Source organism: Synchiropus splendidus, chromosome 1 (genome assembly GCF_027744825.2).
Source record: "Synchiropus splendidus isolate RoL2022-P1 chromosome 1, RoL_Sspl_1.0, whole genome shotgun sequence".
Taxonomy (NCBI): Eukaryota; Metazoa; Chordata; class Actinopteri; order Syngnathiformes; family Callionymidae; genus Synchiropus; species Synchiropus splendidus.
In genome coordinates, this window is record NC_071334.1 from 52,604,624 (window position 1) to 52,836,835 (window position 232,212).

Sequence of the window (232,212 nt, forward strand, 5' to 3'; positions counted from 1 at the left end):
TTTTGGAAGTCGATAAAACTCCAAATGTTTTTCACGATCGTAACGATTCGTACAGGCCAAAACACGACAGTAAGTCACAATTTTTCCAGGAAATGCTGCAGAATCGCCTTCAGTACCATCCTGTGTTGAGCAGTGAGTATCTTCAACATGGCGGCTTCCGGGTTTGATGACGCGCAGTGAAAACCCTCTATACTCCTCCGATTAAAAACCTCTGAGTTAGTTTTGTAAACGATTGTTTAAATGTTGGAACTTATCAGTGGTTTCCTCCTGTCACCAGCATCAGACATCCCACCAATCACAACACTTTCATGCCACGAGTGTGAGACGACTCGCCAGTTGTGGATAACTACGAGATTAAACAAACAAATATGGCGGCCAAGCTACGGCGGCAAAAGGGTTTTGAATTTGCAAATTTTGGTAATATCTGGTGAAGTTACCGAACGGAAACACAGTTGTCATGGAAACCATTGTGATGACACTCCAAATCCTGCTGTGGATACAGGAGGGTGTCCATTTTTTAATGTTTTGCAGCTGAGGGTGACCCCCAGGTCAAAATAATGTGACCTGTTATTGAAACTGTTGTGTTTCTCTGACTCTTTATGAACGTGGAAAAATACCTGGTATCTCTTCTGAATTTGCCAGACCTCTTTTATGGAGGAGGTGTAACTAGAGTCTTCATCATTTTTACTGCTGGTGAGGATGGGATGAGTACTGAACTTGCATGCACTTCAGAAAGTGCCAAGTCAGTGAGAGTGATCGCTTCTACTCTGAATAAAATACCCACACTGTTGAATGTAAATGATAAATTGGCAGCGGAGTTCAGTTGTCACAAGTGGCCCATTGATCATTGACTTGTCCCTTCTTATTGGCTTCCTCTGCATCAAACTGCTCCACACTGGCAGACTGGAACCTGGACGGAGAAGAAGGGAGAAGTTCATCATCCCATTATTCGCAGCTGCCTGTCAAAAACTCAACACAACAACAACAAAACACAACACAACACAACAACAGATTTATTTAATTTATTACAGTTTGTGATTCATAAACTGATTCAGTGTTCAGCAAATTCTCTTCTATCTTCACGCCTTACAAGTAGAGACTGTAAACACAAGAAAACCAGAATCAAAGTGTGCACACGATGGTTGGAAGAAAACCGAGCTTTTCGTACACATTTCAGAAATGTCACACTGATCCATGACATGGTGAACTCTTTTGTGACTTCAGCGTTCGCAAAATGAAGCATAATTTAATACCATTTAAAAATTGTAATTCAGCGTTGTTTTGTTTTTCAAATGATTCATGGTAAGAAAGAAAAAAAAAAGAACAAACTCCCTCATCACCCAACTGGTCTGAGCTTTACTTCCTAACAGATCATCTCCCCGGCTTCCTTGCTATCACACTGTCCTTCGTCGCTTCTTCCTTATACCATCTGTCTGGTCCGGGCACGACCATTAACTCATGAATCCAATACAGACCACCTCAACACTATCTGTCTTCTGCCGATGGAGAGCAGGATGAACGTCAGGGGGAAGAGAGGAGGATCGATGGCTCTCCTGGCTGTCAGTCTGATCACTTGTTTTCACATCCATCTCGCCATCCCCTCTTTCCTCTACTCCTTGCTGTTTTTTTTTCTCCTTCGGGGACAAACCAAATGCTGATGCATTTTCTCACACTCACTATAATATTTTAATGGGCTCTTTAACGTCACCAAAAGAAAGTCTGTCTACACTGTTAAAAAAAGAAAGAAAAGCAAACCAAAAAAAAAACAAAAAAAAAAAAAACGACTGGTAGCTGGGCGTCCGTTGAGCATCAATCAAATGCCTGTAATTCATTGAACACACAACAGAAATAAAAGTCATCCTTCCCCGTCATAACATTCCTCTCCTCACTACTTTAAATGAAACTTCACTTGGTATATGAAGCACCTTATAACATACCTCCAGGAAGTTGTGATATTGTGATTTCACCTATTCACTGCAAGTCATCCAGGCCAGCGACCAATCACTCGAGGGGTGGGTGAATATATATATATATATATATATATACTTTTTTTTTTTTAATTCAGAGTCCTCTGCATCCGAAACGTGACCCCAGACAGCAATATTGGTGTAGTTCCATGTACTCATAAGTACTGCATATATATATATTCCAGTACACCCTGGACAGGTCGCCAGGCCGTTGCAGGGCACACACACCAAAAGCATGAGCGCAAATATATATATATATATGCCATACTTCAGGACACATGGAGGAAGCCATAGGAGGCTTTGTGTAAGGAGGAACTCACTCAAAGAGGAACTCACCTTCTCTGTCCTCTGCTGTAAAAGGAAAAGGAACTGGTATATTTTTGGTAGTCTATGGTTTAGTTTTTCTATCTGTCTCTTTTTGTTTGGTTGCTTTTTGTGAACAACTTGCGTTTTGACTATGGTAACAGTCCTTCTTTTCCATTATTATTGCTGTTGTTGTTTTCAGCTTGTGTGTTTTTGTATATTGTTCTAATATTATTATATGTTGAAGAAAATCTAATTTAAAAAAATTGTGGGAAAATTAAATAATAACTACTAACTGCATGCTACTGACTGACAAGACGTCTGCACGTTGCTGCATTTCAATAAGTGAGTGCATCCTGGCTGCAGGGTGACAAACACATTTAATCCACTGTGTGTTTCATAGCGGGGTCTTAAGGACATGCCAACACATGTGGCCCTCCATCGCTGCCCAGCACACTCCACCTCATCTCTCAGGAAAATATATACACCTACAATGAAGAAGTCCCTGAAGTCTGTGGGCGCAGTGATGAAGCCATTTATTGAAACCATGAGCAGCAATACACACACACGAACACACACTTCCACCGATGTCATATCCAACACAGGGCAACAGGACCACACTTGGGCATTTGTTGTCTCAATCTGTCAATCAAACACACACATACACACACCCAGACGCAAACGCAGGTCATGCCCTTCTCGTGTTTCCTTGACACACAGTAATAGATTCCGCTATAGCTCCACACTGCGACTAAGTGGCCTCACCTTTCACTGAAAACAGATAACTCCCTACCTCATTCATCGTCATTCACACACGCGTGAACACACACACCTACACACACACACACACAAAGAATAGAAAAAAAAGACACACAATCATTTTCAACCACTCTTTGGATACACACATTAACTTCTCTAAAATATTCATTTCTGACCTTCCTCCTTTCCCTGCTACATTCCTGCTCCCCTGGGAGATCTTCCTTTCCTCTCAGTCACGCAGACCTTTTATCCTTTTCCTTCGCTCACTTCATGCATGTTTTGTTGCCACCTCATTGTCAGAATCAGAATCAGCTTTATTGCCAATGTCAATGAGGATCCCACCAACGAGGAAAGTGCTTTGGTACATCGTGAAATAAAATAAAATAAAATAAAATAAAATAAACAATTATAATAGATGTAACTAATAAATAAACCACAAACAACAAGGGCGAGGGGAAAAACTGTTCCTGTGACGGGAGGTTCTCCTGCCAAAAGGGAGAGGAACAAACAGTCCATGACCTGGGTGAGAAAGGTCGAAGGCTCTGATCCCACCTGCACGTCTCTTTACCACTGGGGCTCGACTGAACTGCTCCAACGCTGATCATGGACACCGTGATCCAGTGTATTCTGTGTAGGGCAGATCGAAAATATGTCATGAATTCTTGTCAACATATGCAAAAACTAATACTTATAATATTTGCTTTTTCTCCCTTTTTTCACAGAGATAAGGGGTAACAGCGTTGTCTGCAGAAGACAAACCACAAGCTCTTGGCGACAGTCAGCGGAACCAACCAGATAAGTGAAAGATTGGATGACAAATTTAAGCCACAAAACCTCCTTAAACAAACATCCTTCGTCCAGAAACATATGCAGGAATATGATAAAACTTCAGCAAAAAAATAAGGTTGAAGTTGAAAAACAAACAAAAAATATATATATGAATAAATATTGTGACAATTACTATTTCTTGTGCATTAAATTTTTTTTTCAAGCACTCATAAATGTGACATGTACACTAAGTAGTGAAGGTGTAATGAAAGTGTTGCAAGGTTGATGAAACAGTGTTCTAATTTTCATAGACCATTAGATGGCACTCGGATGTGAGGCTTCGTTGAATCCAAACATTTTATAGCAGACAGCACCATCTGGTGGCCTCTGAAAATCAGGACACGCTGAAACCTCATCTACCCTTCAATACTGTCATGAAACAGCATGTACCCATCACAACTGAATGTGATTTGCAGAACCAAGATAATTTAATTTAGTTTAATTTAATAGTTTGCTCTCCTGACAACAGGGAACCGTTGTAAGTGCAGGAGTTCCTGGTCCACTGATCACACTGATGCACAAGACACGTGGCAGCTAGGATGATAACAACAACAACAAACATGGAGGAATCCCTGAACAAAAGCAAACAAAAGCTTCTGTTTGCTTTTGTTCAGGGATGTTTTTCACTACACAATGGCCAGGGTTTCCACTACTCTGAATGTATTTGAAATTCTTATGAAAATGAAATTCTTCTACAAATATTTTCAAGACATTAAAAGAGCTTTAGTTTAAATAAGGTGATATAAAAACTTGAATATAGCCACCATCGTGATTTATTGTGCTATTGTCAAACTGATGCAAAATAAACAATATTTTGTTGTTTAAATGTATGTATGGGTCCAACATAATCTGTCATGGACACACGCACAATCTGAGGCCGAAAAGGTGTCACACAGCTCCATTCCATTCTAATCCAGTCATCAGCCATCGGCCTATTTGCTAGCTCAGTCGTCCCAGTGACGTTTATAAATAGCATGGCGACACCTGCTGCCCGGCTTGTGCTATGACGGTTTGTGTGACCAGAATGCGTTTCTTGGATGAAATAATAATAATAATGATCATCATAGTAATCTTAACAATGCGGGTCTGGACTCCCAATTATCAATTATTGCAAGGTTTATGTGAAGCGAGCATTAATACCGAGTTAAAGGCCATAGAAAAACCTCAGAATTCATGAAATGATCGAGAACGTGCCCAGTCCAATATGTTCCCCTTTGACAACTAGTTCATTGTATGGATGTTGATTTCAATCCTCTATATTAATATTCAATCCTCTACGTCAATCAACATAGGTGAATATATTAATATCGAAATTTAATAAGTAGAAATAATGTATTTTTTGTGTAAAAGCAATTGACAACATCAGATAAAAAGGGGAGGCACTGACTTTTCAGTGTTTTCATTCGAGCGGCTGATATAGAAACATATTAAACAGCAGAATCAAAACATTGACATCATTTGCCCCACAGAACTAGTGATGGGGGAAAATGAACCGTTTTAGTTCATGTGCAGATCTTCATTGTCCACCACATGATGGCGACAGATTACATTTCGAGGGAAGTCTTATTTGCAGCCGGATATAAACAAACGCCAATGTGAATGACTCTAAGGACGTGTTAATAGATTTGTCATATACAGCATGTTATTGAATCAACACTCAGTTGCAATTTTTCTGGACTAGATATTACAATGTGTTATTCATTGCCAGAATAAAGAAGTAAAATGCAGAGACATAAAGTTCTGCTGCCTTAATGTTTGTTGTTATCCAATTGTTAGTTATTATATATATATATATATATATATATATATATATATATATATATATATATATATATATATATATATATATATATATATATATATATATATGGAAGACTCTCATGACAAAAACAGCTTTCATTTCTTCCTCGCAACTCCGGAAGAAACCATCTGCGTAAATCACTCCCTGAGATGCCTCGTTGATCCAAGTTCATTTTAAAGAGTAGTTCAAATAAAGTAATGACTCTTTGAGCTACACATCACTGCGCAGAATTGAAGTGCGGAGGAACACCTCCCAAAGTACTATAAGAACAATGTTACTACAATAGAAAAGTGGCTCTTGGAATAACACATGAAGTAGATTGCAGAGCACATAGCGATGGGCGGATGAGGCTTCATGAAACAGTGTCCTAATTTTTAGAGGCCGCTAGATGGCGCTCTTGGTTTAGAAATAATTTGAGGTTTGATTGAGTACAAATATTTCAAAGTAGACAGCGCCATCTGGTGGCCTGTAAGAATCAGGACATGTTTCATGAAGCCTCATCTACCCTTCATTGTGTTATAAAGCTTGTCTACCCACCACTGGCTGCAACTTAACCTTGTCTTGTGAGGAAAGACGTTTTTGCAAAGAGTAATGACCTTGTTTGTGGACAATTATTGTTCTTAACAACGCTGTTATCAATAAGTGGTACATAATGATGGAGACATTACTGTACCCTGGATTTGTTTTTGAAATTTGAACATACCATACTTTCTGGACTATAAGCGGCTTTTTTCTCGCAGTCTGAACGGAATACATTGGCAGGCTAATATATGGATTTTTACAGGATGAAATCAGATGAACTCGGAGGTTGTTTTTGCTTCACCCGCAGAGCCGATCCCCTGGAGGGACGAAGACGAGAAGCATCAGCTGAGACCGACTGTGGTGTCTGAACTTGGGACAGGGCCCAGTTTGTTTCGTGAGTCAGTCTCCATGCTGGAGCCCGTTTTCAAAAGTAGTTTAGAAGTGACCCTCCTGCATTTTCTACAGCGCAGACAGCACCACTGCACCCTCGGCTTATAGACCACTGTGGCTTATGGATGAACAAGATCTGTTTTCTTTCCAAAAATTTAGTGGGTGGGGCTAATATTTCCGTGCGCTCTATAGTCCAGGAATTACGGTAATTTATCTATGCACAAGCCTTGCATCTTCTTTTCTCGCTGAAGTGGCTGAGAAGCTAGAATGGACTCGTAAAATGATCCGTAACTACAACACGTGAAAAAATGACGGGAAAACGCTGCTGCATTAGAGAACTGAATATCCACTTGCTTGCGACACTCACTCCCAGCACAAACCTAGACAGAGAACCAGACAGAGAGAGCGAGGGAGAGAGACAGCGACTGACAGCTTCAGTGCCCTGCACTTTGAGAGCGCGAAGAAATAGCTGAATGTTAACAAGCTCAATTTTCCTCGCCAAGCAACTGAGACGCACTATATTGTATTTCAGTATTTTCCTAGCAGCTTGCCCTCTACAGTCTATGATTGTTTGTTCCTTTTCTTTTTTGTTGTAACTTTGAAATTGCAGTGGGTGTGTGTGCGCAGCCAGCGTGTCTCCAGGCAGTCGTACGTCAGAGGCCCCCGAACAAATATATTTAGAAGCACCCTATCACTACGTACACAGCCCAGGCCACACACATAAAATTCAAGACTCAAGTGACACAACATTCATAAAAATGATTGCTTTGACTCAAAACAAACAACGAGCACCACAAGCTTCACAAATGTGACCAGAAGGAGGACGAGGCGGAGCCACTGGTTGACGCCAATCCGTCCGCCAACAATGCGCGTCAGGACGGAGGCTTATAAAGAGTGAGGAAGGCTGTTCGTCGCTGGCCTGACAAGCCCTCGTCCAGAGGCGCATCCATGGATCATGAGCTGGAGTGAACTGGAGGGATAGTTTAACCTTCACTCCTATTTACTCAACGAATACCAGCATCTGGTATCAAAGAAGACGAGAGTTTTGAACACTGACCAAAGCGACTTGGTCTTAAAAGACTCTATGAGGAGAGGAATTGACTTAGACTTGCTGTTGTGTAAACAGAAAGACTTTGCAGGGGACATGAGGTTCCTCAGAGGGATGTTCCTGATAAAGGTGGTCATCACGATGATGACCCTGACACCCAGAGCCCAAGGAGCAACTGCAGACAGAGGTAAGAATACTTCATTATATTTTATGTCCAAAGGGTGAATGGATGTGTGAACAACTATTGAAACAGATGTGAGCAGTGTGTCGCAGCTGAAGATCAAGATCAATTGTCAGAACCACAACATAAGCAGGTGTGTGTCACTCCACACAACAACAGTGACAGATGAGTACCAAAAAAAAAAAAACAAAAATGAAAAATCAGATCCAATTTCGTGGGTTTTACTATGACGTGTGACATGTAAGACATAACAGAAAGCTACATTATATACAGTGGACATAATGTAGATACACTATGTTTTGTTTTCAGTTTGGAGTTACATTCCAAAAGTTCACCCAAGCCGTAACTGACAGTGCACTCACTGTTCATTTGGGACAAAAGACTGGGTCTAGACTTGAGTCCTTGAGAGATTGACTTGAGAGAAAATATGTGTCAGCAGGTCGTTGGGAGTGAGCAGGGCACTAGTAATGGTCGTGGCCTACAGAGTGCCCCCTGCTGCTCAGGCCACTGACTCACCACTCCAAGGGTTTATACCTTACAAGCATCCGGTGTGGCGACTTCCATTTCTGAACTAGGAATCACGTTCTTCTCATGATGCGTTGAGCAGTAGTGCAGACACCGATGAATGAATGGAAGCAGCTGAATGAAAGGCTGCCTGCGGCATAGGACACAAAAGAGCCCTTTCCACGTCAATATATTACACGAAGGTAGTGAGGATGAGCTGGTATGGAAGTCAGTGTGACAAGTGAGCACAGATGGAGGCAAGTAAAAGTCTTCTGAATGGGACAGTGGGCACAGTAGATGAAGTTTCATGACACAGTGTCCTGATTTTCAGAGGCCACCAGATGGCACTGTCTGGTGGAAAATGTTTGCATCATTTCTGAAACACATACTGAGGTACTAGCGGAGCATGTCCACTTGCCTTACTCCACCAGCAGCAGGCTCATGTAGCAGCCCCATTAATGCAGTAGAGGACGATGGTCTGCTTGAAAAAAGTCTAAATGAAGCCAATCCATTGATCCTGTGTGTGTTAGTTTAATAACGAATAATTTTGTGTTGAATTTAACTTTATATGCCACGTTCGAATTGGAACGGAACAGCCTTTGTCGTCATTGCACCATAAGACCAACATTGTATACTCCTGTCTGAGAGACAAAGACAACACGGGAGGACAGGAGCAGCAATCGTCGATTGAGGGCGAAAAAAAAAAAAACCCTACCAAACTAAGCTCCTGTGGTGATACACTGTTAAGTGAAAACAGTTCATATAAGAAAGATGAACATTCTGAGTGCGTTCTGCATCGCTCCAGTCTCATCGTGCTGGTCTGCAGGGTATGTGAGTCATGGTGGCTCAGGGGACCAGACCCAAGTGGTAGATTCGTAGAAGACTCAGACCAACAAGAGTAAGAAGTACAATACTTTAATATATCACAAACACAAAACATGAACAAAAATCATGGAAACAACGGACGTCACTACCAAATCGTGGAGCGGGAGTACAAACACGCAGGGACGGGGGAAACACCTGAAAACAGAATATAGGTGAAGCAAAGTCAAGCCTGAGAACAGGAAGAACAAAAACACACTCAGGTAAACTCACAAGGCCCAAAGACCAGAAAGCGCTTGTGGTGGAAATACACACACACACACAAGGGAGAAAAACCGGAGAGCGCAAAATGTGAGTAAACAAACACTCACCCGAGGGACACAGCAAAACACCAAAGGAAAAACTCCAAGCGAAGAATAAACTAAATAAATATAATACAACTAACACGCATGCACAATCCAACAATATCGACAAATACGAGATCGACACCAGAGGAGGAATTTTACGGGAAGAAGCGAAGCAACGATCTGGCACAGTAGACTGGAACCATAGAGTAGAAGAAGGGAAGGTTGATTTGGGGAATTGGTCCCAGCTGTGTGTCTGAAACACTGAGGGAGGGGTGACAAACACAAGACAGGAAACAGAAAAACAACAAGCAGGGAATAACAAAATAAAAGCACTGACACGGAGCATGTGTTGTGTACAACCACATACTTTTACAAGTTTTTGAGCATTATTCTAAAGAATGATGTTACCTGTTATGTCGTGTTCTAATAAACAAATGGCCACTCTAGTGCTAATAAAATCTCTATATTTCTTTATGTAATGAGTGACAGCTAGATCTCTCAAATCCCACAATCTTGTTTCAGCTCAACCTGGAAAATCCTCAAGCCATCCCCAGAAGCAGTGGAACTTAGAGACTACACCAGCTGACCGAACGAGTAAAATCGGGTTTCCAAGGATCCATGGAAAACCGAACAAGGATCAGAGGGCCCAGATGCTGAAAATGGTCACCGTCTTAGGGGAGATGCAGAGGATGTTCAACAGCACAATAAGTTCACAAATGCCCATCTTGCCAAAAGGTATGTTGGCCTTTTGGCTTAAGGAGCTGTTCACACTCGGGTGGCCTGAGTCTGCTGTGCAGCCTCGCACCTCAGGCCATGTTCTTTTTTTTCACCCCAGCAGGGGGCGCTCTGAGCAAAACAGCCAGTTTGTGACCCACGGCGAAGCAGGTCTCAAGGAAGTAGTCATCAGCCGGGGCGACACTCGGGTCGCGACCCCTGACCTATTCACCAGCATCGGCTTGACCTCCTTATTTCTCTGTCGCTTCTTAACACTACAAGTCGGCGTCACCTCAGATATGAACTGATGATGGAGCTCCACCACTGCTGGAACGGAGCATCTTGATTGGTCCGCGCTGCTCTTACAACACCTTGAACAAAGTCAGAGAGATTACCGACGGTCAAGAAGATTTTGATCAGTGAAGTCCAGATCCAGACGTCAGAAATGACCAATGAATAGTCTGGTGATTAACTTGAGAGAAACCAGTGTTCTCCTCATGCAGACACTGAATCTGTCTGTCAATAAAATCACATATTTATCAGCCTCACCCCGCCACAGAGAGCTTCCCGGACCCAGGTCCAGCTCCCCAGTGGGGATCAGGTCCACAGCCAAATCCGGACTCGCATGTGTTCACATGTGGGACTTTTGAGCTGAACCTACTTTGTCTCCAGACACAGTCTGCAGTGTGAAAAGCCCCTAAGTCGGCCTCAGGACTGAACAGTTTAGTATCAGTGTACGACTTATTTTATTTTTCTGTCCTGCAGGTGGTAGAAATTTGGGACGCAGGAGTAAACTGGTAAGCCATCTTTCTGTGTATTGATGGAATCACCAATTGTTCTGAAAGTACAATTACTATCGGAAATACATTAAATAAACATTCAGCTTGTTGTCGCCTGTTTGATGCAGTTGAATTTATTATAATTATTGTATTTATAATCTAAAATGTTTCAGCATTCTCTCCTTGATATTGGACCCCCACTGACCACTGCATCTTCTGTAAAAGTGAACAGCGCTGTGTCTAGACCAAATGTGGATGTCGGTCCGAGTATTACCGTCCAAAACTCACGAGCCAAGTCCCAAGCCAAGAGGCACAATAAGAGAGGTGAGACACGTCATGACTCATTTCAAATGTGCAATAATTGAGATACATGAAATGTCATTTATTTCCTTTCTTCTTCGCAGTGTGTTTTTGGAAGTACTGCTCCCAGAATTGAACTCTACCTTTTTTTTTTTTTTTTAAGACACAAGCTGGTCAATATCTTTTTCAGTATTCTGAAGGAATCAGCTTAAGACTTAAGTAAGATTGAATTAACAAAAAGTGACAGGACACTTTGATGTCTATTAAGTCAGAACAGCACTTGGCTTGTGTACCTCCACCAGCGGCCCCCGTAACATCTACGATAAATACCGAATTTCAAAAGTGGCATGACATATTTGACTGAAACATCTATTTCTGTTGGTTTTACCAAACATTTCAACAACACCAGTAATTGTTTTTAATCGCATTTTAATTATTTATTTTTACTTTTTTTTTTCCCGGGGGAACAACGCATTGATGGTATTTTTCCAGACTGGACGCTTCATTTAACACAACTAATGCTGGCTGTGAACAATGACAGCCAGCCTCATCTCACATGCACTTTGTTTTGAATCTGCATTAGTCATACTTGTTCTCAGTCATGATAGAGGAGACAATAAAGACTCATGTTTCATTTGTCTACAGTTAGTTTCTGGCCTTCATTGTGACACCAACGCCACGTGACATTTCAACCTGGGAGAGGTTTCTTTTCACTGATGTGACCCCTGTCTCTGTGTGAAGCTTGTTTTAAAGATTTCTCACGAATTGAACAAGAACCATAATTTAACTGTTTGACCAACTCTGTGTTGTTAGCAAATTCTTGCGCCGTTTCTATGGGAATTCAAATGTGTTTGTACTCTGGATGTGTAAACTTTAGGTCCAATCAGAGAGTTTCTACCAAGGTCAACTTTCACTGTTGCCATGGCGAGTGGTGCATGCGTCTGCCAATGCTATGTGTAAATGGACAATGGGTTTTACGTTTGGATATTTTTATAATAAACCCACACTCACTCTGGGAGTGTGCATGGGTACTCCGCTTTCCTCCCACAGTCCAAAGACATGCTCACTAGGTGAATCGGACACTCTAAAATGGCCCCAAGGTGTGTGTGAATGGTGTGTGTGCCCTGCTATGGACAGGCGACCTTTCCAGGGGGTGTTCCCGCATCTCGCCCAGTGACCACTGGGATAGACTCTAGCACTGCCCGCAACCCTGACCAGGACTAAGCACTGGTCCACTGACGATGGATGGATGTAAGGCTTGACATGTTTCACTCACTACTGTAAGTTTACATAAATAAATGGGCATCACTTCCCAGTAAATATTGAAATTTTGATGTGTCTATTGACAGTTGTCAAATGGACTGTCTGACATGGATTTTTGAACTAGGCACAACTTGGTTTCATTTTAGCCGCCTCAGATCTGTTCCACTTAGTCCAGTCAGCTCAAGATCAGGGGAGTTTCAGGCCCGGTCCACACGGAGATCATATCAGTCATATCCACACAAGTTCTGTGTCAGCTAGGACTTTTTCAAACTGGATCCCACACAGATACAGAAACTCTTCTCCGTGTGGACACTGGGTCCAGATACTTTTGAAAACCGACGTCTCCCTGAAAGTCGCCTGATCACACCCATGCCACCAAACAATAGAGTGGTATATGCTCAGCAACAACTGTTCAGGTTATTGTTGATATCAACACGAAATCTTCAACGGCTCTGTTATTGTACTGAGCAGCAGACGATCATTATGATGCAGATGTGCCGCCGACAACACGAGTGGAATATTGGAATATATGGAAGCAGGTGAGCACAAAGTAGCTAAAAACATCCGCAGCCGCTCTCTGGCGACATCTTCTGGTTTATATTATTCATCACTAGAAATAGGCGCACAAGCTTTATTTGCACGAGATGTACAATGCAATATTTACGCCATCGTTTTAGATAATTTCAGACAATCCGAGAATACGACAGATTTCCTTCTTACGGAGCACTTTTCAAAATCTTCAAAAGCACTTCAAAATCAGCATTGAAAGTGTTTGGATAGGAAAATATGCAGGTTATCGGCCAATATCGGTGCGACTGTTACATGCTTATCTGCTTGGCTGAAGTGAACATCATCAATCCCAATGCTCTAGGCTTCGTCACGGCCAATCCACCCGATGCTACTGGAATTGGATGTTTTCATGCTCCCAGCATTCTTCAGTCATGTTCCTTTGGGTTACATTCATCCCAGGTCAGAAGGTTTACCCAGGAGCTTAACATAAGCTGAATTCTTCTGAACTTTAAAGGAGGTTCCCCCTTCTCTACCAGCAGGGCAGCTACTGGAGAGGTTTGAAAAGCTCTACTGGATTTTCTCTGGGCTTCAGCTTGATCTCCACCCAGTTTTGGTAGATGGGCTTCTGCTGCAGACAAACATGCCACACATCCATGATCGGTTGTTAAAAAAAACCCAAAACAGGTTCTTTTACTGTGGATGAGTGGAGTCAAAAACAGGGCAAAGTTACCAGTTAAAGAGCTTGTTGAAAGAACTGGAGACATCAAAATACCAGGTTGATCTTCCAACACCATATCAGGAGGCCTTGGTTGCTCAGGTACATGGTCTTATGTTTGTAACTACCTTGGGGTGAAGAAGATCACATGATGAGTCAAACAGCACTTTTCCTACTGAGTCATTAGCATGTTCAGCATCTGTTGGTATGCATTCAGAGGAAAATCATTTCAGCGAATGACGTATGATTGACAAACAAAGTCCACGTGTCCAAGGCTCCTCAAGTGTCCACATCAAAGAGTATATACATATTAGTGTTAAACTCATCGACACAACTGAAGGCTTCAGAGAGGAAGTGGGATAGTGCTGAGGATTATACTATAACCACCGTGGTCCACAGCCTGGAGGAAGAAAGAGTGCGAAGGATGAGAGCAGATCCATGTCACTTCAGACTATTATCTCTTGCTGCTCATCCATACAGTGTTGTATGGAATGTGACGCTGAGCAGAGACACTTCTGGGAATGTGCATACGCAGCGTTGTTGAAGCACAGCTGCTGGGTAGTGATGGGTTCATGAGGTTTCATGACACAGTGTTCTGATTTCCATAGTTCACCAGGTGGTGCTGTATACTGTAAAATGTTTGGACTCGAACAACAAATTCAATGAAACTTCACATATTTTCTGAACTAGAAGCGCCATCTAGTGATGCCACTTTCACCCATCCCTTTTCCCCATCACAGTGTGTGTTGCTTCACTTGGATGTGACACATAGCCATGTCAATGGGGAGGACGCACATGTGGCTCTTGAATCAGAGCTCATAGTCTTTAATGCTGATGTGTCTCTGATCACACTCATTTCATTCTTCTTTGATCAGAGAATCTTCCTCTGATCGTCTCAACCTCTCACCAAGTTCTATGTTCATACGTGTTTCGCCCTCTAATGGAATTTGCTATTGGTTAACCACTGCAAGACACTGCCTCACACCTGAGAATTGAGTCAATTGGCACTCCGCCCAGGTAGGCTCCACCCTTCCTACAACTCCCCTCTCCTCGGCAGCACGTCTTCTCTTTTCAATTGAGCAAGCACACTACGTGCTTCATGTAAGTGGGCTGGTCGTTCTTTGTAGTTTTTAAATCGAGCCGATCAGATCAGATCAGCCACACGAGGGAGGCCCAGCAGAGAATGTTCTTCTTGAGGCAGCTACGAAAACTACGACTGCCAACGAAGTTGCTGGTGGAGTTCTACACGGCCATAATCCAGTCCATCCTCACCTCCTCTATCACCGTCTGGTACAATAGCGCCACCTCCAGGGACAAGAGCAGACTGCAGCGCATCGTGCGTTCTGCTGAGAAAGTGATGGGTTGCAGCCTGCCACCTCTTCAGGACCTGTATGTCTCCAGGACCCAGAGACGTGCAGGTCGGATCAGAGCCGACCCTTCTCACCCTGGTCATGGACTGTTTGTTCCTCTTCCCTCTGGCAGGAGGCTACGGTCCATCCACACCAGAAGCTCCCGTCACAGGAACAGCTTCTTCCCCTCGGCCGTCAGACTGTTGAATTTGTGATCAGCCTTTGATGTTTATTTTATTTTATTTATTTTATGTCAACACTTTATTCCAAAATACTTTCCTTGTTGGTGAGATCCCCACTGACCATGGCAATAAATTTGATTCTGATTCTGATTCTGATTCTAATAGTTGGGATGATGACTGCGGTGAATTGGTTGGATAATGGATATTGGACAGACATCCAATCCAGAACTACTGCCACCAGCCGCCGTTGCCTCACCGAGTAGTGCTTTTTGATCGCAGACTGAATGTCTCACAAGTAGCGCTAACAATAGAATAGAATAGAATAGAATAGCCTTTATTGTCCTTGTACAGTGTACAACGAAATTTGAGCGCTACTCCCTTGGTGCAAACAATGTACAAAAGAATATATAAAAAAACAATCAAGCATGCAGAGAACAACCAGTAGGTACTAAAAAAAAAAAAAAAAGTATATACACAAGTAGCAGCAGTAAAAGAGCGTAATGACAGAAAGTGGCACTTATCCGGATGTAAACTTCAGTGATTTGTTATTGCACATAGTTATTTCTTTATTGCACTGTGAACGATGTGGTCAGTAATAATGAATTTTGTAGACTGTTTTATCTGGTTTTCTTGTTTTTGTTCAATACTGAGATAGCTTTCGGGAAGAAACTACCTCTGAGTCTATTTGTCCTGGTTTTGTGTGACCTGTACCGTCTGCCTGTTTTCAGAAATAAACAACTCAGAACTAGCATTAACATTTTGAAATTTGTGCAGAGTTAGTGAACTAACAATACGATTCCTGCCGCTGGCAGATCTTTTTTTTCTCTGTAATTCATCTTTAAAACGGCCCAATTTAACCATTGAAGAGTGTTAAATGAATATTCTGAGTGATCCTGAAGTTGTAGTGGGTGATCAATAGATGGCGTTGTTTCACCGCACTGGAATGACGCGGCACCTTACCCAGAGCTGGACCTTCAAACTTATATTATTCCAGGATTCGACCACCACATAATAAGAAATGAAACCAGTAATGCAGATTTTGTCCATTTTTCACACACACAAAAAAAACAACGACATTATTTTGGGGTTCATACACGTATATTGAGGAATGGCTACTGCAGTAGTAACGTTTCTGGAAGAATGAAGGTTGCTAAGGTCATTCCCCCGCACAAAGAAGGTGACGAGCAAAACTTGAGTGATTAGAGACGAGTATCACTGTCACCTCAATTCTCCAAAATAATAGAAAAACTGTTTGTGCAAAGACTAGATGCGTTCTTGAAAAAATACCCGGGCTGCAGTCTGGAGAACGGACGTTGAGCTCCAGCGTTCTGCCCCCTACTGACCGGCATGAAACATCAGGAGGGGGAAGACGACACAAGACAAAAAAAAGTCTTCACTCATCGCCACTAATTGTATATTCGAGGAGAGCCATTTTCATCTGTAAAATGATTATTAAAATGATTATTTAAAAAATGCAACCAACGTAGTAACGTAACATAGACTGTCTTTATGGCACCATACTGTGGTAACTTTTTATAACTGCACGTTATTGTATCAACATATATATATATATATATATATATATATATATATATATATATATATATATATATATATATATATATATATATATATATATATATATATATATATATATATATTCACTGTGTTTGCTCAAATCATTATTACTTTTGCACAGTTAATGTTTCAGTCTGATGGAATTATGATATTGCTAAGTTAAATAATATGGTTAAAAAATGCTGTGAATGTCATATGGTCATATGTAATGACTTCATCTGTTATATAAGTAATATGGAGGAAGAATAGTTTTCATCAAACATTCCTTATTTATGGAAACATCATGGATCACGTCTGTCCTCATTTGACAAGAACACTTCATTGGTCTGATCAATAACCATTTTCCTGTTTTTCTTCCAGAGTTGTTTGCTAAAGAGAAGCTCCACCAACACATTGAAGAGAAGAGAGCGAAAGAGAATTCAAGAAAATTTGCATCATTTTTCATCACTGCATCATCTTTCATGGCATGTCTGCTCTTCAAAGACTCAAGGACTGAAAGAGACCTTTGATGCTGAGAGTTATCTCAAGATGTTTTTTTGTCTCAAGATACAATCGTAAATGTCAACGCATGCGTAACTGCCTCTCTGGCATTTTGCATACATCCTCCTGTAACCACTATGTCTCCTATGGCTTCGTAACAGTTCGCCAGTGTTGTCAGTCACTGTCTGCAAGTCAGTGCACTTTTAACACTCTGATCAAATGCCTTCTACTCAAAATAATACCATATGTGGCTAAGCCATATGTATTACACATCCCTGAACATGGCATGCATGACTTTATTTTTTTTATCCCAAGATAAAAGTTATCTCCAGATACAAATTATCACGATATGACAGTTATCTCAAGATAACGGTTATATTGTGATTAAAAAAAAAAAAAAAGTCATGCATCTCACATCCAAAAAAATGAATACATGCATGTCACTTCCAGGGCCCAGTATATAGAGGAATCTCCATGGAGGACTATTTATGTTGGCCGATTATGTACTGACTTCTGAGGATAAAGATGAAGTAGAGGAGAGGAATGATGTCAAATCATTGCGGGGGAAACAGGCAGACCAGTGACGTTGCAGGGAAATCAAGAATAAGACATCAGTCATCCATGGTAAAGGACAGAGGAGAAGGGAGGTGAAGACGAGCAAGCAGGTACGTATGCTGGAGGTGGATGCACCAGTAGAAAAGAAGAGGAGGACCATCAATGAGGTCCATAGATGTGATAAATGAAGGCATGGAGAAGATTGGTGTGACTGGGGAGAATGATCAAGACAGATGAAGTTGGGGTGATATGTTCTCTGACAGTTTGTCAGCAAGTAGTTTCAGTACATGGGTTATGTGTTGACCTTCAAACTTTCATACCAATGACACATACTTAGTTTTATCATGGGCCAAAATATTTCTCTCAGTCGTCAATTTAAATATTTATCACTCTGTTACTGCAGGTCACACTCAAGAGCAATGAAACAGAAATCAGAATATAACAGTGTTGCTTTAATAGACATACACCCTACAACAGTGTTCCGTGTGCTCAGGTGAGGCTTAAAACTGTATCTTCTACAATGGCAGTACCGAGTGTAATAGTCTGCCTGGGATTCAAGACTTGCTAGTTTACAAGTGGGTTTAATGCCAATGAAACATCGTGCAAATTATCTTCACAGGCTGAAAAAACGGATTTTGTTTCAATCCATTCATGCCATATTCGTCCACCTCAAATCACAGCGCAGACCTCTTACTTGTGTCTCCAGTATCTACAAGTATTTACAGTACAGGCTCTTTTTTTTGGTCATCGTGTATATGCAACAGAAGAACAGGCACATAGAGACAACAATATAAATACACTTGCCACAAACGGCGACAAACACAACATTCAGTACCACCTTGCTCAGAGGAACACATACATTAAGTGCAAGGAAATATAAAATCTCACACGACATTGCTTAAATATATGATAAACATTTAACGTCAATTCTCTTCACATACATTTGACACAGCATTGCTAAGCGTGAACCAAGCTACATAGGACATCAGGAAGGGTATTCTTTTAGGGGGCTGGTTACAGTGAACGACGTCCCTTTGCTGAGCAGTTTAAATAGTAGCATATTTACAGATCACGTGACTGTGACATCACTCCAGTTGATGCCTTAAAATAAACAGGCGGTGAGCTTCAGCAACAACCTATTATTAGATTAAAACATTAACCTTTCTTATCTTTCTTTGTACAACCAGCTGCCAAATCCTGTTGGGAGCCTTAACAATATTTATAGAATCATTTTCTTCACTGGATCCAGATGGCATTGTTGCGATCAGGCCGTCTGGGGTCGGCTGCGGTGCCTGTCGCCGTAAGGTCACTGAACGTGGAGAAGAACTGTTCCATCTCTTTCTGCAGCATCTGGTTGCGGCGCTCTGCGTCGTCTTTGGCTCTTTCAGCGTTGCGTAGTTTGATCTCTGCCATGGTGTACTTCTTCCTCTCCTGGTCCAGCTCCTCGTGGAGACTCACCATCTCCGACTCCAGATCCAGGTTGCGCTGCTCCAAGCTGCAAGGGTGACATTGAGTTCATTAGAATCTAAGACAGTAAAACTTACAGGAGACTTAAAACTGTATTCACAAAAAACAGCTTAAACAAATTTAAAACTCTACCTTTTGATCCTGGACTCGTACTCTGACTTCTGTTTGTGCATCTCCTGCTTTAGACTGGCCACCAGACTGTGCAGGGCGCTGTGGCTGCTGGAGCCGTTCACAGCACTGAACCCGGTGTGGTTGTCGCTGCTGCTGGTGTCGTCCCGACTACTCCTCCCTGCTGCGTCTCCACCTGTGTCCCTGCTGCCGCTCCCTACTTCACGCTCTACTGCCCCAGTCTGAACAGACTCATGATCTGGAGTTTGATCGTCCAAGTCATCATAGTGACCCGCGTAAAAGTCCTGCTCTGGGCAGGTGGTCGTGGAGGAACGACAGGAAGTGGAGTTGTCGGGAAGGGAGATCTCACAGGAGGAAGTGGACCACGTGGCGCTGTCCACGCTCTGCTTGTCTTCACAGCTGTTGTTCAGACATGTGCTGCTGATGTGGTTGTGGTTGTGCAGGTTCTGGTGGTTCAGGTGGACATTGTCGTAGGTGGACAGACGATTCTGATTCAAGGGTTGATCCGCGTTAGAACAGGCACGGGCTTTATTGTTCTCCCGTAATGTGACAGGTCCGTTGGGTACCCAAAGGCTGTTGCGTCCGTTCAGACTCCCAGTGACTGCATCAGTGCCTGAAATTCCCATTCGCACACCCCCGTTCCCTAAAGTGCTGCTTCCCCCCGTCACGCCACTCGTACCCATTTTTGTCCCGGTGCCTTTGAGTGCCCCGCTTCGACGCACTGGTAGGCTGCCACCTCCAGTCAGAGTTTGCATTTTGTCTTGGTTGGTGTCCGAGCAAGGAGACGAGGAGCTAAAGGAGCCATTGGTGACAATCCCACTTCCTTTAGTGAACGCAGGGTTCTTCTTGACAGTCAGCGGCGGACTCCGCGTCATGTCGAAGCGACCGATCACGCTATTCCGAGGGCTGGCTGATCGTGGCGAGCCACTGTTGTCGTCTTTTTGCCGGTGTGATGGAGAATCAGGGGTTTCCCACACACACTGCCGCACCATGTGAGTGTTGTTGTTCTCCACATTCTGTGATGCAGTGGTGACGGCTGAGGTAGTCGTCGTGGCCTGTCGCCGCGGTGACTCGATGTTATTGTTTACGAGCTCCAGGGCCGTACAGTTCACCTCATCTCGAGGGAAGAGGACATCATGTTGACCGATCAACACAGCCATGAGCTGCTGCACCAGAACAGTACCTGGAACCGCGAGAACACCATGCGTTGAGCACACAAACCAACCACGAAGCAGGATATTGTGTTTTTCTCACATGAAATACACAGGAATAAATCTCACAACTGATGTAACAAACCTTCCATGATCGCAACCGGATCCTCAATCTTTGACCTCAGGATGTTTGGCCCAAACACTGTGGCCAAGTTCTGGACGCTCATTTTGTTCACTCCTGAATACGACTGCACTTCATCAAGAAATCTGTGAACACGGAAATGTTACCTAAGACTAGCTCCCATTACGAAGTGTGAATTGACCATTACCTGCATATGTACTTGAGAAGGTTGTAGTTAACTGGAGGTAGACTCGCAACCAGCATCTTCAGCTCCTTTATGCCCTGGACAGATACGACCATGAAGTCATGATAAACTCCACTTAGACAGGACCTTGATCTAAACCAGTCATAGCTGTGCAAAACTGTTTTCGTACCGCTTCATCGTCCTTTCCCAGCAGTTTGGTGCAGGCCAGGAACTCCTCATACTTATGGAAGGGGATGACCGGCTCAGGCAGCTCTCTGAGGTACAGCTTCAACAGTGACGCCACCGTGTGGACATCTGTGTTACTACAATGAAGCACAAGAATCCAGGTTAATGAATCCAACAATGGATGATGGGAAATGCTGAAAGACAGAAGCAACTTTGCTTTTCTATCCAGTTTGTGAAATTCAGTTGTCTGCAGTGTTAGCAAGAACGAACAAACCACATTGTAGCTTTTATAAAATAACAACGAATGGAATATTTAATTTCTGCTGCACATTACAATGTGTGGGCACCAAATAGTTCCCTCACCAGTCAAAAGAGGGCTTTTCCCCACAATCAAAGGCATCCTGGAGCTCTTTGACCAGGTTGGCCTGACCCGGCAGCCGGAAGAGACCCTCCTCTCGGAGGCCCCACTGACGGATGAAGTCCACACACTGCTCCACCAGCATTGGTGCAAGCTTGTTCCCGAACCGCCTCTCATACCGCACCGTCTCCTCCAGCTTCTGGCCAAAGATCCCTGAAAAGAAAAAAAAAACAAGAGCTCCATCACATGGTGCACTTAGATGCTCATGCGAGCTGATGACCAAACGTCCTAGGACGCCCTGCTGAGCTATGTGATCATATGATATGAGTACAAAAGCTGAGTCACACTATCATGAAAACAGCATCAGCAACAAGGGATCAGCTGTGTGTCTGTTCATTCCAAAGGAACAAATAGATACAACCACTGTCATTAGAAGTCCAACCTTCCACCTTTGAGGTTGTTAACCAAATGTGTATTTTTATAGTTGACTATTTATAGTTATACACAACCTTGATGAATATTTAATCACATGCAGTAGTGTGAGCTGTGGTTTCTGAGGAATAAATCAATTTTCATGAAAATCTACTCTGATCCCTGGTTCTGTGAAAAGCTGCGTTGCTCCCACCAGAACATGACAATGACAAATTTGATACAAAAATGTATCATCACCCTAGTTTTTTCAACGTATCATCTAAGGTATAATATATCTTTTATACTTCTATGCATTTTCTAAACCTATTTTTTTCCACTTGATCAAATGATAAACCAATAATGAAAATAATTGTTGATTATGATCAAAATGACCAGATCTTAATATATTTATTACGATCTATTTTTTTCACTAGCTAGTATTAAAATGCTGACTGCGGATCAGACCACTCACCTCTTTTGAGAGAGACACAATCAGTGAGTTTCCTCAACAACCGTCGGTAAATTAACTTATGATAGTTTAGAACACTCGAAGTGCTAACTTTCAGGCGCCTGTGTCCAAACATATTCCGATATTAGGAGGGTTGGAAAAAAAAAAAATCCCAGCATGAATTGGAGATGCTTTGATAGCTGTAGCCTCAGTGTTGCTCCTTCCCATCAATGATCCAGCTGAGTCAGCTGTCCTCGGAAAACGAGCTGTAGAGCTGTTAAGAGCAAAGTTGTTGTTTATCTGCCTCTTCTGTTGCTCCTGCCTTCAGGGGGCTTCAACTTTACAGACATGTGAACTGCGCAACTCCTCCAGGAATATCCAAAACATCATGCCCGTATTTCAATGTTTACACAGACCTGTGTGGAACATTTAAGTCCAGCAGCGAAGAGGAGCATAAAAACGTCTGAAAAAGCAAAAAGGAGGTCACCTACCAGACGTCGTAGTCATGAGGAATGTTTTCCCAGGTCACATGCGTGTGTGAGAGTGTGTGAACCAGCTTATGAAGTGTGCAGCCACGTGCTCACATGTACTCCCTCAAAATTGGGTCGTACCACAAAGTCTTCGGCACATGACGCTGAAACACCATGTTTGGTCTTTGTATTTTTATGTGTGCAATGCCTGGCACATTTGAGAGGACAGAGTTGAACCCTTTGGTGTTTTCTGATGTTTACACTGTGCACATCACCAGTACAGCTTATAGTACTATACAATCTAGACACTTGAACGACAACTGTCAACTCTAGGAGCATCAGTGCATATGACTCGCAAGAGCTTTAATACGTAACAGAATTCAAAATAAAATGGGAAAGCGGGTGTATGTTTGTCCTTGTTTGTCCTTTTTTTATGAGGTGCAGTCAGCGGTGAACCACGGAAATGCTCTCTGCTAGATTTAGCTTCCAATCATTAAAAGGGAGACTGATATTGAAACATCTGAGACCATTTCCTGTTAAAGGAGAGCCGGTTAGAGACGAATCAATAAATATATATTTTCTTTGAACCATGATTTGGACCTGTGTTTAACAATTTTGACCCCTCGTGTGACTGAGTTTGATACCTCTGAGACAGACAACTACACCGAATTTCAATGTTAAAAAAGACCTTTAAAACTAACTGGAATCAACCACAGGTTTCATTGTAGATCATTAGTGTGCAATTTTTGTTTGGATTTAAAACTAACATTTTGGAATATGTAGTTTCAAAGGCTGTTAAACTTAGTATAAAATTTTGTAATTACCATGAAATAGATCTCCAAAGATCCAGAGCGTGAGGCCACAGCAGCACATTTGTTGAGGATCTCAGACTGTCCTTTCCTTCATACTGACCAACGCTGACAGCTCCACTCCTCAGTAGGTCAACTATTACAGTGTGGGGGCTTCTGGGTCAACTGTTGTCTTTGCCACTTCAAACTCACCAAAAGTTGAGGAATGGGGCTTTAACTGTGAGCCTCTGTGAGCATGTGTGTGTGTTGGCAAGCCGGGGGGACAGACAAAGCCCGGCTCCGCTCCAACGTGGAGCCGGCGTTCTTATGGCATCTTTGACAAATGGCTCGTCCTTTTGAAGAGCAGTCAACTGCAATTGATGTCAAACTCGCTGCCACTGAAAACACAGGGTCCAGTGGAGCCGGGTGTATTCACTGCAGTGTCACTGAGAGCCGCCTCGACTGTCCATCTGGTTGCAATCCACAATGTAGGCTGCCAGTGTTCAATAGCAAGCCAGAGACGCTGGGATCAGCATACGGACACACCAAAGTCAACAGCAGCTCCACAACCACAATAATACAAATGTTTACTACTATATATATGCGCAGCTCAGAAGCTCTTTCTCAATGCTGTTGATATTTTGTATGGTGAGTATATATATATATATATATATATATATATATATATATATATATATATGTATCTTTTGTGTTTAAGATCAAAAGCATAACATTGATTTTGGCTCCATGTTTACGATCATAGCATCACAAAAATGGTACATTTTTCAATCTCTCTTTTCTTTGGGGGTAAGGCGGAGGATAAACACTTTCAGCAGCCATCTCCCAACATCCGAAGACAATGCTCTTGGACAGTGAGGCAAAGTAAAGCGCATTTGTAACTATTCCTATATACCTTCCTGCGGCCAATTTCTGAAGAAACGGTGACAAGCTTATTCACTAAGGTGGTCAAGGCTAAACACACTCTCTATTTCAGCTTCCAAACACAATTGAAACTCATTTCAACTCCTGACTAACAATACGTCCACTGTTGTGGCGCGTTATGGGCCGTATTGTCTGAGCAGGGGAAGCATTTTATACGAGTGAAATTATGTCTCCACTGTGTACATTATGTACATTGTGACTCTATTTGCATGCAGTCTCATCTCCCATAGACATACTCAAAGCTTTTGTCAGCAGCGGTTCATCATCGCACATGATATTGTTATTGAGTTTACAGTGTGATAAATGCTCTTATTCATCCATTTTCCTTCTGGCTACATCTGCAGCAACACGTAAACAAGACGTCTCTCCAAGGACAGTAAGTGCTTTTGCATGACTGACCTCCACCGAAAGGGGCCCATATAACCCTGCGGATGGTCTTCACCCAATCCTCCATGTCATTCTGGGTGCTGGCCATAAGAAGGTAAGTCTCATGGTTGGTTGTCATCCGCTCTCTGTCGCCCCCTAGACAGGCAAGCAAAAATACCAATGGTTAGATGAACTGCTGAGAAAAACATTCACATTTGTCGATTGAAATTAATGAAAATGAATGAAAGAATGTTGGGATTGAGGTAAAATAAACAGAGGAAGGGGTACAAGTGAGGTTCGGATGTAGTAAGGGAGGTTGTGAAGAGGACCGGTGTGTCTAGGCAGTGTGATTGTGACAGGTTTAGGTGAAGGAGGATGTTGTCTGTGGTGACCTCAGAAGGGAAATGAAGTAGTCAGGACTTGTGTGGCAGCTCATTTCTTATATCCGATAAATGGACCAGTTATGTTAAAACACTGTTTACAATGGGAGCACATTTGTATGCATGACGCTCTCTGGATTGAAGAAGTGAAGGCCACTTGAGACATCCTGGAACACACCGCTATGATATCCTTTTACCAGCTTGAAGAAAACCAACCATCATGAGAGATGAGCTATGAAAGGAAATGCAGTCCGGCCCACGGCTGATCAATTATTTACCAATCTATCTCCACCAAAGGACTCGTCATCGATCACCTCCCAGGATGAGATCGACTTGTTGCATATTAAACCTATCTGTAAAGACAGCACGACAGCCTGGCCAGCAGATCGAACTTACCAGCAAGAAATATGCCAAATTCACTCTGTTTTTGTCTTCAAGAAGATGCAGGGATGATTGAACAGATTTATACAACACATGACTTAACACTTGTAAGGCGTGTTGAGAGCTGCATTCTGTCAACAGTGAGAGTGAGGAAGACAGGAAGCTGAGGATGATAAATGTTTCCTCAATCTATACCAGTGTTTATATTCTATTCCAGTTAAGTCCAGTTAACTGTTATGACCAAATAAATGGAAGACATTTATTTTATCCTGTATTGCTGCTGTTACATTACATTTATTACAAGCATCATGTCATATTTTAGTGAGATTGAAAAGTCAAGAGTAGCTCTTAATATAATTTCTGCCCCTATTTTCTGCATTTTCTAAACAGCTGTTATTTGTTGCTATGTGCAATATACTGCTACATAGATGAGTTGGTGTTTCCACTTGTGTTTGTGTCATCTCCAATACGTTATGTTGTATGTTGCTGCTTTGAAGTCTATTCTCTACTGTAGCCATTCAGATTCATCTTGCTGAACACCCTCATGTTGTTGGTGAGGCAAGGAAGAACACAAGAGGAGACTCATGTGAAAATGTGACGATGAGCAAGCAGCTCACTCTCTTTTAGGGCTGTCAATAGAGAAACAAACTCAATTCATCGCAATAACACTGAGTTAACCTGAGTTAATGGCTAATGTATCACACATCTTGTATCCGTTCTCTATGTAACTTAACCATCAACATGAGATTAGACTTTCGTCATACAAACAGTTACTACAACAACCCAACACAACAGCTACTGTCGAGAACAAACTCTAGACCAGGCCTGGCCAACACGCGGCTCCTGAGCCGCATGCAGCTCTTTCACCAGTTTCATGCTGCTCTTCACCAAATGAGCTGCAGAATTGGCTGTGGTTTGGGTCAAGTTGCTGTTGAGATGATGGTTCAGACAGGAAATAAGACAAAAAAGTAAGAGCTATTCCTGCGAAATGTCAAAATATTGTTCAAAGACTTGTGTTTAACTTTGAAATGTAAACAATAAACCTCGCCGCACATTCAGTGCCGATGTGAGTGGAGGACCTCAGACTTGTGTGACATCAGACCCACGATCAACATGACTGACATGACTTAGTTCCACGTTTGACTTTGTCCTTCCCTAAAGGTCTGGCATGTGTTTCACCTGTGATTCATTGTTGATGGTGGTAAAGTCCATTGAATTGAGTGGAGTGAAGATGAGACGCTCCAGTCAGTAGCGTTGCTCACACACACACAGACCGGGGCCATGTTATTGGTGGCATGAGCCATGTCCAAAAATAGAGAAGTCAAATCAATGGCACCCACATTTCTATCTACGCCGCTTGATATTTCCAGGAGGATCATGGTAAAATGGATGAATTTTAAAAATACATGCTCAAGAGACATACGCCAGGCATGAACCAGCCACCTTGTGACACACAGGGATGTGCTTTAACCGCTATACTGCCGCTAAGTCACATGACCAGCTGCTCAGGTGAAGCCTTACAGCCCGACATGTTTGTAGCATGTGGCTCTTTTCACCTACACAGTAAACAAAGTGGCTCTTAGCCTCTGACTGGTTGGCCACCCCTGCTCTAGACTAACCTCAAAGGCACTGAAAAGACTCAAAACATGCCAAGGACATAACATTGTAAACGTTATTGGGCACTTCCCTTAAGCTTCCAGCATTCAGATAGATAGATAGATGTTTATTTTTTATGTATTGACAGCCCTAGTCTTGTTAGGATTAGGTTCCTGAACTCAAAGAGTCAACCAGAAGTTTGGTGCAGTTCAACCTGAATTCGGCCCCTGGAGTTTTATCTCAAAATCCGGAATGTGAAGGCGCAAAGTTAAAGCTGAGAAGTAAAAGCCAGGACACGCTGATCAGAATAACAATGTTTGCCACATGGGGCTGACACTTTTCTCAGTCAGTCTCAGTCAGTCAGTGCGGCTGAGAACTCGAGGAAAAGCAGTGGCAGCTAAATTTAGAGTCAAAGTTTGACAGAGATTGATGGTTTCTGTCAGGACAGACGGCGACTTATTAGCAGTCAGCAGATGTCAGTGTTAGACCATCAACTAGCCTCACCAAAACCACTACCGACACGGCCCTTTGAGAGCCAAGGGATTTGTTTCACAATGCGACGTGCGCTGGAGTTCACGCGTCAAGTTGCAAGTCCAATACAAAATCTCTCTCTTTCTTTATGTTGCGACCCACGTGTCCCGTCCGACGTGTTTCCCGCCCCGGGCAGGATCTCAGGTATCAGCGGGTTGAAATGCTCGGTGTTTTCGTGTGTCTCAACACTGCACATGAGGATGAACAATCGCGGGGGGTTTATTTCTCTTCTAGGTGCCTTAAGGTTGTCTTGTCTGAGATGAAATGTGGATTAAGCAGCAAACATTGTGAGAGAGAAAATCTATACGTTAAATCACACAATGGATTCCTTGGAAGATACACAAGCAAGAGCCGCCCTTATTTGACTTAAAGAAGAAAATGTGTTATATCTAATAATCAAGCGCCTTAGTTTTGTTTTTGTCAAAAAAAAAAAAATACTCGCTCCTACTTAATAATAAAACATAACTAGTAGTGATACAAAGGTGACACAAAGCCAAAACCCATTACTTGAACCTAACTAAATATATAAAATGGTGATCAAAAAATGAAATACAAACGACGGAAACGTATATAAAAAGAATGTGACACGCTATTGAATCAAATGTAGATTGGTAGTTAAATGGCACAGCACATTAAATATCGTCGTTGAGTGAGTCACTGACACGCTACAGTTCTTAAATGTGGTCCCTGACTTGTTGATACACGGAACACAACAACTTGACTCGCTCCGTGGTGCGTTCACGATCACTGTCAACAAAGACGCGTGTCGCCGACAGCCGAGTCCAGAGCGCGTGTTCGCAACGCGAGTCACTAAAAAGACACGGGAACTCACCAGTAAATGTTCAGCGGTTTGATTCTAACGCATGCTGTCGAGTCAGCGGCCAGTCAACACTTTCCCCAACAGAACCTTTACAGAGCATAGAGCCAGTCGGAGGAATGGACTCCACGCAGCGGCTGGATTCGCTGATGCAGCCGAAGAGAGGAGGAGAGTATCGACCGGTCTGGTTAGAGCCAAGCAGAAACCTGCAGAATGAGGTTTAACCGCTTGAGGTCAGCGTACAGCAAAGGGCTAAGATATATCAACTCAGTTCTGAGGAGTAATCCGTTCACATTACATTAAAAAAATATACATTTAACCATGTTTCAAGTGAACTTCCCTGTGTTTGTAACTGCTAGCTACACTAAGCTAAAACGGTATGCTAACAAGAAAAGGAAATCTTATATGTCTTGATGTAGCTTTTGCACAGTTTACCTTGCTGTTTCTCATCCTAACTATCAAGCAAACGCAAGACTAATTGTAGTTTATTCACATGGTGTATGGTGTGTGGAGTTTTTCAGTGTAACACCACACAACAAACAACACCATCAGCTCAGTGCATGTCAGCTGTGTCAAACTTAAAGCTCGGGGGCCAAATCTGGCACGCCTTCTCTTTTTATGTAGTCTTTTACAGGTGTGCTCTTATTGGCAATAAACTGGCTATTTATTCATTTAACATTCCCGCTGCAGGGGAACCGTCCAAGCCATGCTGCCCCATGAGGACACAAGACTGCAAACTTTTTTAGTGAACACATTTTTGTTTCTCTTTTCAAAATACTTGTTTTACACCTCAAGATGGTCAATAACACACACTTTCCATTTTGATGTCAGTCAAGAGGAACCCTGGCCTACTCGTTTTAAAGGGTCAGAAACTCTGCCTGAGGCGACAAAGTTCTTCTACTGTGTGGTCTTGGTTACGGAAAAATGTGCATTTCTTCTCTTCATATTAAATTTGTTCTGTCCGCTTCTGATTTTATGATTTGTCCACCATCCTTAGATCTGCACCAGATGCAGACCCATTACCGGATCTCCACTACAGTCCCCAGGATCATCGTCTGGTTTGAGCGAGAGATCGGAAGTATGTATTCAATTGTCTCATGAAATGGCTCTTATCCTCTTTAAGTGTTTTCATTCACATCAGATTCTTAATTGTCTTGGAAAAACAAATTCCTGTCACTAGTGGACAACAAACATTGACTTACCCACCATCTCCTCCCCCTTGCCCCCTACCATATACCTGACAGAGTAATTAACCTTGTTTGATCCATGGATTTAAGAAGGAACACTCTTCCGTATGTAAATCCTCAAAGTGTGATGGCATGGGTGAATCAGTACCTACACACACCTACTGGTCTGTCAGGCCATTGCATGACTGTGAGGCACTTAACAGTACAGTACAGTACAGTACTCATATATGCCCTTTTACTTCTGCCCAACATCCACAATTGACAATGTAGTTAAACGTAGAATGAATGGAGCACCATCCCATACCCTAAACACAGGCTCTGCCATTGCATCAACATGCAACACGGGAGGCTGCCTTTTTTGTCAGTATAGCATACAAAAGGCAACTTTACCAATGTCAATATATGACGCCTTTTGAGTGAGGACGTGTTGAGAGATAAAGATGCTGGTGTGGAATGATGATGAGGTTGAGCTGTTGAGTCACTCTGAATTACAATTCAGATTACATTACATTGAGTAGTAGTCGCACTGCTGGTAAGCATTGAAACAGGATGGCGTAACACTTCTCTCTTTGCCTTTTTGTGGTGTCTCTGAGGCAGATAATAAACATCACAAAACTTTAGCTGTTCCTCTTGAACAGCAAAAAGATGAATGAATTATTATTTCAATCCCACAAAACATGCACAAAATGGCATCATTGTCCATTTAATGCATCTGAATGGTTACGATCCGCAATCCAGGACTGAACATACCCACATCCAAAATGCAGACGTGAACTCTGGAACCACAGACATTTCCGGCTCCTCTGGCTGTTTTGTCTGCCCTTAAATCAATTGTGTTTCAGTTGCTGGTTTGAAAACAATGCTGTTTCCTCTTTGGACGTGGCCGTCGGGATGCTGTTAAACAAATGCGCAACAGGATTAAACAGCATACCACGGCTATTACGGCGCACTCCAGTTGTTTCCTCTGACACACTGGCTGCAATGAACAGACATTTTGTTAGCCTCTGACAAACTTCCCTATGAAATACACAAACATCAGCAACAGACTTACTTGCCAGTGTCATATTAACACCATGTTAACAAAAAGTGGGCAACACATTTTGATAAGCTTTGAAGGAGTCTCCTTCGGGTGGAAAAAAACAGTAACACAAGTTCACCTAGTTCAGAATAATTCCACACAATTCCAAACTTTAGCATTTTTTTAGCGTCTGACACAGCTCGCCTCCCCAAAAAATACCTATTTTACATGAGACCAACCCCAGCAGGAGCTCTCTGCCTGACACAATTGAGCAGCTCCACTTCTATCACAAGTGTACCTGACGCGACAACCATGGCAGCCGTCACAATCCCCCCTGATTCACCATGCCTCAGCTCACCGGCCCAAACTTTTATTAAGTCAGCAGCAAGGAACTGTCAGGTGTGGAGACACGCAGCCCTGTTCCTTGGAGGGAGCCACACTTGCACGCTATAGATTTCTTATTTAGACACAGGCTAAATAGGGAAAAGAAACAGAATCCTGGACAGTATCATTTAGGTGGAAATGTTTCATTCAATCTGATCACACATTTGCCTTGGTGCTGCTCTGTTAACATTGTTTCCAGCTCATGTTTGAGCTAAATCGCCTGAGTCCATGTGCAAACACAAGCAGTGTGTTAGAAACAACCTCGATGGTTGTCATTGTGAGAGCCACATTTTACTTGGTGAAGAGAAGATAAACTTTCAACTCTTTTCTAAGTGCATAATAATAGTAATAATAATATACTACTACTACTACTACAACTACTACTACTACTACTACTAATAATAATAATAATAATAATAATATGATGAATAATAATGATAATAATGATAATAATAATAATAATGGCCTTGACGGCTTCTACTTCCTTGTGTTTTGCAGTGACAGTACTGAATATGCCCCTCCAGGAAAGTTAGTAGAATTCATGAAGACAGAATTCATGTTTTCCATTTTGTTTGCTGTGTTTGTGCGAGCCCAAGAGTGATGCTATTTAGAAGTCAGTGAAGAGTTCAACAGAGAGCAGGGCAAAGAGTCAAAGTAGCTTCAGTGATTAAGGTCAATTACATGACACAGCTAATGAGAGACAATGCTTGAATCAGATAGTTCAAAGAGCAGCTAATGATCGGGTGCATCTCATCACAGGACACTCAGGGGATGAAGATTTGGGCAGTGCTAAGTAAGACATGACCTCATGATGACTCAGAAACAGACGTGATAAAACTCTGTATAAAACCTCCAAAGTCTCAACTGTGGTGTCTCTTGTTAAAACAGGTTTTACAGCAATGAATGACTGAATTCCCCAAGAAACATCACAAGCTAGTTTGCAAAGTTTAATTTATTCTGAACAAAATTACACTGTAGTTTTAGTTAAGCAGTAATGCTTTCCCAACGTTCCCTTTAATTTTAGATGGGAAACAAAAATGCATTGACTCTGATACTACGAGGACAAATAGAAATGTCGGTTCCAATGTCACAACGCTCTCACGGACATCAGAAGAAACACAAAGCCAACAGGAACCTACTGGTATTAGGTGGAACTGAATTAGTGCGAAAGAGAGACCAATGACAGTCAGGTTACTGGGTCACTCCGGATGATCAAGTCAAGACACAGCAGATTAAGGAACGAGACACAGAGGAGATAACCACAGACAATCTCAGAGTGGGAAATCAATACATTAAACAAGGACAAGGCTGGAGCCCAGCACACAGTGAGTTATCATCCCAGTATGAAAGGATAAGGAGGACGCGTCTGAGTGTCATAATTACGGGTGTAGAGTGGTCTGAGAGCGAACAGCTGCTCATTCCAGTTGTGAGTTCTGCTCTTAATAAATGGCTGTAGGATGGTGTTTACCTAATGGTGCGAGACAGGTGGCTCACAACAAAAGATTCCACTGTTCTGCAATTGCACCTGAACCCATTAACTATGGTCAGGTCTTAGTCTTTTGTAGCTCCGGGGAAGCTCTGCTTCATATTTAAATTTTAAATAGATCCCCTCTGTCTCCGTATATATATATATATATATATATATATATATATATATATATATATATATATATATATATATATATGCAAACAGATGCTTTTGCTTGCCTTTGTTCAGGGATGATTCCTCCATGTTTTTGGATGTTTTTCAACACACAATTGCCAGGATTTCCACTACTCTGAATGTATTTGAAATTCTTATAAAATTGAAATTCTTATACAAATATATTCAAGACATTAAAAGAGCTTTAGTTTAAATAAGGTGATATAAAAACTTGAATATAGCCACCATCGTGATTTATTGTGCTATTGTCAAACTGATGCAAAATAAACAATATTTTGTTGTTTAAATGTATGTATGAGTCCATCATTAGTTTCAGTAATATACCAAATTCATTAAAATAGAAAAATGTGGCTTCTTGTGGCAAATATTTTTATACGATTAAACTGCGATTAATTGAGATTAATTCATCACAAATTATCTCATTAATGAGATTATTTTTTAATCTAATCCCACCTCTAATATATATTTATATATGTATACAATGTTACTGACAGATGTGAATGGCAACTAATTTGCTACTTAACTTGAATGTTTTGAAAACTTTTCTCTCAGTTTCCAGATGTGCGCTCTGTTTCTGCCAAGTGGAGGAAACAGCTGCAGATAGGAAGCGATATGGGCATTGTAACTACATTTCACAGGCTGACATGTGTGTCGCTGTTCCGTCTACTAGTGTCTCTTGTCTGCAAGATGTTCTCTCGCTTGAGTGCAAGCAGGGACAAGTCCAGATTGAATATTGTATCTAATGACAGTTCTCTCAGAATTCCTCACATCATAAATACTTCCAACCCAACAGGAAGTCACTCAACGAGCAACAACAGTGCGACAAAATGTGTGTTCATTCATGCAGAAAGTGTGCGATTTTAGTGTTTGAACTGAAGTCAAAAGGTATATTGTTGAACACAAATCCAATAGACCGAAGATAGACAGGCTTTACCTGAGTGTGATGTTGCACTTGATAATCCAAACTGAGGTAGACTATGAATTCCCTGATGGACCACCTCCATGGCCCTTCTACTCCCCAACGTCCAGAAGAGCAGCTTCCTGACTGGACTGCAAGGTCCTGAGTGCCTGGGTTAACTGACCGTTGATGACGAGAGTGAGGAGCTACTCTGCTGGTTTTTGGCCTGACTCAGAATGAGTGAGTGAGCACAGCTGAGAGGGTGTGAAAGAGAAAGGGGAAGGAGGGGAAGTTTGAAGAGGGGGTTGGGGCAGCACACACACACACACATTCTACGTCTCCCAAGCACTGTAATGGGAACAATGGGCAGATCTCTCCGAAGGCTGGGCTTAAAAAGGGCCTCTGATTTGGCACAGGGCATGACCCCATAAGCAAACACAATGTTTCTTTCACACCACAATGCTTTGTTGACACTCACACACTCATTGGTCCTAATGATCTCATAATATTAACCTCTTTTTACCAGTTGAATTAAATAGGGTTTTAAGTCACATCTAAATATACATAGAGATATATTAGATAAACATAGTAACACTGATTCAATATTTATCTTAATGTTCAGCAGGAAGTTTTGGTTTCTGTAAAATATGTAGAGCAAAGCAAAGTCCTCAAAATTACTGGTATTGACAAATCCTAAAAACTAAACAAAATTGAAATGTAAAAAACAATAACTACAGATTGAAGAAGGTTTAGAAATGTAGAATTACAGCACAATGTACAAATTTCATGTGCGAGCGGAAGTTCTTTCAACTGTAGATGTGCCATCCACTCAGCTAGCAAGTTAGCGGATTCCTGGTTAAGCTGATATTAGAACTTCACGAGCTTCATCTTTGAAGCTAAGGCCCAGCGTGGACGGATTTGAAAGCACCTTGAAAACGTCTTTGTCCCTATGAACAAACTGCAACAGTGATGTCATTGCCCCGCCTCTCAAACGCCGTCTTTCACCCTGAAAGTTGTCTCTTCTGGCATTTGTTGGAAATATAAGCACAAAATCTTCTGAATCTCTGAATGTAATGTTCCTTTTGCTTGCCATGTTTGTGTTGTTCTTTTGTGGTTTTGTACCACCTGCACTTCTGTGCATGTGCCACACCCTCCCCACTTAACTTTATAATACCTCATACTGGCCTGGCATGTGTAGTACACGGTTTTCTGTTATTTTGTGAGGACACAAATCTTGACCTGTGTTTGTGGAGCACTTTCTTGAAAGCGATAAGGAGAAACAATACAACAAGGCAACTGTTCCTAGATCCTTCTCTTTATTTCCCTGTTTTCTATCTTATTCCAACAACCTTCTCCCATACCACCGCAACCCCTCCAAAGTAGTGTCTTCACTCACGGACAATGTATTTTAAGTAGTGTCAGTATTGAACGATGCTTCCTCACAGTTAAGATGATATATAAATATATTGCTGTGGTGTCTGTTGACTCTCGCTGCAGGATTATCTTCACAAACATCTCTGGTTCTCCTGTTTCACCTGACCCCCAGTATTGATGACAATTTTTCCTCCCGGTGTCATGGTGGTCTTCTTCTATCAATAGACATAATCTGAAGGCAGACAGCATTAGCCCCCACCTGGGTCCCCAAAGACATTGTCTCGCAGAGAACACAGACTCCTCTGAGTTACTATGGCTATCCATTACCATCTGAAGCTGAATGAGTAACATAGTAAACAGGGAGGTCAAACAGGACAAGGCGCCTTTGCTGTGCAACAGTAGAGAAAATGGTTGGCCATTTCCCTAATAGCTCTAAATTGTTGATATTGACTCACTGCAAAACAAGATATCCAAACAATGCAAGATCTACTGATACCTCTTCTGCTGTAGTTCCCAAGAATCCTGTTTCCCACTTTAAATGGAATTGAAGGCAAAGGTTGATGGGTTTGAGTGAGCTTTTGAAAGTTGTCATGAGGACAGAGAGGTAAGCAGTGGGTCATCCTGTCCAGGGAGGCCACGTGGTTGTCAAAAAGCCAAGTGTCTCTGCTCTAACATGCTGCCAGCCAAATGAAGAGAGATGTCCGTGCGCAATGCCAGCCCTGCTGTAAATATAGTATTATGCAAGTGGAATCGATTTCAACTACGGGAAAATAAAGCCCTGAGTCGAGGTGCTGGACTCGTTTTACAAGTTCAATCTCTTGTACAAAGTGTGTGCCGTTCTCAACAATGTCATTCTCAAAAAGGATTTAGGAGAGACACTGAGAAAAGGACGTTATGCATCATTTTGGCATATGATGCAATAGTAGCTAAGCATGGCCACCCTACATTTTTCATGTGCGTTTCTTTCATTTCAGGGTTTTTATACGCTGTTTATTGGATTTTGCTTTTTATGCACACTTCCACTAGTTTTTCCAGCATGAGGTTTCTCAGGCTCTGTCCCTCAAAATGAATAATGTCCTGCTGCTACAAAATATACAACTAAAACGAAAAATCTATAACCAACACGAGGTAGAATATTTTCATGTGAATTGACCCGGCAAGGCCCCGAAATCAATGCTTTTCCCAACAAATGATGTGGGCACAGACAACATGATCCCTCATTTTGACTTCAAGAGTTTGCTTTCAACTCCTGACTAAAGCCCAACATCTTCAAACGATGTCTGACAGCTCTTTGTGGTTTGTTAAAATTCCTAAAGTCTTATGAGGGAAGTGACTACTGAGTGGGGTTTTAACATCCCATTAAATTGGAAGCAGCGCTGAGTTTTGGTGAGTGCTGGCAGCTGTTGTCACTTGAACGCTGGCACGCAATGCCAGGAAGCCTTGACATGACATCTGTACTGACAGATTTTGAGAAGGAGCGGTGAGCGAGCTAGAAAGAGGTGACCCGCTATATCAAGAGGTCACCTCGCATCATTGCTGCCGTGGTCGGTCATTCTGGGAAGAAGTGCGACTGCGACTACGTAAATATGAAGACAACCCAGGGTTATTATGAACGTCCACATACTGTGACACCCACTCATATAGTTTCTCTGAAAGGTTTCATCTGGACACAGTTTTCAGTCCAAGTGAAGTGTAATTGATATACAGATATGTTTTTTTTTCTGAAAATTCTGTGTAAAAAAAAGTTTCAAAGTTAAACATTTAGCCATTCCATGACTGCTGATAAAGATGTCAATATTGGTGCTTGTAAAAGTCTACAAAAGTCGACTTTTCGTGATGATACAAGCTTTTTCACATGTAAATAAATAATGGAGCCTAAAGCAGTAACGTCTGGCCTGTCAGACAAGCAAGGGAACCTCCCTTTATCCACACCATAGGATGTAGCCAGGAGCGGGCCTGACAAAGTACCTCTTGCTCTGCTCACTAATACCCTCTAATATCAGCTTTCAGCAACCATGAGGGCTCCGGGGCAGATGCACACCTGCACTCCCCTCAGCTGAAATGACTACTTTCGGATGATCCTGAGCTTCTCAAAGCCCTTTTGAACCTGCCAGACAGGGTCATTGAAGCCCGGCCAAAGGTTTATTGTGACTAATTGATGCACAGCAATGTGGTCTTTCTCTTGGTGAGAACCAGCGGAGGATTGTGATCCATCACGCTGACGTTCTCAGTGAAATCCGCTAATGTGTCATAAATCAACGTTTTCATTTGTGAAATTGCCGCAGGGGGGCAGCGGAGGGTCTGTCAGAGGGAGACATTATTGTGATAGAAGGAGAGATAAATCTGATGACCATTAATCATCCCCCTTTTCAAGCCACCCACACCACTTCATTTCCCTCCTCAGTGAGGGATGAGAGTAGGCTGCGCAAAAGAGGATGTTTTGGTGCCAAACCGAGAATCTGCTTGCTCATTAAATTCAATTTAAAAAGTATGTTTTTCTTGACTTATACCTCCCCTTTGACTCCGTACGATCCGTGTAGCCACAGCTTTTGTCATTAAAAAAAAAAGAAAAGACAATATAATAGCAAAGACAAAGGTCAGGGGGGGTCAGAGTTAAAGACAGGTGGAGAAGTTGAGATTGGAGTTGTACTAACATGAAGATAAGAGTTGTGCCTCAAGGCTGTGTTGAGGATTGCTCTTACACAATTAAAAGAGCTTCCTCCTACCTAAGAGGGTAAACTAATAATCTATACATGAATGTCATGTCATGGCGTCAAACATAAGCAAAAGAGCAGCATGTGGCTCAGGTGCTGCTGGTTGCCTACTATAGGACAGAGGTGGGTAAACAACAATAATACTGTGACTGTTGTGAGAGGACATGATGCCAAAAGACAAGAAGCAGAGGACTACAAAACATGACGGGGGGGAAATAAATCCTAAATATATACTTCAGTAACAAGGACAAAATGGACCTGAAAATATGAAATGTATGATATTAAATATGATATAAAAAGTATATGATATTAAAAAGTGTAAATATGACATGGAAGCTGCAAAATATATCATTTTATGTGCATTTTTATATTTAAATAAATCTAAATAAAAACTATGGACCATAGGTTTAAGCATGACAAAAAGACAATTTATTTCTAAATATATTTTCAATTTTCTTTCAATGTATTTTGAGGTACTAGTACACACAATAATGGCAAATGAATAAAAAAAAGCGATAACTAAAAAATAACACATGGAAAGTCAGAAGAAGTCAGATAAAGTTACGACTTAGCAGTTGTTTAGTTTTAGTCTAACCTCATGAGGGCCACGAAAATACCAGCAACGGGCTTCACTTTGCCCAAGTCTGCTATAGTTGTAGGAAGTTTTTGTCATTTTACTCTGTTTTACATTTTAGTCCGTGAAACAACTAATTCAAACTTCACTTTCTTCCAAATATGAACATGATATTTAATATCCCCTCATCACCAACACAGTGAAGTGCTGTGAAATTACTTTAAGATGCGATCTGAGCCAGTAGGAAAACGCTTAATATTACAATTATCACCAAGTAAATATAGCTCCGATAATTATTTCCAGAGAATCCAAGTCCACATCCGGCAATGGAAGCTCCAGGAATGCCTACTTGACTTCCACTTGTGTTGGTCGACTGGACAGCTGCTATTTGCGGACAGATGAGTGCACAAATGTGTCCACTCCATTCTGTGAATATTGACTCAGCAAAGGCAGGCGGCTGCTGTTTATACATTCCTTTTGTCACTATAACAGATTTTCTGTTGGTTTCAGATCCTCAATAACCATACATCCTTCGGGCCACTAAAGGTATTCAAAGTTCAAGTCAAAATATATAGTGGACAGTATATGGGACATGATTTCTTTCACAATTTGAATGGGAATCAAATATAAATATAAAAACAAAACATCCAGATACCTGGTCGCTGTTGTCCCGATGGCTCACCGGTTCACTAAATGGGGAGCAATATGCACATAAATTCACATCTATTGACCACCACTTGCGAGACCCATCAAATGAATGTCTAATACAAGTGGAATAGTAGAAAAAAAGACTTTTTATTTTTCTTATTACTTTCTTAAAGAATATTTTCTGAAGGTAATAAATATTTTAAGAATAAATATTTAAGAAGAAAGCCAATCTAGATGATGCATCTTCTACATAAGGCATAGCATGTATCAGTCACAAGGACTAAGCTCACCAACTATTACAGAGGGACACAGTAAAAACCATGTGGTCAACAAGGTTTGAGTTTCTCTTTTCCCGATCTTAAGTTTATGCTGTTGAGGAACTAAAATTACAGACCGGAACTGCGTGTTCCGGAGGATAGGAAAATGTGTGTAACTTCCATATATCATTTCAGTTTGTGGTGTGATGGTATACACAGAAAGAAAAAAAAAAAACTAACACAGTGAGCTTGTTCGTACATTTGTCACAGCAAGTACTAACAATCAATGAAGGGACTAACAACCGTGTCTGGGAATGGACTCTTGCTACATGACTCATCAGTTGCTGCCTCGATCATGATTTATTTCATTGGGTCACAGACAGCGATGCTTGTAAAGGTTTCCAGTTGAGCATTTCATTGAGCAAAATTTAATGCGGAAATCCTTCCAAAATACGTTTTGATATCTATGATTCTGTCGCCTCAAATCTGTCTTCCAAACTGGAAGATCACAGGAGTCCGAACGTACATGACCTCTGGGTTGTGTGTCAAATTCATCATAAGCAGGAATCTCTGTAAGCACCAAAATGATAAACATTACTGTTTTTGCATTCTACTTTGGGAACAATCTGTTCTGTATAAACAGTGATAGCAGGATGGCAGCAGTGACATGAGGAATGCACGCGTCGTAAACTGCTCATCTAAAATCACAGCACCAATAAATACAGAGAGATGTAAGGCATCATTCTCCAGATGCGAGAAATGGAAGTCAGCTCAGGATGAATAAACACACAAACACATCAGGGAGACATCAGCTACATAAATCCCTGAAAATGGCTTTAAGGGACCTGACTTTTCACTGCTACCATAAAGAGCAACAACCTCAGCACTTTGGGGACTTGTTAACATGCATGTTTCCAACGTGACCAACCTGGGTTTGAGTTAAGATCCATGGGGTGAAGCGGTGACCCCTTCTCTGCTGAAGTTTGCAGGGGCAAAAGCCACGCTGTTGTTGCTGACCTCCGGCCCACCGATGCCAGTTCTTCATCAGTCCGTGTTCAAAGCCGCAGATAGATTTATCTCCAACTCTTAAAGGCCCAACCGCAGCTCTTTCCGTCACACTTCCTTCTCTCCCCCTCCTTCTCTTGCTACTAAATTTCCTCAAACTCATAACATTCTTTAGCTGAAAAATGACTCATCTCCAAAACCTGTTCTTTCAAATCAAAGTGACTCACCAAGCGGTGGCACGGAGACAAGGATACACTAAGGCTGACTTCTAGACAGTGTTTCATTAACTAAGCAGAGAGCTGGAAGAGCAAAGCTGGGACGCATTGAAAGTGCAAGGCATCTAAAAGCCAAGACAAGAGCAAGATGGTGTGTTGCACGTCTCTGAAGGAAGTTGGAGGGGTGGGGTACAAACCGGTGGAAGGAGGGAGGTGTATCGTAAATCAAGCAGCCCTCCCCTTAGTGGGGACCTGCAAATCTGGTGAACGGAGAGTGGGCGCTTGGCCAAATGACTCATCCACCGTGCTCTATAAATACAGCCGTGCAGGGTCGGCAAGACTGCTACTGGTGTCCAAGAAGCCTTGAGAAATGGTGGCCTACACAATCACGGAGGAAGGCCTTTAATAACCGCTTTATCGTTTTTCAATCTCCCCCTGACTTTACGGGCAAACCACACATCGCTGGCTCATATTAATCGCTGCCCCTTAAACCTGTCCTCCGGGGCGATTCAATTTATGGATTACCTGTCGGGTGAAAAGTAACAAAAGCCTGGCGATGGGACGTGGAAATATTTATCTAGTGATAATCTGTTTGCATACCATCAGTCTGAACTTTCAAGTGTGCCTGTTAGACAAAGACAGAACTCCAGCAGAGCAAGAATATGTGGCCTGACTGAGACCCAGTCAACCTGATACTTGTGGGGGCAGGGTTTTTGGATGAGGGTTACAGTTAAGGGCTGATAGAGAAGACTGGTATGTGACATGTCAAATACCGATCCACTCAATAAGGTTGTTATGTAAGCATGTGAGCTTCCTGTGTTGTTCCACTTGGGCTTGAGACTTTGGCTGTTTGGTGTGTGCACTTCTTCCGGATGATGCAGCATCTGAGTGCACACCATTAATGTGATGTCCTAACTGAGAAAGGAAGGAGGTCTGGAGTATTGACCACTACAAAGACGGCTGTTTATATCACACAGAAATGATTTTGTTTCTGCAGCATGTGCTCTAGAGCAAGCAGTTTCTTGTCAAATATTGAATTATTTGGTGCCCTGTGTTTCGTTCAATCCCACAACCCCAAATGACGGATTACCTTTTCCGTGGATTCCCTAGACTCCCATGCATCAATCCCACACAAATAATGTTTTAGACTGATAGCAAAAACATATCAATATATTTCGTTTTTACCTTCCTGCCACTGCTTAACATTCAGATCAACATCTTGTTCCTTTCCACTGGCTGTAAATCGATTAAACACAGTGAACAAAAACAGAGAAACATCTCAACAACGTAGTCAAACTGAATGCCTGGCCAAAAACCAATCTCAAATACGTGTGTGACCGCACATCAATAAAAAACAAATTCCAAAAGAGAACACATTTTTGTTTATGCATCCCAAAACATGTGCCCTTTTTCACACTGCACTTGCATCCATCAGTGCAAAGAATAAACATGACACTGTTTTAAGTCTCTTTCATTTTATCTTTCTGTGTTCTGTGTTGTCTTATGGCGATGCAACACGCACCATTTCCACCAACTGTGTCTATGAGGCGTCTATTTCTGCCACAGTTTGAGCATAACAATGCATAAATTCAGCTCAGCACCAGCAGAGTAGGGTAGAGTCACTAAGTTGCAAAATGAAAGCATGAAAACTTTCAAAATGAAATGCAAATCTCTAGAACAAAAGCAGGTCACTCCATCAACTCTTCGTGGAGTTGTTGCCAACTTATATATTTGAGACAAGTTTGGCTGTGCAACACAAACACATGGCTGTAAACTTGGGTTGAAATCAACAAGTCCATGAACTCCACTCTTTTTTATTATGTCACTGCTTGTTTTACTTACTTTCCTTACGGTATTTCTCTGACTTATATAAAAAATATTGTGAGGCACATTTTTGTGTTCTTCGCTCCATTTCATTTTGCCGAGTATATGTTGCGTACTATTGAATACAATAAACAATGTGTCAGAGGAGAGACCATAGTTTCTAAATGGGAATCAAGTATATGGTGATAGAACAGTGCTCTTGTTGCATTGGTAGATCTCTGGAATCACTTGAGCAAGTTCTTATTCATTCATAATGCAACCTCCAAGAAAGTCCTGTCTTCAGTGGTGGAGGTTTTTCCTAAACGCTCGGTGTCTGAGGTTTTCTTTAGCAGACTGAAAATGGTCATCAGCGAGACCTTTTCTACAAGCCATCCCTTCTGTTTGAAAAGTGAACACTGTCCAGACCTGCGCTCTGAAAGTCTCACACAGAGAGAGGAGGAGTTTTCTGTCTCTGAGTTGATCTTCCTTTGAGAAACACCTCAGGGACAACAGTCAGCATTTTTTTTTACTAATCTACAAAGCCACAAGATCAATGATCAGGGTGAAATATAACGATTCTTCTGCACTTCTTATACTGACATCAATTTCACAGTCACCTTCCACCACCTACCAATGATGAACAAAGCCATGTGTCCTTTGCCCTCATATGAATCACTTCTGTGGTGTCTGTTTTCTCTAAAGATCCTCACCTTTCCTCACTCAATCATTGTCCACCGGCCTCCAGAGCTTTTCTCTTTTATATGTAAATCCACATTGTGTTTAAATCTTCACTTTAAGCCAAGACCAAGACACTCAGTCATAAAGTGAAGTCAAAGACTATTAATCCCTTCTTCTCCATTTCCTGCTACACATTTGCAGTTGCAGACAAACTGTGAGGTTATAGAATTCATTTTTTCTTATCTTTACGTCGGCTAATATTGTAGAATGAATAATGGATGTGTGGCTTCACCTGCAATTTCCTGAACTTGACCTCTGCATGCAAATCCAACAATAAACTTTTTCCATTCTACTGTAGCCCAGCGAAGGACCCATGTCCCCACAAAACCATGACCAGATGTTTGTGAGGCCTCAAGGGTTGTTGGGTCATCTCAGTAAAGTGCACTTGATAATCCAGGCGACCAAAAGTCCAGACTTTTGAGAAAACTTATCTTTACTGCTTCAGCCAGATCAATAGTATGGTAGTTCAGTCATGTGCTAGTTGAGAGGAGCTGTGGAGCCCAATGAGATAAAGGAAATTAAAAAAAAGCAATAAAGGCTACAGGGTAAACGTTGCGAGCAAAGAAACTATGTCATGAAATTTGATCGGTAGCTTAAAAACAAACACAGCATTTCCTCCTGAGAGGAAATAAACCAGCTAGAAATGTCCGGAAAGCACATTTGCCCAATAATGATTACAGTTGAATTTAAAAACCATTTATTGTCAATTACAATAAAGCTTGCTCCGTGAAACTGTTTTCTTCTCCGCTGTAATTTTAAACAGACACTCAGATGCTCTCTGTGGTATTTTAGAGCCCAGCCACGGTGGCGATATTCTTGACTGTCTGAGTTGCCCCCCCCCACTCCTCCCAATGAGCACTCTGGGTCATAAATTCACATACCGAGACACGGGCAGGGCAGCATGTGAATCTTTGATGCTCAATATGTGATGTGTAAACAGCAGGAGATAATCTGCTCCCCACAAACTTCTGTGTCACACACAGCGGGTTGTTGACTTGAGGCAAGCAAAATTTGAAGCGCCGAGGAGGGCAGAGCAGAGTCCACATGCTGACCTTTCTGAAAAGGTCATCTCAAAGCAAATTCTTGAGCGAAAACGAATACTGACAAGCCACAGACGCAAACAAATGAAGATGGATGAGACAATAAACACGAATCGTCTTTGGCGATTTGGTCACATTCTATGATTCCATCTCACTTGACTCATTATTCAAGAGTGTTTATGCACCTCTGAATGTTTAAGCACTCGTTCGATCGTTGAAATACAATGTGCTTGTGTGGTGATTGAATCAACATGTGTATTGATTGAAAGGCTCTTAGTGAGGTGTGAGTGCTGGTCACAAGTATCACCACATCTTCCACTAGCCGTAATGATGTGTTGAGTATTCGTACTAGCAAAATGTGGACTGAAGAATCCATGCACTTCACTGTTGCTTGCTCCTCAGACGAGATTATCCTCCGAGAATCAGTACGAGATAATAGAATGAGTGGCAACCGTTTCTGCCTTCACTGTAAAATGTTTCTTGCAGCTTTATATGGCAGAATATTGGTGATTTTTTTTTGGACAAAATATTGTTATAAATAGGGGTGGGATTCGATTTAAAAAATAATTTGTGAATTTGTGGTTAATCTCAATTAATCAATAGTATAAGAATATTTGCTACAAAAAGCCACATTTTTCGATTTCAATGAATTTGGTATATTACTGAATACATTTAAACCACAAAATATTGTTTATTTTGTGGTTCAAGTTTTTTATCACCTTATTTAAACTAAAGCTCTTTTAATGTCTTAAAAATATTTGCATAAGAATTTCAAGTACATTCAGGGTAGTGGAAACTCTGGCATTGTGCAGTGAAAAACAAAAGCAAACAGATGCTTTTGTTTGCTTTTGTTCAGGGATTCCTCCATGTTGGTTGTTGTTGTTATCATCCCAGCTGCCACGTGTCTTGTGCATCAGTGTGATCAGTGGACCAGGAACTCCTGCACTTACAAAGGTTCCCTGTTGCCTGGAGAGCAAACTGTTTATTTATTTAAAAAATACATCTTTTTTTAAGGAGTTAACATAGCATGAACATGACATGCTATGTTAACCCTTTTAAATGTTCTTGTTGACATGAACGGTTAATGGTGTGTTCATGTATGGTGTTTAAAATCTGGCGTTCTTCAGTCAAAGTTCTATCAGCGCTGGAGGTCTTCGTGACAAATGTAAGTGGCGAGGTCACTTTCAAACCGCCTCCATCATCATGACTGAAATGTCAGCAGCCCAGATCCACAGGTTTCTCTATTACTCCACGGGGGACTTCGACACCCTCACACAGTCATGAGAGCAACAATCCGTGACTGAAAAATGATGACGGAGAAGGAACCTAAGCGTTGACGATAATGAAGACGAGCCCAGCTGTGTCGGTGGTCGAACCTTCTCCTCATTCCATCATCAACTTTAATTTCATGCTATAGGCCGCCTTAGTGCTGCACGTGCCAGACACTGGAGAGGTGTCTGCTGCAGGAATCACACGTCTGTCATTGCTCTTCAATGAAATCTCAGCTGATAACCAATAATTACACTGTACTCAACAAGATAACAAACATGAAAGCATTCCACCGGGTTCATGTCATATGGAAATTATGTACACTACGTTTACAATTTCTGGAGTGGAGATAAAGCACAGTGCACTCCCCAATTTGCTATTCTTACCATGGAATATGGTCCAAACCTGAACGTATCACTTGCTTGTGAAACATAATGTTTTGAGATTTTGCTTTGGTCCAAGTCAGCGCTGGTACTTCACTTTCAAGTGTCATGACATGTTGTTTTAGTTGTACGAATTTAACCGAATGAAAACTAGATGTTTTTTTTTACCTATTGTTGCTTACTTGGAGATGGGAATTGTGAATTAAACGATGAGGCCAGCAGCATCATAGAGGTGTGTGAGGGTAGTGCAGCGCATGAATGAGGATGGTGAGGCAGTGGTGAGGTGTGCTGTAAGTGCAAACGCACAGTCTCCATGGTTGATGATGTTTGCTGAGGATATTGTGATTTGGAGGTGGAGGAGGGCTGGAGAGAAGATGAATGTAGATCCATAGAAGCAAGGCAGAATATGGAACAGAGATGATGGAACGCATGCAGGCACTGACCAGTTCATATATTACTAAATCAAAGCGTCACAGCTCATGTGACAAAGTTACAAAGAACTAGATGATTCAGTCATGCAAATTGCAAAATGGTAGGGGGGAAAATACTTTGGGAATATATGAGGATGTAAAGCAACTTTCACTTTTTGAATGAAATTAATAAAAGCCTGGCTTATAAATAATCATAACTACAATTTTATTTAATACAGATTTGGTGATTTTTTTTTTAAATAAATATTTATGTCTGAAACAGCCAACGTTACTGATGAAGACAAAACCAGCTACAAATGACTATATATAGTGTATTTTGAGGTTGTAATGACATCGATGGCCACGCGATGGCAGTGCCCGCCTTAATTGAAGCAGACCTGCTCTTTCATCTTGTTTAACCTCTGTTTGTCCAAATTCTTATGCACTGGACTCTCTTGAAAGCAGTCAAACATGAAAATGAAAGTGCAGAAGAAGAGGACTCTGACTTTCCACTGTAAACAAAGCTCCGGCTCGAGGCCAATCCACCTACTCACAGAAAAACAATCCCAAAGACTTTGCGTGAATGAGGAGATGGTTGGCCTCTGGGGATGAGGGTGGAAAAAAATATTCCCATAATTCAGTAGAAGCACTTCTCTGTGGCCAGGGCAGCAGCAGCAGCAGCTTTCACTCAGGAGGGAGACTGTGTCCAAGAACATCAGCATGACATACTGAACTCCCACTGTGGCCTGGGTCAGCTTTATTAGACTGAGAGGATGGAGAGGCACAGGATGGTTTCTCCATCACAGTCACTGCAGGGAAGGCTTCCTGTGTGATTCTAGTTTGATGTGATGGAGCGGTTATTACACTTACACATCAGGTTGTGACATTTGCTTTTGCTGAAAAACTTAAGAAAGCTTACTCTTACTGAACTACTAGATACAATGTCTGGTTTCTATCAACACATTTGAATGAAGTTGACCTTGAGTGTTTGTATGTGATTTCCATACATCAGAATGTGCAGTCAAACACAGCTTTGCATGCTTGAGGTATGGAAGATGACAATGCGAGCCAATGAATTGAGAATATCAGAATTTTTCAGAGCTACATCATCATCATTTCATATGGTCGGCTTCTACCGTGCCTCCAAGTCGCTACAGCAGGCTCTGAACAATGAGCCATTTAATGCAACTTTTATTCAATACAGCTCCATCCTGGTGATTAAAATTTAAATCTGATTGTTAAGATGACTTTTTGATTTGCCATCTACCACTCAGTTATTTGCTTATTTAAAAATCACAGAAGCCAAATTTACCATACTGTTTATTTCCAGCCCATGAACTCTATTCAGGGGCTCAGGTTCTATTACTTGAGAATACTGGACTTACAAACTCATTTCCAGGCCATATTCGTGCACCAGAATCTACTTGTTTTAAGAAAACGTCAAGTAGTGATGAGTAGATGGGGTTTCATGAAACAGTGCCCTAATTTTCAGAGTCCACTAGATGGCACTGTCTGCTGTATAGTATTTGGCTTTGAACAACTATTTCAATGGAAATGCGCATTATTTCTAAATAATAGTGGCATCTAGAAATATGGACATTGTTTCCTCAACCCTGCAATGTACTTTCCTGATGCCTCATCTAAGCGTCTTGACTGTACTGTTGAGTAAGATTTTCAAACTCAAACTATCTAGATACATAGTCACTCACCACAATAAAATGAACATACATGTCAACGCTCGCTCCAAATTTCAATAAGTTATGTTCAAGATGAGATGATGCAGATGCAGTGTAAACAGCCACCCTGTCCAACTCAAAACAATAGTGCATTTGCTGGTGGAATAGATAAGATCAAATTCAATACAATTAAACTTCAGCACTATGAATTGGTGTGATGGCTATGTTTTAAATTTAAAGCCACTGAGAAACACAATATGTGATGTGAATGTGGATAGAAAAAGATGGACTGAGATGGGTCTTTGTGTGGCCTCTCTGCGAGGTGTGTTTTTTTACACTGTGTTATCAGAACAGAATCAGATCTTGCAGAGACTTTATCGCCTGGTGATGGTCCCTGAAGTGGATACTTTAAAAACAATAGCGCCAACATTTCCTGATCAACACATGAAAAACACATTAACCTTGACAATTTATCGGCCTCATAGCTCAGCATTTGAAGTTGTTGTTTAGCAACCAAAATGTCGGCAGCTCCTGGACTTGGCACAGAGACTGTTGTGGCTGCATGAAGTGGAAGCACCAGACCAAAAATAAAAAGTATGAAAAAAACCCTACAGTACATGTCTTCAGTCATGCTTCACAAGCATATGGTATGTAAAGCTGTTATTAACCAGAAACCTAAACTTTCATGCAGCTGGCGGCCAGACTGTGCTCGCACATGCTGCAGCATGTTGACTGAGCGGTTTCAAAGACCAGCGTCTTTGCTTGATAACCTTGAATATCGTGACCGCTGTACCTGTGGAAAGCTTTACATGAGATGGGCAGGGAACTTCAGGTTAAGAGCGTTTTGTTCCACTCCAAGTGTTAATCTGATCCCCCTTCCCACACAGATGTCCCCGGGCTGAAAAACAAGTCCCTGGTGCAGCCACCGGATTCCCAGCTCGTGCTCATACTTCATAACAGCCCCTACGAGACAACAGGCATCTCTGTACAAGTCCTAGCCCCCTAATCCCCCTCCCTCCCTCCCTCCCTCACGCACACACACTCACACATGCTCTCATCCCTCTTTTCTGTTAGCCACAGACTTTCTGCTATGTTCTCAGCCAAACTTAGACCAGTGGAATATATGTGTTGTGTTTTCCCGTCATGAGCCCACTCTGTTCTGAAGGTCCTTTATTTGCCACCAAGTCAGGCTGCCTATTTTCCAGCAGCATGACGACGAGGGAGCCACTTCATCAGAGGAGCACATGAGTATAATACATGAATCACATTTTATACTGTGCTGAGACCTTTGGTGGGGAAAAGAAGGCACTTTGATGCAGGAGGGAAGTTTGTGTCCACTGCTGTACTGTATAGGAATCACAGCGGTCATATTAAAGGAGAATGTGTTTTGGGGGCCTGAACTATAAACGGCTACCTTCTATGGTTGATATATTTGCGAACAACCTGTCCCAGCACTGAAAATGAATCCTAGGAAGAATTTTGTTGAAGAAATATCCAAATATTTTCGATGCCCTGCAATGGTGTGCTGGCCTTTATTTGCAAACAATGCAAAACCAGCTTAGTTATTTTATTGAAAAGATGTTCTGGATCTTATCTGAAGCTCCTAACAATGATACAATGGTGCCTGTTTTGTTTTTGTTTTTTTGTTTTTTTTAGCCCCGAATATGTGCATTTGCTCACAAAAATAGCCTCATATTTTTCTTGCACAGAAGCGATGTGATATTTCGTGAGAAGCAGCTGTGTGGAGTGCCCCACCTGGGAAAAGGGAAGTGAGACTGAAAGTTGCACAAGTCAGTGAGGCATGTGATTAATATTTTAGTAGGGCATTAAGTGTCAGACACATAATACAAATAGGAGTGGCAGAAATGATACTGCAGAGACATTTCTACTGTAATAGTGACATCAAGGGAATTTTTGTCAACTTTGGGGAATTTATTTATTTATTTCCAGTTCCGCCAAGGAGGTTATATTTTCAGTTTCTGCTGAAAGTAATTTGAAAAGTTACAGACATTTTTGGCGGAAATCTGTAGAATGGAAGAAATTCAGATTCAAATTTGGGGATTTTTAACATTGGGATTTTCAGCATTTGTGCCACATTGCCATTTGGATCCAGGATTTGTTTTTGAAGGACGCTTTGTCATCTGGAGATTGTGTTGGGATCAACTGAACATGCTTGGCGGAGGTTTGCGCTCTCTGAGTGCTCTAGTTTTCATGTAATTGTGATTGTGAATTTTCTAGTTAAAGATTGTTGCTGGATGTACAGGTGAGGGCACCTCTGCAAGTCATTTCACGCAGTGGGTAACAATTCTGAGGCACACACTTTGCACCTCATACCAATTTATCTCAGCTGATACTGTAGAATGAACAACAGGTTTTGTCCAAAGTGAATGAAATGCCATCTGGGCACTGGGCCAGAACTGTGTGATGTATATTCCAGCTGTGCTTCTGGTTTGGGTAACATGTTCCTGCTGGTTCTGCTGGACGTTTTTTGTCACCAAACACTCGGAACAACAGACCACGATTAAAAGACACCCTGTTGAGTCAGTTCCCAGGTTTTCACTTTCATGTTCACGGTGGAATTGTTTGACACTGTAATCGTTTTTGTCCTGGCAGTTGCAGTTGTACTGAATTCCCAACTAATCCTGCCACACATGCATTGAGGTTTGGAGTTAAAAAATAATCCTTAAACTTCATTCTTGTCTGTTTTTACAGTACAAACTAGCAGAATCCATTCAATTACCAAATTTCAAAGGCGTGGTGAGCTAGAAAAACACTATATAATTTTGATTCACTGTCAGTTAATCTGTGTGGACGGCAGAATCACCTTCATTCAGGAACCGAGTGGATGCAGCTTAAATGATGCAGTATCACTTCACAGGGCATGAGATTTTGTCACGGAGCAGTGACGCATCTGATTTGGGTGAAACAGAAGCCGTTGTACCTTTTGTTTGCAAAGACTTTACCACTATTCATGCACTCATGGGATATGAGGGCTCTAATAGCGGCTCAAACCACACGGCATCTGTGGTATAAAATGAAATTTGTATAATTAAAATTTCAGTATCAAGATTGCACTTTTGAGCTTCGAGAATTTTGCTCCCTGTTGAAGTTTTAACGGTACAATTTACAAGTTTATGGCGAAGAGAAAAAGCACATTTGCATTTTGCCACTTTCATTATTTAAGATAGAATTGAATGGCATTGCATTGAATCATTTCAGAACCTTATGAATCGAAAACGACACAAGCAAATGAGGGCCCCTTAAAAACTTTCCTGAATCCACATGTTGAATTTCCGCACTGTGGGACTAGTAGCCGATATCTAATGGAACTGCACAACAAATTGCCTTTCAGTTGAAAATCCACTTTTTGAGGTCAAGAAACAAGCAAGCAAAACTGCACCAGTAAAAACATAACCTTCTCTTTAAAGTGAGAGATTAATCATGTGCTCAATAGTCGGACTTACATTGTAAAAAAAAAACATTTCCATGAAGATGAAAGATGACACCTTTATGAAATCACATCGCGAAGGATGGCTCTACTCCAGATCTCAGATGACTGAGCTCCTTGCCCTAATACTGGGGAGACATCCTCCACCCAGCTAATGCATTGTGAGAACCACAACACTCAATGTGGCTTTAGACTGAAAAAATCCAATTCAAAACCTGGCAAGTAGATTTCACACCGTTTTTATTCCAAATGGGTTTCTTGGCATCAGTATATCACCAACACGCACAAAAATGGATTTTTCAAAATGAGTCCTAACATCAACATTAATGGCAAATATGGAACACTCACACTCATTAGGGGCAGAACTACAGCATTTATGGAACTTAATAATGTCTCACTTCTTACCTGGAATGACCTCAAAAAGGTATTTTCCTCCCTCATCGCCGCTGGTCGGATGCTCTGTGACTTTGTTTCCTTGTAATAAGATGGTTCCCTGTAAAGAAGGAACGTAGTTTTTACATTTTACATTTTACATTTTTCATACAGTTTCAGCAAAAACATCTGAGCAGGTGGATCCAGTCTCTTGTTGCAACTGTGTGAAATACCTTTTAAAAAGGACCAACACGCTGTGTTCAGCCTCATGAAAACACACACACACGTCTTAATCAAGTTAGCGTTGCTTAGCAGTTAACTGACCTGTTGTGTAATTAACGTGCAGCTTGATAATTTTCTCTTAGCAACAAATAGTTTTCCCCTCCACAGGGTGGCCGCAAGAAGAATTATGAGCAATTCAAGTCAAACATTAAGCCGGCTGCACGTTGGCTCTACGCAGCGAGACACTGATGTTTCACTTGATTAAAAAGTGGCACTGCAGCGCCGGTGGATACGTGTCGTGGCGCTGACCTCTGCCGGGGTTAATGCTAATGAAGACAAGATGTTCCCTGGTGACCACGTCACCATTAAAGAGCCACACGTGTGAGCAGGATCTGAAGTGAAGTCGGCTTCCGTCCTGCTGCCAGAGTGCGCTGGTTAATGATCCGTAACTGTGACAATCAGGAAGTGGAAACTCTACCTTAGAGGCCCGGGTTTGGTGAGTTACAGGATCTGCTTATAAAAGCAGGCGGAGAGCACAATAGGACAGAGGACAGGTTTTTTGATGTAGTGGCCTGCAGAAGAATCTGCCAAACTTCAATAAGAACTTTTCTTCTGATGATGCAGCGAAAACATGACTTCAATGGAGCCTGTGGTACAAACTTTATGAACGTGGGATTGATTTCACTGGACGTACATTCAGTGATTGAAACCATGACAGTGGATGTTATTTCTCTCGCTTCAGAATCACACTTTCCACCCTGGAAATCCCCACGGCGGCACGTTTTCGGCCAGACAAACCCAACCACAGACATTGTAATGTTTAGCCGAGGAAGCGCGCGATGGCCTGGCCCAGCCCAGTAGACAGAAACACCAAACAGAAGTGGAAAGTTTACGTCCATTTTTATATTGTTGTTAACTGGTGAAGTCATTCCTGGAAACGTTGGAATGACACAGCAAGTCTAATTATCTCCTCAGCAAAACAGCCGGCTGGAGGGTTTTGACAGGGAGGAAAACAACAAAAGATTAGCCTCCTGAAAAGCAAAATTCTAAAAGCATTTTCTCATTCACATTGAGTGGTCTGCTCATCCCTTTCTTGCCTCCCACACCTAGCTGAACGACGACGAGTGCTCGAAAATGTAGGATGCTTGGACCAAGAAGATCAAAACAGTGGATGCCAGAATGCTGGTTGTAAGAAATTTGAAATGTAAATTATATTCAGCCTTCCCTGTGTCCGTCACAGAATAAGCACCTAAGTTAAAAAAAAAAGTTCAATAATGCCAGGAAAGTGGATTTCTCTGTTTGGAGGTGATACGTTCATTGCGGAAAACTATTTTACAGAGAAAACGATCAAATAGTTGGAATCGGATTGGCCTCTTGAAGTCATCAAAAAAGGACGCACCAGCCTGGTTTGCTGTTGGCCCCACAAAAAGCTGAGTAAGCGAAAGAGCGGGCCAACAGATAGTTTTTCCCTGAAGTCAATTCAGCGTGACAGATCGGAGCAACAGGTCAGTCAGTCCAGTGCTCATTAAACAATTGATCCACGAGCCTTTCATAATCGTTGTTTTCAACATCACTGGCCACTAAGACTCGAGCTCAGCAGGAGACCACGAGGTGTTTTTCTCCTCCCCTGTGGACCTTGGCAGCGTGTCTCTCTTCCTGAGCCATTTATCTGTACCTGCTTGCTGAAGAGTCACTAATGGCTGTTCGGCTCGACGTCTTCCATGAATGATCAAATTCTGGTCTTTAGCGTCGACCGAGTGAGTCACAGTCACTGCCACAGTAAAACTCTTCCACAGCTGCGTCTGCATAAAATATTCATGCGGCCGTCAAACACAATGGTGAGGAGAAAGTAGAGGACGCCATTAAATTTTATTGACTCAACAGATTAACTGTGGGCGAAGAAAGCGGGATGTCAGATTTGATAAATGAGGGGATGACGCAGGGAAACGCTGTAGGATAAAATGTTTCTTGCCAAATATTATTTGTAAACGGGCTTCAATTCACAGATTTTATTTTATTCTGATTTCATTTTGCTCACGTCATGTTAAAAACAGGTCCGATTATCTAAGACTGTATAATACGAACATTGATAGCAAAATTAAACGTTTGGAGTCAAAGTTTTTGCGTCTTGCTCACTAACTCTGGTATCTAGTTTCAAAAGACACAAGTGGATATATGTGACACTGTCTACCTATGGACGGGCTGGGACATGACACCACATGCCCCTTGATGCACTGCAAACAGTAGAAGCTCATGGTTGTTCCTCTTGTTTGAAGCATCTCTTGATGCAAGTGAACAATAATTTAACCAGTGACTTGCGTTCCAGGTGAAACCACCTAACCTGAGAACCAGACCCAAACCTGATCAGAAGATTTGGAGCGCCAAGAATCATCTCCGTCCTCTTCAGTTTATGCAGTTTTTGTTTGCCATGTACATCTGGAGTGCATTTATCCCTGTCCTGCACGCAGGACTTTGGACGTCAGACGAGGTTAGCTTTCAGGTCACATGCTTCTAAAACATTTGTGCTCTAATGGAAGATACAATGATATCATGATCATTCAAGGTTTTGTTTATTCATTCATTTTCTATTTTTTTTTTTGTAATGTATTTCATCTTCTACTTTCATTTACATTTATTCGGAAAAAGCTGTCATTTATTTTGCAAGTCACATTCATTTTCAACTATTGCTTGTTGCTGGGTCAGAAAGCAAGTGCTGTTCATGAAATTTTGTAAAACCCAAGTCAATCCCATTACAGTTAGTCATATTAAAGTCATGACCAGCACGGAGGCGAATGCACCACAGTATTTTAAGTTTTTGTTTCCACTGCTTTTACGTACCAGTACCAGTAGACAACTTAAACTTGATCACAGAAACAAGACCAAATACACAGTGCAGATACATTTGTCTATTTGACATCAAGAATCCAAATGACCCTACAGGTCACCACCAAAATTAAATCAGTTCTGTGTTAGCACGCTTTGATAACAGCATCAAAAGAGCCAGAGGCCACTGGCCATCAACCCATGCACCTAATGGACATTGTCAATAGGTTATGCAACAATGTGGTGTCACCTCAAAGTTGAGGCAACTCTATAATCATAGTCATCAAAAGCACCAGACAAAATGGTTACAAAACTGCCAGAGCTCCGAAATGAAACCAAGTATATTGTTAAAAAACAAAGGTCTGTCATAACCGTTTTCAAAAACTGAATTTGGTGACACCGGAGGAAACAAACGGTTGATCAGAGAATGGTGAGTCATTGTAATTGTGCTGAAAAAGCTTGAAAGAACTGTTGCTTCCCTGCCCCACACAGACCTGGAAGTAAGTCCATCGGAAAATAAAGCACCCATTGTAAGCTGGGGGAGTCAGCGATGATGAAATTTATCATGGATGAAGTTTGATGAACGTTTTATTTGATCCCAAATTGAGCACAGGAGGGTGAAAACGAGGATATTGTGTTTGGGTTGAACATGGAGTAACTTAACCACTGAATAATTGGGAGACACTCCAGCTCTTCTTCCCCCTGCGTCTGTTGTAAATAAGTAGTATTGGTACTGGGCATGAAGGGGATACTACTTTCAAAACAAAGGAATTCATTGGTTGCATGGGAATTTCAATTGTGGTGCGAAACCTTTGTCAGTAGCTCTGGTCTTTTTTGATATTTGAAAATGAATTCTTACAATCGACATATCAGGATAGTAATGCTTGTCATTGTCCTGTCCAGTCAAGGACAGTCTCTGTGTAGTTAATAAAACCCTATTTGGGGCGCCTGTATAAAATGCTTTGATGTAACAATATGAACTTAAAAACACCCCTGTGGTTTACTGAGCTTTACGGATTTATTTGATTCGCATGCTGATAAAATGTGGTGACATTGAGGAGGACAAGCCTCTGACTATTCTGTGCCAAGAGCCTTTATTTTTATAATCGCAGTCTATAGATTTGTAGTTTACTTTGCTCTACTTTGTCGTGTTTTGGGTGGGAAAGAGTTAAATGGTATGTTTTTCTGTAGCTGAAGTAAAGAAAATTTTCAGAACCACTGTTGGCTTTGTGCAAGGATAAGCATCACACCTGACTGAGAGCCTGTCTCCTCAAGTTCTGACCTGTCACCCACACAAAATAGCCCCTTCCAGTCAATGAAACCGCAACCTCTTGAGATGCTGGTTTCACATCTGGACAAATAAATCTGTAGGAAACCATTCGCTTCGACATTATGTCTGAGCACAACTGGATATTCTGTTGGTTCTCTAATGTAATGCTCTTCTGTGTCTTGTAAAGAGTGTGCAAGCTTGGACAAATGACTTTTTTGAAAATGGCATGGAAGAATATTGGAAAGAAAATGTGTTTCAATGAGGGCAATGACTTCAGAGTGGATCGACAATATTCGCTCCTAGAAGCCCAGTTAAAGAAGGTCATAGAAAACCAAGGGCTCTACTCTGAGTAGCCAGTGGATTTCTAAGATGTGTGCTACTTTCTTTTGGAACAAGTTGGAACAAAAGGCTAAAATCATCGCCTTTCTTATTGTTTTTTTTGTGGTTAAATGTTCAACATTCTCTAAAGCTTACATGCATCTTAGTCACGTTTTATATGACACGCATTGTACAATTTCCAATTTGAGCAGATTAAATGTAAATTCCCGTTTTGTCTGACCACGTTGACTTCAATAAAATGTCCAACAAAAAAAAAAAGCAGAAGTGCATGTCTTCCAGAATGTCAGGAATAGGAACTGCAATGAACTTATCACCTCCAAAATGAGAAATCCACTTCCAATGTTGTAAGTTTGAGGGTGGAAAAATCACACTATTGAAGGAGGATTTTCAAGGTGAGCCTCACAGGAATGGGTTTTAAAGAAGTTGGCAGAACTTTACTTGTACTTTAACAGAAAGTTGAGAACACTTCATTTGAATCTGTTGCATCAGGTTTCTTATGGGAGTTTTTTTTTTTTTTTTTTTTTTACAGTGCAGGAACTTTGGTAAAGAGATGAGTCGTAAAGTCACTTAATCACGTCGCGCACACACAGCAGTTTGCTGCTATTCCCAGCAGAACGATATTTTCAATTTTGTGCAAGAATAAGAGAATTAATGTGGTCGTTAATTGTTCAGCACGTCCTCTCAGACTGGAGTCACGGTTGAATGGGAACATCTTCACTTTGCAGCTATTCTCTGTTATTGGACTATTTTTCACATGATTAAGAGCTTTAATAAAGTGTTATTTTCCAGGCTGTGTCTGCTGGAATGGAAACTTAATCCAAAGAATCTGAGCAAAGCGCTAAAGAATATCCAATGTCAGTGCCACTGGCCGATTGCTGCGCACGATCCATCTCCTTTGCTAACTTTGAGGAGTTGCTTTGAGAAACGCATTCTAGGCGTTTAAATGGGAACCTTTCATGTTTCAAGATGATCGGTTACAAAGCTCTTCATAATCTTAGGTTTCATGTGAAGCACTGTATTCTGTTCAATAGATAGTGACGCCAGCAGACTTTAGAGACTTAAGAGATTAATGGCTTATATGGACAAAACAAAACAAAACAACATTGATAAATACTATCTATCCCATTGAAACCAGTGACCATCCAGAGAAATGGGAAACTGAATGAATGAAATTTAGGTTTTGACAGCAGAGTTTGTGTTTGAAATATATATTGAGAAGTTTGGTCCCGACTTCAAACATAAAAATAGCAAAATACCCCCCGCTGTGGTGTGACGGTGCTTAAAATCACTGTTTTTTCTTTTTAACTTGGTACAATCTCCCAGCCCTACCTACACTCTCACACCTTCCTTGAAACTTCCTCCGGCAGTTTTCCCCTCTCCAGCAATTCCACGACCTCCAGCATAGAACGCTTGAGGAAGTTTTGAGGGGCGCACTTCTTAAAAGCCTGTGATGTTTGTGAAAAATGTTTCAGCTGTTTCATAATCATGCTGCGCTCCGGCTTTCCCCCCTCAACACCTGCGCATAGCTTACATGCAGTTGGACAAACCTTCCAGTAAAAGGTAGACCACATGAACAGGACGTTGTCTGAGGGTGAATTCCATTCCTGTCTTAACCCCAAATCTCCAGCGAAGAGCAAGTCTCAGGACGTTGAGGGCCAAGTTTGAGAAGTGTACTGTAATACTGAGATTCTCCAACAGCACACTTAGGATCAATAGTTACCCAGAATGCATTGCATATTTTCAGCAAAAGCACAGTATTGTCTTTGTCTCTGGAGATATTTTATGGATTGTTTACCTCATTGTAGCCTCACATTTATTTTTATTTTACGAACCTTTGTCAATAGTAGCGGGTGCGCACAATATATCTTGCTATCATAAGTTAGTTAACGCTACTAAATGATCATTTTCCTCGGTTATAATGTAGTTGTTTCATCAAGATAACAGCATATAAAACATGCTATAGTGACTGGACTAATGTTGTCTCCTGTAGCTGCAGAGTTACCTTTTTATAAGCCATGGTATGCGGTGATGGCTGAATATCTTTGTGGTGGTGTTATTTATACTCACTATTTATTTGACTGAAGGATCAACTGATAGATAGTCCCCAACTTTTTATGAAACATGGAGCTGGTGCACCCCATCATGATAGGTGAGAGATGGAGGAGCCCCATCACAATACACAGTGCACCCGATGTACGTGCCTCCACATCAGCTCAGCCTGAGAAGTCAAAATGGTTTTCCAGCGGCAGGGAGAATCAATGTTTCACAGCAGTTACGTGACACACTCTTCCTGAATGAATAATTAGAGAACGGCAGCAGCGTTTTAGTTACTCTCGCTAAATGTCAAGGTCAAATGGTTTCCAGCTGAGGCAGGGAAAACAAAACCATCTTCAGTGAGTTGTTCTACCTAAAGCCACAGTCTTCAGTTGTTCGCTTCGCAAATAATGTCTTTGTTGAATGAAAATTAATACACAAGAGCTGAAGGATCTTTCAAATCCCCTAAATCTGCATAATGTCTTTTTTGACAAGCGTGCCATTCGCTTCACTGTCTCGCAGACACAAAGCTAAGTAGTTTAAATGACAATAATTCCACTCACTGAATGAGGACTCTCTTTGTTTGTGGCCCGAGGAGATGAAATTTGAGCGTGTGTGTCTTTGGATGCGAGTACATGGATGCTTGTGTCTCCGTGGACAAGTGAGGGCAGGAGGCTGGCATGTTGACGCTCAGCCCACACGTGCCAAACCCTGCGCATGCCTCCCTCTGACCTTTCACCTCTATTTGACTCTCATATTTCAGATTCCGAGCGTTGTTCAGGGAGGCACAACTGTGCGGGAAGACATTGTCCTTCCTGATAACAAAAATGCAATATCTCCGTGAAGAGTGTGAGGCGCTGAAATATAGCAAAAATACATTGTTAGGAAGAAACTAGAACGCAATTGTTTTGTTGTCCCTTTATGTATGTAGAAAAGCAGATGTCAATTTCTAGCGCAAGAGATGTGTCAGAGACCTGGGGTAGAGCGACAACTCAAAACATGTTTGACAGAAAGAGTGTTCTAGCAGTGTTACCCCTTGGACATAGGCTTCTTTGATACCAACAAGTAACATTTTCTTCCGTTTTTTTTCTTCTTCATCACAAATCCAATGGAAAGTAGAGAGATTCTGCAGCCTCTCAGCAAGGGTTTGAATCCAGAATGAGGTTTGAAACCAGCCTTAGGCTACTCTTTGTGGAGTTTGTCAGCATGACTAAACCAACTGTGCATCTGTAAGTGTGAATGAATGCGAACCTGAACATGGATCTCACCTGACATCCCACATAGCATTCTTTATTTCTCCTTCTTACGTGTAACTTGCACAGACAGTAATACAGATTTACAAATATTGTCACTTTTCCTCAAACTGATTGCCCTTTTTCCTGGATTCTTCTCAAATAAAACTGTCTGGAATGTCGATCTGTACTAGAGGATTGGCCCACTTCTGCTAGGTGCTCTGTCTTTTTGGAAGGTCATGGAAATTTTAGAACACACTGAATCTGCCTGTCCTACTTTTCTAGAAACGTCCCTTTCTGTGTAACAAGTCGCACTGTCAGACATTAATGATTTATATTGGCCTTGTCTGAGAAGTGGGACAAGTGATGGTATAGTAGCTGCAAACCCATGTGGAGTTAAAGTTTTCCTCACATAATGAATCACAGTTGGACTCCATCCTCAGTAAACTGGATTATGAATAGTTTCCTGTCATTTTCTGTGAATTCTTACTGGAGTTAAGCATGTTAAAGCGGTTGAAGATACAACGCCGTGTGGGGAGTAGACGTTCTCCAGAAATAGCAGAGGAGAATCCAGAGAGCTACATCTGGGCAGCAGCCCACCTTCAGAGCCTCCTGCTGCTGATGTGGTCTGGGTTTGGCCGAGCACAGCGAGCTGGGAAACTAGCCAGACTGGAAAAGGGTGCACTGCTGAGCTAAATGAAGAGTTCAACTCTATTCATGTTTTGGCGGTGAAAAGAGGTCATTGTTTGGGTCTCAGAGAGGTCATAAGAGTTTCAACACAGAAATGAAAAACCTTAGTAAAAATAACATTGAAAAGGACCAAGACCAATACTTCAATAGTGAGTCACACCTTCAAGTTTTTCCCAACTTGAACCACTTTTTTTTCATTAAACATAGTTGTATGCATGAACTAAAATATGTTAATGAAACTTTCATATTTTATTAAATTTGTTCCAAATTTTTTCCAAATGTATCCGGTGGCCTTTGTTGGGTGCGCACATGCGGCAACACCGTAACTGAAACTGAGATTTGAGGAAAACAATCCCGGAGGAACATAAATCAGGAGCTAAAAACAGGCTTTCAGGCATCACCAGTCCCACCTCTCACACTATAAATCCTGTATAATGCTGAAGCTAATGTGAAAGTTAATGTTCAAAGTTGTGTTAGGCTCCTACAGTGTAGGTGCACAGCAGGTCACAGGGGCTTGCCAGTCGCCAGAATGGACCACTAAACAATGCTCAAAACACGCCTTACAAAAAGCCCTCCTGTCAAGGGACTATGGAAAAATAGCATTTTTAATCCTTGTTGGTGATTTATTCTTTGAAAAATGTCTTAGGTTTGATATCTGAGATTAGAGGGTGAGCCATGAGTCATTGCTTCTCACCAGAGCTTTGGTCTCCTCCTCGTCTTTGTAATACAAGAGCAGGTCCCCGCGCAACACAAACCAGCGGCTGTGCCAGGTCTTGACAAAACCACCTTGCTTTCTGAGCCAGCCACACCTGATGACGTTCTGCCTTCCGGGCCTCTGGACCTCCGAGATGGTCTGACCGCTGCTGCGCTGGGGGGACACGCACTGGTCCTCCATCGCAGCAAACTGATCCTGCAGAGACAGAAACCTGAATTAGAGTCTCAAACGTAAATGCGAAGGTCTTGCAAATCTAAAGACACCAAGAACCCTCATGCCCAATTTTGCATGTGCTTGGACATGGAGAGGTAGCACCCTATTTTTAGGGAGAGCATTTGCCAGAGGAGATGATGCTGCTTGTTCAGTATGGCACCTTATTTGGTAAACACTCTTCTCACAGTCAAAACAAATAGTGTTTCTGTGTAAAAATGGGAAAAGTATGATGTGATTTTTCTCCAAAATCTTGTCACTCGTGTGGACAGACAAGCAAGTTTTGAAGTTACAATACTACAAATTCTACATATTACAAGTTACTTTTTAAGAGTAATTTGCTAATAACCATCTTGCTCTCAAGATTGATTTAGTTTGATACTTTCCATCTTCTGGATCAATGTTTGAGAGAGAACAGACTCTTTCAAGAGTATTGAAATCTCATTCGGCATGAATATGACCACATAAAAACCTCAACATGTGTTGAGCTTTCCACGAGTGATATATATATTTAATCTTTTGCATCACTCTCTAATGCATGCTACTACTTGGTGTTCAATTTTAGCCGCGCCATGCTTCAGTGGCTTGGTGAAGGTCCAAACAAGCCACAGGTCCAGATGAGGACCAGATGCAGCCTGATGCCTCTCCAAGCACTGCACTTGCAGTTTGTTCCTAATAAAACCACCGATTTGGTGCACGTTGTCCGAGAAAGTGCGACTTGTTTGCGAGCGCTTGCACAAACATGCCGCACGCCGTGTTCCCACTCGTTTTTGTTGTCGGCCAACAATACTGATACCAAGTTTTGTTTGCAGAACTATCCCGCAGCCACTGGGAATGTTGCGCCGTGACTTGGTGTGGATTAAACCAACGACTTTTGTTGTCATTCGGGAGAACATTACTCACAAAAACCATTTCTCTCCGGCAGAATCTTGGATTATTTTCACAATTTCATTTTGTCATGAGACACAACCTTCATGTTCAAACAGGAGTTCTGGTTTAAAGTCCTGCATCAACCATGAGTAAATTCCATGATCATTTTCCATGTGAACAACAATCGAGCAAAAACAAACTATAGTGAGGAGACTGCAGTGTGATTTTTGTCCAAAATCTTTTAAAACATGGAGCTTCATTTTTTTCAGGAAAGAGTATAAGAGATGTCTTTTTTTTTTTTTTACCAGACATTTCTATCCAACAAGCTTCACATTCACTGAGCAGTCAGCATCAAACTGACCAGCCAACGGAAGGCTTCCGCCTACAAACCACAGGACCTGATACAACACACACAAGCACACTGACGTTTCAATCACATTCAGCTCTTACCTGCTCCTCCATCTGTGTTCAACCCAACAATGAAAGGAAAAAAAAACATTTGTTCCTATTCATAAATATTTACATTTCTCCACAACATCTTGAGCGTCCTAGAAATGTAGGTGCTGAGGTTGAGTAGAGGGCAGTAGTCATGTACGAGATGAGATGTTTTTGCTTATTTTTTTCAGACAATTTCTGTTCATACCAGGAACAGCGTTACAGTTTCTGCTCTAACCCGTTGAGGCAAGTCAAACTTCTGGTCCATGGGGCTCCTGCTGGGCTGCAGTATGATGATATTTACTGTCAACAGCCTTCCCACTGATTCCTCATTGAAACAAGAAATGAAATTCCTGAAAACTTCCCCATAAACCGGTAGTATGACGTAACATATGACTTGCAATACCTATGTGAGTGAATAATCTTCTTTAAAAAATGTTTAAAATACGTTTATTTTGATCTCATTTTACAGGAAATGTCCAACACCAATTGAGGAGAGAAGGGTTAATGTTACAGTATCAGACCCATTTTTATGTTTCCCCCCCAGATTATAAACTTTACACTGTGGTCACGCACAACAAGATAAAAAAGGAGTGTTGAAATGATCCACACCAAACATAGTACAGGTCTTATTAGGCAATGCATCAATTTACACTTCTGTCATTCTTATAGATCATCTTTATTCCTGAGTTTTTTTGTGGGGGGTTTTTGCAGTCACCATTATGATGAGCTTGTCCCAGCTAGCCTGGTTGACGACCCAATTCCAGCGGATTGGTCAGGACGGATGGTCTTGTCTCTGACCAGCAGATCAATGTGGCTGATATATCACTCCTGAGCTGTTTCAATGTTTCAGTGTATCAGAATAGAGCCAAAGTCACAGTTGGTTCCCCCAAACCTATTTTATTAGAATCAAATAACCTGATACTTGAGATAGAATTGATTCATTTCCTGACATCCTCTGCTGACTCGCAATGAGCGGAGCAAAGATATTGGTTCATCAGTTTTCTACTCTGGTACGAAGTGGGCACGTAACTTGGATTCAGATAAATCCCAGGGTAATATTGTTCAGCGACAGGAGACGTAATGAGAACAATATGAATGAGCACAACTTGAAGTAAAAAGTTTGCGGCTGGTTGGCCCTGCATGATAGATTGTGACCTTTAGAAACCTGTGCACTGGATAAAAAAAAAACAATGTTTGTGCAGCATGTGAAACAAAATAATGTAACGTGATCCAGCTGGGAATTGGAGAAATGCAACTATTGAATATAGTGTTTAATATAAGAGACAGACAAGAGACAAGCTGATAAACATAATTTGACATCACTTCACTATAAAATGAGAGAAAACAAAGCAGATGTTGATTTTTTTTAGAATTGTGGTTGTGGAAGCGGTTGTGTGTTGAGTTTGTCATCTTGTACTTTCATACCTCTGCGCTGGCTTGCACCTGCACGACTGGAACCAAAGTCATAAATCTGAATGGCTCATTATTAGCAAGTGTGACGTTGTCTCTCTGTCTACTGGTATGTAAAAGTAGTGGAAACAAAAACTTTAAATACTGTGGTGCACTCATCTCTGTGCTGGTCATAATTTTAAGATGACTAACTGTTGTGGGATTGACCTCGGTTTTGACTGAATTTCATGAACAGCACTTGCTTTCTGACCCAGCAACAAGCAGTAGTTGAAAATGAATGTGACTTGCAACGTGATGCAAAATAAATTTCTGCTTTTTCAGAATGAATGAACGTGAATGTAGAAGGTGAAATACATTCGAAAAAAATAAAAATGAATGAACAAACAAAACCTTTTCTAAGGAAATAGAAAGCTTTATGAGAAGTTGAAGGCTCTTATCATTGTATCTTCCATTAGAGCACAAATGTTTTAGAAGCATGTGACCTGAAAGCTAACCTCGTCGGAAGCCCAAAGTCCTGCGTGCAGGACAGGGATAAATGCACTCCAGATGTACATGGTGAAGAAACACTCCAAAAACTGAGCGCTCCAATTCTTCTTATGACGAAATATGGTTTACAGTTGTAATCTAGACTTAGACTTAGACTTAGACTTTCTTTATTGTCATTGCACAAAACATATTACTATATGATGGCAACGAAATTTCGGTCTGAGGCCTCCAGTTTCCAAAAACAAACGAAATGTCCAAAAATAAATAGATAGATAAATAATAATAAAATAATAATAGATAAGTGCCAGTCCAGAGGATGTACAATTGAACAAATAAACAGTATTGCCGCTATTGTCCCATGTTCAGCAACCTGACAGCACCAGGAACAAAACTGTTCCTGAATCTGGTGGTTCTGCATCGGATGCTACGGAACCGTCTGCCAGATGGCAGGAGGGAGAACAGTGCATAGTTTGGATGAGTAGAGTCCGCGATGATCCTTTGTGCCCTGGATAAGCAGCGAATATCTGCTATATCCTTGATGGCAGGGAGCGGGGTCCCGGTGATTTTCTCCGCTGTCCTCACCACCCTCTGCAGAGACTTCCAGTCTGATGCACTGCAGCTCCCAGACCAGACGGAGATGCAGCTGGTCAGCAGGCTCTCGATTGTCCTGCTATCTATCAATCCAGATTACGAGAAATCTAAGTGCACATTAAAAATTATTGAAGAAACTGTACTGCTACTAATATGGCAAAAATACAGTGGCAATATGATGTGAAAACAAATGCAGTCTGAGAAAAGCAATGTATTCCAGGAGGCTTTTGAGCGTGTGTCATATTTGGATTAAAAACCCAAATATTTCACAAGCGAATTCAAAGCCTTTGCTGTTAACATTAATAGACATTACTTATTACTTGTTGAGAACAACATAAACAGTGCGAGAAAAAAAACGGATAACTGATCACAATGTCCTGAGAAATACACTCAGTTTAAGGTTCATCAATCACTGTTTTCGGCCTTTTGCTTATTGCAAACCACTGTTTTGAGTTTGTGCTTCAAACCCATCTCGCCATACTTCATGTTATATATTAGTCTCCAATGGGATTCAGAACAAATGCTGACTGTGAAGACAATGTGTGATGCTTGCTACGATAAGGGAAATTTCAAATGCTAAAAAGATTCCTGAACATGTCCATGTTTAGGTTGTTTCGAATTTGACTTTGACAACATCTGGTCAAGGATCAGTATTGCCGGGAGGCTGCACAACGTCATTTTTTTTATATAGACTCTTCAAATAATAAGCAAGAAGACCAAAGTGTCATTTGATAAAAAATACAGTTCCCCCTCCTTGGCAGTCTGGAGCGGTAAAGACATTCAGATCATGTAAATATCCTTTAGAGGACATCACAACGAACTTGTCTGTGGACTCAGCAGTTTCAGCGCAGCTTCCCAAAGCGGCAGACTGTGCCCTTGTAAAACAGTGTTGGCACCTTCTTATCTTAAATGAAGGAAAGGAACTCAACAGAAGAAATATAATTTTAGTTGACTTAGAAATAGTGAGTCAATAACCAATGGCAGCAATTCTGTTACTGTTTTTCCTTATCGAAAGCAGCTGGAAACAGAGACTGGGTGAGATATGAGGGACAGTGCGGAAAGATTGCTCATCCACTTCTTCAAATACTTCATTACAATATAAACACACAAATGTGCTTAACAACATGTTTTCAATAAGAATTCATGACAGCGTTGCCAGTGAATAGCTGCTGACTCCACCACTGCATACTGGGTCGAGAAACTCTGAGGAAGTTTTCCCACAGTGGGGATGAAAATTGACCAAACTCAGAAACCAGCGGGAAGAGACGGCGTGACCTTCAACGTAAACAGCAGCGACTCAATATGCAGAAATACACACACTAAAACTACCACAAATCAGGCCACTGGAGATCGCAGTTCAGAGTATCATATCTTAGTAGGGAGAAAACTCTTGGTTCCACAAAATAGGTTTTAAGTTCAGGAATTGACAGGTTATTCTAAAATATAATAGAATATATATTTTCTACAATGTAAAATGTTTCTATTTTCACTAAACTTGCTCGAAAAAATTCACTAAAAAAGCCATTTTGCTCCACAGAATAGAAAATAAAACGAGAAAATCTATTTGTGTTGTCAAGGACATACTTCAAACAGATGCTACTTCAGCTGTGTAGTCCAGTATGGTTGTCAATGGGGATCCGCTTTCAGTATTTGCCAATAAACTATGGTTTCCTACAGCCCCATGGTAGTCGTTCCTGACTTCCTGCTCATCGTTCTTGCGCTTGTGTGTATCTGAGCGTGTTGATGCATTTGTGTGTTGTTTTGGGGAAATTCTTCTTGGGTTTATATCTGATGCTTGCTTTTATCAAGTCACCACTTTGTAGTTTCTTTGTGTAATTCATACAGAATAAACACGAAGCAAAAGCCAATTGGTAAATGCGAACCTCAGCGAATAGATACTTGAGTGTGAAGTCAAAACATTGTTGGAGATGATAAATAGATAGATAGATAGATAGATAGATAGATAGATAGATAGATGGATAGATAGATAGATAGATAGATAGATAGATAGATAGATAGATAGATAGATAGATAGATAGATAGATAGATAGATAGATAGATACATAGATAGATAGATAGATAGATAGATAGATAGATAGATAGATAGATAGATAGATGGATAGATAGATGGATAGATGACATGAAATCTTGTGATAGAGTTAAGTAATATATTATATATGATACCTAGAGGTCTGACATTAAAAGGGTCTTTGATGAGATTGTAAAGCATCTGAAATAGGATATTGCCTATTCAGAGTCGGTCTCGCCACATCAGGGACTTCTGCTGCTCTCTCAGACTATTTGCTTTCCCATCTGGGTAAGTAGTGAGGCTGACATCAGACAGAAATGCTGGGGAGCTTTCAGACAGCCCTCTTTGAATTGAAGTAAGAAGAGCAGACTTCTACTTGGAGCAAATTACACTCGGGGAGATCCATCTGGTTCCCCTCGGATGAGATGATGTGGATAACTGCCAAAACCTGCCAAAGGTCCTGGTGTTGGTTTGAGACAGCAGCCGAATATTTTCTCTGACCACGGGAAGTGGTTGGTCAAAATAGTGGCAAGGGAATGAGTGAAATTTGGATTTATTGCTCCTTCCTGTCTGTGGTGTTGAACATCACTGAGTGTTTCCCCATTTACACAGACCAACGCCTTCAGCCTATTTCATTGCAACCTAGGAGATTTATGGGCAACATAAATTCAAGTCTATATATATATATATATATATATATATATATATATATATATATATATATATATATATATATATATATATATATATATATACTTTCATAAAGCCTTATACTGTAAATGCATCATGATGTCTTATGAATGTATTAAATAATGCGTCATAGACCAGAACTTATGGAGAACTTATGTGTAACCAATAACGTTCATGCATTTAAGCTTAGGATGCTATATCCAAATGTTTAACATGAACACTGACACAAGTTGTTTTTAACCATGTGAAGGTTTTTGCTGTGTTTCCAAACATTCCACTTCCTCAAAAGAAGCCAGTTTATTTGGCGGCTGATCAACCGTCATTGTAAATCCAAATAAAAAGAACATTTTTCTTGTTCGAGTAAACCTCTCAATTCTCCCTCAGACAGCATCAGCCAGCCAAAACATGGCGAACTGGAAACCAGAACTTTCACATTTCCAGTTTGTGCTGTAAAGCCTTTAAATATCTCTGAGCAACAGTGGGGCCTCAGTTACCCACATGTGTTAAAGACAAATATAACCTCCGTCGCTGAAGCTGCTACCCAACTGTTTCTGTTAGACTTCAAGAGTTGAGCGGAGGGCATGTGTCTGTGATCCGGACAGGAAGTGAAAGAGGAAGAGATTGGGTTAGGTCGCAGATGGAGGAGAGAGGCTTTTGTGAAGACAGATCCTGTGTGCACACAAACACAATTAAGGTGATTAAATGTTGTTACGGTGAGTTTTTCTTTTTTTTTTTTTTTGCAGTGCTACACCGCCCACACTCGACGGTTAGTCACGTGAATGGATGAATCATGGATTAGGGAATCAAACTTGTCATTTTTTTTTGTCTGAAATTATGAGGCCTTCCTGTATGAACCAGCCTGATGAGTCAGAGTTTATTTGGTCTGCGCCTGGATTTGGCACATTGGATGATGCACCCATTAAACCCCTCTTTCTCACTCACGTGTCACATGGTGAGTGTGGTCTGATAAAAGCCAACACGTCTCTGTCCAATCGTCCGTCTGTATACTACATATTTACCGGCACAGAAAGGATCGTATTTGTGGGATTTGTCCATCCCATTTGTGGTTCATATGATAGGGCTGCCAGACTTCCCTAGGATCGAGAGACATTCCCAGTCCAGAATAGTGACATTGTTTTTCATTTGTTCATTGCTCTGCGTGCCAGGTCCACTTCAGAAGAATGGAGATTGGGCATATCCCGGGTGTGCTTATCATCAATGTGTGCCCAACAGTTCGGAGTTGTGATACAGTAGATGACAACTCAACACCATTCACCCCAACATCCACACCAATTGCCTATGAAACCCATTCTTTTCTCACTCCAGAACAAGACCAGCAACATTTTTTTCTACTTGTGGATTGTATTCCATCAGTTTTCTGCAGAGTACCACGCCACTGTACCAGGAATTTTGTATTCTTATCCCAGCTGATTCACCAGATCCAACAAGTGCTGAAGGTCAGACACGGGTCACAGGTAAATCCTCTGGTTCAATGTACACAAACCCTTGACTCTCCAGGAGGAGAACAACTCAGACAACCGATATCTATCTCACATCTTCATGTCAGAAACATTTGGCAATGATGGAGTTTGTAATGCACCATGATTACCTTTAATGTATTGCAAACTGACAGGTTTATATTCCGACATTACCATGAGGATGATGCCACCTTTGTGATGTCATCTTAGAGGTGACCAGGTAATACTCCTCATCACACGTCCAGTGGAAGGGTGGCTCATGAATCTGCTTGAATCTGTTCGAAGTTCATTTTGTTTTCCTCAACTGCTCCTTCATGCATGATTCAACCTGCATTATTTGAAAGTGGCCATCATTTACCTGAAGACCTCAAGACTGCAGAGCCCAAGGCACATTTTATGTGCAGCTGACCGCGACATTTTCCAATAGCTCTTATCCTTATTTCTGCTGAACTGTCAGTCCAGCATGATTCAATCCCCTCATGTTCCATTGGACAGATATCACCGAGTCAAACCTGGGAACAGCCGAGTGCAGCAGCTGACACGGGGAACCTGATCCCTGGGTTTTCCAGCAGCACAGCCTGTGAACTGTACACATTCCCGGCACTCTGGGGTCGTCGTATCTTCTGTTCTTTATCTCAGCTTATGTCGTCTTTGTTGTCATGTCATCTTTACCTTGAACCTATCAGGTGTGGGGAAAAAAGCCAATTGGATATCCAGTTTCCTACTTCCATTTTGGCCTCTATATTTAACTGCTGCTCACAGACTCGGTGTAGTTGCAAGCGCTGACAGACATCTTGCTCATTAATTCAAATATAATTACGTTCCCTTCTCATTTGGGTCTTTGCAAACCAGATGAGGCCCATGTTTTGGACGGCAAATTCAACTGTCTCACCATCTGCAGCAAGCACCCCCACAGCGTTTGCTTTTAGCAACGCCGGTCAAACAAGACCATGAGATGTGCCATTATTCTGGGTGTTTAGTTGGTTCATTTTTTTTTATATTGTCTCAAGTCTAAAGTGTCTCCAATGTGGACTTTCTGTGCTGGGAGAGTTTTGTAAACTTTTTTTTATGTGATTAGTAGATTTGTTTTGTGTTAATGTGTATTGTTATTACTCTGCTGAATTGTTTTTTCTTCTGGTAGCAAAGTAGCCTGTCAGTACAAAATTGTCAGTAAATGCTGATGATGTATCAAGTTTGAAAGTTCCCTCCGGATTAGAGAAGGCTGTGGTGTCTTAACAGAATATAAACAAGTCACTAAATAGATCAATCTCAGGTGAACCTCTCTGCCAAGAGACTTCCTTTTAGAGCCAAGCCAACTTCATTCATGAATCATGGGAGTAGTTGTATTCATTTGACTCCATGTTGTGTCTCATAAAGGTTGTCAGCTCCTTGGCAGAGATGCGCACAGATTTGTCCAGTGGATCTTGTATTATTGACACTCTACCCAGTGTTGAGTACATCATTCTGACACATGCATTACCACACACTGTTGCGATGGCAGATGTGTTATATTGTTGATGTCCTATCATCATAAAAAGCCATTCGATCTATCTGTTATCTACTTTCTACACACGACCAAACTTGATGATGAACACACATCTCAGACTTTCTCTCAACTGTACCAGTCTTTTACCATGCGTGTCTGTTGAGGAAGCAGGCTGTAGTGCCTCTAGTCATGTTTACTTCCATCCACAAACATTAAGAACTCTAGGAATCCGACAAGAAGCTTCTCTCCTCTGGTCTCGCACCCCAGATTGTACCACTGCTGGACCCAGCTGATGCGTTTGGAGACTGCGTTGGATGTCATTGTGCACCAGCTAATACCCAAAGTAGCATTCAAATTCCTTATCGCCAGAAATGCAGCAATATTGGTATTGAATGAGAACTATCAAATAGCCTGTTGTCTTTTGCCTTAGCAGAATTTCCAATTATACATATATCGATATATAATCTCTGGAGTGACTCAAGGACTTTTCAAGATTTAAACCTGAGGTTAGTTGATACAGAAAATGAAAAGGGAGCAGCGATGTTGAGCCGGTGCCTTTGTCTTTATGATGTAATGGAAGCAGCAATAAGATGCTAAAAGTAGCTGCATGAAAACAAGCCTATGCACTGCTGACTGCTGCCTGACTAAGTTCTTGACAGTATGTTAACGCAGCCGTGTTAGTCACTACTGTGTGCTTTCAAGTTGTGAGCCTTGGTTCAACATGGCTGATGATTTACTCCCTCCTTGTGAGTTTACACTGAACATCAACTGTATTCGGTCATTCATTCCCTTGGGATGGAAAAGTCAGAAAGTAGTCATGCACTGGTTAAAACACCACAAAAAAAACCCTTTCATCTCACTGTCAGGTTTCTTGTTGACGTCGCTGGATGCGCTCTGATTGTTGAAATAAGATCGGTGCATATTCTCAGACCATTAAATCATTAGCTCTATAATAAACCCTGGAAATGATCATGAGTTCCTCTGCTAAGCTGCTGAGTAACGCAGATGGCGCACATGCACATGAATACATAAATAGACATTTTCAGCCTTGTAAAAGTAACACTGCGGATGCAAATGTCTGTATATTTGCGTGTGGGGTCGAGAATTCTCAAAAATTCAGACACGTTCATTGGAGCAAAGATGTGAGCTCACCTTCCTTGATAAACTTGAATCCCTTTGCTCAGACTTCTCGCGATGCTCTAATCCAAATCCAGTGACAGGTACTCATCAATTCTTGTCCTGAGCGAGGCTGAAATTGTCGTCCTCTATCCTCTCCTCAGTCCTCAGGCTGGATTGACTGAGCAGATGCTCAAATAAGCAGTGATAAACTTTACCTCCGTCTGGTCCAAGCAGAGCTGAGCAAAGTCTCCGCCGTGGACCGGATGACTGTCACGGTCGGCACCAGTTGCATTAGGCTTTTCTCAGACAAGCACACACACTCTCACTCGCACACTCTTCCAACACTGCAGCCAATGCAATGCTTACAGTCATCCCGGCTGGTGAGACGCTCACACTGAGTCGGAGCACAGTGTTGGTTACAGAGGGAAAGGAAAGAGGGAGGGGGGATGTGTGAGAGAGAGCATGTTTGAGGAAGTCTTCAGATGAGTAATCCTGACTGAGCACAGCAGTGCGTAGCTACCTAAACCCAATATTCACTGTTTTGTATTCTCTGTTAATAGAGTTTTGATTCGTTTTTAAAAATTTGATTCAGCAGCTAAAAACAGAATCTCTTTGGATTGGGGAGGATGACATCACTGACTCCACATACTTCAGCAAACATTTATTCAATGACTCTCTCCTCACTTTGGTGCAACATCAGCTGAATACACACAGGAGGAAAGTGCGTCTTGTTTGCATGTGAGACAACCCACCCCCCAAAATACTGTATTTTCCCTCCAAACTATGTCAGAACAGTCATCCTAACTCAGACACGTCTCCAACCACACATTTCATGTTGATGTGTTTTTGAGGCTGTGAAACATGGTTTGGAAAATCAAGGATATATACAACAGAAACTCCATCATCAGTTCATTATTCATACAGAAATCTAAAAGATAGACAGATTTATATAGTTCAGTAACTATCATTGTCTTGTCCATGATGAAGTGTCGACTTGAGGATTAACTTTGTTGAAGATCTGAGCCTCCAAGCTCTCAAACAAAAGGTGAATCATTATAACCACACACAATTTCCAGAAGCAAATATCAAGTTAAAGGCTTAACATTTGATAGAAATTTTTGTAATTTTGTGGGGTTGACTTGTGAAAGGAAGGTCTTCTGGGCGGTCTTGTGCAATCCAATGTTGAAATCCTGCGGCTCTACATATTTTAAATGAAAGATTTAAACATGCTCCAGAATTGAGTCCATCAAAAACATTACCAACACTTAACTTGACTATTTCCCAAATGTTGAAGTCTGTGAATGACTCTGCCAATGTGATTTCATATTAAGTCCAATAAATGAAGCGTAGCTACGTGGTGCCCGACAATGTTGATGAGAGAATTTTCTGTCACAGCTGCAGGGCTGAAGAAGATTTATTTTGTAATGAGCAGAACTGCAGTCATTATTAAGTCATATTATCACCAACAGACAGATGCAGAGCGCAATATCACTGCATCCCTGGACCCTGTCCTGTCACATTATTCTGCCATCTGGAAAAAAAATAACTCATTTCTGAGCGGAGGAATCAAAAGCAACCAGAGTAATTACATCCATAAAATCAAATCTTAGGGTGAAAATTGGTCTATGTGCCGCCCAGTTAAAAACAAAATTCTGAAATCTGTGTCCATTGGGGATAGAGGACATGATATTGGGAATGAAGAGGTGGACGTCCACTGGTTGGTGCAAGGGTCAAACGCCCCTTAAAATACACCAGAATTGAAAGTGGGTTTTGAAATACATGACACACATTGTCAATCTTTAAAATGAATGTGGTTTAAATTAAATAAAACACAACAGACCAACATTTTCTGTTTATTTTTTAAACCGTAATAATTTTTGTTTCCTATTTTCTCTTACCTTCCATTGTTCGGGTTTGACTCAACGGTCACAGGAGATGTGATTGCCCAGCCCTGAGCTAACCTCACACTTCACACTTCTCCAGCCGACTAAAAAAGGAAGACGCTGGATAAAAGATGCTAGTTCTGTATAGGTTTCTATGATAGATGGTTAAACATCCCAACACTCTTCTAAGGATTCATCATTTAAATGCAGGTCACTTTTGAAAATGCTTCTAAAAAAGTCATTTATTTTAGTTTATGACCTTCAATATAAATTGCACTCCTCTTTTGAAACAGTCAGGGCCACATATGGACATTTATGGCCGGCAATTAACTGTCCTAATCCCATCATGTACTGCAGCAATTTTTGAGGTTAACATAATAAACATAAAACAAAATAAATACTGGCACAGACTGTGGGTAACAGCATGTCGGTGTCAGAAGTGTATCAGCATCAGCTGTCAAGCAAAACCATGGCATTGAGTTTTCGTCGCTATTTCCTTCACTGCTGCTGTAAATATGACTCCACCAACAAACTTGAACTTTTCCTTTTTCGACTGCCTGAGTGAGCAAGTGAGTGAAACCCTCTGAGGACGATTGGAGGCTGCACACCTTATAATGTCTTTCTATCTTGACACACGTTGCGTCAGTAACTTCAGAGGCCTGTCCTGCATTTGCCACTTTTCTGCAGTGTCACAGACCCAATCTTACTTTTAAGTATCAGAGCACTCTACGAAATCAAAGTCTCCTTTAGCTGATCCTGAGAACCGTGCAGTAAACAGGAGTGGCCATCTGTGCTCATCCATCGTTCAGCGTGTTCTGTTATATTAGCGGGCCGAGGAACGCTGAGCATGAAGCGCTGTGACCTTGCTAAATAAGTGGTCCTCTGTAAACAAAGGGGAGTTGCATCTTTACTCCCATGAGACACTCGGGTGGACGTTTGCTGGAGACAAGATAACTCATGAAATCAGAGCGGATGAGCAGACGTCTGGGAATCAGTGTGTTCTCACTGGTCATGCTGTTCTCATGGCCTCGTCGTTCAAAGGACAGTGGGTGACTTCTGCTCAGATCAGGAAAACATCTCACGGAGGAATGTTGCTTTGTCATGTCCTCAGGGTCAGATTTTACAATGGAGGACGGTGGAAAAAAAAAAAGTAACATGAAGCAACTGTCTTTTATTATGTGTTTTGTACACCAGTCAGACCAACTCAATAAAATCTATAAAGCTGTGATCAATTCTATCTGTACCACAGACTTGGCAATGATCAGAGGAAACAAGTCAAAGGAGAAGTCGGTGTACAACAACTTATGTGGCATTATACACCGACCATGCAATTCAGGTAGTGTCCTAGTACTTTGTTAGAACGTTTATTGGGAAATAGGGCTGAAATTGTAGGAACCATTCAGCCACTGGAGTCTCTAACATTATGACTGGGTGGGACAGAATGAATCGGCAGGGATAATAGTCACGGCGCTATTCTTCCCCCTAGTGGTGATTTAGGAAAAGTCACCTACTTAACACCTTCAAACAAACCTTGATTCTGCTGCAACGAAATTTTACTCGTGAAAAAGTAAAATACTGTAGTGTTACTGTGGCACCTGTCTATCTAAATTCTATTATAGATATATTAAAATATACGGAATAGACGACACTAAGCAAACACCTTTTTGTTTATATATATATATATGTATATATATATATATATATATATATATATATATATATATATATATATATATATATATATATATATATATATATATATATATATAATTCAACAAAAACAGTCAGAGTATAATTTTCATAGCCATGATATGATAAAATAATGTTGAACTTCTCAATAGTAATGTGACAGATTTACAGTTGTGCTTGCGATTGAATTAAGGTTATGCTTAGGGTTAGGGTTAATACTATACTACTTTATTGACAAAAAAAATCATGTAACCCTGAAACAGAGTGACAGTAAATATGGCTGAAATATTTTGTTAACTTCTGACTTAAAATGCCCTCCAGGGGTCAGTATGCTGTTTCCAGACTTCTCTACAGAATCTTTACATTCAGGTCTTTGAGGATCAGTGTGAAGAAGAAAAACTGTATAAATAGAAAAGTCTGGGACGTCCCGAATGGGTCGGTTGTCTAAATCTGTTTTTGTGTCTTTTAATTAAAAGTTGAAAAAAATCAAAATATCACCTTGACAGAAGCTCTAAAATATGAAGACCACCTTCAAATATTAATCATACAGTTTTGACCTGTCTGAATGTCAGCAAGTACCTTTGCCACTCATCCGCTTCAATAAACAACCTGTTGATGTCCGGCCAAAGTGTAAACATCTATTTGCAGTAAATCAGTGTTATTTACTACTCTGTTCACGCACCTTTGTTTCTGAGGAGGCGGCAGTGACGTGCTCAGGGAGTCAGATGAAGGGTATTTCTCACCAACTCCTTCCTGTTATTTTCAAGGACCCTTTGTTTGGTTCAGGGCCTTGGCCTGTCAGTTCTCTGGGGAACAAGAGGAACATTTTATGAGGACTCCTTGTACACAGCAGCTCCCATACCTGTTATGCGTGTTTGTCACCTTAAGTCTTGCCATGGTGTGAAGTTCAGGACACTCGTCGATCGATTATAAACAAGTTGCGTTTCAAAAAAGTTGCACACAACTTATGTTATTCATACAAAATCAAATTATATTTGTACATATATATAGTTTTGGTGTGTGATAATTGTAAAGTTTATTTTTTTGGTGGATTAAAACTAAATATGAAAATATAAAATCATCAATCCCACAAGAAAAGTTTTAATTAATTGAATTTAATTACAATTATTTAAGAATAATCACAGTGGTTAATTAAATAGTTATAATTTTGGCATTATTTATGACTACATAAAATATTTTATTGAATAATAAACATGGTATAAGTTAGTATGATCATGGATATATAGAAATATGACTTGAAAAAGTAGTTTATCAGTTGCTATATTTAGATGTTTCAATGCTCATTAAAATAGCACACACAGGAAGCCACCTCTCAGAAGTGGAAGTGGTTCTGTGGAATGGTGTGACACTGAAAAATTCCAAGCTTTTTTAGTGTCACTTGAGAAAAAAAAAAGTCTCTGCTTTAGAATTCCTGCGCTGAGCAGACACAACAACAACAGGAAGAAGGGACATTTTCACAGGTGTCAGGAAGTGCAGGAAATAAACAGGCTAAATACTGCACGAACCACGTTGCAGCCCAAGTCAGAGATGGGGCACATAGCAACACATTTGGTGTGGATTTAGCATAGTATGTGGTTACTGAGCTTGGGCTCTCTTTGTCAAATAAAAGGACAATAATCAATAGCGATTGAAGACTGACGACAGCAGTCTTCAATCGCTATTGATAAAAAGTCTTTATAAAAAAGGTCTATAAAGACTTTTTAACTATAAAAAGTCTAAAAAGACTTTTTATAGTTATCCCTTTAATAGTATTAAATTGTAGTCATAATAACTCACTGCATTCTGATATTTGGAATCTCCTTTTCACATCTGGACTTTTACCACCAAGTCCTGTGCGCGTCGCATGGAGGATTTCTCTGTGTGGAGTTGTTCTCCGTGTATACAGGGAATGGCGCAGAGGGGCTCTGTTTCAGATGGTTTTGCACCATCTTGATATGTTTCTGTCAAAACAAAGGGCCTTATTTTGACATAATCGTGTCAATGAGAAATCAAGCTCATGCCCAGTTCTACCGTTACCTCTATGACCCAACTATGACCCACGTATGACCCAAGTGAGCTTGAGGCACAATCCTATTCCCTACTTGGACATGACATCCCATCTGTTTCCCTAAGAGAACTACAAACTCTCATACGCGGTACACTGAAGTCAGCTGAACAGTCAGCCAGTATCCAATAGATACATACACAGTATGCATACATTAGGTCTGTTTATTTTTGAAATGGAAATCATTAAAGTGAATGGAAATATTGTGCGGAATTGAAACATATTAACCGTTATTATTATTAATATAATTATATGGTATCACAACACTGTAAACGCATGCCTGAAAAGCAGCCTAACAACGATGGAGAATGCACCTGGAACTGATGCTCATGTCTGGATCGATGACGAAGTGAAGCTGCAAGTGATTTTAACTTCCAAATGTGTTGGACTTAACAGCATCAAGGTACCTGGTGCCTGAGTGTCATGCAGGCGTGCTGTGTTGTTCTCTTTTTCAGCGAATGTCCCGGTGTCAAACGTAAACATTTCGTACAAACCTGTGGGTTGAATGAAAAAGTGCCCTTCATAGCTGAGGTGGAGATGGGAAGGACAGACACCTTGTTGCAGTACTTCAGTGTAGGAACATTACATGAATGTAGTTGACAAGAGTGATCTTTGCGGGAACTGGTGGTGTAAGGACCGGCACTATTTCACGAGAGACACAAATGATAGAAGTCACCATAGTTTAAAAATGTCAGCCTTTCATCTTTGCTCAACTTTGCTCATTGCTGCTGTGCTCCCTGGTCTGTTTGCCGCGTACTACAGCAGGGATGGATACACATGGATCCTGTTGGCCATACAAACAAAAAGAGTGACTAAGGTCAACATGTTTCACGTTAATTTTGACGATGTTAATTACTGTTATTATGATTGTTATTATTATGAAAATAGGAATTTTTGTGTAAGCAGCAAATTTTTATTCATTCATCAACTATGGTCTGCTTGTCCAGGCCTCCCAAATTCATTCAGTGAGATGAAATACATGTAAACACCAAGCTCCAATTGTACAGTGACAGTTACACTTTATTTTTTTTTAATTACTCTATTGAAATAAAATTTAATAAAATAAATTTAAATAAAGAGTCTGACAGCAGTAGCAGGTTATGACTTTTTAATTTTGAGAATAATCCTTACAACTTTTCTGATGTTGTCAGATGTCTTGCTCTCGTTTGTTATTCATGAAGGCACAATGAATGAGTGAACACTGGTGAGAATGAAAGCAAACAAAAACAAACAAACAAAAAAATCAAGTGAATAACTGCATGAGTTAAAGAAAAAAAATGTTCACAGTCTATAAAAATCTGCATATCTGAACATAACAAAATAGACATTTTGGTTTGCTTATAAGTTAATGCTACATTTAGAATATTCAGGCTGCGTCTGTGTTTAGTCAGCGAGGGTTCCACTTGGGTGCGGTGGATCTGTCCGGGCGAGGGTCCGTTTCTTGGACTTCTCCTGATCCTCCATCCGCACCTGAGCAAAAGTGGCATTTAGCCAGTTGAAGAAAGCAGACATAAATAATATCATTGAATGGTTGTATTAACTCGGGGTCTTCCTTTGGATCACTTGTATAAATGAATGTGTCCCGAACAATATTTTCTGCTATAAACCAGTCTTTTTGTTTGATTTTTTTATTTTTATTTTTTTATATGGCATTGTTTAATGACAACATTGTCAAACAATTTGAGTGTCTTTTTAATGAATAAATGAATTATTATACTCTCATAATTTAGAAATATTGTGACAATCACATTATTCTTAATTGAATCCTCAGGAATTAAGTCGTGTCCTCCCAGTTTTGTGTTTTCATCTACACACAGGAAGGTGGTTTTATACTTCACACTTGTGTTCTTACCTGCTTGTGGCTCAGTCTTCAGCTTGCCAGCAATTTTGGCAAAGAATTTCAGGGTAAGACAGGCACCTGTCTCCCTGTCACAGATGCCACCTTTGCAGTTGCAGGTCTTGCGACACTCGACCCCCCAAGATCCGTACAAGCACTCTGCCAGAAAAAGAGAGATCTATTATGAAGAAAAGTCTAGCAGAAGTGACAATGGTTCGGGTTGTGCGTCCAGAAAATGAGACAGAATGATGATGAAACAGTCATGATGTACCTTTGCAAATGCCATATTCATCGCCATAATCGTCCTCATCCTTGAACTGGCAGAACAATCCAGGTCCGCACTTCACCCCGTGCATCCCCGACACCGTGCGGTAGCAGTGCTCGCCTCTGCCGGCTGCGCACACCTGACAGCAGCCGCAGTCGTCCACCACCGTCCGCGAGCAGCGCTGCGTTCCGCCGCACAGTTCCATGTTGCACTTGTCCGGACAGTTGACCGCATACTTGACGTTGGCGCCCCACGCTTCCGAGTCCCGCACGATCAGGGAGGACAAGACGGTGACCAGGAGGAGAGACATGTCGGGGGGGATGGAGGCTGCCGCCAGTCGGAGGAGGATGCGAGGCGAGCTGATGGCTTGACTGGAGTGACCTCTGTCTCTTTCGCCTCAGTGGTTATCAGCATCGGACAACTTTGTTTGGCGTTGGTCAATTTCCTCATTCCGGTGTTTTTTTTTTTTCGCCAGCCCCTGTGTCTTTTTTAGAAATCCGGTTTGGAAGTGCGATTAACTGCCATCCAGGAATTGACGTCTCTTTGACCTGATGTCACAAGTCTGTCATTGTTTTGTTTTTTTTTTTGCAGGAGCGTTGTTGACAGGACGCAAGTCTTAACCATGTTAAACGTGGTTCATTCACAACTAGATGAGCACTCAGAGAGGGCTGACCTCCGCCTTACATTTGTTTTATCCATATAATTACATTCATGTTTGAGCATTTGAAACGGAGTTGACATCAGCGATTGTATGAGAAACAGCAGGTGGCAACTTGCTTACCTAGTAAAGGCATCAGATCTACAGTCCACGGGATCCAGATGGTCATGATGTAAACATCATCTGTTCCTCAATTTCATTGATACTTGTTCAGAACTTGCAATGTTGCAGACATGAACAAAACCTCATTGGTGGAGTAAAAAGGCAACTACACACATATGCTTACCGATTAATACCACTACAAAAAGGATCCTGGCCCCGAATACATATTACTCAGGCTAATCTTATATTTATAGAAATATAATATAATATAATATAATATAATATAATATAATATAATATAATATAATATAATATAATATAATATAATATAATATAATATAATATAAAACATTTAGTGCTGTCATTTTAAACCGTTTAATTAATTATTTAAGCCGCATTTTAGCGTTAAAAAATTTTATGCAATTTATTATGAGTGTCAATGGTTCTTCATTTTGCCTCATTTAGAGGCATGTTGTATTTCTATTATTCATTTTTTAATTGCTTTATTGAGTGCCTATTTGAGACAGCCTTATTTTATTTCAGAATTTTATTTATTTAACTGAATCGATGTATTTGTATTACATTTTTGAAAACAGTCTTATTTTATTTATTTGACTGTATGGCTGTTTGTTTTACATTTTATTTATTTAACTGAATCCCTGTATTTGTATTCCATTTTTGAAAACAGTCTTATTTTATTTATTTGACTGTATGGCTGTTTGTTTTACATTTTTGAAGACAGCTTTATTTTATTTATTTAACTGTATTGCTGTATTTGTTTTACAATTTGGATTAAGGCACCTGGCCTAACTGGTTTGCGGATGTGCTTGACCTTTACTTTTGGATTTTATTTATGAAGCACACAGTTCATCAATAAAAAAAAAAAAGGATTTTAAATCTTCTCTTCTTACTGTGTTAAACTGATTAGTCATACACTAAATTTTTTTTTAATATTCTAGAACTCATAACATTACATAAAATGCGATTAATTCGATTAATTAATTACAAAATCGTGTAATTAATTCGATTTTTTTTAATCGACTGACAGCACTAAATATAATATAATATAATATAATACGTTTGGTTTCTAACGCGCAGTTACAATATCCGGAACACCAGATGGCAGCAAAGTAAAATGCAGCGCTATCACTAAATCAGTAGTAGAAGAAGAAAATGGGACGAAGAGAAGGTTGATATATTTGTGTGTGTGTGACACCTCGTTGGGACAGGACAGGTAACGCAAACCAAGGTAACCTGCAAGTCTTCTCTTTAGTGTACGAACTCGCGGTTTTTGCTCGTTTTTCGACGCTGCTGTGACGAGACAGGGGCGTCTGTTCAGTCTGTGGCTGACAGCAGACAGACGGTGGGCTTGGTCTGTTTGACAGCCATATACAGACTAGCAACTGCAGCGTTAGCTCAGCTGTCATTGCAGATGGAGAATAATGTTACCGGTGTTTCAAAACGTCACGAAGGTTCCGACTTTCGAATCTGCAAAGGTCTGTCTTCGCGTCGGTGGTTGTCCACTCAAGTCACAGAAACTAACTGTAGCTGTAAATAAGGATGTAGGGTGGATGCCGACCCCAATAGTGAGTTTAGTTTCTTAATACGATCTGGCACTTCAAATATATGTTGGATCTGTGTTATGTTGGTGTGACCAAACATCCCGAAATATTCCCTCTGTCTAATTTTGGATGACTCAAGACCAATCAGGACATGATGAGGATATGTAATACTGGCCCTCCATGCTCTACATATTAATGATCAGATGTAGCCTCCGTTTCCCTATGGCTCTCTTATGTATATCATATATCTATAAGAATGTTAACGGTCTTTCCTGGTGTGTGACTCATGCCAAGGATTCTGGCCAAGCAGGTTTTACACAGTCTCTCCAGAAGATCGGCTGTCAAAGTTGACAACATTACACAATGAACCACTATGAAAACACCACTTATTTAATCCAGATTTACATTTGAGATCCTGTTGTTTTGAGTTGTGGGTAACTCATGAGCAGGTTGTTATTTCAATGTGAGCTGTTATTTTAGTGCAGAGTGGAAACCATATATCCTGGCTGGTACAAGGTGAGGTGGTCTGTATGTCATAGATGTTGAGTTGTGTGCATGCACTTTAGACGGTATACTGCAGTCAGTAGTCTCAACCAAATAAATTATTTTAGTCATTTTATGTTCAAATGTACTCTCTCTGAGATGCAAGAATTACACCCATATACAGTGGTACCTCGGTTCTCGACCACAATCCGTTCCAGACAGCCGTTCGAGAAGCAAATTGTTCAAAATCTGAATCGATTTTTCCCATTACAATGAATGGAAAAATAAATAACGCGTTCCAAGCCTTAAAATAGTCTTTTGTAGGAGTGAATGTAGAGTGTCTGCTGCAGGTGCACTGTTCCTCTATGTGTGTGGCCGCTGCATGTGGGAGGGGTTGCCGAGTGAGTGACGTCTCTCCAGAAGTGAAGAGGTGCCCGGTGCGTGTCCAGCTCTGAATGTGCGCTTCTGTGCAGTTTGGCTGTGACAAAGTCATAAACCAAGTAACGCTCTGTCCCAGACTCGCCTCATCCCTGTCCCAGCTCCAGCCGACAACATAACATCAAACCCTGGAGTGTGCCCTCCAGCCCCGGAGGTGTGGAGAGCGAGCACCTCCCCTGTGACACTCTACCACGGTCCAGTGAGGAGACAGGAAAGGTTTTACACCTCAATATGAGGAAAAAACAGTCAGTAAATGCGAGACGTTTGAAAACCGAGGCACCGCTGTATCTATCTATCAAGAAGCTAAAGTCATTTACAATGCAGTTACAATACAGTATCAAACCAACTTTCTTCCTGATCACCTTCATGCAAAAGAGTAGACCCAAACTACCAAGCCTAAATCACTCTTACAGATTTAATAATCATTTTATTGTCAGTTAAAGAGTGGGAAGATTGGGGAAGATCAAGAGGCAACTCTTGGAACTACTAAATTAAAGAGAGAGATAATGCTACTGCTGGGTTTGCTTCATGACTGACCAGTGGTAATTATGCGTGCAGTTTGGTTGGGAGTAACACTAAGCAAAATATTAAAATAACAACGTTCCAAAAAAGACTAAACAGTTACAGTAAAACAGCAATTAAGCAAGTGCTCGAGAAGAAAAGGTGAAAAAGTAAAATTTACAAAAATCAGATTATAGTTATTGCCGATAAAAAACAAACATTAAATTGATCCTTTGACTATGATCTTATCGCTGCGTGTTTCTACTGCTGTCCTCAAGAAACCCCTGTCTTCGCAAATATTATTTGTAGATGTCTTTGTTGTCCTGTCTGCAAATTTGACTAGTTTTGTTTCCTCAGTGTAAGAGTCCTCACTAAACAAGTCAGCTTGTTTTCTTGGTATCTTGGTTTTGAGATGTGCAAATTTTTGCCTTAGACTAATCTATACTGGGGACAAAAATGTGATAGACCAGTAGGGAGAACCCCAAGCCACCAGTGGCTCTTTGAATGCATTCCTTTAAGTGTAACAGTTTCACGTCACATTCCAACAAACAACTGAATCCAAAGCCAGGCATTGATGAGTGACACGTTGTTCTCCTCAGAAAATAGAGTGAATGTTTGCCACAAGTTTGAACAAGGAAAGACAACTCTCAGGAATCACAGTACGATCAAGAGGAAGAACCTGCAAAAAAAAACAGCGTTGTTTGGTGGCTAGCTCGCAGCATACACTAAAAATAGATCTCATTCTTCTCTGGGCAAATAGGAGCCAATCTGGGGACTCTTGAAGATTTTTTGGTAGACTTATGCTACCATAGTTGCTTGTGAGTATTCTGTAATCTTAATTTTTTGTTGTGTAACACCTAAAGCAAAATTGGCATCAAGTCATTTCCTTGTGTTATGAGCCAAGATGGTGGACATAGTCCTGCAATGACTGTATGATTGTATTAAACACTCCATGAACCTTTGTCGAGCTGTTATTTTGAAATGTCGAAAGAAAGCGGGACGAAAAATTTGAACAATGTCAACCACTAATTTTCTGTTCTCTCTATCAGGGGGACGCATATGATGCCTAGCCATGATGCCTGCTCAGACCCATGTTTTGCTCAAGTGGCAGGAGCACTTTAATAGTGCCTGGGCAGCGGAGGACAGTATACAGACGGCTACCAGAAATGGAGCGGCTGCACTCTACAACAAGCTCCTCCAGAACAAGGAGGTGGTCACGATGGCCCAGCCTGTCCATGAGCTTGTTGGCCCTCGTCTGCCTGACTTCGAGTGTGAATCCTGTTCTTCAGCAGAGAAGGAGGATTACCTCTCGGCCCTTCTCCGCAGCCAGCGATGGTTGACCCACCGCATGCTGATGCAAACATCTTTCACTTTGGGCCTCCACCAAAGGCTGGTAGTATTCCAAAGGATCTTCTACGCTCTGCATAATAAATACCATGATAAAGTGCAATTACCGTCCCAGTTCATGGATACTGAGACTGACAGTGGGCAACTTGAGCTGGTCTCTGAGCCCTGCCTGCCCGGAGGACTTTCCAAAGTCAAGTCAGGGACTGATGTCCTCATAGAAATGGGTGTACGGACGGGTTTGAGTCTGCTCTTCTCACTACTGCGGCAAAACTGGAGATACGCTGAATCGATGCATCCTGATTCCCTGCTTTGCAATGACGTACTTGCCACTGCGTCATCGGTGCTCGCCTCTCTGCCACCACTTTCCCTGGCCAATGAGAATAAAATCCCATCCGTCGGGCTGGACTGCTTGACTCAAGTGGCAGACTTCTTGAAGAAGACGTCGGTGACCAGTGGGTGCGGCAGTGCCGACTTGGATGGCCGTAGGCTGGCACTTGAGCTGCTGCTTGGCCTGGCCATGCAGAGAGGCTCACTGAAGTTCCTCCTCGAGTGGGTGGAGGTATCGCTGGCTGCATCCATGCCCACCTCAGATCCACCTTCTGCATCTTCAACAGCCTCCCATCAGCTCGCCGGTGTGGGTTTTGATGTCATCCAACAAACACTTTTACAAATGAGGCAATATTCGGTAAGATGACCTTTCAATTATACTGCTTTTTGCAATGTATTGTTTCCTACCTACAACTTTGTATAGTTATTGTGATCATAAACTTTATTGGGAGATGATCTGTTTTATTCATTTTCAAATAGAACTTATCACTGAATCTATTTTGAGGGGGCAATATTTATATTCTTACTTCTACTATTTTTGCTGGGTGACATCCCCTACGGACAAGTGTTTTCTTTTTCGTCTGGAGTTGCATCATAACATTGAAAGCCTAAAAAACATGTTGCGTATTCAGACTCCCCACAGACTCAGACTGCCTACTTTAATTCGATTTGGTTCGATCCACATGGCTCAGTACAATTTGATTCATGATTCTATTCAATTTGGTTTGGAACAGTTTGGTAAATGTATACCACTTTTGGTTGAATATGGAGGAGAGGCTTCAAGAACTAACCCTGTTGTAATCTAACTTGGGGCATGATAAAAAAAAGTTTACACATTCTGTTTTAAAATACAGGCTGTTTGTTTTTAAACCCAGCCCTAGCGACAGAGCCACAGTAGAATATTTGTGTGCTTCAGATGTTCAGATGCTTTTTGTGTTTCCCTCTTTGCTCTCTCTTAACTCAGTTCTTTTCTCTTATTTTTTTTTCTTTTTTCTGCTGCCAAATGATCTTGAACCAACTCACAAAACCATGACTCACTAAAGCAGCCACGGTTTTGCGGTAGCACTGCACTACCTTCTACAAAGAAGCGAGTCGTGAAAAGCAGTTTCTGTGTGGGGAGCAAATTTACGAATCCCAGGGTGGCATCCGGAGTTAATACCTTCTTCACCCTCTGATTGGCTAAAATAGCTCTCCTCTTATTGAGCATTTCATTTGGCCCCGAAAACGTCATCTGACATTCTCAACAGGCAGAACATCTGAGGTGATTAGCTCATCTCAGGAGAGGCAGTCTCGCCAGTCAGACACATGGAAGGCGCTACTTCCCCTACCATCCTGGAATTCCAAATTTGTGTGCTGGTCGTGGCATCAATTCACTGAAACACGCGGAATTTGCAACGCACCATTATTGATGACGCATTTCAACAGACCCAAACAAGTGAGGCGCCACAAAATAGAGTGAATTTGTGTTTAATACCGGTTAAATAAAAGCATAAATCTCTCAGGTATGTGTGTGACGTCAGCAGATTCGTCAGTATAGAGAAAATATTAAATTTACATTGATTTTGATTTACCACTGACCCGCAAAGTGTTTATTTTGTATCCAGTCGTGCCCAGTGGACTTATTCATAGAGAGCGTCTGCCTCATGTTGACACTATGCTCCACTGAATTAAACTGACTTCACGTCTATCACCGATGAATAATACACAAAAAGCATGACACAAGTTTAGTTTAGGTCGTGACAACATCAAATGCTGACCTGACTAACTTTAATCGAATTGATCGTGGATCTTAAGATCAGGGCAGTTTCTAGCTCCCTGGGAACCCTAGGCAAGTTGCTGTTTGGGGACCTCCAGTTTTTTGGGCAGTGATAAAGAGATTCCTATCCCTGTAGACGGTCTATTAAGATGCCACAATCAATTACAATTCATGAGCAAAATTTAAAAAATCAAACATTTAAATTGAGCCAATCCGCCATGTTAAACTGTTTGAATCAGAATCAGAATCAAATTTATTGCCATGGTCAGTGGGGAGCCCACTGACTAGGAAAGTGCCTTGGAATAAAGTGCAACAAAAAACAAATAAAATAAAATAAAATAAATAGAATAACATTACAAGAACATTGTAATACAAGGAAAATAGTAATTTATATGCTGATAAATTGAACAGATTGTGTATTTATGAAACATGTTGATTTTAGTTTAGAAAATCAAACAAACCAACAAGTGCGACGATAAAAACAAACCAACACTTGAATAATCCTATTCCACGTAACAACACCTAATAATAAGACAGACTATCTAGAGTAACAGCCCTGTGTGTCGTCTTCAGAGCATCTGCTTCCTGGCTTTTTTATTTGAAAAGTTACGAATGATGTCCTCACATTGCCAGTCTCATGGTCAATACAGATTACTGCAAGACCAGTGAGGCGATCCTGTCCCCTGAATATGAGCGTCAGCTTTAAGATGCTCCTCTCTGTTGAGGCCACAGTCACAGGCAGAGTGCTTGCAACTCTTAAGGCAATCCACTTTGTTTTTGTGGATCAAAGTGAGGAGCTCAAGAACAGTCATGTCATCAGACGGCAAGTTTTTTTTTTTTAACCCTGCAGCCAATTCCTTTCCATCAATGTTTTACCCAGTTACAGAAGCATCACGTTAAGAATGGTCCACAACATGCCTAATAAAATATTTCCATAAAATATATAATTTAATTATATTATTATTTACATTATTATTAGCAGTAGCACACTTTTAATTAGGGCCCTGTAGATAACGGGCAAACTTAATTATCTTGAATAAGGCTAAAATAATATGAAGTGTCAAGTGCATGAGAGACAACTCCCACTGATCAATGACAGGGCACTGACAACAACAACATGCCCTTCCTCCCTCGCAACTACTTAACTAAGTGTGTGCTCCAACCACCTAATAAAACCAAAAAAGTCAAACCACTTCTGATTTAATGTTTTGATGGATGATCTTGTGTACATTTTTGTGCCATTTTAGGTTTTCCTGTTGGGACAGTGGGATATTTTAAAAGCTTGTAGCTGTTGTAGCACAGCCTGTGCGTGAGTTATAGAGACATGGATTAACACTGAGACTGTCTTCCAGCTCACTCTCAATATGCATATTGACTCATCATTTTCGCGCATAATCAGCTTTGAAATATTTATGAGCAAATGCTACATTATTGCCGCAGATCTTGTGGTAGAAGATATTATGCAACAATATGTGTTTTCACTTCAGGCTCAACTGTCCAGGGCGATGGAGAGTGTGAGAAAGAGGTGAAGAAGCGGGTACAGGCAGGATGTAATAATCGGAGAAAAGTGTCAGGTGTGACGGGTGACAAAAGGGTGGCCAAAGGCCAAAGAGGAGATTGATGGAGGTGGTGAAGGAGGACATGAGGTTTGTAGGTTTGAGAGAAGAGGAAGCAGAGGACAGGGTGAGATGGAGTAAGATGATACGCTGTGGCCACCCCCGAAGGGAGAAGCTGAAACAGAAAGAAGAAGATGTGTTTTCATGATGGTTAAACATTTTGTGCTGTAGCTAGTAAACAACATGACAAAGACTGCAGGCCTGAATGTAGCTACCATTAAAAGATGCAGAATCTGATGGATAAATATGAGCAGAATGGATCAAATCTTTGAGGAGAGCAGTGACATGTGTGATGTCAATGAGGAGCCTGTCGCTACGAAAAGACCCATTCATCTTTTGTGACTACAGATTCTTCCACTCTGGTTGGTGTCTCTGGAAATAGGAACTAGTGAGGAAACCTGCTTCAAGATGAAGCCTTCAGTGACGCAAACTAATGTTACATTTTTGTGTAATTGTTCAGTAGATTTGTTTTCTAACATGAATTTGTGCAAGCCTTCCAAAGTTGTATTAGCGATCACTTAAGAGTTGTGATCTAAAAGCGTCCTCACAAGATTTTATCTTCATTTCCAGGGTATACGTGGAGAGATTGCAAACACTCAGGTGCTGAAAAAGGACACAGATGGGCTTTGTCAACTCTCCAAAGCTGCACTCTGTCTTTTTGAAGAGGTAAGCTTATACTGATGGGGAAAACGATTCTGAACTTTTCGGATCAAATGGTTAAATTAATTCCCACTGTATCATACAGTAAATTAACTATGGTTTTTATTATTTTGCTCATTGTAATGTGATTTCTTGAGCTATCCATGGTGAACTGAACTCTACCTTCACTACTACTATCAAAGTAGAACATTCAGAATTGATTTCATGAATTTCCTCACTATGGGACTAATAAAGGCCATCTAATCTAATATAATCTTTTTTTTTATTGGTCTTCTCCTTGGACAGGTTTGTAATTTGGCCTCCCACTGCCTGTGCTCCTGCAATGCTGACGAAGTTGCCCCTGGCATGGAGAGTGAGATGGTGATGGTTTATGTTTGGGGCAGCAACAGCAGCCATCAGCTGGCAGAGGGAACTCTGGAGAAAATTTTGCTGCCAAAATTGACCCAGGGCTTCAATGATGCCCAAATGGCAAGTAGACACTCCAACTGTGTGCAGCATTTTCTTGGTCATGTGGTGTAGTTTACCAAATGGGCCTCGTCTTGTTTTTCAGATCGAGGCAGGTCAGTACTGCACCTTCTCCGTATCAACAGATGGTTCGGTGAAAGCATGTGGCAAAGGCAGCTATGGTCGCCTTGGTCTTGGGGACTCGAATAACCAGTCAATTCCAAAAAAACTGGTTCTGGAGCCACACAGGAATATGAAGAAAGTCTCTTCATCGAAGGGATCCGATGGTCACACTTTGGCTATAACAACGGAAGGGGAGGTAAGAGAAGTCACTCAGTTTGACTCTCGTAATTTTTCATGTAAAATTACTGTGAACTTACATTTGGGGGTCCTTGTGTTTTCAAGGGGTAATTCAAGATCATTATGTTTGATAGAAATGTATTGTAGTAATCCAAGTCATATTTTTAAATGATCTGTGTTGGTTAATGTAACTTTTCCTAACCCATATAACAATATGGACACACACTTACCAAGCATCACTGAAGAGCGAATAGCTGAATCATTGCAAATCTTTATTTTTTTATAGATTGAATGAAACAATATGCTATTTGATTCAGTGACCCATGATTTCAATTCCAACACCCAATAATGAGAAGAAAAAGAAAAAGCTAGTGAGCTGAATGGTGATGGTTTTCATCTATTGTTGTGTGAAGGAAAATGTTTTGTAGCGAGATTGTTGATGTTGTTTGAATACAGTATTATTGTAGGTCAGGTTTGCTCAGTGTGAAATGCGGAGCTGAAGTTCTAGCTTGACTGAATATTGGATTACATATTAAAAGCAAATGTGACAGTGGTGTGTTGTCAGGTTTAACCTCAGTTAGGTTTGACCTCAGTTTGAGTGCAGTCATAGTTGGATTGCTAATTCTCCTGAAGTCCTTTTGCATGCGTGGCTTCTGATGCCAGCATGGCACACAGCTCAGCTCAGCTTCGATATTTTCATCTTTCAGGTTTTCAGCTGGGGTGACGGAGAATATGGAAAACTGGGCCATGGCAACAGCGCAACACAGAAATACCCTAAAATCATTCAAGGGCCGCTGACAGGGAAGGTAAGGAAGTACATTATCTTGGCTGAGCAAATGTTTGACCTCTGACCCTTTCCTAGGTGGTTGTTTGTGTGTCTGCCGGCTACAGACACAGTGCTGCTGTGACTAATGATGGAGAACTCTACACGTGGGGGGAAGGAGACTTTGGCAGGCTTGGTGCGCGTCTCTTTTTGAAGTTGACAATTTAGATCCTTTCATGGCAATTTTCCAAGAACATTTTCGTCTTCTCCTTGATCAGGGCACAGCGACAGCCAGAGCCGCAACATGCCCACACTGGTTAAGGACATCAGTGGTGTCGGGCAGGTTGCCTGTGGGAGCTCCCACACCATTGCTGTGGCGCAAGACGGACGCACTGTGTGGTCCTTTGGTGGAGGTGATAATGGTAAGCATTAATCAGTGATATTGCAAACTGTCTCTAGTTTCCTCACATGAAATAGGTTTTGTAAATATCTGAAAAGAGTGTATCATATTAATCTGTTAGAACAGTGGCACAACATTCATTTTGGAAAACATATAGAGGCAGGGCATGGCATGGAAAAAGTAGCTGCTATGTGCACCATTAACAGAGCGTACAGAACATTTATTGACTCGCTTGAGGGTATGTAGAATTTTATTTTGTCATAAAATATTTTTAAGGCTTTAAGATTAACTTTTCTGATTTTCGATTTAAATCAACATCTCAATTTTAAGGAATGAGATTTTCAAATTGCAAAGGCTACAATTTGAAAAACTTAAGTGCATCGTAGAACTGAAGCTGGTCACAGTAGCAAACCTAGCCACCTACTCCTCCTCAAATGGGGCAACCCGCTGCACCAGTCACTGAGGCGGCGTGCTGTCACTTCAGTGGTGACGGCAACAGTCAATCAAAGATTATTTGGACTGTCCAACCCATGTCTCATGTTGGTTCTTTATTTGATCACGTTCCTTGTCTGTGGCATCAAGTATGAAGCCAGCCAGCTTCATCGTCGTGGTGACGCTTCAGTGAGATAGAAAGTATGCATACAGGACTGAATTTTACTGCATCCACTTCACTTTCCATTGACTGAAATGATCCATTTTACACTTTATTAAAATAGAACCCAGTCTAGATGCAGAAAACTGTAAAAGCCCCCTGAGTTTTTCGGTGGGGCCGCCCCCTCAACCGTGTTGGGTTTATATTTTTTTTTTTCCATATGCTGTAGTGCTTAGTTCCTTTCTCATATTTTATTTAAGTTAATGATAGTTATACTTCATGTTTACAAGGCTTGAGGCCAATAGTCTATTGTGCTTAAAGGTTTTTCTTCTTACTGTTTAATAGTAAAATGATTTTATTCATTTCAATGTATGCATCAGTTCATGTCATGTCACTATAATATGTAGGCCTGGCTTACAGTTTAGATGTTGATCGTATCAGATTTTGTGTTGGTCAACCTATAGAACGATGTATTGCTTGTGATTAGTAAATAATGCAGACAACAACACCCCCCAGCCCCTGCCCCCACCCCTCCAAAATAAATAAATTAAATAAATAAATTGCATGCTTTATCACGATCACCATATTGTTAAAATAAATCCCTATTCATCTCGCTATTATTTCAGCCCTGGTCTATAGTGGTTACTTGATAAAATATTTGAATGACAATTGCATGCAAATATAAATTGTGATTTTCAGACTATTGTTCACTTTGACTGTTCAGATTCAAAATAATGGTCTTGGAAAGTCAGCTGTCAATTTCCTGCTTGGATGCTTGCCTAAGGGATACAAACAAGCAAAGGACAAGTGTAATCCAGTTTGTTTTCTGAAGCTCACATGATCATCATGTTTGGATTGTGGATGAAAGAGAGCAATGTTGACTGCGATAAAAGAAAATCATTTTGACTGCGCAGTTGTTTTTCCATAAAATATACTACTGTCTCTAATACTCAAAATTGTGGTACAAAATCAAGTCTAAAGGTAAAGGACAGACTCTAAATGTCTCCTAACACTACAGGTAAACTTGGACACGGAGACACCAACCGTGTTTATCGACCCAAAGTCATTGAAGGTCTTTATGGATTCATCATCAGGAAAGTGTGTGCGGGAAGCCAGTCGTCATTGGCGCTTACCTCGGCTGGACAGGTGAGGTGACGCATATTGAATCGGCTTGAGGTTGGACTCGGACTTGTCCATTGAGCTTGTCAGCTTTGTGATCCACTTATTTCTCAAGCTGTGTCCGTGTTATTTGCCATGTTGTGTTTAATTTTCGTGCAAACCTGGTTTTAGCAGACAATATTTCAGGACCTCAATTCTTAAACTCTGCAAGTACAGAAGCTATTCACTTGGGCACCACACCTGCTCTGCAGCTGCCTTTTGATTCTCACTGTTTTAATTTTTAGAAATATAGTTAGAATTTTGCTGTGTCAAAGAGGTTTCCTGAAATAAATCTGAAGCTGCCTATGTAGTTGGAATCTAATGATCATTTTGTCTTCTTTATTCAGGTCTTCGCTTGGGGCTGTGGTTCATGCTTAGGATGTGGGTCTTCCGAGACCACCTCTCTCAGGCCCAGGTTCATAGAGGACTTGAGTATCACCAAGATCATTGATATTTCCTGTGGAGACAGCCATTGTCTGGCGTTGTCACATGGTGAGTCTTTTCAAAACATTGCGACAAGTCCGATGGCTGTTTTTGCATTCTTTTGTTTCTTTGTTTAGAGAATGAAGTGTATGCATGGGGGAACAACACCATGGGTCAGTGTGGTCAAGGCCACACCTCCACACCGATAACCAAACCCAAGAAAGTCCTTGGACTGGAGGGGGTTTCCATCCAGCAGATCACGGCTGGCACATCCCATAGCCTTGCTTGGACAGCAGTTCCAACAGACAGGTAAACCGCGTGTTTATTGATTTGGATTGTGGTGCCGTTTAGTTATTTTGCATTGCTCTTCAGACAATTGGTGGCGTGGCATAGACCCTTCTGTGTCGACCTAGAGGAGAGCACCTTTGCGTATTTGAGAAACTTCCTGGAAGGTTACTGTGATGGCATCGAGAGTGACACTCCTCCTGCCCCATTCTTATCCAAAAGGTATGTGCTTAATGTAGTGTCATTTTGGGAAATAAATAAATAAATAAAAAATATCCCCATGCTGATGTGAACATATGTGGCGTGTCACTTCTCATATTGAGCAATAAAATATATGAAAAGAAAGTTTACACAGTAACCTGTTTGTGCATACTGTATGTACAGAAATGAAAGCCTCATAAGTTTTGCATAAACACACAAAAACAAATGTTCTTTCCTCTTGGAAATCCGGTTGACCTCACCGAGCATTTGCTTTTCACTATATCACATCTGAATCAGAGCCCTTCATTTCTGGCTATATGCAGAGATTGCACATGTAGATTTTTGCCGAGGAAAATCATTTGATCAAGGTATTCAAGCACCAATGCACTGTGACAGTGTCAGCTACTGTTGAGAACTAACAATAGAGGGGAGCGTACACGTCCCTTCTGAACTTCAGGATTGCTGACACATAATACTAATCTAAATATTGAGTGAGGATGGGCAGGGTTTATGTTCTCTTCATCATTTGAATTTGTCTCCAACTAGTAAAACATGATTTTGTGTTTCATACTGGGTCTGGTTCCCAGTATTGCTCTATTCTCGCCCAGGTCCACTTATCCCTTGCGCATCCCCAAATGGGATACACATGTCACACATGGGCTTTCCCAGTTTCAGCTGTGCAGTAATTTGAGTGTTTTGTGAATTAAAAATGCATTTAGAACTATGATCATGAACGTAAGTCCAGATTCCCTCAATATTCCTTTGTTTGGATTGTTTTTGGTGCTTTGACGCTGCCTGTGCTCGCGACTTCCCTTCATTTATTGTACATAAACATAACATGCACAGTGCCAGGTAATGAATCAAATCGGAGGATTTGTTGAATCGAGGTAGAATTGCAGACCATTGCTGATTCGTTTTACCCAACCCTATTTGCTATAGAAATCATCTACTGCTTATCCTGGAAGGCCAGTGCAGAGCCTGAAGCAAATCCCTGCTGTTATCTCAGGAGAGGTCGACAAACACTTTCCGCAAGTCGCCCGTCCTGTGCATAAACAATAGCATTTACACAGCGGTATTGTTCAGACAATAATGCCAATGTGACTGCAATGATACTGATTTCAGATTGTAGTTCACTATCAAGGATAAGCATCACAAATCATTACAGATTAACAGCAAATGTCAGCAGCAAGGGCTGTGAGTAGGTGGTTGCAGTTCATACTGACTATTTCTCTGGAGGCGGTAGAGCAGCAGACAGTGGCAGGAGGAGAGGAACAGCATTGTGGGGGCTGGTGGTAAAAGATTTTTAATAACATGCTCCTCATAGAAAATATTGTGATAAATAAATCCAGTTCTGTGGCACTTGCGTAACCTAGAAAAATGGAGCCTGACGTTTCTAGAAATTATGGGGTAAATTGGTGAAAAGTAAGTTCTCTATGAAAGAGAGAATTGTGTTGCTATTTACTGAGGTTTATTAATATATATTTATGTCCTGCTCTTCATGCCCGAATTTAGGGACCACCACCAGTTTATTCTGCTCTGCATGAAGCTGCTGTCCATCCATTTGTCTCTGGCTCATGCTGGGGGCACCGGTGCCATGGTGCTGGGTGCTCAGGGAAAACCACTGAGAAACCTGTTGTTTCGGCTCATTGACACCAACATGCCTGACACGATACAACAAGTAAGAACTCATCCCTTTGTGATCAGGAATGGTTTATATTAGAGCTGTGGTTGATTCTCCTGTGTAACACTATTGCCTGATCATTTAATAGGCAGTTATGAACACACTATCTATCGGGGCATCTCTGTTGCTGCCTCCTCTGAGGGAAAGGACCGAGCTTCTCCTGTCTCTGCTCCCTCAGGGCCCCCAGAGTTTAAACGTTCTATCCAAAGGACAGGTATGTAAAATCCAATTAAGCAGTCCCCTTTATGAATGTATGTCCAATGATGTGTTTTACTTAAATCTGGAGAAATTTGCCTCATAAAACTCAGCAGTAAAAAAAGCTCCTAGAAAAAATTCACAAGGGTGTCAATTGCATTAGCATGACAGTTAACTGTAGACCTCTTAAATTTTAAATCTACACACACAAGAAATGGTTTAACAAGTATGGCAAACCATCGATTCATCCATCACCTACACAGTCTTTGATTTTTTTCCTCTCAATGTTAAGTAAGAAATTCAATGTTAAGTGTCTGCATTGCGTCTGTCACCATTAGTCACTCAACCTGCCCTTATTTTTCTCTTTCATAGCGTCTGCAGCTGGACATGGTCCTCAACAGCCTTCAGGATCAGAGCCATGTTGCTTCTCTGCTTGGTTACAGCAATTTTGGGGATGTTGGAGTCCTGGGGCCTCCGCTCACACCTGCTTCCACTGTCCGTCCCCCATCCTCTTCCAGTTGCATCGATGACTACGATCCCTTGCACTTTACGGAAGTTCTCCTCAGGACTTTACTGCTTAGCGTTGGTTTTTACACGGTAAGGGAAAAATCCATTTGCTGTAATGTAATGTGACAAGAAAATCTAATACAAATGAGTAGCAAGTAATACATGAATTAAAACATATAATCCAAATATCTTGGTGCACACTATTGTGTAGCAGGTTCTAACTCCTTCCCTTGTCTCTGTCCTCTTCAATATGTGTGGAAACAGGAGCGTGCATTCGGGGAGTTGGAGAAGAACAGCGACAAGCTGCTGACTGGTGATAATCAGAGACAGACTGATGCTCCCTCTCATTTTCACCAGTTACTGTCTGCACTTCATAAGCATCTGCTTGCGCATTGCTACATCCAATACAGCCCGGAGGTTGGTGTGAAAATGTAGTCATATGTACTACCTAATAATTCTGTTCAGTTTGGGAAGGATGATGTGACTCAGAAATGACTAGACAAATGTAATCATTACCTCCACTTCTATGTAGGATGACCGCAGTGTAGCTCTGCTTCGAGAGCATCTTTGCCTGCTGTTTCCCTGTGCTACTGAGACTCTCAGGAGGTCTGCTAAACTCTTGAAGGAGAGTTCAAAGGACAAACAAATAATTAAGAAGCTGCACAGTAAGGGTTTTGTTTTATTTTTTGTCCTCATCCTACTTTTCATTGACCATCCCGTTCTTCTCTGTTCCTCAGTGGTATTGTACAACTCTGTAGCTGGCAGTTTGCTCTGTCAAGTCATATATTCCCTCATGCTGCTGCCCCTTGATGTAGTCCAGCCTGTCCTGAGCCATCTGCGAGCACTGTTGGAGAACCTTAACAGTTTCAACAGGTTGCTACCTGACACAGGCCTGCTGGAGGAACAGGAACTTGCTGTGGATACCCCGAGTTATGGTCAGTCATGCAGCCTTCACTAAAACAGGCTGAATGTTGTGTGGTGTATTTTCATAACTAAAGTGACCAATGTGGCATCTCTGCAGAGAAACGTGAGGAGAACACGAGCGTGAGACAGAAGGAGGAGTGCAAGTGGGTTTGGCTGCTGGACCTGGAGCGTTCTGTCGCTCTGGCAGTGGGTCGCTGCCTCAGTGGAATGCTAGAGGGTTTGCCGCCAACAGCTCAAGAGAGAACGTCCAAATTCTGGCTTTCCAATATCCTCTTTAGGAACGGCATCGAGATGGACTTTGAAGAACTCGGTAGGCTAAAATGTTCCGTTTAGAAAAACCACTATAAAAATGAGAAGCAGCCCTCACTAAATAAGTAAGTTGATAACAACTTATAGAAGGTGGCATTTGTTTTACGTTGATCAAAATAAATTTGAATATTTAAACCTGGTCGTATAATAGAAACGTTTCCATTCAGAAACGCTCCAGTGACCGGGAAGAAAGCCCTATGACTAATAAGATGAAGTGTCCAATGTTGCAGCTTTTATCTCAGATTGTGTGAATATTTAACTCAAATAATCTATTTCTGTGTAGACTCCAGCTTGAGTTGGTTGACCGAAGTGGTGCTGCTGGGTAATTGTGACTCCAGACTGACTGAGCTGAGTGTGAATGAGGAAACCAGAACTTTGCTGGAACTGGCACTGGGGTCGTCAAGAGGAGCTGCAGGTGACCTGTGGCAGAAGATGGAGGAGTATGCGCTCACTAAAGGTTCATGTGTGCTATCAATTATCATGTAGGCTTTGTTTTTAATTACTGGGAAAAGTCCTGGCTGAGCCTTGTTGTTTTTTTCGGTGAGAACAGAGTGGGAGGGTGACGGATCAGCAGGTGATTGTTTGCTTCAGACTGTGTGCCGCTGCAGTCTCGCTGCTCTCCTTAAACACACTGGGCTGAAGGATAAGGCTCTTTGGCAAGACAGGTGATTTATTATTATTATTTTAATGTCATTGTTTGTTTTATATGCTTTCAAATACATCACCGCCACAGTGCTTGGTCATCAGTTTTTTGATTGTGTTGTGTTGCTGTTCACTTTCGGGTGCCTGGTTCTGAAAGATATATACATATATATGCTTCATCCACATCAGATATGAGCCCTGTGACTTGCTGCTGGATGTCTTTGAAACAGTTTACAAAATCAGGATCACGCTGTTGGCCAATAAGAACGCTCCAAGAACATCACAGGTTCAGTCTGCTGCTAAACTGGTATAATGAATTATTGGACCATTAAAAGTGTTTAATTATGGAGCCATTCTTCTTTCATGGATCAGTCTTTCTTTGTGCAGGTCTCTCAGTCCACCCAAAGTCCTGATATGGACCAACAAGAACCTGGCCCCTTAGTAGAAATTGAGCGACACCCAGAAGGTCACTGCAACAGGGAGGTCCAAGCACCTCCAACACCAACAGCGAACCACAACCAAGAGGAGATTTCTGATGAGGATACGTTTGGAAGCAGTCGAATGTACCTCTCTGGTGAGAACATCTTTTTTGTGGCTAAATGGTGCAGGATGAGAAATGGTTGTTTTCTCCCTTCAGAGGTACTGGAGTCATTCATGGCGACACGGGAGGCAATGCAAGTGCAGCAGAACGTGACTGTGTACGAGTCCTTTGGCACCTCCAATCAGCCTGGTAGCGCGGAGAGTCCTCTGAGCCCAGAACAGGAAGAGGATTCCAAGCAGAACTGGGATGAGCAGAGAGAATCTGAAGAAAATGTGTCCTTCCCTGTCGCTTGCCATCTGGTGGTGTCCCGTTGCCTTTTCCTCCTGTTGGGGGTCCGCCCTGCTTGGATGGAAACCAGCGAAGGAGAGAATAACACACTGAATATTGGATTGAGGTGTGAAGTGCCTTCTGAAATTTGATAAAGATTTAGATCGCTGTACGTCATTGAGGGTAATTTTTCATTACAGGAAAACAGCAGAATCCGAAAATCCGAAGGATGATACAAAAAAAAGGGTACTTTTATTTATTCATTGCAAACACTACTCTCATCTATTAAATAAACACAATTACGTCTTTCTGCTTTAGTCTGAGCAGCTGAAAAGTCCTTTGGAGTCTACGAGGAACAAAACAGGTAGGTTGATTTTTGATCCACATTTGGATTGATGGATTGAGTGAAAATATAAAGCGTCTTTGATGTAGGAATGAACTGTTGCCTGGTTGTTTTCTTGTCACATTGTTGTTTTTTGTATTTATGAATTGTATTATATTATCACATTATGATAGCTAGCTCTATAGAAAATCATTTACTAAATCCTGAAGTAAAAAAAAATGCTATTCCTTTTTGTACTTATCAAACCAAGTAAACAACTTTAAGCAAAATAAATCTCTACCATCAAGTACCTATTGTTTGTAAAACCCTTGTTTTGCTTAAGTACTTAGCACTTTGGTCAGTATGGATATAGAAATGAAATGGAACCTAGTGTGCTCATTATTTCAGATGAATGTATTTAATTCCTGATGTACGTTATTTGGTTTTACATTATATTTAATTTTTATTTATTTTTCTATTTTGTTGAGTTATTATTTTGCTTAAACACATTTTGAAAATCCCAATTTAATACTTTACTTTTAATACTATCAAATTACTATTTTTATTTTTTGGTTTGTATTATATTTTTTTAGTTTTTGATCTTTTACTGATGCTATCTTAAAATATTGTATAGGACTAGATAGGATAAATAAGCTGGCTTCTGTAACTCCTATGCAGGTTTACCTCTCTGCTCTCTGGGCATCATGAAAGACGCATGGGATCGCCTCAGACAGTGTATCACCCTTTCACCTCCTCTGTCTCACTCTGGAAACGACACGTTACCAATTCTCAACCAAGTTTTCCAGTTTGTCTGTGGAAGCATGTTCCACCTTTCTGCCTTTGGGGTGATGCACCCTGGCAGTCAAAGTTGCAGCGAGGCCGACCCCAAAGCTATCACTCTCGCTATAATGCAGCAACAAGAAAGAGCTGAGGTAGTCACACATTTCTTTCGTGTTTGTATGACAAGATCTTGAATAAGCTGTGCAATGCAAACCCCATCAATCAAAGAGCATACAGTGTCCTTTTAGAATTTATGTCAGCCCTAAAACTATCTGATTTTTTTGTTGCAAGATGCGATTGGAGGCATTCAGTCAAATGTCATCCTTCCTGTCGAAGATGGAGGAAAAGAGCAGTGGATTCCAAACGTCCAGTCCAGCCTTGTTGCAGTCTGTGCAGCTCCAGTTCCTCTCTGGGTGTTTTGGTTTGGGAACACAAATTGCTGGTTGCTACTCAGGAACTAAATATGAGCTGCAACATTACATGGTTGGTGGAGAGTGTTTCACTTTTGGTGTATGTCATTAATCTGTGCTGATGCTACTGTCTGTTTTCTTAGTCTGGTACACAGTCAGCTTCTTTAGAAAAGCAGAGAGAGCTTCAGCTGGCTGCCCACAGGTTCTACAAGCAGGTCATCTGTGTTCTAAGACAAAAGGTCTTGTTGGAAAAAGAACATCCAGGTATCATTGGTAACCACTTCCCTTTTTGTCTTTGTGTTGCTCTTATTGAAACCTTGCTGGTGCAATTCTTAGGTTCTTGCCAGCATCTTCTACTCGCCACCATGTTCGCACTCAATTTTTGCTATCAGCCTATGGACCTGGTGTTGGTCATTGAATGTGGCATCCTGGATCTCCTTGCTATGCTGACCAACAACAGCTGCACAATGTTTCATCAAAGCTGGTTTTCTGCCTCGACCACCGGGCCGCTGCTGTTGAGTGGGGTGGTCAAACTGGCTTGTGCTCGACTGCTTCAGATATTAGCCGTTGCTGCCAGGTAAGGGTGTTAATAAATATAAGGAGTGATTATTTTAAAGCGAGTGATCATTTTTCAGCTCCTGTGAAGACCTGCTTCCTGTGGATGTTTCCTGCGCTCTCATGGAAGTCATGTGTGAGCAGCTCCAAAGTATCTTGCTCACTTTCCAGCAGCAGCAGTCGACAGAGCAGCTGACCACTGACAGAAAGGATCTGGAGCTTACTGGTGAATGTTGGTCTCCTATGTCTGATTCTGTGTTGATTCGTTTGGATTACTTCAAGATAAATCTTTTTTGGTACAGACAGCCGCAGAGCGATGGAATCCCAGCTTGCAGACTTTTTGGTGTTTTTGAGACGTGTGCTGTCTCTGCGTGTGCTGAAAACACTTTCCACCTTTGTCAAGTGGATCAATCCTCTCATGACCATTATTTCCAGCAAGTGCTCTTCAGGTGTAAAATCCCTTAATATTTATCCAATTACAAAACATTTTTGATATCTAATCCGAGTTTCATCTGCAGGGAGTCCATTCTTCCAAAGCCTGCGCATTAAGATTTTGGCCTTTCATGTGTTGGAAAGATTGCTTCCTGCTTGTTCTGAGCCAGATCAAACAAAAATGGTGAGATAAAATGCTCTATTTTGTGTGATGTTGTGCTGCAAAATTAATTACAGTGCATTTATCTGAGTTAGCATTGTAATATAAATAAATTAAGTTTGTGATACAGATATGATAGATGGTTATGATGACCAGTCTTTTACATTTCATTCATTTGTTTTACATTTGATGTCCTCCTTTAGTGGTCATATCTGTATTGCAGCTATTCTCCTTTTGTTTTTCAGATTGTTAACCATCTATTTGAGCTGTTATCTTCTTATATGTGGGAAGAACCACTGGCTGAGAAGAGTCAAGAAGAAGTGCTTGAAAAGGACAAGAGGGTAAAATAAGAATTGTTCCCAATCTTAAGTGTGACCCCACTTTAGATTGGGAACACACATTACCTCAAATAAACTACCGATTCATGTTGTTTTTTATTAGCAACATGCAGTGCAATGTCCTGATTTGCGTCAGACAAGCCAGACAATATTTTGCCTTAGAATGGTCATCGCAAGTTCACTCTAAACAGCCCCTGTAATTATGGATTAGAAGTAGTAAGTAAGCAAATGTGTTCCCTCGTGTTGGGATAGTGTTGCCAGCCGTTTTGCTTGAATTTTAAGGACTGTGTAGTATTCTTGACCCTATCCTCTGAGGTGCTAAAATTTTCTCTTTTCAATTTATTTTGCAGAACTCTGGCAGCTATGATGAATGTATTCCCATTGGAGATTTCTCTTTCGACCCACATAAATTAATCTGCTGTGCTTTGGAGAGTGGAAATGTACTCTCTCATGGCACTGGAGGGAAAGGATATGGCTTGGCGACTACTGCCATCAGCTCTGGCTGCTTCATATGGAAGGTAGGTGACGACTCTCATGAACAATCTGCCCTCCAAACACTGTGCTGACGCACTTCTTTCGCCCTCCTCAGTTCCATATCACCAAAGAGAACCGAGGTAACGAGGGCACGTGTATCGGCGTGTCACGGTGGCCTGTCAGAGATTACAACCATCACACCACAACGGACATGTGGCTCTATCGAGCCTACAGCGGCAATCTGTATCACGGTGGAGAACTTGTCCGCACCCTTCCTTCTTTCAGTCAAGGGGACACCATTACCTGCATTCTGGACATGGAGGGTCACACAGTATCATTTGCCAAGAATGACAAGGTGAGTTCAACTTTTTTTTTGCTTGTTGTGTGAATTTTCCTTTTTGAATTTGATTTAATTTCTTTTCACTCTAGGAACCGAAGTTGGCTTTTGAAGGTGTGGTTGCCTCAGAACTGTACCCATGTGTGCTGTTCTATAGCAGTAACCCTGGAGAGAAGGTACATTACAGGACTTTTTGCATTGAGGCACTTTTAAAAGATAGTTAAAATAGCTTCACTTTCCACAGCTTAAATGTTACTTAACGCACGTCATTGTGGGATAAGTAAAGGCAGTCTATCTGTCAGCATACTAAAATAGAAACTTCACTGGTGGTGCTTCGTATTCTCCTGCTCTGTGACTTTGTCGCCTACATTTTAAAAATATACTTCCGCTTGAATGTTCAGTTTCACATTACCTTGAAGCATTCTCACATACAGTATACAATCAACATAATAACATGAAGTATTCGGAACATCATGCCTTTTTGTATTTATTTTGTTTGATGGTCTCACGCTCACAGTATCACACCGAATTAATGCCACGATTATATAACACTGAATGTTCTGCTTATTCTTGTGTGCAGGTTACGCTCCATGACCTACAGATGCGAGGCATGCCCAGTAAGCTACTTGCAGGAGAGCCCTTCTGTAGTCCTCAGACCACTGTATTGCTGGAGTCCACGGTGCAGCTTCTCCGCAAGCTTCATCAGTGTGACCAGTGGTCTCCTCATATCAACCAGTACATCCACAGTCACCTGGAGCTCATTGGGCCGCTGCTCAAGGAAGAGAAGTTTGGTAACTTTGTGTCAGGTATGCCCAGCTTTTTTTTTTCTGTAAGTACATTAAGTACTGTAAGATGAGTCTCACTGCTACATTTATAAAAACAGATTAATAGCAAGCTGTAAATAGAAATTGGTACTCAACACTATGTCTAGTGGAAGAAAAAGAATATATATATATATATATATATATATATATATATATATATATATATATATATATATATATATATATATATATATATATATATATATATATATATATATATATATATATATATATATATATTTATTTATTTTTTTTTTTTTTTGTTGAAAATAATAATTGTGAATGGAAAGAAAATTAATTTTATTGATTTCCACCAGGTCACACTCCTACGCAGTTTGAGAAAGTAGACAATGAAGGGGACAGTGACCTGCTGAGTGACAACTCCGCTGATTCACAACGTTGGTTCCTGTCAGAGACAAAGCTGTCCTCACTGTGTACTGAAATCTGGCCAGTGCTGGCCCTCATCGGAGGGGTTGATAGCGGCCTTCGGGCAGGAGGCTTGTGTCTTCACAAGCCCAGTGGTCGCCGGGCCATCCTTCTTGGGGTTCTGAAAGAGGGAAGCTCATTGGCAAAACTCCAGTGGGAAGAAGCAGATCTCTCAGTCAGGTATTACACACACACACACAAAAACACACAAACACATTTGTATTATAACTGGGGTGAAATCATGTGTTTGTATGCACACAGATGACTAATGCAGCCATCAGTGTCTCAAAGGAATAAATACTCATGTCAATTAAATAAATGTAATGATGAGACAGTTGGATAGCAGTCAGTAACTCCTTGCATTTTTATTTGACCAAAAAACCTGTAAACCTATTGTTAAACCTCAACAAACTCTTCCAAGTATATTAGCAGTTGCACAAGCTAATATCAACCTGAAGAAAAATGAAAAACCCAGAATGTGGGTTGCCTACTTTTTAAAGTTTTCTTGTTTCATGTCTGTCTCTTTTAAAAAGGAAGGATATTGAAATATAACTTTTTGTTGGCATCTTGAATCTTATTTTTCATTACATACAAATCATACTGCTTCTTTCTTTTCACCTCCCAGAATAATTTAAGATGTTCAATTGTTTCATATTTTCCTTTGTCGTCATTTAGTCCTCCTGACCTGTCTTTCTTTTGCTTCCTCCTCCTCAAACTTAAATCCATTAACTGCTCTTGAATCCATCCTGCTGTGACTCGTTGCTCTATCTGTGGGTTCTCACCATCATTTCCAATAACTAAGCTCCGTCAATTCTTGGTCACCCAGCGACACGCCGATCGTCTCGCTGGAGCCCTGTGACATGCCTGGCTATGATGTCACCCGTCTGGGAGGTCTGAAACCAACTGTGTTGTTAGATCTCATTTATTTGGTGGGGCTGCTGGAGGAGCACGGATGGAATGGAGCTCAGCAGCTTCTTAAAAGGAAATACTCAGTGGAGAATGACTTACAGAATTGCACAGATGAAGATGTGTCTCATAATCTGGATTGGCTGACTGAAGAGGAGAAGAAAAAGCTTGAGCAGCAGAGGATGGAGACGGAGCCCTTCCCATCGCAAACATCTAAGATTCTGACACAAACACAACAAACATCTCTGCTTGGCAGGATGTTTGCTCAGGAGCTGAGAGCCGTTCGGGTTTCCTACCTTCTCACTGGTGCTTTGAAAACTCTGACTGTGATATTCAGCTGTGAGAAGCTAGCAGATCTGCTACTGGTACCAAACCATGACTCCTCAACAACAACCCCGACAAGCCCAAATTCGGACCAAAGCAAAGCCAACTGCAAGCACTGGGATGAGAGTGCGGAACTGAGGTCTGTGCTGCAGTATGTGGTGCAAAGTATGGTCAAGTGGGCCGTGCGACCTTGTCCCATCAAACAGAGGGTGTCTCTTGCTGACCTGGAAAGAGCTCAGTTCATGATCTACAAGGGGGCGCTCAACCGACTCCAGGACAAAGAACACAAAGGTTTGATGTCAGCTTTTACCTGTGTTATTAACCATTGCTAGGGAATGTGAAGCGTTTTAGTTTCAGTTTAAATATTTGAGATAGAACTGAATGGACTTCTGGGTCTAGAAATAAAATTGTTTAATATAGTTAAGTGTAGTTATAATAGTTTTACAATTTTAAGATTAGACTTTTAGATAAGTGTTAGGTCATGGGAACACAGTGAAATAATTTGTAGTGTGCACACTTGGCACAGTTGTTGGCAACAGAACTAGGTCATCTTATTATTATTTCTACCCTTGCCTAAGAAAAACAGTCATAGAAAGGAAGAAAGTAATGTAAAAATATAGTTGAGAAAATTGTTATTTATGCTCATTCCTGCTGTGCAAACAAAGTTATATCATTCTTGGTAGTCATGTTTGTTAAATCACAGTGATCAGTGTGATCTGACTTTTTTTTTTCTTTGTCTTACTTGTAGAATCAGGTCCCAGCTTCTCCTCTCAGCCCTTATCAAAGTCCTCCAGCTCTGTGTCGTTGTACAGTGCTGGGTCGGAGGGGACAGCCATTTTCGGACAATCCAACAGAGCCTCAGCCTCGTCCTCCAACACAGAACTGGCCTCATCTCTACCAACAAACCTGCAGCAGGACAGTTTGGACAGCTTTGACCCTTTTCTTCCCATCAGCCTTCTCCAGTAAGTTGGAGCGTTTAAATATTCACACTGAATTCAAACTGAATTACTTGACCTTACTGCAACACCCTACTGAAATATAAAAACGTTACTCATTGGAACTTTTGGCAGAAGGAACCTTACTGAAGTCAAGGGGAAGGGTGAGTTAGGATTGGTTAATATAAAACTCAGAGTGATACATCTTGCCTGCGCCATCTGTAACCACGGCTGCAGTACTGTATTTTATTAACCCAGCCACTGCCTCAGTGTCTATAACAGCTATAAAATGATTTATCAAATTCGCTGAGTAGGATCAGTGAATTGCCACTACACTGTGTTCTCGCCCCTTTTTAGGCACATGGTGCTTACTCGGTTTCCCACACTAACCGGCCTGGTCAGCAGCCCCCCTGTTCTGCATCCCTGCTTCAGCCTGGCCACTTCCGCCTCATGTGATGCCTTCACTGAGCAGCAGACTAGCTTCATGGAGCCTGGTCCTTGCATCACTCAGGCCAGAAGCAGTCTGGGTAAGAGCCAGGCACATTTCTTAAAGGATGGCTTTTTGAAACCACTTTATGATGTGACTCAGGAATCTAACTATAATGTACTGATATCCAACATTCAGTCTCAGAGAGAGCAACTGCACTTTGTTTTAACTCTTCAGGTCAGTTTGGTATTTTCTTCAATTGTTATTATTCATTTCTTTCTTTTTTTGCTATACAGGCTTTATAGAAACAGATGCTGTAACACAGAATTATGTTATAGCACTGCATCATCCAATATTGTGATGAAATACATTATGATTCTATCACGTAACAAACCCCATGTATTTTAGAGCTAGAAAAACACTCATAGAGTGCAGACATCCACTGAGCTGCTTAGCTACACCCCTATTTTGATTTAAAAAAAACCAAAACAAAGTTACATTATAAACGCCAAAACGATGCGTTTCCTTTGCTCCTCATGCGGCAGTCTCTTGCATTTAGATATTAACAAAGCAATATTTCATTATGCATGTAAAAGGTGCATATGAATCTGTGACATAACTAATTATTAACCGATACAACCATAATGTATTCATTTGTATTCACTGTTACACAAAACATTTTATATCCATCCGCTTTTCAAAATGAATTAGTTTATGATGACTGTATTTTCAGCTTTGTGCCTCAGGTGATCTGCTGCTTGTTCTGGCATGTGTTGGCTCTGCTATCACTGATGTTATCACATGACTGCATGACAGGTTTTCGAGTTGCATGCTTGAATGGCCTTAGTCTCATTTGGCTTGTAAATACATGTTTTCTTTTACACCTTTCTGTTCAATTGAAGTTAATGTCAGATTAGTAAATTTGCTGGACAGTCAGTGTGTAGAGTTGACTATGATGACCTCTTGGTTTCTTGCTATCAAGTTAATGCAATGAGATTTGTTGAATGTCATAACCAAACATATTTAAACTGGAGGTGTGGGGTTGTTTCTTTCTTGTGCTCTATTTCTTTTCTCCTTGAACTCCAGAACGGACACAAATGTTTGTCACCAGTCGGTTGCTAGAAATGGGATTCACTATGAGACATATCTACTGGGCCATGGAAGCAGCAGGTACTGCTCGGTAGACTTCTGTCAATTTACCTCTGGGACCTCTTAAAGTTTGACTCTCAAGGGGGTGGGAGGGTATAAGTTGAGGTCTATGGCTGAGAGAAAAATTCCGGGGAGAAATTGATGCGTTAACTAGAAAGCATATGTGGAAATGCAGTTGGTGACTAAGGCCAATTTGCAATGGCTCTTCATAACCACATTTGTTGTTTTCAAACAAGAAATTCTGAAGTATTTTGCATTATGTATTATTATATATATTTTAGATTGTTTAAAATCCACTTTTTACAGTTATGATTTACTTTGCAGGCATGGCACTATCACTGACAGTATGTACAAGGAACAGAGGTTTTTGATTGTACACTATACTTGGTGTATGCTCACTGAATCTGAAGCACTTGACACACTGTTAGTCACCGGATCACGCATCCCCAGTGACCTTTGACTGACCACATTTGCATGATCATATGGCGATTATGTTCAACATGAGTTTGCAACACGGTATGATCACAGAGTCACTTCTCATGATCTCTCCCAGATGTTGCAGGTGACTTGGACTCTCGGACGATTGAGGTGTTGGCCAGCTGGATGCTAGAGCACCCGCTGACTGAAGACCAGCATGCAGGAAATTCCCCCAGGGCGGAGGGGGCACCTGACACCCCATCACCAGATGGGCCAGAGACTGTACAGTGCCCTGAGCGCCCCACGAGCCAACCGACTGAAAGGTTAGGGATTTGAACGAAGAAGGAGTTTTTCTTATGAAAAAAAATGCCCAGTTATTCAAGGAACAGTAGGAGACTGAAAATGCTTTAATGCTAGTGATAGCAAGTCTTGATATGAGTCTGCGCAAGTGTGATAAGAATGATAATGTCCTCCCAATCTCTGTTGGTTCTTATCCAGTTGATTCACCAAAGCTGACGGACTCTATATGATGTTGTTATCTCTGAATTTTTTTCTTAAACATTTTATTTAATAAATAAATGTATAAAAATACTATTTGAACTCCACATCTTCTGGCTACTTAATGGCCGCAGCTACCATAATGGCTATAACCTCCACCAGTCGTCGCGACAAAACATAAACAACATAAAACCACTGTTTTATAGCTTGTTGCCGGGACTCGACTGGATTGAGCGGGAAAACTTTTTAGACGTCCACCTGACCAGGAACAGGCCTCCACCAGCACGTCGACGGCGCTCGGGTCCGACCCAGAGGACATCTTTTCGAAGAGCAGGTCATATTATATACAAGACTTCATTAGTTTACTTTATATTACTGGCTTGTTGGTGCTTTGAGTCTACATTATGCATTTTTTAATTTTGCTATCAACTCTCTGGTTTTAGATCTGCCGTCACCCAGCCCTCTACCTCAGCTCTTCCAGCAACACCCTACTGTCAGTGTTTGGCCTGAGCACGTGGAGTTTCATTCCTTCTCAGCAGAGGAAGAGTCAGAGTTCGGCTACATGGACGATCCGTACCATGAGGAAACCTACGAGGACCTTCTCACTCCGTCTTTGTTCAGTTTGGAGAGGGATGCTCTTCAGATCGTAGAGGTGACATTGTGATTCTCTTCTGTGCATATGCGCATCTGAGCGAGTTACGGAGTTAATCTCTGCATGTCCCTGCAGGTCGGAGAGGAGCACAATCAGATGGTGAAATGTGAGCTGTGCAACACGTTCACGCTTCAGTTTAATAATCACATAAAGCACCGTCATCCAGGCTGTGGTCTGAGCGCGGCACGGAAAGGTTACGACAGCACGGGGGCGTACGTTGACGTCTGGTTCAAAGGGGAATGTGGCTCTAACTTCCCCTTCTACCTGCTGTGCACCTCGTGCCGGGAAAAGTATCTAGCTGCAAATCTGGGAGAGTCCAAACATGACAAGTAAGTAGGTCCAATCACGGCATAAATGAATTAGTCATCATATAGGAGACATTTTTAACAAAAAATGGTTCAATGGTTCATTAAGTCAATGGCTAAGATTGTTGCTTTTCATCAGTAGTTTTGATCCCAGTGTACTGCGTTATCAATAGGGAAAGGTCAGATTTAGGTCAGCAGTGCGAAGAAGCTTGACCTACAGTCTGTGCTTTATCCACTTGTATTTTCCATGTTAAATAAACTTTGTTCACGATCAAGTATGGTTAGGGTTTTGTGACTGAAATCTCCTTATTTTTCAGGATTAAAGGGTTGACCTCAGATTTGATTGGCCATTTGGACAGTACTTCTGATGGTATGCAATAAATTGTAGTTCTTGTCTCTCTGTTGTTTTACTGACACGTCAACCATTTTTACAGATGATTGGGAAATGAGCCACGGTGATGAGTGTGACGCCGACAAGCTGACTGGGCTTGAGGACTTCGGACTCCTGCTGAGACCACTGGGCCTCACTGAGAAGAAGCTGGTGCCGGACCCAATAACCTTCACTGAGCCAGATCCGCTGGGGGCTCAAGCTTACAGCACAACTGAGAGTTCAAGAGCTGTTGTACAGAAAGGTAAGCTGTGTTGGCTTCTAAAATAATAAGTGTGATTTTGAAGTCTGCCTTAATGCCTATTGCTCAACATTGTATGTTGGGAATGGTGGACGACAACCATTAAGCTTAATGGAGGCAACAATTGAGGTTATGATGGGACTGATGTGATGTAGATGGAGGAGAGAAACAGGATTTTTTTTAAATCAACAATACCTTTGCAAGGAAACAAACCAAGACTTAAATTATTTAATTCTCTAATAGATGAGGTTTTATCAGAATAAAAGTGGTTTTCAACCCTTTTACCCCCCCTCAGGAAGAAGTAAACGTTTCACGCCCCACGCCCCCCCAACTCTTCAGTGCCTCTGTAAATTGTATCATTCGTCTGTATAATATTACTATTAGTACACCTCGCATAACATTGTATCCTTGTAAACATTAAAGAAAATGAAAAATAAAGTTATATTGATCTGCCTGAAATAAAAAAAAAAAGTGGATATGCAATTACACTTAATTCTAGTACTAGGTCCCTAGGGTCACATGCGCCCCCTGGGGTGCCCGCTCCACTATTTGAGATGGTCTGTCTTTTTTTTTCCAACCACCTATTAATTTATCAGAACACATGGTTGCATGGATAATGCAAAATTAATATCTAATACTGAAATCACAACAGTGGCGTTCTTCATATTTCTGTTATGGAGATGTGTGCTCTTCTTCATCTCATGTTTGGTGATGAAGCAACTATTTTTAATTTTTTATGACGTCTGAGTGAGAGTTTGGCTCAAAATAGAACACTTTGATTTAATATTAAACAATCCACTCCTGGGACCATGTTGAACTCAGTTGCAGCAGTGTAAAATGACTGAATCAATTTTTGTTTGGATCAATCAGTTATTTGAAAAAAAAAGTTATTGCTTGAATGTATGTATAAAATATTCTGTATGCATATAATCGTGTCTTAAGAAAATATGGGTTCCAAAGTGGATCAAAGAAAGATATTTCATATGTCAACTCAGAAGACGTGTAATTTTGCTGTAGGTATAACAATTTAACAATTTCTTCGACATCAGAGTCAGTCTCAAGAATTTTAAATCTGGTTAAAGGTCAAATTGCATTTGTTTAAAGTGAAAACTGAACTTAACTAGGTTTGCTCCTCATCATAGTTTGGCATCTAAAGCAGCACTGTTGTTCATTTATTTGTTTTTCAATTCTGTCACCAGGGAATGCCCTTGTGGAGCAGAAGAGCTCCCTGAGTCTCGGACAGCAAGCGACATCACTGAGAGACTCGCACGACAGACTCAAGGCCCTTAGACGCGTCACTTCTACTGCACAGATTCTTCTAGCATACAACATGGTGATGCGGGCGCTGTCTCAGTCCTCAGCTAGGTAAGTCAGACCTGTGGCGTGGGGGTCTCATGAGGCCTTTTGTCTGTTTATGCAGCCCTGTGGAGTCAGAGTAAAATGGTGATCACTGCAAACATGCTGCTGACTATTTTATTTTATGCATTTGTTTGTTCATTATGATTGCAGTTTTTTGTTCCTTTATATTTGTATTTTTTGTGTTTCCTGTCCCTTTAAAATACATGGGAATGGAAAATGCTTGGTGTATGGATATTTTTTTTAAATGATTGTGTTTTAAATTGAGTAAGACACAAACAGCCAACCATTTTTGTTTATTTTAAAACTAATTTCTTGCAGTAATAACGGTCACAGTATTTAAGATGGCCCCCAAGGAAATTTAATTTCCTTGCTTTAAATCCACGATGGGCTTGTAGGACAAACGTTTTACATACATTTCTTCTTCTCCTCAGTGCGTCAGTGTGCAGTCCCTCCAATGGGCTGGAGTCACTTGGTCTGGCAGACATCCGCATTCTGGTGCGTTTGATGACTCTTGCTGCAGGAGGCCGCGCTCACGCTTGTGTTGGCGGACAGTTGGGCACGAAGGGGCCAGTGTCTGATCACAGCAGCTCCCTTAACTTTCTCACTGCGGCCATCGGGAGCGTAGTTTCACAAAGTCCTACTGCGTATCGACAGCTGGTGGAGATCTGCACTCAGGTCAGTCTGTGTGATTACAATGTTTCGAGACATTTGTGACACCATTGATATGTCAAATAGATCATTTATTTCTTCATTCAGCGTTTATTAAATGCCAAAGTGATGTGATTCTGCAGGAGTTAATGTCTGCAGCAACTGGTGTGAACATTGGAGCCATCAGCGATCCCTCTCAGAGAAGTTGCGTGAGCTCCAGTGTAACCACTGTAACGGCTCTGCAGCACTGCGAGCAAACATCTCCAACATTCCTGGTCACGCAAAGTCTTGTTTCACTGCTGACAGAAAAGGGAGTTCATTTTCACAGCCCTGATAAGTTTGACCACGGGAACCACGGTGAGAGACGCACAATTCCTCAAATGGAATTTTCATTATTTCACTTCACAGACCAGGTGCTTCTTCCTATATCATGACACAGATTCCAGCAGCCAAGCAGCATCGTCATCATCATCGTCGTCCTTGCCTGCATCCCCTTTGACCCACCTGAGTTCCCGGGTCAGTCCTCTGGAGCTGGCGAATGCGTTGGCAGCTTGCGTCCTGTCTGCCAGACTGATGAGCAAACACAGACAGTGGGCAGCTCAACAGCTGGTGCAGGCACTGGCTGTGAGCGGACGGGACAGCCCCAGTCGACCACAGACTTACAGTGACTTAGCTGGAGACCTACGCAAATGCCACCTGAAGAGACTAGAAGGGCATTACAACAAGGTGGAATACCTTCTTTGCTAGTTATGTTTTTGCACTTTTTTTGTTGCCTATTCAAGATAAAAATAAATACATTAAAAAATTTTGCATATACAGGTGGCCAGTTGTTCCTGGAACAGCGAGCAGAATCTGCTGGCTACATGCTCTCAAGACAAAGTGGTGCAACTGTGGACCATCAACCCCATTTCTGCAGACCTTCACACCACATTCTCCTGTGTAACCAGGTACCAGTGTTGTAGAACATTCTCTCCATGCGTGGCAGGCTTTAAGTCATAACTACTTCTCCCCCCCTTGTTTGTTCAGTAAGAGCGATCGATCAAGTTTCGATAGAGCTGGCCGCTGTCACCACATGTCTCCCGTCTACTGGAGTCCTGCAGGAAACTTCCTGGCCGCCCCAGAGAACAAACACATAAACATCATGAATTTTCGGGGTAAATCCACCCAGTAATGACAATTTTATCTGTAGTTTCATGTCTTACAGAGGCTCAGCAGAATTGTTAGCACATCTTCATAATCATGTAATTATTCTTTGACGATTGAGGAACAAATATTTACATTGAGCATTCTTCCTGTTCCCACGCTGATGTCAGCAAAAGCTCTTGTTAGATCTGCCATTGAAAGTTTTGTTTGTGTTTAGGCTCCAACTGTCACATAGAAGCCCAGTTGTCCCGGGTAACTGCGCTTTGTTGGGCTGCTTGTCAAACCAGAGCTGCAGAGAGCTTGTTAGTGGGGCGGCTGGACGGCTCGCTCTGCTGGCTGCAGGTCTCATTACAAGAAGCTGAGCTGCTGGTGCGGAGCACTGAACTCACTTACTGCTGCAGGGACGAAGGTAAGAAGCCCACTAAACATAGAGATGCTTCAGTCTTGTGGGTTTTTTTTTAAACTTGTTGTTGCTTTTCTGGGATCTTCCAGCTCCCCAGTGTGTATCTTGGCACAGCGTGGAGAAGCCCTTCGCAGTGGGCTACCCTAACGGAAATGTGCTGCTGGCTGCAGCTGATACATATGAGAACGAGCAGCCGGCAGTGGTGTCAGTTTTTGAGGTACGTTTTAAAACAATTCCATGAACATTTCTCAATTTTAATTCCACCACCATTTGAACTCTCCGCAGGACTGTGTCAGTTCACTGAAGTGGGATCCTACAGGGCACCTGCTCCTTTGTTTGGGCCGGTCTGAGACGGTGAAGGTGCTGGGATGCTGCAGGGGCACGTGGGTGACCCTCCACTCCCTTATTCACTCCAGCACCGTTAATGTCGCAGAATGGTGCCCGCTGGCCGGGAGAGAACCAGATCCCAGGGTCATGATGGCTGTGTGAGTTGATGCGACTTGCATTTCATTCTACTTTTTGTAATATTGTAGAAGGGACACCCTTTTAGTGGCAACAAAATATAACTAAATATAACCATTGTAACATTTGTTCGCTGACTAACTTGTCTATTAGATTTTTAACTTTTGCAGCAATTCAAGATTGTAATTACACACACACATATTATTGCTCACTTATCCCCAAGACCTGCAAGACATGTCTTCCCCTCTGTGGGATAAATAAAGACTAGTCTAGTTTAGTTAAAGCTTAGGCTGTGTCCCATTTCTCACCCTAACACTCATTTTTGCGCGTTAAGTGTAGTGTGTCCCAATATTCCTAAGACCGAGGGCACTCGCCATTCACCACTTGAAATGGTCCCTTCAAACCGGGGCTGACTTGAAACAAAATGGGAGTATGAAGTGTGGATAGTTTTCCAGGATACCAAAATACTTTATTTAAAAACAATGTTGGATAGGACAACAGGGACATTTTAGCAACAAGGACTACTCTTCCGTTTGTTGACTTCCTCTCGTGTCATACCCAAATTGTCTAAATTGCCGTGTCCGACGTAATGAACAACACAACATGTATGTACAACAGTATGTTTTTATTTCATCTGAACAAACAGGCTAACGTTAACATCCCCATGCCTCTAACAGATCTATCACTGCAACATAGCAGCGAAGCCGGCTTCGGCTCCGCCCATTTCTTCTCCGGTGGTTCACCAAACCAAGTGAGGTTATCAGTGCCCATGCAAGTGGTTGCAAAAACGTTGGAGCTGGCCTTTCTAAAACGTCTCCAACACTCGATATGCAGGAAACAAAACACAGCACGGCAGCCAATAACACGTTGTCTTTGTGCGTGACGTCATGGTGGGACGATCACTCAAAACCAAGTGCTCGTGTTAAGTGATGGTGTTGGGGTGAGAAATGGGACACACCCTTAATCTTCATGTGTTCTTCCAGGGGCTGTCAGAATGGCTCTGTGTATGTATGGACTCTACCACAAGGGAGCGCTGCAGCACCTTTGTCCAACATGTTAAAAAGCTCCTCAAGTGAGGAGGGAAATATCGATGTAAAGGTCAGTTCATTATTATTCTTATTTTTTATTCAACAATGAAGAAACATAGACAGTTGTTCTCTCCGCTTCAGGACAGTGCCAAGTGCGTGTTTCTTCTTCACGGTCACATAACATCCGTGAAGTCGCTTTCATTCTGCTCAAGTGGACTCGCACTGGTTTCCGGCGGCATTGGAGGACTGCTCAATATCTGGTCCTTACAGGTTAGAAAAGAAAAAAAAATCTCTTCCTCACACTGTCTGAATCAGATCTCACTGATGGATCTCTGTGTCCGCAGGATGGTTCTGTCTTGCAGACAATCACAGGGATGGGGTCAGTTGTCAGTACAACCTGGGTACCAAACTTTGGGGTCGCTGCCTGCTTTGGGAGGTCAAAGGTAGCCCATTTTTAAATAAATAAAATGTTTAAGAAATTGATCCAGATGTCTCGACTTCTGCAGTATGAATGAGAGCTGCTTAGCCTTTTGTCTTGCCTCTAATCCAATATAACAAAGGAGCTTAAAATAAACAAGGAACAGTTTTATTTATTTATTTATTTATTTTTCTAGGACGTCCTGTTGATCTGTTGCACACCGGACTGGATCTGCCAAAATCACGTGCTTGCTTCCTGTCGCATGGTGCTCAGAAGCCAAAACATCTTGGGTCTTCACCGAGCACCGTGCTTAGCCGTACTGCTTGAGCGACTGCCCTTAATGTTGCAGGAGCAGTATTCCTGCGAGCAGGTCAGTGCAGACTCTGTTTTGATGCTAGTGATTTAGTAACACGTTGTTTTTTTTTTTTTGCAGACTCACGTGGCTGCTGGCGATCAGCTTGTCCACAGTGCCTTCCTCCAGAGCCTGGCGTCTCTGGCTGTTGGTCTGTCATTAGAGGAGCACCTCTGTCATAACCCCTGCCCTCCGCATCACACCAGCCTCTGCTCCTACTGCTGCCCACCTGAGTGGAGCTGGCTCGCCACTTACGCCACCACTGTCCGTAGCGCGGAGGCGATAGCAAGTGGCATTGTCTTCCCTGAATCCTTCATTGTTTCAGAGTTCGAAGCAGTGGAGGACAGTGAGATCAGTAAAGCGCTGGTAGGTAGCTCCGTTGTTGCACTAGAGAAGAGCAGATTGTTGTTTCAAACCTCAACTGAATATAACCATTTAAATTCCAGGACAATAGTCAGTGGACCTTCAGGATGGACGAACAGCTCATGTCATGGGTTGCAGCAAAACCAGAGGTGCTATAACTTTATTCTGTCTTTGAATCATTTTAGGTGTAATAAGTGTAGTTTATGCTAAGTGAGAGTTATAAACAACTTTTCTGTGGCAGGCGAATTATTATTAATTGAAGCATTTACTTATTTCTGTGTGTTTGTTTGATGATTCTATTGATTTTTAAAACGTATGTTTCTATTTTGGTCTGGCAGGACTGGCAACGTGGTGGGAAGAGTGATGTTTATCTCTGGGGAAATGGACGTTACGGACAGCTGGCTGGAAAAGGAACCAATCCCTCGATGCCCACACTCGCCCCCTCACTTCTCCAAACACAGCAGGTATGAAATGTTGGAGAAGTTATGTTCTGACTTGGTGTCTGAGGATTCAGACGTTTCTGATTGAATCGGCAGTGAAAATGTCAACGACTTAAGGAAAAAAAAATCAAAATAAGACGGAGATTTATTTTGCTGTTGGGAGACTCAATATTCAATTTTAAAATTAGAGCCAAAAATCTTCAATGTCATTTTGTGGACACAAAAAAAAAAAATAATACACAGTTACTAAAATTGTGTTTTTATACTGCAGCATGTTATTTTGCATCCGTGTCCTGTCCTGTCCTGGGCATTGTGCCCATTTCTTGTGGCTCAAATATGATTTTTGCTGGGGTTTTTCACATTATCGGTGCGAGTGGCAGTGCTGGTATTCGTATCGGGACATCTCGAGTTTGTTTGCTTCCTAAATTGTTTTTTGATCAGGTATTCATGAAGCTGACAAAGGATTGTGTCAGTTTAAAGCCTTTTTATTATTTAACTTTGACTCCAGGTGGTCTGCGGTCAGTACTGCACCTTCCTGGTCCAGTCCAATGGGACGGTCCTGGCTGTAGGAGAAGGACAGTACGGTAGACTGGGCCAAGGGAATTCCGATGACCTATTTGTTCCAGCCATCATCTCTGCTTTCCAAGGTGCAAACTTCGTCGTGCAATTTTTTTCAACGACTTCAAGATTCTATTCATCGACTTGAGAATGAGAGTTTTTTTTTAATTTTGTTCAGGCTACATGGTGACCCAGGTAGTGACGTCCTGTGGGTCAGACGGACACTCCATGGCCCTCATGGAGACAGGAGAGGTTTTCAGCTGGGGAGATGGAGATTTCGGTAAACTGGGGCACGGCAACAGTGAACGTCAGAGGAGACCTAAACAAATTGAGGCTTTGCAAGGAGAAGAGGTCGTTCAGGTAAAACAGCCCGTGTGACCGACATAGCAGAACATGGATTTATACTTTGTTTAAAGACATGATCTTAAGTGATGCAACTGTGAAGTCGTATTTTCTGTCTTTTTAGCTGGCTTGTGGTTTCCGGCACTCAGCTGTGGTGACCGCAGATGGGAAACTCTTCACTTTCGGCAGCGGAGAATCTGGTCGCCTGGGTCAAAGATCAACGTCCAACAAAATGCTGCCGGAAAGAGTGGCGGCACTGGAGGGCCACCATGTGGGCCAGGTGAGACCCTCGGCTGTCCACGCCCTGAGTCGCACTGACATCAATGTTTCTCTCCTCCCCAGGTCTCTTGTGGTCTCAACCACACGTTGGTGCTCTCGCAGGACGGCATGACCGTGTGGGCTTTTGGAGATGGAGATTATGGCAAACTGGGAACTGGTTCATCAACTGCTAAATATTACCCTCAGGTTGGATTGAATTACTTGTGGGATAAAACTCCTGAGTTGTTTTGCCGTCCAAGATATTATTTTGTTGTTTACCGTCATGATGGTCCTCGGAGCAATACAAGGTTGCAATGATCGTCTCTTAATTCTAAGCTTATATTGACTGTTGTTTTTTTAGCGTGTGGAGCAGCTTTGCAACAAGCGAATTAAGAAGGTTTGTTGTGGAACTCAGTTCTCGGTGGCTCTGGCCTGGGACGGACACGTTTACACCTTTGGTCAAGGTACGTTACTTTTGAGGATGGAGCCACCTGCACGCTCAAAGATGGCCGCTCACTCGCTCGCAGACATAAATAAATTCATTTTGTTTAGGACTGAGATTTATGTCATGAAAAAGCTCCCATTGTTCATGTGTGTGCCTCTCTGCCTTTCAGTGCTTTGACGCAGTGAGACGTGGATGAGGCAGTCACTTGGCTACAGTAACTGACAGCGATAAAACTAAATGAAATTTGCTCCTCAACGTAGTTAATGTAAAAAAAAAAAAGTACAGTAAATTGATGTGGAACCAATTTTTCGTCTAATGATTACAATATCAGAGGCGGGCTGCCAAAAATTCTGTTAATTTAAATAAAAAAATAAATTAAAAAAATCAGCTTTTTCAATCCATTAAAAAAAATAAAAATCTTTCAGCGTGATTGCCACGTAAATGCAACTAACTCATGATCGCATGTGACTCACTCACATGCTTGTGTTCGTCTTCCAGAGCGGCTGATCGGTCTTCCAGACTCGATGCACAAGAACAAATCCTGTCCTCAGGTGGTGCCGTCTCTGGAGGGCGTGCACATCGAAGACGTCTCTCTGGGCTGTGAGCACGTCCTCGCCTTGTCCTCCACTGGGGACGTCTACGCGTGGGGTTGCAACAGCGAGGGCCAAGTAAAGAAACAGTCGCCCTGTCTGTCTGTGTGCTGTCGAACTTATTACGTCTGTGTTCCAGCTTGGTCTTGGACATTCTAACCCAGTGAAGGAGCCCACACTGGTCACTGCCCTTCAGGGGAAGAAGATCAAGCAGATCTCTGCTGGCCGCTGCCACAGTTCAGCGTGGACCACACCCTCTACCTCCTTACAAAACTCAGGTGCGGGGAATTCCTCTTGTAGGTCAACTGTCCAGAGCCACAGATGGAAGAACGCATTTCTCCTCAGGTGTTGGTGGCTCTGGAAGTCTTCTGATGGGCTGCCCTCAATCCGTCCCTCCCCAGTACAACACTCTGAAAGACCTGAGCCCCAGCCTCCTCAGCACAAGGCTCAGGGTCCTGCACCACTTCTCTGATCTCATGTATAAGTCCTGGAGGCTGCTAAACCTGGATCCCAGCAACATGGTAGTCACCGCTCAGTCCACCCTGCAGGTGTTTCCAGCTAACTCTCTCGCGTTCCACGGCAGGTGTCCACATCACGCTACAGTTCAGGGACATCTGCCATCATCCGGGGCGAGCTGCGAGGCCTTCTGTCGCCCAAGGTCAACACTCTACCTTTAATGCGCTCCATTGGCAGAACTATGACCCAGGGAAAAACATATGGGCCGCAGATCACTGTGAAACGATTATCCACAAGGTAGCAATGACCTTCGGTTTCTACATCCTCTCATTTGAGGAGTCTGGAGATGAATGTATTGAACTCGCCCACAGGGGCCGCTCCAGCAAGCCCATCTTTGTGCAAGTGGCAAAGCAGGTAGTGATGCTGAACCCCTTGGAGCTGCGGCTTCCGTCCCGAGCCTGGAAAGTCAAGCTGGTGGGAGAAGGAGCCGACGATGCTGGAGGGGTGTTCGACGACACCATCACTGAGATGTGCCTGGTGGGTGCTGAGGCTGCAGCCACACTCCTGCAGCTGCGCGCTGTCCGTCACAAACGCTCTGTGTGTTTGCCGTCTTCTCAGGAGTTGCAGTCTGGTGCGGTGGACCTTCTCATTCATACTCCCAACAGCTTTGCCGACGTAGGCAGCAACACAGACCGGTTCGTGTCTTCGTTCGAAGTATGGCGTTCCATTTGTGAAGGTCTAATTTTCAAGAGCTTTTTCTCCCTAGATTCCTCTTGAACCCGGCTGCCCAGTCCAAGGATCACATGGCTCAGTTTCGCTTCCTGGGGATTCTCATGGCGGTCGCTGTCCGCACTAAGAAACCGCTGGACCTGCATCTGGCCCCCTGGGTTTGGAAGCAGCTCTGCGCAATGCCACTTGTCGGGTCCGATCTGGAGGAGGTGGATCTGCTGACTCATCGCACTTTACAGGGAATCCTTCACCTGGAGAACAGCGGCATCACAGAGGACAATTTCCACGTGGTAGGACATCCAAACGTTCAATGTTTTTGATCAAGTGCACGTCATTTTTGCATCCCCTGACTCTGCTTCGCTTCGTAGATGATTCCGCTGGATTCTTTCATGGCGCACAGCGCCGACGGAAGACTGGTTCCTGTGGTTCCTGGTGGTCAAAACATTTCTCTCACTTTTGCCAACCGGACTGAATATGTGGAACGGGCCCTGGAGTACCGGCTTCATGAAATGGACCCGCAGGTTTGATAGTGACGCCTCGAATACCCCTGCATGAAAACTGAAACTGTTCAAACATGGAATCTTACCAGCGAGGAAGTGAGGCTTGAAACTCGTTTAGAATGTTAGTGGATTGCACACTTTCAGGGAGGTAGCAATTTTGTAAACCTTAACCACATTGATCTTTTTTTTTTTTTTTTAAGGAACTAAGAACTAAAGGAAAAATATAGAACACAAGGAGGCGCCCTAACCGTCTTCCTTGCTCGAAGTACATACAATTACTGTAGTTGAATGGAGGCACATCTGTGTTTGAGTCTGGTGTGGACCAAAACAAAACCAGCACGTGATGCAGGTGAAAGCCTTTTGTCGTTGCATCACATTTTTCTGATGGTCGCCTCTCTCTTATAAGTAGCAGCGGGACATTGCTCGGGGCGAAGGTAATGCTGTAGGGTTGAATATTATCTTATCTTCTTACTGGAGAGCGAGTAATTCCCTCCCAAGATGGCGATCAGGTCAATGGTCCCACCCACAAACACGTTCACTTTATTGTTTGTATAAACAAGGAGTAAAACCATTTTCAGGAGATTGTGTGTAGCGAAAATTCTCAATGCTGTCCATTTTTTTAATGAATTTTGTTATATTGACAGTTCAGCAGTTCCCCAAGATTTTTTATCTGAGGCAAGAGAGAGAGACCCCCACACCTAACAAAGACCAGAGTGTCAGTCTGGGTTTAAAGTTCCGGCCCGTGGAGTGACTGAGTTTGGCAACGCTGGTTGAGATGTCCCCCACTGAGACATGACTTGCTGAGTCATGGAGATTTATCAAAGAGTGTATGGTGTTGAAGCCGAGATTGAGAGGAAAACCAGATCAAACAGGACTGAGTCACACGCTGCTCTTCTGCTCACCTGCCTGGATGAAAGCAGAACAGAGGTGTCTGTCTCTGCCGTGCTTGTCTCATCATGTCCTGTGATGTTGTGCTTCCTCCAGGTGGCGGCAGTCAGAGAGGGCATGTCCACCATCATCCCCGTCCCCCTCCTCTCCCTGCTGACCGCGCAGCAGCTGGAGCAGCTGGTCTGCGGCCTGCCCGAGGTCTCGGTCCACATGCTGAAGAAGCTGGTGCGCTACCGTGACATCACCGAGAGCCACCAGCTGATTGGCTGGTTCTGGCAGAGCCTGGAGGAGTTCACCAACGAGGAGCGAGTGCTCTTCCTGCGCTTCGTGTCCGGCAGGTCCAGGCTGCCCTCCAACCCGGCCGATATCTCCCAGAAGTTTCAGATCATCAAAGTGGACAGGGTGAGGCCGCAGATAAGCAGCAAACACACGTCTCGACATCTGCATTCTTGTGTTGAGGAACTTCTATCTAACCCGTAACATTAAAATCGAGATTTCCTCAGGTTCCTGCCTGTTTGTGTGTTTAAAAACGATCCTTTTAATAATGTATGAATATGATGCAGCTGCTGCTCTTCTTGAGCTTAAAAAAAATCATGTGAAAGCTTCAGATCTTGAGCAGAGTTTAGTTGTGAACATGTTTTGAAAAGGACTTCCTGATTCCGCAGCCTGTCAACGGACTCCCGACCGCTCAGACCTGCTTCTTCCTGCTCCGTCTGCCGCCGTACACGAGCCAAGCCGTCCTTGCCGAGCGTCTGCGTTACTCCATCCACAACTGCCCGTCCATCGACATGGACAACTACATGCTGACGCACAACACCGACCCCACGGACAGCTCCGAGGACGACGGCGACGACTGAAAGCAGCTGTGGCTGACGAATGTATTTTATCTGATGCACATTATTTATGCACTAAAACAACACAGATTTTTATTTGCCAAACCCGTACGGTACTGTATACTGTTTCTATGTGGATGGATTGTGTAGTTTTGTTTTTACTGAGGTGTCGTAACTATTGCAGTGCTTTTCTCTGAGTCCACAGGGACGTGGAACCAAGCTCTGAACTATATATAGCCACATGGATGAACTTAATGTGCCTGTTTGTCTGACACTGAATAAGAGCAACCTGTCGGACGCCGACAGTTGTAAAATAAAGAGTGTTTATGTAAACAACAAAGGATGCTGGGCATTTTAGTCGGTCTTGGAAGTAAATATTGACAAGCTTTTTTTATTAGAAACTCACATGAAAGCCATGACATGCAGTCACACACAATAGCTTTGTCACTCGAAACACAATTTCAGTATCATTTTTTAATAAAGCCATCGAATTTTTAATGGAAGGCAAAGGTAACTCTCAGCTGACAACTTGAGGCTTCTTTTTCACTGACTGATAAAAGTCAGAGTCACTTCCAAACCCTTAAAATACTGTATTAATTTTGGTTGGGTTCCTAGTAAAATTTGATTTTTTTTTTTTAAATAAGTGACCCCAAAATCTGATCTTGAAAATTAAGTGAAAGTGTATTACTGTGCAGTTTTTATTCTATTATAGTGAACCTCTTTTTTTCATGTAGCAAGCATCTTTGCTTGTGTTTCACTGTAAATCTGCCTGAGTCAAACTCATACTGACAAAGAAGGAAATTGGAACCAAAATATGCCTTAAATGTTCTTAAGACAGATGCCAAGAGTCATAATTTGCTCTAACAGCCTCTATGGTCCAGATATGGTGAACACTTCAATTTGTGTCAGACAAAATTGAGAGCATTGTCAGAGACTGACAAGAATAGGGTTTCAGTATTAAAGACAGACATTGACAGGTGGTTATTTACTATTTTTCTTCATGCGATCTTTCACAGAAACTCTGGGCCACTTGAAATCTACTCCAGGGCCACAAATAGCCCCGGGCCAGACATTTAAAATGTCTCAAAGTGGTGGGGGTATGAAAAAAAAAACCCACACGACTCTGGAAATGTGGATTCAAGCATCACAAATAAGTCATTTTGCGGCTTTTGTTGTCACGATTACGAACTGGTGGCCTCCGCACATGTGGCGAATTTCTAAGAGCAACAAACTCTGAGGCGAGGTCTTAATGCAATTCTCCAGAGTCTAATGTTGTACTGACTCAGCACAGCTGGCCAGTCTGCCATTTGTCTGTGCCAGTGAGAGGCACGTCTGCGCTGACCTTATTACCCATCTGCTTCCCCGAGTGCCGCCTGGCCAATGAAGGCAGAATTCAACCTGCAGTCAGCAGCACTGCAGCTGAGAGCTGGAGGGTGGAGGAGGCTTGAGCCCGATTTAAATATAACTTCCCATCTATCAAGCTAACTAGTACTCAAGTCTGGGGAAGTGTGACGTCAAGCCTTATTCTTCACCCTCTGTCTCGTATATAGGCTGGTTGTCCAAGGCTGTCGGGGCAGAAATCTGAGTTTGTTCACACCACAAGAGGTGCCCTCAACTCTCAAGTGCTTCTGCAAACCTGTTCACGAGGTCTTCTGCTGAAGGCTGCAGGTAAATGTATCTGCTGAGGTTTCTCATGAGCGACGCAGCTCCAGCATGACAAACACACATGTGCAGCCACGAGTCAAGCCAAATTAAATCCAGCTGGTGAATAATTGATTTAAAATGGTGTCTTCACCCAGGTCTCTGCACATTTACACACAAAAGAGATCAATAATAAACCACTTACTTTACATGGCTGTGTGTGTAGAGCCTCGGGTCCTGCAGACGCGCGAGTGCTTTGTCACACGGTGTTGACTTCAAGACCAGCTTCATACAGTAGATTCATGTTGGAGCAGGCGATGAGTTGGCTTATTCTTCTGATGGCCACAGGGGGGCAGTGTAGCTCAACTCAGCTGCAGCCATTGAAGGCGCTGGAAGTAAGTGAGACAGACATGAATCACCTTTATTGTTCACAGCTTTTTTACTTAAAATGTTGAATGACGCATGAATTAGTTTATAGAACCCACTTATGGGTTCTATAAACTAAATTTATTCGTTTTGAATAAATTTGCAGCTCACTGTGCTACAAGCTAACGTGGCGCTTGATATGCATTTTGAACAAATTTGAAATGCAAAAATGCACGTCGCTCTAAATGGCGAGTGAAGTTGTCACGCTGAACTCCACATTCCACTGTTCATCACATATACAGTGGTGCCTCGGTTTTTGAACGTCTCGGAATTCAAACAAATCGGAATTCAAACAAAAATTTCTAGATTTGGATTTCTTGCTTTGGATTTCGAACAAAAATCCAAAACTCGAACGCCCCCGAAATAAGCTGAAAAAAACATAACGTGCGCGGACCGATCAGCTGACCCACGACGCTCTTTGTTACTGTGTATAACGCAGCCTCTGTATGCAGACGTGTCCCGTTAGCTACATTTACTGACTGTTCTTTCTTCATATTGAGGTGTAAAACATTTCCTGTCTCCACACTGGACCGTGGTAGAGTGTCACAGGGGAGGTGCTCGCTCTCCACACCTCCGAGGCTGGAGCGCTCACTCCAGGGTTTGATGTCCTGTTGTCAGCTAGAGCTGGAGCTGGGACAGGGATGAGGCGAGTCTGGGACAGAGCGTTACTTGGTTTATGACTTTGTCACAGCCAAACTGCACAGAAGCGCACATTCAGAGCTGGACACGCACCGGGCACCTCTTCACTTCTGGAGAGACCTCACTCACTCGGCAACCCCTCCCACATGCAGCGGCCACACACATAGACGAACAGCGCACCTGCAGCAGACACTCTACATTCACTCCTACAAAAGACTATTTTAAGGCTTGGAACGCATTATTTCTTTTTCCATTCATTGTAATGGGAAAAATCAATTCAGATTTAGAACAATTTGCTTCTCGAACGGCCGTCTGGAACGGATTGTGGTCGAGAACCGAGGTACTACTGTACTTACTAGCTACATTTGGCTAAAGGAAGTAGCATAGTAATTTTTGAAAATTCAAATGCTACTAATGCTATGCACAGTACTAATACAACGACCGCCAACAAATGCTTTTACTTCTATATTTTCTTTTGTTTATTTCTATGAATGAATGTTTATTTCAAACTCCTATAATACATTTTAAATGCCTAAGATAACTTACTCTAAATGACGTTTATATGTCTATTATATAACATGCTTTATAATTGATAAAGTGCGTACAGTTCAGTCAATAGTTCTTTTTAAATGATGTAGAGATTGAAAGGGAGCAGAGTGAAGAACAGTTCTGAGAATTTCTTTTCCTCTTTTTCGGAGCAGTGGTTGTGTGTATCTGGTGTGACAGTGTGTAAGCTTCCGTCTGTGTGTTACTCTACTTTTGTGTTATTCACTTTTGTGTTACTGCCAGTATGTGCGTGTTTAATTGTGCAGTAGTTGCCGTATTAACGAAACACAAATAAATAATAATATTTTTCGTCCTTTGGCCGTTACGTGACACTCGACACCCTTTAAAATAACTGTTCTTGTTCACCACGTGAGTCATGCACTTTATGTTTCAGTCATGCAAATTCTTTCTCATTCGCGCAGTGTCCCTGCTGCCCTGTTTGATAAACAGTAGACATTTAAAAGTGTAATTTCCCACTGATTTAAAAACAACTGCAGGTTGAAAAGTAAATAGAGCGCAAGTAAGTGACATGCGCGTTTGAGTTTGAGTTTTGCTGAATAACACTGAACATCAGAGTCAAAACAGTACAGGAATTCATGCTAAAAACATTTTTCTTTAAATGCACAGGGCAGCACAATGTAATGTTTAGTGCTGCAGATACAGAGGAAGAAAGTTGGAGGTTCGATTCCCATTAGAGGCAACTGTTGGAGCATCTTGGATCTCCATGCACAAAGCACTGGTGCTGTGTATTTGGTGCTAAAGACGTTCAATAAGTTCTTTTCATGGGGGGGGGGGGCAGTTAATGAATGAAAATGTGTCATGTTCTAAACACACATATTTGTTCAATAGAATATCTCAAAACACCACCTTTTATCGTTTCTAGATCTTGATGAATGTTTGACTATTTATATTCTCCCGAAGAATGAAGCAGGTCTCTCCATTCTGAATCTTTTATTTGCCAGAGGAGGGTGTGACCTAGATAGTGTCACCACAGCGACGGTCGTGGGACTGGTCACCTGATCCTCTCTCCTCCTCAGCAAAATCAAAGAACCTGATTTCATGGCCTGGTTGAGTGGACATTGCTGTGAGAAGCAGAGCAGCCAGGTGTGGGTCAGCGCTCTGCTGCGGTGACGCCACCGTGTGAGGGCTGTCTCTACGTGCTGCCTGGCACCTTCAGGTCTCTTATTACATGACAGCAGAGTGTGACCCTTGTACTTCGAGACATTTAAGACTCTGGTTCTGTTTCAGACAGTGATGTGATCGGGACACTTGAATGTGTTCTGAATCGTGTCCAGCCTACAGCTCAGTACATCGAGATTTGGTTTAACAAAATGATGAACTGGGCCAAGAGGGTAGACTTGCATATGAGTATGAGTATCCCTCACATGGGTCTAGGAAAGGATTGCTGCAAAATATGCACACATCTAAAAAAAATATATATATATATATATATTTTTTTTTTTTTTTTTTTTTTTTCAATCCACGCTGTTAAAGCAAACGTGCCTGTACAAGACACCAAAGTGTCATTGGTGAAATGAGAGGCCTTCAATTCAAGCTGCTCATCATTGTGTCTATTGAGTTGCTGACGCAAAGGTTGTCCTCCACAGGCTGGTGGAGTAATTCACCTGAGGTGTGTCAGCAGGACTTAGTGGGGATTTAAGTGGCACCAGGCACAGATCTGGTAAGACAGCTCCCATTAATATTACAAGAGCCTCTGACTGAACTGCTCTGGAATGATTTAGAAGAGTAATCCAAAACACTGGCACAAGGGTCTGTGCTTCATTAGACTCTGGTGCTCAGTGGGCGTCTACGTCAAGAAATATTTCTTTAGGACGGGTGCAAATGTTGTAAACAGAGTGCAGAATTAAAGTAGTAAAGTTATTGGGATTTTCCTCGGCCAACATTATTGCCCAGCTGATGAAGTGCCACTATCTTGTTGAGTTTCTAAAACTGAAGATGCTTTTTTTTTGAGTTGCGCATATGAATGTGTGTCCTGCAGCATGTGTACTATGATACTGCTGCAATCGAGAATTTAAAAAAAGGTCATAAGGGACATAACAGCGTTCCCATTTCCTGTGAATGAAGGGGGTGATAGTGAGTTCAGATTTTGACCCTTCTTTCTTTCCCAAATACTTCACTTGCATACGCACAAGTTCAGGCCATATTCCGACGCAGCTCGACGGGCTTTGCTCCGAAACATCGGCGCTTGGTCATCTGGCTCACAGACAGTTCATCGTCAATGGACGGGGATTTACGTTCAGTGGCTGGCAATGGACATCAGCCCAGCTTCATGCAGCCAAAGCTGCTCCCAGAGGTTGAAGCCAATATTAAACAACAAAGCCTCACCGAGCCGTTATGCAACAACATCTGGGCGAGGGACTTTGCGAGACTGGCCCAACTCCTTTTCTAAAGCAGCGGTGATTACATGAACGTCAGCCAGGGCCCTCATGCTTCCCTCCCATGAGGATCAAAACATCAAAGGCTGCTCCTGTAAGTGCACTCAGGGTCCCTGCCCGCTTCTTTGCGTTTTTATTCGCTAATGCCATTGTAATCACGGATGACTTTGTATCTCAGTCATTGTCAACATCAGGGAGTACAACATCTGGCAGTATTGCTTGATCAGGATTTTTTAGACAACAACTCCAGTCCTGACTCGACTGTTTGTGACAGCGCCGCAGAAATATGCTGTATTTAAAAGGCTATGGATTTGTAGCTGCTGTGGGGCGACTCCAACAGCAGAGGATTCGTCTGGGATGCTGGAGCGCTACATACTGCATGATCCAGCCGGATATAAAGCTGCGGAGAGGAAGTGAGCGATGACAGGGTGAAGTGTTACGAGCTGAAAATATCGCAGAATAAACCTGACACATGGAATATTTACATCCCATCCATCTTCGGGAACACATCCAGAGCAGGGTCGTAAGCGGTCTGAGCCATTACCGGATGACATTGAAGTTCACAGAAATGACCCTGGCAGACGCTGACACTGAAGCTGAGTTCTGAAATCTGAATGTAACATAAAGGAAGATTTTATCAACACCAGAGTGGCCAGCAATGATCAGAATGTCAGGCTTTTACCATGTTTTTTTTTAACCTTTTCAGTGCCTCTGAGTTTATTCTAAAGCTTGTCCTTGACTTTATCTGTTATGTTGTATTGTTGTAGTAAAGATATTGTCATCTTTCGTTTCTCTTGTGCTTTTATTTTTTTCTGTGTCGTTTTCTTTTCCTTCTCTCTCTTCAGCTTCACAGCAGCGCAGCTGGATCCATTCCATTGATCGGACTGATTTCTACACTGGGTTCCAGTCTGCGCTACCAGGTGGTTGCTCTGCATCCTCTGATAACGTTCCCCTGGAGATCTAGTTCTTCAGCGCTCTTTGCAAACTTTCGACTGTGCATGCCTTTTCTGCCGCTTCCTCAATTTCCTTTGAGTTTATTTTTGATCTTTTTTATAGAAGCGTTTGTGCTTTGTGTGAGAGTTTTTCATTGGCCATTAATCGTGAGCGAACTCAGCTTTGTTTGGATAAGGGTTGGTGACTGCCATCATTCATGGAGATTTACTGTGATTCGTTTCATTGACTGATCCGGTGGAGGGGAAGATCCAAGACTCAAAATAAGAATCATCATTAATGCAGTGTGCACTCGGCTCCACTTCCTTTGCTCAAACATTTAGGCCGAAAGATTTCCAGGTATTTTTAGAAACATGCAGGGAAACATGAGGAAGCCGCTTTAGTCATCTTCCAGAACAAACAAGTGGCTGCATGTGGGTCACATTAGCTTGAAGAGCGGCAGATGTGACGATCGAGAGTGCTTGAGTGTCCACATGGCTTTATTCTAGAGCTCTGCTGATATAATATCAATTGAAAAGCCTCACTTTTGCTGCAGCGTCTTTATGGTCCCATACCTTTGGAGCTGAAGTGGTGTTGAGGTTCACAGCACTCCAAATTGACTCTGGAATGACTTGTTAGTCAGGGGAATGCTTTGGCTTCCCATGCTTTTCTTGGGCAGCTTGTACAACGAAGAAGCCAGGCTGGCAATGTTGTCTGAAAAATGACTCGTCTCCTCATTTTTCATTGCTCCCACCTTTATTATAGCAAGGCTCTCGCTTAGACTTAGACTTCCTTTACCTGTCATTGCCATAGAAAACACAGCAGCCGGTTCCAATAATAATAACGCTTGCGTAATAATAACTGACAACAATACAATAAATACTAAATAAATACAAATGAGTGCAAAACTAATACTACAAAGTGCAAAGTAAGTGCAAGTAGGTAAAGTGAGTAAAGTAAAGTGAAGTGTGACACAGAGAACAGAAAGACCTGTATGTAAACTGTACAAACAAACAAAAACAGAAACATTGTAGCAGCTGGGGAGGTTATTGCATCCATGACTACATTTCGACTGTCCTTACGCGGGGTGTTTCTGTGCTTGATAGTGGTCACATGAACTTACCAAAAAAATAAAAAGCCCTCAGTTTACAGCCTGAACTGCAGGCAAAAGCCCCAGTAACCAATAGCACTTCAACTACAAACCTCAAGTCACCAAGTAATTCACTATTAGGAGAACAGTGAAGGAATAATGATCGAATAATAAACGTCCTGTTATGTCTTGCAACTTTTCGGCAATTGACCCGTGCACTTCTCATGAGGTGTTTCATAGTAAATGCAGGCGGTTTTGTAATTCAGCACAGCCAGCCGGTATTGGACGATGCCCATTGTGAAGCGTGGAGCGCATGAATGCCTGTACACCTCTCCTCATTTGGCCTCAAACTGTGCGTAACAGCCTTGAAAACACAATTTATTAACCTGACCTACATAAATGTCCTTGTATACAGTTGTGCTGACATCAAAGCTCTGAAGATTATATTTTAAGCTCAGATTGTGATTTATCTTCCTGGTTAACTGCTGAATTAATCATGGCGGAACACTGCCTTCTGCACGATCTGCATCCTGCAACTTTTACCGTCACATTCACGCACCGGCGCTTGGAAATACTGCTATTGTTCAGTTCTAAACACACACAGGCTTTATGACCAGATGCCGTATTTACTAGCTATTTTTACAGCCGGACACTCGAGGACACGGCTTCTACTGTCCTTTCATTGCACTTGAGTAGATCGAATCTTGCCCTGCCTCCACTTTGTGGCCACTGTTCTAGTGTTACAGGCAACGTGTCGGATGCCCCGGGCAAAACTGTAAACACACCCGGACCTTCGAGATAAAGAGAAGCGCCGAGCTTATCTTACAGTACATTAAATGTATGGTGCCCCACTTGATATTGGGGGGGGATTACTGTACTCAAGTTACTTGCTGGTGTTGTAACTTTTCTTTGCGGTTTGTGTTAAACAAATTATTTAACCTAATAGCTGAGCTAAAAAATATATATGTTATATGCTATTACTTAATTTTTTTTAAAAGTTTTATCATGATGACGTACTGTAAATACAACTAGAATGGCACTCAAGCTAACTTGTTCATTTCCACCTGCATTGTAATTTTTTTTTTTAATACTTACTTACTAATACTTGGAATCAAATAGCAGGTGGCAAGAGCATCACCAAATTCCAAAAACACATGCAGGATGCCAGTAACATTGACCGGAACAATGTTCAGCCTTTTGCCAACTCATTTTTGTGTCTTAACTGCCCCGACTGCTTTTTGCTGTAATGGTTAAGATGCCAGTTTGAGTCCCTGTCCAGGAAGTGAAACCACTGCTTTGCTGCTTTGGCTGGTTTTTACATCGTGAACAAGTGTGCAACAGCACAATTGGATTACCTAGAAATCTTTCGGACATTTGTAAGCCACCAACATCAAATCTCTTCGATTCTGGCACATTTCCAAGCAACCTTTACATGCAGTGGCGTACGGTCAGGGCCAGCAAGGCCTTCTCTGTTGGCCTTACATAACCAGAAATCATGAGCATATTTATGACAAAATTTCTCAAAATATGTTATTTATACAACAGTAAATATGCTATTTAGAGTATGTTTATATAATAAACATCCTCATGTCATAGTATATCCCGTGTGTTGTTTGTCAGGTTAGAGTTTTTATCAGAATTCAGCTAGCTTGTGTCGTCGTGTCCAAGGCCTTCAGCAGCAACAGTGCAGGCGCAGGTGCCCTCAGAGTGAACGGACACATGTCGTTAATGGGTAGTTGCGGTACCAATCAGATCACCAGATGGGGACAGCGAGGCCTTCTAGCTTGCCTGACATTGAACATGACTTGTACGCGTCCTGTTATTGGATACTCATAACGTCATTTCTGGATGAACCGCTACTCTTTTCTGGCTCTCTGTGGCTTAAATATGTATGAATTTTCATGGGCAAACTAGCTTCAGAGCAATGAAACCACAGATGTTTGGTGACATTGTAGTGCGTATTGCGCTGTTCTCCGCCCCTCCCTTTCCCGGCCTCTACACCGGTGAGTTAACCAGGCGGAGAAAGTTCGACACTTCCAATCAAGCGGCGACCGCAGGCTTAGCGCTTGGTGAGTGCAAACCGTGAATGTGAATATGTGAATGCAGTAAATTATCTGGATACGTCTCAGAACCCCAGCAAAGATGAAATACAGCAGATATGAGATTTGCTTTTTCTTCACAATTTTTGCTGTTACACTCTTTTGTGATTGTTTAAGCACATTTTTCCTTACTCATAATTTGCTATAGTTCTCTGTTGCTTAAACTAAACCTTGAACTATTTGCATCACAGCACTCATGGTGTGGTGAAGTGAAGTGACAGTACCTTCTTTCTGCTCAGCGATTACTTCTACTTCTGCCTACTTCTTCTGTAGTTTCTTCTTATGTGCAGTCTTGAAACAAAGAAAATGTTATTTATTTATATCAAATATTAATAATAAATACATTTCATCAAATATTAACTTATATACACTATATATATATATTCACTAACTGTTGTGGGGACGTAAGAAATGAATGAGATGAGATAAAATATAGACTGAATAAATGTCAATGACATAAGAAATAAAATGCAAAACAAATGAAAATACAAATGTGATGTCATACTTTCATTCATGTGAATATTATCAGGATCAGAATAAAATGTATTGCCATGCTCAGTGGGGCTTCCACCAACTCAGAAAGTGCTGCGAAATGAAGTGCTGTTAATAAATAAAATAAAATAAAATAAAATAACAAAGGCTGATCACAAATTTAACAGTCTGGTGGCTGAGTCTGTATATCTATCTGTATATGTAGTAAATATCAGTACAAAGGAGGAGACAGCAGGGCAAGTTGTAACAAAATAATGTTTTTTATATTGATTTTGAAGGACAGTAAATTTCCACAAGAATGTTAATAAATAAAACAAAGCCAATATCTATTAAGCTAATGTAAAAGAAAACAGAAACAATATGTCCGAAACAGAGTAATGACTAAATACACTTGGAAATTATTGTTAAAAGCAAAGTTTCACTCTGACTGTGTTTTGCCCCGGGTTGGTGAAGTACAGCAGATCAGCAATGCCAACACTTCTTTAAACAAGAAAATGTTTTTATTTCACATCCCACAGAATTTCAATTTCTTGCTGCAAAAAAACCCCCAAAAACATGAATATTTTTCAATTTATTGAATTAGTCCACTACTAAGAATATTATAACCACAAGCGCTTGTTGGTCAGTTCATCCGGAAGCGTGGGCACATCTCAATCTGTCTTGAAAAATCTGAGAAACTCAATGAAGTCCGTATAAATAATGGGTTGCATAATGAGCTTAAATAACAGGGTTGACCTCTCGGGGGACAGATGCTGGCAGAACACAGCGGAGCTGGAACAGTTGAACTTGTATCATCACCAGCTGTTCACCACGTGTTACACCGGCTACTTTCCTGTTAGCATGAAGGCTGATAACGTGTCCAGACAACCGTTCGCCGCTGCATTATTATGAAATATAAATGTGCGGGAATAGCAGGAACGGAGCGCTAGCGTGGGGAAACGTGCCTGGGCGAGGCCACGTCCGTGCTGTTTAATCATGTGTGAGGCATGTATGTACGTGTGCATGTGGGAGCCGCGCTGATCTGCCTGCACTTTCCTCAATTAAAGCAATGTCCGAGCTTTTCAATCATGATCTAGCTGATTCCTCTCATGCTGGTGGCACGCAGCTCCGAACCCCACGCGCCCGCTTCTGGGCCCTGGCAGACATTAGAACGCTGCCGCAGTGTTTGCCATCGTCTTTTTGCCTTGCAAGCAAAGTCTCCAGATGTTGCATTGTGGGTTAGCCGTAGCACCGCGTGCCTCTTGCCTCGTTCTTCATTACAGAAGCTTGGCCTCGCGCCCCTAAAGGTGAAAGTGGAGCGCAATTCATCAAGTGACTCCAGGCTGTTGCCCGGAAGCCAAATTTACTTCAAAGCTTTCTTGTGGCTAAATCAACCAAATGGATTTGCGCGGCTAACTTCCTGTGAAGGCAAATTGGAATCTGACATGCTGTCGGACCGCTCCGATAGCAGTTGTCGAGGCCCCAACTTCACCGTTCACCTTCTCACGCAGCTTTTGGATGTGACAGTTATCGGAGGATTTAGAGATAGATTAAAACGTAGCTACTGTTGACATAAAAGTCGCACAGTGTTTTTGATCCAAGTAAAAAAAAAAAGCGCGAAATATATATATATATTATAATTCAATTTGTAGACGTGTCAATAGATGAACAAATTAGAGATAGCTCGTGATTAATGGCAAGTTATTCTCTCATTTTACATTTATTATAAATGTAACTTAAAGGTAGATTTTATCAACACGAGTGGCCAATAATGCTTTCCTCATGCAGAGATTACAGTCAAGAACATCCTTTTGAACAACTTCAGAGGCACTGAAATCTCTAAAACATGCGAAAAGCATCACATTGTAAATTCTTGTGTTGATAAAATCTTCCATTAAGTTACATTTATTACAAATACAAAATAGTTTATTCATAACAATTATTATAATATAATATAATATAATATAATATAATATAATATAATATAATATAATATCACTTTATCTCATCTAAACTAACGTAATCTAATCTAATCTGGTCTGATCTAAAAGATCATCCCCTGTGTTGGAAGCATGAAGATGATGAAAAAATACAATAATAAAATGATATATAATTGTACACTATTAACTATTATTAATTATTAATTACTTCTCAGCTACTTCATATGCGACTTCCAACAAAAACAAAGTCTACTCTTTAAAGAGAATCAGTGTCTCTTGAGGTATAAAGTGGAGTCTGGGGTGAAGGAGAACAATAAATATATATATATATTGTGATGCGAACTAAGAGATGCATAGTGATTCGACTTTGTTCAATATTTTGATCCCTTGCATGATTGACACCTGCACTGCTGTATAGAGTAGCACACATTTTGTGTTTCCATGTTTCAATAAAGGGCACACGGTAAACTCAGCATACGCCATGAGGTTGAAAAATAGTTGAGGACACAAAAGGTGATGCCAGGTTTCTCACCTTTCTGTAACAGTATAAGGTAGCTGTCAAAAGAGCAAGTCTTGTTATGATAGAATATTAAACATCGAGTCATTTATTTGTTTCCATCCTACATGATATCTGTCAACGCATGACTCAACGTTGGTCCTCATTATTGGGTTTGGGCCTCCAGTCCCTCCCTGATGCCAGGCAGATTAATTATCATAATTGCAATCGCTTTATACGGCACGGAAAAGATTACAGTAATTTCTATGAACCGCCCAGCGTTGTAAACACAGACAAATTCATATTACACAAATTAAAAACAGAAAAAGACTGGTGTCGGAGGAGCTTAAACCTTCACCACCAGCAGGGCGGCTCACGATTCTGTATTCAGTTGCAAAATCTGACTTTAGTGAGGTTTGAGCAAAAGTTTCATAGATGGATGGATGGATGGATGGATAGCCAGATAGCCAGTTAGATAGATAGATAGATAGATGATACATAGATAGATAGATAGACAGATAGACAGACAGACAGACGGATAGATAGATAGATGGATGGATGGATGGATGGATAGATAGATAGATAGATAGATAGATAGATAGATAGATAGATAGATAGATAGATAGATAGATAGATAGATAGATAGATAGATGATACATAGATAGATAGATAGATAGATAGATAGATAGATAGATAGATAGATAGATAGATAGATAGATAGATAGATAGATAGATAGACAGATAGACAGACAGACAGACGGATAGATAGATAGATGGATGGATAGATAGATAGATAGATAGATAGATAGATAGATAGATAGATAGATAGATAGATAGATGATAGATAGATAGATAGATAGATAGATAGATAGATAGATAGATAGATAGATAGATAGATAGATAGATAGATGATACATAGATAGATAGATAGATAGATAGATAGATAGACAGACAGACAGACAGACAGACAGACAGACAGGTAGATAGATAGATAGATAGATAGATAGATAGATAGATAGATAGATAGATAGATAGATAGATAGATAGATAGATAGATAGATAGATAGATAGATAGATAGGTAGACGGAAAGACAGACAGACAGACAGACAGACAGACAGACAGACAGACAGGCAGACAGACAGACAGATAGACAGACAGACAGATAGACAGACAGACAGACAGCATAAACTTACAGGAGATAATGTGGCTGGCTTCTCTGCTTGTGCCCAATCTCAGAACGGCTCTTGAAATCAGCCACTTTAAAGGTCGGGTCATTAAAATCAAACGGAAGATCTTTCATTACAATGATAAATTGGGCTCAAAGAATAAACAAATCCAACCATTTTCTTGTTTTTTTCCAAACCATTCCCACAGACACAGGATTTCCACAGGAGTGAAAAGTAACTCATGTCAACAGACACTTTATGTGTGTGAGTCACAATGTAGCTGGGATAAAGACCTGAAAGTAAAATGAACATTATCAAGAATTGTCGGGGTTTTAATTCATGAATGTTTACTCATATCAAGCGAATTGTTAGGAAGTGCGTTTATTGACCGTTGTACATTTAAATAATTTAAAACATGACATCAAGTGAAGACTCTTTCAAAGAAAAAATGTTCATGTGAACTCTCACTGGGACAGATTAACAGATTAAAACAGAAATATCAGATTATCCACTTCCAAAACGCCGGAGCGCTTTCCACGATGTGTCTTTCTACACATTTGACTGCTGTGATGGTTTACTTGAAAAACATCACAGCAGCGGGGAGGGAAAATAAATGAGTGAAATGCATTTAAAAAGAGACAAAACACCTGCTGCATAAAGTATCTTGGGGAAGAAGGGAGACAAACCAGAGGCAGGATTCAGCGGCAGCAAATTACTCTCCACAGATAATGAAACACGGAAGTGACAGGCTATTTTCTCCCCAAGAAAGACGCAATGAAAGCGTACTTGAAAGAAGATTAAGGAAGTTAAACCAACATTCAGTGGTGGATCCCTTCTGGTTTGAGGGAACTGAGGGGGATACAACTGGCTTTATCAGAGCAGAGCAAGTGCTCTTTTTGTAGAGTTTTGGAGAGCTGGCGCTGACGCACTGAGGTATCACAGTCATGTTCCAGCGCTGGTTGTTGGGCGATGTGCTAAGTGAGTCATTAGTGATAGATTCATGAGCTGGGGATCGAACTAGGGCACGTCGCCATTGTCAGCACCTGTATTATTCATGAGGAAGAAGTCCAAGGACTTCAACTGTAATCCTGTGCTTTTGTCCAGCTGCTCTTTTGACATCGCCCAGAAATGATACTGAAAAGATTTGGAAGAAAACGTCCATTTGCCCGTTTTATTGTCGACTGCAAGTGACTTAATAAACAAGTCATTCAGACTGAAATAACATGTTTAATCGGTGGTGACTTGCCGAAGCAGACACCACACCCTTTTAAAAACTTGATTCCTTACGGTCCATTAAACATGAAGGGATCGTGTCCGGAGAGCCGTGACCAGAAGGATCCTGTCTCACTTTCTGATTCTGGTAGACAGAGACGGCGATTAATATTGCATCACTTCAGACTGCTTCAGCAATCCAAGCCAGAGCCGTACGTCACCGAAAGATTTGGTATCATTTGAAGCAAAGGGCCAAAAACACAAATAGCAAATAAAACTGAGCGTTGGCGTTTCGAAGTTGACCTTGTGCCCAAGGTCAGTTGGCTCCAGCTTACAAAGTCAATGACTGCTTGCACACTGCAGTCTTTTTACTGAGCATAATGATAACTTTCCCCAAACATTCCCTAGAAGTTGACAAGTCGTCCTGATGGTTCTTAGCCCTGAGAGATGCTACTACGTTGTTGTTTGTGAGAATGAGTCTCAAATGGACTCCTGACACCACATTTGAAATCACAGCTTAGACACCAGCAAATGCCTTGTTGCCCCCACAAAGGCATGAGGGCCTCAGACGTTTTCCTGAAAATTGGGCCTCTTGAGGATAGATATGCTTCGACACTATTTTTGTGGGGACCACTCATTTCCGTAACCCTTTCCCCAGCCTCTCACCCTAAACCTAACCATCAAAACTGATCGCTAACCTTAACCAGGACTCTGAACTAAACCTAAACCTTATTATAGTGACCAAGTTTTCATCCTCAAATCGAGGCTTGGATTTTTGGGCTCCAGCCAAATGGTCCTCACAAGGACAGTGGTTTGTCAATAATTGGTCCCCACGAGTGAGGATCAACCAGTTACCCCTCCCCTCCCCACAGTAGAGCACCCACTTTATAAGCTAATTTTGCTATGCGTTGATGTTCATTCAAGTCCTTGGACACGCTTCATACACATAAGTAAATCTCAGCACACATTAACACACTTAACACTGACATTTATACAAAAGGCTGCCTCTGAATATAAGCGATTAATTTCATTATGAATCTCCGATACATATATTTGACCCCACTACAGGCTTATGAGACCGGAACCGTCCCACATTCCTTTACACGACAGGCTGCACAAACACGTTTTTTATGTGTGTTTTATTTTTGTCACTCATCCATTTTCTCCTGCTTTTTTCCTACTGGGATTCCCATCCCTTGGTGGGGAGCTGGGGCGTGTATCAGCCACTTGAGGCCAGGAGTGGGGGACACTTTGAAGACGTTACGACCATTCACACACGCACTCACAACCTACAGTATGGACCATTTTTTCGGGGAGTGGGAATCCGGAGAAAACCTATGCAAGCACAAGAAGACCATTCAAACTCCACTTTCAGTCCAAGATTTGTTTCAAGACGACAGTCAAACCTCCAAAGACCATCCAGCTCTTCATCGCATAGGTGTTCATTTTTCTATCACAACATAAAAACAGCTGAGATGATCAACAACAGCAGTTGCTGATCAAATCTATGACATTCTCCAAGTCCAATGCTCTCAACACTGGGCTCCGACGGTGGTCAGATTCCATTTTTATTTTATTTTTTAGTCACCTCATTTACTTTTCAGCATTACATCTTCACTCTCAACTATGCTGCTATGATTAACAAAAGTATCATCTGTAAAACTAATAATCTCATGTCATAAAACACTCAGCCTAACCCCTTAGTTAAAAAGTTGAATATTTATTTTTGGTTTAATAATCCATTTAATGTTGTGTTTTAAGTCATCTTCTAGGTAAAGTAAAGTCAGAAATACTTATTCACTGATATTTGTTAAGGTTTAAAATAACTTTATATTCAATATTAATATGTGTTTAATGAAACTACAAAGATTCAATTTTCAAATTTTCCAATCATTTGCCACTGTTTTTAGGAAATTGTTTTCCTCGCTGCTCTGAAAGCTGTGAGGTCACTTGAACTCAAATACAAATCAGAGCTTTCCACTAAACAAAAACACCTGTTTTTTTTTTTTTATTATTACACTTATTAGCTCAAGAGTGCAGAGCAACTGAGATCATTCCAATGCCATTACTTCCATGAACTAGAAACTAATAATTCTACTCATTAATATTAGTCTATTGTTTGTTTGTGGAGTAGACTAAAACAAAAGAGCTGCGTGTTTGCAACGGTAAAGGGAAGATATGTGTCGGGGGTCTTATGAATGAACAACAGGGATGATTGAAAAAAGAGTCTTCAGGATGTCAGGCAGGCTTTAGATGGAGACTATTAAAACACTTTATTCTGTCTATCCCTCCCAATCTGCGTATTAAGAGCTAATCCTCTGAAAGGGTAAAAATCTCCATTATTTCCTTTGTTTCTCCTGAAGCCACAGAGCAGTGGAAGCGCCACATGCGGCTGCGGAGCCTGAGCGTGCAGAGCTCTGACACGCAGCGTACCAGAGGGTGCCGATACTGAGCCAGTAATGAAGTCCATTTTTAAACCAGGGTGAAGGCACATCACCTGGTTCAGTCACACATATATGCTTATCGCTCAGCTTGAGGCACTCACTCCTCTGCGAGTGTTCTGAAAGACGTTACCCATCAAGGGATCAACGGGCGCCAGTAAATCCATTACTAAAAATACTTACCAATCCTTTGGGATTACTATGCTTAGCAAGTGGACACTGTGTATGCCACAAATCTGGAATTAGGCAGTGAAAGGCTGTCAATGGTGCAGCAACACCTGATCCAGCGTCTAGGCGTCTGTTCGTGGAGGCATAGGTGTCTGCCCACTTCAATCGACCTGCAGCGTATGCTGTCCTAAAATGGGCGCACCTCATAGTAAAAGAGCTTAGGTGGCAGATTAAGTATTTAAATGAGGATTTCAAACTGGTTTGGTTTTATTTTTGAGTGAGGTGGCACTCCACAATTCACAGTCAGTTATTAGTTGTTGCTTAACTTTGCATTATCACTGACCTCACTTCCAGGGTGAACGCTGAATAGTTGGAACAACCTTTTTTCCTAAAGTGTTTGCTAATGTCAGAAGTGTATTCTCTTGACTGCACAGACAAAACGGTGGACATGTTGCTCACAAGTATATTGTTCACAGCTCAGATGTTGATAACTGAGCCTCTGGACATGCCCTGTAAGTGTTACAGCAGGACGACTTGAATGTCTTTCTAGAGATGCTGGGCTGCTTCCAGCTTTGACACTAGCCACTCTGCCGGCTACGCTGTTGGGAATTGACCTTTACACAGTCTCAACTCCACGTTACATAACGCTGGTCTCTCATGTTATCCTGATAAACCACGCTGACCAGACTAGAGTGTCTTTGCTGTTTGTAGAAAAGACAACGCTTTTTAATCATTTTTTTTCAATTACTGTACACAAAAATAATCAAAAATGTTAAAAAAAAAAGTAAAACAGCAACAATGAGTAAAGACACTATCAGGAAGAATTATCGGTGTTATATGTAGATTTTATGAACCGGGCCTAGCATCTTCTCAAATAAATCTAAAACATGGCCCAAACTGGTTCTGACAATCCTGTATCAATGGTGTAACAGCACCAGACACCACTGTCAGTCAGCGTGAGAAAGCAATGTGCTCCATGATGCAGGTTTATTTTACGTTTGTCTATTTCCTTGTGTTTGTTATTTTATTTTATTTTATTTTTTCAATGTCATACCAGACTGTTCTTTCAACAAGGCTCAAGTTATTTGTTGTTACTGTTGATGTGAACGTAGGCCGGGTCTCATGTGGGGTAGTGACGAAGCCGCCAAAGGTTCCTGCTCTTTGCAAAGGTTCTATCATTTCTGTCAACATGATGTGCCGGTTCCAGTGCCGGTCCTTGCATCGCCTTCTAACTTATGTTAGCTACCGTCTCTAAATGCTTGTTGTTATCCAAAAAAAAAATTGGATTTTCAGTTAGTTTGATAAGTTTCCTGATCCAGAAGGAGCATGGGACCACTAAACTTAAATGGTCTCTCCTTATCTTGTCGTCAATATTTTCTTAATATGTCATTTCATTATGTTTACAACTATATTAAACAGACAGATCATCGCCATGGTCAGCTATTCTCTTCGGCAGAGGAGAACAGTAGATCTTGATTTGTAAAATAAGGAATATACATCTTTTTATCTTGTAACTTGACGTTTCACGCACCATGACTTCAAATGTCTTTCACCCCATGGATGTGTTCATCTGTAACTTAGCAGATGCATAATCTGTTGAAATTAAATACATGTCAGGCTCTGTGGTTGAAATTATGATCTGGAGCTGCCAGATGTCCCAATAACATTACCGTGGTAAAACACACGTTTTTACATTAAACAGATGTGTTCAATCCTCAACCACAAATGCCAGGGATCCTGTATTACACTGGCCAACTGAAAGCCTGTCATACATAGAATTGCATCATCCATTTTAATGCGTTGTTTCACAACAGTTAATGCCGTCATGTTTGCTTTAAAGGTGAATAAAGAACAAAATTTACTCATTTTACACTAAGAATTATCGTGTTTGTAGACCTATATTTTGCAGAACTAAATTGCAAAACATGTTTTTTTTTCTACTCATTTCCTAGTATTACTGCCAAAAATATGCTGAATTTGTAAAGGTTGATTAGCATATATATATTCAAACGCACAGTATATGCATATTGGCATATATATGATGATTTAAAAGTATATTGGAGAGATTGGGGATAAATTATTCTACTGAACTGCACAGTGTTGAAAACTCCTTCAACCCAGAAGTTACATCTACAAGCATGTGAAGTTACATTTAAATGTTGTTTCCAGTCTAAACTTAAACAACGCTCGGTAAATAAGCATCATCCTCCTCCTCCTCATCACCTTCATCATCATCATCATCATCATCCTCCTCCTCATCCTCACCCTACCATCATCTTTCTCTGTATTCTAATGCCCAGTTTTGCCTTTACTGGCCAGTTACACAAATGAATTCTGCGCCTGCCTCTGCTGGTCCCTGTCCAAGGTCTCAGCTTCATCCCTGAGGTCAGTGATACCCTGATAGTCTCAGCTGGAGATGAACCAAAGCTTGCAATCCTATTACAACACTACCATCATCCCTTCCCCAATCACAGTTTAATTAAAATTGCCAGTCATGGGAACGACCGCAAAACTGAAACAGCAAGAAGCATTTCTGCAAGCGCTACAATATTACCTCCGTTCATTTTGCTAACTGCCTTGTAAAAGCGCTGAAGTTCACATAGCAGTATCATGGGGGAAAAAAATCCATTATTAAGATTTTTTTGTGTGTGTTTTGGGGCTTTAACTGCTATACACTGAATGACTTGCAGAAAGGGAAAATGGGTCATTGTAATATAATGCTGCCATTCTTTCACGATGATGCTATTTGTAGCCCTGACAATGTCTGGTGCCGCCGAATGCTATGCTTTACATCGAAATAAAGAACGGACTGCAAGCAGAGATGACGGTGTGTAATCTTAGAGGCTCAGTGATATTTTAGTCGCAACAATCATCGATGGGGTTTAGCTGCCTGCGTATTTTGTCCATCATTCTTGGGATTTTTTAGAGTAAAATCAGATTAAAGCGTAAGATTAAATCTGAACCCAGGAGACCTATATTATGATGCATTTCTATCATACATTTACCGTTTGCTTTATATAGCACCGTTTCATTGGGATTTATTTATGTGCTGTAGAATGTAGTTGGTTTTTATGCTTTTTATTTTTATCATGTCCTGTGTGCAGCGAATAACTATAGCAAACAACCTAGTGTTTTTGGCAACTTTTTAACATTCAGGTGTCTTTGCTTTTACTACTTGAACATGCCTTCAGGACTCATGGTGGCAAAGCCGATAAGAAGTGCTTAAGTGTTCAGTTGTGCTTGGATCACTGCACTTGCACAGAGTGAGGAGGATCACCGACTCTTGTTTATACAATAGGTCTTGATGCATCCTTGCGTTTCCTCAACATCTGACTTTCCGGATGTTTTTCCTTGCAGTGCTGGAAAGTAGTAGTCAGACTTCTACCTACCTTGCTACCTCTAAACGTGTGGCTGAGGAACAGCCGTAATAGGCTGATGTTTTGTCATACACAAGGCAGCCAGCGGTGTTTCTACAGGCGCTGGAGTTGGAGTGTGGTCCGGTGGCTCCAGCCTTATGCAACATGGATGTGGCAGCTGCAAGGCTCACTGGAGAGTGGGTGTATGCCAGGCTCTACGCTTGCCTAACACTGGCCATTGAAAACCAAAATGATTCACTCCAGAGGATGCTCCTATACCTGATCACACATGGTGTTAAACCAATCTAGCTGCAGTCTGGAGAACTTTCCTCGTGTTGTTTTCAAAGTCGAAGAGGTGTTTAGGTTTAGGACGGGCTACAAATATAGACGGAATAAAATAACAGCATCATGAGCTGGTGTCCTTGGCCATCTCTCCTGTTCCTGGATGCTCAGTTGGTGAACACAAATATGCATTCTGTGCTTATTCAATCCTGTAAAACAGCCCACCAGCAGCAGGAGAGGGAGGCATCCAGGGGTCACACACGTTGCACAACCACCAACGGGTCATTGTTTGATGGTAAGATGACGTTGCATCTAGTTCCACTACAAGAACTTCTTGTGAATTTTAATTTCCTGCCTGGTATCTCAGTTCCCCCTCCCGGCCACATTAAATGCAACTGAGGTTACACAAGCTTTATGTTGGGCAAACAGTTGGCATGCCAACTAATCCAAGCCAACGAGAGGGACGACACAAAAAGGAAAAAAAAAAAAAAAATCAAGGGATGTCTGTTTCAGTCAGAGTAACATTTGGAGTGTTGCATAACCTCGACCAAACCAAATATCTGAGCTAATGTTCTCGCCAGCACCCAGCTGCTTGTGAGCTTAAGTGACAGCGATAACTCTTTGGGTCCCAGTCATATTCCGTATGATGGTTTTTAACAATGCTTACCCAAAAAACTGTCTCTTTCTAATTGAATTAAACTGTCCAATTAACATGGAATTATGTGAAAACTAATCTGTAAAAGAGATTCTGCGTTTGACCTTTCCATGTACAGACCTCGGTCCGTCTGCACGTGTATTGATGCTCACGTAATCTCAATGTTAACTTAATCTCTGCAAAAATCAGTTCAACATGTTTGCTTTGAATGGATGAGACATGGGTGCATGAAGGACGCAGCATCACATGGTAATGCGCTATACAACTTCATGAAGGGGTTTGGAAGTAGAATACAACCAAATCAGAGTCCGCAGAGTAAACCTCACATCCTATGTAGCTGGGACAGGCTCCAGCCCACACTCATCTGTCTTTAAAAAGTGTGGGAATGGGTTGAAGGAACTTTCCTTACACCATGCAAATAAATGCTTTTTTTCTACCAAAGTCCGGCAAAAAACAGCCAACCATGGGCACAGTCTAGAACTTAACCAAAGTTGAAAGGCAAATAAATTTGGAGAAAAGGACAGAAATAACAACTTTACTGGTCAACATACTATCAAGATATTTTACATTGTTGCATATGCGAAACGTATCCTCTCCATCCCTGCAGGAGAGTATTCAAACTTGAATATGAGTGTCTTATTTATTGAGTCTCCTTTAACAGCATGGCGTGCTCCTTCACCATCGGAACGCTCTTGTTTTTTTCATTGAAGCACAAAAGTACATATGCTCTCCCATCTTTCACTGAATTCCCTTCTGTCTGCATCAGTTTTTCTTCTTTTGTAATTTCCACATATTAATCAGTGAATTATAATAATGGCTTTGATGCATTTTAAATCAGCATTGAATTTGGTTATGTGCCAAGGATCTCCAAAAAGCTCTTGTGGCCCAAAGGAACTGACTTGGTGTGTGGAATTTGGCCCAAGAATCAATGCAGTAATATGACTATTTCTGATAGTTGCCGTGATGTTTAGCTGCTTTCGTGGCCTCATTTGACACCCAAAAACCTGCCTGCGTCTCAAATGCGGAGTTTATTTGCTGAGTCATTTGGAACGTCCTGCCGTGTCAGTCGAGATTAGCTTCTTCTGTGAAGTGGTGAAATATGTATAACTGAATAATGCTAGGTGGAAGACATGAGGAAATCACCGTTCTTTCTGTTGGCTCTTATTCGCCTCATCTGTTTCTCTCAAAGAGAAACCATCTTCCCTTGGCCTGGCCCATTCTTTCTGTTAACAATTCCTCTGCGTCTGTCCACGCCCATGCCATTTTCCCAAAGCCTTGTCTGACTGTTTGTTCATTTTCGCCGTCTCAATTCTTTGTCTTCTCAGTCGCCCCCTGTGGTTTTGATTGATTTCTAATTGTCTTCATTTATTTAGGCTGTTCAGGCACCGAAATAAGGCATGATGAACCGCATTATGACCTCATGAAGGTGCAGCCAAACATGATGCCTGAGAAAAGAATTTATTAGACTTCCACTGGTGGATTTTTTAGGCCTCTTGTGGCTCAGGAGTTGATCTTTCCAGAGGATTCTTCTGTGTGGCACATACTGAAGAAGACATCTTACACGGGATCATATGATTGACACCTTTGCAAGTGTGACATCTGCTATTTTCCTTACAAGACCCGCCTGCGATCACACTTCTCACCTTCTCAGAGAAAAGGCAGGCAGAAAAAGGCTGCCAGTCTCTATTATTAAATGAAGGTACTGAACGCTTATAGATATCTTTGCATACAAGCGTTGACTGTGTCACAGGCATTCCATATTTCAATATGATTAATCATAATTAACATGAATTCCTGTAGAATTTCTGTAACCTGAAAGATAAACATGTGTCTCAGTGTTTCATACAGGCCAAGCTAAGATATGCAACAAGAGAGTAGGGATTTTTATGGCAAAAAAACCCCAAAACAAAACAAAACAGAATAGTCAATGTGGAGAGGGGATTCGAGTAATATTGATACATGTTTATGCTTTGAGGTGAGTATCTTGTGTAATGATTGGCAGAGTGAAACACAGTTTTAGCGTCTGAATAATTCAGTTTAATAGCCCTTTTAGACACTGTTCTCTCTCCATTCCTCTTCACCATTTACACCACGGACTCCAACTATCGGTCAGAGACTTGCCACCTTCAGAAGTTCTCTGACGACTCTGCCATAGTTGGACACACCAGCAAGGGTGAGGAGACCGAGTACAGGGCTGTGATGGAGGACTTTGTTTCTCGGTGTGAGCTGAACCATATGGAGCTCAATGTGGCAAAGTCCAAAGAACTGGTGGTGGATCAAAGGAGGACCAAGTCACCTGTGACCCCTGTTTCCATCTGGGGGGTCATTTTGGATATAGTCGAGAACTATAAATATCATGGGGTCCACAAACACAGTAATCTGGACTGGGCTCGGAACACTGAGGCCCTCTACAAAAAAGGACAGAGTCGTCTCTACTTCTTGAGGAGGCTCAGGTGCGTCATCGTCTATGGGACAATGCTGAGGATGTTTTATGAGTCGGTGGTGTCCAGTGCAATTCTGTTCGCTGTGGTTTGCTGGGGCAGCAGATTAACGGTGGCGGACACTAACAGACTCAACAGACTCATCCGCAAAGCTGGTGACGTGGTGGGGGTGAAACTGGACTCCTTGGAGACGGTTATGGAGAGAAGGATGCTCCTGAAACTAAGGAGCATCCTGGACAACATCACCCACCCCCTCCATGAGCTCCTGGTCCAATACAAAAGCACATGGACCCATAGACTGAGACTGCCCATCTCAAAGACCGAGCGCCTCAGGAGGTCCTTTCTTCCTGTGGCAATAAAAACATACAATTCGTCCCTGAAAAAAAATACAATAAAGTGTTTTTTTTGGCACATTTCCTGTTCTTGTTCTTTCCTTGTTCTGCATTTGTTGCACATTGTTTTTCTAAGATCTTTTGTATCCCTTTTTTTTTGCACTTTATAATATTATTTCTTTTTAATTTATTGTGACATGTTGTGTACAGAGCATGTTACAAACACAATTTCCCTTGGGATTAATAAAGTTTTTCTGATTCTGATTCTTATTATCAAAGCAAAGTTGCTATCTTTGAACCTCTTTCCTCTTTAAAGAGGGTGCTGTACAACCAGCAAAATAAAAAAAAAAAAATCTAAGAAAATATTATTTTTATATTTATTATTTTATGATACACTCTATATAATTTAACCTATTTACAAATATATATATATGAAATTATTATTATTATTATTAATTTTATTTTTTTTTCCTTCAAAATTATGTTATCAAACAAAGCCTTCTGCTTTATTTTGGGATGTAAATAAAAGTCCCTGAATGACTGGGTAGTGATGGCGGGAGGGACAGAGAGAGGGGGGAGGACGAGGGGGGCTTCTATGATATCATGAGCCACATTATGTAAATAAGGTGCAGGAGCATGTGCCAGTTCCACCGCAGTACTTTGCTGGAGCACGGGAGAAGCAGCAGCAGCCGTCGGTAGATGGCGGTAACCCAAAGAAACCTGATCCAGCGGCTCCTCGGCCGCTCCAGTCTCAGTTTGCAGCACTCGCGCTGAAGGCTCGGGAGCAGTTTGAAGGGCACCAGAAGACACGGGAGAGCTCTCGCGCGGCGGCCGCTCGACTTTTCTGTGCGCGCGGGGGACGGAACGCTGCAAAAGCAGAGAAGAACCGGGGCCACCACCATGGAAGACAAACCGAATTCGTTCTCCAGCAACAAGGAGGAGAAGGCGGACGGGAATAATGTTTTCCAGAGGCAAGACTCGATACAGAAAAACAGCACGGGCAGCCAGAACACCAAGGACCATGGCAACTCCGTGGGCTTTAAAGGGGAGCGGGAGGAGGCCATGGTGGGCTTTGACGATCTGGAGGGGGCGTCCAGGCAATACGGTTTCATGCAGAGGCAATTTGGGGCCATGATGCAGCCTGGAGTCAATAAGTTCTCCCTGCGTATGTTCGGCAGTCAGAAAGCAGTGGAGAAAGAACAGGAGCGGGTCCAAACAGCCGGATACTGGATCATTCATCCATATAGCGATTTTAGGTAAGCTCCGGAGCAGACACCTGCTCTGCCACCACCTTCCTTCTCACCCCCCCATTTTAGCTGCCTCTCACACCGCCGTCGGCACCGACTGACCCGGAGCTGCCCAAATCCGCTCACCCTCTTCCATTGCGGCATTTTCACATCTGACAGACACAACGGCGAATCAGCCTCTCGTGAGGAGCCGCTCGGGTTCTGCTTGTTGCCACAGTGTAACGGCGCACATTGCGACATATCGGCTGTACCTGTGCACAGCGTGACAGTGCCAATGCACCATCATGCTGGTAAACATTTCATTGGAGGCGGCGGCGCGACGACGCGGGCCTGCGTGTCGCCGGAGAAGGCTGGAAATGCGGCGTTGGTCCAGCAAAGATGTGTTCTACCGCTCGGAGCTTCCAGAAATTAGCGTGTGGCGTTCGTTGTTTTCCCGTGTTGGCGCTAATAGCACACGAGTGATCTCTGTCGCCTTTTAGAATCCGTCCCCATATGACAGTGTCAGTATCCTGCATAGTCAACTTATTCGGACGTACATATAATTAAGCTATGCACATACATACACGCTCTTTCAAATACATCATTTCTCAATGAAATCTGATTTTATGTGTAGAACTTTGTTTCAGTTCAACATATGGAGCCTGGGAACAGTTTGCATCAGGGGACTTGAGGGTACTTATATCAGTGTTTACAGAGCATCTGGTACTGTGACCGTGACTTGTTCCCACACAAACTAAGGCTGTATAGGTCAAGATATTTAAGTTCTTATTGCTGCGAGATATTTGCACACACTATAGCCATGCAACATCGACATCCCTACTACAAACTGTTTTCTCCCCCTGCACATTTAGCTTAGCACTTCAGCTATGTTAACAGACCTATGGTTGTGATTCATATCGACCAAAGCAAATTACCTTTTACATTCGGCCCTCAAAAAATTGTCCCTTGGTTGACCTGGGAATTCTTAAATGTTCCCGCACAAGAGCTGGAAGATGTTTTTGGCAGATAAAGAGGTCTGGGCCGCACGACTTGGATAAGTAGTAGAAAATATATGAATGAACAATTATCTGAGACTGTCAGCTATACATGAGCATCCTACCTTGGGCATGAATATTTACTGCTGAAATTAGCCGTGTGGGAACCTGCGGGAGATCAGTCTACTGTATGCAGTGAGACAGAAGGAGAATGGGGTATGTTTACATGGAAGTCTAGCTCAGTCTGTGTTTGAGCCAAGTTGGCACACAGATTGTACCGTTCAATACTTGTTGAAATGAAATGCATGCAATGTGCCACGCAAACAATTATAATGTCTTTGAACTTAACTTGAAGCTAAAATCCCAAATGAAGAATTCAAACTCAATTATTTCATTTTAGTTTTATTTCAATTCTGACAGCTATTTACACTGACATATTGAGATTCGTCTCCAGTTGGTCTTGGCATCAAACCACATCCTTGTTTGTCTTGAATGCATAGCAATCGCTGATCCTTAATTCAAATGAATTTCAATGACAGATACTGTTTACCCAGATCTTAGTTTCATATCAAAGCTGCCCTGAGTGAAATCAAGAAGGATTCAATGTAGATACTGTAGATTAACTACAGGTAAAATCAATCTGAAATAGTAAATATAATGTCATGGTTGTATAGCTAGAAACAACCCCAGGATACTGTGTAGTCTTTGAAAGTGCTGTGAAGATGGGTTGAAATTCAGAAATTCGTATTTTCGGTTTGTGATAAAGTTCCCAAGTTTTGTTTTGTATAGATGATCTTTGACGCATCATTGTTACTGCACTTTTATTTTCCTTGTTTAGTTGCTCCAGGATAAGAAGCCCAGTCCTCACCGTTGAATACATTTTCTACGTTTCAGGCTCAGAAGCCTTCCGTATTTTTATAAACTAATTGCCACACGAAGGCTTCAATAAAGTTCAAGGAAAGTAAGCCCTGTGTTCTGTCTTCAAGTTTTCCTGCCATGTTGTCCACTAGCTGTCCAGCTATATATTTGCATTCGTGTAGCCAGGACAGCATAGGCACACTTCTGAAAACATAACCAATGACACATCTCACCAGAGTCCCCTGGCTCAGCTGCATGGTGACGCTCATCAGTTTTTCATTTGCAGACCCATCTAACGTGCAAGGGCTTGTTGATCCATGCGCTTCGCATAGAACTGTCCATGGTGCTGAACTCTATACGTAAGCTGCAGAGCCCCCAGTTAAAGCTTTTGGCTGCTGCCTCTGTCTACAGCTGTAGTCTGCACGCTTTAATCTAGAGTCTAAATGACAGTTTGTCCTCTGCTGGATCTGCTGTTTAAACACACAAAAAAAAAAATCAGTTTTATTTATAGGCTAATGCTAAATAGGTATTTCCCTTCCTGGTTCAACCACACTAAAAGCCACACAGATAGTGTGCTCTCTCTCAGATACACAATGATGGTGGGCAAGGATTAGTAGCTCAACACAGCAGTCAATGAGCTTAACAGTCTCTGAAAACAATTATGTAAGAAGATTGAACCCCTCTAAAAGATGGCTAAAGGGTATGACCTGATATATTAAGTGATATCCACATCCGTATTTACCGCTGCCGTTGCCCGTAATGCTTCTTTACAATGTTTCGTGCCTCACAGTTTAACTTTAATTTTTGTTTTCCTGACGAGACTTCCCAGATTTCTTTTTTGTCTTGTTGCCAGTTTTAAAAACAAGCTTCTAATGCCAGAGATGTTTCTGTTGGCATCCTACTGGTACTTGGAGGCAACATTTCGGACTCAAAGTGATCTATTCCGCTGGTGCATAAATGATGCAGTTGGAAGAGGACTTGGCAAGCCCTCCTCCTGTACTGCACCTAATCCTATGCTTAAATATCACTTAGCCCGACCTGTAAGTTTCTGCCTTTTTCTTTGGACTTACATAACTTTAGTGGATACTCTGGCTTGCACACGTGAGACGTTGAGGAGAAAACAAAGACCGCTACGTTAATGAACAGTCTTACGTAAGTACTATCTTTGAATGACACCACCATTCGTGCTGACACTATACAGCTCTGTGTTGCTGTTTGAAATCCAATAGGCCATATATTCTTTGTACACAGTGGCTGCTTAAAGATTCATGGCAGGTTAGTAAAATTCATTATTGATAGATTTTTCGAGAGGGCTAGTGCCTAACATCAGACACTTGACGTCATGCTAAAGGGAGGCGTTTTTCTGAAGCTTGAGATTGTTCTTAATTTCAGAATTCTCCATTACCATCTGTTAAGGTTATTTCAACTACAAATTGCTAAACATCTCTCCAAAACAGAATTGAATCTAAAAGAAGCCATATCTGTGAGTTTCATTTTTTCAAGAGCCCCTGTTATAGCGTTTATTATGCCATCTTTCTTTCTTCACATGTGAAGCTAGTGATTGTGAAACTTCAAATAATGGAATCATAAACCTGTATAATCATTTTTAAACTTTTAAGCGCCCAATTTGTTAAAGTCTGAATCACTTGAATATGATCAAACTGATTTAAAATGAAACCTTTCAAACCAAATTTGAAAAGAAAAAGAAGAAAGAAGTTTTGAAAATATTGAATTGTATTAATTGTTATTGCATCCATCCATCTTCCAACACCCATCACTGGGTTGCGGGTCTGGCAACTGGTGCAACGGGACCCTGAAATGTCCCCCATCCCTTCAACATGTCCTCAGTCTACCAGGGGCCTCCTCCCAGTTAGGCTTTACCTCACCTGGGAAGTGTCCAGGAAGCATAGCTGAGCCATCTCAACTAGGCTGTCTTGATGCTGATGCTAACTCTGTGATGCTAACTGAGCCCCTCGCATCTCACCTTGTCTCTCGTATTGGTCACGAACAAAAGCTCAAGACCATGGTTTTGGGGTATCTTACATGGCATCATGAAGAACAAACGAAAGACAGAAGAAACACTTAACTTTTAACTCTTAACTTTGCAACATTTCCTTTTTCTGTTGCCTTGCATATCAAAAACAGTGCCAATAGAATTTTACCAAACAGAAGTGTGTGTCATTCTGTACGCATCAGTACAACATCAATCTCCGCCTCATGTGGCACGGTGCATCCTGACTGGACGGGGTGGCACGGACTAAGACTGCATGGGTCACGCCTGCCTGTCAGGAGAGCTCTGGCAATCATTATGATTGAGTATAGAAAACCTATGAGCACAGAATACAATCGGACTTGATTTAGCAGCAGGATTGTTGTGATGGCAATTCCCCTGGAGCTGCCTGCAGTTATACAACAACCCCCCACCCTCCCAGCTTTTGATGAGGAATGGCTTGATGCATTGACTTTTTTTCTCCACTGAATTTACATGAAAATATAGATACAGGAAGGTCTTGCTTGTGTCTTCTATGGTCTGAATCATTTGCAGTTTTTTCTTCTATTGTTTAGTGTTCTACTTGATCCATCATCTCCTCTTTTTTCTTTCTGCTGACACACTTTAACATGAAGTGATTGTTGGGTAGAATTAAAACTACTTATTTCCAGCCTCCCTTTACTCATTGTCGTGTCGTACATACGTCACTTGTAGACAAAACTTAGCAAACCCTAGATCAGCTCTGATCACTATTGGTTTGAGTCGTACTCTTGATCTAACTGAAATGTACTTGTACGAAACTTGAGATAAGCACCTCGTACAGAAAACACTGGGGAGAGTGTAATATTAGAAAAAGCTCAGTAAGACATGGCCACATAGTTTGTTTTCCCCACCACTTCTTGGATTAGTTTATCTTGCTCTCCCCTGGTCACAGTCATTCCCTTTCACGATCATTTTTCTCTGTTTCCTGAGTGTTGACAGCATAAATGGCGTGTGGCTGTGTCCTTGTTTTAATCTATATGTTGTAACAGATTGATAACCTGCCAAGGATATACCCTCAATCCAGCCCAATGTCATCTGTGCTGGGATTAGGATTAGCAGTATAGAAATTAGAGAGATTTCATGGTGTTATTATTCAACCGTTTGGTATATTTACTTTGGTGTGTTGTTGTTTGGAATATTGGCATTGATAATACTGTATGTGTAGTTCAGGGTTTCGAGTTTTATGTGTCAGAATTTCGATGAAACGTATTTCACTTACCAAGTTGATGAGGAGACTCTTTACAACCTATTCCAGTTTAGAGTCAGTTAAGTTGCCGCGCTGAAAACTAGAATTAAATTTTGAAATGTAATTTCCTAATCTCAAAATCATAAGTCACTTGTTGAACACGTTCAAGACACTTGTAAACCACTTTTTGCATTTGCACTTAGACAAAAAAAAATCTCTGAACCTTCATACAGGTCTTCTAACCCCTGTTTCTAATATACCCATTTGAATCATACTAAACTATGCATCCTTCCATCTGCTGTTCTCATCTCATCCGACAATTGACTATTACTCCATAATATGTCAGTAAAAATGCTTGTATTGTTTAAGATGATGAGTTACTAGTTCATCAGATCAGATTTGTTTATTCTACTGTTGCTATGATATAGATACAACAATTCAGAAATATGTCAAAATGTATACTTTTTTTTTACCTAGAGCCACATACTATTCATGTACTTATTTATTTTTATTTTATGTATTCATTTTTTGCCAATTGATTGCCAAGTAAAAATTAATGAATTAAATTCGTAAAAAACACAAATCGCAATTAAATAAATAACAAAAAAAGAATATGCTGTATCATGACGACAGGATCTCAGAAATTGCACAATAAAATCATATTTATAACAGATCAAAAACAAAAGCAACACATGCAATGTCTAACTGTCTTTATCTTGTAATCTGATGACGTGCGGAACAGGTGAATAGTTGAGACCAAAACGTCTGCGCAATGTTGTGTTTGGCACTGCTGCAGCTCCACGTGACTATGCAAACTGCTGGACCACAGATGAACTTCAAGCAGAGACTGAACGCACCGCTGGAGCCGCAGCTGTGAGCTGCTACTGGTTCAGCTGGGAGTGTGTGCAGCCACAGTGGGAGCAATGAAGAGATATTAATTCTCCAAGCTGGTGCAACGAAATCTTTAATCAGACCCGCTGCAGTGGCACGCAATATCTTAAAGTTTTGGCTCGAGTCTCGGAGTGTGCTTATGCTCGACATCCATCTGCTCCGTGTGTTTTATCGTTTCATTTACGTTTACGAGCCACCCTTTTCTTCTGGTGCGGCATATTGTTCAGGCTTCTGTTTTAAAACAATGTTTTATTCATGAACGAGTGGGCGCCGTGGGGGTCATGCGCACTGTAGACGCCACCTACACAAGATGGAGAGAGATAACTATCAGAGAAAAAACAAAAAAAACATTTTGTTTGGTCAGTATTTACCAAACAACAGCTGGCTTGACTTTTTTCCTCCTGTTTATTCAGTCACAAAGAGAGGGATATGATGACATAACACTTGATACAATCTTGTCTCACGGTCCAACCGGGAAGCATTTATATTACATTCATGATAAAAAAAAAAAAAAAAAGGAAAACAGCTCAAAGCAGCTTAGAGAGAAAGTATCCGATAAAGACCATGGCTGTTCTATCTTAGAACTGTTTGTGTTAAGGAGGCATTATTAATAGGCTTTTGCTACACATCGTGTTTGCACTTCTCAATATTTTTCCATAACTCTTTTCTATCAAGGCCCACAATCAACGTGACATGGCATTGATGCCACAAATATGTTTTCTTAGCAGACATGAGGAGAGGTTTTGTGTCATGCTACATTGCCCAGTCTGGACCAATGGTGATAAAATATGTTGTTACTAGGTTGGATGCGTGGAGCTGGGAGAACTCAGGAATTCTGCTAATCCCAGGTTTGAGCCCTTGTGAAGGAACATGGGCCAACATAAGTCATGCGTCATGGACTTTCTTTCATTGAGTTGATCGTATGCTGCGTTATATCATGCGCCTTGGCAGAGGTAGTTCTACGCTGTCTCCTTGCTTTTCTAGCTCACACAATGGCTTTCTTCTTCTCCGGTATTCCTTAGAAGTCATATACAGTACGCCAGGCCATATTTTGTGTTTGAAATGGCAGTGTGTACTGTACTGTACTGTACTGTACTGTAAAAACTGTCAGGGTAACTGTACTTATCCTGTGGTGTGCCTGGTTACCTCTGCCTTCATGGTTAGAATAACTTTTATTAACCTTTTACTTGATGATACATTGTTTTCCCTCCAAGCTTCAGAGACATTCCTGTATGCCTATTTGATCTTGAACACAAGTTTCTCATTGAACTTTCTTTGCCACTGGTTTGTTTTTAGTCCTGTCAAGGAGGCTATGTGATTGTCTGGGTGTGGTCTATCTAGTTGCAAAATAATTCAAGAAGGTTCTTCAGAAAGGAAAATCTTTGTACTGTTCCAAGTTGCCTTCCAGTAACCTATTCTCATTCCCGTACCAACAAAGGCGACCTTCAGCGTTGCATGTTGCTGCATGCGCTTAGGAACCTCAATGAATTAAAAAGTGTTGTCCATCCTGTGTTAGCTTCCTGCAGAGGGCTGTGGATCACGCGAGTGCAAAGTGCAGCACGCGTGTTGTGGGGAAGGGGACAGGGGACAGTTCTCTTCACTGAATCATAGTGGATGTCAGTTGCTATTTATAACCTCTTACCTGGCTCTCCTTGAGAGGCACCGCAAGTCGCAGGGCCATTTGACAGGCTTTAAATACCATCTCATGGCCAAGCTAACCCCAATCTTTGTTGCTAAACCTATTATGAAGCAGCGCCATCCCATGGTTTACTAACCCCCAACCTCTTTTTTTTTTACATGTCGCATTGCAGAAGGTGGAAAATGTGCTTCAACTGAAAACCTAATGCATCAACATCAACATGCAATGCTGCAGGCTGCCTTCGGTGGCAGTATAGGACGCAAAAGGCAACTTTCCCAACGTCAATATATTACGCCATGGGAGTGAGAATATGTGGTTCCAGTAATCCAGATAGGATTCATCGTGAAGCTCATAGAGAAAGTGCCGTTGTGCTCTTTGTTGTCCTGGTGAACCAACATCTTTTGCAGAGGCCTGCACTTTCTGACCGTTTTTTCTAGTTAATCGTTCTCTGCTGCGTCTTCTTAAAAGTATTTCTCCAGAAAGGGATAAAAATAACATTGAATGTCTCTGTGTCACCTGCTTTTCTGTCTCATTCAAGGTATCTCAGCCACACAAAGAGTCCATCTTAGTTCAATGTCTGCTGGTACAAAAATACCCTTCAACCATGTGGATGGCTGTTGTGTAGTTGAGGTGAAGACAATTATCGGACACATGATCTGTGTATATTTATAAAGCCAAGGCCCGGCTTAATTTATTCAAACAGATCCATTACTGGGCGGCCACTCTGCCAGCAAACACAGGCAGCCCGCCAGCCAGTCGGCCGGTCCATTTCTATCCTCAGACGTGGACGGTCTGCAAGTCAGAGCAGGGCCAGTGTCTGGGGAGAGTTTTTAGCATGAGATAGAATTCCTGAAAGCATCTATTTTCATCCATGGTTATTCAGTCTCTAACAGGCCACCAGACACCTCGTCCGTTTGAGAAGGGTGATGATGAATCATTTCTCAGCACGGTTTATTTATAAGACAAAAGGCTCAGAATTCAACACACTGGGGGAGAATGAACATTAGACATTAATGGAAGGCAAAATAATTGTATGATTTTAGTCACAGGCAACAAGAGGACTAAGAAGAAGGTGAAGTTGAGAGTGGTTGTTGTTGCATCCCATTAGAGAGTAGAGGAATGAAAAGTGGATGATATGCACATTTGATGGCCCTATTGTGTTGTCAGACTGAACACGTCGTCCTCCATAAATGTCCCTTAGGCCTCTGTAGCTGTAGTTCCTGGATGATGCTAATGGAAGAAAAACACTTGTGAAAAGGTGTGGTCCACCTAAGTTCCTGTTTGTGCCCAAACCACAACAAACAGAACTCCTGCCTCTAATACGTCGTAAATTATTAATGTCATCCCTTAATCTGGAAAGTTGGTCAAAGAGAGAAAAAAAACAACTGTTGTATAGTTACTATTTATAATCACTTTGTATTGTTTAAACTTGTAAACTAATCTAACCTTGTTTTTTTTTCATGTTTGTAATGAGGTGAAAAACAGCCATTGGTTCTCTCTCTCGCTCTCTTGATTCTTTTTGTACAGCTTCATAAATAAGGGTTGCCTGTGCCATGTAAATAACACAGACTGCTTGAACTGCAGCTGATTTGTCTGGTGTGTTTCTCCGCAGGTTCTACTGGGACTTGATAATGCTCATCATGATGATGGGGAATCTAATCATCATTCCTGTGGGAATAACCTTCTTCTCAGAGCAGACCACCACCACCTGGCTGGTCTTCAATGTTGCCTCGGACACCATCTTTCTGGTGGACCTGGTCATGAACTTCAGGACGGGGATCGTCAACGAGGAGAGCTCAGAGATCATCCTCGACCCAAAGGTCATCAAGATGAATTACCTGAAGAGCTGGTTCGTCGTGGACTTCCTCTCCTCCATTCCAGTGGATTATATCTTTTTAATAGTAGAGAAGGGTTTTGACTCTGAGGTTTATAAGACAGCACGCGCCCTGAGAATCGTCCGCTTCACCAAGATCCTCAGTCTCTTGCGGCTCCTAAGACTGTCCCGACTCATCCGGTATATACATCAGTGGGAAGAGGTGAGTGAATGAGAGTATAGAAAAGCAGTGAATTGCAGTGTGTGGGTTTTTATTTTTTTTTACATTTATAAATGCAATGAAATCCATTACACCGTTCTACTGGGCACAACAATCTAATGGTGGCTCTTTGCGTCCTAACTATGAGAAAACTAATCTAATCCTCTTAAATGTTTAAGTTTAGTTGATGTAGGTTAAAGCTTTGAAAATGAGACACACTTTCTTTGTTAGTAGCCAGTCGCACACACAAAATCCAGGGGACTCGTGAGGGTTTAAAGCGCACCAGATCAGAGCGTGTGCCAGTGTCAGGCCATTAGGTCCTTGGCGCTACATGCCTAAATCATTGTAAATCACTTTGGATTAAAGTGTTAGCTAAACGTAACCTACACTGATGTCCCTGCAAAATGTACCGTTGGCTGCCTTTGTTTTGCTGTTTTCTCCAGCAACCTGGCAACAACCTTGAAAGGTCACATCTGAGATAAAATCATCAGTGTATAAATGCTAATAAGAGCTGTCAATCACTTGCTTACTGCTTATCTCTGGTCAATAAGCTACTGTAAGAAATGGGTCAAATTCATTTATCAGAAATCGAGGGAGAGGCGCTTCAGTTGCTGAATGAAGAGATGATTCATGAAGTAAGATAATGTAGAAAGGGAATAGCCGAGTCCTTCTATGCAGCCTGACTGGAGCCGCTGTCTTAATGTGGTGGTTCTCCAGATGAGTCCAGCATTGTTTGTGAGAGCAACCACAACGCTATGACCATCAGGACATAACTGAGAGACACTTCATTACCCTCCCTGAGTGATCGTGCGCACACTGACACAGACTATTGGACAAATCTGAGGCTATCATCGCCTTCCTGCTAACTATTTCATTATGCTGTGTGATGAAACGATCGCCTTCCTCGCAGTCCCCATTGAACCACTGTGATGATGTCAAATAAATGCTTGGTCACAATGTAGCCTGCATAACTACAGAAGTGCATTGGTGCAAGGCAAATTTCTGATGGGATCCTGTGTTAAAATCTAGAAGTGGTCACATTCAGACTTCCTGTCCATTCAACTCAGCCCTGAAATTTAGTTACATTGTACGCTCGCACTCCTGTGGACGCTTCATTTGCAGACTATCAATTAGCATAAAGGAAATCTGATTTCATTTGTATGGGACCTTTCTGTAGGTCGTCGTGGTTTTGTTGCATTCTGGAGTTCAAGTGTGTGAGTATTCAAGCTGCAAACCCACACTACTGATGGTATAAAGACAACTCTATGTTGTGATACACAATGTGGTTCCAGTAATTTTCAGTGGTTTCATTGAACCGTTTAAATATGTTATTGATTTTACACCAAAGGAATTTAGCTATATAAGTAAAGACCTTATATCTATCTGTATTTGTTCCATCTTTTGTAGCAGATCAGGCACCTGTCTTATGACATGTGCAAAGTTTTACATAACCATGCCTAAAAGCATTTGAAAATGGGTCCATTCTTTGTGTTTCTCTTTGGCGAGGAATAGACTTTCCACTCATTCAAACCTATATCCTGATCTGCTTAGGTCAGCTATATGCTGCGATGGTTAGCTATACTGTGCCTCCAATACAGTGAGTGCAATTTCTAAGGTCAAATCCTCAGATGTGGTTCTTTTTAGACACAAGTGGTGCAAGGCAAGAAAATAAAGAAACAAATACATTTATTTGCCTTGTCAACTGGCGCCATTCCTTCCCTAACTTTGCCAAGTGATTCAAATAATGAAGGTGAAATTCAACCAGAATCCTTGGACCAGACCCAAGACTACCATGAGATTGTGGCTCAGTGACATGCCTGAAAATTGTTACCTAAAAGTGCTAGTTGATCAGCAGGCAACTCACCAATTGAGGGAAGAAGCCTGTCATTACGTGGCAGGTATCTAGCTTCATCAGGCCAACACTAACAAGATGGCAATCGTCCCAATGTCAAAGCCATGTGCTCAACTTGTACATCATCGTCTGCATTCACATGCTGTCCCCACGGGTTTTCGTTCAAGCATGTCCTCATTTCGATTAGAAACTCAGTACACATTAATGTGAATGTTAGATGATATCGGTCTTTGTTTGACCTTTGATCGACCGGAGGCCTTTCCCCGGTGTCCCCACCAGTCGCCGGATGACAGCTGGAAATAGCTCCGGTGTCCCTTGACCCTGGCATGATGGACAAGCTGAATGATAGCGAAGGATGACGTATCATGGTATAGTAATGTAAGTCCAAGGTTGAATAGTTCAATGCGAGGTGAATGATCTTGGAGTGCTATAAAGGCTATTATTTTATAGATAGGAGCCTCACCTACTGCTCTGAAGATATTTCTTCATGCCATCATTGAGCGCAGATCTGTTTTGCACAACCGCACAGGCTGTTCTGTCCGCTGCCCTCATTCTATGGATCAGTGAATATATAGAGCAAGAAAAAGCTCTGTGCCCGAGCTGCAATGAGTAAGCAATAACTCTATAGCGTTTTGGATTCAGGTTGAAAAGTAAAATACTGTTGGGCGCGATATCCAGAAATATGTTGTAAATCACTGTGATTGAAGCTGTAGTTGGCAATTTCACCATGTAGCATGTTCGAGGCATTTCCGATGTTGTAATGCAGCACATGTTGTAGTGCAACACAGAGGGAGGAGGAGATGGTATGGAAACACAAGCGGGCAGTGCTGCAAGGTTAATGATACTCTGCGGCGAAGCATATAGGCAGGCAGCGCAGCATATAGAGATGTGTCATATTTGCTTGGATACAGAGCTTCCAGCTCTGGGCTCTCATATTTCAGCTTATCAAATTGATTCTTTCTCAGTTTCTCTCTCCCTTACCTGTCCCTCGGAGCGTGTCAGGTTTCAGTGACACCTTTAAAACGGAGAACGTACACATGCTAATAGAATAAACGGCACATTGGAGTGTACAACACGTAGGCCAAAGCTGTGAGGGCGAAAAAACGTGCCCAGTGGAAAAATTCCAGGCTGTCGTAACATGTTAGGTGTAGGACGCAGGACATGCATGTTGATCAAGCGACGAAAGGCTACTGGAGCGCTGGACCATCATCTAATCCACCTTGGATGGGAATACGTTTGTTCATCAGTCTGTCATCTTTCAGCCTCTGTGGCCGTCAGTCTGTCATCTACACTCTTTCACTTCTGCCTTCCTCCGTCTGCACTGTGGAGGGTGTATTACTCTGTCAGTTGAACTACATGGCCTGTCATGCTAAAACAAATGTCATCTTTTTCATTTAAATTATCTGATACGACTGGGCTTAAAGATGGCTTCTACTGTCAGATAAATGTAGAAGGTTGGCCTTTTATAGATTAAAATTTGAATTAGATGCTCAAGATAAGTTTTACACCACATAATAATGTTTTTTTTTGTTTAAATTATTTTATTTTATTTGTTCATTTTTACACTGATCCACCTGAGTTCAAAGAATTTTTGTGATGCCAACAGAATCTTTTATTTCAAACATTTCCTCCCTGTGTAAAATATGTAATTGTTAAAGCTGTATCTAAATGCAAATGAACAGTGTGCCCTCATAAGGCAAGGCAGATGTTCACATGGTTTATGGGGAACGATTTGTGTTGCTCTGTGTCTACGTTCATGCCCATATAACACAAACACAGATGCTTGATGGTGTGCTGCGCTGCAGTGGGTGGTTATCATATACCTGAAAGATCTGTCTCAATTTAAATTTGTACGCCTTACAGCGGTTTATATAGATTTTACACAAATAGATTCTACACAAATTGATGAGCACAATGCAGAACTCCTCTTTAGCATTTGAAATACCAATGATACAATCAATAATTTTGAGGCCCAGAACTTGCTTAAGCAACACACAGGGTGAACAAAGAATAGTATGAGCTCAAGCTACTACTCTCCCTGAACAGAAAAGTGCATCAAAACATTTGTGGATCCAGAAGCCGACATTGAATCATCGAGATTGTTGTCTCAATAATCCATTCCGGAAATCCATTCTAGAGTTGTTTTTGCCAACAAACAGACATATGCTGTACACGCTGACAGTCCCCCTCTCATCAGCTTGACCACCTTAAATGAACATTGTTATGTTGCACAGTAAGCTTCCATTTATTAAAAAAAAGTTCTGTTCAGCATTAAGCAGAAGTTAAGGAAAGACTGAAACGTGACATCTTGGCTTTGTCTTTGTTCGAACGCTATTCACTGGAGCAGTCGGATGTTTTCCGTCGTTTCAATACCAAGTTTTACGGATTTAATGATGTCAATACTGTGATCGAGAAGGTCAAAGGTCTGCAGTGATGTCTGGCTGCTTTGTTTACATGCAGAAGAGCTGGTGATGCCAGTGGACCCCTGGGCTTCGTGAAAACTTCAAATTCAATGATTTCACAATGGAAGCATTTTAATGATGATCTTTATTATGAGAAGAAATCTCTCCCTTTTGTATCCACTTTATTCCAGCTCTTTCTACAATGTCCAAGTGTTCAGTGCAGCAGTAATGAACACACAGGGCCCTTGAGTTATGCATCATTAGACGATTGAGCTCTTGCAGTTGTTCTCATGCACAGTTGTTTTTACTTTTAAATCGTCACTTATGTTCTAAACATCTCCAGAAAAAGCACTAGCTCTGACTCTGACTGCGGCATGAACACTTGCTCCTACGAACTAATCACACTGACCCTGTGTGTGAGAGAAACACGGGTAGATACATCAAACAACCGTCCTTGTTCCTTGTCGTCACATATTTCACTGGAAGCCTTATCTGTGTGCAGCAGTCTAACCGCACCAAGCCACTGTGCAAAAGGTGATTCTCGCTGGAGCTGTTTTGTTTGATGATGTGTCTGAATCTCCTCCTGGTCAGATATGGGATTTCCTCTACTGAAACAAAAGCTTCAATGAATGAATGCTTTATCCAATGAATTATTGAAGTGAGAGCTCACACCACCTTAAACAAAAATATGTATCGTTCTGTACACTTTATTAAAGAAAATCTATATTTTTGCATGATAACAAATAACAATAATAACAATAAAAATAATAATGGTCATACTAGGAAAGCATGGTGGAGCAATGGTTAGCACTGCTGCCTCTCAGCTCTTGGAGGAATTTGCATGTTGCCTACGTTGGATTTCTCTGGGTACTCTGGTTTCCTCCCACAGCACAAAGGCATGCTCACTAGGTTAATTGGACACTCAAAACTTGCCCCTTTGTGTATATGCCGGTGTGAAAGGTGTGTGTGCCCTGCGATGGACTGGCGACCTCTCCAGGGTGTATTCCTGCGTCCCTCCCAGTGACCACTGAGATAGGCTCCAGCACTAAGCGGTGGTTAACTGAAGGCGCTGCACCAGCAGTGATGCGGTCGCTGTATCGGACCGTCGTGGTGAAGAGGGAGCTGAGTCACAAGACGAAGCTCTCGATTTACCGATCGATCTACGTTCCCACCCTCAGCTATGGTCACGAGCTTTGGGTAATGACCGAAAGGATGAGATCACGGATACAAGCGGCTGAGATGAGTTTCCTCCGCAGGGTGTCTGGGCGCACCCTTAGAGATAGGGTGAGGAGTTCGGTCATCCGGGAGGAGCTCGGGGTGGAGCCGCTGCTCCTCCACATCGAGAGGAACCAGTTGAGATGGCTCGGGCATCTAATCCGGATGCCCCCTGGACGCCTCCCTGGCGAGGTGTTCCGGGCATGTCCTACTGGGAGGAGACCCCGGGGAAGACCCAGGACTCGCTAGAGAGATTATGTCTCCGGTCTGGCCTGGGAACGCCTCGGGATCCCCCGGGAGGAGCTGGAGGAGGTTTGTGCGGACCAGGAAGTTTGGGCTTCCGTGCTCCGAATGCTGCCTCCGCGACCCGACCCCGGATAAGCGGTAGAAGAAGGTGAAGGTAAAGGTGAAGGTAACTGAAGGCGTATGTATGTTGTCATACTAGATTCTTAAAATAGTTGTTAGTTACAGCTGTTTATAAATTCTTCACTTTTGTGGCAAATTTTAAGGCGGTTTTAAATGGCAAAATACAATAACTTCCTGAGTTAGGACTAGCCTGAATGCCTGGAGACAACTGAAAATGAGACCTCACCTCACGTCATCCAGATTCAGTTAGAAAGGCAGAGTAGTTAAGAATTCAATAAAACAAATGGCCTTTGCTCTTTCTTCTGTAATCCCACATGAATTTTCCAGATCGTTTAAGGATATCATTGCCCTTCCCCTCAGTGCTCTTATTAATTCTGTACTCCGCTTCATGTATGCTTTCCTCCGTAGTCCATGCCCTCTCAAACTCATTATCCCAATGACCTTTCAGTGGACTTTCTCCTCTGACTTCTGCTGGAACTGGTGCTCGTTTCCTTTGGAAAGTGAATAAATAAAATCACTTTTTTGGTGGTCGCACATCTGATTATAGAGCTTGTCTCAGGCAGCTCGACAAATGCCCAAGTCATCGGACAGAATCACTGCCTTTGGCTCATAAACCTAGCAATTACTTCTGCTTTACATGCAGTGAGCTGCTCCACTAAGTTCAAAAGCTTTTCTATCCGTGCTGTAATGAACTTCAGTAACAAGGATTTATGGAACTCTGGGTTCATCGTTTGAAATCGTCCTCCAGAAATGTTGGAGAACATTGTAGCTAGGATTCAGAAACTATGGTTCTATTTCTGTTCCTGCTCTGTCATCAATAATGCATGCTCTTTGCATCTGAGTAAATATTTTTTCAGCTCCAACATTTGGTTTTCACCGTGATGTCATGCATTTTTAATCTTCTACCTTTTGGTTAGGTCCTTCATGCTGTCCATTGGTTTCGCTTGTGGACACCGAAATGAAACACACACCGTCAGAAGTAATTGTTTCCATTTAAAAATAAGCTGCCTCTTTGAGAGGATGTGAATCTCGTTCAACAAAATCAATCACTTTCACTGGCATTTAGCTTCTCTGTTTGTGTCAGAATATATTAAAAAAATGGACCTCACAATGACCTTGATGCATGTCTGCATTATTTTTTGGGGAGATGAATATTTAGCTTGCTTTCAGCAGATTTGGCCCAGACTTCTTGTTTGACCAGTCTGGTTTACACTTAAAGTGGGAGTTGTGTTCAGCTTTCACAGATTTTAAATAATGTTTAGATTTTGGTGATACTTAAGGGCTGAACAATATGGACAAAAGCAGACTATCCAGACAACAGCCTAGGGCCCCAAGTAGGCCGGGGGCCCCAAGACAGCAGTACGCTATGAATTGAGGAGATAAAATACACTTCATTTTTCAACCAGAAAAATGTGTGTAGCGCTGGAGCAAACTCTGCGGTGGCAAGTCTAGCAACCCACTCCTCCGCTGCAGCCGTAACAGCACCTTCTCCTCAGTTCACTGCACGCCCTGCCGGAGCGAAAATTATTTCGACTGTCTGACACAAGTTTTTTTTTTTTGTCTTTATTTGATCACGCCCCTGATGTCAGTTATCAAAAGCAACCAACTCTGTCGTCATGGTGATGCTTCAGTGTGATTCGAAGTCTGCATTCAATGTTGAACGTTGACGACTTGCAGTTTCCTTTTTAATATATATAAAATGTATTAAAGGAGATAAAACATTGATTCTAGAAAATTTCTGCAATATAAAAAAAAATGTGAAAAACAATGACCACGCTTTTCACTATTTGCTATTCAGGCAAGCTAAATTAAATTTAAATTTAATTGTTCATCTTAGCCCACAAATTTTCATTTCGGTGCATCCCATATATTAACAGAATAGTGAAAACACAGATGTGTTCCACATTCACTGTTTATCATGTTTATTTATGTGACTTTGCAGTAGCCAAATGTCAACTTTGTAAAGCACTTCAGTTTACTGAATTCAATTTCTGGAAGTGCTTTCAACCATTTCAATAAGGATACTAGAGGCATCCGCTTTTGGAATTTTATTCTTATGAATCCAAATGAAATATACAGTACCTGTTATAGCCATTGCAGTTGAACCTAAAAGGGATAGGTCCGGACTCTTATGCCTTCCGTCTCTTGTTGTGAAGAGACACTCAAACAACCCAGGATGTTGCGAGGCTGGTGTTTGGAGCACAAAAAAACTGACAGTGGACTAAAATTGTGTGTCCAAGTGCCTTCACATTGTCATTATCATGGGGTTGTCACTCTGTCCAGTGTGTTTCTGTGAAAATCAAAGCTCGACTGGGTAGTCCAGATCAAACAGTTCGTTCAGTCTCCAGCAGAATCACTTTATTAAGTGCTAAACCAAGAGTTTTTACGTGGATACAGGATATCGTGAGCGTCACCTGTCATCAAAGCCACTTGTTTAATTTAGGTGTTGGGGCTGATTCACACCTCAGTTGGTAAATCAATCTTAAAGGCAAAACTAGACTTACTCTATAGATAGAATGGATAAGAATGAGGTCAAAACTTTGTCACTGTAATCGTTTGTTGAACAAGATCTTAATGGGCAAAACAACTGAAATAAAATTGAAGCATGAAATTGGTGAAAACTTCCAGTGCAGTTTGCTGGCGATGGCCCTATAGTTTAGCTTTCACAGATCAAAGTAATCCTGGCTGACAGGTCATTGAAGTGCAGTTTGGGTCGACAGTAACTACATTTAAAGCAGGAGACTCACTCAACTCTATTTGAATCCCATTTTCATGTCCATATTTGAATCATGTAAATTTCGGGGCAACTTTCCCTTCTTGTTAGCAAGATAACCAAATAAGCTAATTCTTTCTGGCATGAGTTTGTTTCTCATATCACATGGCTTTCAACAGCACTAAATGAGTGTGAGCATCTTTTCTAGATGTCTAGATATCCTAAGTAAATGGTTCGAGAAATGAATTAGTTCGAGCACATGACAAATCCAGGACCCAGGTGCCACATCCGACTGGGACATTTTTCTCATCCTGTGCATGTGGATGTCATTAGCAACAGAGATCACAATTTTTTATTAACAAATTCATTGTGTGCTCAATTTTGTCAGTTGCATTTATCACATGATGTATACAACCACACCAACACTTCTGTCATGTAAGTATATATGTTTTTTAGAAAACAAAAATCTGGGTTGGCACTCGGCTTTAGTGACTTTTGAGTGATATTTGAGACGATGTCTCAAATGGGGAAGTTTTTGATCCAACTGCAGTTTAAGCCTCTCACCATTTCCCCATGATTTCGACCGGCAATGAAGTCACCTCAGTGCTTGGGCTGTGTGAAGTGAAGTAAAGGGAGCGTGATGAAATTCGCCACCTCAGCAACGGCTCTGTTTTGCCTCAGAGATTAGTCGACTTTGGTTTATAGAGTCACAGGGAATTGATTCACCTGTCTCAGAATAGGCTCTCTCAGGTCTCATGTGCCTGCAGGCGACCTCTCACAGAGATACAGGTGCAACACACACACACACACACACACACACACACACACACACACACACACACACAGACGGTGTGGTGAAACACAAAGTGCTGAATCATCTAAGAGGTTGACAGAGCGTGCAATCAAGAATTGAGGGATTGATGTGAAGAGAGAAAGAAAGGGACAGGAACAGATCCCTCTATTACCTCCCTTGATTGATTTGCTGTGGTGTGGTCTTTAAGTTTCTCTGTAATTACACCTTGTAAAATGATGCAAACATTTGTGGACTAAACTGCCATACGGGCTATTTATCTTTTCAATGTGTTCTTTAGTACGTAAAGACCGTATGCAGGCATTTAGTGTCATAGAGTCAACACTGTTTATTTAAAAAGTGCCATTCTTCCGTGTCTTCCAATGGCATTGTGTTGGCTCATGCCAAGGTTGAGGTGGCTGCAGGACTGGACTCCATGAGAGCCTTCGGCTGATGCCTCTATACAACTGTTTCCTGTGATGAGACTGGATGTGAGTGGTGTGTGCGTGAGCCTCGAGAAGGCATCAGTACATGCGTTTGATGTTTCATGCAGCAGAACCCAGGGGTAGCTGATGACTAATCTTTAAACAACATACTTCTGCAACATTCATCCACCTATTCTACACATTGACCCAGTCTTGTTAGAGCTGACAAATCGAATAATTATGACAGAAGTGCAGGGAGAACGTCTAAACACCTGCATAAAGAAGTGAATCCTGGAGTACCAAAACCGCGAGGTCAGTGTGGAGGTGAACCTCTTCGTAATGATAAGTCATGTCATACTGTAAATCCATTCAAGTCTGAGTTTGAAGAGCTGAGTATCTGGATTACAATAACTTTTTGCCTCACTCATTCATACTCTTCTGCTTATCCCATAATGGGAGCACTCGGGGCCTGTCCCATCCACTTGGACGGGATGCATGATACCTTGGACTACAGCGAGTTTGTATATTATTTGACTCGGAGGAAACTGGAGTACCCAGACTCCTCACAAAAAATACTCAAGTTCACTCCTGGAGTTGAGTCTGCAGCCATATATCCATTAAAGTACTACAGTAAAGTATTACAAAGTGTGAACCACGGTGCGTCCATTCTACTGTACAGAAAGGTGCTCTGGCCTGTAGTCGACCATATTGGACAAACCTCTGAGCATATTAGGTGTCAGGAATTAAGATGAACTTCAGCTCAAATACGTTAAAGAGAAGACATATCAAGCTACATGAAGGTTAATGAATCTGAATTTCTTCACTTCCAGGGAGAAATGTACAGCTGCACTGCAATCAGCTTTGGCACTGAGATGTCACAGTGGGAGCACTTTTAGTGTCGAGATACGTCTGTTCATCAAGGGTTTGGTTCCAAGAATTAGTGTCTCAATTTTACACTTTTTTTTTTCTTCATTGCTGAGGTCTCATCTGTGGGCATGTGGCTGGCCGAATGAGAAAATGATCATCATTTAGATTAATCCGGTGGCTTGTGTTGGTGCCCCAGTGCATAACTTGAGTTGATGTCCATGTATGGGTTTAATAAACTGAGTTTGGAACTCCATTTACCAAAGCAAAAAACAAAAAAGAGACATATTTAAAGGTGAATTAAGATCCAAGTTCACTTGAATCTGTTCACTTGATCTTGTGCTCCAGATATAGCTGCATGTATATTGTCCAGTTTATTTAAACTTAAAGTTTCTGTCCATTCTCATTTAATCTCTTTCATCATGGAGGGTTTGGTTATGATGTTATCTGGTGTACCTGGAATTGTTGCACTGAAAACCTGCTCCCTGTGGAAGTAGGTTTATTGGCCATATTATCACATTACTGTGTCTTGGCTGCTTTCTCAATAAGCATTGTCTTTACAGACTTAAATATTTGAATCTTGTAGAAGTCAATACAAGTTTTAACTAGTACTTTTTATTTTCTTATCCATTAAAAAAGTATAAAAGTTCCTATTTTCTGATGCTGTTTTGTGGTGAGCAACCAACGTCTCCTGTGGAGTTTAAGCTGGAAATCAAACCACTGTTTCTGTGAGTATGTGTGTGGCATGAATATTTGTGTGTGTGTGTTGCAGTCTCATAACTAGACCAAAATTATGTGGTGCTATGTTCAAAATTGTTTTTCAACTTTTTTTTATATAATCAACAGCAAAGGTTAATGACCTCCTTTATATGCAGAAAGAGCTGATTAAGTGCTTTATTTCGATGAGATTGGGATCTACCTCTGCGTTCACCGTCTCGAAATCACACCGTGGCAGAGAAACCAACCAATCACTTTATATCGCAGGATGGGTTTTAATTAAGCTCACTTTAAAAACAGCACTGGTAAACTCATCTAAATTTGTTTCAACTGGAGATAAAGCATTTTCAAGGGAGGAATCCCTTGCATTTTTAATCTAGCTTCACTGATGTGATCTTACATGATTATGCCATTAGTTTAACATTGTCATGCGTGCGAGTGCATCTTTTTCAATTGTAGTTCAACTCACATCTAATGGGTTGAGTCCACCATAATACTCACCTCAAAAACATCTATAATAAGAGGTACAGATTTGAGTACTGTGATTGTTGGTCTGTCAGTCACTGTCACTCAGTCACATGTCTGTAGGTGTGAAAATCACATGTCAGACATAATAAGCAGGATCGCAGGGTTTAACTAGCGGGCACGACCTCTGACATAGTGAGTATAACAGGCTTACAGCGCTAGTGACATTTTTCACGCCATGGTTTCTACATGCTTTAAGCACCAACCTTCATTACGGCTCCTTAATACACGCCTTCTGTTGCAGCAGCTTTAATTGTTAGAGCAGCTTCATCTGCAACACATCACTTGCACCACATAAATCATCTCAAACAATTTATATTCCTAATTCTTAATTCACTTTCACATTCTTTTTTTTTTTTTTTTTAATGTATAAAACTTCTATAACAATGCCGGAAAAACAAACAATCATACCATGCTGCCATAGACTTTCAGCACTGACGGTAATAAATGGTTAACTACTCTATATTTTTATACACAAGCACTACACACACCTGCACTCACACAGACACACAAACAAGTCGCAGTATCCTTAATGGACTCCTCTGGTCCAATTTGCCGTGCTGGCAGAAATGAGCGTGTGCGCTTCCTCCCTCTTTTCGTGCTCTGTGTCCCGCTGTCCTCTCAACTTTGAGGCATAGGTCTGTGACGATGAACATAATGTGTCTTGAATCATGTTGGCTCAGCTCGGTCATGGAAGCTCGCTCTTGGCCCGAGGGGCTGAAAACCTCTATGCCTGTAGAATTAAGCCATTTCAGTCCCTCAGTGAAAAGTTGAATGTGTCATCTGCACACAAGTGTTAAGTGCTTCCTGTGTGGTTGAATGTAGTGAGTGATAAAATATTACCGTACATTAAGCTGTACAATGTTACACCGTTTGCAGTCCTTATTTTTATGAAAACCTGCTGATGTCACTGAGACTAGTGCTGATATTCGGGCGTCAACTGGAGAAAGAATGTTCCTTTTCCAAGCTGCCTTCTGTAACAGGAGTAATCTTGCTTGAGCAGCTCGAGACACATCCGGAGGGCAGCTTCATGTGACAAATCAAATGAGATAAAAATAGTAAAAGCAGTTGGTTTGGTTTACTGGAAGTGAATTTTATACACTGTAATCTTTCAGTGACTTTTAATTGAGTTCACGTTTTACCCTGCTACGCTAAATGTGTAATGTTCTTGTAAACTTCTAGAGGGCTGGTTTTGTACTTCGGCTTATGTCAGTATTCCTTAGTTATTGTTAAAGATTTGCTCTATTTGTCTGTAGTTAGTTTAGCAGTTATGTGTTTGTGTTGTAGCTATTTGGAAGGCCACCTGCTTCGCCATCACTGACAAACATAGAGCACTTCAGAGATCTTTTCATTCAAGCTGCATTAAAGACCGGAACAACAGTGAAGGTGAAAAACATTTCCAGGCAAGTGACTGTCAACATATTAATGATGGTCAAGTGGACATTTGCATCGCAGGGTGGTGCAATGTGAGGGTTCAGTGTTGCAAGGTGACACTTAAGGCTTTCACTCGAATTCAATTTTCCGACTCCGTAGGCAGCACTTCACTGTCCAACAGGTGAAAGGGGCTTCACAGGTTCCTTTCTGATGATCACAACACTAACATCAGACTGCAGTGTGCTGCATATTCACATACAGCTGGTCTTTATTGTAAATGTTATTAATATTAGATCTTCAGCAACCCATCTATTAAAATGAGCAGGGCATTATTGTTCTGAACAGGCATGAAAACTGTTTGCTGTATCCACACATTTCATGCCAAACATGACAGCTGTGACAAGGATATGTCAATTAAGTGTAGTATTCAAAAACAGTCAGTATGGCTCCTGATGATGGTGTGATAGACATGTTTGGATTTATTTAGATATAACAATGCAGTGGTCTAAAGTAGGCTGGCTACTGGCTGTAAATCATAGCAAGCTTGTTCCAATCGTATGACTTGAGAACTGACTTGGACTCATGCAGTTTGCAAAAGAATGCCCTAGGATCAAGTCCCACTCTGGTTTGGTAGCTCCATATGACTGACCAAAGATATGTCTTACTCTTTATAACAGTTGTTTTTAAAACAGACGTTGCATTTTTAAATACCATATGCTCATCCTCGGGGAACAAAGACTATATACATCACTGCTACGACTTTGTCTTTCCATCATTCATGCACAGCCTGTCATCTTGTGGAGCACAGTGTGAAACTAGGAGGGAAAAACGCAATGACAGGAGTAAGGGATTAAGAAGAAGTGGGGTAAAATTAATCCCTTATACCCCAGAGCCCTGTAATGGAATGTAATGTAGCATGCTCAACGACAGTCTATCACAAAGATCGAGATCAGCTTCTGATTTATTTCTGGAGAATGTTTGTTTCGATGGCTGGGTTCTGAATTCACCAACAACAAGCATTCACATGGAGCCCCTCAAGAACGGCGCAGACGTCAGTGCAAAGGTGTTTGATCATCTGTCCAACCTTTGAGGGAAATCCCTCTACGAACACCAGCGAGCGTGGAGCGTACAGTAAGCAGACGGTTGGCAAATTTAGTCCTGGGAGGGGGTTAAACTGATAAGTGTGGAGATTAGGCTAATCTTGGTTATTTTTGCTCACGAGTGGCTGCTGTGTGAGAGCACGAGGGGTGTGTTGCGAGAGAGAAGGGGGAGCATGACTATCTGATCGCTCGATATGTGATTCCTCTTCAAATGACAAATGAATAGCAGCACTGTTTAAGCATCCGATGATGGAGAGGAACTGCAGGCATCCTGTAAATGATGCCTCACGCAAATTAATAATTAGTAGCCAGTCAAGCATTCAGGCTTCTTCGACTTTCATTTCCCAGGAGTTAATGTTCTGGTAGATTTGCCGCGCCGCACTCCATCAGTCTGGCGTGATGACAACATCTGCTCTGAGCTGGCTTTAAATATAGATTGAAAAGTGCGTCATTGTTCCGATGAAACAACTCATTTGTCTCCAGAGTTGCTACCATCACTATTTGGCTTTTTTTGTGTGTGGAAGGAAAGAGGATTGTTTAAAGTGACTGATGATCTTTGACTGGAAAATGCTGCATTTAGATGTCAGGTCTTAACAAGCCAATGGGAGATTCTTTCGCCTGAGAAGTCTGCAGCATATCTGGGGAAATACCTACATGCAACGAGGAACATGTCAGCAAACTTGGTTTGAATCTCGAGCTACTGAAAAGACTGACTTGCATCTATGATGGAAATATCTCGGGTGTGTGTGCCATATGTATTAGGGAAGTAGTACAGAGTAAAAAAATACACTCAGATGACTCTAACTCCCGGGATGTTCTGCCCGAAACATTAATGCCAAAAATTTCCAGAAGTGTGAATACAGCTTTCGTCAAGTCATCATTGTTTTTGAGACCACCTAACCCGAGATCAAGCTCGGTGACCAGAGCATACAGGAAAAAGAGACCATGACCAAGACTTTTAGGGCCCGAGATAGGGTCGAAAACCAAAACCAATGAGAGGGGCCAGAACTACACCAAAATGAATACAGAATACAGAAGTTTTTTAATCATATAGACACACACATTCATGTTTTACTGCTAAAGAAATGGTGGCTATTTTTTTCAAAATACTTAATCTGACTGAAATCAAGACTGAAATTCTGTTATTGGTGAAAATTGGTGGTTTGTTCTGTAGTGAATTTCATCTTGCTCCTCATTGTTCTTGGTCTCAACTCAGGCTGTGCTCTAGACTTTTTTTCCACAGCACCATCTATATTTGACACTGTACTGTACAACAACATTAAAGGGCAAACAAACAAACAAGACAAGAGTGTTACCACACTCTAGTCTGTTGTTAAAAGGTATTGAAAATGGTTTCAACTATTTCCACAGCTTGGTTATTGATGAGAGTGGAGTGCTGGTGTGAGTGGGGACTAATTTTATTTATTTATTATTTCCTTAGTTTTGGTGACACCCAGTTGCAGATAGTTATTCTCACACCACTGAGTGATAAGGACTATGAGCTATAGGCTCAGTTTGAGAAAAGGCTGGAGAAATCTGTTCTGTCAGGTTATACATCATAAATCCGATTATGGCAGGAAAAAAAACACCTAGTTTATCTATTCTTTATCGGATTCGACATTTTAAAGTGGCCGATAACGTTTCTCTTAGATAAATGTTGTGCATGCCTAACAAAGTCACTGTTGGAATGTCAGATTTAGCTGGTGATCTCATGTGCAGCTTTGCTTGTTGTCATCATTTTAACCTTGAGATATCCACGGTATCAGTACTTAGATACACATATATCTGCAGTTTCTGTTTGTACCAGAGAGTTTGTACCAGAGAGTCCTTAACTGAATCCTTCCAGGTACAAGGTGACAGTATAACAACTGTTGCTGCAGTGCAGATTAGATGACGTGTGAGATTATGTGGTAGTAGATTATCTCCCTGTGTTTCCTCTGATGAGGTTGTGTGTTCTCCTGCAGTTTTTGGTGTGTCATCTGTCAATACCCCTGACTTGTCTGCATCTGTCTTCACAACCACGGGCTGCTCGCTTTATTTTGAAGAGCCATCTCATATTCTCTTTGAGCTGCAGAGACCAAAGAGGTTCAATGGCTCTTTTGAGAATGGAGTCTAAAATCATTCCGACAGGTCGTCTGAGACCCAGGGGCCTCGAGAAGGGTGTGTCCTCTCTGTAAACTGTGCAGGGACGGTTCTATCTTACTGATGTGAACAAGAGCACAGCAGGTCACCCTGTGCAATCCACTCAAATCCTTATGCCTCTCATATGGGTGCTAATCTTCCCTGGTGGCGCTCCTCACACAGCCACAACTCACATGCTATAAGACCCCCACTCCCCTTCCATTGCCCAACTTCGCTGCCACTCTTATCCTGTCCGTCACGAGACAATTATGGCTGAAAAAATAGTCACGCTTGGTTAAAAATGTGAAGTTAAAGCGACTTGGGCCTTGGGTTTGACACGTGTGATTTAGTTGTCACGCTGCATGTGACTGAGAATGTAATGAATAAAATATTTGTCTTTCTCCCATTTGTGTCAAGAAACAGGTTGATGTGCCATGTATTCTTCAGAAGTAACAATTAAAATAAAAAGTCACCCATTCACGCACACATTCCAACACCGACGGCAGGAGGGCGCCTGCTCAACCATCAGGAGCATTCAGGGGTTAAGTGTCTTGCCCTGGGACACACACACAAACACATCTGGAGCTGGTGAACCAGCAACCTCTCAGTCACAGACTAACCACTCAACCATCTGAGCCGCGCTGAAGAATCCAGGATTTATGCTCTTGCAAACACAATCAAAATAGAGGATTCCAAAATAGTTTGCTTTGTGTTTCATCTCCTTCATTCTCTTTATCAAAAAAATGGGGCTGCTTATTTATTCCCTAGAATGATGTTGTCAAATTATTAAAACTTGCTCAACCAGAAAATTGGTCACATGGGAGAACAGTTGTCCTTGAGCCATATGTTCACACTAACCAGATATATTTACTCTTCCTTGAAATCTTCATTTTCTGAAGCTCTCCTGAAATAAATTAATAAATACATTTGAATCAGTCAAATCATTCTGGTACCCTCAAGCCTCATTGATGTTTTTATACCAGTAGTACTCAGGTTACACATCGGTAGAACACCCAGTTGTGTCTTCCTGCACAAAGTGTAGGTTTTCTCTCAAGTTGCTGCGCCACCGTGACTTTGACTGTAAAGGTGACACCCCTCTTTTGCACTAACTAGGGGTGTTCCAATACCAGCACCGCACCAAACCGCAAGCCATGTCATAATGTTCCAGTTGCTCTTTTACAGTAAAATGTAAGTAATGTCTACTCATAGTGTTTTATTATGACATTTTCCTGGATTTACGTCACTTTTCATGAGCATAAGAGCCTGCGCCAACCCTAACTTGCATGAGAGTTGACAGCCCTGCCCCCGTGATGCACTCACTCTGCGGAAGGGGAAACACAATATTGGTGATGGGCAGATGAGGCTTCATGAAACAGTGTCCTTATTTTCAGAGAGATTTTCAATGTAACCTTACATCATTTTTAAACCAAGAGCACCATCGGTGGTCTCCGAAAATTAGGACACTGTTTCATGAAGCCTCATCAGCCCATGACTACACAATATAGCAAGGGACCATTGTATTAGGTTGCTGTCATGAGTGAGTCTTTGACCAGTACGAGTACCGCAAAATAGGCCTGTATTGGTGTGAGTACTGATGATGGTATCGAATCCGGACATCCCTATTGTTAACTTCATATCAAAATAATTTGATAGGATGTTAGGAGGGGAGACATGAGACTAGTCTTTCGTCTCATTTACACTGGAAGCTTAGAAATTCTTTATTTATATTCCCAAATTGGTCCAAAGACATATGGGCCTCGAAGTCGGTGCTTTCACATCAAAATTGTGACACGCTAGCAAAAGTCAATGGCTGGTTGTTACTGAGCTATTGAGCGAGGGAGAGATATGTGTGTGTGTATAATAAGTGGGAGGAGATGATGAAGTGCACATGTCCCATGTAAATGAATAATGCTTCACCTGACCAGCACCAAGGTAACGCAGCATTCCCTGGAATATATTGTTGATTCTTCGGGTGTAAGCTTACCCACAGTGGTCATTTCTGATAGAGCTGTTTTTTTTGTGATCAAACTGTTAGAACTACTTTTAGAAATGGCTTATTTAGCCAGTTCTCACTGGCATCATGTCCAGGTGAGCATTAAATGCTTCGTATTGACCGGGAGAAACCCAAGCTGTGTTGTTTTGTTTTTCTAGAATTCCGGATGATGCACTCCTTCTATGGTTAAGTGCTAAGTGCAAAGCTGCACTTAGCTCTGACGTTTTTTCTCTTGTAATAATTGATTTTTTTCCCCTTTCTATTGATGACTCAGAAAATGTAGTTTATTCAAGATGAAAGAAAAAAATGGTTTTATGCCAGCAGTAAAAGGCAGGAATACTATAGATTGTGCTTTTGGTATTTATTGCTTAAATCTATTGAATCTTATTTTAATTTTGAAGATTAGATTCTTTTTATCGTTGTTGTTGTTGTTGTTGATGATGGTAATGCTTGTGTGGTTATTTTTTGTCTCTGGTGCCTCAGTAAACACAAAAAAGAGGAAATCAATTTGAGTTTGAAGTCTGAAAGCACCCTGCTGCGGAGCTGCTGTCAAGCCATCATCAGCTTCCATCCAGTTTCCAAAGCCACCTGTCACAAAACATAGGGATAGTCCCACTGAACCACCAGCTTATGCTCATTTCTATCAAAGAACACGTACTGTTACAATCAAGGTTTGTTGTTATATTGAAATGCATTGATGGCATGAGGTGAAATCCGGTGACAAATGGTCCATTTGTACTGCATATTTTATGACATGTATTTCTCCAGCATGAACTTTATGGTTGCACACACTGACTTAGTATATCCACGTGCGAATCTTGGGAAACCAATGTCCAACTGCCTGGGAAATAAAGCATGAACAGCACATATAAATACATCAGTGTTTGGTTGATTGGTCAAGTTGGCTGTAGTCTGCTAACTTAAAACGTCTTGTAGAGAGAGAAGAGAGGTGCGGGATCTTATATAACATGCTGATGTTTCCACCCTACACCTTCATCACCGCTGATTCTCAGCACAAATGAAGTCTGCGTTAAAAACACATCAGAACGGCCGGGTCAGTGTGGGCTTCAGCCCCCTGAGGAGGCGGCTCTGTATGGTCGAGCACAGATGAAGGCAGAGCTGAAGTGTTAAGGTTATCACGCTCACACGACCAAAATAGATGCAGAGCGGGTGAGACAGCGGGCAAGAGAGTGAGGCTCACAGTGTACTGAGATGTGCTTAGTGGAGGAACAAGACAATACTGCTGACAGACACAAATGATGGAACGGTGGGTTTCCCACGGGAAGGGGCTGTTTGGAATGATTCAGTCTTCGTTCTGGCAGAAACAAGTCAAGTCCAAATATAGATGAACATGTAGTATGGAAGCTGGGATGTGCTAATGATCTATTTTATACATCGTTTCGTGTCGCTTGTTTGAAAATTCAGTAGCATCGTCTGCACATGTAGCTGGCAATAGTCCAGAAAGTTAGGGGGGAAAAAAAAGTAATTTAAATGATCATTTAAAGAAAGTTTTGAAAGAATTTTGAGTGTGATTACAGTGTTTCTGTCCACATCACATTGCTTGCTCCTTTAAAAAAAAAAACCAAAACATATTTAGACATGGCGTCAGTATAGGACGCAAAAGTCCACTTTCCCAGCAAGAATATACTGCATTATGGAATTGTTATTATGGGAGTGAGGAGGTGTTCGTTCAATATCTTTTTACTACAATTTCTGAAACATATGAATTGCAGAGATAAGACTTGTGTGGACAGATGCATGATTGATGTCAAATTCCTGCTGGGGTGACAACCTAAGAGACAAAGAGAAAGATACGCACTCACACAAAAACCAATAGAGTTTTTGGTGCTGTCCTTTAATCTCGCTGCATTATTTTTTTTTGCCGAGTGCTGAGGGGGAACCCAAAAAACGTAGGGTAACACAAGATAGATTTATTGTCTTGATGCTGTTAAGCTTCGGGCATTTGATAAAGAACAAACATATACAAGTGTTGCTCACTGTTTTTCTGATAGGATGTTCATTCAAAAATCATTGATATTCCCTATATGTTGACTGGCTATTTACTGAATTCACAGTAATTCCGTATGTATGAATCCAGGAATGACCCTCAGAACTGGTGAGTCACAAGCACAAAAAAGAATTCATTAGTCAGACTTCGTTTGGACTGTCTAAAGATTGTCTGCCTCCAAATTGCTGCTGAGCCTCATTATCTAAATGTACTTCTCTGCTGATGAAGAATCTCTGGCTTTTACTCAGGAAATCAATGTTTCCACAGCTTCGACTCCACTCAGATAGAACCCTTGGTTGCAAAGATGCTTCTCTTCACGCTTCTTCTTTCCCTTGATGTCGTCGTATTTGCATGTAGTGTGAATAGTGCCACAATAAGAAGGAGAGTTCACATAATATTCAAACTGTTTTGAAACTGATAATAGAATTATCATCAACAATTACTGTAACACACAAACTCCTGAAATGCTATTATAATGCAGGCCTAAGAAGTCGGTGTTTTCACATCAAAATTGTGTCACGCAAGCAAAAGTCAATGGCTGGTTGTTACTGAGCTATTGAGCGAGGGAGAGATATGTGTGTGTATAACAAGTGGGAGGAGATGATGAAGTGCTCACGTCCCATGTCCTATGAATAATGCTTTACTTGACCAGCACCAAGGTAACGCAGCATTTACAATTCACTGAAATATATCATTGATTTTTCGGGTGTAAGCTTACCCACAGTGGCCAGTTCAGTCTCAAGGAATTCCACCTGACTCACTTGTTCACTGGCACCATGTCCATTTCATTTAGCTCTGTCGATACAGTATGTAGTGCCGGCTTTGGTTACGATGCTGCATGCCCTGTTCCTAACTATAACTGGGACAGGAGGGTTTTGGTTCGGCGACCTCAAGATGTTTTTTTCTGATGATTTCACTTCATCATGCTGAGACCTTGAGACTGGCTGGGATAAGGATAAGCTCAGCTGAATCCAAAAACATGGATCCCAGTCAAGAAAGGTTGGTGTGCCAACTCTCTACTGGGAATAACTGTCTGCCCCTCACTGGAAGAGTTCCAGTATCTCTGTTGCTTGTTCTCAAGTGAGAGGAGGATGGAGCGTGAGATCAGATTGATTCAGTAGATTCCTTTGTCAATACCCAGGCCTGTCATGTTTAGGAAAGAGCTTAGCTAAAAGGCAAATGAAATTATCGGTAGATCCACTGTATCTTCCGACCTTCCCTTATGGCCTTAGGCTTTGGATAGTTCCTGGGAAGATAAGGACATGGTTTTAGTAGGATGGATCTAAAGCTCCTAACTGAGGTAGCTGAGGTTGATGGATGGATAGATGGACTTTTGTATTTTCTATTTCTACTGTCTCTGGCAGTATTTTCACTGCTGTCTGAAATTGAAAATAGCACTCACATGAGACTGTAAACCAAAACACATTATTTTGTATTTCAAACTCAACAAAATAATATTGCTTTCCCCCCAAAAAATCTAAATTCAACTGAACTTTAAATGACCCCAAAATATGAAAAGGTCAAACCGGATGTCAAGCAAGAGAATTCCATATTTTCCTGGAATCGTTTATGTCATCCTCGTGTGCAATAACCAGCAGTGGATTTAATCCTCAAAAATTAGTTCCTCGGTAATCCTCACTCAGGGGTCACTCATGTCCGGTTTGAAGACAGAAAGCACACGGTAATTGCATGTTTGCGTCCCTCAACTGACTGATGAGTAATTCTTGCTCTTGCTTTCTCTCGGTAATGTGCATGCATCAACTTGACAGTCGTATTCATGGCTTCACGAGTTCCATCGCTTTTACAATACGATGCGTATTGCATATAATAACACTCGCTTGTGCAAAATTAAAATATTAAAATGAAATATTTAACCCATAATCATGAGACTCAGTCATTTTCTTTTTTTTTTTTTTTTTCAAAATTGGCAATTGCGATTGAATTTCATATGCAAAGCATGCAAAGTCAAAGGACTCGAAGAACATGGCTTGTTGTAGAAAAAAAACCCACCATTTATGTCGACATTAAAGATCTTTCCAACTAGCTGTAAGCCATTTGAATGTTATTGAAAATGCATAATTCCAAATGTCACCCAGTACATTTACAGTACTGTGTAATTCGTGTAACCATCCAGATGACTGAGCTCAAGGCCATTTAATTTGAAATATTTCATTCAAATGTCACGCCATCGTGAATGCCATAATTAAATGATGGAAATGTTGGAATCAGAATCATGCTGGAATGCTTTAGACTGACTAGATGCAAACACACACAACAGCTGTCTTGTAGGTTTACATTCAAATCCTTCTTACTCCACTGCCGTTGAATGGATGAATGAGTGCCACACTGGCTGGACACAACAAGCGCATGACCTTGTGCTGCTATCACATCACATCTTGGCTGCTGATCTCTCCAGCATTAGAGGATTATGCCGACCTTTGGCCCCGTTGCTGGTCAAATATAAGCCTGCAGCACTTAATTCTAAGCCTATATTTTGCAGAGGCCATTCGGGAGTATTGGCAGTTCTTTTGGCAGTCTGTATTACCTATTACCAATGTGGATATGGAGAGCTTAAGGTGGCTGAGCCTGATCGCACACACCGATCGTGTGATACAAACACACAGATGGATAACCAGCTCGAAGGTGTGACAAATGTTCTGGATGCATTGAGTCTGTACTCTTTTCCTCTCCTGTTTTTATCTGCGATGCAATGAGTTGCTCAATGATTTTCACTGCAGGGGGCGCATGGTCGCACCGGTAACTGTGCACTTACACAAACCACACATTTCAGTTTAGACTACCCAGTCCGCACGACAACCATCAACACAAACACCAGGTGACAGTAACAAATGCAGATCAATATCCCAATGGCTCAACGGAAGTCCTCCCGATAGCAATCAATCGATCGGCTTTATTCATGCAGCACTTGTTTTACATGAGGTGACAACACATTGGTGAAGAACGTAAATCTCTGGTGAAAATAAACTAATTAACAGACTTACTTACTCTGACTGGGTGGGTTGGACTCGAAACTCAAACAATAAGGTAATTTGTTATTTGTGGTTTTTTTTTTTTGATGGGATGGGCGGGTCTTTCGGTTTTCATTTTATTTTTCCTTTTGTTTTTTTGTATTTCAAATTGCATTTTATATCTTAATAAAAGAATTTAAAAAGAAAAAAAAAGCGGCAAACATTTTATACTTACAGTAAACTTGGAAGTGCATGTGTTTTAATGTATTGGGGTTGGTTTCCTTCTTTCTTTTTTACATAAAGTTCCAGAGTGGACTAACATTTTAGTGGATGGTAAAAAAGCTCTGGGGGGCTCAGTAATACCTCATATCACTTCCTGCTGCTCACATTGAGAGCTATTAAATAGCCTGCACATCTGACAGAGAGAGCTCACGGACGAGCACAGTTTAAACATAGATTTCAATCTCATATGCTTGATATTTTACACTCCTTACTATGGACCATTCGTGTTGAAGTACTCGACACATGACTACCACCAACTGACCCTCACAGACCTTCCGATATGAATTCCTCATCCTCCCCCCTCTACTCCTGAATATGAGCCAATGAGTTCAGAGGCTTTCCGCTAGAGTGTAATGATCCATGAAAATGCAAAAATCCCCCATACGTCACGGAACTATGACCCGTTCAATAGATGCAGGCTTTTTTTAAACTTGCTCTCATACTCTGCATTTGGTCTGTTGCCTCGATGTGCTTATTGACCCTCTGTTCTTGCGAGAAAGTCCTTTGTTTATTGACTTATACCATTTTCCTCAACTTTCACAAAATATATGAAATTCTACCCTGACTGAGTCGGCCTTTTCTTGAATTTCGTAGGTCGGGTCTATTTTGCTTTTGGATCCAACATCTGAAAGCCTGGAAGAAGGAAAGGCCGCCTTCCTGAAATTCTTGCTTGTGACCTTGTCTATATACAAAAAAATTGACCTCCAGAGTCTGTGGATCAAATTGAATCCAAAATGTATTGTCTGTTAGAGTCTTAATTTATCACATTTTATTGGTCATTACCCCATCAAGCCTCAATGACTTGACCCCTACACCTGCTGGCTGTGTCTTGACCTTGAAACTCTCATGTCTTTACTTGAACGGAAGTTTTGGTGCTGTCTGTGATGTAACTGTACATGACCCTTGTCAGTCATTGCCATTACACGGTTGCCTCTGACAAGATGGCCCTAGCAACGTTATAGTTTACAATGCCATCTTTACATTATTCATATCTGCTCTTGTCCTTGCAACCATTCGTTGACTGTCTGTCTCAGTTGTCTAGCCAGGCCTAATGTTTATGTCATTAAGTCACCAAAGTGTAATGAATGTGAACACACTCTCTCCAACAAGCCGAAAACGACAGCTACTTCTGCTAAATTAAGAATTAAGATGTAGGCAGCAGAAGAGATACTGGGTGCGTTGAGACAGCTCTTCTTCAGCTCGGGGCTAATTTTAGCCTTTCAGGGCAGCGCGCTATTTCTCCCTGTGGATGAGACGAACCATGAAGGGATCTGAGCATCAGATCTGCCTCTTGTTCTGTCATCTGCTTGGGCCGGGCCCGGCCACTGTCCTTTGTGCAAAAAGGTTATAGAGCCGCAACGATGGCATGAGGTAGAGCGATTCAAAGGGCCCACAAATCACAGGAGCTTTGGTTCAGCTTGAGCGATAGATTTGGGCATGAATTCTGTGTCAGCGTCACATTCTGGGAACAACATTTTGTTTACATTGTGGTGGAATAAGAACTGCGTAAATATGATTCGTGGCATCTAGGATTTGGTGGCATAGCAAACCCACTTTGTTGAGTGTTACTATTTAAGTTTGTACGAGTGTGTTTGGGTGTGTGTGTGAGTGTGTGTGAGGCCTTCCAACCAGTTCACCGCAGGGACCAATTAAACGCTCATTAATTTTGTGGTCAGTCCAATAGGCAGTTTACGGGGTATGAATTGCCCCGTACTTAAAAATACCCTCTTATTAGCCCCGGAAATATCCATCCGTCAGAATTATAACTGGAATAAGTTCATTAGGCAAAACCCAGCAATCTGCAGCTATCTTCCGCCACCACTTTTTGTCTGGTGGAGATTGAACTTAATTTGGAGGGAGATTATGGAATAACCAACCTGGGAGGGTGTAATGGGATTCTCATGCTAATGAGAAAGGCTTTATTAGCGGCAGAGTCGACCAGGCATGAGTCAATTCTCTTCTCCGAGATGCAATCTAAATGAAAGCGTTGCTCGCGCAGATGTGCTTACTCACCCAACTGATGACTTTTCATTGTGAAGCACCGAGTGTAGATGCTTCAACAGTTTGGGTGATACTCTCGCGGCTTTAATTTGAGGGGAGGGTCTCTGTGGTGTTTCTTCACCTACCGCATTGGTGTCAAACCCAATCGCTGTGGATCCTGTGTACAAATATGTATAGTCAAGGTCAACAAGTGACGCCACGATGGCTCTGTATCCTGAAAAGACAGAAAGCTATGTAAGGTTGACATGTCATGTTTCCACAGACACCGTGCTCAGGGCAGCCGTAGATCAAGATATTTGAATGATGCAAATGAGATCTAACCCTGGCTTTCTCCCTCTCTTTCGTCTTTTTGCAGATTTTCCATATGACCTATGACCTGGCTAGTGCAGTGGTAAGAATATTTAATTTAATAGGGATGATGCTGCTTCTGTGTCACTGGGATGGTTGCCTCCAATATCTGGTGCCTCTGCTGCAAGACTTCCCCCCTGACTGCTGGGTGTCGCTAAACGGTATGGTTGTAAGTATTGCTCTCTTTTACTTCTCTTTGTTATTTAAAAATTCTGACAGGTTGCCGGAAGATTTCATCTTTGTCAAGTCCGGTTATTTTTCATACCTCATGCTGATTTAGAGTAGAATAACCTGCACCAGGGAAGACCAGCTATGAATTGAGTTCATGGACACTAGTCTGATTTAAAAATAAAAAACCTGTTAGAGATCAGTCACTCCAGTCTTTAACCCAGAGCCCCAGTTACTCCTCATGAGCAGAAGTGAGGTAGTGAGACTCCGGATTTTTACTGATCATAACAGGAGCTCTTGACAGAAGCTTTGCCTGTTAAGATCAGATGTGAAATGCCATATGCTGTGCTAAAGTCGCTGCACTAGCTTCACCGTCATCCCTGCATATGGTGAGGTAAAATGTTTCCAGCGATGACACACTTCCTCAGGTGACGTTGGCAGGGTTGTTCTGCAGTGTAAAGCTCTCAATTCTAATGAAGAGCTGGCCAGAGAACAGTGACTCAAAGGAGGCAGCGCGTGGAGCCGGGCCCTGCGGTGTGTTCTTCATCGCTTAGGAGGGGGTGCGAAGTGTGTGTTGGCATTTGCAAAGTACTCTTTGGTGCGAGAATGGCATGTGTGAATGCCATAGCTTCTTTGTTACACCACACTGGCACATTGTTTACTGATACACTGTATATCATGAAGTAAAGTGGTCTTGAAGATTATTATGAAACAAGGCCAGGATTAAGAATAACTGAGTTGTTCTCTGACAGTTGTAATATCTCCATAGTTTATTGGTAAAACAAAGTGTACCCAATAAGCAGAAATATAGAAGTCATGTTTTAAAGCAATGAATTGGTGGACACACTGAAACACGCGGCACCTGGTGGTTTGGAACGAATCTGTTTCCCTGTGCTTGCATGTTTGTGTCAGACACTCTGATTTTCTCCCACTGACCGCAAACAGGAATCTCTTGTGAATTATGTCTTGACCTGATCAGGAAAAAAAATGGAACAGCACTATTAAAGTTAGACAAAATAAAATGTTATCATTTTGCGTTAATGTTTGAAGTAATCATAATATTGTCCAATATTTGAATGGCATGGACTTATGTACAATTAATTTACTGATAAACACATGATTACATTTCTTATCATATCATTATCATTTATTTATATTTTTTGTCATATTTCTTCTTGTTTGTTCAGCTTTTCAGAAATTCAAAACAATGTCAACAATGTGAATTCTCATTAATGCGCGTTGTTTGTTTCTACTGACGGTGTACCTTCACTGCTGCCTGTCTTTCTTGTATTGGGGGTCAAATGGCATGTGTCTGCTGGTCTGAGAGCAACGTGAGCGTGCACTAGTGTGAAAAGAACTCCTGGGTAATGCGGATTGTAAATACTTCCCTTTGAGCGCTTATGCCATCTCATCTCTCTAGCAGACATTTGTGCTCTCCACATGCCCACTGACTGTAGGGAAGCATCAGGCTGGGGGGTGCAAATGTCGACTCTTCTCATCATCACAGTGCTGTCTTCAATCCTCTAGTCCATCTTTACTTCGCGGCAACGAGTTGCCTACATGGGCACAATTCAATCAAACTTGTTATTCATGCGACTTGACATTATCCATCTCTGTACGGAACACAATAGCTCCCCTCATAACTGTCACAATGTGTCCTCGCTAATGTGGTGTTCAATTATTGCCTCACAGGAGGCAGAGAAACACACCGTATGTTAAAATCCGATGTGTGTCAGGACTACCATTCATTGGCTCCTTTTCGGTGACGAAGCTAAGAAAATCTCTTTTTCACCCTCACAAATAACATGAAAGAAAGGCTGTCCGTTTGCAGCGCATTTGTGGAGTTTGTGAACGTGGAACTGGCGAGCCAGTCCATTTACCACCAAAATCAGCCCTGTTTGGATTTCTCTTTTTTCCTGTGCAGCATGCTGCTCTGTCCATTCACGTTTGCTTGTCCCCACTTTTAAAGGTTTGAAAGGGTTCTCTCAGCTTCATTGTCAACCTTTAGTCATGTAGAGTAAAAAGGGATTTGGAAGAACACCTGAAATACATATCCTTTGATGCATACTGAAGGTTTTGTCAGAGCTGGGAAGAAAAAACATATCAAGGCCGCTTGGGGTAGATTCCCATCTCAAAAAGGGGCAGTTTTCCTGGGATATTCCGGAGCATGTATACATTGTCATTTTCCTACTTTCACTCTGTCTTCATTAAGGCTGGATAAATACAAGATTATTGTCTTGTGGCCTCTGCGCCATATCGTGACCGATCCTGGTGACTGCGCTTCGATGCTTAATACGCACCTGAAGTCACAAAGCTTCACCATCATTTCTGTGTGGTAGGTCTGCTGCTTGTGCTCAGACTGAATAAAACACTTCACTTCCATGAAGCTAATCGATACGAGACGGAAACTGTGTAAGAGGCTAATTTGCCAACCCCCCGTATGCCGCAGTCATTTGCTCGGTGGAAAGCCACCGCCACATCGGGAGTTTGCCGATGAGAGCTAATCTATCTAATATCTGTGGGAAGCTGGCCGGCAAGTTAGTGGGGCTGACATGACAGATTTCTTTAATAAGATGAGTGGAAATAGAGAGTGCAGGATTATGTGCTTATGTACAGATCAAACTGAAGCCAACGTTTACGAGTCACCACACTGACACTTCACTGTCAGACTGAATTGATTTTGGCTTTATGTTTTTACTGCCAGCGTGCACAACTGAGCAGCACTTCATGTTATATTCGCAAACTGTGGGACAACAATGTAGAAATGTGTGACCACCTCTGAGAGGATGCAGAGGTGACAATGTTCACTAAATTCACAGTGAAAAGCTCTCTGAGATGCGGGATTCCGACTCTCGCACTGTCATGATGCATCAGTGTTCATGAACTAAAATATTTTGCAAACTTGTTCTATCTACTGCACTGCATGTATGAACAATGAGTCTGCCTGTGCTGTCATCACTGCTGATTTTGAGTTGTCTGTTTCTGTTGCGGTGGAATTTCAGTGAGAGCCGCAGCAGATACTGCTGAGTGGTGCAGTGCAGGCTGCAGGACTGTTATCGTCTTGACTAATGGCCTGAGAGTAGCTTCTTACTCTTAGCGGGCTACATTTACTTAAACACCAGACAAGATAATGCTGCTGTCACAGTGTTGGCCTGGGTGAGAGGTTGATGGACTGTTGCTTCGAATGCATGTAATGTGTAATTGTTCAGTTGCCTGGAGGAAGCGTGTGTTTGGCAGCACTTTGTATTTAACGCACTTCTAAAGGGTCGTGTGGCAGGGTGCTGAGCAGAGGATTCCTGTCAAATGTGAGCTTTAGTTGCAGACAGATGGAAACACAGAAATCAAGTCCAGCTGTGCAAAACTGTCCTGCCAAATAAAGCTGACATGCTTTTTTCGTTTCCCACCGTTTCGCTCCTATTCTTCGAAACAAGAGAAGACGGAAGGTCAAATACCGTCTGCTTGCTTACTTGCTCATATTATTAACTATCAACTATCAACTGCGCCATGGTGACAGCAGTTTACACAGGAGTGTCGGCTTCACTTGGGTAAAGGCCAACTGAAGGGGCTAGAGATGTTCCACGCAGGCTGACATCTTTATTAAACACCAAGGTCTTCTGTCTGGTAACCTTTTTATTGACAATCCTTCCACCGCTGACAGCATTTGTCAAGCATTTTATCCTATGCAGAAATCCACGTTAACCCAACAGGCACTATGGATGCTTCCCACAGTTCTAAAATATACAGAGGATGAAGGATGTATGATCTCTGCGAAGGACAACCAACCCATCTGTTGTCCTAAGTAGCTTGCATTGCCCTCACTTCTAGCGGGATTAATCGCGAGATAATTAATTTAAGAAATGTATCAGTTTTAGCTGTAAAATAGCCGACATCCACCGCCCATTCTTCTAGGGGTGTGACGGTATACGTACTCAGACCGTTTTGTGTGGTGGGTACAAGGTGGTGCCGTTCATTCCCAGATTTTAGTGGCTACGAAGGTCCCCCATTTAGCCACTTTGGCAATGTAGGAAACTGTTTAGTTTGGAACCATCTTCACAGTAGAATGATGTCAACGCTGCGTAACAGGGGCGCTGAGGTGAGCGAGGAGGCAGGTATTAACACTGTGTTCTTTGTATTACTGGAATCTATCTCCATATCATTGAAGAATCATTTTGTGTTCAGACAATTACAGCCTTATTCTTATTTATTTTTATTTGGAGTTTTTAGTGCGCGTGTTATTGTTATTTAGTGTGGAATTCCCCCACTGTGGGACAAATAAAGAATATCTAATGTAAACTACTCTAATCTGAAAAGTAGCCTTTTGATGCTGCGCTTCAGAGGAAGAGACAGAAATGCTGAATGTTTATTAAAAATAAATGAATAAACATTTGTTTCCCTTGCTGTACCAAAAATGTACGGAAACAAAGCTTTAAAACTGAGACCCGTTGAAGCCCTTAGTTTAAGGAGCACCGTCCCTGAAGTTCAAAGCACATTTTGTTAAATTATTTGGTACATTTGGTTGGGTGACTCAAGAAAGTAATAGCAGGGCCTACTCAAAGAACAGGGTGAGACTTTGTGTATCCAGAGATGGGGGATTATTTCCAACAGAATTGTCGGGACGACATGCATGTCTGATAAGAGAAGGCACTCAGAGACCGTGATGCTGAGATTTCAAAGATGACTACTGCGCTCGGTTCTATCAGCTGGGTGCCTGAGTCAGAGCAGAGATTTTCTTTTTTTGTCGGCTTTGCTTTTCTTAAAATGAATTTTCTTCTTTCTTTGGTGGTTCATTATGGGTTTACGGTTTTGCTCTCTGTTGTATTATCACCTACGAAACAAATAGGTCCAATAAGATCGTAATGACATAAAAAGGTGCAAATTCCTGAAGCGTCCAGTGTTGGCACAGGATGGGGAGGATCCTCATCAGGATAGCTAAGAAGGCATTAACCTCAAGAAGACAATAATATTGCAGCGGAGCCGCTAGGCTGGCCAGCTGTACTCTCCGAGCCTTCATGCTCACTAACATTCCGAACTGATCTTCTCACTTCATCACACAGACTTGCAGAGACTGCTGTGCCTTCAGTCCACAGCGACGGAGAACATCTTATATTCTGATTATGTAATTGTAAAAAAGATACTGTGAGTCATATTATTTTTCAAGACTATTTTTTCCTGTTTTACAGCAACTAAATACATGGCTCCCCTTCATCATTGAAGTACCAACCTACATAATGGTACAGGCTTTTCTACGAAACGTGCATCTGTCGTGTTGTACGACGTTTTATAATAGGTTCATACAGTAGTGACAAGAATAAATAAAATTATAACAGAATAAAGACTAAAGTAACACATAATGAATGAATCAAAAGTACCTCAAACGAGACATCTTGTTTCTCTTTGGAGTCAGTTACATCAACTTGTAGCAGAGAGTCGGTTTCAATATGATCTACAAAGAAAAAAAAAACAGGTGAAAATAAAATAGAGATACCGGAGAGATTTTTCTGTGCAGAGGCACCAGAATAGCTACTGAATCATGGGTGGGTCACTGGAAGTCCAGATGAGAAATGGCTGTGATTTTGGCTGTTTGCAATATGAGCTCAAGAGTTCTCTGAGGTCAAATCCCATCATTTGCAGCAGAGCATCCTGTTTCTCTCATAGCTATTTGTTAGTGTCATACACAAGTGATGACTTTGGGTGCCACACATTGCTGGGATATGGCGGTGAGTCATCCAACTGCTGCCTGGCCACATTCTTGCTCACATCACATGCTGACGGTGCCACGGCATTGGCTTTGCCATTCACCAAATCCTGACCCGGGTTGGCACAGCAAGTCAGCCTCTACTATTTCTGCCTATTTTGAACAGCCTCTCTCGTCCCCACTGTCCTCTTAATAGTCCATTAAAAATCTGCAAACCAAAAGTATTCTTTGTCCTACATGTTTCTAGCCTGAGTCTGCTGTCCTAACTTTCTCTACGAACTTTTCTACATGAGCTGACCTCCTGTTTTACTTGTGTCTGATGGGCCTGTTTCTAAAAATCTTCCTAACCATCCACCATGGCAGTGTAAAGCTTCCCTTTCAGTCTCGCTGCTGCTCTTCAGTCACATATCACACCTGTCGTCTCCACCCGTTCCTACCTGCCTGCACTCTCCTCATCTCCTCGCTCTGAATGACTGTTCCCGAACTGAACTCGACTGTTTTCACTCCTTCTATTCCCTGCAACTTTACCGACCTTGCCTCTCTCTCATTTACATACATGTATTCAGACTTGGTTCCTCGGATCTTCATTCTTCTTCTCACCATCTGATACCTCCTCGTCTCCGTTTGCTAATCTTTACTCTCAGATCACTATATTATCAGCAAACATCATGGTCCATGGCGACTCCTCCCTAATCTCAGTCTGTCCACAATAATATAGAACAGGAACGGGCCATTTGTCTCCATCCTTCCTTCCTCCCTTCCTTCATTCCATATACTTATATACCATCCGAAAATACTTTCCTGAATATGCACACACATATACACTGTGCACACACTCACACCGGGATTGATGAATCTGCATTACAATGCTTCACAGCGTCCTAATTATTTATTCTACATAAACAAACATGAGAGGGAAAAAATGCCCACAGCAGCACGGGCTGTGACGTCAATTGCAAAGCCCTCTGTGGCCCATTCTACAAACAACAGGCCTGCATGACAAGCTCAATATATACTTTAGTACTTTTTGAATAAAGCTTGTGCCGAGTCTGTTGTATCTGGTCATCTGAACACCAAACACACACAAGGACAAACAGCGAAAAGGTGCAATGAGTCACAGAGAAGTGTCTGGTATCGTCTGGCAAAACAAAAGTCTGTCTCCTCATGCGTATGAACGTGTGAGCACAAACAAGCCAGCGAGCTGCTCAATAAACTGTTACTTACCGTACCAGCCAACATGTGTGACGGACATCACATTAATTCCTACATGGTCTGTCGGACTCTTTTTTTCTTTTCCTGCCTCTCCATCGGTGTTTTGGAATTCTGAAACAAAAATGTACATTCATGCTGGTGCAAGTCCATAGCTGCAAAGTGAATAAATGTAGCATGTTCTAAAACAATGCCATTGTTGGTTTAACATTTGCACCTGCCAAGTCGCACAAACAGAAGTGCATTATCAAAGCTGCCAAATATAATCGCGAGACACTCACTAATCAGCAGAGGCAGCTCATTAGCACGTGGTGAGTCATCCGCGCCAGAAGACGAGATGTACATTTACACATCGCGAAAATTCAGGTCGACAAGCAGCGTGAAGTCGATCACAACAGAAAGAGGATGTGATTATATCTTCTGCGGTGGCAAAGCAGTGATCGGCTGCACTTTCAGTTGATGCTAGCTCGAGACAGGTGAATTGTTTTGCAGTGTTGTTTCCTCCTGGGTGACAGACAGGGACGGGTGCTGGAGTTGGTGTCAGCATCTGGACCGTAGCTGTTCACACGGGTTATGTACCTCAGCAGACACCAGTCCTGATCTTATATGTTTCAGTTTTCACTCAGAGTGGAGTTCTAAACGTACGTTGTTCTGAATGTAGTTATGCAAAGCAACTGCAGTAGGAGCAATTCAATAGCTCCCCTCCCTGCACAGTTCCCGCCAACTTACAATATATCAACTACCTAAGTGTGACATCAAAATCGTCTTCAACTGTGAAGTCTCTACATGAGTTTGTTTTTTTTCCTTACACGATTGAAGGTACCGATGAGGTTTATAATGGACCAAAAGGAGTGGTGCTTTCCATTTGTAAATTAAATGAATTCTTGAATTGAGTGATTTCTTTTTTTGTTGAGAATTTATTTATTGAGAAATATAGGTCTATGCTGGATCCCTCAACATTCTTTCACTGCCCATTTTCTTAACTGTTGCCGTACGTCTTGATGATTGTGTGTTGCATGTTTGAAAGGTGTGTGTGAGACCAGGAGGATTAAATCAGCCTCACTACGACAGTAAATTCCTGGAATGATCGAACCCTAACCTGCAAATGTTGTATTGCGCATTTTGCAAACAATGTCTGTGTCACTCCCCAATTAATGAAAAAAATGAAATCTCAGTTTCATTTTTCTATTTAAATTGTGTCGCATTTTACAGATCTGGTGTCCGCATTGTTCACTTAATCTTGCGCTACTTTTTCCGCACATCAACACACATTGATATACACATCTTGTTGTTTTAAGGCAGCCTAAAGGCGAGTCAGATCATGTGGAAATTCGGATTCAATGAAGACAATTTCCTTCTAAAACAGCCTAGAGCTGGATTGGAGTTGCTGTTCTCGGTTGAGTCATCAGCATTCCTGTGGCTATTTACTGCTATCTATTTCCATGCTCGACACCAACAACACTGCCTCGTTAGAAAAATGTAGTCACAGAAGAAGAGCCACACACAAACATTCGGTTTGACCGGCCTTAAGTGGTGATTATGACAAGCATTCGCTGTGGCGTGACTTCTCTCATGCACTTAGTTAAGGTCTTGCATTGATGACCAGAGAGTCCGACCACTGGACAAGGCATGAGTCTGGTTGTATACGTTCATGAATTTGTTTCATGAATAGAAAAGTGCTTTTGTATCCAGAGTGTCAGTCAGGCTTTTTGGTGTCTGATGGTAAGGAATTCCATGGGCAAGGTAAAGTGTAGCAGTTCACTGAGGTATGTCATTGTGCAGTTGGCAGGGCTGTGAAGGTGAGGAGATGTTTGTTATTGATTCGCTGCTAGACTGGGTTCCATTGGAGCCATGCGGTTGATGTGGACAGTGCACATGTGGTGACACTGGTGACAGAGTATATATATATATATATATATATATACATTTTAAGTCTGTGTCACAAACAACTTCCTTCATCTAAGTTTCTAATCGAAATGCATACTTCTTAAAGTGTCATCACACCCAGGATTACAAGTAAGCATATCACGTGTGCATGGAAAAGTCTGGGTTGAGACAATTCAACTGGCAAAAGATACCTTCCTGTAACGGTCCTCCAGGCTCTGCTGCTCTTCCTGCTGCAAATGAGATCAAAACACTGCAACGTCTTGTATTCCTGCAAAGACCATGTGGTTTAAAGGAAATCACTTCAATCACATTTAAACAATGCCAGCAAGCATGAACTTAGTTTCAACCTCAAAAGGAGGATGATGTGTACGAGGCAGGTAGCTGCTGGAAAGTGAGAGTAGGGAGGAAGTCAAGAGAGAAGTAGTGTGCAGGAAGTGCAGTTACTCAGAGTGGGAATTAGCTCAGAGGCATGATGCCGAGTGCATGTACAGTTGAAGTCCAATGATCCATCAATGAAGAACTTTTCCTTCTGGTCTTGCCTGGCAGTAACTTCCCCCATCCTTCCTTTGTCTCTCCTGTCTGTGCAGAACGTTTCCTGGGGCAAGCAGTACTCCTACGCCCTTTTCAAGGCGATGAGCCACATGCTGTGTATCGGATACGGAGCCCGTGCGCCTGTCAGCATGTCGGACCTGTGGATCACCATGCTCAGTATGATAGTGGGCGCCACGTGCTACGCCATGTTTGTTGGCCATGCCACAGCTCTGATCCAGTCGCTCGATTCTTCACGGAGACAGTACCAAGAGAAGGTAAGATTGTCGTGTGGTTCACTTACCAGGAACACATGTTCACAGCTTCATTATTAAGAATACATAAATGAGCCTAGCTGCATATCAGTACAAGATATTCAGATAGACTTAGACAGCAGCGTAGTAGTAATAGTGAGAGTGCCAGGTTGTTACGTGACTGTCAATGTTTTTCTGTCAGTCTGGTCATGAAAATAAACGAAAAAAACGATTTTAATAAAATGAAAGCTGGCCACGACTGTGCAATATTTGCCCATTTTTACATGATTTTTCACAGGTGCGACAATTCTTTTAACTTTCCTGTTCCTCTGTCATATCACTTCTTGATTGGCTGCGTTTCCTTGCAGTTTCCCGTTCTCCGGGCTTCTTCTTCTTCTGTGTTAAATTTCCAGTTACAAGAGTCTGACCTGTCGTATATGGACGTATAGTGTGAGCAGTCAGATTGCATCCGAGCAGCGAGAGAACAGGAATTGTGAGCAGTGAAGTGCGATTCACTCATACAGTATGGGAAGCAGCAGAATATTGCGATCGAAAGAAAAAAGTGTCTGACCAGCAAATCTAAACTATAATCCGTTGATCAGATGAAAACATAAAGGTGGCGTTATAATGACGTGAGCAAAAGATAAAATGTTCTCCGTTCAATGCTGCTGCTCATCGGAGGCATGAGTGAAGGAGGTCTTCGCTGCATGGACCTCCCCACCGATGGGCTTGGCTTATTCAGATCACATTATCCATGCAATGACGAGTAAAGAGGATTTACTTCCCCCTGAGCAGATCACGTGAGGTCACTGGGGTGAATCGTTCTTTGACATGATAATGCCTGTCATCGACCTTGGATTGGAAATGTATTTGTTTAGCGTCGTTTACATTTTAACAATGACGGGTATATGCTGTAAATTACTATTGGTTTTGCATTCTATGCACAGAATTAGTCATTTTTATTTAAACTGTGGCTCGATACATAGCAAATGCTAGACATACATTTATTTTAGGGCAACCATGATGGCTTTAAGCTCATGGCACAGTAGCAGGGGGTCATTGAGCCCTGTTCTGAATTCCAACCCTGGTCGTTCTGGGGTCAAAACCTGCAGGTCTAGGTTCACATACTCACGGTTGGGGTAGCGCTACGTTTCGTCTCTGAGCCACCAGGCGGCACAACCTTCACTCAAGCATTTTATTTTCATGTGGCAGCCTTGCTTCATTGTCACTGGCACCTTGTGGTACTGAGCCACAAAGGGATCGGATTATTTCCAAGGCATCTCAAGCACTGACTAAAGTACCATTCACAGTGCTATTGCCTTCGTCATCCGACTTCTTAAAACATTTGGAACAGACCAGCAAGTCTGCTCATGTGTATTGACTAACTATCATTAGAAAATGTGCACACAGTCTGTGCTTTCATTATTAATCACAAATTGTGGATTCAAATCAAATGTGTATGAATCCATGTTTTAGCTGGGCCTAAATATTCTCTTACAAATGTACAGCTGCTTGCAGCATTGTAGCCTGAGGTTAACTCTCAACCTGCTGTAACCAGTTGAGCATTAACCCTACAATATTGTGATAATTCATGTATAATTCATATCATATATGTCAAAGACAGTTGTTGCAAATGATTCCCCTTAGAGTAACTGGAAGTAAAGGGAACCTCTCTTTAAAAAACAATTAATAGATGTTTTTTGTCTTTTTTACATTAGTGAATATTCATTGTCCGCCATCCAATTCTGCTTCATTTAGGAAGCCCCTTTTAGGGCCAGCTCTCACTCCATCCCAAGGCCGAGGGGACCAACCAAGCGCTCATCCATTATTCTAGGGAAGGTTGTTGCCATAATTCTTATCAAGGCGTCAACAGTCACCTTGACTGCGTGTGTCTGTGACGGACTAAAATACCTGTTCATTAATTTACAACATGAAACACAGGCGTAACCTTGTCACTGTTTTGCAGTGTTCAATAGAACACAGTGGAACATTTGAGGTCATTTAGTATGGTAATTAAAACCCGTCTGTCGACTGGAGGACGTTGTAATGTCATAAAACATGCAGCACGCCAGGGCCTGTTCATTACCTTGCGAATCTATGACAACATTTTGTTTTTCAAAACCTCTATTCCAGACCAAACTGTGTGTTCATGTTGGAGGGAAAAATCACTAACTTATAAGATTCATCTGGTTCATTGGCCATATGAAACATGGACAAAAGAACATGTTTAAATGTGTCCCATGACTTAGCAAATTCTTGTTTACTTCTAGTCACGGTAGACTGTAAGAGTTCAAATAGATTTTACATAAACAAATGTGCAAATGAGAAAATAGTCACAGCGATTCCTTACTCCCTCAGACTAGCTTAATCATCCTTGTTGTGAGCCCTCATTAATAATATATGGTCATTTGTTGTTTCCCTGTCTCTTGTCTGCATGACTAACAAATCGTTCGAATGGCAAGTGGTTGACTTAACGCCCTTTTAGATCAATAGTGTATTGATCCGTTACATATGACTGGAAAGTTGCCTCGAAAGAACAATCAAAATTTCAAATAGAGACAGCACGAATCCTCATTTCATGAAATTCACGTTGTCAAAAGCGACTGGAGTTGCCAATGTCAGAGTTCATCACGACAAAAAAAAGCACAGACAGCAGGTCGCCCAAAGCAACCAAGTCAGGCATTGGAACTCACAGTCCGAATTAGTGACATGTCCATGCTCTGCAATGATGTACATCTGCTGGGTAGCGCTTCTGCTGAATCTACAACCTACTTCAGCTAGTTAACATCCCCCCTGGCATCGAAGTGACAGATTTGAAGCCTGGAATACCATGTTCCTGTAACGGCGCCCCAGTGTGGAGCCAGATTCAGCCCGATTTTACTGCTTGGCAGTGCACGAGAGAGCGGCGAGCTCCAGAGCAGCATGAGATGAGTGCAGGGTTCTCGGCCTTGGGTCAGTTCATGTCACATGGCCACCGGCGCTGTCAGAGAGACGCACATGGAGTGGTAAACAAGCACGTGGGGACGTCCTGCACACAAGAATGTTGTCTAATAAGCAGATCATTTTACTATTTTTAATCACAATTATTCTGCCTTTCTTGTTTCTTTTATCAAAAGTACAACAGTGGCTGATTTCAGTTAAGGAAGATAATGAATTTTCTAGATTAAGAAAGAAGCCAAATGCAATTTAAAGATAGCGTGGTGTCATCCTCCTGCTGTGACGCCTCGATGCTGATTCACCCGCAGCAAACTTCCAGCTGTGTGTCATTGCTCAGCAGTGCAGTCATTCTTGCTGACGCTGTGTGTCTCGCTATGAACGGCTGGAAGCCAAATATAAACTTCATTTAATTACTTGGCAGCTCTCAAATACTCATAGGCTAAAGAAAGGTTACGAGTCTGCAGTTTCATATTTTGACCTTTCACGATGTTTTACACACCATTGCATTGTTGTTTAGAGCGCAAAGGCTTGTACAGAACTCAACTTCAAGTGCATTTTATAGAGTAGATTACATTATATACAGAGAAGAACACTTCCAAGTATTTCATGAAATCCAATGGTACCACCAACCACGCTGGACACCTCGGTGAAAAGATCCTGGACTGGGCTCCTGACAACACTCGCAACTTCTCAGTTGAACTTAAAATAAATCAGTTTCCCACAAACAAAGCCGCAGACTCTTATCACCTGTCTGCAGCCGGGAGAAAATCAATTGAGGTGGTATTGTGACTCGAGGGTCTTCGCTCTCTGTGACATTTTCCATTTTGTGGCCCTCGGCGCGAAAGGCAAGCGACCAACCTCACGGGTGCTTTGTATGTAGCATCCAGCCGTCATGACTGGTGGCAGGAAGAGAAGGGACGTGAAAGGGCAGGTTGTGTTTGTGCAGCGCACACCTCTCCAGTGCTATTCTTGTGTGAGTTGTGCGCAGAATTTCAACGGATGTAACTTTAGCAGGCACCTTTCTCTTCAAATAATTAGTAAAGGGCAAGGGTTTTGAGAAATAAAGTGTTCAAATGTTCATTTTGTCGTGTAGTCTACAACAACTTCAACTGGACACTTGCTTCACTTAGATACTCCAGTATAGTCAATATAGACAATATGGTTGCGTATGCAGCCAAGGGGTTGAAGTTTCATTCATTCTTTGAGATTGTTTTCCCACTGCTGCTGTATTCCTACTTTCAAACTCAAACCCCGTGAGCCTAATCTGCTCTTATATAATGAGGTATGATATAGCGCTGGCTCACCATTATGCTAAAGATATTTCATGCCATAGTACACTGACGTCGACATGTCAGTCAAGCACCGCGACAGGCGGCCGCACTAGTTTAACTGAGGACAACATGGCTGTGGCCCTGGAGTGTTCAAATTTCTTTTAAAGAGTCTGGATTTGATTTGCATGGGAGCCAGCTGCCCCAACTGATATTTTTCATGTAAAATAGAACAAAAAGTTTTCATGCTGTTGATTACACTGAATTGCCGAGCCAGTCATCTTGGGTGATTTCCACCCAACGTTGTTCTCCTGAATTTATTTTAGCCTTACATACCTTAATTGTAGCATTTGAAATGTCTTATGATCTCAACTAGGCTGCAGGTGGTAGTGGCGTTCCCGAAATTACTCACACAGCCATGCAGAAGCTGAGCAAGATAGATGGTGGTCAGTTCTTTGACCATTATCTGGAAAACGTCCAAGGTTTTGAGTTTGAGCTTTTGCTAACAGAGAGATAAACACAGCAAAAACATAACACCCCTGGCAGAGGTGAATATCCCTGAATATAGCAGAAGGCACTGGACATGCAGAAGAAGCTGTCTGAATAAATAAACTGACTTTAGTAGCTTATCAGAAGTTAATATTTCAAACGTCATGCTAACTTGCTAGTTAAGCAATAATATGTCTCTTTGGAATCGCAATTTTGTGGTGTATTCTCAATTTAAGGACGGGCACATGAAACTTCTTGGGCACAAATAGACAGACTTCGGACATGCCAGCTGTGACTCGCCAGGTCTTTAGCAGGTCCCGGAGTGTTCTGAGTTTTCTGTTGTTGTTGTCTATACATGGAGTCAGGTTTGACGCAGCCTGACACTGCTACCTCAGCGTCAGTTGAGGAGGTCTGCTAAGTAGGGTTAGGGTTAAGATTTGACCACCACCCCCTCCCACGACTCTGTGGTCCTGGGGAGGGAAGTGACTCCCTACGCGGTGAGAAAAATCCTGGGGAGAGCCCTGAGAAAAAAAATACATGGATATTTTTCTCCTTTGTCAGTAACAATGACAGTTGAATCTCAGTTGCCATACACTGATCAATTCTTATCAAGAATTTTCCTTTACTCTCCTTAGTATTGCTTCTAAATTCATAGAGATTCATGTTTTCTGGACGCAATAGAAGTTCTGAAAGAAATGCAGTCTGTCCCCTCTGGATTGGACTCATAAAGCATCTGCGTCTTGTTATCTCACATAAGATCATGGCAGCAGAAATGGGCTTCCTGCATGAGGGATGCGATCTGAACTACTTCCTTGGTCTGACACAGCCTCGGGCCTGTGCTTAGTCTCACCACCTGTCCACACATGCATGCACGACTCCTGTTCTGTAGCAACAGCAATGGTGTTCATCAAGATGCCACAAATTCATTTTCATCTGCCTTCTTTGTCTCCTCAGTACAAACAAGTGGAGCAGTACATGTCGTTCCACAAGCTTCCTGCGGACATGCGGCAGAAGATACACGACTATTATGAGCATCGCTATCAGGGCAAGATCTTCGACGAGGACAACATTCTGAGTGAACTCAACGACCCACTCAAAGAGGTAGGACAGCAATAGCAGCAGTTTTTCTGATCTCTTTCTTTGTTTATTTTGGGAACAGATCAAAGAGGAAAACCTGCGCCTAAAATAGAGCCGAATGTGTGTCAGTAGTTTGCATGTATTGGAGAAAAAAACTACAACAGAAAAGTATGTGCTGGACATTTTCATGTGGGACACTATCACATGTGGACAGGGGGCTGTTATTCCCCAAAAGAGCCACATCATGCACTTATCATAAAATAAAAGCCTGGCCGTTCTGTGCTGACCATCTCTCCACAGCAGGATTACATAGATAATTATGCATAAAAATGTGGGAGTGAAGGTTAGCGAAAGCCAAGCAGGCAGCGAAATCGTGACTGTATCTCTAGCCCCATTAAGTCAGGGCAGAGCAGGATGCTGAGGCGTGTGGAGTTGCTGCGCAGTTCCAGACGCTCTCAAGGATTTAAAAGTTATGACTTGTGAAAATCCAACCGGCTTTGTTCAACGTGCACTGCAGGCAAATTTAACACTGCATAGAGATGGTGTAGCCAGAGCTCACCGCTGCTGAAAGGATTGCCAAGTAAACAGAAAAACAAGATACATAACCAGCTTACACTACTCTTCAAACTCTTACAATTCTTCCACTTTCATTTCCACTGACACCACTTTACAGCTGTTCCTTCATTAAAAGTGTTTTTCACAGAATTATTCTCCTCCCAGCACCCTGAATATTTACACGCCTTCATCTTTATCTCGTCTCCTCCATCCCTCTAATGCCCAAACGTTCAGTCTCACTTCTCCAGACTTTCAGTCCTCAGTTTTCCCCAATTTTTCCTCCTTACTCTCCCTTTAAAATCACTGCATCTTCAGCAGTCGTCACTTATCATCCACCCGTTGCTGACCATTACATAGGAAATGATACTCTCACCTTGAATCTGCACATCTTCCACACACCTCACTTTCCTCATGCATGGCACCCTCATCCTTCATACCACACTTTCTCTCTCAGTGTGCTTCTTGTTCTGATCCGTGCTGCACTACTTAACATTGTAAAGGCAAACAGTGGATCAGTAATGCCGAAGTAACAAAACGCTAATCTACAAACAAAGAAAGCTATTTAATAACAAAGCAAAAAACTTAAAATAGCAGTGCAAGTGACATAAAACAATAATGTTAATGGTATTTATTTTTTATTTATTTCTTTCCACTTTTTCAATGAAGTCATTGGAGGTGGCTTTTTTTTCATAAAAAAAATCAAATATTATCAATCACGCTTGATAATATTTGGACAATCTTTTAAAGAATTTCCTCTTGTTTTTAGTGTTATTTGAAAGACATTAGTGGCACGGATGTGTTGAAAAACTTACCCTTCACTATTGTTAGCTGTAAACATACATTATGGAGTAAAAAAACACATTTTATGACTGAATTTAAAGATTGTTGAATATTGTTTTAGCAGATCTTTTTTCCTAATTTCCTCATAGACGGCTAAAAAAAGCCAAGACGGTTGTAAAAGCAGATCAGCATCAGTCAGGCCTTCTCAGGTGCAACGCTGGAGTCGCTGCTATGGGCAGATGGCCAGTGAAGGCTGGCAAGCTGATTTTTGGTTTGTGGTGCTGACCAAGATCAATTTGGCTCCATTTAGCCGCACTTAGACTATTTAGGGAAAAGAAGGTCCCTGAAATGATCCTAAGTGTCCTGCAAGAGGCTTGTTTTCGACCTGAATTACAGCCTTCCAATCTGTGAAAGAACATTGTCTTGGTTTTAAAAAACAAATGAAGAAACAATATCAGGATATTTATTGTGGCAACTTTTTCTTATTTCTTTGCATTACATTAAGCAGGAAAAAAAGAAAAAGAAACCATGACTAATAGCCACACTGTGATAGTCAGCATGCTTCTCACTTTTAAATATTTTTTAAATATTTTATTTTATTCTATTTTGTATATAGAAACATGATAATTTTCTTTTTACAAAATCTAAATTTCTAAAAGTATTATATTTTGAAAGACTTGTAAACTCAATTTGGACTGAAATTATCCTAAGAGGTGCACGTCTGTTGACTACTTATGTCATTCATCGCCAGACTGCACCTTCATGTGTGACACACAAGATGATTGCAGCTGAGACAGAAATGTTTCATTGACTATCACTGTTTCTAGGCATATCATGGTAACGTTGTCCAACCTCGTCCAGCTGTGCCAACAAGCTTTCATGTTATTTGTTATCATTTTGGGGTCAAGTTCAAGGTCATCTTGATATTTATGATACTTCTGAAAAGCAGACCAGATGGGTGAACCGATGTTTTGTCTACAGTGTAGTCTTCCTTTTAGCTGAAAGCTCTCAGCTAAACAGCCAAAAACACCTCTACTTTCACCATATATTATGTGCATTACATTAAAAATGTGACTAATAAAATGAATGAAAAATGTACATCAAAACATGAACCTGGTTCTCCACTGTGTCAAACAGATGAATATTTATTCAAATTGAAAATGCTCTTCATAGTTTGCATCCCTCTCTCCACTCTTCAGCAAGTTGCCTGTGCAACGAAATATCTCATTGCGCAACAGCATCGTGAACATTTGAACTTCAACTTAACAAGGTGACTCACTGTGTGAGTCCAGTCCGTCCTTGCTGCATTGTTGTGTGGCAGGATGCAATTGAGACTTTGCCTGATTCTTTTGCTGCATCATACTACTGATGGTAGCATCCAGTGTTGTAATCGCCCATTGGTCCACGGCTTGAAAAACTGCTCTCTCTTTCTCTCATTAGTTCTGGTGCCCGATTAAGGTCAGTGCCGGTGGCATCAGCAGACACCAGTGTCCGATGATGCTCTGATGTTTCTTCTGGCTAACAAGCATCTTGGAGTTTGGTTACCGGAAAGTCGCTATCTCTCATGGGGGGTTAACAACACAACAGCGCAGATGTCAAGTGTTCTGCCGCTCCATCTGCACGGCAACAGAGTTGTATATGTAAACAGACGAGCAGCTTCTAATCTCCTGCTGGGTCTGCAGGGACAGAGCGGTGGCCGGCTGCTGGCACCGCAGGGCAAACTCATCAGCGGGATCTTACAACTGAGCCAAAAAGTTTCCTCTCGGCAGTGACAGGATGTGCCGAAAAGGTTTTAGGGATAAAGCAGCAATAGGCATATATTTAAATCTGGGTCTAAAAAAAAAAAAAAACATTCATGTGTTTTTGTCTTTCCTGTGAGATCGGGGAGGGAATTGAACTGACTTTCTCTACATGTGCAACGTTTAGAATGCTCTTACCACAAGGCAAGAAAATTGTTTTTCATCAAAATTATGCTATTCAAATTGACGTCCTGATCCTTGCACTGATCACGGTCTTGCGATTTTCAATTGTTTTTGTTCGAGGTCTCAGTTGTTTCTACATTTTGATATAGTTAATGCTATTACTAAGTAGTAATATGATTTAGTGATAGTTCTGTGATTGTCAGGGTAGTATAATAACATTTGTCTTTTAACGTTTGTTTCACTGATATGAAGATCTTTTTATATATTTGAATTTATTTTATCTTACCATACCATACTTTCTTATTACTCCTTTATTACTCCATCTTTTTAAATTGTAATAATTGAATTGAACAGGCTTTTTACTCCTACTATTATTGTTATTGTTATCGTTATTGTTATTGTTATTGTTATTCTTTAAATAATTATAATGAAAATTATACAAAAAAAAGAATGAAAACTTACAAATGTTTTCCCAGTCTTCTATAATGTAAAGTTCAGGCTGATACAGACCCTGTTCTTCATGTGTTTTTCTGTTCTCCCACCAGGAAATTGTCAACTTTAACTGCCGTAAACTGGTGGCCACCATGCCCTTGTTTGCAAATGCCGACCCCAACTTTGTGACCGGGATGCTGAGCAAGTTAAAGTTCGAGGTCTTTCAGCCAAATGACTACATCATTCGGGAAGGAACGGTGGGGAAGAAAATGTACTTCATCCAACATGGAGTGGCAAGCGTCATCACCAAATTCAACAAGGAGATGAAACTGACCGATGGCTCGTACTTTGGCGGTAAGAGGAAGCCAACACCTCGGCACATACCGGTTGATGACAAGTGCAAGTCTTAAAATTTGTCTCTGGTTTGCCTAAATATCACTCTGCTGTGTGCAGAATGCCTGGATGGATCATGGGATCAAAGATGGGTCAAAATAATTGTGACAATTAACATGTCAACATCACAAAAACTGCGTGTTCGCTCGCATCACTGTGCATTTGTGCATTGTGACATGAGCGCTAGCGGCTGTCATTTGATGCCGTTTGAAGTTAAGTTATTGTGGGTTCTCATTAACCAGCACTGGACATTATTCAGCCTCTGCAGTTACGTAACTTCTCATCTGGTTGTTGGAGTTGGCCAAGGCGTGGATCAGGCATCCCTGAGGATACAGTGGTTCCTCTTCCCCCACCCTCACACAGGCGCACACACACACACTCTCTCTTCTCTCCCTACGTACCGCGCAGTCTTGGCACTGACAAGAGCAGTTTCGACTCTCACTTGGTATAAAATCAAGAGCCATTTCCGCCTCTGTTCTCGACTCGCTTCATTCTGCTTTCTGTCTTCCTCACTTCATTTTCTCAGCTCAGGTCCACACTCCGTTTCCTCACCATGACGGCTGGCATGATTTTTTTAAATGTCAAAATTAATCGTCTCCTTGTTTACCGTGATTACACCAGCAGGCTGGCGTTGTCATGTGGCGAGGCAAAGTTTCCTATTTTAGACGCCGTTGCATATTTTATCTCCAGAGTTCATGCCAACTACAGAAGGAAGCCGATGAGTCTAAGAATACCTTCGCTTTGGAGAGTCGACGACATGCAGTTCATGTCTCACTAGCAGGTTGAATCAACGTGCTGAATCGAAAAAGAAATAAATGAGCTGTCACTGTTGCTGCCTGTTCAAACCACAGGGCCGCTGTCATGCACTCCCCATTCTCTGTGCACAGCGCTCAGCAGGGAAGTCAGAGTTTAAAGTCCCAGTTTGACAGTCAGTGAAATGTGTTGAGTCCAGACAAAAAACATTCATCTCGAATGTGCTAAGGAATGAAAGTATTGGACTGGAAAGTTGTCAGCCAGTTTGTCACTATTCAATTCATATTTGTGCTTAACAATCCTCTGGTGTTACGAGCAGAGACCAAGTTCAAAGATAACTGCACAAATTCAAATCATCCAGTGAACGATCAGACTTCACTTGTGATGATACTTGGTCATTTAACAGCAAAAACACAGGCAACAACACAGATGATCGCTACTCATTTTCACTTAGCTGATATTGGACTTATCGGCCCATTAACTATGACATGCAAACGACACTAAAGGGGACATTTTTCCTTCCTTTCACATCACTGAAACACGCAGCTTGGCAGCTAATCACAGCTTCGTGCGTCATGCTAATCCTCATTCCTTGTAAATCGAAGTGCACACGTCAGACGTCATACTCAAAAGTGTTGATGTTCAGATTTTGAAATATGGTTTACGTTAGAACTAAAATCTGATCATGTGAAACATCGGCACGAGCTAAACAACGTCAGTCGCCCGACCATTTTTAGGACAACTGACCCCTGAGAGCACATTTCTAAACCCATGAAATGTGTAAAGGCAGCTCGAGTAGCTTTTCAGGGATTTTTGGATTATCTCCGACGGGCTTTGTCTAAACATATTTGAAGGTTACACCATGAACTATTAACTCTATTTTTGGGATTGTTGTCTGCTGTCCTCTCTCTCTCCCTCAGTAACGGTTCAATCCCTCTGGATTTAGCTCAGTGTTTAGGGTCACGAAATAAAGGGCTGAATTAAATTAAATCTGAAGCTTTCAAACCTCTTGTGACCACATTCATACTCGACTCTCATATAGTTTTCACACCCTGTGCTACATTTGTGAGTGTTTCAGTGGACAATTATCATCAGGTTAAAAATGAGCACATTCCTATGAGGCGGCCCGGAGGTCTTCGGTCACGGTCAGTGTCCGTCTGTGCTCAGGTGAAGAGTGATGCACAGCTGCTGACAAATAACCGCCTGGTTCTCACCTGCTTCGCCTAGAGGTCCATTTCTCTGTGAGGCTCAGCACTTCCTTCTGTGCTGGTAATGATGACCATTTGTATTGGCAGAGTTGGGCATCTTTTACAGGAGATCAGAGAGGCCACAATGATGGCAAACCAGGCACAATGTTTGTCTAGTAACTGTAACTGTCTAGTAACTCACATTCCACCCCTACCTGAGATGGTGCTGTGTATAGAAGCTCTCACTGAGCATGTAGCTTTCAAGCGTGTTTTATTGGTAATGTATTAGAAGCACTGCCCCACGCCATTTCTGGGTCACAGGTCTACCACGCCTGGTGGAACCCCTCTGATTAACTCAGGTCTCAGTGGGGGGTAGTTCAATGTAGAACCACCCCTGAACGGTTGAGCCTCGGGGTGGAAGGAAAGTGTACAGTCGAGGGAGAGAACACTGGTCCCATGATGAAATGTTCATGTTTAATGAGCGAGTGTGCGTTCTACCGTTGCATCAAAGGATGCTACAGGCACCTGCTTTTTGTGTTCATGAGCTGGTATTTTTACCACGATGCGTTATGAGATGCAAGCTGGGAGCAGCTGGCTTCACCATGCATGCAGCTCTTTCACTCAAATGATTCACACTCCCCCTACAAGCAGGACAGTCCAGAGCCCTGAATCAAGGAGAGAGACAAGGGAGGGAGGGTGAGCGAGAAAAGTGATCCTGGCCACAGGACACACACTATTAGCTTGAGTAATGGGCAGGACATCTATGAGGACAGTGGGTCACCAAAACACCTCCACCCACGGTCAACATCTGCATGCTGAAAAGAAATCAGTGGGATTATGGAGCTCTGTTTAGAAGTCAGGGTGATGGAATAAAATAATCTCTGCTGAGCGTAAATGACTCTCAGCCGAATGTTGTCACAGGAGACCAGGGGTCGCTGGACGATGAGTCTGTTGTCCTGAAAGCGTTTGACACGTAGAGTGCAGACAGATTACTCAGGAGGAGTGAGGGGAGATGCTTTGTGACAAGACAAAGGGCATGTGTCATACTGAATCATGTGAGATGAATATGGAGACCCACCTCACCAGCACAAAACATGATGATGGATTCAGAGTCAGGGTGGAGGATTTGGTATGTTCTGCACGTCTCATCCATCACTGGCGGATTAGTGGCACCAAAACAGATTCTATTATATTACCATGTAAACACACTCCACTAAAAATCGCAAATGAAGGCACATTTTGTTTTACAGTCTGACCAATGCTCCTGGTTGTTAAAAAGAAATTGTACATTCGTACATTGTAAATTTGCTGCATCAGCCTCTCAACAGCATCTGTTCTAAAAAGTCAGTGTGGTGCAGCAGCTGTCTGATGAGTGTGTTACATGCCACTGTGCTTAGTTATAACTACTCTACGCACAGTATGACATGAGGGGCAACTTTTCAGTTTACAGTTTACCCCCCTCAATGATGATTAAATGAGAGACTGGAGTAGGACTTTTTACAACGCTCTTGGATCTCCAGTTCTTCCCAGTCTCCGTGCTGACAATGACCTTGGACCTTAACACGACTGACAGCTCGACGAACAGAGTACAAGGAAATGCAGCCCAGTCTGTGTAGGACTGACTGTCAGTGAATTATCTCAGTACATTCTATTTCACATTTTATCAGTGTCTGGGTCTCCTCCTCACTTCTAGTTCTACATCCCCCCGCTAAGCAGGAAGGTCCCAAGATGAGGAACGACAAGATGGCATCAAGGTCTTGGGTTGATGCTGCATGCAGGTGGACAGCTGCAGAAGCAGTTGCTCTGACTTGCTGCGTGATGCGAAGAAAACGGTGAAGACTCTTGTCGTGTTCGATCCTTGTCTTCGAGTGAGCCCACCAGGGAGCGGCTGGGGTTTGCCTCACTGTCCTCATGACTTCATAAACGACTTTTTATTTTACCTTTTCCTCTTCTTTCGGTTGATTTCACTTTCGACTTCAACAACTTGTTCCCACTCTTGAGTCTGATTAGCTCTCCTGCTGTCCAAAGGCTTGTTCACCTGATTGCACCAGCAAAGGCATGAGCCCACACTCAGCATCCAAGATGGCAGTTCAACGAAAAGACCGAGTGTTTCGCCGTCGATTGGGGAGATAAATAAATGCGGTGAAAGGTTGGGAAATGTTGAGCTGTTGAACAAAACCCAAGAAATTGATCGTGGGTGGTGTTTTGCATTTTGAATGGCTACTTTCGCTACATGCGAGAGAAAGGCAAGTGGGATGACTAGCCGGAGGGTGAACAGATAGAGGATGGTGCACCAGGCGAGGGATTCCTGCTCACAACTGCCTGTGTTTACTGCCCACTGACATAGACGTTTGACACGATGCTGGAGAAAAACGTGAAATTTCTTATCTCAGTTGTTCCCACAATACTGAACTGTGCATCATAATGTGGTGGTTGGATATTTACTAGCCGTGCACCATTTGTGTTACAATGAAAGGATGCTTATGTTGTTTGAAGCATTTCGATTTTTAAAAGTTTTTCATTCAGTCATGTGACATTCTAGTAAAATGGACATCAGAACTGCCCAAACATTCCTATAGTTTTATAACTTTTGTGAGCTATCATCTGTGGACATTCTGAACTTTCCTTACTGATAACACACCTTGGGTTGAAGTGTGTAAAACAACATTCAACTCTGACATTCACTGACACTTTTGGATTCTGTATGATGACCCAAGTCCAGGTCCGTATTGGGATCAACTGCAGTCTTGTAGAATGTTTTTATTCATGTATGATGAGACACAGCTGCAGAGGGGTTGTTTCAAATACAGTGTGAAAGGGACGAAACTCTATTATCTCCTTGTATTTATTTTTTTAGATTCGTGAGGTTTAAGAATGATGAGTAGATGCAAGCTCTTTTCTGTTTATTGGATCTCAGTAATGCATGATACATTCAAATCATTGCACTTTAGTACAATGGTATTCAATAGTCTGAGCTGAAGCAGCTCTTTCTGTACAGCTGAGTCTGTATACTCAACTTCCTTTATGCCTGTCAATTGCAAACATTTTCACTAAAATGTGTCACGTTGTGTCTTATTCCAAACTCATCAAAACTTGCAGGCAAGTTGAGGTGACTGCACAATGAGGATGAGAAATGTTGTTCCAATAACATCTATGGTCATCTATCAGTGAAACAAATCCACTTCCTGTAGTTCACATTCAGACAGCCGTCAAACCTTTGAATCCAGAATCCTGACCACTTACATAACTTGGTGTACGATTCCTCGTGGACACACTTTGCTATGAAACCAAAATCCAGTTTCAGTTCTATGTGACACTGGAGGAGACGCAGTGAAGCATTGAAGCTTGACTGGGCCATTTTTTTCAACGTTCTAGTGTATCACATTATAGGATCATTAGCTCCCTGCATCATGATGAATGGGCTTTGTGTAACACAGGAGCACTGATGTGCTTCTCATTTTGTTTACATTATCCTCGGTTTCAGAGCCCTTTTATGTAAGATTCATCTGAACTGCTTGATGCTTCTCGTTCACACATAGAAACTGTGCTCATTCTAATGGCTTGTTTTCTTGCTTGTCCCCTATTTAGAGATCTGCCTCCTCACCAAAGGCAGACGGACGGCCAGCGTGCGTGCAGACACCTACTGTCGACTTTTCTCTCTCTCTGTCGATCATTTCAACGAGGTGCTAGAGGAGTACCCCATGATGCGACGTGCTTTTGAAACGGTCGCCATCGACCGGCTGGACCGAATCGGTAAGGATCACGTCCGTGTGTCTCTCCAGTCACGTCTGATCGACTCTTGCCTGTCATCGTGCCTTGTTGTCTTGTCTTGTCATCTGCCTTCTTTCTTCATCAAAGCATCGTGTCTGCCATCCTCTGCTGCATGATCTGTATGCAAACATTCCGAAAATTCTTGTCTATTATATCAGAATTACGGTTTGTGGAAAGCCAGCTTTAATCCTTCTAAAGAACCAAAGTAGAGTTTTGTGGTTGGATTAACTGGAAGGCAGTGCATGTCGCTGACCGGTAGGGAGTCAGGTCGCCCCCGTTTTGGTTTGGCGTTGACCCCCCACTGTACGTCAGCAAGTGGATGGAAGCTAACCTCACATGCATGTGTGTCTGGCCCTCTTTCCACTCATCTGCACTCCTGGGTATGAGCAGCACCCCGCCCCATATCAGAGTTGCCAAAAAACAAAACCCTACCAACTAGAAGTACACAATGACATTTAGGATCATTCCTAGCCTCCGCTCCACCTGGGCCTGCCCATTTTGTCTACAGGCAGGAGCTTCATTGAGAGGTCATCCACAACGCTTCTTTATTTTCGCTGTCTAACTTATGGTAGAAGAACTTGGCCATGACTAGAGCCAAAAAGATGCTTTGAGATTTAAAAGGGGCACATGTATGAAAAAAAAAAACAGGGCAATAATTTGGTCACACTGACCCCGAGCGTTGCACATTTTCCTTCCTGTTGTCTCGATCAAGTTCTGTCTGCTCCAGTGCATCATAATTTAACCATCTGATCTGTTGAATTGCAGTGACATACGAAGAAGCCCAACATGTTTGTGTTTCATCTTTCTTGTCTTGTCATTGTTACATGAAGCTGTGGTTGCAGGTGCAGGTTAAAATTAGTCCAATCTCAAAAGGGATTTGAGTCGATTAGCTTTAGGGATTTTTTTTAGGGATTGGTGATGGACTAGATAGATTTTCTTTTAGATGGCAGCCACCTCTCCAAAATTGCAGGGGTAGGGCTGACGTTTCTAGGACTGAAGCGCATGTGGTCCAACTGCTTTCCATAATAATAGCCAAAAGATGTAACACATCCCAATGAAACCATAACAAGCCCTTTCTGTTTTTCTCAACGGGTAAATAACTTTTTTGAACCGTAAAAGCTAAATAAATGCAGGATTTAAGTGCCAGAAGTTTGCCACGAATGTCAGCTATGAGTGTCCCAATGTTGTCTCCTTCAAATGGCTACTTTTACATATCTACTTTTATATCTGTTTGCTGCTTGCATTGCGTTGTGTATGTGACGTATTTATCCTGACACTTCAATTTTAAAACCTAAAAAAGCCGGTGAGTATAGCAGTGTGAGGCAGATACAGGATCAAGTAATGACAGAACAAACGTTTCTCCTGTTGTCTGTATTCATACACAACAAACATGGTCAAGTATGCTGCGTCATGGGTTGACTTACTTGCAATTTGAGTGTCACCGTCTTGCTGGACTTTGCGAGCAAATAAGAGCAAACCACAACCTTGCTTCACTTGAAGGCAACTTGACCTTGGATTGGCCTGAATAGGGACCCAGTCACCTCCTGCACATTCTTCAACCATCATTAGATAACCCTCAAAATAGCGATACAATAAAGAGCTGCTCAGGTTTGGGATGGACTTTCCATCTCGCCACCGGTCGACTATCGATGAGTTGAATTGCAGCTGGCTCGATTCCCTGTCAAGTTCTGGGACTTCAGCTGTGTTCCACTGTGTGACGGAAGCTGATCTGCAGCTGATCATTTTAACTCTAGTCAATGGGAGTGGTGCCACCAGACACACCAGCTGCTGTGACTCATTCCTGAAGCGCCACGGCATTGTGACACTGCTGTGTTAGATTGGAGCAGAGGTATTTTATATATATATATATATATATATATATATATATATATATATATATATATATATATATATATACTCACAAGTGAATTTATTGCTGAGTGCACCTACTGTGGCGTGAGTGGCGAACCTCCCATGACTGAGTGAGTTCTGGTGGCAGTGCTTCCCTCACGCAACAGTGGAACAGAGGAGTGAAAATGGTGTCCATGGCAGCGAGCTCTGTGACCAGTCCCTGAGATTAATTTTGACCCACAAAAGGGTTTATTAATTTGCCCTGCCAAAACTGAAGTTGGGTTAGATGAACTGAGCAACTCAATAATTCCACAACCTCAAACCCCCATGACGGTTCTCTCCCATTGTGTCACACAGATGTCCATAAACCGTCCCAAAGTCCACCTGCCTGATTCCTAGAAGCGTCCGTCTTACATCGCTGCCTTCATGTCAGAGGCCGCAGCCTTTGATTGCCCTCAAATGCATGTCCTAAAAACAAAAAAAAAAACTTTCACTGTACTGAACACGTCTAAACCTTTTCCCTGTGGGCCAGTTTTAAGTTGTGTAAGTTCAAAAGACACTGGAGAAAGGATTGTATCTTGTCTAAGAAGAATACTGATCTACTAAATCTGTGAAGTGTCAGCCTTTGCGTTTCACCCCAAATGCCCTTCTGATATCAAGATGAATAATCTGCATTTGCCCTTTTTGTGAGTTTGTCTTCACCAGAGAGCTGAGGGCCTCCTGCCCTCTCCGGCTCTTTATATATTCAGTCAGGAGACATCATAAATGCAAAAAAATATATATCCATTTCTTCAGATCAAGCACAATGGGGGTTTTGTCTCATACAAGGGAAGAGTTTGTCATGATACGTGCTGGATGTATTGTTTCTATATATTAACTGCATATGGTTACATGCTTGTCTTGCTCTTAAAAAAAGGAATTTAAAAGTAACCATGATGTGAAGCCAATAATGTGTTGCACATTTGACGCTATCTTTTATCTATCTAAAAATTATTTGACCAGGAGTCCGTCTTGAGACGAGCACATCTCGTTTTCAAGAGTGTCCTGGCCGACGAGTAGGCATCAGGTAAACACCTTATTCCAATTCCAACACTCGAACAGGGAAATTGACCCAGAGGTTTGTTAAATAGATGCGGTCTCAAGTCCATCCTCTCAGAGCTTTCTGCACACGGTGACATGAACTGTTCAGCTCCTGCAACAGTGACACATACACTCATGCACGCTGGAGTCAGGGAGCGACAATCTTTCATTCACTGTCACATGTCATGATTATTTTTCCTGCCAGCTTTCATGAAATAATCAACTGGATTATGAACAATCTTTCAGTGTGCGACATTTCTACTTTGAACCAATTGTTCAAAGTGATGATCTCACGTCGGACGATTAGTAAATTACTTACTAATAAGTCACCACATACGATGCACCTTCTGTTCCATTAATAATCCCATCCATGAGCTGTTTATGTTTTCCACTCTTTCAAAGTTAGACATTTATTATGTAGCTGCTATTCTCCATCTCACCTTTTCCGACTCACTTTGAGACCTGATAACACCCTCTGTTAAAGTGCAATAAGTTATAATTGTAAAATTGTCATTTCATGTTGTAAATGTCTGTTTTTTTGTTTGTTCTCCTTACGTAACCCAGCCAAAGGAGCATTGAGAACTTGTCAAAGGGACAGGCTTTTCTTCATACCCCTGCAGAGAACATGTGTCACGCTAACCCTGTGAAGCTTAGCCTCGCCAGTCTTTTGGAGTTCTGAGCCCTTTAGCTGGGAAAGAATGTGTGTTCAAACTGCATAGGGAAAATGACCAACCCAACACATCTGTGAGACAGCCTGTCTGTCAAGGGTCTCTCTGTAACATCAAGAATGTGAAAGAAAGGAATATGAATTTTGAGTTTAACTGCCTTGCACCCAGGAACAGGAAACAAAACCAAAACAGTGATGACCTCATGAATTACGTGACAAAAGTCAAGCCGGACTTTCAACTATGCACTGATGTTAACTGTTCATGTTTTTTGTAAAATCTGCTGTAACTTCAACAGCTGTTTGGATATAAAGGTTCGGTTGACAAGCGTTGTTGCTAACAGCAGTACATACACACCCACACACAATACAAAATAAATAAATAAATAAAAGAAAAATTCCAGTTTGACTAAACTGATCAGAGAAAAGTCCTGGGTATATTCCTGCCTCTCGCCCAGCGACCACTACGATAGGCTCCAGCACTCACCGCAACCCTGAACAGGACCAGGCGAATGGTCTCAGCATTTGAAGAGCTCTTCACCACAAAAATGAAACACTATGAAACCATTTTGTGTGTGTCATAAAATTATCCGTGAAAACACTGTAAACATATTACATGTAATAGCAAGCTTAGCTGGTTCGCTCTCGCAGGTGGGTTGTTGAAACCTCATCATCTACCACTGAGTGCAAGCCTCGCCTGTTTCTCGCCACCATTAGATGCTATTACAGAACTTAAAGTGGCAATTTTCAGGCTGTTTTCACCAAATAGAACTTCATAAATAAGTAAATAAAACTTTAGGGTATATTGCCAAATAATATCAGTAGTGCTCATCACAGGTTTGGGAAGAAACTGCACCATGAAGTCAGTCTTTACAAGCAACTAAAGTAAGAGGAGAAAAGTGTATATGTTTGAATTGTTTTGTTTTTAATTGTGTTTTGCTAAAGTACTCTTCGTGTATTTTCTCTTTCTCACATTTGTATGGCAGTCAAACGAAATTCACTAATACTTAGTACCTTAAAACCTAATGATGGTTAGCAGTGGTAGTGAGAATTCAAACATCAAATAACTCTACGGCCAGTTGAGAGAAGGTTTCGGAAAGTGGTGAGAAATGTTTCCGCAGCATCTATTGTTACAATCAATATGAAAACCTTTTTTCTTTTATATAGATATGCATGTGATAAGAGTACTGTAGGTTCTGCCCATACAGGTGATACGGTCTTAAAAACATGGAGTAGAAAATTGCCATTCATGAGTCGACAAAGGTTTTAAACTTCAAAAAGACTGTTCACAGGCTGTGATGTTCCCAGACCAGAAAAAAACAAGCATAAGGTAACAGCTGGAGATTTGTACAGAACATTTTGGCTTCGAGTTTCTGTGATTTTTTTTCAAGTGTCTTAAAAGGCTCTTTCACAGCTCCTCTGTAGGACAGAGAACACAATGTGAGGGGGTTAAAGCAGGTGAGAATCAGGCTTGGGTCAGAGCAGCAGGGAAAAACTAGATAAGACTGCTGCGGTAAAGTGTTGGGCGAACGTACGTGTGCAGCGTCTCAAGCAGAAAGTGCATGTCTCTTCATGGGCGTGTTTTAAATGAGGTCCTTTTTAAACAGTTTCATTCAAATGTGGTATTAACAATGATTTAATGTGTTTCCTCTCGACAGAGATTAATCCAGTTACCTTTAAAAATGCAATCAGAGAAGCTTTGTAAGTGAACTGTGTGAGTAGAAGATGTTAGACTTTAGCCACCCGACCCTTTAGTGACCCGGTTTGATGTCTAAAAACAGGTAAATAGTCCTTTTGAGGAATGTTTTTGAAGGTAACAATAACGTTTGTTGCACTGAGAGGTACAAGACTGGCTCGCACCCTTTAGGAGCAAACTGTCCTGAAAATACTGCTGAATACTGCGGTACTTATTCAGCACTCAAAGGCGACTTTTTACTGCTAGCTGGAAAAGTTCAGAATACTTTATACAATCGTCTACATGTTTACAGTAACATCCTCTAAGTGAATACAAAAATGCTAAAAACATCAATTCATTGTTGGCCATTTGGATATATTGATACATTTATTTAGACTCAGGCGAGGAGCAGGGTGAAGGCAGGCTGGAACGGGCGGAGGCAACTGTCAGGGGTGAGCTGTGAGAGAAAAGGCCTGCCATGATGTATTGTGTACAGAAAATAGCTCTGAAAAGAAGTATAGTTAAGATGAAGAAGCTTCATCGGGAGTGACTAGGATGGGCAAGATTAGAAATGAGTGTATCAGAGGGACAAAGGTTTGGAGACACAGTTAGGGAGGCTCTGGTTTGGCTATGTGGAGAGGAGAGACAGGGGACATGTTGGACGAAGTCAAAAGAAGGAGAGAAAGATGAGCATTTAGGTGCATGGGAGAGAGAAGGGAGGATATGAAGAGGATTGGTGTGTTGAGAACAAATCTTCAAGATAAATGAAGGTGGCTAAAGCTAACTGACTGTAGCGGGGGAAAAGGCCAAAAGACAAAGAAGCAGCTCAAATAATTTACCCATGTGTTGTCAAGTTCACGACCTAACTTGTGCAAATACATTTCATTGGATTTTCCTGGTCTGTTTTTGGATCACTGTACTTTCCGCAGATTTTCTAGATGCATTTCTCTCATTACTTCATAATGTAATAGACTTAAAATGTATGATATGAACTCGCTGGTTATCCATCAATTCCCCCATATTCAGGGTGTAATTTATTTATTTGTTCTTTACTCAAGTAAAACCTGGTATCTTGATAATGTGTTTCATTTTGCAACTTGAAAATTCTACAGATTTATAGATAGATTTTAATAACTTTTGCCCAATAAAGCACTGCGTGTTCGAATGAAAATTTAAATTTAAATGTAATTAATTTACAACACAAATGAAGTCCAGTTGTCGGTATAGCACCACAGTTAGGACCTAAGTGTGATCATTGCTAAAGTCATCCATGAAAGATGTAGCAGGACTGAGGGTCTCCTCACTATGGAGTTTGGTAAAAGGCCTGTAGCACCAGTGGTCTGTGCTAGAAATAGACTTTGTGATCACATTCCAAGTGTCCTTGTGTATTAGCTCATCCATCCCTGTGATTTAACCAGAATGTGACTTTGAGTTAGACTCTAGACTTTTTGTCTTTTGATAAACCTGTCCAGGATGTGTGTGGGTAGCACTCATCAGTATTCCATGTTTCATCGTCCACATCAGCACTTTCAAAGTTATCGCATCACATGCTTTTCACTAATCTTTGTCTCCTTTTCTGTCCTTCACTCCAAATCTCCACTTCCCCATCAGCGTCACCACCCAGTGTCCTTCACACTTCACCTTCAAGTTTATGAAACTTTGAAAATGTGGTAGAAAGATGCAGTTTATGCGTTTGACGGAAGGCTTTGCTAATTGTCCCGATGTGGTTGATGGTAAACACTGGACTCATTTCCTACAAATTCAGGAGACTGCTCTTCAATAAAAAACTGTTACCCCCTCTTGTATGGCGGCATGGATAAAGGCTTACTCAGCGTCATGTTTCGGCTAAAACATGTAAACTGCATCTAAGCGTTGTTGTGTTGTGAAGTGCTACGAAACCTTGCCATGACTGTGTGCGTTGACTTCTCTTGACTGCTCCCTTCAGGGAAGAAGAACTCCTTGCTTCTGCAGAAGTTCCAGAAGGATCTGAATGCCGGCGTTTTCAACACCCAGGAGAACGAGATATTGAAGCAGATTATCCGTCAGGATCGGGAGATGGTGATGATGGTGGACCGCAAGCAGTCGGTCACCGGGATGAACTCAACGCCAATGTCAGGAAACTCCATCATTAACTCGCCTGCCCAGCCGCCTTTCTCTACTGCCTTCGGTCAATTCCAGCAGTCCTCGGTTCCTTTGACCTACAGTGCTTCAGCCATTGCCAATGCCTCCGCCGCCCGCATGCTGCCAGTCGCTGCTGCTGCGGCTGCGGCTGCTGTCCAGGGCGTTTACCCTGCACCCAGCGTCTCCCATGGCAACCTGAATTCCTCCTCCCCCAACCCGCAGACCCCACTGCAGCAGCAAGGGGCCATCATGTCACCCTGCTCTTTCACCGCCGCCATGTGTAGTCCACCAGTACAGACCCCTCTGGCGAGCCGTAGCTTCCAGTACGGATCCCCAACAGCCTCGCAGCTGTCCTTGATCCAGCAGCCCATAGCTCAGCCATCTCTGTCCTCACAGCAGCCCGCTCCGTCGACCGCAGCGAGCGGCTCTGCAGCCCAGCCGCCGCAACAAGTACCTTCGCCTCAGAGGGGAGACGTTCACAAGAGCACACAGGCGCTTCAGTCTGGCAGCTTGAGTCGAGATCTCCGCCACTTATCCGCCTCCCAACCATCACTGCCACACGACACATCGGTGGGGCCGAGAGGGCACCCGACCTCAGGAGACTCGCTCGCCTCCATCGTGCCACCGACAGCGGCGGCCATGCAGGGGATGAATCTGCAAAGCGGCATTCGCACAACGGTGCCCCAGCGGGTCAACCTCTTCCGCCAGATGTCATCAGGAGCTCTTCCCCCGGTACGCTCGGCAGCGGCAGCCGCCGCTGTTGCTGCTGCGGCAGCAGCGTCCTCCACCACTACCCAGCATAGGGAATCCCCTGGTTCTAGGAGAGATTCTGTCCTGAGCAGTACAGAGACTGAGCAAGACAAAATGCGTTTTGCGTCCAATTTATGATCTTTTTTTTTCTTTTCCTTGTTTATTTTTTATGTTTTTTTACACACCGGAGATAGAACGGAGACGGAACATAATGAAAAGAACTCCAGCATTTTTTTTGTCTCCAGTTCTCTCTTAAAATAGCCTCATAGAAACCTTGTACATACAAGCCCTTGTATAATATTTTAGACACATTGCCTCCCTAAATTTAAGAATGTATATTAAACAGATACATCTCTCTTCTTTTACGCCATATTTAAAACCTATATGTATATCTATATATATGTAGATTCATATATATATTTATATATATATATACATATATATACTGCCGTGTGTGTGTGGGGGTGCCTGGATATGTGTGTGGGTGCATGTGGAAACCTAAATACAATATTTGGTCATTTTAAAAAACTGTAGTATAAACACAAGTCTTCCTTTCTGAGAAATATAACAAATAATATAACGTATGATGCTTTTTTTTAATTCACTCACACTTTATTTTATTTATTTTTTTTTTTTTTTCGACTCGAATGCATCATGGATTCTGAATGACTGCTTTTTTTTAACCACTGAAGAAGAGGAAGTTGAGCTCCTCCTATCCAGCAGCTTTAGGCAGCACTGTGGAAAAATAAATGCAAGCGACACTAACAAACACTCTCCAAAAGCACATTACACACATCAATTTCCCGAACATTCATCGCACAAACGAATCCAATAGTGTATCTAAGTGTTATCCTGCTCACAGCGACGTCAACACAGTTTGCCGAACCACTAAACCCACACAGAGACTCCACGTTCACACCGTGACAGTGTTATGGGTCCAAAGGGAATAGAACACAGATATGCTGCTTTCTTTCTTTCAGTTTTGAGGTAGATGGATCAAAAATGGATGGGTGCTTTTTGATTTTTATTTCAGGTGGCTGGGATGTAATGTTGCTTAAAAAGTCTGTGTATATTTATAATATTTATAAACTAAAGATTATCACCATTATGCAATAGACTGTGACATAAAGATTACCTACGTATATGTGTGCTGTAAATAGTTTTGTAGAGCTAGTATTTACAGGTACTGTGTGGTGCATTCTCTATCATAACAATGTCTTACTCGTATCCGGAACTGGGGTGTCGTCAACACGAAACGTTTCATAAGAGAGAACCTTAATGCGACAGCCAGCACGACTGCCACAGCGGAGGGGGCTTAACAACGGATCCTAACGGACTCCTCATTGATTCCTGATCAATTCGCGGTGCAGCCAAACACAACTCATGAGTGTGTTTGTGTGATGACCACAACCACGTCCACATTGCAGTAGCTCCAAAAACAGCCGTTTCAATGCTCCGCCTGCCTGTAATTATCCATCAAGTCGTTCGACCACAAGAATTTGGTTACTTAACGTAGCAGAAAGGCTGAAGACGCTAACTTCTCTGTGCGTCCTCCTATGTCACAGCTCTTGTCTTTCATCCTGGCACGTCCTTTACTGTCTCTCCTCTGCACTCTACCTCTACCTCGGCAGGGGCTCTTCACCTGTTTACCCTGCCTGCACTCTTCTCATCGCCTCCCCTGATCTCTCTTCACAACAGCCAATGACTGATCTAAAATCTAGCGTCATTTTATCATGCAGTGTTTTGCAGTGTCTCAGCTCTATTCAGAGTATTGATGTGGAGACCTGTTCTCATAATACCAAAGAACAATCCTTCCATCAATTTCAATTTCCAACTCAACCTTTCGGTTAATGTGCAGGTCACTCCGAAGAAAAAAGCTAACGCGAAATTACTCAGGCCCCATGAGTAACCCTAGCCTAGTGGTTAAAGCTGATGTTTCTTGGTCTATTTTCTTCTTGGTCTATTTTCAAGTCTAGGGTGAAAGTTAAAGATCAACGTGTGATGGACCAGTGGTGAAAAGACTGGTGCCTAGAGCTCAGAATAACCGTAAATGAATATTTGAAGACCCAGGTATCGAAGCAGAATGAGAGGCAATGCATACAAACAATCCCGTTGAGGTTGAAGCACAGTCAAATCCCACGCAAAGAAATGAAAGATGAATGTCACTGAAGGCCATATTGGAACCATTTCCATTTTGCAGGTAAGAAAAAAAATGACAACAAAACAAAATCAAAGTCCACACACAGCTGTTAACGGAAATGAAGTCTCAGAAACTAAAACTGTTGTGGAAGGTTGTGGTCACCCAAACAGACTGTGAACGAACCCTCACTAATCCTTCCATTTTCAAACAACTGCTATGGTTCCCGGTTGGCCCCGTCTGAGGACATCAGTCCTGGTGTGCTGCTGTGACCTCGCAGTTGAAGAACCTTGCGGATTTTAAACCCCTTGAACGTTTTTTTCCAAGCGTCTGACTCAAGCGTTTTGGGGACGTTTCCACCCAGAGGTGATTTCATGTGAAGGGAAAAAGTGCTGGCGTGCATTAAGGTTCACATCTCATGTAAATCCATCATGCGGGCTCAGGCACTTTAAACTGGCCAGGTGTGATGCTGGACAAGGTCAAACCAAGATCATCGCAGCTCTATTAAAGCAACTAAATCACCAAAATCTGTTGGCTCAACCAGAATCAAAGACGCTGCGGAGGCTGTTCTCTCTTCCGTCGTAACGGAAGAGCGGTTTAAAGTGGCAGAGCCCTGGGAGACTTGGAAGAGATGACATGTCTTTGCTGCAGATTGTGTCAATAGTGTACCAATACAAACAACCATCACTGTCATGAAAGCATGCACTGTCACAAATACTTAAAAAAAGAGACTATCTCAGAAATGTTAAATGTAATGTTAGATTCTGTTTGTCTGCCTAGACATTCTGTGTGTGAACACGACTTCCCACATGGACATTCTTAAGTATTTGTGCCTAAATTATAGCCATGTTCCACTTTTTGTTACGATGACGGCGTCGATTGTTCGTACGCTGGCTTTTTTGTTTTCTTACTCTGCTCTACATGTTCTATGTCTCTGTGTTTTTGATGGGAAAACGGTGGCGAAATGTCTCAAGTTATAGCAATCGGTATTTACTATGTGATCACTAGGGGCGGTTTTGTTCCATGCCCAGCTCCATAGATTCCACATGGAAGTCATGTACAGTCGAAAAAAAAAGAAGTGCAATCTTAATACTTGGCTGGATGAGAGGCGGATTTGGAAGCACCTTTCTGCCGTGATGTAGGCGTGTGGGCTGAGTATTGATGTGTGGAAGGAAAATGGCCAAAGCAAAACATCCTGAGTCATTGTCTTTGTTTTTAAATTGCACTTTCTGATTTAGCAGTAAAAAGCTACATAATGTCCGAATTGTTTTCTCAGGAAGGATTTTAAAAAAAGTCTCAATCAATTAATTGTTCAGTATTTTGTTTTACCGACAAAAGTCCTAATAAAAAAGATTGTAGATTCTATTAGATGAAGAGTAAACCATGACAAAATAGGGAAAATCAATCCGAACAAATGTCCAATTTTGTTTGTCTTTGTTCCTTGTTCCTCAATCTGCCCCCAATTTTCCTCATTTTTTAATTTAAAAAAACTATATTATTATTATTGTTCATTAAAAGAGAATGTTAATTTCAATATTGAATTAAAAGCAATATCAAAAGGAAATAAAATCAAGAATCACTCTCCTCATTTACTACGAAGAATGTTGCAGATGAAGAAAATACTGCTTTCTTTTTTAGAAAAAACAATTAATTGATGACTTTTTTTTCCTCACCTGAAAGCAAAACTTCGGTACATCTTTGAATGAGTTGTCTCGGGAGCAATATAGCCGACCTTCGGCCCTGCCCTGCAGGTGCTGGATGAGATGTGGGGGGGTCGGGGAGGGCCTGGGCCAGGGTTTGTTCTATTTACAACAAAGAGCGCTTAATGTCATTCTGCCATAGAGTGTAGGAACCAGTTCACAGTTCAGATGGAGCGCAGCACCGTTGCTTCGTGCTGATTTTGATACTTGCCTTTGGAAGGAGAGCTTCCCTACTATGTGCTTTTTCTCACCAAACCAATCACAGCGAACTTGCCGCGACGGCGTACAACACTATTATCAAGCTGACACACATTTGCAGGATAGAGACTCGACAAACCAGCACATATATTTGTATATTTATATTTGTTTGTTCTTTATTTCTGTTGTTGGTTTGAGAAAACAAGAGATGCAAAAAGAACTGTGCCCGGAGAGGAGCAACCAAACGCTGGTCTCACATGTTTACTGATGTAGTGAGGAGGGGGGCAGGGGTGGTCCGCTTCATGCCCACTCACACTGTCATTGTCCCGCTCATTCACCAACCACCGGAAGAAGGACGATCAGTCGGTGACTTGACATGGACAAATGAAAGATCAATGTAAACTTTCTTACAACAATATGCAGACAAACAGAGTTTGTCAAAAAATCTTTGATTTTTTTTTTTGTTTAATTTCTTTGTAAATAATGAACCTTTAAAACATAGAAAATAAACGACATATTGTCATTAAAAAAAAAAACAAACAAAAAGAACAAAGTGTGACTTTTTCTCTTGGACAGCATAAGGAGGTCACCGAGGTCCACGGCAGCTGCAGCACATGATCAGACAGCCAGGCCAGTTGTGAGTCATGACGTGGCATCCAGACGATCCATTCATCAATGGAACTGATGATGCGCGCTAATGCGCTGCACTCACTCAAATGCGGAACCTAACTTGGTCATTCCGCTGGAACAGTTGAGAGAACTGATCCAAAATAACCAGTAGGAGCAAGCTTTTATATCAATACAGGTATTAAAAGAAGGTGCTCATATTGTTTATATATATATATATATATATATATGGAAACAATTGAGCAAATATGTTATGTGGGTTTAGATATGGTATAATACATATTTTCTTTTTATATTAAATAAAATATTTAAAATATTAAATATTTTTTATTTCTGAATCATGATACTGTCATTCAATGTGTATTATTTGTGACTATTTAGATCCAATGGGACACAAAGGTACTGAGTTAAACTCTTAGCTGCTAAGTTTGCGCAGCTCTTAATTCAGTGCTCAAATCAAATAAAAACGTTGCAGTATAATGATCAGAACAAGTGTCATGCTCAAAATTATGCTTATAGTTCTTCCTGATGTGCAGCATTCATGTATAAAAGCCAGGTTTAAGACTATATTTAATGATACAGCAAGTTCCATCAAAAAGAATGTCAACAGTGTTCATCATTAAATCTGTTCTTCATCATTAAATTTTGGATTTCAAACTTTCTTTAGCCATCAAACCTCCACGGCAGCTTGGAGAGTTTAGTTTACTTCTTTTCCTGACGGTCTGTAAGCAGCACAAGTTGTGGCATTGGTTCGTAGCTGCCTCTTGAAAGGCGGGGTCCCTCAGGTCCCACAGTACTTACTGAACTCCAACAGTAAAGGCCTCTGATGTGAGTGAATGGTATGTAGTGAAAATGACCTTTTTGGCGAGCAGAGGAGAACTGCAAGTTCATAGTACTAGTGCAGTTTTAGGTTTGATGTGACCTTTGTCCTCTTCTGTTATCGCAGGAACGTTAGCGACTTGTTAGCACTGGAGCTGCTCGTGTATCTGAGTGAATCACAAAGAGTTTCCCCATCCTGGCTCCATCCTTCATGTGACTTCTGTGTGACACGGAACATGGCAAACTCACATGTCGTCCCCGGATTCAATTATCTGTGATTTGATATCAGAGTTCCATTTCGCCAGCGGCTGCTGCTGATAACTCCATTATACCGACCTTTGTCTGCTGACATTCAGGTGAGTAGAGTAGTCGGCAGAATTGTAGCGTGTGGTGTGTATGTGTCGCCCCCGCGCTCATGTGGGTTTCCTCCAGGCACTCTGGTTTCCTCCCATAGTTCGACGTTGTTATGAAGGACCCTGAGTGTTCGGCTGGTCCTGGTATCCTGTCCAGACAGAAGCGCCCCCCCAGATCAGTCCCTTCGATTCAAGCAGGAAGTGGTTCAGTCGCACGCTGAACGCGGAGCTGCGTGTCTCGTCTTTCATGTCATCAAGTCGGCACGGCGGAATCTGTCCCATAATGAAATGGCGCCACTTCACTTTGTCCTTGTGATCAATTCCATCAGACCTAATCAATTAAGTCGCTCTTCACCACCAACAATTCATTTTTGACAATCGGCGGTGGACGTCCGAGGGACGGTCACACTCCCTCACAAGGTTACTGGAAGAAGGGAATGAATCCCACACACCCACCACACAAAAGCAGCTGCTGTTTGGACTCAAACCTGTTCATTGAGTTTGGTCGAAGAGGCAGTCTTTCAGTTGAATGTCAGTCTAAACTGGAATCTCTCTTTCATGACTTTCTGTTCAGATCTTAAACTGAGCTCATGGACAAGAAGCTGGGGTTTGTGCCAACAGTAATCCATCTGAGACCCTGAGTGGAGCTTCAGATTCAGACACAAAGAAACACCAGACCCAAACCCAAAAAATAATAACTTGTGAAAGACACCAAGGGAAGTCGTGCAGCAAAAGGATAAACATTCCAGAATGACTGTTTGTTATTTATCTAACCTTTTTTATGTTTGTCATACTTCTAACCTTTCATGGTTTTCCTCCCTCTGAGTGGCGTGCGATGGACTCAGGTGAGCAGTGAATCACCTCCTTCCCAAAGCAAATAGTGACCATGAGTGCTGAGCCCGCTGCTGCTGCTGCTGCTGCTGTTAACTTGTCAACACCCAGACACTCTGGAAACTGTCAACACATGCAGACAGTTCTCACCTCTTCAGCTCATCGTGTTACAGCAGAAGACAGAAAGGAGACAGAAAAAAATGAATTGTACTCAGGGAATTTAAGATAAAAAGATTTGTTGTAGTTCTCAAACATCTACAGGCTCATTTTTCAGTTGCTTCTGGTTGGAGTCAGCATGGACAGACGCTGAGCCGCGCCTCTGCTCCACTTTGCTGCGGGCACATTTATCCATTACCAACGGGGCGTCCATCAGAACCGTGCGACTGAACCAGACCTGTTTGACTGAAATTGAACCGGGACACGTTTACGCACTAGTTTGTTATGTCATGTGAAATCCATTTTGGTGAGTTGTTTGGCTGCACAGTGGGGTGTGAACCTCTGTTTGGCTCCCTGACTTGAGCTCACAGTGCTGCTTCAGTATATTGGACCGTCATATGGAGTCTCTGAGCAAAGAAGTCCAGATTTCAGAGTGTGATGCTGAAGTAAATCTGGACTTGAACTGTGACCCAACTGTATTCCTGTGCTGTTCGGATGACTTCAGCTGTTGCAGTCCATTATGAGGCACTGTAGTTGAGACAAACCTGAGACCGAGTCCAAGACAGAGACTAAACTGAACACATTATTCTACAGTATCAGCCCAAATGAAATCCATCTGAGTGACTGTAGCTCATTTCCAACCAGGCCAGTTTACTGGAATACGTTCGCCTGCTCTGGAGTTGTTGTGTGGGTGCTAGCTGGACAGTCACACTCAGAGCTCCCTCCTCCCACATATATAAGGTGTAATGTTATTTTGTTGTGTCACTTCCTGCGTTTTCCCCTCTGTATTCTAGAGTCCTCCTAATGGTGCACACCTGGAGCCGATTACCGTCAGTTGAAAGCCCTGTTGCCACTAAGGTGGGCGCCAGACCCACTTTGCTCTGAGGCAGGTATCGTGGCCTCGCTTCATTCTGGCTTTGTGTTCAAGTCCTCATCCTTGAGCCTTGTGTTGTCACATTAACTCAGAGTCCGTTCTATTCTGCCACGTGTTCTGTTTGTTACTGTCTGTTAGTATTTTCGGCCATACAAGTGAATATCCACCAAAAGTTCCATTTTATTTGTTCATATTGCCTCCCTTTCCCCTTTGCATGGGGTTTTGACCACCACGCTACTTTCCATTGTATTTTACTGCACCATTTTGTTACCACTATAGTGCGTTTGTTACGGATTCCATGGGAATGTGTTTGTTCCGTGGTACTCTTCATGTTTGGCTCCCTGTTCACTGACACCACTTGGAGGCCCTTTGTAGGACCTTATCGATGGACAACCTACAGTTGTCATGACCCAAATATACAATCATCTAGATACTGCTAGATTGGCATGCCAGTGCAGTACAGTGGGCAGACCTGGATACTGGAATCTTAATTTTGCCGGGATACGATGGGAACATGGAATATACCAAATGATAGTCCTTCAGCTATAAAGTATTAATTAATGTGACACTATAATTTTGCATTGAAATGTTAGCAGAGTTGGATTGGTTGTATTATCACAATGACTATGCAGAAAAAAGAAAGTTTTTTTTAATGGAAAAACCTGAAATTGTATCATAAAACATTAATTTCTGTTGCTGTAGTTTTGCAGACTAAAATGAAAAGATTATTATTATTATTATTAAAGAAATTCAATTTGTGTTGCCTTCACTGAAGAAAAAGACAAAGACAGGTGCTACGTGGTAAGGTGAGCATCTGCCCCTGATATGAACCCAGCTCTCTGGCTGGTGTTTGATGCTTCACATGCTCCGAGGTCTTCTAAAGAATCCTTGATCAGCAGATTACGTGGCAACTATATCATGGTACGACACACCACATCCAATTACTCCATCCACTCTTCCTCTCTTTAACATCAATCTGTCTGATAATGACCAGATTAATATTTTTCTACTATTAATACTACTGTACCAGACAACAATGAGAACATGTGAAGGGACAGAGAGAAGAGCGACATCAAACTAGTGATTTGATGACAGGCCTGACCCTCATATGTATATATATATATATATATATATATATATATATATATATATATATATATATATATATATATATATATATATATATATATATATATATAAAGAGAGAGAGAGAGAAAGCGATTTTTTTTAAGTTATCATAAAGTATTTTTTTCATTACCCAGTTTAAAGATGTCAGTATCATTACATAGATATGTGTGAAAACAAAAAAATACAGTAAGTACAGTGGCCCTGAAGGGCAAAAGACAACACAAGAGAAAAGTACAACCGCAAACCATTTACAAAAATCACAAGGCTTTATAGCAGGTTCCACCCTTCCTACGGTTTGATTCTGTTTTTGTAAATGTGCTATTAATCATGACATCACAATACTGTACAATTATTTAAAATATAAAAATTCATAGTCAGATATAACCTCTAACTGTTGTCATCTGACAAAACAGTTTACTGAAGTTGGCATCTCCAGCATGCAGTTCCTCTCTCTACCACCAGTGGCATTTGAGCTGAAAAGCTTTTCAATAACCAAAGGAACATTAGCTGAGGATCAGAGTCGCGAGCGAAGATGCTCTTAAGATAAATCAGTTGAAAACTAAAACCATTAAAAGCTTGTCAAACCCACTGAAGAATCTCCATTGTGAAACTCCATACAGAGCTCATTCTGACTCTTACTTTCGACACAGCTCTGGAAACCAAAGGTGAAATCCTAATGGTCAATATCTTGACTGGAGGGCTGTGAAATATCATAAAGTCACCAACTGTTATGAAAAGAGAAAATAATCCATGACAAGTTCACAACAACAAGTGGCACACAGAGACTGTATCAGGCTTCTTTGCATCAGTATCCACTTACACGAGGAGACGTGCCCATTCGAATGATCGAACACCGGCCATACAGACGGTTACTGACCATTTAAAAGGACAAACGGACATTGATTTACATGCTCAAAACACTGTACACTCAGCAGATTCCATGTTTAAACATTAGCAATATAAATGAAATTGACACCACTATGGTTTATTATGGAGAGTGAAAGTGTTTTTCCACTCGCAGCAGGGACTCAACAGTTATGAGGTGAGAGGACTAGACGTGTGCGGAGGGACCAACATCTTACTCCGTACTATTAGAAGTATTCGTTCTCTTCAGGTCATGTGGCGACCAGCTAAGATCACTTTGTTGCAGAGTTTCCACCAAATCCCGGACTCAGTGACCTCAAGACCCCTAAAGCCTCCTACGTAACACAAAATAATCCCGCCATCATTGAACACAGCTGGATTAGGCCAAATCCCACATGCATTGACTGTTTTTGTTGTCGTGATATCTATAACCATAATAAAGCTCATGATTCGGCTGTTTCTCACGGCAGCGAAGGTAATGTCACTCAGCGCAGTCATGTGGTCTCGCGTCACAAAAACAGAGGGCGAAAGTCAGAACGCCACAAAGCAGATTTAGACAAAACATGCATCTGTAATTTAATATATTGAAGCGTTTGGCCCAGTGAGACTAAGCTCCAGATCCCTAAAAAACGTCTGTTGACGGAATAAGCCTTCAGTTTAGTTCATGTCAAAATGGAATGGGAAAAGGTTAGTGCTTCATGCAAAACTCCTGCGGGTTTATCATCTGCTGCGACACACCACACTTCATTTTTTGCAGATGAAAGCTCCAAGTAAAGCAAAAAAAAACCTCACTGCACTTGAGATGAAAAGTTCTATTTTGAAACTCAAGCAAAAGGAAATACGTTACTGTGAACAGCAATAATAGCAGGAATAGAAATACTACTGCAGAGTAATAACAATAAACAACATTGAAGATTATCAAGACTATGGCTACAGTATTATTATTTTATTTTATATGATTTCTTCTACTTGTGATTGATCCAGTCATTGTCATGCTGTCTGGAATACATAAATAAATAAAGTAAAATTAACCATCAGAGTCCATGCTTTGTTTTATATTCACATATTTTCCACCATTCTTTGATCGGCAGATACACTTGTTTAATCCCACAAGTCATATTGTGCTGTTAAGTGAAATCTGTAGCGACAGATGTCTGCTGCAACCATGATATAATCTGGCTTTAAGGATGGACCAATGGAGAGACTCTGCAAGTCCACTTTCCGACTCTGTATAAAAGATGAGTTGTCACAGTTGTGCTTAAGAAGCAGGTGTTTGTGGCCTTCAACGTTCAAGACCTAAAAGCTCGCCGCAGAGAAGATTTGAGCGGCTGCTCCTTGGCTGACCCGCCCTTCAAGCCCACTCAGCTTTTCTTAAGCACACGCTGCAGAGTTTATGACCACAACATTTTGGGCTTAATCCCAAACACGTCCATCACATTCAGGAAGTGTCTTCAAAATGTGATGTTGAGGAAAAATGTGCTCTTTTTATTGAGTGGTTCAGATCATAAAATTAATGAATGAATTTGCTAAATGAAAAATATCTGCTGACTGAGTACAGCACTGTAGCAGCTGCAAAACAAGGTTTCTTCACAAATCTCTTGTGCCTGGAGCTTTTTCTAAAATTTCCATTCCATTTTGCTGCTTCTCCAGATACATGGTTATGGTGGAGTGGGAAGTGGCCAGTTTTAAACCCCAGAGAATAAACCATTGTAGGACTCTTGGGTCACCGTGCCATGCTGCCGAACCCGGATTCCACAGTTAGTTGAACAACGTGAAAGAGATCAATGATGGATGAGCGCACAATAGAAAAACCATCATAACCACCACAAACCTTATTTTGGTCAGAGGTCTATCATCTTTTTACCTAAACGTACCCCTGGTTTCCACCAGGAGCATGACCTCAATTGTAGTTCCGCGGCAGCCTAGTTTTTCAAAAAGAATAAATCGTTTTCAATCTGTCAATTTCCACAGGTGACGGAGCTGCGCTGCTGCGCGTTACTGCACCGCTGCAACACTGCTTCAAGTTGGCAAAGATTCTATTTCCTCCTGAGCGACGCGTCAAGTTGCGGTGGAGAGAAATGAATAGACAGGAAAACCGCGTGTGAAAAGTGGCATGAATCTTGAAAAACTTAGTAATAAAACACAATGAGTTGACGTTAGTTGCATTTTACGGTGAAAGAGAGACATAAATATTACGTCAAAACCAGCGTGTGAGGAGCGCGATTGACAACAAAGCATTTTTTTTCTTGGCAACATGGTTGAGGAGTCATTCATTTTGGAGGTTGAGCGTTGGCCCAAAGACAAAGCAAGTAAATGAAGAGGCTGGGCTGAAACAGAAACATCGTGGACAGAGAGCATACACGTCATACATCCATGATTTACAGCGCAATCGACAATTCTAGCGCGACCCGGAGGATAACCACCGCCACGCGACTCCTAGTGGGAATCCAAAACTACGCTGCATTACCACTGCAGATCCCAGTGGAAACTGGGAGTTCAGAGAAACCAGCGTCTGTACACAGCGGTGGAGCAGGTCTGTGGAACTATTTGGAATCCAAGTTGACCATTTACAACAAGCCTGTCTATGAATAAAATCAATTGTTTATCAACCAACTAAAGCAAAAATGTCACAAACATATAGTGAGACCCGCCATGGGCTATGACTGCCCGCAATGATTTCCGAAAGAAAACGGAAAGTCACTCAATGATGACGTCAGGTTCTATTACCGTGTTCGACGTGATGACGTCAGCGTTGGAGCCAACTGTCGCTGGCTGGCTGTAGTGTGACCGCAGGCCGCGGGGGGCTCTGGGAGGTGCAGCAATGCTGCTTGTGACACGATGGCACAGCACGGATGAAGTGCCCCCTAGTGGGAGCCTGCCCTTGATTTATCTCCCACATGACTTGTAATGCAAGTGCTGCATTTTGAATCGAGATTGTTGGTATTGTACCTTCTGTCTGGAATCATTTCCGATGTTGAAAACCTGTGTTTTGATCTGCAGGACGTTCAGACCCCTCTGGAACACCACGACTGAACTAGCTCACTTTTTTTTTGTTAATTCAGACACAGCTACAGATCAATAGCAGTTTCCTTCTAGCTATATGGCAGTTAGCTGGATTACAGTGGCGATTATAGTCCCGAATGGGTTTAGGGACCGACGCCCACATGTGTTGAACTGTCCAACTCTGGTGTGTGTATTGAAGCACTGTCTTCCCGCTCGTGCTGATGGTTGCTGGAAGGTTCTTCCAGCAACCATCAGCATGAGCAGAACTTCCTATAAAGTAATCTGCTCCCAACTCTCTTGTTTTTTTTTATATTATTGTTTTCTAATATAAATCATAACGTTTTTAATAATAATGGGAAACTTATACATTTATTGCTTTGTGGCTAAATCAGCCGCATGACAGGACAGCATGTTCACCTTGTCATTAAACAGGTCAAAATGTTTTTTTGGTTTTTTTTTCTGGTAATCATCCACTATAAAGAACATCCTCAGATGTCAGTTGGCACAATGTCCAGTCTTTCAAAACCAGCATGGGTCATATCATTTCCCAAAAAAGGCCATCTGTCAGGCCTGACGGGGCTGGCGACATCAGCACCGGAGGAAGTCGCCATGAGAAAACAGTGTACAGATGTGCTGCAACGGTGGCCAGCGCTATGACCAGGAGCGAGTTGAACAGGAACATGGAGTCATCATGTGGCTGTTACATAGTCGCTGAAGTCACATCCACACTGTTGCATCATGGGTGACATTTCAAAATCAAAGATGGGAAGGGGGCCATCGGCACAGGGGCAGAGCAGGACAGTTGTGTCCTCTGTCTGTATCTATGTGGAGTGATCACCATCAACACGGAGTATGTGACTGAGTTTCTGCTCTCCAGAAAAGATGTATGTTGTTTTCAGGCAGTTTGAGCATATTTCTGCTGTAGATGCAAAGAAAATAGAGAGAATATTTAGAGAATTAGTTTCATGGTAGAAAAATATTTGCATTTTTCAATTTGAATGATGAATTTGGTATATTACTGAATCAAATAATGGACCCACACATACATTTAAACAACAATATATTGTTTATTTTGCATCAGTTTAACAATAAATCACAATGGTGGCTACATTCAAGTTTTTATATAAATTATATTAAATTTAATTACATAAAATGTATATATACCTTTAGGATAATATAAAAGTATAATCATATTTTAATGCATTTATTTATATTTTTTTCTCCCTGAGGACATATGTGATGTGGGCAGGAACTGAAATTTTGGGAGCAATCCGGATCACCATCTAGAAGAATTTAGTCAGAATTTTTATTCTTCAACATTGAGAGAAAGGATTGTTTGGGGGAGATTGTGTGAGGGTTGGGCTGAAGCTGCTTTTTGGAGGTTTGTTCTCTCTCAGTGCATCTCTGGATAAAATATTAAAATGAGTGTCCATTATATTTCTCCCCCTTTTGTTGACCACCTACCATTGTAGCGCTGTTTTGTAAAAGACACGGTCAAATAATTAGTGCAGAAGAATCCTCTTTAAATAAGGTCAAAGGTTGATGCCGTTCCACTTTGCCGAGTTAAATAAAAATACCAGGCTTGTGAGCAAGAGTGCATTACGGAATGGAAACCCAAGCCCCCGTTTGCAATCTAATTCCCTTCCTGTCTGCTCATGTGCGCTGGAGCGCGGCCTGATGATGTACGTCGCTGCCACGTGGTAGCTATTCATCAGGTATTTGCTCCTGCTGGACGTGTTGATAAGAGCAGTGCTGGCGGGTGGAAATACGATGCAGTTCTCCCTTCGCTGTACATTTGTCTCATTGATCCCATCAATTTACATAACAAATCGAGCAGGTGGGTGAGGCGCCAGCTCATCGCCAGTCACCACGGCGATTTTCTGAAGTTTACAAGAGGCTGTGGATGAAGGCCACTTCTGCATCAGTGCTGCTTCAGCGCGTCAGACTTCACTGCTCTTTTCTTTGATCCCAGAGGGCTATCGACGGCAGGAGATCGTTGGGCTCTTCGACTCGGACTATTAGCTGAGCCTCAGATGACATCAATAGTGACCACGGGAAAGAATCAATGGCGATCATCAGACATGTCAAAGCCCTTCATGAATGCATTACCAATTCATTATGTTTGAAAAAGCCACGTCCATTAAAGGATAATTCATACGCATCACCTTCTTGAACTGTCTTCAGCCTTTCACCAACTATTGACTGAATGTTCAACCTGAAATCTTTGAATTAAACAGCTACTTACAGCTAAAGAGT

The 232,212-nt window shown here is 41.8% G+C and overlaps 4 protein-coding genes across 15 annotated transcripts; 2 read left to right on the plus strand and 2 right to left on the minus strand.

The window, feature by feature from the left end:
• Window positions 1-18,349: 18,349 nt before the first annotated feature.
• Window positions 18,350-72,198, minus strand: arhgap24 (Rho GTPase activating protein 24). 6 transcript variants are annotated; one of them, XM_053853452.1, is made up of 10 exons: window positions 71,865-72,198; window positions 61,004-61,219; window positions 51,733-51,820; window positions 24,952-25,074; window positions 21,499-21,706; window positions 21,140-21,272; window positions 20,974-21,047; window positions 20,790-20,911; window positions 19,497-20,676; window positions 18,350-19,392 (listed from the first exon to the last, which is right to left on the minus strand). In XM_053853452.1, the coding sequence occupies exons 2-10, from the start codon at window positions 61,202-61,204 to the stop codon at window positions 19,134-19,136; spliced, it is 2,388 nt and encodes a 795-aa protein (XP_053709427.1). In that variant the 5' UTR covers window positions 61,205-61,219; window positions 71,865-72,198; the 3' UTR covers window positions 18,350-19,133. The 6 variants fall into 6 exon arrangements, with proteins under 6 accessions (XP_053709427.1, XP_053709429.1, XP_053709428.1 ...); XM_053853454.1 differs by lacking the exons at window positions 51,733-51,820; window positions 61,004-61,219; window positions 71,865-72,198 and adding an exon at window positions 40,269-40,622; XM_053853453.1 differs by lacking the exons at window positions 51,733-51,820; window positions 61,004-61,219; window positions 71,865-72,198 and adding an exon at window positions 33,810-34,263.
• Window positions 72,199-78,571: 6,373 nt separating this feature from the next.
• Window positions 78,572-79,956, minus strand: esm1 (endothelial cell-specific molecule 1). The gene is made up of 3 exons (XM_053852154.1): window positions 79,577-79,956; window positions 79,321-79,464; window positions 78,572-78,938 (listed from the first exon to the last, which is right to left on the minus strand). The coding sequence occupies exons 1-3, from the start codon at window positions 79,878-79,880 to the stop codon at window positions 78,856-78,858; spliced, it is 531 nt and encodes a 176-aa protein (XP_053708129.1). The 5' UTR covers window positions 79,881-79,956; the 3' UTR covers window positions 78,572-78,855.
• A 1,516-nt stretch (window positions 79,957-81,472) lies between these two features.
• On the plus strand, window positions 81,473-122,514 carry LOC128762015 (probable E3 ubiquitin-protein ligase HERC1). Of its 7 annotated transcripts, none has more exons than XM_053869754.1 (81): window positions 81,473-81,579; window positions 84,364-85,346; window positions 88,931-89,026; window positions 89,306-89,488; window positions 89,571-89,783; window positions 90,472-90,570; window positions 90,627-90,723; window positions 90,806-90,949; window positions 92,538-92,665; window positions 93,025-93,169; window positions 93,238-93,409; window positions 93,473-93,607; window positions 95,099-95,264; window positions 95,356-95,481; window positions 95,835-96,059; window positions 96,234-96,386; window positions 96,502-96,634; window positions 96,707-96,904; window positions 96,991-97,203; window positions 97,486-97,659; window positions 97,753-97,867; window positions 98,034-98,151; window positions 98,232-98,418; window positions 98,482-98,779; window positions 98,853-98,898; window positions 98,971-99,016; window positions 99,653-99,906; window positions 100,046-100,237; window positions 100,308-100,428; window positions 100,501-100,741; window positions 100,800-100,945; window positions 101,022-101,168; window positions 101,238-101,335; window positions 101,557-101,652; window positions 102,000-102,167; window positions 102,239-102,478; window positions 102,553-102,636; window positions 103,041-103,266; window positions 103,602-103,890; window positions 104,513-105,231; window positions 105,689-105,902; window positions 106,233-106,402; window positions 106,501-106,539; window positions 107,389-107,472; window positions 108,005-108,191; window positions 108,573-108,700; window positions 108,810-109,018; window positions 109,094-109,347; window positions 109,641-109,693; window positions 109,758-109,955; window positions 111,152-111,317; window positions 111,743-111,986; window positions 112,103-112,316; window positions 112,399-112,685; window positions 112,779-112,906; window positions 112,986-113,113; window positions 113,320-113,511; window positions 113,595-113,722; window positions 113,791-113,990; window positions 114,951-115,065; window positions 115,137-115,265; window positions 115,340-115,438; window positions 115,610-115,783; window positions 115,847-116,131; window positions 116,212-116,277; window positions 116,467-116,592; window positions 117,077-117,215; window positions 117,305-117,486; window positions 117,593-117,748; window positions 117,811-117,933; window positions 118,088-118,190; window positions 118,670-118,839; window positions 118,901-119,039; window positions 119,107-119,282; window positions 119,345-119,514; window positions 119,589-119,754; window positions 119,836-119,912; window positions 119,984-120,236; window positions 120,315-120,467; window positions 121,431-121,736; window positions 122,000-122,514. In XM_053869754.1, exons 2-81 carry the CDS (start codon window positions 84,387-84,389, stop codon window positions 122,189-122,191), a joined length of 14,313 nt encoding a protein of 4,770 aa, XP_053725729.1. In that variant the 5' UTR covers window positions 81,473-81,579; window positions 84,364-84,386; the 3' UTR covers window positions 122,192-122,514. The 7 variants fall into 7 exon arrangements, with proteins under 7 accessions (XP_053725729.1, XP_053725757.1, XP_053725747.1 ...); XM_053869782.1 differs by having other exon boundaries at window positions 104,537-105,231; XM_053869772.1 differs by having other exon boundaries at window positions 98,034-98,130.
• A 25,058-nt stretch (window positions 122,515-147,572) lies between these two features.
• LOC128760812 (potassium/sodium hyperpolarization-activated cyclic nucleotide-gated channel 1) lies at window positions 147,573-220,686 on the plus strand. Its single transcript, XM_053868498.1, has 8 exons — window positions 147,573-148,151; window positions 157,335-157,758; window positions 183,828-183,989; window positions 193,367-193,585; window positions 199,210-199,356; window positions 203,135-203,375; window positions 208,943-209,107; window positions 216,341-220,686. The coding sequence occupies exons 1-8, from the start codon at window positions 147,796-147,798 to the stop codon at window positions 217,402-217,404; spliced, it is 2,778 nt and encodes a 925-aa protein (XP_053724473.1). The 5' UTR covers window positions 147,573-147,795; the 3' UTR covers window positions 217,405-220,686.
• Window positions 220,687-232,212: the final 11,526 nt, after the last annotated feature.

What these genes read in the sequence shown, in the direction of transcription:
- arhgap24 (XM_053853452.1), bottom strand. Translation starts at nt 61,204, where the DNA reads ATGGAGGACCAGTGCGTGTCCCCCCAGCGCAGCAGCGGTCAGACCATC. An exon ending in CCTTTTTGAGGTCATTCCAG is followed by an intron (nt 25,075 to 51,732) that starts GTAAGAAGTGAG and finishes TTGCCTGTCTAG; the next exon opens with GGGGCGACAGAGAGCGGATG. An exon ending in TACGAGTCCAGGATCAAAAG is followed by an intron (nt 19,393 to 19,496) that starts GTAGAGTTTTAA and finishes TCACCCTTGCAG; the next exon opens with CTTGGAGCAGCGCAACCTGG.
- esm1 (XM_053852154.1), bottom strand. Translation starts at nt 79,880, where the DNA reads ATGTCTCTCCTCCTGGTCACCGTCTTGTCCTCCCTGATCGTGCGGGAC. An exon ending in TGAATATGGCATTTGCAAAG is followed by an intron (nt 79,465 to 79,576) that starts GTACATCATGAC and finishes TTTTTCTGGCAG; the next exon opens with AGTGCTTGTACGGATCTTGG. An exon ending in GAAGACTGAGCCACAAGCAG is followed by an intron (nt 78,939 to 79,320) that starts GTAAGAACACAA and finishes ACTTTTGCTCAG; the next exon opens with GTGCGGATGGAGGATCAGGA.
- LOC128762015 (XM_053869754.1), top strand. Translation starts at nt 84,387, where the DNA reads ATGATGCCTGCTCAGACCCATGTTTTGCTCAAGTGGCAGGAGCACTTT. An exon ending in TTAGCGTTGGTTTTTACACG is followed by an intron (nt 96,060 to 96,233) that starts GTAAGGGAAAAA and finishes GTGTGGAAACAG; the next exon opens with GAGCGTGCATTCGGGGAGTT. An exon ending in TCAGGCCAGAAGCAGTCTGG is followed by an intron (nt 106,403 to 106,500) that starts GTAAGAGCCAGG and finishes TCCAACATTCAG; the next exon opens with TCTCAGAGAGAGCAACTGCA.
- LOC128760812 (XM_053868498.1), top strand. Translation starts at nt 147,796, where the DNA reads ATGGAAGACAAACCGAATTCGTTCTCCAGCAACAAGGAGGAGAAGGCG. An exon ending in ATATACATCAGTGGGAAGAG is followed by an intron (nt 157,759 to 183,827) that starts GTGAGTGAATGA and finishes GTCTTTTTGCAG; the next exon opens with ATTTTCCATATGACCTATGA. An exon ending in TGTCGCTAAACGGTATGGTT is followed by an intron (nt 183,990 to 193,366) that starts GTAAGTATTGCT and finishes CTGTCTGTGCAG; the next exon opens with AACGTTTCCTGGGGCAAGCA.